General features: G+C 30.8%; 6 protein-coding genes, 2 long non-coding RNA genes and 1 pseudogene across 20 annotated transcripts; 4 read left to right on the plus strand and 5 right to left on the minus strand.

Annotated features, from left to right (window-relative positions):
* Positions 1-4,431: 4,431 nt before the first annotated feature.
* Positions 4,432-7,892, minus strand: LOC121128473 (uncharacterized). The gene is made up of 4 exons (XM_040724058.1): positions 7,739-7,892; positions 5,256-5,389; positions 5,169-5,189; positions 4,432-5,105 (listed from the first exon to the last, which is right to left on the minus strand). Exons 1-4 carry the CDS (start codon positions 7,787-7,789, stop codon positions 4,592-4,594), a joined length of 720 nt encoding a protein of 239 aa, XP_040579992.1. The 5' UTR covers positions 7,790-7,892; the 3' UTR covers positions 4,432-4,591.
* Positions 7,893-16,717: 8,825 nt separating this feature from the next.
* LOC121128671 (uncharacterized) lies at positions 16,718-18,871 on the plus strand. Its single transcript, XM_040724262.2, has 4 exons — positions 16,718-17,023; positions 17,134-17,458; positions 17,526-18,161; positions 18,218-18,871. The coding sequence occupies exons 1-4, from the start codon at positions 16,742-16,744 to the stop codon at positions 18,568-18,570; spliced, it is 1,596 nt and encodes a 531-aa protein (XP_040580196.1). The 5' UTR covers positions 16,718-16,741; the 3' UTR covers positions 18,571-18,871.
* Positions 18,872-24,658: 5,787 nt separating this feature from the next.
* LOC121128314 (uncharacterized) lies at positions 24,659-26,671 on the minus strand. 2 transcript variants are annotated; one of them, XM_040723900.2, is made up of 5 exons: positions 26,528-26,671; positions 26,341-26,468; positions 26,013-26,033; positions 25,052-25,196; positions 24,659-24,837 (listed from the first exon to the last, which is right to left on the minus strand). In XM_040723900.2, the coding sequence occupies exons 1-5, from the start codon at positions 26,597-26,599 to the stop codon at positions 24,814-24,816; spliced, it is 390 nt and encodes a 129-aa protein (XP_040579834.1). In that variant the 5' UTR covers positions 26,600-26,671; the 3' UTR covers positions 24,659-24,813. The 2 variants fall into 2 exon arrangements, with proteins under 2 accessions (XP_040579834.1, XP_040579833.1); XM_040723899.2 differs by having other exon boundaries at positions 24,900-25,196.
* A 1,700-nt stretch (positions 26,672-28,371) lies between these two features.
* LOC121127724 (tRNA (guanine(6)-N(2))-methyltransferase THUMP3) lies at positions 28,372-30,099 on the minus strand. Of its 2 annotated transcripts, XM_071892832.1 has the most exons (5): positions 29,622-30,099; positions 29,319-29,574; positions 28,877-29,247; positions 28,646-28,783; positions 28,372-28,590 (listed from the first exon to the last, which is right to left on the minus strand). In XM_071892832.1, the coding sequence occupies exons 2-5, from the start codon at positions 29,359-29,361 to the stop codon at positions 28,480-28,482; spliced, it is 663 nt and encodes a 220-aa protein (XP_071748933.1). In that variant the 5' UTR covers positions 29,362-29,574; positions 29,622-30,099; the 3' UTR covers positions 28,372-28,479. The 2 variants fall into 2 exon arrangements, with proteins under 2 accessions (XP_071748933.1, XP_071748932.1); XM_071892831.1 differs by having other exon boundaries at positions 29,319-29,760.
* Positions 30,100-30,878: 779 nt separating this feature from the next.
* On the plus strand, positions 30,879-33,465 carry LOC121128042 (UBX domain-containing protein 7). Its single transcript, XM_040723609.2, has 7 exons — positions 30,879-31,038; positions 31,181-31,480; positions 31,549-31,793; positions 32,284-32,517; positions 32,683-32,893; positions 32,972-33,111; positions 33,185-33,465. Exons 1-7 carry the CDS (start codon positions 31,002-31,004, stop codon positions 33,341-33,343), a joined length of 1,326 nt encoding a protein of 441 aa, XP_040579543.1. The 5' UTR covers positions 30,879-31,001; the 3' UTR covers positions 33,344-33,465.
* A 6,233-nt stretch (positions 33,466-39,698) lies between these two features.
* On the minus strand, positions 39,699-42,284 carry LOC139907047 (uncharacterized). The gene is made up of 2 exons (XR_011783360.1): positions 40,581-42,284; positions 39,699-40,478 (listed from the first exon to the last, which is right to left on the minus strand). It is a non-coding gene; the product is annotated as an uncharacterized lncRNA (long non-coding RNA).
* Positions 42,285-48,973: 6,689 nt separating this feature from the next.
* On the plus strand, positions 48,974-51,237 carry LOC121127754 (uncharacterized). The gene is made up of 3 exons (XR_011783116.1): positions 48,974-49,743; positions 49,903-50,153; positions 50,392-51,237. It is a non-coding gene; the product is annotated as an uncharacterized lncRNA (long non-coding RNA).
* A 30,441-nt stretch (positions 51,238-81,678) lies between these two features.
* On the plus strand, positions 81,679-233,356 carry LOC121128093 (glutamate-gated chloride channel). 11 transcript variants are annotated; one of them, XM_071892534.1, is made up of 9 exons: positions 81,679-82,043; positions 215,135-215,319; positions 221,778-221,845; positions 225,424-225,505; positions 227,667-227,693; positions 229,256-229,492; positions 231,342-231,792; positions 231,854-231,962; positions 232,023-233,356. In XM_071892534.1, exons 2-9 carry the CDS (start codon positions 215,157-215,159, stop codon positions 232,263-232,265), a joined length of 1,380 nt encoding a protein of 459 aa, XP_071748635.1. In that variant the 5' UTR covers positions 81,679-82,043; positions 215,135-215,156; the 3' UTR covers positions 232,266-233,356. The 11 variants fall into 11 exon arrangements, with proteins under 11 accessions (XP_071748635.1, XP_071748637.1, XP_071748634.1 ...); XM_071892533.1 differs by lacking the exon at positions 227,667-227,693 and adding an exon at positions 228,343-228,369 and having other exon boundaries at positions 81,700-82,043; XM_071892530.1 differs by lacking the exon at positions 227,667-227,693 and adding an exon at positions 228,343-228,369 and having other exon boundaries at positions 81,711-82,034.
* LOC121128580 (neuropathy target esterase sws-like) lies at positions 147,357-158,286 on the minus strand (annotated as a pseudogene).
* Positions 233,357-288,358: the final 55,002 nt, after the last annotated feature.

Here is a 288,358-nt window from a genome sequence, read left to right on the forward strand (position 1 = left end):
AAGCTTACATACACTTGTAAGCTAAGCAGACCAAATTACTCATTTATGACTTTTGTTATGTGATCCAAAGAATCAAAGTAAATTTAACGAAAATCATCTTATACGGGTTTAAAGTTATTTTCTTTGCTTGTGTTCTCTTTTTTTTTTTGCCCATCCAAACACTGAAAAATATTTCAAACGTTTTTCAGTTTCATTTTAAAGGTGGTCGTTTTCTAGTTGTTAACTTATAAAATGACTCGAAATTATCTCAGGATCATATTTTCCGGAGGCCCTTTCATCAAATTACATCCGTTTATGTAATTTGGTAATTTTCAAGACGCAAAACAAAGAAAAAAATTGAAGTGGTCGTTTGATTTTGGCAAACCTAAGACTCGTGCGTTCACTTTTGTATTAATTAACAGATTGGAGGAGAAAGTATAGAATCAATGGAAATATAGAATTACGAAGCGTTATTTGCGTGTGTCAACGGTGTCAAGTCACCCAGAAAGATTCAAAATAGAAGACTTGATAGCAGAAATACAGTCACTCATGTACACAACTTGGAACAATAAAAAGATAATGATGTGCAGTTTGATGAGCATGGGAACCTGGTTAAAAATATAAAGGGTGATTCAAAACGAGCGGTTTTTGAATTGTAGAAATAAAACACATAAAATATTATATTATGGTCAAAACTTTATTATGAAGCGAAAAAACAATCCTTTACAATTATTTCAAGAAAATAATCCCCTTCATATCTTGGCCGCAACTGGCCTTAAAATGGTCCATTCTATTGCACCAATTTTCGATGACGTGTTCGAGCATTGTGACCGGAATCTCACGAATAACTCGCTCAATATTTGCTTCCAATGCTCTAATCGTCGCTGGTTTATCCATATAGACTTTTGCTTTTACGTAGCCCCAAAGAATAAAATTTGGCGCGGAAAAAACGGATTTTCGTGGATACATTCAAGAGCCCATTCATTCACTGAACACACGACACAAACGAAGGTCTGGCGGCTTCAATTCTTGCACGAGCTGTATTTTGTATGCCTTTAAACCCAAATTTTTCTTCAAAATGCGCCAGGTTGTTGCATACGACAAGCCAAGTTATTGAGAGCGGTGGCGAATCGATTCTTCACGATCTTCGGCTACACTCTCGACTACGGCCGCAATATTCTCTACGCTGTGATCTGTACGTGGCCTACCAGACAACGGGACATCCCAGCAAGTTGCTTCCCCTTCAAATTTTTTGATTATTCTGCGAATTGTGGATTCTGAAGGTCGATTATGTGGACTATAAGTTGGGCGTAATTTGCAAAAAACTTCTTTCACAGAACGCTGATTTCATTGTACAATTGAACAATTTGTACACGTTGTTGTGGTGTATATCGTTCCATGAAGAATTGTAAAACAATATTGAGTAAAAATGACGTATGAATTTGACAGAACTCGCGCACACCTGTCAAAAAATCCCTACTAGAAAAAACCGCTCGTTTTGAATCACCCTTTATCAAGATGGAGAGTATAGAAAATTGTGTATTTAACTTTTTTTTTAAATAGTGATCCTATAAACATTTTTTATTAGTTGAAGTATTGTTGGATGATTTAAGTATTGCTTTTAATTTATAATGTGCATTTTGCATAAACGAATTTTATTTAAAAAAGAAAAGTATTATTTATCAAAAAATAAAATATAAACATTTTAACTTATTTTTTAAAGCCCTATCCCGTTGTCGTAAGATCTGTAAATACAGATGAGGAAAGGGGCTATATATATAACTTTAATATCATGTTTAATCTGGGTTAGATCATCCTTTGTTACATATATTACATGTTTGTTTTTTTCATTTCAAGCTTTTATAGCAAAATCTACCCGTCTGGAACAGTCCCCCCATGTATCCACTGACTCTTCAAAATATTGTAGTAGTCTAGGTTTAATAATTAAATACTATTTTTTTAAACTCATATCAAAATTGAGTACATACATTTTTTGTACGACGAAGTCAATAGGTCACTGTAAAGTATTCTAGGGAAAGATTGGACACAAGTATCATACGAGGAGTTGTCATTTTTTTCCCTCCCCAATATACATAAATTGTCAACTCTTGATTGTTTCCAATATTGTTCCTATAAAATATACAATAATCAATTCTTTCACCAAATTTAAAAATATATAGAAATATTGATTTAAAAAATTATTATCAAATAAGTAATACATGTGATAAAAATAAATAATAAGTTTCATGACTCAACATACATTTCCTTTTTATCACACAAGTTCCAGAACTTTTCCGTTTCTTATACATATATATTTTTTTAATTTGCTGCTGAATCTCGAATGTCAAGCATTTCCTTAGAGTCCTGTAACTCAGTGTAGACATGTGAAAATTAATGACCCCTTCACAAGTCTGACAGCGATCACTATATAGGTAAACTATAGTGCTCCTAATACATTTGAATAAAAGATATAAGCCAAGTGACGAAATACTCCAACAATCTAAGTATAAGTTTTCCTATGTATTAGTGACCTTTTTTTTGCCAGCTAGTGGCGTTGGTCTTCCATAAATACATATAACTCTATAACTAACTACGCAACTTCTATGAATTTACTTTTTCTATAGAATTAACAATTTTGTTTGATTCAACTTGTTGGTTATGTCCAAGCATAAAGTCCTTATAGCAATAAATAGTGCAAATACCTTAGTTCAGAGGTACATGAAACAGATGGGAATTGGGATAATTTTATAACAATATTTAAAAATGCCAAAACCTTATTTTTTGACTCAACTCCTTGGTCATAACATCCCTGCCTGAGTGATACATATTTCCGAGATTAGTAACTTCGGTGTCCCAAAAATGGCTACTGTACATGTATACAAATATCCCATTGAACTTGGTTGATTTTACACTACACCCACGATCTTGTCTTTAATGAAATCCATATAAATATAAATATATATTTAAAAAAAAGGCATGGGTATGCAGAAAATTGTACTCTTACCTAACCTCGAATACACAACCATTCAATAGTTCCGAGATGTGCAAATGGTGTACCGTGATTTTTTTCATAGAAGGTATTCAATGTAAACCGTAATTAATCAATACGCATAAATTCAGAGCCATAATTTTATATTCTACATATATTAACTTTATTTTAGACACCCTCAAAAAAAATAATAATTATACCCATATTAAAGAAAAGAAATGGTAGTATCTTTGGAAAAAATCGTTATAAATCCACCCTTTAGAGATAATAAGAAAATGAACGACAAGATAAATGCCGTTCATCCTTTATTCGTTCACAAATGAACAGAAAGCGTTAATGGCGTTCATTTTTCCCGTTTAATCTACAAGTTGTTGTTTTTTTTCTATGTATTTCTATCTCTATAGTAAAGCCATATAATTATTCTGAGTAAATCAAATGACTTGATAATAGATGTCTCAGTCATCCAATAATATATTGTTATTTAGATCAACTCTATCAAATAATTAATAATAGGTTGGGGAGAAAAGTAATTTTGTATTATTTCAATTTTTTATAATAAATGTTAAAATCTTCCAATTTAAGCCAAGTATGCCCCCTTCTCTTCGATAACTTGTTGCCAATAAGAATCCAATTTCATAATACCCTTTTCGTCGTAGAAGCCCTAGTCTCTATTGGCAAAAGAGTCGGACAACCAATTTTCACAGGCCTTGATTGAACACAAATTTTTATACCCCCATGTGCGTTGACCATAGACAGAAACAGGTGGTAGTCACTTGTTACCAGATCTGGACTGTAGGGTGTATGTATAAGAACTTCCCATCCGAGCTTCTGGGGCTTCATCAAAGTGTGCAGCCACGTGTTTCCTTGATGATGTCTTGTTGTCTCCTATTCACCAATGCTGACGGCTTCTATTCGATTGCTACCTTCAAACGGTCGAGTTGTTCGTAGTAGAGGACGGAATTGAGCAGGGGGGGAAATATATCGAATCACTCTTGTACAACACAAACCAAAAAAGTGTCTGCCCGTATACACCGAAAACTTTCTTGATCGTTTGAACGCATTTTTCTCTTTAAGGTAGTAAAAATGTAAAATATAGGGAATTTATTCCTTAGAGACCTCCATACTCGACACACAATAATTCACGAGTGAACTGGCCAAGCGCAATACTGTATGAAAAGTGTTTTTAGTATACACTCACACCTTTACAACACATTACTGTATGATCCGATGTGACCAATAATGAACAAGATACATGTATGTACTAAGTTAAAAAAGGAGGGAAATACGAAATTACTTTTTCCCCCAACCTATTAGAAACATTTATTCTAAATGGAAGATCATGTGTACTTGTAGCTCGTAGGGATTTTCTATTGAATTTTAAAACTTTTATTGTAGGCTATTCACACTCTGTTTATTGGATGGCTAAAATATAAAAGGATTTTGATAATAATGACAATCACAACTGCAAGTTTTATCGATTTATTTCATTGATCCAGGACATACTATGAGATCTACATCATATTATTAATATTCTTCTAAAGAATCAACTCCTCATACTGGTGGTCCTATTGCAAAAAGTAGATACTAATTTGTATATTAGACTCTTGCATATATCTTTAAATATTATTTGGATCCACAATATTTTGACAAAACTTGAAGGAAATTCTCAAATTCCGGAAGGTAATGCATAAGTGTGCCAGTTTCAAAAGATAATACCTCATTAATAAAATCCATCAACTTTGATAAATCCTTGTATTTGTATTTATCTTGTTTCTTTGTCTCTGAACCACTAGACTCAAAACCTCCAAACAGTGGAACAGAATCTCCCGAATAAAATATTTTCTCCAATTTTTGTAAGGTATTTTTTTTCTTAAAATTAACCTTAATGGGACTTGGGGTTGAGTATGGTTCCAATTCTCTGCTAGGTATTCCATCAGTTTCATAAAATTTCTTTGAAATTTTTTTTAAAAAATCATTTAGTTTGAATCCGGAATTTTTGGACTCTTCTTCATGCTCTTGGTTTTCGTCAGATGTTTGAGGATTCTCCGACTCTTTTTCCTTGGATTTTTCTTCAAATTCCTTACATTTTTGTGAGCAAAAGTTTTTACACATATCAATAGGACATTTGTTGCAATTTCTATACAGAAAGAGACTCTGGTATTGAGATTGCTTTCATTTTTCAAAATCTTTTAATACTCACGGACAAATCATCCCCAAAAGTCTTGAATGTAAAAAAAAACAAAAAACTTTATTATAGGATTAGAACTCTAAATTTGGATTCACCTACTTCTGTTTGACACTTGCAGTGTTAGTCTTTTGATACTCTTTAATTTTTCCAACTACATATTGCTCAAAAAGCTTACTTGGATTAAGGGAGTCAAATTGGTCAAATATTCCATTTCCTTGGACATTCCAAATTCCCTGCATAATATAAAATACATTAAATGATTGAATATATTATCAATATATACCGAGTGTTCCATTAATATCTGAACTTGTTGAATTATAAACTTCAACAAAATATAATTTATTAATTAGCAATAGAATTTAGAATAAATTAAAACTATAAATTGATGTGTGTCTCTGCTCTTTTAATCATCAATGTAGCCGCCCTTAGCGACAATGATGGCTTCCAGGCTGTTGAGGATGTCCCCTGTCATAGCGTAACAGTGCCGGCTGCCAATGGATTTGAGGGTCTTGTTGTTTGGTTGACGGACACTGCATACCTTCTTCTTGACATGCGCCCCAAAGGTGTAGTTGTAGGGGCTGGCACCAGGGCTGTAGGGAGGCCAAAAGTGTCAAAAGAGGACAAAAGACTCATGATGTTAAAGCAATTCAAAAGAGTCTTGCAAGGGAGGAAATGGGTTTCTTTCATTTAATTTCTGATGGGGATTTGAAGACAAAATATTTCATTTGTTATTCTTAAAGTAAAAACATAGAATTTTTATTTTTGATAAGAAATTCTCTTAAATTTACATCACTTTATACAAATTTTGTGAATCAAATGATTACTCATCCTTGTTTGATGAGGTGTTATATAAAATAATAGCTACAATATTATAATTTGGTATAAACGCCTCAGTACAGAACTGCCTTTTTTATCCACTCTCAACCTCGACTGTCAAACGGGAAAGAAAAAATTGGAAAGAAACATATTGTAGCTAACCTTTGGTATATTTCTTGTTATAAGCTGTTAATGATCATTTAGGATATAGCTATTAATTATTTTGTACAGAGTGCGAATGGAAAATTCTCCAATACATATGTAATTTTTTTTTAACATTGTTTTGATCTGATCAAAATCGGACAAAAAAGGAGTAAACAGGACTCAAAAAGGATCTCGATGTGGATGTTGATCCAAAAAGAATTTCAGACATTATCGGCGTGACCGTGAGGACAGTTTGGAACATCAAGGTGGCCAAGGAGAATGGGAAAGGAGTCAAAATGAAGGCAAGAAATGGAATAAATGGTCTGAAGCGAGATGAAACATTTCTTAAGTTCATGAAGGCCAAGATCAAGGAAGATTTAGCACCATCAATGTGCCGCTTGATTGACGAGTTTAACGTTAACAAAATCACCATCAGGAGAGCAGTTGATGATCTTGACGTTAAAAGTTTTGTCAGGAATCCAAGACATCTCCTCAACGACAGGATGAAGGCCTTAAGGATTGAGAGATGCCAACAAGTCTGTAATTACTTGAAGAGTCATCAGTCGACTGAGAATATATTCTCTGTCAAAAATGATGGGAAGAAAATGGATCCCTTCTTCTTCAAGCTCAATGAGAAAATCGGGGCTGATGCCTACTATAATGTCCTGAGGTAGAAAATCTTTCCCTGGCTGAAGGCGGATTATCCTGAAAACAACTATATGTGGATCCAAGACGTTGCCCCGAGCCATAAGCACTTGAAGACACAGAACTTCTGCAAGGAGTACTTTGCTGACTTCTGGGACAAGACCTTCCGGCCCTCTTCAAGTCCTGATCTCAATTCAGTGTCTGATAGAGCAAAGTTGGAAGACATCAACCAGAGGAATGCAGGAGCTCAAGGGGATAATTAAGAAGCAATGTGCCAGCATATCCACTGATAATATTGTGTCAACCTGCACCAAGTTCCAACCTCGTGTGGATGCTGTGATAGAGGCCGGAGGTGGACATATAGAATAATTTTTGCAAGATTGATTACAAAAAAAAATATCATTTTTAATCTTACTTTTCTAATAAAAAGTTATTGAGGTTTGGTTTTGCTTCTTGATCGCGGAAAATTTCTCAGTCGCAGTCTGAGTCTATAGTCTAATCAATAACTGAGTATGAAATGACACGAATTCTAAACGAAGGCCCTTGATTGATAAAAATTTATATACAATTCCAAATCCTACGTAATACATTTTTTAAGCTAATAATACTCAGCTCCTTTAAATCATAGAAAAGTATGAAATCTAATGAAAACAGTAGATATTAAACGTTAAACATAAGAATAAATACTTAACAAGGTATTATCAAGATATATACAGAATTGGTTATATTCTGATTTATTATCTAAGGAATGTATTTGCTATAAAATGTAGACTCAAGGGAAAAATAAGCATTTTTTTATAAATATCGTAGTATATAATATCCCGTTTCTCTATTAAAGGTTCAAGAAACATAATTGTTTTTCTGTTTTTTTAAATGCTGGGTCTTCAATATAAATTTGCATGCCCTTCCCAAAATATTATACTCCCCTACGCCTACATTAATATATGTACAATATATACTTAAACCAATTTATCTACCTTATATTGAATGAAAAAAATAACGACGAATAGGATGATTCTTGGAATCATTCCTGAGTGATGTTGAAGCACTATCTCTTCCTTCTAAATCCAGTGATGTATAAAGAATTGAAATCAAAAACAAGAGAATTTAGTACTAACTATGTTTTGTTGTTTTAAAGATGTTATCAGAGTATTGAATTACATAATATTTTGCATACATATGTATATGTATCTACAATTTATATACTTAATAGGTAAGTATTTGCTTACTCATTTATCGCAAAAGGTATTTCTAAAATAATGCATCATTCTGAGAGTTTGAAATCAAATACTCTGTACAATTCCATTTACAAAGGAAACAGAAAAAATCTATCGCAACACAAAGGAATCGAGAAAGTTATGTATCTAACTTGCTTCTCATTTATGTGTAATAAACATATATTTTGTAACTTTCTTACTAAATACAAGACATTTAAAGAAAAAAACTTTTTTCTTATAGTGATTAAGAGATCATTAAGAGCTGGGTAGTTTTTACTTTGTTTACTTCTCTGCCTCTCTTTGTCACAAAAAGTTAGGGAATAGTTTAAAAATGAAATACTTTAATCATTGTTAGCTTTAACTTTACTCATGGGATACACTAACAAGGGATAGAACAGCAAAATAAACATATACTTTTGTTGTCTTACTACACTATGCTATGCGAACTAAATAAATCATAGATTATTTTTCGAAATTTTGTACATTTTGAAAACTTTTCGAGAAAGGACATCAATAATGAATTGTAACAAATATAGATGATTAAAAAAAACTTGGGAAAAAAAATGATAGGAAAGGTTTCATAAAATAATATTAGACATATCTTTAATATGCTAAAGGATATATACAATGCAGCATTCAATTTTGATATTATTTTTTATATGTAGTGCAATCTTTCTTACCAAAGTTTTTTCACTCATTGCCTTTTTTCTGTAACTAAGTATTTTATGAATAAATGGAGCACTTTCCAAGCAATGAGGCTAGCTTTATTATGAAACTATTACCAAATGTGCATTGCAAGTCTTCCACCTCCATTTGCTGAGTAGAGGCAGTATCAAATAAAGATTAATTACTTTCAGAATTTATAATTGATTTTCGGAGGATATTGTTTTGCCAAAATGTCTTCATATTAATTGCTTGCAAATAAAGCTGCTATAAATAACATGTATAATGTCCAGAGAGTCAACCGACCTCAATTACATATTTTAAGGGATTTAGTATTGGAAGTTTATTGATATTTGAAAGGTAAATTTAATTGGCCCTAACTTAATGACATCATGGGAGCTCATGTTAGTGTTTATTCTTCTTTGTGTTTTCCTGGATGGCTGTTTTTACATATTTTGACAATAAAAAGTATGACATCCTCAAAAAAGTTCAGTTCTTAAGTTTAGGAAACGTAAATGAAACAGTCCCTTAAAAAATATACAACATACACATTTATAATAAATTCAATGAGATAAGCATTTATGAAGGGAATCTTATTAATTGAGAAGTGAAAATACGCACATTTTTAATCGTGTGAGGGTTCAATTCTACATGTACAAGTTGTAATTTTCAATTTGCTTGAACAATTGTATCCTCCTTTGAGTTTAAAAATACGCGCCTTTTAACTTTTCTATTTATGAGCTCTAACTATAAATGTGAAATTGCGCGCATGTTCACTTCCCTACTTATGAGTTATGACTACTATAGTATAACCCACAGAATCTTTGAGTAAAAAATTATATCTCAAAGTGTAATGGCCTCTTACTGCTGACATATATAATCTTTCTTGAAAGTTTTACCAAAAGTGCCATATTACTTTTGGGGTAATCCTGTTCCAATCAGAGTCAAGTAGTATTTAGCACTGTTCCTTTATGATTAATGTGCTGTTTGGTACTAATTGTGTTTTTATGTATATAATATATATGTATGTACTATTGAAGGAGGATGATTTATTGATGTTTGATTGAGGACCTTACATTAGGGTGACTGATAAATCGCCAACTTTTTACATTAAGTCCAGGCGTCTGGAAAATTATTTATAAATTCAAGAAATGTCAAGCGTTTTTTGGGAAAAAATAAATATGGACTGACAATAAAAATAAAATTTAAACTATAAAAAAAACAAAAAAAAAAAAATTATTAAAAGAAAGATCAAAAATATATTTTCCAAAAACAAAGCAATATTTATTAAAATGTTATTTTTGAATATAATACTCTAGAATCGACAATTTATTAGGAAAGGATGGGTAAAATATAGAGAAAAAAGACAGTTTTAAGAATAGAAAAGGAAAAAAGGTTCTATTCTTTTTTTTTTTTTTTTTTTTTTTTTTTGGTGTTGTAATTTTTAAAATACATCATAAAATAATATTATACATGTTTAAATATATTTTTACAATATTTTCCCTACATAATGTTTTTTTAAATCTTGAAGGTTCTCCTCTTTATAGTAGTAATATATTTTCTCCTTCTTAAATCATATAAAAGGCAGCTGATGTTAACAAAAATTTTAATTCAGTAACATAATCAATCTCACTCTTTCATTCTTCTCATTTTTTACCAAATAATCATCCCGGTTTCATATATATAAGTTATATGTTGAGTTGATTTTTTCCTAAGGAAAATAAAGTGTTAGGTAAAGGCGGGAGCAAGACATATGATATTATTGAATTAAGAGCCTTGTTACTATCAGCTGCCTATTTTATGAAATTGGGAAGTATATTTTAAATAGTTTTTAAAAAATGTCATTCAATAAAATTTGCACACAATTTATGAAAAAAAGTCTTTATCTTATCTTTATAAAAATATATTTAAATATTAATTTCTAAAAAAAAACGTTATTCGATTAAATATGCATACCATTTATTTTAAAAAAGTTTGCTTGAGAAGAAAAGGTAATTTTATAAATAAATGAAAAAAATAAAATAATTTATTCATAAAAAGAAAAGGACCTTGCTCACACCAAACCCGTCCCTGGTATAGAAAGTCTCGTAATGAGATATTAGGCATGCACTATTATAATTTAACAATAACGTTTGTCCATTATAGTAATTTATATTTGTTATGTTATTTTATATATAAATGTTAAATATAAATGAAAAAAATTAGTTCAAATAACATGTACGAGGGTTGTTAGGGGACTTTGTATTTTTTAGGAAAAAATATTAATATATTCATCAATATTTATGTTGTTTCCTTCAAAGTAATCCCACTCAGATAAAATACACTTGTGCCACTCTTTTTTCCTATCCTTAAATCACTTCTCATGAGCACTTTTCGGTATAGCCTTGAGCTCTTCCAGATATGTAGTCTTTATCTCCTCAATCATTGCACATTGCCTTAAACCACTTTGCCTGAAGGATATTTCGCCTCAATATATAAAAAAATGAGGTTTATACGTCGTCATTGTTTATTTTTTGTTATAATTGATATTCTCTTTGAACTTTTTTATCAAAATATGTAATGTTTGTTTCTTTAAAAAACATTAAGAGGTTGTTTTCTGTAGGAATACTATCAAAATCTCACTATTTATTGAGTTTGAACCAGAAACAAAACATGTAATATTATTAATATAATAAGAAAAATGGACAAACTGACGACAACTGTTTGAATGGAAGAATTGCTAGTCTCAGCTCTGTTATTATTTATCATTAGAAATTATGGAGTATTCATATTGGGAAAAAAGAACTTGTGGAAAGACAACATACCTAATATGTGGCAAGATTAGGGATTTCCACTTTGTTACGACCCAGAATGTGTCAGGAGAAGAAGCGGTTGGCTGTGGTGAGGCAAACCACTGAAAGGATTCAGAGAAGCACTCAAAGGTTGGGTCATAGAAGAACATGAGGAAATGAGAAACGTAAGCGAAGACAGCTCTAATGCTCAGTACAGTTGGAACAATTTAAAATCCAAATAGAAATATGAAAACGATAGTCTTCATCTCTTCATAAACTTTATTACTTATCCAAAGAAAACAAAACAGTCTGCATTACGTAGGCACTTATGGGACACTAGTGTCTTGAAGCTGTATACTTAGGAATTGGAATTCATACCTCCAATGGATCTCAAGCCAAATTATGAGAACCATTACAAGTGTCTTATAGGCTGCTTCAATGAATTTTAAGTGTTTTTTTTTCTATTATGATACAATGACATTTGAATATCAATATCAATAATTGTGTTTACTAATATTATTCACAGAATATGAATATAACTATTCTACATAATTATTGAATCCAATTTAGAATAATAATCCAGCTATAACTTCATTAATTTGTAAGACTAATATTAACGTAAATTCCTTTGTCAGTGTTTAATTTCGTCAATTAACTAATTTATTGAATACATTGAGAATGACTACAGAAACGCCTCAAAAAATGTATTCCTCACAGTATGTAATTATCCAACTTCTTATAATTGCAGTACACGTGGTTGGAGCTTAACTAACTTAAGCATTAATTATGGTTCCTATTTTTAAAAAGTATTAGAGGAGGATCTAAACTTCAGGATGACTCCAATTATATATATAGAATTAAGAATAAGTATAAACAGACAACTTATTGGAAATGTGAACTCCACCAATGTAAGGCCCATGTTCACACAGTAATGGAAGAAGGAAATATTATAATTTCAAAGAAATTAAGCGATCATTGTCATCCTTCTCAACTATTCAAACCACAGGTGGTTGAAACAATGTCAAACTTGAAGGCTCGTTCAACTACCTCATTGCTTTCATCTCATCTCACGCCCAACAAATTCGAGGAAAAATTATGGGACGAGCCAACCGATATGTCAATATCCTCAGCAACTTCTATCATAGTGTTTTGACGGTTTTCAAAAAAAAAAAAATCTTCACTGCTTCAACGTTTTTTTATCTGTTGTTGACGTGTTTGGGCGTCCAGAGCGAGGCTCTTCATTGTCATCCTCCCGCCAATCTTGGAAGAGCTTTTACCCCATGCAAACATATTTTTTTTTTTAACTCAGAACAGTTTTACAGAATGGCATTGTCTACATTTTCAGTATTTTGGAGCACTTAATTTAATTTTTTACCAAAAAATTGATGCAAATTCTTTGATCCATGCTATTAAATAGCAAAAAATTGGCAAACACGCAAAATACTTAGAACCCGTTATACCTCTCACAAACAAACCAAATATATTATATAGCTGAAACATTAAATATATGTTTGTGGAGACTGTACTAACATAAACAAAAACGAGCATACCAAATTTGCCTAGCCTGCAAAAATTTGGAACAAACCTCGTATATATACAAATTACGAATATTGAAATATTTCACTACATATAAAAAAAACAAAAAAAAAAAAAACACTTGTTGGAAAAAATTACAACACACAAAATTCTTTTTTGCCCATTTTTTAAAAATCACTCCACTTCCTCAATTCAAGCGAATACAAAACAAAAACAGTTGGACTGAAGGAGATGACTGTACTTTTCATGAACTCTATCGATTAATGAATTATATTTTTATACCATTTTACTTGTATCCTTTAAGAAGATAGGAAAATCAAAACTTCTCTAATTTTATATTTTATTCAACTGCATCTGTTTTATAACAAATGTTTGTTTGTTTTATTAAATTGATTATTTTTAGTTTTGTACCTAATTTTAAATAATGTTTATCATTTAAAATAGTTTTAGACTGGGTTGATCTTATCTTGTGGTAAACATTTTATTTTTTTTATTTTTCAAGAGTAAAAATTTAAACAAGAGGTTTAATGAGAACATTTATTTACAAAAATCATCTGGGCACAAGTTCTATTCGATATGTGAGCCTGCTCTTTCATAATTGCTTCAAAAAAAGGCACAGACCTTATATATGTAGTCAGACTCGAGCTTGGGTCACTCCTTCTTGATAAAAAAGCCTTTAGAGGCTGGACACTCCCGTCAGGAGTTGCACACACTCTCTTCTACAAAAGTGCCAAGTCCGGAAAGTTGTATCTAGGGAAAGCCTTGGTCTTAGCAGTGTGATTACAAGGAGCTCCGTCTTGAACGAAAACAAAGTTGTTTTTGAACTTTTATTTGGTCCAAGATTGCACTTTCTTATCTTTATTTACATTGAGACACTCCTTCCTCTCTTCCTTTTTCTGAAGACATTATCTGGATGTTCGGTTGTGATGTAAGAGCTGTTCTGCTTATTCACAGTGACATCAACAGTGAAAAAATCTCATCAGAAAAGAGGAAAACTTTGCCAAATTTTTGTTGGCCTTGAAAAAATTAATAATTTTTTTGCTCTTTCCAATTGTCTCAGCTTGTTCTGTTCAAAGATAAGATGTCTTATTGTCCTCCTCCGTGATTTTGACGCAATGACATTCAGGATTGAAAATAATATAATGTGTAGCACTAGATAAGATCAACCCAGTAAAGTTAATTTTTTTTGTACTATATAGTCAGATGGTTATACTTGTATTTATTTAATAAATAGATAAACTGAGATCATATATTATTAAGTATTGTTTGCATAAATAGCATATCAATCAATTATTTGTTGGGTTATATATTGTACGTATGTACAATATTGTAAGTATATAATCTACTTCCTTACATTGATTTTTTTTTTCTTCTTCTTTTTTTTTTAGTAGCTGTTAGAATGAAAAAACAATGTTACTGCCTTTTTTTACCGTGTGTCAAATTACATACATATATATATATATGATTCTACTTCTTGGCTTCAATAAAATGATTATTAATTTTTCCTTATTTTTTTGTTACTACATAGTTGTACGTAGAACTACTCGTAGTCCTACCTTTTAGTGATGCATGGGTTAATTTTTGGAGTCCACAGGTTCTACATCTTTTGAATTCCCTATTTTGGTCTGCAACATTTTATTTAATTTGACAAAAACATAATATTTAATTATTCCTTGCTCTACATAATAATAGAAAACAAATTACCTCTATTTATTTTATTAATATTAAAAGGCTTATTTACATGAATGCTCATAAACCTTTCAATTCATAATTAAATTACCTTTTCAATCCTTTTTTTTTATTGTGTGTGTGACGTAACATTTTTATATAGAATCCTATATGTACCAATTTATAGTGGAGTCCACCACCCTCAAAACCTTACCTTGATCTACAATTAATTAGTTTCCTTAAAAAAAGGTCATTTAACTATATCTATGTCTGCAAAAATATTTGCAGATTCAGTTTGTGGCATAGAAGCCATTTTCTTCCTTCCTCGCCCCTTCTGATTTGCAAGGGTTTGTTCATACTTCCTTTTCTGACTCCAATTCTCAATGGTCCTGAGAGGAGTCTGTAACCTTTGAGCAACTTCTCTCTGACTTGATCCCCCTGTACCATGCAAACAGCCACGGCCCTTCTCTGCAAAGAGTGCCCATTTCGGATATTGAATTTCAACTAACATCCTGTGGTATTTTCTGATCCCTTTTATAGTGATGTATGATGCAATCATCGAAAATTATTGCATCTGAAAAATTCAATATTGTCTAATGGTTGTGTCAGAGACAAATTTAATTTTATTCCGACCAAAAATATATTTTTTTATTACTATAAAACGGATATTTCTAATACAACCACCTATTTTTGGACATACTGTACATATATAAAAAAACATTTTTTTTTATATTTATGTAAATAATTAATTTTTAACTCCCTATTTTGAGCCAACAAGGGTTTGATTAGATCCTGTTCTTGATAGATTATCTAGGAATTATTTTAATTTATCTTTTAGTAAAAGTGTGTTTTGGGGGTCACTCAAAATATATTTCCGTATATTCTATTGAAAAGCAAAGTGAAATTAATTAAGAAATATACATAAAAAAATGTGAGCATTTTTTGTACTAATAAAAATGAAAGATCGTCATAGGAATTCTTCATTATCATGAATTCCTATGAATATAATAACCCCCCCCCCAAAAAAAAAGGGGGAGTTGACTTTATGCGAATTTGTGCATTATCTTTCTTCTATGAAAAGTATTTTATGAAGTACAAAATTGATAGCTGAGAGAATGTCGACCAAAAGCGTAGTTTTATTCTATCTGGATAGGACTGAATATAGTTAATATCAAGGCCGGAGCAATGATTTTTCTTTGGGGTGTTGTTGATTTTTTTTTTTTTTTTCGGCTCTAATATGAAATTGCTTATTTCATATAAAAATAAAAAGTGTTTATTATATATGTGAATGATATTTTTTTTAGAAAATAATATTTCAAAATGACTTTTTCCTATTCAAATAACTTTTTTTAGGATCAATGTTATTATTCCTTCAAGACATTACATATAAAAATTTTCGACTGACTCCGCCTCCCCATGGCACCAGTCATGGGTACTGCAGTAAACAATAAATGACATGAACGAAAATATACTTTCATAACTCTTCTTATTGATTTTTTGTTTGTTTTTGAAAGATTTTGTCTTGTTTCGCTTTACCCATTATACAATAAGTACTAAATATGGCTACATGTATGTAAAGAGTTTTATTCAGTAGATTATTGCCTATTTCTTTTATTCAAAGGAAAAGTTTCATAATTTAAGTTGACACACTTTGACAGAATATGTAAACAATTATGTGTCACAATGCTTTTAAATGCATAATTTTTTAAAAGGCTTTCAAACTTTCATTTTGTTGGTTTTAATATATGTATATTTAAAAAATATACTCATACAGTTTGTTTTAACAAATTAAAGAGTGATTAAAGAGTTTATTTATAATTAATTCATTAAAAGCTAAATGATTTATATACTTGTATAGTTAGAGAATTTGTAAGAAGAAAGAATAAATTAAAATATTCTTTTGAGATTTTTTCAATAATTATGAAATGTAAATGAAATTCATATGATATGAAATTTCCTTTTTTTATCTTGATATATTTTTTCTCAAATAGAGACAAAGTGAAATAGAATCCGGGAACAAAATATTAATAAGAAATTAAGTCCCTCAATAAAAACTGGCACTAAAAACATTTTGATGGAAAATAAAGTAGATATTATGTAGTTATTTTAAAGAGTAGAGAAGGAAATGACTTTAAAGTCCATGATCTCATTTGTTGTATTCCTATTTTCGGTGACTAAAGGAGAGCCTTTTGTGATTTGTCCATACTGTGATCCAAATTTTGTGGCATTCCCCAATTTGGAGGAAGCAATGCGAGGCTATGACGTTCCAATGGGGAATCCTAATCCCCCAAGAGGAAACTCGGATCCAGGGATACGCAATCAAATTTTTGTTCCGATGGTCAAAGTCAATCCTGCAGGGCACATGAAACTTGATGATCGATTCGTTACTGCAAATACGCAAATAAAGGTAAATTGTGAAAGTCAATGCCCGAAAAATATAAATGGAGACTTTGTTGTGATATCGGATCCATGTGTAAATTGTTCTTAAACTCTTTCAATAAATTTCATATCCCACAGTGTGATGCATCCTGGACGTCTGAAGTCTTTGATAATTTTGAATCATATGTAAATGGTAAAATGAAGACTTCCACAATGGGATTTGGAATTGAAGTCCTTCCAGAATTATCAATGAATTTAATGAATGGGCTCGTCTCCAACAAATTTCCGCCACTCTTTTCACGATCCTGGTCTCAGTCCAATGATGTCGAGAAGATGAAAGACTTTTCCAAAAAGGATCGTGGCTCCATTACCGTTTCTCAAGCTACATGTATTACTCATAAAGTTGATATTGCAGATAAATCTATCAAACATTTTGTGGATCCCTTCATTGATAGTGTTAAATGTAATGATCATTAAGAGTACAAATATTCACTTACATTGTTCTTTCAAGTCATTTTGATGTATTTTAGCTCTTCATGGAGTCACTTCGAAGTCGGATAAAGTCAAAAAAGTAGAATTAAAACGGTTTATCAATGAATTTGGGACTCATTATGGAAGTACATCTGAAATGGGAACGAAGCTTCTTATCGAAAGACGGTATTCCTTGAAAGAACGTTCTCATGCTAACGAAAATGAGCTCAAGGTGTGCAATACTTTGGCAGGAGCAGAAGTTTTTGGATTTAGAGTAGAGAAAGATAAAGGGAATTGCAGCAACGATGAGTTAAAGAGCAATACACTAAATTCTAAATTTGCCGAACGAATGGTCGTTTCCACATATGGAAGCTTTATTTCTAATGACTTGATAAGTTGGAGTAAACAGGTCATCAGCTTAGTTCAAGGAAATTCCTTTAGTCCTCGAGTCATTAAACGAGAGCTTCGGTCCATTCTTCATTTGTTTGAAGATCAAAACTTTACTAATCTAACGGATAAGAATGGAAATTGCATGAATATATCTAATGTTTTAAAGTGGGTACATCCCATGATGCAGGATTATTGTGGTCTGTTTGAATTGAACTGCAATTCAACGGGGTGCGGAATCAATGACAATTGTACCGTTGAGGAATGGTGCGTTGAAGATGTCAATGACTACTACTGTGTTACGAAAAGTATAAATTTATCACACATTAGATTCATTCCTTCATCAAAACTTTACTATTTTCAGATATATCAATATCCCTGGGTGATGGATTGGGGTACATTGGAGAGGTCGGCTCTAATCTGCAACCACATGGAAAGGGAAAGGAATATTATTCAAATGGGAATATTAAATTTGACGGGCATTACATCAATGGTAAAAAACAGGGCAACGGTACTCTCTACTTTGAAAATGGAGTCATGGGTTACCAAGGCAACTTCCTCAATGGAGAAATGAATGGAATGGGGACAATGTACTATGAAAGTTCTGGAAATATCCTTTATAATGGAAAGTTTCACGATGGAAAATTTCTTCGAGGAACCATTTATAAGGGCAATGGAGAGGTTTTAACTCAGTTGAATGGTCCCACAGGGGTCTAACTATCCTTCCTTGTAGATATTTTTATTTTCGAATACTACTCAAATACGCTTTACAGTAATTATAATAATTAGAAATTCTTATTCTTAGCACTGACAACAACTTTTCAAAAATAAGGTTGGAATATTTTAAAAATATTTGTTAAAGTGAAAACAATTATTTCAAAATACATGGATCATTCTTTATCATGGCGTTCTTCATTTTTGATGGCTCAATAGATACGATCTCCATAATTATGTGTACCTGTTGAAGTTTGTCATTCAAATTAAAGAAGAAAATCATAAATATATTTATTATATTTTACTTTACAATATTGTACCATTATTTAAATATCTGTAAGAAATTCTAGTTGAATGAGTCACAGTTCTTAACCCTTCACTTACCCGACAATTTACTTCCCTTATAATACCGCTTAGGTTCATTGACGCTTCAGCATCTTTTTATGCCTTCATCGCTTAAAAGGGTTAAACATAAACTGCTTTAGGATAAAGCAGTATAACAACATAAGCTTCCATATTTAAAAAGAAGGAAAACATTGCGTACAGCTTCAGATAATAAACCCACTTCTATTATTTTTTTTTAATATAAGGTATTTTTTTATAATGCACATACAAAAATATTAGGAAGAATTGCTTTATAACGACAAATAAATAAGCATTACAGCTTAAAATTAGACTACCTAACCAAGATCTAGCAAGAATACAAGTATTGATTAACTCATTAATCAATAACAACCATAAAATAACGTAAAACTGCTCAAAAAATCCTCAACTTAAAACGTTGATCTCTTCATAAAATGTTCGTACCGTCGGACGATACTCTACAACGTCGAATAGTATCGGAGGGAATCAGAAATACGATACTGAATCACCTCAAGGGTATATACCCAGGAGTTAACATCCAAGTTTGGGATTTTGAGATAAAAAGTAGAATATCTTGCGGAGCCAGATATAATTGTTGACCTTAAATTTAACCTGCAAATATTTTCACCCTTATTTAGCTTTAATGCAATGAGAGCCTTGGCACTTAACTAAGCAAAATGCATGGCTTGACATTCGTGTGACAATTTTCTGCATGAAAGATTGAATAAAATTAACGCTTTAATTTCCTCTATGTTATAGGTAGTCATTTCTATGTTCATTGATAAGAACTCTTTAAGTATTCCCACAAAATGGCAATCAACAAAATAATACTAAATACCCTTAAAGAGCTTCCCGCAGTTCTAACAAGGACTATTAAAAAAGAGGCAATTTGTGGATATCTGGAATTGTGAAGTAAATTTATTTCTTCCACTACTCCACGCAGGGATTATCAGCCAGGTATCTGGTAGTTTTAACGTTCTTACTGAAATTTTTGCACACTTCGGATGCTTCCTCACTATATGATGGTGAACTCTTCATTTTAGATGCCAGGGGCTGGAATGTTGATGTTTTCTTACAGATCTCATTATGGGGGGAAAAACCTTTTCTTCGCTAAATACTGAGTACGAGTTTTCATGGACGTCATAGACCGTAAAATATTACCCTGCATTCCTCCAATCTCTAAACTTTTGGAATTTTCAAAATTTTTAAAAAGCTCTCTTCGATGAATTCTGCCTAATTATGTCCCCCATTGTTGTCGAATCATAGACGAGATAAGTATACCATACAATCCTTTGAACAGCAGCACATGAGGAAGAGAGTGACCTCAAGTACTCATTGGAGAAATCTGAGCTGAGCATTTACCACGGATATATGGACGATCTAGAGATTACAGATCTCCATTCGAGTCCAGGTTTAGTCGATAGGTCAATAAGAACCATGATATAAATTTTAGGGGAAACTCTAATTAAGAGTGCTAAACCTTCACTTAGATCTTTCCTCGATCTTTTGAGAAGCAGAATATAAGATTAATGGAAAATACACAGAAGCCATTTTCTTTCATCTTTGGTTGCCTTGTCAGCTAAACTAGGCACAGCTGAGGCCATATATAACACCAAGGGAATAGTGAAGGCATTATAATAATCAATCCGTTATGTGTTTTTTGTTGCCTACAGATATTGCAACTTTTGTCTCCTATTTAAATTAAACAGTGACCTGCTGTTCCGATTATTTCTTGTTTAGTTGTAAATGTATACTAATAATTAGATAAATAATTATACAACAGTTGGAGGAAATGACGTAATTGGCTAAATATCAATTAATCTTTCCGGACTGGTAAATATTTTGATCACTGATCCAGTGCTCATAGTGTTCATGTGTGTTTTCGAGAAAAGGAGAGAGGGACGGACTACAGGGTGACAGATGCATATAATTACTGATGAAAATTTTGTGTACAATGGGCATGTTAAAAAAAGAAACCTAAAATCAACATGGTAACCCTGACAATTTGAAGAATATTTTGGAGGGGAGAAATAATAATGTTATGACATTTCATTAGATCAGTTACAATCAGTTGTGACTAGGGAGGAAGGAAAAGGATGTTAACAAGGATATTTGCTAGAATAACTTCAATGTCCATCCCCAATTCTACTCTAAGTCCAACAAGGACTTACAATTATAACTCCACAACAAATCCTTAGGATTACGCTCTATCATTTATGACCACACACGACATTTTTCAGCTATTTATCACGTGGGTCCTTGTTTTGTTACTCGATTTAAAGCTTTACAGTGAGTCAAAATAATTCCAAACACTGCGTTATGCAAAATCGGAAGTGTTTTTAACCATGTTAGGCGGGGACTTCATGTATATATGGAGTAATTGGTTGGAGAAAAAGTATTTCGTATTTCTCAGAATTTTTTTTAACTAAGTATGTCTTTTTTATTATTGGTAACATCGGATCATATGATAAGGCATTTTAAATGTGTGGTGTATACCAAGATTAATAGGAATACAAGGCTGTACCATAACATTTTTCCAAATGATGTTTGACTTCTACCACGCTTTTTGATAGTGTCATCATAGAGAATAAATGTTACTATGAGTAGCTATATATCGCCATCCTCGACTGTTACTGTTAAAGTACCTCTGTTATTCTCTATGACGTCAAAACCTGTGTGTCTTGCCTAGCGGTCGCTCGGTACAATACATTAAATTGAAAATTATAGAGAGCCCGATTACATGATGGGCTAACCTTGTATTTTTATTAACCTTGGTCCTAAACGCTTTTAGGACAGTATTGAGCATGCCAGATTCAGTCGTGAATCATTGTGCGTCGAGTATGGAGATCTCAAAGGAAGAAATGCGTCATATTGCATTTTTTCTATATGAAAGGGAAAAACACGTCGAAAGCGACCAAGACAATTTGCAATGTCTATGGGGCCAATAATCTTTCAGTTCGTGTTGCACAAAAGTGGTTAGAATGATTTTGTTCTGGTGTAGTAGTGGTGCATGATGCACTGGCAGGGCTGTCGTCTAATATGTCGATAAAATGATGGAAAATATCGAGATAGACCGTCATGTTAGCAGTCGTAGCATCGCCGAGGAGCGGAACATTAATCATAAAATCGTTTAAAACCATTAGCAGAAGGCTGGATACGAAAAGAAATTCGAATAAAGCTCTCTGAGAGCTTGGATGGGAAGTTCTTACGCAACCACCCTACTATTTTACCACTTCATTTGATTTTCAACAAATTTTAATATTTAATTTTTTTCTAGTTATATTGTGTATTTAACTGAATTAAGTTAATTGATATTTAAAAAAGTCCTACCCCTTTGCATGAGATTAGATTAATAAATATTACATAGTACATACACATGTATAAGATCATAATGAAAAAAATATATGAACCTTGTAGTCAAAGAAACATGTCATAAAAACGTTTGAGTCCAAATTTACTCTAATTTTGTAATAGTATTATCCTTGTTCTAGCTTGCACCGATGAGAAAAATACCATAAACCGGGCCGATAAGCGTACGCCTCTAAAAAAAATCTACTATGAATATATTTTGTAAGATCAATTCTTTTTTTTTTTTTTTTAAATTGCTCAACCTATCATCTAAGTAAATAATAGTCTTGGGTTTCGGTCTGAAAATCCTAGAACGGTCTGAGACCGTTATATTTTTTGTTGGGCCGAATTAGTTCGCCCTAAAAAAAGCATGGTTCGATCCGGTCTCTCAGAAAAATTTGATCTAATTCGGTCTGTTTTTTTATATCCCATATTGAACTTCCACTATCAATATGGGCAATGAATATAAAAGTTTGCTATAAGACTATATTCTTAAGCACAAAGTTGATTAATTAGAGATTCTCAGACTCGGAAAGACTCCATAGGATCATTTGCTGGTGGAATAGATATTGGAGGAGTTCATGGAACAGACAGTATCTCACTATACAGGTTACATACTTATGTAATCGTCCATTTTAACGATAACATTATTGATAATTCGTTTGCTTGACGAGGTGTATGAGCCTATGGAGTTGGCAAATATTTTCTGTATTATAAATCGATTGGAATTTATAGAATATATAAATAGTATACTTAAGTTCTGTATCATGCACACTATGAATTCATCTTTGATCGAGTTTCAAACTTTGAGCTGAACAGGACATTCATTCCAGGAGTTAACTTGGAGGAAGACCCTCTCCAACATAATGTCCATCCAAGTTTCCAAGGCACATCTCATTGTCAAATTAATTCTATTGGAGGCACATGAAAATGAGATGAATATTAATATTCAATTGAGTCATTAAATGAAGAATAATCACCAATTCAGGATAAACACGCCTTTCCGGTATATCACCAAAAAACATTTTTAAAATGAACGCAGTATCTTCTCCAACTACTTATTTACTTAGATGATAGGTTGAGCGATTTACTATAATCAAAAACTAGAACAGACCTTACGAAATATGTTTATAGTAAGTATTTTTAGAGGCGTACACCCATGAACGAATCAGCCCTGTCATGGTCAAAATATAGTACATATTATACACTTTACTTATAACACTAAAAGAAAATACCACCATTTTTAAATTGTGATAATTCCATGTTTCAAAAATGGTGCTTGGCTTATATGCTGGCGAAGGAGAAATGTATATACTATTTGTAAAATACATATTCAATATGCAAAGGACCTGCAGAAATCATCCAGACATTTTTTGTTTTATTTGTGGTAAATTGACATTTTATAACCAGAAAAGACGTATTATACCTCGAAATGGAGCTTCCAGCTCTCTAATATTGTAAGTAGGAGCAATTAACCGAAAATTTTGTTATGACATATCAAGGGTTCTTTCACCAATGTTGCTTAGATCCCTCCACATTGATGATATGAACTTTTTTGAGTTATACCGCTCATGCATCCATATTTCAAAAGGATTTGACCCAAGGTCACTCGTTGCAGACCAGTAGCGAGTGAAAAATTAGTATAGACAGACATTTTAAGGAATCCTCGACGCTGATCTTCACAAAATCCAATTCTATTAACCAAAGGCAGTTTAGCTGGGATTTCGTTGCCAGGGATTCCTTCCCACACATGAACACTGATCTCAACTTCGGGATTCCACTATCAAGAGGGATTCAATTTGACACTTTTTGAGTTCGACCGCTTTATCTTTCCTCTGCTTTTCTTCGATCTTAGCTCACAAATATTATGCAATTATATTATGGACTCTTCTTATAATTAAGATCAATTAAAAAATGCATTTTAAAGTATTGTGAAAGCCTTCTCTCAATAGCAATATAGAACATTTTTGATACAAAAAAATTTTTTAACTATAGGTAAGACTTTCAGCTATCAGATGAAATATTTTTAAACTTTCTGAAATTATTTGACTTGGAGCTATTAGCCTCTGAATCAAAAGCTCTCATTTTCAGTTTTCAACGAAACTGACTCAAGTTATAAGCTTGATACAGACATTTAAAAAAAAACATTGTAAAATTTGTGATTTAATTTTTTTTTTTTTAGAAAACACATCTTTTTGATTAACCAAAACATTTCAAACATCTAATTTTACTACAAAGATTTATTTTTTCCGATAGAAATATATGTGAGTATTTTCAACCCTCCCCCCCCTGGAGTAACGTCCCTGATGTCATAGTTACTTATTCTTATTTTTATGTATGGCCAGTACCAAATAGGATTAGGGACTAATTCTTGTAAAAGATCTTCATTTCTATATATTGAAACCTATTCATACTCTTTTTATTTGATTACATTAAAGTTTAAATACGTTTGTTTTTTATATAATAAGAATAATTATTGGTTTTATCTCTTTATTGCATGGATTACAGACTTAATCATCCTCCTTTCAGCAGTCTTCATCTTCTTTCTCCCGATTGTACCTAAAAAAATAAAAATTTATGGTTATTTTCATCGTTTAATAAGTACAAGGATTTTTGACTACTTTGTATCTAAATATTCAAACAAAATGGAAATGAGGTTCTCCAATAAAGTATTTGGACTTTTTGATGTAATAATTTCCTTTGATGGAACATTTTTGCCCGAATAAAAGATACTATTTTTGTTTTTCAATAAATCCTCTCTCTTCAACTCAACTTCCTCGGATGTTTGAGGATCTTCTTCTACACTCTCATTGCTATCTTGATCTTCAGATCTGTCATTCCAACCTTGTTTATGATGTTCTTTACATTTAGAATAACAAAAACTTTTACAAATATATGTGAAGCATTCATTGCACTTTCTACGGGAAGAGATTGAAATATAAAACTACATATATTTTAGTGGATTCACGTATGTTTACCAACAACAAGACTCATGAGCATCAATAAACTTTATGATTTTTGCCTCAAAAGATTAATAATCAAAATATAAAAATGGCACGGGATGAAAATAGGTGTATGAATAAATCAATGGTATACGGGGAAAAAAATATTTTTATTTATTTCTATATTTTGAGTTCAGCTATTCCGATTATCAGGGGTGTCCGCAGGGAGTATTTGAAGAGACTGTAGTCCAGCCCCCCCCCCCCAATTAAGGATTTTTAGCTATTTACTATTTTTTTTTTTTTTTTTTGGTCAGGATGAAATTTTTTCCCACAAAATGGGGGTAAATTTTTTTAAAGGACTTATTTACTTAAAAAAAAAGACATTCCGGCAAATTATGCAGGAGAACAAAAATTAGATTTAAAAAAATGATTAGAAATGTTTTAAAAAAAATTAATTTTTCGCAAATAACTGTGCATTTTGGAATTTTTTCTTTTTTTTTGAAAAAATAAATATTTAAAATTTTACTAAAAAATTGCGGACTCTCCTGATTATTATTGTTTTTGTTCATCAAAACGTTATATTATGAATAGGAAGAGAGGTTTTTTTATACATATATAGATCAAATAGATTTTTATAATCATTTCATTGAATTTATAGGTTTTCCACAAAGTTATCAAATAGGAGAGATATATAAGAGTGACTACAATGTAACTTAATATCGACGCTTCTAAGTTTTTAATCAGCAACCATCAAGTGAATCCCTTAATAGTATTTGAAATTTAATTTCTTACGGACAAATCTGTTCAATTAGTCTGAAAATATAAATGGTTTGATATGTAAAAATGAACGCAGTTTGTAAACAATGCAGTGTTACAACAAAAAATCATTGGTGTAAAAGTAATCCACAAAAAAAAAAATTCGTAGAATGCTTTTATAAATTTCGAATATTTATTTTTTATATTATTTTTTTTTTTAATTTATAAACAATTTTTAAATGTATGTATAAATCTGAAAAAGTTAATATTTAAAAAAAAAATACTGAGTTTCATTAAAATTATATTTTAATTGTTAGCATATTACTACTGCATTAGTTACATTTCTGTCCATAGAGTTGCCTACTTTTCTTTCTTAGAATTTGTCTCCTGATATTCTTTTATTTTGCCCATTATGAATTGCTGAATGAGGCTTTCCTGTCTAAAGGATCCGTGTTGATAAAAAATGTTGCTGCCTTGGACATTCCACAGTTCCTAAATGTGAGTATAAAACATGTAATTATGTAATAATTTATTTAGTATTATGATTCTACCTTATTTAGAAGAAAAAGTATAATGGCAATAAAAATATATCTTGCAATCAATCTTGAAAGATTCTCAAGCATTTCTCTTCACTCTCTTTTTAGATAATGAATTGAATACACTAAGATGGCATTTTAAACAAATCAAATATATATTCTTTGTTTATCATTTAGACAGTGTTGAATTTCAATAATTTCTTCTTGTTACTTTTGTCAGTGCCTCTTAAACTTGTATATATTTATACATAGGGTTGGTTGTAACGTGTGCGGAACTTGGGTTAAAGATAAATGGACAGCCCCTTTTTTTCTCTCTTAAAAAAAATGAGGGGCCCTTTCTGAAAAAAATGCGGCCTTTCTTAATTATACTTAAAGAAGGACATTTTTTTAATAAATAATATATGTTTTATTACAAATTACCTTATTTATAAAGACCATGATGGCCTTTATTAATAAATTGTGTGCATATTTAATTTAGCGATGTTTTTTCCTTTAAAATGACCATAAATTTAACATTTATCCAGTGCAGAGGCCCCAATTAAGAGCAGGGACTAGGGCACGTTCCCTACTAAAATATGTCCTGTCTATACAGTACATGAATAAAAAATCAGGGCAACCAAAAAAATATGGGCACTTCTTTTTAGTAATCCAGTCGAATATCTTTCATTTATTTGCCGGGTGATCCATTGAAATCTGAACACTTCTAATTCAATAATCATTAACGAAGGTTGAGTGATTTTAATTAATTAATATTTCGATATATTAAAGCATTTAAGAAACTAGTTACAAAACAAAACAAACTTGACCTCTCTAGCTTACGTTCAAGTCGGGAATATGATCCTTGAACGTGATCGAATAATTTCCATTAGGACACTCCTTGACGTTGGACGTCTTCAAGACCACCGTCTACGGCGTCAGCAAGTCCAAAATATTGGCAAAGGAAGACGGGCTCTGTCACAAAGGCAAAACTGGACCCAGAGGAGTTAAAGAAAACAGCACAGACCAATACCCTCAAGTACATGAGTACCCATACAACAGATCTAGGGATTTCAAACAAAAAAGGTTGTAAAAAGACCCTTGTGAGGATAGAGTGACCATTTTAGACACCAACAATGAACGAAACTCATCTTCTCCACTTTTTTGACACTTGTGGCTCGCTTACAGACCTGATGCCAAACCCCTCGACCACATATTTTGGGTGCATGTCGAGAGAAAGGCCTGCAGTGGATGCCAGGCCTTCTGTCGCCGCCTGGAAGTCATTATTGCCACAAAGGGCGGCTACATTAATGTATGAGATAGTTCAAATACGGTTCCCGGACTTTATAGAGACAGTTTTATTATATTTTTTTTTATCTTTTTATATTTATAGTCCAAAAACGGACCATATTGAGACAGAAAAAATTGCTAACGAGATATAGGAAAACGGCGACCCTGCACATCAAGTCATGAGAAATTAATTTAGGGTATCTTTTCTATTCGTAGTCCACCTACCACACAAAGTATATTCCAATTCAAAGAAGGAATCTGTAAAACTTCAATCTTCGATTTGAATTGTATAATAATAATTAATATTTGAATATTTCATATTTGTATTATAATTTGATTGGTCGTCTCCATAAAGTCCGGCTACCCTCAAAGACATATCTATTTATATTATTAATTTTGTTGAAATTCTTTTGTTTATTAATAAGTTATACCTTGTTGAGATTTAAAATTGAAAGTGTTCAGATTTTAATGGACCATTCAATATATGTGTGTTCAAACATTCAGTTACACGTATTCATCTCTAATAAGAAGGAGACATCAACTTTCTGTTGAGTCATTTTCAAAATGAAATAAGAAAATAAAAAACAAACATGAATATTTAAACAAGCAAATATATTATTCGACCAAAAATAAGAGCATATTTAGTATGCAAAGTTATATAAAAAATAACAATATCACAATGGTGTGACTAAAAAAGTATATTATAATGTATTCGATGTTCGTTTAAAAAAAAATATTAAGGCAGTAAGGCCACCAATATTAGCAGATGATTGTCTTGTTAGTTTCCAATAGGGGTTAATTTTCTTCAGAGCCTAGAGAGGAAAATAGTTATAGAATAATCAATACTTGATCCAGTATTTCAGTTACCTTGAATATGGAAGTTCGATCTTGGGTTAAAAGGACCGCTCTTCCAGTAGTTGGACGCACAACCCTTGCCATTGATAGCATAACCTTAGGATAGAGCATTGCGTTATTAGTTCGAGATCCACTTCTTTTACCAAAAGGCTAATAGTATAGAATGAAAATAAATAAATTATAATATATAGTTGTACACTTTAACAAGGTATGCATATTATTAAAAAAGAATATTAAACTTACTAGGTCTGTTACAAAGACATCCACAGAGTTATCACGTAGTGGAATTTGAGTTACATCCCACTTGCAAACATCAATACCCAAATTATTTTTTTGAGCTTCTCTAGAAGCTTGTAAGTTTAAACGTGTTCTCTCAATGGCTTTCTCATGAATTTCACCACCTAAATGAAAACCTTGAGAGTATCCGAGTGCTCCTTCAAGCGGAATGGATCCTCCGCCACACATTGGATCCACAACAATATCACCGAGAGTTATTTCCGCATAACGAAGAAGCGATGAACAAATTGTAGCTCTCAAGGTCGTAGGTCCAAAATGTTCTATGTTCCTTTTGAATAAGCTTACTTTGTTTAATGAGAGTGTACAATAGACCTGTTCTGCAATATAGAAGAACATCGATTTGATACAAAAAAAAGAAAGAATGGAATTAATCGTGCCAAATGTTTACCAACGTCAATATTAACTACGACTTCTAGATCAAATCCCTTCATTTTGACATCCCAGTTGAACTTGTCATTTATAGCACCACCTACAGCTTTTGCAACATCAACAGAAGCGAAATTATGATTCTCACCGGATCTGTAGCAGGTGCATCGGAAAGAAATGTGTTCGGGAGACGAGGGGAAAACTCGTCTCCAAGCTGCTAGTCCCTTTTTCCACAAGTATTTCTCAATGCCTTCAACAAGAAACTTGATATTTTCCTCCTGAAAAAAAGAGTGATGCCCAATCTTTACCATGAGATGCTTTATACCGTAGACTGAGATTGAAATGGGATCCCGGACTCCAGAGCAATCAAGAGATATACATTGTCAACCGTTCGGAGCTCTTGAGGAAGTCGCTCCACTTGTTCCAGGGGGGAAATCAAATAGGATACGACCCTGTCTTTTCACAACAGGACCCGACAAAATATTCGAGAAACGATCCTCGATTTCCATTTTCGTGGCACCCTCAAACCCTGTCACAGAAGTGGCTTCAATCGTTACATATCCTTGGGGAACATCCTCTCGAAGACCCTGAATTTCAGAGAGAGGGAGATCCAGGGGTAATGCCATGATAAATAATACTAATTGTCAATTGGGAGTTAGTCCTTTCTAGTTGGAAGCCTTCAACTCTCAAGGACACTTAATTATTTGGTTCTAAATAATAATATAATAATATGAAATAGTAAATAGTTTTAGTTCCAATTTCCAACATGGGTTTGTTTACGTTGTAGCATTCCAGGCGCAGCTGTGGAGAAAAGTAGTGATACCATTCACTCAAGAGTTCAAAACACAAAAAAGAAGGAAAACTCAAATCCACTTGCTGGAATATATTATGATTTTTTCTGACTCAGATATGAGGTGATTAAAAAACAAATAAGATTGGCCCATTTAAATTTTTCATATGAATATAATACATTTTAAAGAAACCAGAAGTGGGCATTCCGTAAATAACTTCCGCTAAATAGTCGACTAAGAAAAAATTAGCGGATTGGTAATCTGGTGCACCCGAATATTGAAAAATTAAATTAAATTCTTTGGAAAAAAATTTTATAATATCAAATTTTTTGAAAGACAAATTCAAATGTTAAATTTTTGAAAAAAAAAATTCAAAAATACACAGCTATTCAAACAAGTAAAATTTTTTTGAATTTTTTTTCTAAAATCCTAGTTATTCTCAACAAGTTAAATACTCCCTGAAAAATGTAAAAGAGCCATTCTAATCATTACTTCTTACTTCCTTAAAGATGTACTGGTTTTCGAAGATTTGAGCCTATTCACCTTTTCTTTTAGAGAATATTTTTTATTAAATGAAGTTTTGGGATTCATCTTTATTCTTGTTACTACTATAATACTCACAAATTCTAAGTGGCATCCTGTATTTCCCGACTCAGATACTTCATGGCCCATGGGAGTCCCCTTGCAACAGCCCTGATAGTGATAAGGTCAACAGGCATTACCATTTATTTTAGGAATGTAAAATTCAATTTATCATCTGCACATGATGTATAGAACCTTATCGAACCCCTTGTATCACTAAAAGAGCAGCTGTAGTTCTTTAAATTATTAGCCAGAAATAGCTTGAATTATTGTTTTGGCCGGAGAGGGAGTGACAGTGCGTCGGTTGGAAAGTATCGGGCGCTTCGGATGTCATGAGTGATTTAGTCGCGGAATTTTGCTCCATTACAGGTAAATTCAACCGAAAGGGTTGGTTTTTGAGGTAGAGGGAGCTTCATAATCCTTTGACATCATTAAATTATTAGCTAATTATATTTCTATGTCAATATAATTATATTAATGAATAATTATTCTATTGCTATTCAACCTCTAGGAGCAGCGCCTTCCGTTGCATCCTCCTTACTCACAGTATGCAACAATTCCTTGGAAATGGCCATCAACATGCACATGGAAAATGGAGGAACAGAGAATGGAAATAATGTAGTAGGAGAAGATTCAGAGCCTCTGGATCAACCTGGCACGTCTGATCAAGTCAGAGCTCCTATTCCACAAAAAGTAGACACCCTAATTGGACCTGGCTTCGAGGGCTATGCTGTAGCCAAAGGGAATCCACATAAGGCAAGGATCCGTTCCGTCTTTGATGGATTTAGAAATTTTAGTAATGAAAGTACTGGTGAGATTTCTCTCTTTTTTAATTGCTTTCATGGGTTTAATTGACTCTTTCCTATACATTCTATCTAGATGATTCCAAATTACCTGTAAGTCGTAAGAAAAAAAGGACACTGGAAGAATTATTTAAACCTCCCCTAGACTTAACTTATAGGGGTAACTTTCAATCCGCAAGAGATCATGCTACAAACGCAAAAAAGTGGCTCCTAATTAATATTCAAGATGCGGGCGAATTTCAATGTCAATTATTAAATCGAGATGTATGGTCGAATGAGGCCGTGAGATCCATTCTTAAAGAACATTTTATATTTTGGCAGGTCTGGAATCATTTAAAGTTATATATGTAAATATGTGGAAGAACTGACCTATTTAATCTCGTAAATTCATAATTTTAATTTAAAACATAGATGGGTAAGATGCATGTTATGGCACCAACTAGTCTTAAATGATTGTCACCTGAAATGCAATGACATAATAAGTTCCTGATTTAAATTTAAGTCAAATTGGTGCAATCGGACCATAATGTTTCAAAATCTAAAATTAAAAACATGTGTAAATTGTATATTTTCAAAGCATAATCATTTAAACCTTCGTATGTCATTTAAAAGGAATTTTTAAGTTGTATGTGGCTTGTAGACTGTAGTTTTACCCCTTGCATGATTGAAATCAATAACTTGAAACACTCGCTTGCTCATAATTTTAAGTTAGATTTGGATTTACAATTGAATTATCTCGCTCTTTGATTCCTATCTTTTTAATGGCAATGTCAATAATTTTCAAAATCGATGAATATCTTGTATTTTTCAGCAATACGTTGAATGTGAAGACGCTCAAAGGTATTTAACTTTTTATCCTGTGGTTAACTATCCTTATGTATCTGTAATTGATCCACGAACTGGAGAAAAACTTGTTGAATGGAACAAATTCGATTCCACTACTTTCTGTGATTTAGTAACTGAATTCCTTTCTTTACGTTCATCTCTCGAATCTCCCAAAGACTCTGACCTTCCTCCAAACAAAAAGTTTAAGTCTGATGTCTCTGTAAGTTTAGTTGATTTTTATGAGATCTTAGTGTTGAACTGTAAGATGGGCAGAAGAGTTAACAATATTTATTGGCCTAATAATTTATCTTGAAATATATTTTGTTAACTTCATTTGTAGAAATATATATCAAATTTGTTAATATACTTTAATTTTATTAACTAGGATTTCAGTGTGGTAGATGCAACTGAAGAAGATCAGATTGCTATGGCCATAAAGGCATCTCTTGAGGCTTCAAAAGAAAAGGTAAAAAACATGGATTCTGATTCTGAGGTTGATGTTACATATGACGACGACTCCAACTCATCGTCCTTCCTTAGTTCTGTTAAAGATACTTCTTCTAAATTGAGCAAGTCTTCAATCCCATCTACGCCTAGTAATGCCTTTTTAATTCATTTTGAAGTGAAAAACCTTTTGTTGATCTATTTTAACATCATCATTTTACTATTAATAGGTGTTTCAAAAACAAATGAACCTTTACGGAAATGGGAGGAATATTTGGGTAAAAGTGATGATCCTATCTCCAGTATTATGATTAGATTCCCCGACGGAGCAAGGGAATCTAAAGATTTTCCATCAACTAGCAAATTAATTGTGAGTAATTAATATATAATCATTATCTCCCTTTTTGTATAAAAATAATTACTTTTTTACATTCTGATTCTAGGCTATCATATTATATATCGTATCAAAAGGTTTCCCTTCAGAGACCCATGAAATTGTGACAAATTTTCCTCGACGAATAATAACGGATCTTGATGATGAAAAAACTCTCAGTGAGCATGGCTTATATCCACAAGAGACCTTGTTTGTCCAAAAAAGATAGCCTATAATTCTATTTATTTAAATATTTATTTCGACCTATTTTTTTAATTCATGTAAATTTGAAAAAAAAAAAAAACAACGAATAACTAATTTCATTTTCTGAATAAATCTTCTATACATAAATATTATTTAAAACTAAATCTGTGATATATATCAATTTTGAATTGATATTGTATCAACGTGAAATCTCTATATATACAAATGTTCTCATTTGGGATGATCATAAAGATATAATGTCCATACATCAGGTTAGTATTTTTAAAATGTGGATATAGTGATAGGTAGAAATGCAATTATTCATTTACATTATATCAAGACTTCGATTATTCCGTTGTCTATCAAACATCATTTATAGAATCTTTGTGTTCGTGAGTACACTGGAAATGCTCCTTGGCAAAACAATCTTTAAATTATAAGCAACACAACTACTTGAGATCCTAATGCTGCAAGAACAATATTTATAAAGTTTGAATACTTATGCTTAGATTTAAAAAAGAAGAAGATTGTATCTTTGTATACCAATGCGGGTTCGTCTGCAAGCTGTACATAATCTACCTCTAAATCATTCAATTTATTCCAGTAAGGAAATAATAATGAACGAAAAAGAATAATAAAATGAACCCAGAAAGCTCTGTCAACAAAACTAATAATCTAATGTTGAACAAAGAAAAGTAAAATATTAGATATTTTAGTCTCTCCTTATGAACTCTTTCTATACACCTAATAAACAATTTTATGAAAACTAGGTTTCTTATTATTAATTTCACCCCTCTTAAATTTATAACTAAGTATATAGGCAAAACTACGTTACTAATAGTAATCAACAACCCCAACTTCTATTTACAACTAAATCCAAACTTCAAAATGGAAAGGAAATAACCGTGGACATCTCTAGCTATGAAATAACCCTTATTTTAATAATCTCAATAATCTCCTCATAAGTATTGAAGTGTCTAAACAGGGAACATTAAAATGAATATGGAACGATATCATTAATCTTTTGGCGTGCGTTTTTTTTTTTTTTTTTTTACTAGAGTGCAAATGGATTTATCATATTTATAAAGTAAATGCAGTAAATTGTATATTTAACAGCTCATAACTTACCCTATTTAAACTATTCAAAATTTAATTTTTTTATTAAAAACTTAACACATAATTTTAATTCAACTTAATTTTATAATGAAACAAATATAGTATGTACAATGTACAAGTGGCATTGATGAAAAAAAAGAGCTAATTCACTATTCATTCTGATTTCAGCTTTGAAAATTTTTTAGTATTAAAAGAATTTTTGCAAGGACTTTTCCTTCTTTTATTTACATGAAGATAGCTGTTTGCTTCAGACACAATCATTTTTGCATACATATTAAACATTTTTGAAGCAATTTGATTAAAAAAAGTGCTGCTGCTAAAAGATGATTATTACTGCATTAAGATTTGTCAAACCATCCTTTAGTTTGATTAGAAGAAAAAATCTTCGTGCACCTTTTAGAAAAACACTTCTTCGAGTAGCCATAGATAAAATAATATTGCGTCTTTCTTTATTTAAAAAAAATATGTTGTAACAGTTTATAGAGATGTCCTCCAAGAAGATTATATGACTGTGCTTTTTTAAACCACCTCCATGAATTTCATTAACAAAAGATATTTTCCCAATTCATCCATTGAGAAAGTAATATCTCCATTTGAAGATAACAACTTGGTGCAGCACTCCCGATGTAACATTTTTGAAATAGAATGGGTAACAGCCACATACAAAATAAATGAGCGTCTCCGGACTTTTAAGTGAATATAATTCTATTGCAGAATTGGAAGATATAAGGATGATAAATGGAAAAAAAAAAATTCACTTGTATCATTAGTATCTTTTGTATCGACTAAAATTGATTCAATTGATGATATTGAAATCAGACAGCACCATCTCCGATATTTTTGAAATTTTGAATATAGCTTAATATTGAATAAAAACTCAAAAATCTAAAATTTTAGTTTTCTTTGACCTCCATATCAGGAGTTAAAGGCTCCTAAAGTTCAAGCCTCGAGGCCAGCACCCATGTTTTTAGACAGTTACTTCTCTTGTGTTTTTAATTATATCGATCTAATTTAAAAGTGATTAAATAGATGTTTACACATTGATTATTTAATATTTTTAGCCAATAAAATGTATCTTTGACCTTGAGGTCACGAGGTCCTCAATTTCAAACATGGTTTACTTCAATTTTTCTCAAATTTTCATGAAATGACCGTCAACATTGCAATTTTAGAAGAGGCATAAAATCGACAAATAAAAATTTCTTAACATACCTATTTCAGTTTAACCAAGTATTTGGATTATTATAAGTTTTACTATAAGATTATTATAGTGTATGGTTGTCAGAAATCGTGTGGTACACTTGAACTTGTCTCAATACACACTGTTTGGGAACCACTAATCATTAGCACTTAATATTATCTTATTTGCATATGGTAATGGGAATTTTATCAATTTAATCATTGTTATTCAACGATATTTGGATATTTGGCAGAATTGCCGTTCGATCTAATCAAATCCATATGTTACCTTCTGATTCATAGACTTATCACTTATACAATTAAGACCATTGTATTTTACTAAATCTATAATAACATATAATAAAATATATAAATGAGTGTAAATTTGTCTCACCACAATTCTAAAATAATTATTTTTTCTAATATTATACCCAAGTTTTGTACATCCCATTCTTAGTATTTCGCTTATAGCTTTGACGCAAATTTGTAAGCAGCCAAAAACTTTTTTGAAATTAATTAATATATGTTGTCGGCCATTTCATGAAAATTTGAGAAAAATTGAAGTATACAATGTTTGAAATTTATATCAAATATCTCTTAAAAATAGAATAAAAATTTACTAGATGAAATTGTAAATAAATTCGTTAAATAATTCCTGTGAAAATGTAATACATATTTGCAATAGATATATCATGTATTTTATATATATAATTAAGGTCCCTAGAATGACACACTGTATGTATATTATTTTAAAGATTTATAATTGCCAAATAAAAGTAGATATATAACAAATGTTGAAAACAAAAATATGTTTATAACTTTAACGAAGAAGTCTCTAAGTACACAAAAAACTAGATTAATCATTTGGAATTAATATTTATAAACAAAGGTTTTAATCCGGTGTGGAATGGGCATCTTAAAAAAGGAAATTGAAAATCAACATGGTAACCCTATCAATTTGAAGAATGTTATGGAGGAAAGCAAGGTTAATAGAATTAAACTTGGTAGGAGAGAAAGAATAATGTTCATGACGTTTCATTAGATTAACTACAATCAGCTGTGACAAGAGAGGAAGGAAAAAAGGATATGCAACATGGACTTATAATTATTACTCCGCACCAAATTATCTGGGTTAAGTTTTACGTCTTTTATGAGCACACACGAACGTTCAAACAGGCTTTGAATATAATTGAATCTATCTAGGAAAGGATGTTCACTACTCAGGAATTAAATAATAATGACAACTGCAAAGGAAAATAAAATTTAATTAAATATAATCTACATAATAAAAAATATACCATCATACATTTATGTTAAATATACAAAATTAAACAATTGGAATCATATAACCAATAACAATAACAGAATATTGAAATAATAGATTGATCCAAATAATATTTTCTTGTTCTGACACCGGAATCCAGTTAAAGATATCATAACTTTAGGTTGCAAAACACAAGCGAGACGTGGAGTTTAATCAAAAAGACCATCACCGTTTTTTTCTAATGTGGAAGTTGCTATATACAATTGTGCACAGGATAGATATATCTCTATCGATGAGATCTAAATAATTATTAATAATAAAGTAAATGTAAAAATGATAAAATTAGACAATAAATATACTAATAAAAAAAATGTTAGAAATAAATCCATCTTAAAGATTTAGAGCATAAGCTAATTATGTAGTAATGTCCGGCGATATTACTCCTTATTAAGAGCATCAAAAAAGATATTTTCCCCGTTATTTATGCTTATATAACAACATACTATTATCATGAAGGATATACACAATTGCTAGTTATAATGCTACACCCAATGTAACTATCCCTGTTGTTGTGACCATTTAAGCAGTTGTTTTTGCCTTTTATGAGTTTTCCGAACACCATTTGTTGGAGCCTATCAACCATAGCTAAGCCTTAAGTGATAAAAAAGTAATATTTATTGACTATGTAATATTGGAAAACCTAATTATCATACCCAAGTCTTTAAGTGAAGAAACTAGTCTCAGACAAACTAGTTGCGAACCATCCAATGCTACAACTCCTGTCCGTTGTTGTAACCATTTAAGCACTTTTTTGCCATTGAATGAGTTGTGTATGATAATTCTTGATAAATTTGGTTAAAATAGAATCATATTTTAGGGTTAGATTTAAAAAAAATTGAATACTGACTGTTAGATAGTACAAAATTCAGAGTTCCATTTCGAAATTAGTAAATATTTTATACCTTTTACTGATAACTTGATCGTCATTTGGTGTGGATGACTCAAAATATTTTTATATGTATTTCTATAAATGGCATCAGTACCAAGATCCTCCATTAATTTAATGATGGTTCCTCGGGAAGGGATAGGTTTACCCGTGCATTTCTCCATAAATTTTTTGAACGTAGTTGATTAGCTATGGATAAGGGTATATTACATGTAATAAACATCTTTGTGAGATCAGAGTTAAAGTCTGACTTGATGTATTCATCATTAACTTGATTTTTTAGATGAATATCCATGCTCTTGATATGAGGATAATGAGTGGCGTGTAATTCTAGACAGGGGACTAAATGCACATTTATATCGACAAATCCGACAAGCCATCTGTTCCTCCTCCGATAAGTATTTTCTATATTCCTGGGCCTCCATTTTCATAAATCCAGACAGAAGGTGACGTCATTTTATTCAGTTCTCTATCGACAATCACCATCTAATATTATATTAATATTGAATAATAAAGGCGGGAATGATAACGTTCTTGATTGATAGAAGAAGATGTGCATTATTTAATCAATAAGGCCATAAGTATTTCTTCTCTTCTCCTCGCACGCTTTTCTATTCTTACCGAAATTCTCACCCTTACATATACTTAAAGTTAATAATCCTGTAGAGAAAAAACGCGACATATGGTATCATTGTTTAAAATACTGATGTGATTATCAGCTGCCTGCTTCATTATGATTTTTGAGGGTATACAGAAAGTATTTATTAGCAAAATGTTTAATGAAGATATACTATGTATAATTAACTTAGACGTTTTTTATCCCTTACAGTAGATTTGAAAATGTCACACTCCATAAAATTGTAATTCATTATGAACCATATTCTTAGAATAATAACTAATGAAGTGACAAAGTAGAGTATTTCGAAATATATTTGAAGTTCCAAGTTTAAAAAAGAAGGCTTATATTAAATATAATCTACATACAAAAAAATAAACCATCATACATTTATGTTAAATATACAAAATTAAACAATAAAAATCATATAACTAATAATAACCATAAATTATAAATATAGAATATTGAAATAATAGATTGATCCAAATAATATTTTCTTGTTTTGACATCGGAATCCAGTTAAATATGACATAATTTTAGGTTGCAAAACACAAACGAGACGTGGAGTTTAATCAAAAAGGTCATCGCCCTTTTTTTCTTCATGGGGAAGTTGCAATATACAATTCTGCACAGGATTGATATATTTCTACCGATGAGATCTAAATAATTATTAATAAGAAAATAAATGTCAAAATCATAAAATTAGACAATAAATATATAAATTAAAAAAATGTAAGAATTAAATCCATCGTAAAAATTTAATATAAAAGCTAATTATGTAGTAATGTCTGGCGATATTACTCCTTATTAAGGGCATAAAAATAGTTGTTGTGACCATTTAAGCAGTTGTTTTGCCTTTTATGAGTTTTCTGAATACCTTTTCAATCCGACATGGCATCTGTTTCTCATCCGGTAAGTATTTTCCAAATTCTTAGGCCTCCATTTTCAGAAATCCAGACAGAAGGCGACGTAATTTTAGGGATTTTATTCAGTTCTCTATCGACTATCAGCATCTAATAATTATATTAATATTGAATAATAAAGGCGGGAATGATAACGTTCTTGATAGAAGAAGATGTATATTATTTAATCAATGATGCCATAAGTATTTCTTCCCTTCTCTTCGCACGCTTTTGTATTCTTACCAAAATTATCAACCTTATGGAATGTTCTTTTAAAGTGTTTTTCTAAAAAATAAACAGTTTTTAAAAGTATTTTGTTAGGGAAAATCTTCAAAATAATAAAAATGAGTCTATATATTTCTAATAGAAGTGTTATTTTATTAGTTCTTTAATCAAAATAAACATTAAAAACATATAAAAAAGAAAAGGCACTATCAAAAAGTTGGTCCAAGTCTACAAGTCAGAAGATTTTGTTTGAAATTTAGCTTTTTTTCTATTAGCTTCTGAATTCTTAGCTACTATTTTTTTTTTTGTTAAAAATCGGATGTCATCATTCAGTTTAGCACTTCAATTTTTACCCATGACATTTAACAAAGCGAATGAAATTCTTTGAAGAAAAGCTGACTAGGAGTGTCCTTCCTCGCACTTTACTCCCACAACGGCAATAATGTCAGAGTTTAAACTGCCCTGCATCTTGTCAATAAATGTGGCAACAAATGAAGCTCTGGGATTTGGGCTGCCAAGTAAACTGTCTTTCTCTTCAGGAGTAGCTGTGATGTATGAGAACATGGAGTATGCATAAAGACAGGTGAGGTAGAGAAGGTCGGATGGAGTCGACAACCCCCCCTCTGCTCATTATGTTAATGAACTTTTTAACGTCTACATGCTGATTTCTTGGACTATTGAAGGTTATTGAGTCTGGAGGTATTTCTCTGATGACCATTAACTCTTGGCGTGATGTACAATTGATCTTCTTCTTCAAAGAAAGACCGATATACCCGGCAATAAAGTAGAAAGCATTACTGTCTCCCTTGGAAGCTAGTTCGTGGAGGTCATCTGGTTGCCAGTTAGTCAAAATGAGCTCAGCTTTTACAAGGTCTTCATCCAGCAGAGCTTGAATTACTGAAGTAGTCATACCTGAAAATTTAAATAAGTAAAATATTGTAATGATATTATTATATTGTAAAAATAAGTAATACCTAAATAAAGAAGCTTACTATTAACAAATATCTTATTTACCTGAGAATTTGACAAGACTCAGAATACGAATCTTTTTCTCTGCTTCCAGGATCTGTCTCACGCTGATGTAGTAGATACCTCCACTTAGTCTTGTCTGTACCTGCCGAACCTTCTTTCGATGGGATCAGACTGGAACAAACCGAGGAGTACATATGAAAAGATACTCTGCCAGATCGGCTACGGCAAGGCACGTCTGCTTTGTTGCTAGGAAGGTTTCTGCTGTGAGGCGAGGTGATTTAATCTATTGCCACTCGATGAGAGAGTCGACAAAATCTCTCAAGGAAGAGAGGCCAAGTTTGTTCTTCTCAGAGATTGGTTCCCGAAGCCCATCTCCCTTTTCGTAGTCAACTCCAGGTGTCTTGAGGCTTAGGATATTCCACATATTTCTGACAAACTCTGAAAATTCTGCTGTGTCTTTAAACACCGGTCTGTTGTCTTCTTTGGAGTAGTACTTAAGCGCTCTAATTGATGATTTGTTAAACACATCATGCTGTTGTAGTTCATTGAACTGTTGAGCCCTACGTGACGTGGTCGCACCTTGAGTTGGCTTTGATGACGCTTTAGGAGTTGAGAGGTAGTTGGGGCAGTTTGGCCATAGGGATGGTACTACATCTGGTTTCAGGTACCTCTAAAAGAAGGACACTTATAAGCATACTATCTTCCCAACATTTTTTACAAATTATCAATCGCGAAAACGGCAATCCGTACAGAACGCATCAAAAGTGAGCAGCTGTCTTACCTCTTCTTTAGGCCTTGCCAAGGCTGTGACTTCTTTTAGACTCAGAGATTAAATCAGAGTCGCTGAAATCTCTAGCAAGACTCTAAATGACGTCACAAAATGAATTTCGATCTTTCAGTCACAGTTACCTCTTTTCCACATTTTCCAAATTCACAACAAATTTAAAACTTTATTTTTCAACATGTGTTAAAGAACAAAATGGCTCCAAGTTCCAATCAAATTTCAAAAATTATTTTACTGCTAGTGATGGAGAAGGTATGCAGTACATACTCATCTTAATGTATAAGTTGTATAGTTGCTTTTCTTCTCTTCCCAATAGCAAAGGATGTGTTTGGATGTTCATGGAAAATACTTTTAAAAACCATGAAGGATAACGTAAAATATTTTTAAACCTGAAAACAATAATGAATAAATTGAATTATTATCTTTTATGTATAAATCAGAAAGGAACATTCGTACTTGATTAAATCTAACAGCAATTCTGGCAAATATTCAAATTACTATCAAGAACAATTATTAAAATGATAGAATTAACATTCCCACAAGCAAATCAGATAAGATTAAGTGCTAATGGGCAGTGGTTTCCAAGTCTTGAGGCAAGTCCAATTGTGCTGTACGATTTATGACAAACATACATTATTTGCAATAGCTTATAATAATCAATATGATTTGTTTAATTAAAAAAATTGTGTCGAGAAATGTTTATCTGTCTTTTGGTGTGCATTGGGCACGAAAAGTTTGAGAACCACTATCTTAGGGGATATGTCATTACGAGTTATCGTGCAATTGCCTCCAGTTAAGCTGAATAATTGGTTTGAGATTAAACAAAGGGGTCTCAAGTTTTTAACTAAGGGTTGCGCGAGATTTTGAGATCCTATGTCAATTTGCAACATTTAAATATTAGAAAATCGTATTTCAGTTAGGAAAATTCGTTTTACAAGAGAGAAAGATTTATCTTCTGGCGTAATTTCTAAACACGAAGGAGATAAAATGAAATCAAATCTTTGGAAACCAAATTATAATTCTCGATTGTGCTCTAAACATTTTGAAGAAATAAGGAATTCCAACCATTCCAACATTTTTTAATCATCTAAAATTTAAAGTTCCAAGGCTCACCAAAAACTCCAAGAAACCCATTTTCATTCCGGAAAACAATGAGGATGCTAAGAAAATTTAAATATTAATGAAATCACAAGCAACTTTTTTATTTCGAATTTCAGATAAAAAAAGATCCCTACAACTTCAGGATCATATATACTTTACTCCTTATTTGGAACCTCCTACTTCCGAAAATAGAGAAATAGACTTAGTGTACATGAATCTAATTTCATCAACAATAAAAGATGAAACTTCTTATAATGAAATATATATATATATTTTTGCATTAGTTACTTTATACTTAGAAAATAATAATTTTATGTATTACAGATATTTATACTGAGGTAAGACATCTAAAGGAAATAAATACCAGCATACAAATCCAACTTGGAGTCTATGAAGCACAAACCAAGGAATTTAAAAAGAAATTGAAGGAGAAAGATGTCAAAATTTGGGACGCAGAATCAAAGTTTAAGTCTTTAAAAATGCGCTTCCCTTCGGTATTTAATTCAAACCATATAAATTTTTTAAGTTGCAAGTCTTCACATTCCAAAATCCGCCTTTGGTCTAATAAAACCGTCCAGAATTCACTTCAGTTACGTTTTTGAGTATGTTGATATGTTGTCCAGTTAATCTATTGTGCCAAGAACTGTTTGGATCAATTTGCAAAAATTCAAAATTTTATTAAAATATTATGTAAATCAATTCAAAAAAATGAAAAAAATTGTAAACTCAATAACTGAAGTAGCGATTCCATTAATACATGTCGCCAAATGTCATAAATTTTTATATTTTACTGTGTCTAAGTATGTTAATATACGAATGTACATACATTTACGAATGCAAACTGCGATTATCAAAGAAAATAGAATAGCTTCTTCTACTTTTGGAAGACACAGAATGTGTTTGCTAAATTAAGTAAGTTAAATAAAATTATTATTAAAGTAATTATTCCATTTTTTCATAATAATTAAGCTACATAAAATTATTCTTTTGGTATTCATTTATTGTATTAAGTTCTTTTTGGGCCATTTGATATCTGTCACAAGGGGCGCTGAAATCTTGTGACTCTTCTTATAGGGCTCCGGTTTAAACTAGCTGCAGGAAGAAAGAAAGAGAAAAGAAGGAAACCAATAATATAATAATTTGAAATCGTATTTCAATTGTTCAATTCAAATCAAATTTCAGATCAAAACTCGGATTTTTAAATGATATCCTTTTATTATTACGAATTAGGCATATATATTAAATCAAATAGTAACACAATACAAATTTCCCTAGATGATAAATAAATATATATATTGATAATGGATCCTTTCTTCCCAATAAGTTGAACACGTTAGTAAGTTTCTGATCAAAGTAGTAACATTCAAAACAGACTTTTCTTCGAGGTGCTTTCTATCCTGTTTCTCATATTCCATTAAGATTCGGAAGATGCCAATTGATATTGGGGAATCGTTGTGGAAGGATATTTTGAGTTTTAACTATTTTATATGATGCCAATCATTTTTTCATACATTTTATAGTTAAACTGCAATTATCATCAACAATCATAAACTAAGAACTGTGGTTATTGTATCATAAAACCTTATTCCTCAGGTGTTCACAATGAATTTCCCCATGAATAAATTCAAAGTTTCATCGATTGACTTTTACGATATTTCTAATAAATTGATTTTTTTTAAAGGATTGATTTACCTGAATTTTTAAATGGTATCTTTTTATTATTACGAATTATGCATATATATTAAATCAAATTGTAATACAATACAAATTCTAAAGTAAATAAATACATATATTTCATACGTTCATGGATCCTTTCTTCCCAGTCGTGAACTCTATAGGCTTAGTAGTATCATGAAGAACAGACCTGTAGGTGCTTCTAGGAGAGGAGGGTCACGAAATTGTGGTGGAGGAAGAGGTACTAAATCAATTATATTGAGGGAATCGTTGTGGAAGGACATTTTGAGTTTTATATATTATATACGAGTGTTTTTCTACTTATAATTAAACAATTATTTAAAAAGCTGAACTAATTGTGGTTATTGTATCCATAAAATAATTCCGTGTTGGAGAATTCGCCATGAATATTTCATTTTTCATATTGAGCAATTTACTTCTAATAATAAAAAAAGGAGAAATTAATTTTAAATTTGCCAGAATTTATTATATTATACAAAGGAATCTTTATGAAACTTTTGAAATTATGCACCATAACTTTAAAATTGAAACTTATCAATCCCTTTACATATAATTAATTTCTATTAAAAATATGTTATTTTCAAATGACTAGAGGTTACAAAAACGGCATTGAAAGATTAAACGTTTTCAAATATACTTTTTTCATCAATCAATAACAGAAAATCCGATTATCGAAAAAGGGTTACCCCTTGTACATACGTTAAGATAAAAAATTAGAAACTTAAGAATATTAAATGAAAGTCAAATAATAAGCATGAATGTGGAAATAAAAACATTATATAATTTGCAAGGACTCATCCAATTGTTCCAAATTCATATATTTATTTTCAGTTTTTCTAATTCTAATTTTACTATGGAAGAATAGAATCTCAAGACCATTCTATTGTTGTATATATCCAGATACATAGCCTCTTCCATCATTAAGTATTTCAAAATTAAAGATTGTGAACCTTTTTGATTTCTGAGAAATCAATAACTCATGTTGTATGAATTTCCTGGTTATTTTCTTATAATATTAGCCATATATTTCTCATCACTACGTATTATGAACTATTTATAATGCTCTACAAAGAAGTGTCGTTTTTAATCATTTTTCACCCTAAAATAGAAAGAGAGATCAAGACCTCATCGAAACTTTTGAAGATAGTATTAATAGGGCTTCAGATTTATTATTATATTAAACTACATGACATGCTACAATATGATATTCTCAGTGAACAAACTCGATAAATTTTACTAACTTGGACAAATCCAAGAGGATGCATTACAAAGCTATTACTCAATTTATTAGAAACAGGAGATCCTATTGAGTTGAAATGTAATAAACAACATCATTTTGCTAACAATATTGCTCATGTTGGATTTAAATATTTTACATATCTAGCAAAAATCTCATAAATGAGGCACATAGGACTCAACAATTCTCAAAATCTATTTATACAGATAGCAGCCAAATATAATATATATTGCAGACAAAAGTGTCGAGAAAAAAGGGTGCATATTCATTGAGAGTCTAAGATTTACTTCTACTTTTTTCCCAAGGGATTTCTGCATTATATACATCAAGGACACTGAAGGATTCTTAACAATGAAATATTTTTCTCAGAATAAGAGACGGAAAAAAGTCGAATTTTGAAGGAACATGATTCAAGCGTTCCAACGAAGGACCTGTGGATGAGAAATGAAACTCTTTATCCATCACTGGGTAATTCATTAGGGAATTATTTCTGATTTTGGAATTCTCCAGTTCTAAATAACTATTTATATGTAATATCAGAATAGAATATGCATTGTAGACCAAAATATCTAGAAAAGAGAAGGACATTATCTTTACGAGTCTATAATTATCTTGCACTTGTTTTCCAATGACAAAGGAGAGTCAGTAGTAATAAAGAAATCAGGCGTGAGATTGATGTGTCCAGGTTATATAATTATCTGTATATCACAAAGTTCAACTTACAAATGGAATGGATATAAATAGGATTGAGATTAATGATTTCTCTGTTATATAAATCAAAAACACTGAAAGATTCGTATTAATGAAATAGTTTTCTTAGAGTAGGAGACGAAGCAGATTTAACCTTCAAGAATTTCAAATAAGGAGCTGTGGATGAAGGAACTCTCTCTCTCTCTGTTCCTAACTGTATCTTTCTGTCGTTTTATGGAACTCCTTAGTCCTTAAATGTAGAAGTATACGATGATTCCGAAGAGGATCTGGAGGAATTTATGTATAGGTACAATAATTAACAAGATCAGAAGTTACTATCACAGATCTTGACATGAAGAGGCATAATCAACAAATTTCCATTAAAGGGTACAATATCCACTGACTGAGTGAATCACTTGTTCAAGGGATCTCGCCTTAAGAGTTGAGATCCCTTGAAAAGAGTAAAAAGACGTGTGAGTATTAAGTATAGATGGATGCAGATCCATATATCCGATTGTTCTGGAGGAGAGATCCATCCAAATAACCATGAATGAAATGTCTTTCCGTGTAGATCCAACTCCTCACTTCCCTCTTTCTGCTGTAAGTCCACCTTTATATATTCTTAGGGCAAACACATTACAAGGCGAGAACGTCACTAGAACCCATAAGTTCATCTAGCATGCTAATGACGATGAGTTTGAACTAGTTGTTCTATTTAAATCTGCTGTCTCCATATAGTCCGAAACGGACTATATGGAGACAGAAAAAATATAGATATAAAACTGTCTCCATAAAGTCCGGGAACCAATAGTGTGACGAGCTACATTAGAGGCAAACTCGTCAACCGAAGACAGTGGAGAGCCACAGATACAGCATAGAAAAAGATATTCTAGCTTATTATGAGACATAACATTAACAGTCTTTTCTTGTAATCGTTTGATGTTATCTTATAAGATGCAGAAAACTGAAAAAATTTTAAAAATTTATATGAATGATCAAAATTTGAGCATTTTTTTCGCTCTTCTAAAATCACCAGCACACTCCCGCTCTTTATTCAAAACAATGAGCGTGCGCACACTCTCGCTCAAGAATTTTTAATGCTTTCTAGAGTAGTATTGTATTTGTATTTAATGACTATAAACTTTGTGTTTACCAGTTTTAGAGGCAGTTAATCAACTAAGATACCCTTAGTCAAGGAGTCCTTGTGTTAGTTGATTGATTGCTTATATATTTGTTTTCTAGATTTTATCATTAGTATAGAATAAGACATAACTTTAGATAAATGTAATATTGGAAATTCTTAAAATATTTGTTAGTTATAGATTTATTTTCCGATATGAAGAGCCAAATTCATTCTGAAAAGATATGAAATTATTTTTTAAGTAAATATATTAAAATAATGCTAAGACCTATGGGGTTATTACACTTAAAGGCTTCAATATTATTCATAGAACAAACTGATTGGAATGTCAAATATGTACAAAGATGTACACAAAATAAACTATTATTAATGTAAAAAGGAGGTACTATTTCTTCATTTTTTCCAATATATTTCATGGAATTATAACTGTATTGTTGCTTATGTAAATGCTTAAGAGTTGAGGATTGTATCACACTCATGCACTATGAGAGTTCTAAAATGGAAACTTCTTCTCCGTTGATATCATCATAGATATATAAGGTGGACATAGATCCAAGCATGATCATACATTATTATTTATATTAACTTATGAAATACTAAAAAAAGTATCTGTATCGTTATTCAATTTATTTAAAGGCTCTGAGATATTAGGACTACGGTAGAGTTTGGTGTTAATTGGTCTCAAGATATGATGATTAAAAAGTCTAAAAATATGTACTTTGATTTAGGTATAAAATATATTGAATTGAATATTTCTTACCAGTAATATATCAAAGGGATTACGATGATGATCGTTGCAAGTCATATCATATCTAATTTAAATATTTCAAGCCAAAATGTCATTAACAAACAATAATTTATGTCAAATAAAATACCTGAAGAATGAAATACTTCTTTAGGATTTTAATTTTGATTGAAATTGTTGGGACGAAATATCGATAAGGATAGATTGTTTTATAATTTGGAATCCACCTTTTGTAGTTGATACACAAGGAGCCGGGAGAAAGCCACTTGACTAAATGTATCTGTAACCGTTTTGAGAAGAGAGACTTGAGTACCAGTCCCTGAAAAATATCATCTTTATTCAATCTACTAGATTATTCCCGCTGACAATGAGTTTACTTTGAGCCTTAATGAATATTTTTTCAAGTCATCCTTTCATCACCTTGATAAAATTTTAGGTTCTTTTTGCTTTACTCAAAATGATTTGCACAAATTTTTGGTGTCTTTCTAAGTCGACCTTTTTCGATGACAGGCTCTTTCCCAAATCTTTCTCCTTGAGCAATCCTAAGGGAAATCTGGTGGTAAATCACATTATTAAGTGAATCACAAATGACTACTGCACAGAGCCAAGATTTATTGTGCGACTCCCTCACCCGTCACTATATAAATAAAGGTATAAGAAATATTAATAATTATAATTTTATCTAATTACTGTATACAATATTTATATTATATAAGTTTTTTACATCGGCTGTGACGTCACAAAATCAATATTTCTATTTAGCTTGACCAGCAGTCAGTACGGTACAACAAATCGAAAAGGATGACTAACATACCTTGTATTTCAAGTTACCTTGCTTTACCATTTTATATTTCAATTATTTCAAGTGGACCCCTCTTCTTTTTGTTGTGGCGCGATTGAGAGAAAGAAAGTGAAAGGTGTGGAGGACTACTTAGTATATGTAACACTTTATTTACATCGTCATACTACCTGGTAGTGGCTAACTTGTCAGGATATTTATAGGTAAATACAAATATAAAAGTACATACATATAAAATAGCTTAAGATAGTGAAGGAGATTGGGAGAGGGAGAATCGGACGTAGTGATAATACACACCACCACCGCCTCAATCACCAAGCCACACCAAACTGGTGGTTAAAACAATCAATATATCTAAAAAAAACATCTTAAATCTTTTAATTGAAGGACCCATAGTGATTCAGAGCACCTGCTCGTTGGGACTTGAGGAATAACGCCTCACGCCTCTGGAGTCTTCTCATCCATACAAATATGAATCCAATCCAGACCATAGTGATCCATCTCAACTCCCAAAGTAGATAATTCTCCCTGTCGGCGCAGTTGAACGAACTCTATCAATAAAAATAACACCAACGACTCCATACCAGAGAGGTCACACGTTTTTAAAGAGCATTGGATTTGATCCCCTCCTTCTCGATGCACCATCGTTCACCGGACAATCTCGATCCATCGTCCCGTCCTAGGGAGAACCCAGTGTATTATCTACGGTGTAATTTCATCCTATGAATCTAATGGATGACCATGAGCTATCAGCCCGTCCAGGAAATGACCATCCCATCCTCTTCGTCAGATGTTGTGACGTCACCTAGAGAATGAGAGGGAAAGGCGTGGAGGAGACTTAAAATGTGTTACATTTTATTTACACCATCTTCCTACCTGGTAGTGACTAACCTGTCATGATAAATATGGGTAAATACACATATACAAGTACCTACATATATAACTGCTCAAGATAGTTAAGAAGATTGAGAAACGGATGTAATGATAATCCACAATATTTTTAAAGGTTCTAGGTAATTTTCCGTAAATTTTTGCTGACGATAATTTTACCACCTACATTTTTCCCCTGATGATTTTGCCACGAGGAGATTTTACCAAATGAAATTTTTTTTACGTTTATATATTATCGGTTCAAAATGCAATGTTGTATTACGATCCCATTTATTATATAGCTAGGAAAAGAAGAATGGAGGAAAAAATATCAATATGAGTTTGAATTGTATATATTCAGTCAATACATCCTTTTTTGGGATTGCAAATATTATCCCAAAATGCAAGAGTTGCTTAAAATACCACGTGACGTTGATATAGAATTACAACTACGACAAATTTCCAGCTTTAAAAAAAAATTATGTTTTTAGAGTATAGTTATGATTCAGAGCAATATTTTGACGTGAAATAATTATATGGATGAAAATTAAAGGTAATAACAATTTATAAAAAACCCTTCCATGATTCGAAATATAAAAGATTTATTAAGTTATCTTGAAAAAAGTTCCTACAAAATGTGGCTCATCATAGAAAATCTTGAAATATTTGAAAAATAATATTTTTTATAATTGCTTTATATTCTAGCTAAAACCAATTTAGTATACATTATATTAGAGCTTATAAAAATTTAGAGTAAAAAAAAACAAAAGCAATTTTGATTGATTTTTCAGTTTAATTTTCTAATGGAATATTGAATAAATAAGCATAAGGTTAGGATCATAGACTGGCCAGCCCAAAATCCTGACCTTAACCCTATTGAAAATCTATGGACTACATTGAAAAAAGTAGTGTGGGAAAGACACCCTTTAAATTTGGATGACCTTTGGAGATTCTGTCGAGAAGAGTGGGCCAAAATCGATCCCAGTGTTTGCCGCCATTTGGTAAGGACTTATTGCAAGCGTATTCAATATTTGACATACCAGAGGTATGTCACAAAATATTAAGTTATTTTGCTCTTTGTGTATAAATACTTATGAAACACCAAAAATGATATTTTGTTAATTTACTCCAAAAAATGAATAAGTTAATAATTATTTTTTTATTTAAGAGTAGGTTTTGATTGACTAGGAATATTGTAAATGAGTTTGTAGATCCAACGTAAACAGTTAATGATGTTTTTTTGCCATTTTTGTGATTGTACGAATAGTTTTGGGTTCAACTACTTGTCATTCATTTTATTGGTCTAACCCCTTTTTTCTACAAATCAAGCAATTCCCTCAAGGGCTCCAATATTCCCTCATTTAATAGCCAATTAAAATTAGAGTATAACATACTATATATATATATATATCAATTGAGAGCCTAATGATGATGTTCAAACTTTATTACTCTCTAAAAGTCTCTTTTTTTTCCTATTTGTGTGCCTTTCTCGCTATATAAATGTTCATTTTATTATAACGTACGCCATTAACAATTACATGTGACTCTCAATTATTATTACTAGTTATATTCGAGGGAACAAATAACAGAAAAAGCCTCATTTGCTCCCATAAAATAAACTGCTGATTATTATTATATATATTTTTCTTATTGGAAACTCTACAATTTAAGGTTCAAATTCAAACGTAGTAAAAGACAGCAGAGTCATTTTGATAACAACGTTATTCTAGAGTAGTAATTCCCAATTTGAACTCCACGGAGCACAAGGGCTCGTAAGGTTAGTAAGAAATATCCTCAAAAATTTCCTAGAAATCGACTTTTCTAAAAGAAAGTCGAGGAAAAATAAAAAAATTCAAGACCTAAACGTGGATGTTGTATTAGTCCTAGGACTGGTTGTCTTATTATTCTCTCCCGCCCCACCCTTTTAAGACTTTTTTTTTATCATAAAGACCTTTTTTAATTTTCAACGTTCCTAAGGATCAATACCTTGGTCTTTCAGTAATACCGTCCTCGCTTATTTTTATTAACTCCTAGCTAGGATTGAAGAATATAAGGATCAAGAAAATGATGAATGATGGCTAGAACGTATAATAATACGTTCTAGTCACACTTCTTACTTTTAATTTCAGGTATCTTGTCTCTTTGGAATAGGTTATTATTAATTATGATGACAGTTCATCGACTCAAATGACATAGGTAGTGTTAACTATCCACGTCATAACTATTCTCAAAAATTGAAATGTTTGGAAATCAATTTCAAAAATCCAGAGCTTTTCACAAAAATTAAATTTTTCTGAGAACAAGTTTCAAAATCTACAGGCACTTACAAAAAAATAAACGATTAATCGTCTCATCACTAATTTTTACATTCACTGATAAAAAGTACGTTCTAGGGAAGCAGGAAAGTGGGGATTTCCCATGATTCTTTGATCTTATAAAATATATAATAATTTACAGTGGTTATTATATTAACAATGAAAACATGTTTTTAATTATATTCAATACTCTATAATAAGAATGAGTACTCAAGAAATTACGTTTGTTAAAGTTATCTTGAGTACATTTTACCTTTTTTTTCGTGATTGATTTGTTCAGGATAAAGTTTATTATTTAGAGTAGAATAAAAGGATTGATTAAGATGCAAAATATGTAAGAATGATGAGAGATGAAAGTCATATGTTGTAAGATTATTAACTGAATTAATCAAATTAAAAATATTTTGTTATTACATAGTAATTAATTTTATTGGATTATTATCAAAGCGATACTCACTTTAAATAGATTTTTGTTTGCTTTCCATATTCTCGTAAATATTACGAACAAAAAATATCCTAAATTAGATATACAAACTAGTCATTACATCATATTAACAAACACATAATTACTACATTATATAAGTTATAACTTTTAATCCGAAACAAGTTTAGACCTCAGTACCTTGGCAAATGAGATGTTATCTCAATACCAATACCGGACGGCCATTATTGTGTGCTTCCATACCGAATACACGTCAAAGAAGATGATTTACTATGTTGCCCAAATCAACTGTTTACAATGTTGCAATGGCTTTCAAGGAGTCTGTTGGTTTGGGAACTCCTGCAAGAAAGACTCATGATTCTAAGGGGAAACAAACGCACTCCAAACTTCCTGAAGCAAAATGGGAATGGAAATTTGGCTTCCTAGCTCTCCGAATCGGAACTCTAGGACCACTATTAGTGGAGCGTCTAGGAGAGAGTCCAATAAACTATTATTTAAAATTTAAAAGAAGATGCATTTGACTCAACCAACGCAATAAAATATCAATGTTTAGAGGATCAGTAACATTTAATCGATTTCGTCTCCATTGGAGACCTCTTCAGAAATAATAATATAACAATATTCTTTAGTTTTCAAACTTTCACAAAAAAATAAAAACATTAAAATTTATTCCTAGGAATATTTAGAATAATAAATCAATAATATATACGTGTACAATAAATTATGAATATATTATGATTAAAAACATTAAAGAATCGGCATCGGTTGACTGCTTGCAAGCTTCAATTCTCGCAATTCCAGCATCAAGGCCAAGTTAAAGACTGTGGTTGTAGATGGAAGTGGTGGGTTTGAGTGATTTATTTCACCATGGTCCCCTACGTTTAAGAGAAAAAGATTTGTGAATTGTTGAATTAATTTTGGAAAATAAATTGTAATTTACATATCATTTGAATAATTTTCTGGATTGAAATTCCTCACTCTGTATATAGAGTAATGATGTACGAATTGTTTTGATGTAATGACTTATGATCATTATGTTAAAAACATTGTGTACCTTGAAGATCCGGCAATTAATATCAATATTAGACATCCTGTATCAGCGGCGTCCGCAAAATTATATAAACGTATATATTTTAAAGAAAATAATTCTTTCAAAAAAATCATTGTCAAAAGCAAAAATTTCTTAATTTGGGGTCTAAAGCCCCTCCACCCACTCCCTTGGCCGCCCTTGGTTTTACGTCCGTGCCGGCTCTAGTAACGCAGAAAAAATACACAAGACTTTGAAATATTGTTTTTTTGGAAATATGTATTTGTGAAATTTTTTTCAACAAAATTGATTTTTTTCTGAATAGCTGTGATATTTAGAATTTTTTTTTTCGAAAAAAATAAATTTTTTCAAAATAAATTTTTCAAAATAAAAAAACATATTGAAAATGTTTTTTTATTAACCTTTATCCAAAAAATAGAATATTTATGGATAAAATTTTTGAATTTTTTTTCAAGATTTTAATTTAGGGATATTTTTTCTACAAAATTCAATTTTTTTTGATCCATTAAGGACGAAAATGATAGCATAATTAGAAAAAAACCTCTATTTACTTCCATTGTAATAATATTAAATGTTTATTTACATTATGGAAATATTATTGTATTACGATTTAATAATATATTTTAACAAATTTTCCGGTTAAGATGTATAATAAAACCATGCAATAAAGGTATAGTTTTTTGATAAGCAGTAGGGTTAAAGTCCTTTTATTTGTTGGTTCTATTTAGACATCCAATAGTTTGCTATTTCCTTCATTATCATGTACAAAGGGTTTTCATGCTCACAAAATCACTGACATAACGAGAAACACTGTATAGCTAATGTTGGATCAGTCAAAGGGATGAAGCACAGAGATTGTAATCTCACAACCTCGCTTTTGCTTTTGGGTAAACCTTCCATAGTAAAATCATTGATATTTGGCATAATTGGGAGACAAGCCAAGGAACAGAGTGAAATAAGTTGAAATAATTGGAGATTATATTCTTAAAACAAGAATAGGACTTCAATAAAATCTGAAAACTTTGAATTTTAAACTTGAATAACATAAAATTTATTAATTAATATTAAAATTTCAACAAAATTAATCATTAAGTAGCCGCCCTCAGCGGCAATGATGGCTTCCAGGTACCACCAGAAGCCTGGTACCCGCTGTAGATGTAATCATCTGTCTTAACGTCCCAGTACTGGTGACAGGGGCTTTGAGGTACTTGGTAATTAGATGACGGATACTGCGGATACTCGACATGTAACCAAAATGTTTAGTCGAGGGTGGCATTAGGGCTGTAGAAGGGCCAAAAGTGTAAAAAAGAGTTCAAAAGAACTCAAAAGACTCATTCAAAAGAGTCTTGAAACAGAAGAGATAGGTTTTTTTAATCTCTGGTGTCAACCCACCCTAACAAGCCTCTTCCACACTTTTTTGATAGCTTTCTGTACAGTCTGGTGTGAAACAACCGATATATCATGCATGGGGCCTCATCGACCATGAGTGTTTTGGCCTGAGCTGTTTTTTAACTACTCGGGGTCCAGTTTGGCCTTTTTGACACAGCCCTTCTGTCTTTCCAAGGTTTGCTGACGGCATAGATAGTGTTCCTGGAGATGCCGAACTACTTGGAGTGCACGAATGAAAATTGGTCGATCATGTTCATATGTCCTTTTCTTGATTTGTACTTAAGCTAGAGAGCTCAGGTTTAATTTGTTTTGTAGTTAATTATTTATGCTTTAACAAATGGAAATATAAATTAATTTCAATCACTTAACGTTCATTAATTATTGAATTAGTAAGTGCTGAGGTTTCAATGGACCACCCAATATAATGTAGAAAATAATTTATTAACATTATATGAACCTATAATAATTCATTCAAGAACCCCCCTTCCCCTTTCAGTCTTTTTTATCGCTATGATCTTTTTACTACTAAAGGTCTATCTATCTTTTTATTTTCTTCACTCCTAGCTAGGATTGAAGGATATAAAAACTAAGAAAATGATGAATTTGATAGCTAGAATGTACATATAACACAAACTTACACACAAACTTTTAAGTATTTTTTCTTTGTGAAGGAGGTTATGAATTATGATGAAACTTCAGCGACTCAAATGATGATGTTGGAATTGTAGTTTCCATAAAATACCGATATGGGCCGGTCCTAGGACTGCAGTCTTTTGTGTATTTTTAACCCGATCTAACACTATCTATTCCTTATTTTTAAGCATGAATCTCTATGTATTTATTTCACTATGCGTGATACTCAACTCTGAAATCTTTTACTAAAGACTTAGCTCGATTGAAAAAAGAAGAATTTCATAAAAAACTATGTAAATACTAAATACATTCTCATATATAGATATGTCTACATACATATTATTATATGTATGCAAATTGAAAGCACTTATTAGGAAATTTAATATACAAATAAAATTGTCTTTGATATTCTCACTCAAAAGTTTTACTATCATCGTTTTCTTAGGGCTTTAATCTCCTTAGAGAAGTAATCTTTTTCTATAATCTTAAAAGAGGATATATATTTATTTATAAAAAAATGAAAAAAAAGAAAAAAATGAAAGGAGATAAGTGAATCAACGCGCAATAAATATGTGTTAAGGACAAATAGTCTGAAAAACATTATTATTTTATAGATATTCATCCATCCATAGCTTGCTTATAATGCTAATAAGTGTCAATATGTCATTTTAAGGAAATTCATTTTCCATTTTGAAACCTCTCATAGATAATGTGAATAAATTGACCAATAACTATATAACCAATCACATCAATTACATTTTGTGATCTTTTTTTCATCAGCTTGACATTTTAAACGGTATTAACTAGCGTTGTATCCGTCCTTATTTAGAAACGAAAAATACAGTCCGGTCCAGTGCAGTCTTGCAAATCCGAATTAATAACTTATAAATTTCGGTCTATGGTTATGTTTCTCAACTTCATTTCTTATTTTTTCAACTAATCAATGGTGAGAATACGGATAAGGGGAAAAGAAGCAGAACCTTTGAAAATTGCAGATTTTTTTTTTTAATCATGTACAAAGAATAGATTTTCAATGGAATACTGAATTCGTGGATTAAATAAAGTTTTGAAAATTTGTCTGCATATAAATTTGACACATTTAAATGGATGTTTAACTGAAATTTCTGTCATTTCCTGAATAATTTTTCTTTTTATCTAACGTTAATTTTCAAAATATAAGAATAAATTCCAAAAAACTGTACATTTTGGACATATAGTATCGTCATATAAACAATAAAAAATGGTCAACCCGGAACAAATTCGTAACTTAACAAACTTGGTATCAAAATAAGCGCAGATTTATATAAGCTAACATATCTAAAATCCGCTTTGATCGGTTTTGGACAAAAAAATATTGTTGTTAGAGTAAAGATGGGTATTTCTGTCAAATTTTATCAAAACTCACTTTTTTCCTTGTCCTCTATCCTCCAATATCCCGGTTAAAACCTGAACCAGAAATGCTATGATCATGAAATTTTGCACACAAGTACTTTGTATTTTATAGTTTACAAAAATATCCCCCCCCCAAAAAAAAAAAAAAAATCAATTTTTTTAAAAATAGTTTTCGCTGACGTCATCAAAATTTCGAAACTGTTTGTTATTTTTGCAATATTTTGCTATTTTTTCAAATTTTGTTCCAAAGCAAATCTACAAAAAAGGTTTTCAGTTCTGTTTTCAGAATCTAAAAGATAAAACATAGGAAAGTCACTTCTTTTGTCCTAATTAATACATTGAACCAAGTTTAAAGTTTGCATCATTAGCGTTACTATTTATCAACAGTGTTGTGTCTTGACAAGATGTATTAAGACATAAACTATATATACAACAATCCAGAACGACCGAAGAGAAATAACGTAGAGGAATAAGGCAAGGATGGTATTATAAGAAATACGTATATACTATTCGTCGATACATATTATTACTACTCTGAGATATAGTCAACAATGTCAGGGTATTTATACTATAAGACACACTCAGCACTTACACATAGACAAAGGATAGATTAAATAATAATAATAACAGGAATAATAAGATGATAAGAAGATATACTTAATATATAATATTTCTTATACTGTAAAAGATTTTTAACTGATATTTACTCTAATACCATTTTAATCTAATAACGCTATAGTTGTTCAGGCGATGGAAGAGGAGAAGTGCATCATTTGTTTGATTGGATTCACCACTAGAAAACCTAAAGATTTGTGTCAGAGATAAGGGTATTCAGTCACTTCTGAATTTTTGTAAACTTTGACAAAACTAAAATTTAAAAGAGAGACTTGAAAGAGATGTCCAACAGCAACACAAATATCAGTCCATAAATCCTGTTGAAGAGATTTTACAGATAAAACAAGAACAACAGATGAAACGACTGCTAAAGATGAGCCTCAACCAAAACTGCTATGATCAGGCAGTGGGTTGTTTGATTTCAAGCAACAGTGTTTTTTATGTGGAAGAAGCCCCACAAAAGAAACAAAGAATCCAGACTGAAACACAATACATCTAGTAACCTTTTTGGATTTCCAGAGGAGTTTGCTGGAAAAGTGTAAACGGAGCTATGATACTTGGAGTGAGGAGGTGCACAATAGACTGAACAAATGTAATGATCTTGTTGCAGATGAATGCAGATACCACAAATTGTGTCTTCAAAGATTCATGAGAGACAAAAAAATCACCAGATCTAGACGGAGGAGAAAGAGGCCGCTCAAGAGACGAAGGCATGTTTTACTGGCATAAAAAAATGAGCAGCGTTGCAGATGATGAAAGTGTGTATAGTACCAAAAGACTAAAGCAGAAACTTCAGTAGAGATATGGATATAAATTGCATTTTACAGAGGTTGATGGAAAACTAAATGGTGCGTCTTTTCAGGACATGGTAGATTTCTACCTGACTGAAATATGGAATGAAGAAAGGCGGAAAAACAAAGAAAAAGATGCGGAAAGGATAGTTACAACTGCTGCTAAAGTTATCATTGCTGAAATACGAGAAATAAAATACAATACCTCAAATTATCCAAATCTATGGATATATCAGATGTACCAAATAAATGGAATCCTTGTTTTCTGAAAACATTCTTACAGGTACTGATCAAGTAAAATCTGAAGCAGAACAGTATTGGTCAAGTAGTTGTTCAAGCAGCAAAACCTAAATCTTCTTTGATGCTAATACCAAGTAGTATCCAAGATAAGTATTTGCCGTACCAATGTTTGTAGCTGCAGGAGAGATGGGCTTTGATGTGTTTCCGCTTGTGGTAATTGCAATTGAGTTGCGTGCGAGAATTGTGACCTTGAGGAAGTTTCATCAGACAAAATGACGACGAAGAAGATAGAAATATATTTGATATCTTTGATGTTTAAAATCCTTATTGATAAAAAGTTTTCAATTTTTTTGGGTTTTCTTCCGATTAGCAAAATACGTATATATAATAATGGTACTTGTGTGCAAAGTTTCATGATAATAGCATTTCTGTTTCAGATTTTAACTGGGATATTGGAGGGTGGAGAACAATTGAAAAAGTGAGTTTTTGATAAAATTTGACAGAAATACCGACCTTTACTCCAACTGTAATAATTTTTTTTTGCCCCAAACTGATCAAAGTGGATTTTGGATATGTTAATTTACATATAGTTGTGCTTGCATTTGTACCAAGTTTGTTAAGTCACGAATTTTTCAGGGTTGAACCCTAATATGACTATACTAATATACACTTAAAACTCCAACAGTATAATAAAATAGTGTTTTCAATTTTCAGAACATTTTATAACATAATTTTTATAATATTTGCAGGAATGAACCAGTTATCGAGGATTCTTTTTTCGACGACATTATTCTCCATAACTTTATTGGTATTGCACGTACGAAAAAAAACTTTGTAGTTTTTGTTTTCTTTGCAATGACAATAAATCTTATTTTCTACAATTTCTTGCAAAATTAGTGCAAAAAAGTTTTTTTGCATTTTTCATCGTAAATTTTGATTTAGGAATTTAAAAAAATAAAAGATGGACTATTCATGGAGACAAACTTTTTCATACATAGGTATATGTTGCTATGTTATTTGAAGTTAATAGCACAATTCTTTTTTTTTAAATTAATGATAATACATTTTACATAATATACAGGTGGTTTATTATAATGCTCGCCTGCAATGTGATTTCTTGCTCCCTCCTTGGCCTGAGCTACGCCGGGTAACCCTTTGCTAGTATATATATAATATGGAAATAAAAAAATATTTAATAAAAATAACATGGACGTCATAGACGTTACTAGAAATACAAGGTTAGACTATCATATGATCGGGCTTGCTAGAACTTTCAATCTGATGGATTGTACCGACTGATGGGAACCCAGGCATATTTTGACAAAACACACAACCACCCATAGTCTATGACGTAACTATTAATAGAATTTTCAATTAAATGTATAGCACCGACTGCTGGCGAAGAAAAACATATTTGGCGAAACACGTAACCACTCGTCTACTATGACGTCAATATTAAAAGTGTGATGGAAGTCGAACATCAGTCGTACACGTGTTATGGTATAACCTTGTATTTCTATTAACCTTGATGGGCGTATGTTTTTCATATAGAGGACACTATCGAAATTTTTCATAGAATGAACCATTTTTTAAACAACAAGCTATAGATTGTCATACCACCTTGTGAATAATATATATTTTATATTTTGTTCATATCCTAATAAGAATAAAGAAAAATATACTCATAAGACTAATTTCAAAATGTACCTCCTTATGTTTATTGGAAATCTAAATATAGCCACTCTATTGATAGAATGTATTTTTCATAATTATAACTAATGAAACTTTTATCATCAATATAATTCCATTAATCAATGAATATAAGAAGGGATGACCTGTTATAAATTAATTAAGACACGTAATTATGTGTATCTATGAGATAATAATATTTATCTGTAGATTTTTGAACTATTTAATAGCACAGAAGCTTATCTATTTTGACTCATAGTTCTTTTAAGTTTTGTTTTATCCAGAGCCGTTGCCACACAAAGGTGGGATGGGTTAACCCATGGACTATTTGTGTCTTTTAAGTCTTTAAAAGTCAAATAATACATAATTTCTAAAAAAAACACGTCCTTTCTAACGCAAATTTTTTTCAAAAAAATGATTTTTTTTTTCGGTCTCCTTTTTTATTGTCAAAAGACATTTCATATTACAGGCCGAAAATTTTAAAAAAGTATGCAACATCCCTTCAAAGACAAATCCTTGCGACGGCCCTGACTTTATCTCTCCTTTGCTCCATTTCCTTTTCAATGAAGTTTCTTGCTTGTGAAGGGATAAAAACACTTTCAAAAGTTTTTCTTTTCTTTCATAATTGTAAGTAATTTTTTTAAAAGTTAAAGACTTTTAAGAATTATTTTCTCTTTCAGAAAGATTATATATTTACTTTATAATTTTTTGTTGTTGCTTATTCTAATAGAATAAGTTATTGTAAAATATCCTTTCAAATTCTTTTGAAGGATATGCTTCAGACTTGAGTATACAGTGTTGACAGATGGGTTTTTTCTATTAGCTCAAAAATAAGCAAAATTGTTTTAATAGTTAATAGATTAGGATTTTAAATATTTTAAACTCCTTGATAAAACATTTTTCGAAGTTTCAGTGGTAAAATTAAGGTTGATCTGATCAAAAAAGCATTATTACCCTTAAATCTCTGTTTTGAAAGAGTAAAATCATTCGGCAGATTATTATTATTATTTTTTTTTTTTGGGGGGGGAGGGGCGAGGATAGGTTCTGAAATAACTTTTCCGACCACATTATTTATAAAAACCAAATTGATTTTTTTTTTACAAATTTTGACATTTAATTTTTTTAGACAAAACTATAGTTTTATCTGATAGGAGATCTGTTTGTGAGCAAAATCTCTCGTACTACGTAAAATTCTCAGGATCTTTAGATCCAACACAGAGTACCTTGACTAAGCCACCAACCGTATTATACTTCTATAATCTGCTCTACATAAAGTTATATTAAGGGTTAGTTTTCTAGAGATATATGATTTTCCACTTACAAGTGAAAAGCTTACTGCACAAACTTCTGGAGAAGCATTTTGTTCAAGAAAATCCAAATAAAAGAACTGCCTTCAAAAAATTAGAGCTATAAACACCAATAGAATGAATTCTTACAATATCCATCAAAATTAAAACAAAGGGATATTCAGTAAAAGTATAAATCATGTTACTAATAATCTTGGATCTTCCTATATTCCTTCCATGCATGAAAAAAAAAAAAACACAACCTGTTGAAATTTGGAATTGAGTTGTAAATTTATTCTCATCTGATACTCCACTGAGAAAACTTTCAACTCTCTTGGACCAAGAGAATAGAAGATCCTATGAGCTTCTAATTTTAAGATTAAACATTTTATAGTTAAAACATCGTATTTGATGGCTTTCTCTTCTAAGTATTCAGGATCCTCATATTCTTAAATATTTTTAATTTTGTAGTTTGATATTCGTAATTTCACAAAGAATCGAAGATTGGAGTATCTATCTAATTAATTCATTGAACTGCGGGCAAGATGGAGAAATGCACTTCAAACGGCTATTTTAAAGATTAATATCAAGCCTGAGCCATTTAATGGTAAACGACCTTGAAACACAAATCATTTATTCCTACTATTTCTGGATTTTATGAATTTCAGACATAAATATTGTTGTCTATATGATAAGTGCAAAATGTAATCCTTTTGTTCTTGCTACGAATAGAACAAGTTCATTAATATAATATATTATGACAAAAAAGAGTAAGATCAGTGCATAATATACCGTAAAAATTATTCATTAAATTTGATTAACAAAAAAAAAAAATGTAAATATTTTTTAATGATGTATCTAAAAAGACAAAAATAAACTGTCCTGTTCAGTTCCATTAATGAATCTAAAATATGGATACTAAAAATATGTGGACATATTAATGCAAAAAATATTTGCATATCTGTCGAAGTCTTTCAAAACTCGAAAAACTAATGAAAAATACCTTTTTTGGATATTGTTTAAACAATGAATCCTCAAACTTAAGAGATTTTTTTATTTCTTACCTATAAAATAAATGCTAAAAAACATCTTTTAATTAGGATCAATTCTTTAAAAAATGGCTTTTTACTTTCAATTTGTATATTTAACATCTATAAATCAAAAAAATAATTACTTTTATCAATTCAAACTTATTGAAGTTTTATTAGAGGATTTTATAAGTGAAAAAAAGGTTTGTTGGAGAAAAAGATAAACGGGATTCTTAGTACAACTCTTAGAAGTGATATCGTGATTGATTTTGTTTGAAAATTTCAAAAAATTATGCAACATTTGTTACCATATCTTCACCTAGTCAAAAGGTTTGAATTACTATATTTGAGAAACATATAAGTAGTATTGAGTTTAAATCTGTAGATATATGTAGATGGCTAAAAATTTGAAGACTGCTTCCTGGATTTTAATCCAAAAGGAGAAGTCCCTGTTTTGTTTACTATGATGAAGAAGACAATAAAACTCTGACTACAGAGAGCAAGGAGATTATGAAGTTTATTTATTTCAAATATAATTCAAAGAACAGGCTTTTTGCATATAAAGATGAAGAGAAATACCTTCAAAGTAACCTGGATTTTTTTGGGACTTATATTCACACGTGGGGTGTATTATCTCACTATAAATATCTTCAATATCTAACTCGTATTATTCGATATCCCACTGTAACTTTATTAAATATCATTCTATTGTTAAGCGATGCATGTTCATTGAGAAACCAAAATTACTTTTGAAACATTCGGAGCAAAAAGGTCCGGATCATCTATCCTCTACTTTGAGGGATAAAGCGGGTACAATATTTGAGTTAAACCCTCTCTTCCAAAATGTGTCTGAATTTGATAATGAAATCATTCTGAAGGTCGAAGGGCTGTTGGATAGGGCTGAAGCTATTATATCTAATGAGGACTGAATTGGTCCTTACCTGTTCGGACCTGTTTTGAATGGAGTTGATATTTCTCTCTCAGTACTACTATTTCGTCTTTATCAAATCGGTCTAGATGAATACTTTTGGGGGATGGAAATAGAGGGAATATGCTAATGTACTAGGGTCTTATTATAAAAAGAAGTTCGGTTTTGGAGGATACAGAAGAAGAGCAAAATTCAAGGGATTAGTATATAACAGCGTCTGATGAAGTGTATAACTGGGGCTACATTGGGTTAATCAGTTCTCTATCTCTCTCAGTGGTCTACATATATATAAAAATTAAAAAGTAATGTGTGTAAATATTATTACGGTTCATTTATTACAAAATTTGGAAAATGAATTTTAAAACATTAAAATAGTTCATAGATTTTCATTAATTACTTTCAAATCTGATACACATTGATTTTATAGTATACAAATAATTATTTGTTTTTTAATATTTATTATGATAATATAATTATACATTCTAGTAAATTGAAAAATTAAATTTTTTGGATTTTTTTTTTGTAGAATTTGGATATTTGTTGTCGTTGGCCACCTCAGCAATATTTTTTTATTTTCTAAAACTGGTATAGTTATTTTTTCATTCTGGAGGAGAGAGCATAAAAGTATTGAGTAGCTACGTGTGAGTATGTTCATGAAAAAGGGAGGGTAACAATAAAGATTTATTGGGAAATTATCTACCATATTATTTAGGTTTGTCTCTTCGTCGACGCCTAATAACTCAAAGGAATGCCAGGTAATACCGCTAGTATATTATTACTCAAACTATTTCTACATTTAAGGTTCTTGCCTTGTTCTCTACTCACAATAAATTAGAAAACGAAAATATCTTCCTTTCAGCCCCCCCCTCTCTCTCTCTCTCTCCCCAGCTACTCTTTGACTTCAAACACAAATGTTTCACGGAATATTTAACCTTTCAACTCCTATATTAACCCCTTATACTAATAGTACATTTAATAATAAGGAATTAATAATATGAGCTAATACTTGAAATTTCAGAAAAAAATTAAAGAACATAAAAAAAAATACTCTGAGGTTGTAAATTCATCAAATGAGTCTTAGTTCAAAAATAGGTGTATTCAATGTCATTTTAGGTACTTTCACCTTAAACTATTTTGACTTAGGATATTTTGCCTTAAAATATAAATAACCAATGATATAATTGCCCCCAAAAAAATCAATACATATATATTATCAAAGTTTTACTATTTAATGAGTTCAAAATAGTGAAAAAATAGTAAATAAAATTATTATATATTAACTAAAATAAAAATAAACAAACTGGACAACGATTCGAACTGAAGAAGTGTTAATCACTACTCCATTATTAATTATCATTAGTCATGATGGATTATTATTGCAAGACTCATGAATCAATTATTATTAGTACAATCATAATATGAGGAAAGAACAGAATTCTATCATTATTCCAACTTGCTTTGAAAATGAAAGCGTGTTACCTTACCCACAAGTCAACTAGCCCTTTCCCAACCTACTTGTCTCCTTATCACTTTTATCCATAATTTTGCAATCTATTAACTTTTGTGTGTTTACTATGCCGTATATGATAATTGGTAATGTGCATAAAAAACAAAAAATTCGTTTTTTTCTTAAAGGTAATTAATTATATCTATTATACAGGCGTGGGCGTCTAAAACTGAACACTCCTTAAAATTTCCTGATTTTATTGAGTTGAAACCGGCTTATACTTTGAGGCAAGGGTCTTGACTAGTTATAAACAAAACTCCAGCAAAATCTAAATAGCAACAGTAAAACAACAGCCGATGATATGGAAAGACGTCGAATCGCAATTTTGGAACTTTCCGGGCGGAGAAAAACTCGCACTAAAATTGCCAAGGTTCTGAACTGCAGCCACACCACTTTCTACAGTGTTGACGCGAAAGGGACTCCTGATGTGACCACAAGATCTATGTCAAGGCCTCGAAGTTCAGACAAAATGGTTGCTGCCGTGAAAAAGTCTGTCAAGGACAAGAGAGGCAAAGTCACCGTCAGGTGCCTCTCCAGGGAGTTCAACGTCAGAAGAAGGACCATGAACCGGCTAGTTAAGAAAGATATTGTCCTTAAGGCCTACTAGAGAACCCCTCGTCAAACCTTCAAGCCCGTAGACAAGGAAAAATGCCTAAAATTTAAAAGAGTGTTCAGTTTTAGACGCGTACACTTCTATATCTCTCAATCATTCCATCAGAAAGAAAAAAAAGGGCTTAAATTTATGAAGCAGTTTATAAATTATGTCATGATCTACTTATTTTCATTCCTACAGAGAATCATAGCACAATTGTTTCAATTCAATTTTTTCTTTTATTTCATAGCTTTTCATCTAGTAGAAAATGGCAAAGTAAAAAAGGGAAGGGGAAAAAAGACCTGGTAAGATCATCCTCAACCATCTTCTTCACCTTGTCGACAAAGTTGATGTCCCTGACCTTCATGTCAGCGCCCTCCTCCTTGGGTGCCCTCTTTATGGTGGCATCAACATCCCAGGTGTCTTCTAGCTTCTTACGGATACGCTGAACAGTCCGTAAATTCACTCCTAAGGTTGAAGCAATCGTTGAATTGGAGATTTCACCTCCATTATTAACCAATGCCATGACTACGGCGGACCTCGAAAGCTCCTCGTTCCACTTATAGCTCTTTATCTCCTCATATGATGACGGCATGATGCTAACTGAACTACGTATCGCCAGCTAACAAGAATAGCTTTCCTATTTGGTAACCGGTTTTTTATTTGATAATGTCTTCTTTAAGTTATCAAGGTTTAAAGTAGGCAACAATTTGATCCCCGCTCCCTGTATATAGGCATGGTATGAACGAATTCGCCAACAACTACAAAAATCTTGTTTATCTTAATAGATAGTTTTTTATAATTGATTATAATAACATAAAAAACTGTGATATGTTGGGAATATACCGCACTAAATGTGGAGCCACAATAATTTCATACACCTTGTTATGCAAAATCTGCAGTAAATGAAAATACGTTTTGTGGGTACCTCCTGTATATCCCATTTTGAAATGTATGTAGGTAAACTAGTTTGACGTCTCTATAACTCCCTACTAAAGTAAACGGTTCCTACATCACCATGGCTCCCATATTGTTATTATTTTTGAAGAAACGACATTTTGTGCTCTCAATTTTGTCATGACATGCAAAGCCAAAGGGAAGGAGAATTATTAAGCTCCACTGCAGCATGGGATAAGTACCTTGTTATTGTGTTTAATCTATAAAATACAACTTGTTATAGAAGCATGCAATTAAATTTTAGGTTGGTATTTTTTGCACTAAATGAAATGATGACGAAAGCCCTTAGTAAAGACAAAGAATCAACCTTGTTGTAGAAAATAATCGAATACATATATTTATGAAGGACGTTAGTATATTTAATTATTTGTAAATAACTCGAATTGACTTCTTTTGACATCAAAAAACTTTTCAATTTTTCTGGGGAAATTTTATAATAAACTTTGCATAAAGTTTTGACAATTTTTTGATAGAATTTGATATATTAATAATAAGAAAACATACGAGTCAATTTTTTCCACGCTCTCTTTCAAAATGTGTTGTTTTCTTGACTGTTTTTATTGTTGTTGAAAAGTTTCAAATAAACTCAGTCTCAATGAAATTATATTAAAGAATATTATCTTTAATTACTGTATGGATTTGATAATTGTTACGTAGTACACAATATATAAATACGATGCAACTGCTTCTTTCATATATTGGATAAGTAATTAAAAACAGATGTAATCAACCTTCAGGATAATGATTGCATTACTATAGAAAAAAGGGATACCAGATAATGATGAATATAAGTTGAAAGGAAAGGATTTTCAACATTATCTTAATGAGTGTTTGTTCGCACCAACATTGAAGGGTATTAATGAATCCTTTTGGAAAAGGGATGTGTGGCTCTAAAAGGAGATCCACAAATGGAAAGAAGAAAGTAGTAATATGAACATCGTTTTTGAATGTCAACTATCTAGAATCTTTTGATTTCTTTAATTTTCTGAACAAGATAAATTATTATTATTCACAATTTATAATGATTTTTTTTCAGTTAAAAGAAAACCATGTACACATATAATGTATCCCTACGAATCGTGAACAATTTTCCCAAGCTCAACTTTATCAAGATTCTCAAAAAGTACAAGTAGTTAGCCAATGAGACTTTATCTATTTATTTTACTTCATATAAAGAATTAAATCTCAGAGTGGCCATACTTGGCTTCCACCATGACCTCAATCCTATGCTTGAAGACATAGCAGGTCTACTTCGCGTATTCCTCCGACATGTGAGCCCACTCCTTTTTCCATGGCAGCCTTTAAAGAATCTACGTTCAGAGTGGTACAGATAGAACCCAAGAACACGTATTCAAGAGGGTTGCAGTCTTCTGAGGACGGGGGCCACATTAACCAGGGCCAGAAGTTCGTCAACTATTTTCAAGCCACTTTTGTTTTTTTGAGGGTTGTGGCTTCCAGGGTTCCTCTCAGGGCTCTTCTTGTATTTTTTCAGTTTTCTAATCTGATTAATATAATCCTTGGAACAGAGAATAATGCAGTAGATCTCGTCATAACTCATTCTTGCGTCAAGAAGTGCTGACAAAAGATTTCTTTTATCCTTCATCTCAGATGTCTTTTATCTGATAAAGACGTTTATTTACAAGTTTTTTTTTATTATTCTACTTGTTTAAATTACGTAAAAAATCCATAAATTATTTAATAAGTCAATGAAAACTTTACAAAGTTTCATTCACGATTTGATGGGACAAACAGTAAATGGGTACAATATTTAGACTTTTATAAGTTTATTTTGTGGATTAAATTTATAATTACATTCTAAAGTGAAAATTGGGGTAGAAAGGGAATTAAGTTGGCGTTGATCAACTCTGATTATGTATGTATATGAGTTTTCATCCTTATATAACATATTATATGCTTACATAGTAGGGTAAAACATGATAGTTGCATCCAGAGCTGCAGAGTCGGAGTCAGGAGCCGAAAAATTTGTACCGACTCTGGCCACAAAAATAATTATAATAAATGTAAATAAAACTTATTTATAATGTAAGGCTTACATTGAATATTCTTTAAGTTTTTTTCTAAAAGGTTATAAATTATAAGTATTATTGATTCAGTACTGTAAATTCATTAAATTTAAAACTAATATATAAGTTCATTTCTTAAATTGCATACGTTTTCTATACGTGTTCTATAGTTTTTGGAAAACCTCTCAATCTAAATTATTATGTTGCTTAGAGCGTAGGTTATAGCCATGCTAGTCAGTTACTTAGTTTTATGATGCCATCAGTGTACGTAAGTTTGCTGTGGATTTTAAGTGACTTTTACATAATCATTTTGTGAAGTGGATAACAAAAAAAAATAAAAATGATTTGTGTGGTTATTTCGTGGTTATCGGTTTAAAAAGCAAAAACAAAACATGAAATGGAAACAAAAAAAAAAATATAAACCTCAAACAAATCTCATTTTTTCCGTTTTATAACCATAATAAAAACATAAAAATCATCAGTGATTACTAATGTCGTATTGGCGTATATTAACACTTTTTGTACCTATTAGGAAATAAATTATTTGGGAGTTAAACAACTGATTATTAACTTGATATTCCCTCTTTGAATTAACTTTAGAAATCCCAATAAAAAAATAAAAAAAGTCGAAACATGGCCATTTTGGAAAAAGTTAAAAGTGTACATTGATTGACAGGCAAATTAAATTAATTATAGGTTTGAAAGAACTTTCAAAATGGCTGTACTTACAATGTTTATATTTTGGCGGATTAAGTGGTTTAAAAAACAGGTATGTTTTTTTTTCTGGGAAAAACTAATTTCGTTTTTTTATATAAGAAAAATCGTTTTACAAAAATTAAAATCCATTATAAACATAAATCAAATAAAAATTTATCTAAAAATACTTCAAATATGGCGATATATCGATTTGGTCCTATGAAGAACTTTATTGTCGATAAATGAGTTAACTACATACCTGGAACAATTCAGATCTAACAATAGAAAATCCACTCAAATTTGCACATTACACAACATACATATATATAATTGTCTTTATAGGTATGCACATTTTTAATTTTATTTTGAGGCTTTCAAATATTATATATTTTTCTTTACATGGCTCTAGAATCTATAGTTATCTACTCCTATTCCATATAGCGAGTTATATATCTCTTCCGAGCCAAGTGTTTCCATTAGGGGCTTGGCTATAGTTCAGATGTTTTTAATGACCTATCAACATAGTTTCCTTGTATATTTTAGAGATATTTTTAGAGACTGTTGTCACAGAGACATTATACTGCATAGAAATGGTCTTGTAACCTTTTCCTTGAATGTGGACATGCACCTGAGGTTGAAATACTTACTGAGCTCTTTAATCTTGACCATCATACTGAATAGAAATTGAGTATGACAAGGATACCTCACAAATTTGAATTCTTTTGAATAAATATTCTCTTGTATAAAGTTTAGAATTTTTAGAATATGCTATTTTAAATATTGATTATTTTATTTTATAATCATGAAGTTTTAAGAGCCTAGACATGAGAATAGTTACAACTTTTGGAATTATTGATCCCATTAGCCTATACCTAAACAGAAATTGCACCTTTAAGTATTTATAATAACATAAATTCTTGCTTCCTTCAATCTAAAAGCATGTTCCATGAAGGAAATTAGGGGAATTCTATAATGTGACCATAAATCATAATTTGAGTATTCAGTGAGGTGATACAATTTGACAGAATTAAGAGAAAAACTGTTATTTCATAAAAATCTTTCTAATTGTTGTGAAAAAAGTAACATTGACTAAACTTAAGAGCCAACTAGCGAGTAAGAACAATTTATAAAAATTTGAAAAGACGTCAATGGTTACATATAGTGCTGCCCGAATCATATATCAATACATACAGTATTATGGAGAAGAAAAAAAAGTATAATATACTGGGAGAACTGTATGAAATAAATGAAATCTCGGAGAAGTTTAGTTCAACTCATATTAAAAAGAAAAAGTACTTTACATAAAATTTAAAAAAATGAATGTTACTTAGACGAGGTTAGACACCAGCTCATAAAATCATACTTTTTTTTTTTCTCAATCTGTTATTAATATTTTTTTATTATTGAGTGAGTAGCTATCTATGTGTGAGTGTGCTCATGAAAAATAGAGAGTAATACCAATGATTTATTAAGTATATATATATGCATATACAAGAGAATGTGTGTGTATGTTGATGTCCTTAATGCGTTCCCACACCATTGAACCTAGGAGGCTGAAATTTGGATGGATTCCTCTTTTGAGATTTGATAGGCTAAGACGGGGGTGTCGATTTTTAGGAGGGTTGATGCTTTACACAAAATCCAAAAACCTTTTTTTTGCAGCTCTAAAAGACTAGAAAGGGGTTTGAGTTATTTATCAAATAGAGATTTGCGTTTCAAAAACAACTATACGAATAACTACGTTTTCTATATTTATTCAAAATCAAAAAAGTTATGGGCAAAAAAAAGGGAATTGGTGAAAATTGCAATTTCGATATTTTCAAATGAAAAAAAAGAGCTTCAAATGGAATATGAGATTGGTAAATAAATAAAGTTTGTAAAAATTTGTCTGGAGATTCGTTTTGTATATAAATTTGCTAAATAAAATTGATTTTTAACTGAAATATCTGTCATTTTCTTAATCTTTTTTCTTTTTTTTCCATTTTTTCATCAAATGTCAATTTGATGAAAAAAGAAATGCACGAAACGATACATTGGACATATTTAAGAACTTTATCTACTTATAATTGTATTTTCAATTTTCAGAACATTTTATTTTATAATTTTTGCAATATTTGCAAAATGAACCACTTGTCGAGTGTTAGTTTTTCGATAGCATTATTATGCATTACTTTTTTGTTTTTGAAAGTACGAAAAAAATTAATGCAAAAAATGTTTATGCAATTTTCTTGGCGAATTTCTATTTGGGAATTTTTTGAAGTAAATAAAAAATGGACTTATCATCTAAACAATTTTTTAGATACATATATTATGTTATTTGAAGTTGAAAACACATTATTTTCTCATATATTCATAATAATACGACTAAAGTTACAAGAGGCAATAATAAGAGTATTTTTTTTTTTTGAGGTGGGTTGGAGGAGAGTTGCTATGATGAGACTTTGTAGGTTACCTTACTTAACTGGATTGATATAGTGGGAATAATCCAAGAGAACTATAATTATTAGGATCCTTTTCGACAACAATGAAATATAATTATTAGTATATAGAAGTATTTGTTGAATATTTTTGACCATTTTCAATGTGATTTCGCTCTCCCTCCTTAATCCCAGCAACGCAGGTAATCCTTAGTTAGTCTTCTATATTATTAAAGAAAAATGTTCGTCAACGCGTCATAACTACTGGTAATGCCAGGTTCTACTGCAAGTAACTGATAAACGCACTTGACTAAAAGATGTTAGTTTCATCACAAAAATTAACAAGTGTATGAATAATTTTGAAGCAATTATATGTATGATATACCTGGTGTAGAACAAGTAATGAGACCTGCCTCTAAGTAGTCATTGAAATACTCAAAATACAGGATGATGTTGTACATAGAAAATTTAATTTTATAATATTTTTTTACTATATCAATGCATATTAATATGAATCTGGCCACCATCAACCTCAATGATAGCCTCCAACCACCTCTGGAACCCCTTCTACACATTGTAAACGTAGTCATTTTTTAAGGTCATCCACTGCTAGTTAGAGGAGGTCTTCAGGGTATCAATAATCAGGTGGCGGACTTTGAAGGCCTTCTTCTCAATTTACCATTAAATGGAGTAATCCAGTTGATTCAGATTTAGGTTCTGAGGGGGTCAAATGTTCTTGGACCAGAAGTTCATATTGCTACCCATTCACTCTTGTACAATTTTAATAGTATGGACCGGAGCCCCGTCCTGCTGAAATACGTAGGGGGCCTTGTTAGACTTCTTCATGGTCTTGGGGATCTATGAGATCACATTTTCCTTCAACACCATCAAGTAGTTGGCCTCGAGTAACCAGTATCCAACAGAAAACGAAATTGGAGCATTTTTTCTCCAATTGATGCCACAACATCATTAGAGAGGCCGGATATTTGGTCTTAGTGACTGTCCTGACGCTATTGTCAGCCTTCCGAAAGAATACTAACCGATTATTTTGCTTGTTGTAGATAGGATCAACGGTAAAGGTATTTTTATCAGATAAAAAAATCACCCGGTTGTTGTTAGTGCTTCAGATCATTCATGAGTAAATTAGGACCATGCCAAAAAGTTTAAAAAACCCAAATATTTAACTTATATTAATATCTACATATAAAAGTAAATCATTTCCAATACTTATCAAGTTTCATAACAATCGAAATGATATCCTTGCTTAATACTTTATAGAATAATAAAATCAATTTCAGAACTAATTAATTATTTAAAAAGACTTACATTAATTTGCATAGATTTTATATTAATTATTATGAACTATTTTTATGTAATCTTATATTAATATTTTTGATTTATATATCTAATTTGCCATTTTATTACATAATATAAGAGTGGTGAATAAAAGAATAACAATAAGTTAATATTATAGCATACATTTTTTTTTACATACATAAATGAATAATAAATATTAATTTGCAAATTGACCAATCTGTCTAAGTTTTCACAGATTAGCACTTGTATTCTTAAGTTTGAGCTTTTTATTAAGGTTATTTATTCTAATTCTTGTCCTTGTTTCGGATATGATGACTTCTTTTGGCCAGTTAAGATATAATTCAAGATGAATATACAACCATTCAAATACGTGTGCGTTTTTTCAATGGTGTCTTCATGTTTACAGTGAAAAGCATGTCTACTTCTCAAGATTTGGATGATCCTGACAATATAAGCAAAAACCTAATCTGAACAATCATTGGAAACTTGAAATGATTCTTCGGTATCTACTGTAATTACTTTCTTGGCTTCAAGAGCTTCAAGAAGTCCAGAATCTTCTAAAGTCTCCTATAATTCATTTGCATTCTCATTATACTATTTTTTTCTTCTATATTTGTTGAAAAGAAGTGATTCGTTATTGATTTCGTAACTATTATGCCATCATCCTCATCATTTAACTCCTCTTCAACAGCTGGATGTCTTAAGACAAGTTCATGATTTTTTACAATTAAAATTACTTTTTCTGAGGGCTTCAACTGGAATGGATGAGTTATGAGTTTCCTGTTATGGCACAAATCCATGAGAATATATTCTCTATACAATCTATAATTCTTCTTCCTTGGATTTTGGAGTGGCTCTTTTCTAAGGTGGTCCTAATTAAATTTCGTTTAAACTTTTTTGGGTGTAGTAACTTGTACTTGGATTTGTACGAACACAATTCCCTTTTCAACAAAGAAAGTTCTTTTTGCAATTATATAAATAATTGGGTTTTTTTCTCCTACAGACTGAGATCCAAAGACACAGGAGTATCACATTTTTTGGGACAATAGGCCATGCCATAAACGCGCTGTGAACCACAAAGATGATGCTATTTTTGCTATACAGATCAAAATGATCTGAACTGTCGTAAAAGTGACGTCACTACGTCAGCTAACGCTAACTAGACTTCCTTAGAAGATATTTTTTTCCTCACCTTTATGTATAGTCACCTTGGTTGTTACTTACAACTGCTTACCTTAACAAACAATACTCTATACCAAAGCTATACACCAAGTGGGGAAAGAAAAACCACGGGATCAATATTTGTAAAAAGTAGTGATCAAAGTGACACTTTTTTTCCAGCGATAGTGGAATTGAGTGTAGCATAAATATGACACTTTAACTAGTGTTGTATCGTACTCAAATAATTTCTTTTTTCTCTAGTCATTACATAAATAATTATTTATTTAAAATTTAGATTGTAATCCAAATTTTATGAAGGGGAAAAAAGGAAAAAAAAAATCAATCCAAAGCTGAATTTTAATGGCTTCATAGTTATAAAAAATGAGCTCAATTTAAAAATGTAGTAATATGAATATCGTTTATGAAAGTCAACTATCCAGAATCTTTTGATTTCTTTAATTTCCTGAACAAGATAAATGATTATTTTTCACAATTTGTAATTATTTTTTCAGTTAAAAGAAAACCATGTACACATATAATGTATCCCTGCGAATCGTGAACAATTTTCCCAAGCTCAACTTTATCAAAATTCTCAAAGAGTACAAGTAGTTAGCCAATGAGACTTTATCTATTTATTTTACTTCATATAAAGAATTAAATCTCAGAGTGGCCATACTTGGCTTCCCCCATGACCTCAATCCTATGCTTGAAGACATAGCAGGTCTACTTCGCGTATTCCTCCGACATGTGAGCCCACTCCTTTTTCCATGGCAGCCTTTAAGGAATCCACGTTCAAATGGGAAGTGGTACAGACCTCCTTCTCGATGGAACCCTGGATCCCATAGTCAAGAGGGTTGCAATCTTCTGAGGACAGGGGCTACATTGACCAGGGCCAGAAGTTCGTCAACTATTTTTTCAAGCCACTGTTGATTTTTTTTAATGGGAGAGTGGCTTTAAGCCTTCATTTCAAGGCTTAAATTGTCGTCGTTCAGCTTTTTAATCTTGGTAATGGGACTCTTGGAGAGCGAATAATGTGGAGGATATTGGCATAACATATTCTTGCGTCAAAAACGCAACAAAAGATTTATTTTGGTAACCATCTCAGTTGTTCTTCATCTGATGAAGAAGTTTATTTACAAGAATTGTTTGTTTTAATTGCTCTTCTGGTTGATATTACATAAAAAATAGGTTAATTATTCAGTAAGTGAATAAAACCTTTTCAAAGTTTCATTGATGATTGTCTGGGACACACAGTATAGGGGTACAATATTTTGACTTTTTTAAGTATATTTTTTGAAGTAAATTTACGGATTGGTCCAATAAAATCTGAAAACTTGGAATTTTAAGCTTCAAGATATAATATAATTAAGATATAATTTATTAGTTAACAATATAAGTTTACAAAATTAATATTATAAATAGATGTGTGTCTAAGCTCTCTTAATAATTACCGAAGATGCCCTTAGTGACAATGTTGGCTTCAAAGCAGTGGTGGAAAGCCTGACACCCACTACAGATATAGAAAAAAGTAACATTAATTAAGGTGGAAAAAGAAGAAAAAAAGTTTTTCATCCTAAACTATATTCAAATACGATAAATTGGAACTACTTTATACTTCATCCAGATCCATAATGTGGATATTTGGGGTTAAATCATACTAATATAAAAAGTTGCGTGAACAATATACTATAACTTCCACCACAATTGTTTTGACAACAAACAATAGTCATCATGGAACAAGCAAGGAGAGACGCCATCCTCGAATTGGCTCGCGCGGGACACAAGCCCTCTGATATCTACAAGCTTCATAACGACCCCAAGACCACGGATCTTCAATGCCTGGGAGGTTGAGGGGAAGGTCTGCTGCAAGGCCCACAACATGAGAAGTGACCGAATCCGCACTCCCCCCTTCCTTGAGGGCCACCGGAAGTCCACCAAGGCTTCGCCGGGGACTTCCTTGTCCAAGTTGGCCAAGAACCGTGGAGTGAGCAAGCAGCTGGTCCCCCAGGCTGTGAATGAAGACCTCGGTTACAGGTCATACAGAATGGCCAAACAACACATCCTCACGGCATTGATGAAGGCCACCAGGCTCACCAACGGTAAGCGTCTCCTCAATGACCTGAAGAGCCATGGAGGAAGAATCATCTTCTTGTCCAACGAGAAGAACTGGACTGTCGACAGAAGCTACAACGTCCAGAATGACAGGTGGCTTGCCAAGGAGTGAGAAGAGGTCCCTGCGGTGTTCACCACAAAGTTCCCGACCTCTGTGATGACCCTGGGTGTCATCTGCAGCACCGGTGAGGTGATGCCTCCTTTCTTCTCAATCCCAAGGAAAGGGTTAACGCGATAATGTACTGCAAAGTCATGGAGGAGTTCGTCATCCCCTGGATGAAGGATACGGCCGCTGGGAGGGAGTTCATATTGCAACAAGACTCAGCGCCCGCACACATCGTCATGAGGACCATTAACTTCTTCAACTCCTATGACATCCCCTTCTGGCATCGCAACACTTGTCCCTCCAACTCCCCCGACCTCAATCTGTGTGATTACTACTGGTAGGGGTAGTTGGAGAGGGAGGTGTGCAAGGTCAGCCACAAGAACATCGCAGCCCTGAAGGGCTCCATTACGAGGGAGTGGAATGCTGTCGATTCCGCGGAAGTCATCAGGGCATGCAAATCCTTTAGGGGCAGGATGGAGAAGATGGTGGCTGCTGAGGGAGGACATGTTGAATAAGTCTATTGTTTAATATCATGTCTAACTTTTTCATATAAATAAATACATTCCAAATCCCATTTTTATCAAGATAGTTCCAATTTATTGTGGACACCCTGTAGCTTTATTGTTATAAAAATGAGTTCAATTTGAAAATGGACTGTTTGGTATATACTGTTTAAATATTTAGATCAAACCCTAAAAATAGCTACTTTTATCCTTTTATAGTTCTGAACGAATATTTTGGGCCATATTAGTATTATTATTAATCATCATCATTAAATTAATTGAATGTTATGTAGCTATGTTAATTGTTACATATACTTTACTTAACCATTCATTTTAAATTTTGTCCACTTCTATACTAATTCCAACTGAAATAATAGAATAGGTAGGTTGGACTTTAGAGGTTGATTTATGTACATGTAGATTTCTGGGATGGACAGTGATACTCAAGAATTTTAGCTGTACTGGAGAGGGGTCCAAATAAATAGGGAAAATCTTTAAAGGCTTGTAACGAACGAACTGTATTTTTTTAATTATTTGAAACCTTATATTTAATGAAATTCAATTATTTATAATGAGATCCACCTTTCTTGATAACCTTGTCCACACAGCGTTGAAAGCATTGACAGGCCCATGTGACCTTGTAAAGATCAAGCTTTGTCATTGTACTCGTTCTGGTTTTGTACTTTCAATTTAAATTCTCTAGATGGATGGAGTAGCCAAAGGAAGTAGTTACACCTTACAATTGAATTTCATATAATTCACCTTTCAAATTTAAAAAAAATGTATGGTTCTACCGTATCTAGTTTGTTCACTATAAGACTTTAAAGATTTCCTCAATTTATCTGGAACACCTTGTACTATTAAGCCCCATTTGATATATCAGATTTATTTGATACTTATATTATCTTTTAATTAGAATAATCTAAGGTTTCTTTAACTTGTACCTGGAATTTTTTGCAATCTTTAATTTCAATTTGGAGTGTCTATAAAGCAATATAATATGTAGGTTATTAATAGAAATGTAATATAATTAATTAGTTGAAGTATGATGAATCAAAATGTAATCTAAACTCATTTTTTAATATAAAAATTATTCTAGCTCTCTTTTGTATAACCACATTCGTATATTATTTTGAAAATTGTGTTTTGACTAGAAAGGTGAATAATAGGATCAAAATACAAAAATGGATAAATAAAAATACATCTTTTAAATATATTGAAGGATAAAAATAATTTTTTTAAATATCAGTCAGATCTTTATTAAAACAAATGTTAAGAAAGCAATATGCCGTTGTAGCCTGTAAATAGTTATATGTTATTGTTATCAGAAAACTCTTGACTCTCAATCTAACTTTTCAATTAAATACAGAAACATTTAAAAAAGCAACAGTTTTATAATATAAATTTATAGGTTGGAATATTTAGAGTAATTGAGAAACAATACCGGAACCCTGAAGCCATTTCTTCATTTTCTTTCTCTCCCTCCCTCAAAAATGAAGCTTTTATATGTATAATGTATATGCAGTAAATAATTTATATATCATATACTACTCTTCATAATTAGTCGTGCAGAATTTAATTGGCGAATTTTTTATGGTTATTTTCCTTTCTTATTTATTTAGTTCATTCCTTTATGTTTGTTGCTGGGGCTTGAAGTATTCGTATTTATATACATAAATATATCTGCAGTTGGGCATATAAAATGTAATAGTATTTGAAATCCTGGATCGGTAAAAAACAGTTATAACTTTTATTAATTCGATACAAATTCGATCTGAATCGTTCTCATAGTAAAATTTTGATTTTTACCCGCGTCATTTTTTTTTAAGAAAAGGAAATATCAATCTGGATTGAAATTTGAAATCGAGTCTCAACGCTAGAAAATACCCTTTAAAAAATTAAGTTCCTCCAATTTCTTCTAGGAAGGATATAATCCGTAAAATGCCTTCAATGAAGAAGAGATTATTAGATAAAATGGCTTTCACATTTAAATGACTACATGATTTTCAAAGTGAGGACCAAAAGCTTACAGTAGCATGACTAAATTACGAAAATGTGATTTTTATGGAATCAAGCAATGACTACTCAAAACCATTTTGTGATATCTTTAAATACAATAATCAGCTTGATTTTTTATTCAATATGTATAGAACCTTCATAAGCAATAACAACCTTGACAAGCTGTCTACAATATTGGCTGCTTTTGAGAATGAGACCGTCTCCATAGCGTACCAGGCTGTTATGATGGCGCCTCGGAGAGATTCCAAATTTTGATAAGAGGTGCGTCACCTATTCTTCTGCAAGACACCCCAAACTGAAACTCAAGAGGGTTTGGATCAGGGTTGGAGGAGGGCTAAATGGAGGCAGGGAAAATGTAAGGGATGTTGATTTAGAAGCTTAGGTTCTTCTAGGCCATATGGCTCCTAGAGCTTCTTTAATGCATTTTTTGATGTTGTAGACTGGTGGTTCTTAACCAGTGGGGAATTCCCCACTGGTGAGGAATGGTGGAGTTGCAAGTGAGGAATGACCGATTGGATAAGAGAACCACTGTTTCAAAATTTCACCAATTTAAATTTCAACCAAATTTCAAATCACAACGATTTACAAACTGTTTTAACAACCAAAACAACCAATAAATGAAGTATTGTAAGTCAAGTGTGGGTAAAAGTGACAAAGTTTGTTGGGTTGTAAATATCAACAGCGGATCCCCGTAAACTCTGTCCTGTTGTGTCTCTCCTTGGTGCAAAAGGTGAGTAACAGAGCTCCCATTATCATGTAATTACTCATCCGTGTATATATTCTTATGGTTATATAATTTAGTGTGTTTGTATGCTGTTGTGATGATATTGTATGTTAAAGGCTAATATTTGTGAATTCTAGGGGAAAAGTGTTGCATGTTCGAGACTGGCTACAGTGCAATGGCTTTTTCAATGTTAGCACAAATCAACGACGTGCTCAAGAACGAAGCCATTATCAACCACAATAGGATGCTGGACGAGTTTGAGCCCAACCTTCCGGACTTCAAAAGTGATAACCCAATGATGAGGTGTTTACTAGGTATCTCTTCAGCTTTTTAGTTAACAATTTCCCAAAAGGAAGCAAAGTACTTCGAAGACCAGTTTCTTGACAAGGTGCATTACTCTCAAGGAATTACTGTTTTTTTAGAGAAAAGCCTGAAAGTATTCTGGAGCTACTATGCATCGTTCGTATCTTCACGTTGCTTTTGTGGCGCTCAAACTACTGATTGCCCTTCACGTACATGTGCGAGTTGGTGTTTGAGCATGGTTGATATCAAAATCAAATTGCTAAACTGTATGATAGACCTTGAATATGATTTGCACTGCGCCATTTCAAAAGTGGAACCGTACATCGAGGCACTCATCTAGGCAAAACAAATGCAAAAGTATTATGAACTGGTATGCGTCTATTCTTGCATTTTTGTATGTTTTTTATTGGCCAAATAAATTGAAAAAAAAGAAAACGAATCTTTTCATATGTATTATATTTCCATGTGATAACTGTTAGTTAAAAACATAATATATGCAAAGAAAAATTAAGGCCTGTAAAATGGCAGAAAAAAGCATAGTTTATATTCACATATTAAACCCTGCATGAGTTAAAATTGAAAATGTCAAAGACAAATGCTGTGGGAGGAAATGAAGAGTTGGCTCACAAAAAAAAGTGGAAAATTGGGGAAAAAAGGTTAAGTACTCCTATTGTAGACATTGTATGAAGATGACAACAGTGACGGTAGCCTTTTCGGCACTGACACTGGCGTAGAAGATATCACACATGTGTTCCCTTTTTTTGCTGATGATCCCAAGGTTAATAGAACTAGGAGGTTAACCCATGATGTAATCGCAGGGACATCTGCTTGGTATTAGGGATTTTTTGGAAAAAAAAATCTAATCATTAAAATGTTTTGAAAAACATTTAAGAAATTAAATTTTTTGTAAAAATTCAAAGATCCACAGCTGTTAACTAAAAATTAAATTCTTTGGAAAAAAGTTTCAAAATTTAAATTTCAAATATTAAATTTTTTGGATAACTTTTTTGTAAATTCATAGCTATTTACAGCAAATTAAATTTTTTGGAAAAAAATTTACGACTTAAATTTCTTATTTAAAATATTCTGGAAATTTTTTTCAAAAATCCTCAGTTGTTCACAAAAATTAAAATTTCTTGGGAAAAGATTGTCAATATTAAATTTTGATGTCAAATACAAAAATTCCGTAATGATTATTTTCTTTTTTGGGGATTGTCTACAGCCCATCCAGCCCACCCCTTATGGACGCCCCTGAATTGGACTAGTTAGAATTTTCAAATTGATATACTGTACCAACTGCTGGGGAATTATGTATCATGATATACTATTAGAAATTAGTAACAATATATACTCTTTTACGTCATTATTAAAAAGCGTGGTGGAAGTCAAATATCAGTCTGAAAAGTGTAATGGAATAACCTCGTAATTCTATTAAACTTGGTTCTTCTGACATTTTTAAATGGGAGGGATCGGATGAAAAATAATTTGTTTATTTTTGTTTCAGCATTCGTTTGGTAGCCTAGGGTATCTTTATAACGTCGATAGAGTCGTAATTGAATACTTCGTCTATGTTTTGGTCCCGAATATATATGTCAGATATGTATATTTCATAAATTGTACCTAGTGTATGGTGACGCTCTATATAATATCCCGAGTTATTTGTTTCATAATTATCACACCAAAGACTCATAAATTTGGTGTAACCCAATATTTTGTTATTGTTGTGTCTTATAATAACTTGAAACTTCTTTAGTTTTTAGCGCTTTCTCTCTCTTTTCCTCTTTTTCTCCTTCTTTCCCCAACATCATTTCTCTCTTAAATTTTCTTCTCTTTATTTTTGCCATACATTTTCAATTTCCCCCTTCGTCGTCTTGTTTCCTAAGCAAAACAAACCCGTAACATTTAGTTAATCGCTAGACTCTCAACGCTTCATACGTTCACACAACCATTTCTCTCTCTCTCTCTCTCGTTTATCGACATTGGTTCTAATTACTTTTTCTTTATATAACCTGATGGATAATGACTATACAAGACCATCATTTAACATAGAAGATTAGAGTGAGTTACGACTTACATATTTCTTGTGAGCTATTTTAAACCAACTCACACTTAGTGGTTATTATCCTTGTTGATTGACTAATAACATGCTACTCCGGATTTGGACTCTACTCTTTCTACTCAAACGATGCCTTTGTCAAAGGTAAGTGAGGTCTAAGACCATTTAAATGTGAATATATGTTTATTGATATCATAATATACACAAGTATAGAAAGTAACAACAAGTTGCCTTTAGGAATTTCTTAAAAAAAGAAGAAGAAAAATCTCTCCGATCATCATCCTAAAGCAATTTTACAAATTATGTATTTTATTATTTATCTTTTTTTTTGTGAAAGAGTCTTCTTTCTTCTTTTTTTATCAAGAGAAAAAACAGACGTGCTATTTTTAATCTAATTTTTTTAGTATTTTAATTAAAATACTCACAAATTAATGAATTGAACAAAAATTATAATAATGAGAATATTTGTTTCCCCCTCCCTTTTTTTTTTGTCATTCTATTCTTAATATAAGTCATTATTTCCCTTCTTTCTTTTAAAATAAAAAACAACAAAATACAAACTATTTGACACAAAATTTATTTAATTTCAAGACTATTCACGAAAAGAAAAGCGAAATTTTGTGAGTAAACAATATTTCCTTTATATTTCAGTATAGAATCTATAAATGGAAGTTACAGATAAAAAAAATTATTATAGCCCGACGTACCAAATTCCATCTGTTAATTTAAATACATTTTAAGGTAATACGAAATGTATATTGCACCCAGGAATTGTTTTTATAATACAGCTTTACCTCGCTAGCACAAAATTATAAATTTATTTTGTTGTTAGCTGTCGATGTTTCTGATTCTTTGCTTCTAATCAGTGTTTTAAGCGTTGACTGATTGAATTATAATTCACTTTTCGAGCGTGGAACAGTCTCAACAATTATTGAATAATAATTCCATTGTTGCTAATAACCAATTTATTTTGGGCCTTTTTTGATTTATTTTCGTATGAAAAGTTGTGTGATTAAATAAAAATGACGACGTGAATAGTTAGGTATATATCAATTTAGATTAAAAGCCTGTAAAATGTATATATGCTTGTGACTGTCAGAAAATTTCATTGGTTCAATTGTGCATGTTAAATTTTTTTTCAGTGACCTAGTTACTGTTTCGTCCAATGAGATAAACTTGTTTAATTTTGTTTTTAGTTATATTTATTCTTTTAACGTTCTTGGTCCTTCGAATAAATACAAATTAAAAAAAAAATCAAAATATTTCTTTATAATTAGGAAATAAAAATAAATGGACTTTTTAAAATAAAATCATGGAAAAACAGGCAATAAAGTTAATGTTCCCATTAGTGATGTCACGGCTCGAGAGTATAAATCCTTTCTAGAGCTGCTAAACTGAGGAAAGTGGATTACCCGTGAATCGTTTTAAAATACATAAAAGAACCGGTTTGTGAACCGTAAATTTTACTGACTAACCAAAGAGAATGAAACGTCATCATTCATTTAGTGTTTAGATTAATTCCTTTAGCCTTACAGGATAAACGTCAAAGTTAAGTCATAACATACTATTTATACCTTATGAATTTAATTATTGAATATATCAATTTGGTTGGTATGTTGCATTCAGCAATACGGTTTTCCAGTTAACTGGCTTGCTTTTATTTCTTCTTACTTGGCCGCGATATTATTAAGATAATTATCACTTTACAATATAGTCTGATCGAGGAATGATATCGATATCGTATATGAAACAGTTAAAAATTAGATGATGATTTGTTTAGAACCAGAAAATATCACAAGAAAAACTGCATATAATACTGAATTGCAATTAAAGGATCGTTTCATCATTAGTTCCTATCATTATCATTTTTTTTTTCATTAAGTAATAAAATAATTTAAGCAGTTAAAGGGTTAAGAGATAAAAAATATTTTCGAAATTGTGGAATATCTATTATAATTTTCATAGTGTTTTATTGATGTGCATATACATAAAACATATGTGTACATATGTTTGCTTCGGAATATGCCTAAACAGTGGAACCACGGGGAGAAGGAAGTGAAAGTAGGAGGGACGATGACTGTATGATCTCATCCTTAATATCTATTCTTTGTATACAAGCGACAATATTTAATATATATATTTTTATTAATATGAACGTAGTTGTATAAGTTTAACGATCAAATCTAAAACTTATCAACCCTCTCTGATATGAAAGGATATTAAATCTACATTTATAGAATCTCCTCCTAAAAAAAGTGTAAAAAATATATTGAAATTTATTGGCTATAAATTTCAATTGTTAAAACATGCATTGTTTGTGTCTATTTTTTACACACCTACATATTGATTGAATAGTAAAAGTAATATTCAACAAAATATCTGTATAAGAACTACGTATTCTCTTGAGGTGTTAGTTGTGGCTTAAAGTATAGAGTCTATAAAACCTTCAAAATCCTATCAATTACCAAAACAAACAATATGTTTGCTATAAAGTATCTTCCATCTCTATAAAAAACTAATTTCCGCCCCTTTCAGCTATGCTAAAAACAATATTTCAAAGGTTCTCTATATCTTGATTTACCAAATCTTCCTTTAAAAAAGAAGAAAAAGAGATAAAAAAAACAATTGTATAAGGCTAAAGAAACAACCAAAATAAAGAACTTTTGGAGACACATCTGTTACATTTCTTAAAATTATGTACCTATGGTCGTTCCAAAAAGTATTAGACAACTATAGGAATTTTAAAATATCTACCTGCATCAGAAAATCAAACTGAAATGATTTTTCTCAAAGTTAAATCTAGATTATATTTGCATTCTTCGACGAATTACCATTAATTTCTATCAACAAGTTATTCTTATTAATCCTTTGAAGGTGCTTAAATTTGAAGTGAATGGCAATAGTATCCAAAATCTCACAGTATCTATATGAACCGAACTGTTGCTCCACAGGACACCCAAGGTCATAATGGATTCTGGAAACTTGGTCTTGAAGACTTGAGGAACGACGAACTTCTCATGGTACAGCCATATATATTTTTTTCTTCTGTTGTACGTCCAATCGACAGTCCAGTTTTTCTCGTCACTGTCCTTCCTCCATTGTTCCCTGTTTCAGCTAGCTCGACAATTGTTAACCTTCTTTGCTGCTCCATCGTTACTTAGGATCAGAATCAATCAAAAGATAATAACAGAACCTCTCGAATGGTACATTAAAATTATATATATATATACTACTCTCTTTATGCATGTGGATGCAGTTAAAGTCAGCCCCAATTTATTTGTTAGACCCTGTATATATGATTTTTTTAAAATAGTTGGAAACTTGTACTTTTCTTTACTTTTTTTCAAGAGTATTTTTGAGATAACTCAACAGATATCCTTGTTTCCATCTCTTTTTCATAAAATAGAAGGAAACTTATGAGGTGCATATTAAGTTATGGGATTTCTAACTTAAAAAAATAAGTAGTATTCGTTAAGCTATTAAGAAGCACAGATATTGGAGCTAAAGCATACATTTTACCTATATTTATATATGGTTAAGATATATTGAATTTTTCAATAGCCTATAATTTCATCAACGCTCTAGATATAAAACACTTTGTTTTTAAAAATGGAATTTATGAAAAAAAAGTAATTTATCTTATGGATATTTCTACTATATATTGCTGATACTATGGGTTTTAAGCTGCTCTTCAAGAAACCATCAAACACGAAGGTATTGCAAGTGATTTTGTTTGTAATGTCATTTTTGGTATAAAACAGTTATTCCTAACTTCTTCATCATTGAAGAGCCCTGAGTAGTTTTTTTGGGGCATCTAATTTTAGCGAAATATTTGAGTCTTTTTAGCATTTTCTAATTTAACCATTTCTTTATAAATTTTTCGGGAGAATATTATTTCTTGCAATTTATCATGACTTATTTTTAGAAAATCAATTTAATGATGACCCTGATAACCTCACATAGTCCTAGACGATGTCCCATTGCCCCAGTAAAGAATCACTGGTCTGGAAAATAGTTTCGAAACTAATAGTTGATATTGATATTTGGTCTTGGTCTCGGCCTCTTAAAGTGTTGCTCTCCAATCTAGAGTAAAACTCAAGATCAAAGCTACAAGATTGAAATTTCCAGTTGCTAAAAAAATAAACAATACTATTTTTTTTATATTTAAGGTGAATTGATTACTTTCATTCTTGGTATCAGTTTGATCTTGATTCTTTAGGATCTTGTAAATAGTTTAATTTCGATAGCCCAAAGTATTGTTCTCGTGTTAGGAGGCCTTGACCCCAATACTAAATATTTTTTGTAAAATTTGTCCGACCAAGCAAAAAGTCTTGAAAGAGCAGTTTTATTTTGCAAATTGGTTATGGGGAAAAAAATCCATTAGCATTACAGAATAATGAAAATTGAACTTATATTATAATTACATTATCTCCTCTTCTAATAATTTATATTAAAAACAATATTGTTAATTAATCATGCTCCAGCGTCAAATCTTTTCATTAATTATCATTTATTAAATATTATTTAGAATTGCCAAACATTTACAAAATACTTAATCATTTATCAGTTTTTAATGGATATGAATAAGAGTTAATTAAAATTTGATTTTTGCTATGGTTAAAAATTCATAACAAACAGTTAAAAGGAGAAAGTGTTGACAAATTCAATTCCGATTGATTCTAATATGAAAAATTAGTAAATAAATCTATTGAAGTATTACACAACCTTGTTTTATTTTGTATAGTGTTGTGTTGCTACTAATATAGGGCTGAAGACTACAATCCTGTCCACCAGTTCAGTCTCGACCGACCCAATCTAGTTCAGTCCTACGTTTCAGTTCTAAAACTGATAAAGTTCGATCATTGATGAGGTAACTCAACTTTATTTCTTCTCTTTTAAATAAATTCTATTAATGCCAGTGAGAATGATCGATGGTCTTAAGGATCAGTCCCAAGTACTAATAGGATCGGCGGTCCTAAGACTGTACTGGACCAAATAAATAAGGACTAACACAGCACTAAGTATGGGTATACTTTTACCTATGTAATAATGTTTACATATTTTTGAATAATATGAGATCATAAATAAAAAACAACTATAAATGAACATTCTAAAGTATAGATAGGTTTTTATTCTACATTTTCTAAAGTAATTAATATAATTTTTCTATTACGTCAGAATTCCTGATTTTGAAAATATGGTATTTAAAAAAAACCCAAAGGCAATTCTGTATTTTAAATAATGAGTAACACATTTAAACTAAATTAAAGAAAGAAAAAATTAGCTTTAAACATACAAGCTATATTAATAAAGCAAAGTGTATTTGTAAGTACGTAAAACGGGGTCATTTTTGATCTAAGTAACAACAATGTAATCAAACCAATGAAATCTTGCAGGCATTTTGCATGTAACATTGAGCGTGCCCATCATAATAAAAAAGAAAAGTAGTTTATAATTATAGAGTCGTCTAAAAACGGTGTGTGAAAATAAATAACATCTTGCAGGTGTCAAATCCTATTTTTTATAACTATTAATCCCTGGCTCATCACTTATATTATTTTTTTTTTTCAAGTTCTTATTATTGATCTTTCATTCTTGAGGAGAGAACATTTATGTATTGTGTAACTACGTCTGAATGTGTTCATGGGAAAGAGTAAGTCATATTGACAATTTTTTTTGTGTATTTATCTTCTATATTTTAAAACCAAGGTTTGTCTGTTGGGTACCGCCTAATAACTCCGAACAATGGTGGGTACTACCGCTTGTTGTTAAATAAATCTTATATGGTTGAAAAAAAGACAAAACAACACTTGAATTTAAAAAAAAAAAAAGGTGAGGGCAAAAGAAAAACCGGTAGATCTGATAAGCAAATTAAATCACTGGGGAGTGAACATAGCAAAGAATTGAATATTTCAAGCCAGATCTGATCAAAAATCGTTTGTCAACATCATCAAAATTTTGTTTTCCAATCGATAGAGAGGGCGTTGAGGATTATAATTGCTTGATAGGCACAATCATGGAGCCACGAAGCTTGATTTTTGGGCTTCACAGAGTGTATTACACTTTATATTTCGTAGATAAGCTACTCAATTTTCTACATTTTCTTTTACTGCGAGGACGTTAAAATGATCCAAACCCAGGGACTCAGTCTTACCATTTTTTTCGGATATCTTCTTTTATCATCCTAAAGACCAATAATTTTGGGCAATTATTAGGAACAATGCAACGATTTTTCCAATTCTTCAAGCCAAAAATAACAATTTATCTCTTTACGAACAGCTCCCGAACTTGTTTTTAAAAATACAAGATGTTCCTAGTCTGTACTTAAACCATTTTTGATTGGTTTAGGAAATGATTCTTCAAAAGGACTTTTGGATCAGCATAATCCCATTTTGAAATAAATAAACTTTTGAAATACGATATGTCCACCATTTTTGTTTAATTTGCCTAAAAATAGTATTCGTCAAGAGGGAATATTTTTGTAAACACGAAAAGTTGGAGGTCACAAATCATAGCCTCCTTTTACACACTTCATCCAATTATGAAGGTGTAAAATAGTCATTTTCGGTATTATTCGATAGGAAAATATCGATATAATACTAATAAAGATTTTATTAAAGAGAACCCCGAATAACATAATAAATATGTATAAATCGATACATATTGATCCCCTGGGTATTATTGTCTAAAAATAAGTTATATTTTGTATAGCGACAAGTTTTCACTTCCATTATTATTTCCATACGTCTTAATTGTATTTTTAGGGTATATCTTGTAATTTGTTTACTAAATCCGCACTTATCACAAATGGTGTGTATGTAAAAAAAAGTGAAGTATGACGTGACTGGCATCGAACTCATGAAGGTGGAAATATGACGTCACAAATACTCAAATTAAAATGTAAAAAGATCTGATTTTGTCAGATTTTCTTAGTTTTATCATCTCATAAATACTAGCATTATGTCAGTTCTTATTAAGGACCAAGGACTTCAGTTTCGTCTGATTCCAACCACTACTCCCTCTTGTCAATTCTAAAAAAAGTTAAAATCGATTCCTCGTGACATTATTGAAATTGTTATTCATTTTTTTAATTATTCTGTTATAGCAATATAATAAATTATATACCAAAGTAAAAATATAATATGTTTGTATTTTATTGTATTACAATAAAACAGGGATGTCTTTTGCAAGATATGTACAGTGTTCTTAATTAAGGAGTTCACAGGATTATAATGATAATTATTATGAATAAAAAAATCAAAATCCAAGTTATTTTCAAAAAATTTCAAATATAAATTTTTGAAAAAAAAAATCAAAAATCTCTACCTATTCATAAAAAATTTGAAAAGATATTTTTCAAATTTTTTGCAAAAAAAAAGACTGTACTGGAGTTATTAAATCAGGACCTACACAACACTATTCGATAAATCTTGGGCATACTAAAAGAAACAATACTAATCAACTAAGGTTAATTTGTTTGATCAGCGAATGTTCTTTGTAACAAAAATGCTTACTTATCCCTATATTATTTATAGATGTCTTTTTCAAAAGAATGATGGCAAATTACACGTAATTTGAAAGTTAATTTATTTTAAGAAATGCACCATGCTTCCAAGCAATCACTCATTGGGGATAAAGTATATATGTGTATACAAAGGTAAAACTGTTGTTCCGACTTTTTTCACAAAAACATATCCATGCTAATGTACGCAAATCTACAACGTCATTCAACTATATTACTATTTACCTGGAGTACAACCCCGTTAAAATATTAGAATAGGTGACAAAACAATCAAGAGCACATTTTTGGGTTTTTGAAAATATATTTTCAATATAAGAATAATAGTTATAAAGTATTTGTATAATTTAAAACAAATAAAAACTAAAAAAAAAAAAATGAAAGAGTTTTATAAAAAATGTCACTATTTACTTAATTGGCCAAATAACCATAATGTGAGAGTTGAATTTTTGTAATGGATATGGACAGATTTAATTGAATCAAATATACTATTTAAAATTCGTCCCTTAATGTAGTGTTTTTATAAAGAAAAAAAGAATTGGCGTAGGCCTAGTATCCATAATCTGAAAGTTGATATTTGGAATGAATATAGACACTTTAATTCAAACAAATATATAATTTAAAATCCCCCAATAAAATTGTGCCTTTATTAAATAAAAAGGAATAACATATTATGTATACATTGTGTCAATGAAGTGAATATTTCTTAAACTGTTTTTTTTCTTAATTTAAAAATTATTAAGTACATTCATAAATCCAAAAATATGACTTTATTTTTTTGTTCACTTTTTCCAGAATTTCATTCAACACAAAGACGATAAAATTTTGAAAAATGTAAATTGATTTAAATATTAATATATTTCAATAAAATTGCACAAATATGTTCATTAATCCCAAGTGCAGTAGCAAAAAAGGAAGGTGAAAGTGTTATCCGTCAAAATTTGATAATTTGTTGAATAGTCTGTCTCCTTACTCTATGTAGTTTATGTATAAGTAGAGATAAGTTTATTGTAAGAGCTCGAAGAGAAGGCTGGAGCAAGAGAAATAGTATTACTGATTGTTAGTATCAGCTGCCTATTATACCATTTTTGGGGGATAAATTGAATTACTGTTATAAAGAGGAGAACCTTCTACATTTAAAATAGAACCAGAGCAGGGAAAATATTATTTATATATTTAAATTCATTTACATATATTCATTTTATTATGCATTTTTATACCAATTTACATCCAAGATTGGTGAGAATGCTTACTTTAGAGGGGAATGTTAACACCTCAACGATTTATTTAATAATGAATAAGAAAGAAGAACAAGTACACACATCAACCGATTTCCATTTTCTAATTGCTATACTTAGTTCTTTCTTTACATAACACATTGGTCAATAAGTCCCGAGCCTAGACATGGAAAACAATAAATTTTTTGCAAAAATTCATTATTATTCTTCAATATAATCTCCTTTTAAAATAGTACAATCACTCTAACGTTTCTCTAGCTTTTCGATACGACGGGTTTAGAACGATTTGTCGAGACCTTCAAAATATCCTTCAGTTTCGAAAATCACTTCCTCATCTGAGCCAAATATCTTTTCACGGAGCATATTTTTGAGTTCTGCGAAGAGCTTGTAGTCGCTGGGGGCCAGATGTAGAGAATACGGTGTGTGCGTAGCATTCCAAACCCAATTCGACCAATTTTGCAGCTATTTTTATAAACTTGTGACGCAGTGTCTTGGTGAAAGAGTACCTTTTTATTCTTCAAAAGAGGTATTTTCTGGGTAATTTCGGCCTTAAAACGATCCAACAAACCATTATAATAGTCATTGTTGATTTTTTTTTTCATGTTCTAAGTAGTCAATGAATAAAATTCCATCCTATGACACCTATTTAGTAATTCTTTTTTAGGGAAAATTTTCCTGTCTTACCTTTTTGCCTTTTTTTACGATGTTCTAAGATGATGTCATCTCAGGAGTAAATCAGACTTAAAATCTGCCTTTACTGACAAATAAAAAAGTAATTGAAAATATTATTTATTCACTTTTTAAAAAAAATTATTAATATTATATACTCACAAAATTATTCAAATTGGCTTTGTCTGCACAGTCTGAAGTCTCTTTCTTACAGAGTCACGGCTTCTTCGGGCTACTTTTCAAGGATTTTCTATCACAATACTGCAGCAACTGTAATCAGTTCACCCTTAGTGGGCATGAAGATAGAGTTGGTCACTCTCTTGACCTACCTTACGTGAAGAATTTAAGGGCTCAAATCAGGCAAGGAGGGATGACTTGTCCCCCAAGTGCTTGAAGCTTGTTTTTTTTTAACGCAAGTTCGGAACAATTTTTGCTGTATGAGTTGGAGTCCCGTCCTGCTGGAAGTAGATTGGACCCCATGGAAGTTAGTATTGATCCAAATAAAAGATATTTTGCCTCGATGAAATTTAAACAGGTTTGCTGGTTTATTTTGTGGCCAACTAGAATCCTAAAAATGACTTTCTTTTCATTAAAAGCGACGTCTCCCCAGATAATTAAGATTTGGGGTTTTGGGTTCAATATATGTATCTGACCTCTGGAAAAATACTTGAGGTTTCTTTAGACAATATCCAATCATTTTAAATGTTACACCGTTTTGAAGCTTCAAAAAGTGTTTTTTTTTTTCGAAACAAGCACGATCACTTCCGGACCATTTGCGTTCCAACTGAGTAGACACTTTGTTCAATTAAATCTTCGAGCCTGAGTTCAGTGTTGCTTTTTTGCTTGTAGAGCATAAATTGATGGTATTTTTTTATTAATACCATCATTTAGCTCCTACTCACTTGGTGCTCTTTAGCAAGCTTTTTAAGGATCTTTCATCTTTTATATGCTTGGATTGCCTGAGAAAGCTTCCTTGTCAGAGTTATATTCTTTCTTCCTTGTCCTGGACTTCTGGAGGTTCTCTCTATTCCCATGATTATTTTTTCTGAAAACAGTGGTCCTATCAGTTCTAAGAGCAGAAATGATAGCAATTTGGGTCTGTCCGTTCTTAAGAAGGTGGATAATGACTTTGCTCTCTTTCTCAATAACGTAGCAAATCTAAAATTTTTTGGACAACTAATACAATCAAAATAAACTTAATTTTTTATCTATTACATCAATCAACATCTAATTTTTCCCACAATCATTATATATTGAATCAAAGTTCCTTCCAACTAAATATATGGGCGTCTACAGGATTATATGTTTATAGATTGTCGGAGAAGGGGGCTTGGTATTTGAAATTATTTTGAAAAAAAATTCAAAATTCTATAACTACTCACAAAAAATTGTTTTTTTTTATTCAAAATTCCCAGCTGGTGAGAAATAATTAAATTGCAAATACTATATTTATTGGGAAAAAAATATAGCTATTAAAATTTTTTTTTTTTTCAAAAATCCATAGCTATTTGGAAAAAATTTTCTAAAATTGTTTAAGAAATCTAATTATTGGAAAATATTTATAAGAAAAAAATTTAAAAAATCTATAGCTATTTCCAAAAAAAAATTTTTTTTAAATTTTTTTTAATAATAATACATTTTTTCCCCAACTGCCGGAATGAACTTGTATGCAATAAAATAATTATTTATAAAAATATATGTCCTCCCTATCGTGTAAAATTTTATCATCCTGGTCCAAAATATTTATAGTAGAATGAAAAATTCCTTAATTGGGAGGGTCTACAGCCCCTCCGGCCCACATCCTTGGGATGCCCCTGAAATATGGACCACCTTATATATCTTCATAGTATTTAGCAAGCTGAAAATTTCAAATAACTTTCGGTACTTTGAAAATTGAAATAAATCAAAATGAAATTGATTTAGGGGGGAAGGGGGGAGTTGAAATAGATTGGAAGGAAAGTTCAAATGGAAGGTGGTTTGTGTATATAGACAATATAATATAGAAACATACGTTTGTATATAAACATATTGTTAGATAGTTTGGAATGAATTTGTAAAATAGGAATTCATCAATTATGTATGCATAAAACTTCCATTGTAAGAACCTAAGAATAAATACAAAAGAAATAAAAAAACGAAAGATAGAGGGAAGAAAAAATAAACATGTATTTTTGGCTGCAAAATGAATATATAAAATGGAAGGGTGAAAGGTGTTGTTAGAAGGAACGTGTGCCTCCATTCCTTTCTAGTTTTCCGTTATATCTATGTACAATATACAGGGTGAGGACTCAAAAATTAGAATCCTTTTCGAGGTCGTCTAGCCTCATTTCTAAAAGTCTGACAATTTTGTAAATGACGTCATTCAAAAGAGCTGACAAAAAACTAAAATTTTATGTTTGTTTTGTTTTTGTGCCATCAAAAATGTTTGAGCAACAAGCAAAACAGAAAAGGGTGAGGGATCTCCTCCGCGCATAAGTCGATCTCCGACAAGAAGATATTCACAGTGAACTCTGTCTGAACAGAAGAAATGGTCACTTCTTGGCTTAATCAAGAGTTCAGGTCGAGAGAATCTTCAGGATCAAGCACCCAGCTTAGGTCATGGTCCTCGGCGTCGTGGCGTCTGACGGCAGCAAGATACTTCTTTAAGACCAAAAAGAAAGTCAACACGGACGTCTACTACACGGAGGGAGAACATGATTGCCTTCCGGCCGACAGATTTCTGGACTATATTTTCACTCGATTTGAGCCCCCTGGTATTTGGCGCGTCTTGGACAGAAAGACAAACATGACTTTTCACCCGAATGTCGATGTCCTGAAGGCCGTGATTACAGATTAGCGGAACAACTTGTCTTCAGACTTCATCAAGCCTAGCTGTGCTTATGTTCGTCCCCGTATTGAATCCATCATTCAGAATAGAGGGGGGACATATTGAATGAAAAGTGTAAAAAATTGTTGAATTACCAACTTTAGCTTAAAAAGTTTGCAATAAAAATGACACAAAATAAATATATGTTGAAGTGAAAGCAGTTTTTAAAATTTTCTAATTTTATGTCCTCACCCTGTACGTGGCGTGTTCAAAAAGTAAGGGGACTTAGTATTTTTTTATTAAAAAATATTAATTTATTCATCAATATTTATATTCTCCCCTTCAAAGTAATCCCCCTCAGATACAATACACTTGTGCCAACGCATTTTCCTTTAAGTGCTTCTCATAAGCACTTTTTGGTATAACTCTGAGCTCTTCTATGCTTTCCATTGGTCTTCAGTTTTGGTAACAAGAAAAAGTCACATGGGGACAAATTAGGTGAATTTGGTGGCTGAGGCAAAATTCTGGTGTTGTTTTTGCCTAAAAAATGCAACCATTCTTTATGTGAAAATGAAGCAATTCCAGAATAAACTTCGCTAACACTCGTTTCATGCTCAAAACGTTCAAAAAAATATTACAGCAGGAGCCAACCGGTTTATCAATATCCTCAGTAACTTCTCTGATAGTGATTCGATAGCTTTCAAAAACAATTTTGCTCACTGCTTCAACGTTTTCATCTATAGTGGACGTGATTGGGCGTCTAGAGCAAGGATTTTATTGGCATCTTCATGGACATTTTGGAAAAGTTGGTACCGCTTGTAAACATTTTTTTTTCCAGAACAGTTTCAAGGGGTTTCGAGCACTTAATGTTATTTTTTACACAAAATTTGAAGCAAATTCTTTGATCCATGTTTTTCAATAGCAGAGAATCGCCAAATAAACAAAATACATGTAACCGTTATGCCTCTCACAAGCAAACTAAACATATTATATAGCTGAAACAGTATTTGTATATATATGTTCATGTATGTACTGACATAAAAAAATCAAAAAATTGAGCATACCAAATGTAACTTGCCCGAGAAATATGAACAGGCATCTTACTTTTTGAACACACATAGTTACATAGAAACTACTTCTCAATATTTGTTCATCTACCTGTTTTTTTTTTCTTCTTACAAAAGGAAAGTCCAGGAAAAACAAAAATATGATTTTGATTCCATCAGCTTGACTTTTCATCTCCTCTTAAGAACGCCTAAACTATCGCTCAACCCTCTTCTCGTTATCCCATTCTTATTTTTTGGAAATCAAATCAAGGTAATGGAACATCACACCACAGAGACTAAAACCATGTGTAATCAATGGAGTGAGGATGGAAGGAACCCCAGACTCTTGGGTCCTCCTCCATCATTCCATGATGATTGCTTCTACTAGCTGTGATACAGAATATAATAGATGGTTCATAGGACTCAACTGATTTCCTCCCTTCAAAGCACCCTGGAAGATGCGTTCCTATATACGATAACTCTTCTCGATGGGATATGATTTTAAGTGGAGATGGTTCTTGTCCGAGTAGAGAGACATGGAGTTCACCATAGACCCTGATGTACAAAATGTCCTTGCGTCGTTCCTCCTTTGACTCCTTAGTTGTATTGGAAGAATCTGGTAAATCCTTGGATATTTTATAGATTTGTTTCTACTATTGAAGATTTTTCTCTTGGCATTGAGGTTATGACTCAAAGAGGGATCGCGTGGAGAGGGAATCATGAGAAATGGTGGTGGTTTCTTTCTCTTCTCCTATACCAGAGCCATTGGAAGATGAGCCTTCCAACTACTACCACCACAACTTCAAGGTGGCATCCTTCCTGTCTAGACCAAATAAAAAGACTGATGAATAAGTAAATTAGACATTTTTTCGATTCTTTCATGCCAGGGGATTGAGGCCTTCAAATGGAGCTTGATCTGAATTTGGAGACCACAAAGCGATTTTTAGAGCATGTTCACTGAACGTTAAATACTGAATAATAGAAGGAAAGCGACACAATGTTGAAGGTATTATATAATTTAACTTATTGAATAAAATGAGCAAATTGGCTCCCTAAATTTTATTTGTAATTTCATTTAATGATATTAAAAATAAACCTTGATAATAAAGATATCAAAGTGATTTTCGCCTATTTATAAAATGAATAGATGGTAAATTTTTTTATAAAATAGCTTGATTTTTTTTTAATTAATGTTATTTTTCTTAGATTAGGGACAAGAAAAATAGAATATTCAGAGAAATATAACCAACCCATGCAAATGTAATAGTTAATCTATTGTCTACACAATTGTAATGTGAATATATAATGATCTAATTGAATATTTTCTATACATATTTAGATCATAGATATAATAACTGAGGGCTTGATTTTGGATATATGGTAAAGGTTTAACAATAAGTCCTAATTATGTTTGTCCTATTATAGTATTCAAATACACTAATGACTCACCATTTTCCTTCATAAAAAAGGAACAAGAGTATTTACTCAATTACAAGTATCTATTATAATACTCCCAACAAAAATATTATGCTTCATGTTTATCGATAAAAGAAACATGTATACGTAGGAAAAAAACAAAGTTCGTATTTCCCGCCCCCTTTTTTAACTAAGTATATCTTGGGCATTATTGATCTCATCCAATCATAATAAGACGTTATAAAAATATGAGTGTAAACTACAAAGACTTTTTGGCCTGTATTGCGCTTAGCTAGTTCAGTCGTCAATTATCGAGCGTTGAATATAGAGGTATCAAAGGAAGAAACTTGCTAAATGTTACATTTTTACACCCTAAAATGGAAAAACGTGTCGAAAGTGACCAAGAAAATTTGCTATGGATACGGGGCCGATACTGTTTTGGTTTATGTTGCACAATAGTGGTTAAGGGATTTTGCTCTGGTGTAGTGGAAGTGAATATTTCACCACGCATTACTAGGCGTTTCATCAAAAATATCATAATTGATAATATTGAAATAGACTGTCATGTTAGCAGACATAGCATCGTCTGGGAGCAGATTTTAGGTCATAACAACGTTTTGAACTATTTGCAGAAGTCTGCTTACAAAATAAACTCAAATACGAGAGGAATCGTGTGTATACTACTTATAACAATTTCTGTTCCTATTTAGTATTGGTAAAAAATGTAATATTTGAATTTTTTTTTAAAAAATTTTAAATTAGAAATAATATTTTTTAATTATTTTTTGAGAACTGTCTGGTATTTTGAAATTTTTTTCCTAAATATGTAGTTAAAATTTGACATTTTTTCCTCAAAATTTAATTTTTTTGGAACAACTAAGGATTTTGGAAATCTTTCTACAAAAAATTCAATTTTTTTTTGTGAATAGCTGTGGATTAAAAAAAAAAAAGTAAATTGTAAATTTTTTTATTTTGAAATTTTATTGGATTTATTTTTCCAAAAAAAAAATCAACAAACCAAGCCCCCCGCTTTAAATAAAATCCTGTGTGGACACCCTTCATAAAAAAAAATGCTATTTGTTAACTATTATTTAAAATATTAAAGAATTGGAATCGGTTATTTTTACTAGAATCGCATCAGAATCGGTATAGGGATTCTTTTTTAATCGTCCCATCACAGTTGATCTTTTCTCTTGATGAGTAAAATTATAAGGATGAAAGGTTTGGAAAAGGAATTGTTTATTTCCGATTTCTTTATTTTTACACATAAAAAATTCCTTTGATTTACAACCCTATCTATGACTATATTTGTATTTTTTAACAGCGTGTCAAAAACAAAGCCGATTTCTTGTACATCCAATTAATAATTCAAGTGTTCAATTCAAAACTTATGCGTAGTTAATATATAATGTAAGTAAATATAAAAAAAGTAAGTGAGGGAGTCATAAAATAATACCCTTGGGATTTGTGTCCCCATTTTCACTTATTCATTTTTTAGGCAGAATCCAGAAATGTGTTATGATTTATGAACGTATACTGTGTGTTATTTCTATTGCTAATATAATATTTATTTTATTCATAGAACTTATTTCCCTTTCAAAAAATAAAAGGAAGTATAAATTTAGTGATTATCTTCTATTCATACATAATATATATGTATGCATGTATAATACGGATGTACATATCTGGATACAAGATATAAACGGAGTTAAAGTGACAACCTATGAGGTAGATTCCCTACACCTTCAACCATAACATAATTGTGTTTTTTATGAACCAGGTGGAAATTTCTAAAAATTGAACCTTTCATATATTTCTTACTATATATAAGAATCGTTTGGAAAGTCCGTGCAAAGTCCTAGACATGACACTAATGGTGCATATCGAGGTTATGTTTTGTAATTAACATCTATTGGAAGAATACTGACCAATTTTCAGTCGGATCGTTTTATTTATTTCTGTTTGGCATTCGTTTGAATCGAGGAATCTGCCAGAAAGGTTATGGCAACTCTCTTTTGGATTTGCAAGGAATACTCCTCATTAACCATCTGGAAAAGGGTAAAACTATTATAGGTACATATTATAAATCGTTATTGGACTGTTTGAAAATCGAGCTGCAAGAAAAACGCCAACAATTGGCCCACAAAAAAGTCATTTTCCATCAAGACAATGCACAAGGTAACACCTCAGCAGTTGTGGTACCTAAATTAATTGAAATAGGGTTCCAACTCGAGATGCCCACAGCACTAGCAATCTCACTCGCTTTTATTTTTCTGTCATCCATCACCATATCATGGATTTTATTAATGATTTCTGGAGAAGTAACCGCAACAGAGCGTTCAGAACGTTAAGCGTTACTTGTGCCCATATGGCCACTCCAAAATTTTGAAACTACTTATAAACTGTTCTTATCAAAGGCGCAGAGACCTCATAATGTTTACCAAGCTTCTTTTTAGTCTCCTGAGGCGTTTTGCCTTTCATAAAGTAATGTTTAATCAACATACGAAATTATTTTTCGTCCATTTTTTGAAAATCTCTCCACTTCCTCGATTCAAACGAATGCCCCACAGAAAGAAATAGACCGATCTGAAAGTTGGTGTGTGTTCTTCCAAGAGATGCTACTAACTAAACAACACTCATATATGTTCCAAAAATAGTATTTTATACAAACTATTTCCAATACTGTCACATTTTTATCTATTTAATATAGTCCCATCGGCTGTTAATATGGCACTATTCCTTTGAGAGAAAAAGACGCGGGACTTAGGATTTGTATTCATTTCAATCTAAACATGATCAACAGCTGCCTCTATTGACTCTAGATTATATGACGTTCTCTACAAGACTTGATCTCAACATGCGGCGAGAAGGAATAACTAAGAAGCTGAGCATCTGAGTTACAGGGTGCCCACTTTGATTTATCCCAGTAATTGATATATTTAGCCAAGAATGATTAGGTGATTTTGTCCCTGTGTGCAAGAGTTCCAACCTAGTGGAAATGATATTATTGAAATAAGAGAAGCTGTTTATTTACTGCAGTGTAAGAGATTGTAAAATCTTTGTGTATGAAAACGCATAGACCTAATGGGTTTATCTGAATGATGTTCTTGAGAGGTTATCTGCATTAATAGTGGGATTTATATAATAACATTCAACTTTTTTTACTATATAAACAGTCTTTCTGACCATTCCAATTGGGTTTGAAATCTCCAATGGAGTCTGATCCGTAGGAATGAAAGTTGTTTTAGTTTTCACCAGGTGTAGTATGTAAAATATATTTGAAACAATAAATTGAGAATCAATTCAATTAAGTTGATTTCAAACAAAACAGCTTATACAATCATATTTTTATTACTTCTCTCATATAATTACCATATTGCATCTTAAAACCTTTCATCCAAAAATAAACAAACAAAAAAGAATGCCCAAAATCTGACAATAGTTTTCCAATTCATCTTGGCAAATATGAAACTCTCTTTCAATAATTGTAAGGGATTGTTCACAACGTAACAAAAACTAATCCTAATTTTTCAATCAACGTTAGGAATATTAATTATGATTAACGGAAGTATAAACATGGCAATAAAAGCATTGTAAATTTTTGTAGTGTGAGGAAACCATTCCTTCAAAAAGTGGAAAGAAATTAGACTACAATTTTGACACTTCTCCCAATTATCGTAATATTGATCAGTGTAAAAGTACTCACTATTTGAAAATATTTAATTCAAATCAACGTCTGGAAAATGTATAAAAGTAGGCAAACCAATAGCTGACAAACAATCAAATACACATAAGTTTTTCATGTTAGTGGGTTAACGCTATGCTAAGCAATTAAGTAAAAGTTCGTTTGAAGTGCACTTTCTTGAAGAAAGAGCAAAAACAATCTACATACACATATCAAAGAGATCTCTCTCCCTATGGTCTTTTTAAAAATAATTACCAGATAGGATCGTATTATTGTAGTGACCTCATTTTTCTATATTATAATAATAATAAATAATAAAAACAGAGTTCTAAATCTGCATGATTTAATACTAGAGGTTTGCTTTAAAACGTACTAATAAATAGACAAATCCACGTAATAGGAAAACATTTAATAAAATTATTTATTAAAGAACAAATAAAAATGATTTAAATGGAGGTGAAAAGATATTTATTATACAAAAGCCTATCTTATTTAAAAAAGTGTATATAAATATTAATGGCTTCTAATTATTTAATTCTTCTTGATTCAATAACTTACTAATCAAATGACGTCTTTGCAAAGCCTTGTTGATGTTCATGATAAGCTTACTCAATACACAAAAAAGATGAGAAAAAAGTTTCATTATATGATTTTTCTTCTTTTTTTTTGTATAATAAATTGCTTTAAAAAAATATTTATAGTAAGTGTCAAAAATGGCATGGTATAAGCTCATGTTATGACGGATAAAAAAACACAAAGAAAAAGTTTGTTATTTTTTAATGAAAACTTTATTTAGAGTCTATTTTTTTTACTCCTAATATGTTAACAACATGCATGAAACCACAAGGAAGTCATGAAGCATATGTACACAGTTGCATACCCCTTCTCCATAACGACATATTATGTAAAATAACAACTAGGATTCATAACCCCACAACTTTGTCTCTTCCTTGTCCCCCCTTAATGAGTGTTAATGAGTGAAAAATGATCCTATTGCCTATATATTATATCACAAACAACAACACTGTGTCATAGCATGTAATTAAATATACAAAAAAGTATGTAATTAAGCTGACTAAGAACTAATTGCAAACAAAAAATATTTATCTTTTAAAGACAAAATAAAACAAAACAATGGGTTTTCCACAAGAAATCTTGAACGTGAATTACCGGGTGGAAACTTGAAACTTACACACTTGAAAAGAAAAAAGCTTGTCATTCTTTAATTATATATTTAACAAAAATCTTTATTCATCTTTTTCTGGTACAATTGATTTATTCTATTTGTTTACCATTGGAATCACAGATGGTGACGTGCTTCTTGTAAAAAGAGTTGTAAGCATTGTGAATGAAGTTCGGATCAATTGCAGTGCATACCTTGTTGATGGAGGTCTTCATGGCTTCAAAGCTTGGATGACGAATGCTACAGGTCCTACTCTCGATGTGCAGCCAGAAAGAAAAGTCGGAGGGCAATGTTATTAGCTAGGAAAGTCTAAATTACTTTAGGCAACGTTGAAGATGGGTCATCTTTCATACTGCGAAGAGAGGCCAAATTTTTGACATTTCCGAACATGGACTTGTGATTGACGTTGAGGTTCTTGGCATGGGCACGCATAAACTTGGTTGGGTTCTTTTTGATGGGGTCTTTGAGGGCATCCACATTAATGATGGGCTTTTTTCCGGAGCCCTCCTTCTTGTCTATGGTCTCGTTGTGGTATAGTCTCATCATAAAATTGTAGATGGTCTTACAAGCCATTCCCGTCAGCCTGACCACCTCTGTTGGAGTGTAACCCGCAGGAAGATGAGTTGATGATCTAAGCATTGCATCTCACTGAAATGACTTTTCTCGTCCCATTTAAAAAAAAAAAAAAAAATCAAAGCAGCAGGTGCTTGAGATACATGGCTACCTATTATAGGCAATTCTAATTTCCTCACACAGAACCTCTCAAATCGATATGATATCAGTGTGTGTAAATTTCAAGTTTCTCCCCGTTAATTAATTGTTAAATCTCCATTATTTTTTGAGATTCAATAAGCCCTAATTTCCAGCAATTAAGTTATGGATATACAAAAACGTGCATAAATTTTTCCTCCCGATGAACATTTTTTCCCTCTGAGGACGCTCTGATATGATGATGTCACTGGCCGATAATTAAGATTACGTCATTAAGCAATATGAATATCTATAGGTTGGCTTCTGGGGTTGATTCAGGCACACTTTAAGGTTGAAGGTGGTACATCAACATTTTGTGACCGATACATCCATGGTTTTTGTATATTTGAATTAACATTAATTCAAATAGGTCAATTTCCTTAAATTTGAACTTTTACTTAAAGGAGGACCATTCCTCATGATTTTTAAACAGAGGTAAATAAAATATGAAATTTGAAGATTTTTGCAATTGCTATTTTTATTTGCAAAAAGCTTGCATAATTATTCTTTTATTCTTGAAGATAGAATAATAAGTATAAAATAATCACTCGTAAGACGGAGAGTAACCCTGAGAATTTTTGTGGATTTATGAGATTAAGTCCTTGTTGGACTCAGAGTAGAATTAAAAATCGATATCGGAGTAAGCTCTTGGTTGATACAGAGTAGGATTTGTGTTTATTTCCTTCATCTTCTAGCATCTAATTTAATTCAACGTCATGACAGCTAAGCTGCTCTCCTTCAAAACGTTCTTCAAATTACTATGTGGATTTTCAGTTTCTTATTTTTAGCTTACCTTTTTTTGCCTACCTACGTCCTGATTTGTTTTCCTTTCACCATCCTCCCTTATCACTTATGCTTGTAGTTGATTTAATGAAACGTCATCAAAGCTAAGCTTTTTTCCCCCAAACATTTTTCAAATTGTTAGGGTGACAACGTTCACCTCTGATTTTTTTTTCAAACATACCCGTGTTTCATATTATTTAATCTCTGGTTATAAGGAACATCAATGCCAAAATAGGAGTTCACTTCTAGTAAAGATTTAGAGGAATTGAGCATAACTCTTCCGATGATTTTTCTTTCATAATTTATTATACTAAATTATACTTTTTTCTTGGAGAATATGCAATGTTAGGATTTTATTCGGTTATTTGATTATATATCTCTTTGACTCAATCATTCCTTAAAGATTAATTCCCATATTGTCAATTATATGTATGTATGCTGTTATAAAAAGACTGACTTAGGTTGAACAATAATTGAATAAAGTATTATCAGAGACAATAAAAAAGACCCTTTGAAGCAGATAAATTTAATTTTCCCATAAAATAAATACAAAAGCGTAGTTTAGTAATGTTTGTACATAAATAATTTAAAGCAACATACATAATATGTTCAAAAGTATAAATATACGGAAATTTATACCTACTTTCGCAATCAAGGATAAAATAGATTCAAATGTGGAATTGTATCAAAAGTAGTGATGTGGTTATTTATCAGAATCGAAGAATCAGGTCTATTTTCTGGAATCAGCATAGGGAAATAATGTTTTATTTTTGCAATTCCAATTCTTATTTATTAAGGGGTATTCAACCATTCATTACTTTTCTAAATTCTTAAAAAAATAGCCCCCCCCACACACAAATCAGGGAATTTTTGCTTTTTACTAGAAAGTTTAATATAATTTTTTTTTTAAAAATTTCATTATCAAATTTTTGATAAAAAGTTTCATTTTTTGTAAATAATAATGTATTTCTGAAATTTGTTTCGAAAAAATTATGTTTTTTGTTAGAAGCTGTGGATTTTGGAAATTTTCCTCAAAAAAATTAATTTTTTGAGAATAACCATGGGTTTTTGAAATTGTTTTCCAAAAAATGTAATCTTGTGTGAATAATTGTGGGTTTTTGGAATTTTTTTATCAAATTGTATGACTGAAATTTTTTTTTTTTTTTAAATAATATTTGAAATTCACCCCCCCCCCCTCAAAAAAAAAATATATACATTTATAATCATGTAATCAATTGTAAATTGGTATTTATTTTTTATTTTTTTATTACTTAAAATATTAAAAAATCGGAAACAGGAATTGTACTTGAATTACATCGGAATGGGCATCGAGATTTTTTTAAATCGCCCTATCACTAATCCAAGTACGTTCGAAAATAACTAATTTTCATGTTTTATGGATTTTTATTAATTTTGTATCCCCTAGAACAGTTATCTATTCAATAAAAATAATGAGTCGATTTTCAAATACGAAAAAATCTGAGTAGCCTTTACTTTAATCACTAAGCCTCAACAAATTCTTTGAGATTCTTAATGCTGTTCCTAAGTGATTTTCTAATAAATCACTATTCATAATAAGATTTTTCTCATTTTGAGGGAAGAGATCAGACAAACTGAGTGGTCCATTAAAGTCTGAACATAAAGTTCATTAATTAACAATAGAATTTCAATAAAGTTAATGCTATCAATAGATATGTGCTTGAGCTACCTTAATAATTAATTTAGCCGCCTTTAGTGGCAATAATGGCTTCCAGGAGGCGGCAAAAGGCATGACACCTGCCGCAGATGTAGTCTTCTGTCATGGCGCCTGTGATAGCTGACTGTAGCTTTGAGGGCCTCGGTGTTTGGATGACAGATACTGCAGGCCTTTGGATGCATATAGCATCAGGGTTGTATGGGGCAAAAGTGTAAAAATAAATCTCAAGCGTCATGTAACGGAAGAGATGGGATTTTTCATTGTTGCTCTCAAAAGTAGCCTCTCCACCCTCCCAAAACTATTTCCACCCACTTTTTTGATAGTTATCTAGACAGTCTGGTGTGAAAGCCAGAAATACCTTGCATAGACTATCGTGGACTTGATGGGATTTGCCTTGATTGTTTTTTAACTCCTCTTGGTCCAGTTTGGGCTTTTTGACAGAGCCCTTCCTCCTTAATAACGTTTCGGACTTGCTGAAGGCTTAGACAGTGGTCCTAGAGACGCCACACTAATTGAAGCGCACGAATGGAAATTCGTCCATCACATTCAATTGCCATTTTTTCTACTTGTACGTAGCCTAGAGGGTGCAGGTTTATTTTGTTTTGTAAATAATAGTTTATGCATGAATATATAGGAATTGATTAATTTCAACCATCCAACATTAATTAATTATTGAATTAATAAGTGTTTAGATTTCAATAGACTATCCGGTACACCAATTTTTTGTAACAAGATACAGAGTTTTTATTTAATTTTCCAAAGCTGTTATTATTATTCTTTTGTTCTCGAAGAGACAACATTTCAGTTTAAAGGTATCACGTGAAAGACAAAGAGTTACACAGAGAGTTTGTAGTATAGTTATAAGGAGTGATGGAAATTGGTTTTAGTTTTTAGCTCACCCGTTTTTTTATAGTTGGAAACTGTAAGAATAATTTTCTTATCCTAAGCTGCTGTCATTATTAGTTCATTTCTGAGGAGTAAACTTCCTTTTATATTAAATATAAGCTATCATTGATGTATACGAAACCGAGTTGAATATTTGAGACTGCTCATAAAAGACCCTGAGAATTTGTTGTGGAGTTATAATTGTAAGTCCTTGTTGGACTGAGAGTAGAATTTAGGATCGACATCCTAGTAGTTATTACCCATGTCATTGTTTATTTCCTTATTTCTGCTGGTAGCTGATCTAATGAAACGCCATGACAGATAAGCTGCTCTCCTCCAAAACATTCTTGAAATTTTCAGGGTTATCATGTTGATTTTTTCCCTACATACCCGAAAAAGGTACCAGTATGCATCACTGGTTATAAGTCCTTGTTGGAATCAGAGTGCAATTAAAAATTGGCATCAGAGTAAGTTCAGCCTATGTCGTTGCAATATACTGAGCGGTATTTGTGTTTATTTACTTAATCTTCTAGCTGTTTGCAGCTAATCTAATGAAACATCATCAAAGCTAAGCTGCCTCTCCAGAAACATCATTCAAATTGTGAGGATTACAATGTTGATTTTTGTTTATTTTTGTTAGCATATTTCTATAACTCCTGGGATGAATATTGTTTTATCGTTTTTTTTACCGACTCAAGTCAATCCATAAGGACACAAGCCGACACGAAGCTATCTTTTACATATTGAGAAGGATGAATGTATGGACTGCAACTAAGTATTATTAATAACATTTAAAATGACACAAGGAGTAATGTAACTATGAATAATGATACTGATAAAATCCAGGACTCTAAAACTATATAATATGTATGTATTATTGTACATAATCCCCTTCCAAGGATAACATATAACTAAAAACCGATGAAAAACCAAAATTTATATATATATGATATCAATAATAGTAAAAGGACAATCCCTAGTTTGTTTTTTCAGGTTCGCTGAACATTGAACAAATATCCATTAAATACATTTGTCAAGAAGAAAGATAAAAGTTATGTGTGTATGTAGATAAATATTAAATCTACAAAAAAAAATCAATATTGTTTTCCGAAAGATTTATACTTGCTATCTATGGAAAAATAAAATGCTCAATTGACTGTGTTGAACATTGATTCTATGTCAATACGTATTTGTAATCACAAGTTTTTTCTAACTATACTGAATAAAAAAAGGCCAAAAGGATGTTTAAGAGGTCAATAAAGGGGTCATAAAAGATTTCTAAACTCCAGGTTAAAGTTATAAAAAGGTCTTAAAAGGATAAACAGAAATGTAGCATTAAATCTATGCATACCTTATTTTTGTCACTCAACTGTAACGTGTGGGCTGTTGTCCTGCAAAAACAATTTTGAATAACCGTGTTATTCGTACAACATGGAACACGGTTCAAAATGAGGCTGCAGAGTCGGTTCATAAATTGCCTGACTCCAGCACACCATTTTTTTAATAGTCTATATAAGTACTATTGAGTCTAGAAACTATAAACATAGATGTAATTTATAGCTATAGGTAGTTATTAGTTATTTGTATAAATAATTGTGCCACGTATAAAGAAAATATTTGGAAAATAATATACTTAACAAGATGAACAACAAATGAAATGGATGACATTCACTATTCACAAGGCCAAGACATGAACTAGCATGGCTAGTTGCTATGCTCTACGTAATATAATAATTCAAACTTTAGGGATATTCGGGAATTGTGATTGTATAGACTATAGAGCACGTTTGAAATTTGTAAAGTAAACTAAATATTGAGTTAACTTTCAAGTTTTATAAATGAATAGTACTTAATACCTATAATCTATAATCATTTAGAAAAAACTGTACAGACATTCAATGTAAGCCTTAGATTATAAATTAGTTTATTTACTTAAATTATAATAATTTTTGTAGCCGGAGTAAGTACAAAATTTTCCAACTCGATCAAAAAAGGGAATGAATCCAACTTCGACTCCACAGCCCTGATTTAAAATAAAGGACACTTGTCTGAATTAACCAGAAGCTTTTTTCAACCGGATATCGCTTATTTTATTTCATCATTTGAGAATACAGTTTGACCACCCTTATATGCATGGGTTATCAAATTGTTTTGTGCTGTGGGAGGTATGTGTCAAATCCCTTTTCCCTATTATGGTAAAGCGACTCAAGAGAATGGGCAATACTAAAATGATTAAACACATATAATTCAAAAGATATGGTTTACATATTTTCTTTCCAAAAACACACCTAACAATACATAAAAAACAAACATATCAGGTAAAGTTTCCTTCAAGTCTCTATGAAGTCAATCACAAACATACCACCTCCTCAAAATAAAAACTCAAGTACTTTCATTCTTGCCGTACTTGACAAAAGTTTAATTTTGACATTCCTATCAAAAGAAGTTACTCGAATACATAATGTAAGGGCCCAACCAAACCTTCTCAGACACATAAAAAAACCCACGAGGATCAATTGAATGGGAATCATCACACTCTAATTGTAAGACATAACTAGGCGTATAAATTTATTTTGAAAGATGAATAACTTTATTCCATTCTTTTCTACGTTCCTAAAACATTTCGATAGTAGACGATTTGTTTCGATATTTTAATTTCATGAATTTTGAATAATCAATTTTATTAAAAAAAAGTACACTGGGATTAGAATAGCTTTGTAGATTCAGACAACAATATCATTTCTTATAATTTCCCGTCTTCCTCAATGATATTGACATCTAAAGATATAATATATTCTTTAGGGTTCAAAGTATTGTTTAATGTCTTTGTAGGATTAATGCCAAAGTGTTCCAAGTACTTTTTTCACTCCCACTTATGAAAACCATTCATTATACTAATGGATTTAATAAAAAGGGAGCAGTAAATAAGTCATCGGTGTACATTTTTACAGTTTCGGGAAGGCATCAATTTGAGGCTTAGCTGAACGAAGGAAATATAGGAGAGAATCAACTCTTTTATCATGCACAAAGAATGGAAGCAAATGTCATTGATGAATAGGAACAGATATATGACTATACTAGTGGCGCTGGCGCTACTATACAAAATGTTGTTTAGGTCAATTTATATACACTTTTAGGAGTGGTCCTGAAGAAATTTCGGGGTGAAGGGGGATAGCACATAAATTTGATAGCTCAATATTTTTATTCCCAAATGGTGATGTGCGTGCTGGCTTCAATACAAATTGAGTATAGTACTGTTTTAAATGTATCAGTACCCAAGTTTGACTATAGTTCCGGTATACTAAACACCACTAGATCATACAGAGTGGGGACTCCAAACTTGTAGCAGTATGACTAAATCATGAAAAACGTTATTTTCATATAATTAAGAATCGACCAAACAAAAACAATATATGATATGTTTAAATAGTATATTTAGCTATATTTTTCATTCATTTTGTCCCCCTTCACAAACAATAATAGCCTCAACACCTCGACAACTTTGACGATGAAGGTCGTGCCCATGGCTGGTGTTGTGTTGGTCCTTATCTAGAACCGAGGACCAGTGCCCGTTCAATCCTTAAAGAAGGTAAAATCGATTCTTTGTGACGTAATTGAAGATTTCTAACTTTTTTTAAAAATTATTCTGTTAAATAATAGAATACACTATATAACTTAGTAGCAATATGATAAATTTGTAGTTTTTGCAAAATTCGTGCAATAATCTTAATACTATCTCCTATATCTTATTTGGTTTAATAAACCATCGACATTTTTATGAAAGTTCAAAGGACAGACAATGAATTAACGGTCTCACGAAGCGACAGCTCTAAGCATCAATGATCAACAGTCTTAAGGACCAATAGGACAAGTCGTAGGATCAAAATCCAAATTCAAATGAGAGGTGCGGCAGACATTTTTCTCCAAGACGCCTAAAATACTTACATAGTTGAGGGAATTAAGGTCAGGGCCTGAAAGAAGGTCACATGGAGGCAGGGCAGAAGTCAATCATATTGGTAAGGAAATAAATGTAAGATTTAGAATGCAAATTTCAACACCATTCCCATCCTTTATGGACTTCTTGGTGTTGAAGGCCAATGGTATCTTCAGCCCTCTTGGCACTTGCACAGATGAGATTGCACACGCGTTACCTTTTTTGTTATTACTGCGACAATTTTGTAAGCTTCGTGAAAATTAGTTTGAGTTTGAAATCAGTGTTTTACTCGATTTTCAGACAAACCCCGTAGTTTTAACATGTAAATATGTTTTATCTCTCTGTGGAAATTAATACAACTAAATGAAAAATTATACATATAAAAGTACTTTTTTTAAGTATAATGATCCTCTCAGGATTCAATTTTCATAATATATTTTAGAAACAGTCTAATAATGTCTTTCTACAAATTTATGTAAATGAATGTTACATCATCATAATATTAAAAATATTATCTAATTTAAGAAAAAAAAGAAAATTATAATTTACTTTCCCAAGGAATTATTTTTATTTATATTTGTAGTTACATACTTAATTTATCAGCCACTCATTCCGTTATATAAGCATAATATAACTTATACTATAAGTAGATTCTTACCATAGATCCATAACATACCTATCCTTTATACACATTATATATACAAATCAATTATCTTAAGTGAGTAGAAGAAAGGCACACATTTAGAGATTATCAAATGGTAATACTTAGTTTAGATGATTTAAAGAGTTTGAGTTTGGAGCCTGTTGAAAGAAACATATCATCCTTTTATGGTAAAAATTCTATATGTATCTATATATGAAAGAAAAATTCTCATGACTAAATATCGATAATGGATACATACTTCTCGTAAATGATGTACTTTTTCATACTTATACTTGTAGTAGCATTCATTATCTGGCTCTCTAAATTACCAGGTATCATGTTTAGAGAGAAAATATAGAATATGAAGTATGTATCGTGAATCATCTCTAAATTTAATAGATATATTTTGCTGGGGAACAAGAAATTTCGTATTTCGCTCCTTTTTTTTTTTTTTTTTTAAATTAAGTATATCTTGTTCATTAATGATCATATCGGAGAAAAAAACAGTGTAAAGGTGTGAGTGTATACTACAAACACTTTTTTTGAAAGTATTGTGCTTAGACAGTTCAGTTGTGAAGTATCGTGTGACGAGAATAAAGGTCTCAAAGGAAGAAATTCGCCATATTTTACATTTTTATTACCTCAAACGGAAAAGCGTATCATTTTAGAAGTGGATTGTGGCTTGGAAAGTAAAATGGATCATGTACGTCAATGGCAAGGTACAGAGACTGTACTCGAAAGCCAATAAAGCAGCCCAGATTGTGGCAAATCCAGAATTGACTACCAGGAAGGAATTGCTGTGTGTTTGGTGTTATATATAGGGAATAATCTACTATGAACTACTCCACTGTAGCCAAACACTCATTTCTGCCCTCCAATGTGAACAAATCGACCGTTTTAAGCTGTTGATTGAAAGAAAGTGGGCAGCATTGGTAAATAAGAGATGAATCGTGTTTAATCAAGACAACACAAGGCCGCGCACATCTATCATGATGCACCAGGCATATCAAAATTGGTTGTCTGAGTTTTTGCCAATAGGGGCAAGGGCTTCCATGAGAAAGGCATTTTGAGGTTGGATTCTCGTTGGCAACACGTCATTGAAAAGGGAACAGGTCATATTTGGTTTAAATCAGATGATTGTAACACTTCTTATAAATACTTCGTAAATTTAGCGAAAACTACAAAATTACTTTAAACCCAACTTTTTATGAAATATATATATTTATACTTAAGGAAAAAATAAGCTCATTTTGGAAATAATTGAACCATATCTATAGATTGCTATTTTTTTATTTTATTGGCTCTTCAAAGAGGAGTTTATTTTAATACAGTAGGAATATGACACACCAAAGTAATTTGAATACTAAATCTTCAAAAAACACAACAAAGGTTAAATCTACTAAAGTAATATATTGATAAAATAAAACTCATATTTAATATATAAATTTTAAATTTAAATTTTTGGGTATTTAAAATGGCGTACTCAAATTTGATAAAATTTCGTAACATGGCAATTGGATTCTTATGGAGGGAAATAATTATTTTTACCGTTTTACACCATTGCTGTGTATTTCAGGATCAGAGAATTTTAGACCCTGGAATTTGTTGTCCAGTCAGCAAGGTGCCGACCTCAAACCTCTGTTGTGTTCTTTCTTGCCTTTTCCGAGTAAATACGCTTTTGAAAAAGATGAATAGGATCTTACTTCTCTCTCTGCCTTACACAGTCAGCAACGGTTCAATCCTTTATTTCTAATGCAACTATTTGTTGGTAGAGAGTGATTTATCAAACGATAGTTAACCCAGCACGCAATACATTGAATATCTTAAGGACGCCATTTTTTATTAGTCCCAAGCCCGATAAGGTGGACTCATGAATTATATTTAATTTTTTTAAGGATTTTATTTAATAACATTTTTTTTTCGAGTTTCCTTAATATTCTTAAACTTTATTTTATTTAAACACAGGTACAGGTTGTAGAAAAGCCATTGGTTGACTTCTGTTGTTGCAGGCCAGATTGAAATAGATATGTCAATTTACATGTACCTTCATACTAAAGGCGAAATATAAAAACTCGTAAATCCGACTGGTAATTAATTTGTGGTCCTATAGATGAAATAAATTCGAAGCCTTGGGCTGTGTAATTACTTTATCTAGATAATAAGTTATTTTGGAAGATGAAATACAAAAAAATAAGCAATAGCAATATCCAGTAATGATTTATTCATATAGATCAATGATTTTTTTTCTTTGTAAGATATAACTTATTTTACATATGAAGACCACGTAACAAGTTTAAAGTTAATAAATCGATGTCTAATCTACTGCATTTTAAAATTTAAATTCGAAAATTTTATTTCATGAGAAAAAAACAATATATTACTCAACAATCATGAAATTTAATGATATTCAATATGAAACCTTTAAATCTGATGAAAAAAGAGCATGTGCCAATTTTTTCTCCCCCAAAAAGCAGTTGCTAATGAGGATTTTATTTTAGTTATACTTTTTATTCAATCATAATAGGTAATAAAAAGTCAACACATAATTATGAAAGAATATGAAATTTGCCACAAAATTTTGTTATAATCAAACAAATAATACCAAAAAGTGTAGCTTGCTCCTCGGTGTATTAGTACCTTTTTGAATACATCATTTCGATTTAGCACTATGGAATTCAATAATGGTTAGATATTGCCTTAGCTTAAAACAGGTAAGGTTCAAAAATGTGTTTATGTAAGTGACTGTCATCCCATAGATAAAGAAATAATTTATAAAAATAAATCAGTAATTTATGCTCTAAAATTTTGTAGAAAACTCAGTTTCTATTAGTTTAATCCTGATTAAAGGATTCAATTCACAAATAAAGAGGTGACATAAACTTAAAAGAATAAAATTTAATAGTTATCATTGAAATTTTGGATTTTTATACGAGTTCAATAAAGCATTCTTTAAGCTAATTTGCATATCAGCAAAAATATGTCTCAAAATAAATATTAAACCGTTGGTATTGATATTGAAATAATAAAGATAAAAAGGCATAAACTACCATAAATAGAAAGTTGATAAATGTGGTATTATTGGCATTATTTGTTTTTTTATATTTAAAAATGTCGAACCCTAAATATTAGATCTTGTTTCAGAAAAAAAAAATCCCAATCATAACAGTAAAATAACTTCAGTTATTTTACAATTTTTAAACAGTTGAAGGACTGTACAAAGGTCTGATCCCTTAGAATCCATATGAACTAAGTACGTTTAGCGTCATGAATAAAATCAAGATATATAAATTTCTTGTTAAATCGTTCCCCATAATAATACTTTCACTAATCATTTTGACCAGGTTATGTGAGATCTACTCATAAGACTTTCTTAAAAAACCTTATGATCAGTAGTCGCACTCGCTACATTGCATAACGTGGAGATACTCCTCTGGTTGTTTAAGAATTTGAACCTAACCTCGAACGTTCCTGAGAGTAAGGGAACCACTTTACATGATGTGCTTAAAATTTATTCTCATCATTTTGATGCTGTTAAATACTTCTCTATTGATGTTTTTCCTTCTCAAATAATCATTAAAAGGAACTATATTTGATCTTTCAAAACACTTGCTGATTTCCGACGTAAGTACAAATTGTTGAGGCTTTTATCCTGAACGGTGCCAAGGAACATTCAACACCCTTAAAATGACATAATTATGATTTACAAGATTGTTCAGCCATTTTAATAATTAGTAAGGTTGAACATCTTTGGGAATATCGTTGGAGAGGGTTCTGTTACATCTATAATTTAACTTTGGTGACTCTGATCTACACTCCGAGTCAGGGTCTACATGATCGGTGGTTTATACCCCTTAACTTGTAGTACATTATCATTTATTTATTTACATAACTGTAACATCGCAAAATGCCTTTAAAATACACTTTTAAGGATATTATTTCTTAAATCTATTTTTTAACGCTATAGCAGGATGTTGCTTTTAAGCAACAAAAATAAAGCTATTGTATTTTTACAAAAACAACAGCAACATTAAAGCTACTTCGTATAAAATCACTTATTTAAATCTTAACTAATCCATAACACAGGTCAACAAACAAAAATATTTATTACTTAATACTATATGCCCTGATGACTAATCTGTAGTAAGTTATTTTTGTAAGTTTACTTGGAGCATAAATAATTAGGGTTTCATTCACACAAGGAGTATTTTGTTCTAGATGGTGTAGTTCATCTGGAAAATTGATTTGAATTTAATTTATTTAGGAAAGAACATTTATGTATAAAAGCTCCATTATTTTCTTAATTATGATTGAATATATTTGTTATACAATATAATTCATTTCAACGAACTTTTAATACTGTAATACTTAATCACAATAATTTATGCTTAAAAAAAAAAAAATATTACTGCTGAATTAAATAAGCATAGTATTTTTCAAATTTTATGAGAATTATTAATATTTTCCAAATTCAAAATTTGAGTGAAGCTTTTAAAAAAGAATGAAAAAATACTCAAAAACCAGATTTGATACAATCAGATCAGATTTGATCAGATGGAGTAAATGCAATACTACATATAATGTTTGCTTATGCTTAAACCATGCAACTCAATCTGACCAATTGAAGGAACATTTAAATTAAAATGAAAAATGAGGCATTATATGCAATATAGTAAATCTTCGTTCATTGCGCATTAGCCATAAATCCCTTTTCAAACATTATAGTTGAAATAAAGCAATACTCATAACTACAAGTGCAATATCATATCAGATGAAAAAAGATGAATAAGGGCATCCCTACAAGAGATTTTTATCGAAAAATGAATATTCCAATACTGGTCTTTCTAAATAATTATCCGATTCAAAAGAATTTTTTATTTCGAATAAAAAAATATAATTTGAAATAAATATATATATATATTTATTTTTCTAAAAATAGCAATTAAAATTATTAAATATTTCTTTTAAAAGAAAGGACATTAGAAAAAATAAAAAGAGGCAGCTTTTATTTGAAATTATTCAATTATTGTTCGAAAAAACCTGGAATTTTTTCCTTTTTTCCGTATAATTTAACACTTTTTTTCTCTACCTAAAATATATATATAAAAAAGGGAAATAAAGCAGCATTCATCATCTATTATGAAAATTTGGAAGAGTCTGACCGTAGGTAAGAGTAATAGCGTCAGGACCATAGGGCTAAGGGTCCATTGGCCTCCCAATTATGTGGGATTTTTATAGTTCTCACAATAATTAAAAATGTATCTTGTATAAAAAAAATTTGAATGTCATAATTTTCAAGAATAAATTAATCAATTTCCCTTTTTTTTAATTGTAAGATGTTTAAATGTAGTCTCATTTACAAAATTGTAACTTTAAAATTTAATGAAATTTTTTTTTCCCTCTCCTAAAAAAAAAAATTCCCAAATTTGTCATTCAAAAAACAAAAACGGCCTTGATAACGTAACCATTATATAATTTGCCCCTTCAATTGAAATTACATTATGTAGGCGGTTGCTAGTACGGTCAATCGACTGGAGCTTTCTGTACATATACCGGGACATTTGTTATTATTTACCCATTTTAACAGAAAAAGTATTGAAGTCCGAGGCAGGATCCTGGGGGAATTAGGAAACAAGTTTATTAACTATTCATTGAAATCCAAAGAATATGTTTTAGTTAATGAATTGGCCCTCAGAATTGATGGTGAGCTCTAAGTGGTGACGGAGGCTGATGCAGACACTCTGGATGTACTCAGCTCTCATGGAAGCCCATACCTTGTTGATAGAGGTATTTAGGGTGCAGATGCTGTTGTGGCGTCTCCTACAGGCCTTGGACTCCACGTGCACCTAGTATCATAACTGAAAATAGGCGTTTGGTGGTGAAGGCATATCGGTGCTCATCTGCTATATGCCCAAATGTAACTACTAGATTATTCTGCATGATCATCAGAAAAGATCACAGTGAGTCCACAGGCTCCCTTGAGGGGGTTTATATCTTTTTTTGCATGTTCCGAACAGAATTTTCTCTGCTGTTCTGTCAACCGAAGTCGCAGAATACGCCTTAGAAACTTTCACACTCCCTTTTTTAGAACCTTGGTCACCGCAGATGAGGACCTGTTCATTTTCCTGGCCATATCAGCAATTAAGGAGTTCGGCCTTTTCTTAATGTCCGACTTTAGGTGGTTGACAGACACGAAGGGTTTACTGCCTGCTTCTGGACAGTGTTTGAGATTCTTCCCGAGTGTCAGTCGTATGTAAATCGTCTTCCTTCAGGCTCCAGTCTCTTCCTTGATGGCCTTTCAGCACAATACGGAAAAGAGGAGTGCTGCAATCTTAACCCTCTTCCCATACTGTGTGCTGATGGTGGCGACTAGGACAATGTTTTTCTTAGCAATCGACAGCTAATTATGTCTTTTACAAAATTGTTCATCGCAAAAAAATGACTTTTAACCTCCCATGATTTGCATAATAAATATGAGTAAATAATAACGCTTGGCACAGTAATGTATGACGGTATGTTAAATATTAAAGTCCTACTATATGAGTGAGAAATCACTCTATCATTAAAAACTTTGCTAAAAACACATAATTATGTATCGAGAAAAAGTAGGGAGTGAAGTAAAAAGCAAACTTTTAATCTTTCTTTATTTCTCTTTCTTCATTTTTCTTCTTAATCTTCTTTTTTCCAAAGAAATATATTTATGTAGGTACCAAAGTAAAAGCAGATACGTCTTTTTTTTAAAAGAAAAATGAAACAGGAAAAAAACAAAAACTTTTTGACAAATGATTGAATAAATGATTTTGTATTTGTCTTCACTCCTTTTCTTTGGCTTGATGTTATTGAATACAACAGAAAAAACAATTTATAAAATGTTTATTTCTTTGAAAAGCTGTCAATTTTATTAAATAAATAAAAAGATAAAACAGCCTGGAAACGTAATCCCATCTCCATTTGACAACAGAAAATAAATGCCAATTTATATATGTATATGTGCATTAACTAAAGCCTCCTTAAAACTAATGATCAGCTTTAATGATTTGACTTCTTTCTACTATTTATTATGTATTTAAAAAAATAATTAGCGTTGAGATTAAATGTAATTTATATACCAATTAAAACATTAAGAATCATCAACGGATGAAATAGCTTGAACATTATCGTGAATATTTTTAAACTTTTCATGAAATTTATTTGCAAAACATATCAAAATCAGTTTCAGAATATATTTAATAATATTTTTTATTTTTTTCTCTATTTCAGGTATGATAGGCAAGTGAATCATTTTATTTTTTATCCCTTCCGATTTTTATTATAATATGTAAATTAATAATGATACCTAACAGGGTATAATACTATTAATGCCACATACATAAGTATACTATGTCTAGATTCTTAAATAAATTCATTCATATTAAATACAAATGCTTCTATAGTATGTCTGTAAAGAATACTCTATTCACTAGTCGTCCGCAGGATTATATTTAGAAGGGGAATTTGCGGAATATTTTTGAATTTTTTTCTAAAATCTATAACTATTCCCAAGGAATTACATTTTTAGGACATTTTCTGAAAATTTCACGGTGTTCACGAAAAATTAAATTTTAAACATTACATTTCTTGGTTAAAAATTTCAAAAATCCCCATCTATTCACAAAAAATTATTATTTTCTTTTTTAATTTTAAATAGTATATTTTTTGGATAAAAATTTAAAAAATCCACAGCTATTAACAAAAAATTAATTAAAAGAAAAGAATTCAAATATTTAATTTTTTTCGAAAAAAAAATTCCAAATATCAAAATTTTTCGAAAAAAATATTCAAAAGTCCATAGGTATTTTTAACAAACTAAATTTTTGTATAAAAAATTCAAATATTAAATTTTCTTGTAATAAGCAAAAATTCCTGATTTTTTTTTTTGTTTAGGGGGTAATTCAATTTTAATTTTTATCTATTAACTGTTGTACTTAATAGAAAAAATAATAGTTTTTAGTAAAGGAAGGTAAAAATAGTGTTTGTTCCATGGACCAATATTTCTTTATGTATGTTGTAAAACTCTTTTTATTATTGATATATATAAATTTTAATATTGCAATTCGATCCAAACGATTAAATGTCAAAATATATATATATGCACCATGTCAATGTCTGTTGCAATAGAAAAAAAAATGGAAAAAAGAAACCGATGCAGATATTTTGCCTTTGATCATCACTCTATACCATTGTACGCATATTTAGGTATGATCATGTATAGTTTGAAAAGTTTCGGACCCCCCAACATCACACTAAATTAAAATGCTTCAACCTACCACAACATGATTCCTTCTTTGAAAGATACTTCATTTCAGTAGAGTTGAATTGGTCCCAGAACTGAGTTCATTGTTGTTTATGGGCACTATTTCTGTGTGTGGAAAAGACAAAATCTACTTAAGCTACTTTTCCGTCATAGTTTTTTTATTAATCTAGGCAGGCAAGTGCGCACTAGGGATTATAATGAATAAAATCTCGACTTGGCATTACTATTTTTTTTTAAGTTTGGAAATATTTTTTCAAAAATGCAATGAAATTTAAAATTGGGACCCCCCAAAAAAAAAAAAAAAAAAAACATGAAGACACTAAATCTTCTCTATAGGTGTACCATTTTGGTAGTCAAAAGCTTTTTATGTGGTCCTTTCTCCTTAAATAAATAAACTACATCACTCCTTGCACCCGATAAAAAGGAGAAAAATACTGTTGCAAAATTAAATTCTACGACCAATCCAACCATAAATTTGCATTATTTTAAAAGTGTATTTTTCTGGTTTCACATTCGTTTTGAAAAGTTAATTGACGTCTTTTTTATGAAAATGGAGCCAATAAGGATTAGAGCAGATCCTTCTTTCCATTAATTTAGCACAATTTTTGTTTCAAGGATTTAAGGATACATTACGATTATATCAATACCAGGTTTTATCAAACAGTAAATTGAAAAAAAAAAAAAAAAGTTTGAAAATAACTGATCCATATGAAATGAACTAAGATAAATAAATACAAGGGTGGGCTGGAAGGGCTATAGCTCCAACAAAATTAATCTATTTATTCGTCATTCGGGAAAATTATGCATCAGAGCAAAAAATTTAATATTTGAAATTTTCTTTCTTAAAAATTTAATTTTTTGTCAATAGCTGTAGATTTTTGAAATTTATCTCCAAAAAATTTAGTTTTTTGCAAATAGTTGGACATTTTTTTTTTCTTCAAAAAAAATTTCCTATTTCAAATTTTGTTTCCTGAAATATTTTTTGTGAGTAACTATGGATTTTTGAGTTTCGGTTCCTACAAAATTATTATTTTAAATATTTTTCCAAAATAATACTAAACTCCAAGTTCTCCCTAAAATATACACCTGCGGACGCCCTTGAATTATGTTCTATTTACATAGACTGCCTCAAACGATTGCCAAATCAGCAAAAACACATTGGTTAAAATTTAACAATTCTGAGACTTTCTTAATAAATCTTCATTTAGTTGTCGGATATTTTTTTCATAAAGCTTTTAATATCTAGAATGTTCATATATATCTTTGCTTTTCATTCTTTTTATTCCTTACTCAATCTATGTATTATATAGAGAAGTACACTAACACAGGGATTCTCAACCTTTTTTTATTGATATAATTTATTTATTTTTAGAAAAATTGAAATATTTTTCTAAAATTAATTTTTTGGGAAAAAAATTTTAAAAATTAATTTATAGGTAAATTTTTTGGAAAATCCATAGCTATTCTCGAGAATCTAAATTAAATATAAAAATTTCGAAAATCCACAACTTTTCCTAAAAAATTAATTTTTTATGAAAAAAATTACCTTTTTGGAAAAAAAGTTCAGAAATCCATATCTAGTCTCAAAAAATTAATTTTTGGTGAAAAACTTAAAAATCCATATCCAAATAAATATTAAATTTTCTAATAAAAAGCAAAAATTCCTTAATTTGGGGCTACAGACTTCTCAGCAGGCCCACTGTGGAAGCGCCTGGGTCATGTGCCACTATTAAAATATTCTTGCAAAATTTCAAGTACCCCTGGAGTACCTCCATGTACCCTAAGAGGTACACGAAGCCACATTTGAGAACCACTGTACTAAGATATAAAAATGAGAGAAACAATCATCAATCATGTTTATTGTTTACATTATATAATATTATGATAGGTATATAAAACATTTTTAAAATGTAGCCAACAGATAATACAGAAGAGCTCTTCTTACTATGTAATCCATTGATGAAGAATTTATCTCTCTTCACCAATAACAAGAATGTGAAAATGCATGGACCACTAATAAACAGAGCAACAAAAATCAATATGCAATAAACAGGGGTGTCCACAGGGTGTAGGCTGGAGGGGCTGTAGCCCCCCCCCCTGTAAATTAAAGCATTTTGGTTTTCCAAAAAAAATAATATTTAAAATTTTTCAATTTTTGTGAGCAGCTGTAGATTTTTAAAAAAATATTTTTTTGTGAAGAGCTACGAATTTTCATTTTTTTTTTTTGCAAAAAAATAATTTTTTGTGAAGAGCTATGGATTTTTCAAATTGTTTTAAAATCAATCCCGTCTCCTTTTTTCCTTGGTATTGGTCCTCGAAAAGGTAAAATACAAGGCACAATTTTACCTTGTGCAGGGAGGGAAGCAAATTATTTCCTGTTTATTTGGTAAAGTAATGAAATTTCTGAGCTAGTACTCTCTCAAAACGAAAATCCTGTATACTCTTTTGTCTTTCTATGTAATACTTATTTATTCAACCAAATGTAAGGGCATAGCTTACATTCATTCTCAAGGCTCAATTAAAGGATTTTTCTCGAAGATTGTAGCTATATATTATTCTTATGAAGGTTAAAGATAAAAGCTTTTGTATCCGATTGCAATCTCTAAATTTATTCTTTATCTCTCAAATTTTTTGATGTTATATCATAAAAACATCAAAAGTAATACAAACTTATATTAATGTGCTAACATTCGAGCCACTTCATCACTCTTCTAAAATGATAAGCTCACTCTCGCTATTCATTTAAAATAATGAGCCCGGTCTCGCTCAATAATTTTGAGCGGCGCTAACTAATGCTAGCGTTTTAGTGTTATGTTTTGATTCAATAAAGTAACGGGAATAGTTAATTTAAATTGCACACACGGAAGGGATTTAAAAACTATCTTTCCTTATGATACCAAATTGGAGAGCGATCTGTATACCAGTTTACTTGAAACAGCTGGATAAGTCAGTCTACCTCACTAGTGCTCCACGATTTTGACAATGAACGAAATTATTCAACAAGTAGTTTGCCTTAAATTTTGTGTTGTGAACAAAATTTCATGTGTTGACGCGTTGTAAATGTTAGAAAAAACCAGCGGATATGAGTGGTACAAAGGGTTCAAGAAGGGCCGTGACATTGTTGAAGACATGTCAAGGTGATACTCATTGTTTTTTTAATATTTGTGGTCTGGTGTATCATGAATTTGTTCCAAAGGGAAAAACAGTCGATACCGAGTACTATTAGGGCGTACTAAGGGATTTGCATGAGAAGATCCGTCAAAAACGGCCAGATTTATGGAAGAAGAAATAATGGATTTTCACAACGATAAAGCACCATCACACAGAGCCATGATTGAGAGTAAATTCAAACCCAAACATGCAATAAATACCATCGATCGACCCCCATATTCACCTGATTTAGCTCTTTGTGACATTTTTTTGTTCCCCAAGCTTAAAATGCCCTCCGTGGACTCCGTTTTGAGTCTATTGAATCCATAAAACAAAATTCGTAGAAGGAGCTAAAGGTCATCCCAAAAAGTACATATAATAAATGTTTGGAGGACCGGAAAAAGCGTTGCATCCAATGGAGATTATTTTGAAAGCGAAAAAATTAATTTTAATAATTAAAAGTGAAATTTGTGTTTTATTTGACAATTCCCGGTACTTTTTATACAAAATGTATGTTGGTAAGGGGGCTACACTTTTTACTACTAATTAGTATTTCGTTTCTCTTAGTACTATTCAGGATTTGATGATCCTAGAAACGAATAAATGAATGAAGAGAGATGTTTATGATCTATTTATCAATTATTTGTAAAATAGTTACATAATTACTCCAATGTTTCTCATACCTTTGATACTATTATGAGCCCTCATTAAGAAAAATAACTATCCATGTAAATGCAAGTACTTTCTAAATACTTATACAATATTGATAGAAACTTAAAAAAGAATCAACCCCAATTACATGGGTCCTTCAAAGTCTTCATAATTCTATTTTATGGCTCATTTAACCCCATTTATTATATATGCCAAACTCCGGATTTTTTCATTACTGTAATTACTATCATTTATCATGGAACGGAAGGCATTTGAAAGAGAAGAGAATCCTACTAACAATAGATTGTATGTATATGAGTAAATTATAATTGAATTCAAGAGAGTTGCAAATATTATATTTTTTTCTCTTATTCATCACATTACTTGTATGGTCTTTAATTTTTACACATGCCCCTTGCTTTACGAGTCAAAATGCCCCACTTTTAAATATTTAATATAAAATAAAGTATTTATTTTGAGTTCACGATGAATTAAACATATAATAACTAATAAAATGTTACTTATATTTTTTAAATTTATTTATAAACAACATGAAAAACTAAAACCTTTACGGATATATAACAAAGCTATAAAGTGCTTAAACATGTTGGACATTATATATCAGCAATTGTTTTGGCTTTACAGCTGCATCTTTTTACATTTTGAAGAACTTATTTTATAGTCTTTTTTGGAGATACAGAAATTGATATTTTTGAGTATGTCTGGATGTCTTTCCGTAGCACTATTACCCAAAAAATTACTCGACTTCTCTCTGTGTCACAAAAACTAAGAGTAGTTTTACCACAACATCGATAGACACCTGCTTATGTCAATAATCCAATGTAAACTTGAAGGTCAGTCAGTTCTTCAATTCTTGCATATCTTGTAAAATCTTCCTAATTAGTTATTTTCAATATGATTCTTTCAATATTAGGAGAGATAAATAGGCAAAATGTTGAAAGGATATAAATCGAACCGGCTATGGCAAATATTTTGGGCCCAGAGGTAATTATTATGAGTATAATTAATACCCTCGTTTTTGCCAATAAGGACAATTTAATCTTTTCATTTTTTGAGAAGAAAATATCCCATTCAAGAAAAAAAAAGTATTTTTCATATGAGAATGAGTCAAGTATTCATTTAAATTATCTTTATCAGACAAATTGTTTTCAAACTTCGGATCTTGCAATTATTCCTCATCAAGGATCTTTTTATAAGTTACTTTTGTGTTATGTTCATGTAAATCCATATTGCATTTCAAATAAGAGTTATCATACTCTCAGTCCAAAATGATCAATTTGGTCTCTAGAAAAATATACATTAATATTCTTTTGGTCTTTCCTATGTATATGATTTTCTAAAATTATTGCAAATATAAAATGTCATTTATATACTGGGTTCAAATGACAAATAAGACAATATTTTTACAAAAGTCATTTTCAGCAAAAATAAAATGATAAAAATATTTTTTTTTACTTTTTCTAATGTTGAGGTTTATTAGGGAAATTCAAGAAATTTAAAGTCTAAAAAATGTCAATAATAGGTATTTTTTATATGTACAATTTGATAATGGACCATTTTGACCAATAAGAGGAAACAAGGATTAACTGATTACAATATTAGATCATTTTAACGTGGACATTTGTTTGTATGTAGACTGGAAGGTTTTTATGAATGTGTTTATGTATGTATATTAAATAAATATGCTTTTCTCTATTGTCAAGAAATAACCTTTTTACAACAAAGATTTTATGTACCTATCTATGTACGTACAACAACACATAAAATGTGTGTTTAGAATGTAAAACAAACATATAAATTTGTACTTTTTTGTGACATTTTTATTATGAAGGTCTTATTTATATGTATGTAATATTCTTTAAGGACTCCTTTGTTTTTGTTTTTTAAATTGAAACCCTTGGCCAGCAATGTAAAAAAAATAATCAATTCATTTTATATCTATTTATGTATCTATAATGAATTTACCTGGTTGTTATTCCATTATTTCTTACCATTAAGGTCTTTTAAAGGAATACAAAATTAGAAATGTATAAAGGTAAAGAAGTATTTATACAAAACTTAAAACTCTTTAATTTTCTTCTCTTCATAACTGAGTAATGTTTTTTTAATAATGATAATTTAAAAGGACCACTTCTGAACACGTTTTACTCGATATGACCGCAATTAGCTTTAATCAAGGAGTCCAAGCAACGACAAAAGGCAGAAAGTGGGCGAATTACCTTCTTTGGGTTGCACTTTTTGACCTAGTAGAGATCGTACTGAGCATGATTGATGTACTTGCCACATCACACCCATTTCAAAACGTTGAACACCGTATTTCTGTTGTACTTTGTGAATTGGATGATATCTTTCATAGCGTTTCCGGGAGAGAAAAAAATGGAGAATCACTTTGCATTACTGTTCTTGAACCCTCATTTGGAAGACTAAGAGTACAATTCTTCTAAGCTTATAAGAAAATACACCAGTCATATAAAAAAGTCATTTGTAAAGAATTTCCTTGTCTAAATACTTCTGTTCACCTCAGCATGTAGTCGGAATCGATGGGAGGGGAATACATCCTTCGAACACCCTAAGCCAATGGGGAAAAGGAGGGCATATTTATTAAGGACTTAGATAAGTGTACAGAGTTTTTTACTACCCCTTTTAAAAAAAAATTGAATCCATTTTTTTAAAGACAACATTTCTAATTGATTTTAAAGGACTTTTTTTATGTCATTCTATTTATAATTGTATTTTAAATGAACTTTTTCCAAAAAATAAATTCCAAATCTTATTCCATAGTAAACTATAATGAACATTTCAAAGGAGTGGGGGTATCGATTTATTGCCTAAAACTGGCTCTTGCCAAAAGGGGCACAGACCATTGGATTATTGTTGGTTCAAATAAACTTTGCTAGCAAATGTCAATTTTTGTTTTACTGAAGTAATGTCATGCTCCAGGTTTAAAAACCTGAATGTATTGAGGTTTCAAGTAGGAATGATTCCATTCTGAGTTCCTTTTCTCTCTCGCATACTCTGTCCTCCTCTTCTCACACATTAATTCAATTAAAATATCAACCCCCAAATGTATTTTTATATTGTGTGTTGATAAATGTGTAGATTGGGAGATTTTTAAACTATATGTATTATCCATACGTATGTATGTAAAGACATTTTAATTGTCTCTTGTCAAAAAAAAACGACAACAATAACAACAAACAATGGGAAGCTGACAGCAATTGCTTTATAAATATCTCAGGAGTGACAATTAAATTCAATTGTGCGTCATGGGTTCTTATTATATTTATATTTATGTAGAAAGGAAGAAAGCTGCACTTGAGCTTTGCTTATATAATACTCCATATGTTCTCATAAATCAATTTCCCCCTCTTTCTATAATTAACATGGGATTCGTACTTTACATATAAATGCACACTATGAATATAACTATGTATGTACAGGGGTTATCTTATATAACCGTACACATTTTATTATTTTCAATCCGCTGTGACATTGGTCCAAAATTACGGAGGAGGACAACAGGACATCTTCTCTCTGAACAGAGGAAGCTGAGACGGTTGGAAAGAGCGAAGAAGTTTCTAAATATTCAAAAGGCCAAGAAAAATTTGGGCAAAGTTTTGCTCTTTTCTGATGAAAATTGTTTCACCGTTGATACCACTGTGAATAAGCAGAACAGCCAAACATCCAGAAAATGTATCAGCTTCAGTGAGTCATGTCTTTATAACGCCAGCACAGGCGAAGTCTGCCCTCCCCTTTTTGTGGAGAGAAAGGAGTGGCTAAATTTAGATGCTTATATCTAACTTCTTCATAATAAAGTGCTACCTTGAGTCAGACAAAAGTTCAGGAACAACTTTGTTTTCACTCAAGATGGAGCTCTGTGTTATAACACCGCAAAGTGCCAGACCTACTTAGGGACTACTAACGCAAACCCCTTGGACTACTTTATCTAGGTGCGTCTGGAGGAGAGGGTGCGTGCTACTTCTCACAGGCAGTCCAGTCTCTAGAGGCTTCCATCAAGAAGGATTGGACCAATCTTGAGTCTAACTTCATAGTCAAGGTCTGCAAGGGATTTAGGTCTCGTAGTGAGGTAATTATTAGAACTGAGGGCTCATATATTGAATACAAGTTGTGGCAAGTACTAATTTTTGATGATTTTACTAAAAAAATCTCCTCACAAAAAATTGAAAATAATAAAATGTGTACCACTAAAGAAGATCAACCCTGTATATTCTATAGTTGTTTTTATATGTATTCAAGTAAATTCAATAGATAATACTTAGATGCTCTTCTTTTTCTCATCTATGTATTTTCTTTTTATATTTGTATCAAAAATAGTCACATAAATCATCCTCGAGAGAGCCGAGGAAGGGGGGGGGGAGGGATTCGAAATATTATATAAAAATATATATATAATGTGCTGCTGTTCATGTCTGAAATTGATGTAATATATTTGATGTCATGTTCCATGATGATTCATAGAGTGCTTAAATTTATCATGGCCATCAGAGTTCATTATTCTTTTTTTTAATAGTAGTTCCATTAACAGTATTAGGATCCATATAATCAAACTCCAGCCCTATTTAAATCATTTGGAATATCCTGTCTAATCTATGGAGAGATACTCAACTTCATTCAGAGTGTCTTTTAAAACCCATGTGATATTTATATTGATCCATGATATTTTGGTAACCACTTTGTAGATCTCAATATTTTGTAAATTTATTTTAATAAATTGTATTGTTTTTTTCGGAACAATTTTTTTTTAGTATTTATACCAAGGTGATTTTCCTTTCTCGTAAAAGTTGAACAACTTTTTCTCTGACCTACCCTAAAGTTATACGACATAATACATTAATAATACAATTGAAGTAGTCCCGTATGCACGTATTTTATTTAGGTGCGACTATGGGGTATTCGGCTTTAATAGAAAGATAAATAATAATTCTTAAAAAATTATTGAACCTCCCTGAGATTACAGACTGTAAGATAAAGTGGAGCCTTTAGCATATGTATTAATAATACAAACCCAGGCAGGGCCGTTCGAAAGATCATATACTTTTTTATTTGGGAGGAGGGGGTTTAATATGGAAAAAAGTTCAAAAATTTACAGCTGTTCACAATTTTTGTCAAAAATCTTGCACTTTTAAAAAAAATGAAAAAAATTTCAAAAATCCATAGCTATTCTCGCAAAATTAAATTTTTTGGAAAAAAATTCAAAATCTACAACTGTTTACAAAAATTGAATTTTCAGAAAAACGAAATTCAAAAATTAAATTTCTGATACTAAATTTTTCGTAAAAAACTTTTAAAAATTCATAGCTATTCATAGAAAATTTAATTTAAAAAAAAAAAAAAAAAAAAAAATTCTAGGAGAAAGTAAACATTTATTTATTGGGGGGTTACAACCCCTACAACCCACCGTGCGAACGCCCCTGCCAGGGTGTGTTTGTACTGTGTATATATTTAATTTATTTTCTATATAACATATATGAAATAAATTAGTCCCACTCTGACTATTCACTCACTAACAAGTAAACTTTCTTTTACCTTATTATCGTAGAAGAACTGGGATGAGTACTCAACGTCTCCAAAGATGCACAATAGTTGAAGAAGAATAAAGTAATAGGAGAGGATTACTGATGTTTCTGAAACCTTTATCTGAGCTAATGTTCAATTGTTTCCATTTTTTGAATACCTAGAGATGTTCAAAGCTCTGTTTTCAGTTCAATTTATTAATGAGAAAAATTCTTCTTTGTCAATATATAATGGCACATATTATGATACTCATCTTCGTGTTCTTTTATGATTTAAAATCTTTTCACGAATGAACATCAATTTAGTTTTCGAACAGCGATTATTAACTCTTATAATTTACAAATGATTACTCTCAAAATGAATAATTAATTATTTCAAATACCATCAATAATAAATTAAGAATTTTTGTGGTAGATAAACAACACATTGACAGAAATAAAATATAGTAATCTACTTTTTAAGTCCAACGACAATGCTCATATAATTAGGCATCTATTTATTCAAGTGTGATATTCCCTAAGGAATAAAGACATATTCCATATTTGATGAATGCGGTACCTATGTATATAAAAATACACTTTGGTACATATTCTATGCTTACAATAAACCTAAAGATGTCCTAAGTATATAGTGACGGCGTGTTCTCATTAAAGACAGAGATAACATATATGATTTGTATGAGAGTTATAAGTGTAAATCCTTATTGGAATCGAAGTAGAATTGAAGTTTGATATGGGAGTCATTCATACATATGGCCTTGCTAGGTATCGAAAGGGTTTTTGTTTATCTTCTTCCTCTCATAGCTGTTAATAGCTAATCTAATAAAATAGGGTATCGTATTTTAGATTTGCAAAAAATAACACTTTGCTTAGAAAGTTAATATCTTAAAATTTATAAACACAAAAGAATAAATAACTCTTCCTCGTGATTTTTTAGAAAATATATTTTGGATCTTGCTTTTTTTACAAATAATATATTTATTGTATTTCTTTAGTTTAATTTATATTTTTCGATTAAATTAGATTTTAACATGAAGTATATTATGTCTCTCAAAAAGAGTTCAAAAAACTCATCAAAAAAGTCTTGCAACGAAATAGATGGGTTTATTGAATTGCTGGTGTCAAAAGTGGCCTCTACACCCTCACAAGGCTCTTTCCACCCACTTTTTAGGTAGCTCTCTGGACAGTCTGGTGTGAACCCCCAAGATCTCTTGCATGGGCCCGCATGGACTTGGGGAGATTGACCTGGGCTACTTTCTTGAACTCCTCCAGATCCAGTTTGATCTTTTTGACGGAGCTCTTCTTTCCTCTCCAAGGTTTCGTACATGCTTACGGCGTAGACAGTTGCCCTGGAGACACTTAACTGCTTGGAGTGCGTGTATTGAAAATTGACGATCACGTTCAAGTGTCATTTTCTCGACTTGTCCCTAAACTGGAGAGCTCAAGTTTATTTTGTTTATTAATCAATTGCCCATTTTTTAATATATCAAAATATGAATTAATTTCAATCACTCAATCTTCTTTAATTATTGAATTAGTAAGAGTTCAGATTTCAAAGGCCCACTCGGTATAATGACAAGTACTTTGGAAAATGACAATTCATATGTAGATTACGCACTAGAAAAAGCATTCTAGGACATGTTTTATAAACCTCCAGCAGAGCTGTTTTTCTTCAAAACAGATTTCAAATGTTTCTGCTTTTTTTATTAACATACGCAGAGGGCATAATATTCTTTTACATTGTAGACTGTTGAGTCATAATGTATTGCACTTATATATATTTATATATGTACAGATCCCATTTGAAGGAAGCAACAATTTTATAGTACAACTACTTCCGTTAGCATCATCGTCGCAATATGAATTTTATGATGCCCTACATAATAATATTATTTAAAATGGGATTAAACATTCTTTTTAAAAGCACCGATTAAAAAGAAAGGGATTTATGTATTTTTGAAATATTAGTTTTTAGATTCCTTATTCAAAAAGAACGTATAAAGACATATTTGCTTATAGATACTTATATTATAACTTTTCTTTCTTATCCATTTAGAAATGTGTATTTCCTTTATTTTTTTAATTTTTTTTGTTACTACTTTTCTTTAACATAAATTTATGTCATATATTTATTTAAAAATATGTGAAAAGTTTTAAGACAACTTTAATAATGTTTTATTCAAAATAAAACTCTATGTAAAGTTTTTATTTTTGTATTTTACATTTTTTTATAACATTATTATTATTACTAATATGACTTTTATAATAATTATACATATTAGTAATAGGGGAAAGGATATAAAGAGAGTTTATACTAAATATTTCCATTTACCGCTGTCGTAATATGTAATTACATTTGAACTAGTTATGGTACGATTCCTAAAAAAATTCCAATGCCGATTCCGGTACGTTTTTTATTAAAAGTTCCCAAAAAAAAAAAAAAAAAAAATTCAAACATGATATATTTTTTGGATAAAAATTACAAAAATACTTATTTATTCCAAAAAAACTATTTTTTCTGGAATAACATTTGAAAAATTAAATAAAATGTCAGATATAAATTTTTTGTAAAAAAAAATCAAATATTCAATTTTATTTTAAAAAGCATAAATATCTTTATTTACTTTTTAAGAGGGGGGCGGTATTTTTTTCATAACTTAGAAAAGTAATAAATAAGAACAGAAATCTCAAATTAAACATTATTTTATCGATGCCGATTTCGATTCCAGAAAAAATAACCGATTCCGATTAATCTTTGCATCACTAATTTTTATATTCAGTAGGCCTAAACTTTCATACGTTGTTATGAAAGTTGTTAAGATGGTGTAGGATGAATTTTGAGAACTGAACTTTATGGGGTTTTTAGTTATAGATAACTAGTCTGATTATTATTATTATTTTATTTTTTTGAGAAATTAACAACTATCCTATTTATGGCAATGCATTTATTCAATTTTGAATGTCATTAATCATTGATGAATATATTTGCTCTTTCCTCTTTAAGACCCTCGGAATAAGTAGGGGATTTACTTATGACTAAAATTTTTGGGAATTATAATTAGGTGTAAATTTTTGAAAATTATTAACAATTATTCTTATTGACTCAAACCTTTCACTATATTTTAAAATTAAATTATTGGTTAACAAATAGTAAATATGTCAATGGTTCAAAAACACTTTAATGTCGTCTTCATATCTCGCAATACCCAAATATTAAATCCTAATGTGTCAGTATCAACATCTCCGACGTTTTATTTATCTACACTATCTTAGGTGGACCTGAATACGGAAAAGATGCTATCTTGTATTTATAGTTACGATGTGACTGCGTTTTCAAACACTTTTGGAGAGGTTAATATTTTACAGAGTTAATATTAGTTATTTGTATATGATTTATGCTAAGTTTACGTCCTAGTCACAGGTTCCACTGTCTATTAGTATCTAGAGTAAGGTAGAATTGAAGTTGTGCGATATTCTCAAGTTGGTTTCGCAGTGGGCTTGAGGAAGAAGGGATCACTTTTCTTCCATCAGAGGCTACGACTCCTAAGCAATTTGTTTAGGCCAGATATTTTGCTCTGAAGGTGTCTTGGACTTCCTCAGGGATGCTCTATAAATCTGTCATTTCTGTGCTACAAAACTTTGTTGACTGTGAAGATCTTGTTGTCGGAGAATATCTTAAAAGTAGACAGATAACTACTTAAGTAATTAAGGACTTTATAGCATCTTTCAAGCCGTAAGGCCTTCATACTGTTGGTGAAGATATGTCTTGTAGCCCTGACAAAGCTGTTAAGGCCAAAGTCATCATTAACTGCCCTCCTGATGGTGATTTTGCCCTCGATAAACTCGTCAGCCAATCGGCACATTGATGCTGTTTGACCTTTCTTGATCTTGGTGTCTAGGGACTTGTCTCAAACCATTTCTTCCACTTCTTGCCTTACTTTTGACTCATTTTCCGTTCTCCTTGGCCACCCTGATATTCTGGACTATTCTCACAGCCATGCCGACAATATCTGAAATTCTGTTTGGATCAACATCTGTGTCGAGAAGATCCAAACCCCTTTCCCTTTTGTATTCCTGCTTACTAATTTTTCGTCAGATTTTGATCGAATCAAAACAATGGCCAAGAAAAACAACAAATGTATCTCAACATTGCTTGAGATGTCATCTGAAATCTTAATTAGCGCAAAAAAAAAAAAAAAATGCCGCGGAAAATTTTGCTATCGCACTCTGTATAATATATATTTTCTTAGGAGGGGGGGGGGCAGGGGGATACTGACAAGATTTTGAGTTTGCTCCACATGAAAGAACACGTTGTTGTAAAAGTGGATTTCAGCACTCAAAATATAGTTTGAGGATTTTTCTAGGATGAAATCCATGATTCTGTTCAAGTATGAATAATCCATCATGTCTAGTGATAATTACTAACATAAAAGTGATTGGGAGTTATACTATTGGAATCGTTACCGTGCTTATTAATTTTTGTTTTTCGTATTATAATAATTCTATTACATAGTGGGATTTTGTTGGTGTGTTCATTGAATATTTTGCGGCATGATTCCATCATTTTTTTTACCGGAAAACAATTATTTAATAAGTTTTATAGTAGTACACTTTTCAAAATTTGTATAAATGTTTCCAAAAGAATATCAATTTTCTCCAAAAATAGTAAAAATGGTCTATAAATCTCATTTATATATATATACGTATATTAAGGCGAAATTTTCTTGAAGCAAAATGGCGTTAAGGCAAAATGTCCTGAGACAAAATAGTTGAATGCAAAATTACCTAGTGCCATTTTTTATCAATTCTTATTGGCAAACAGTTAAGGAAATTTCAATTTATTTGCAGTTACAAAGTTTAATCAAACTGTGTTGATATAGTGTTTTACGCCTTTATTTTTTCAATAAAAAAACTTTACGCTGGTTAGGGGGTGATTGATTGATAAAGTATTTCATTAGTGGAGCATCACTGACAAAAGGTAGATAATCCCTACTCTAGTTTATAATCCACCATTTTGTTTGTAGGGGTCAATGGGCCAGTCCTACGTAGGATGTTTTGCGCCTCAGAGGTTTATCCTAAAACCACTTATCACACTGTGCTCTTGAAATGATCAATGCTTCTTCATATATACAACGTAGATTTCTACAAAAATTATCTTTTCCCCAGGGAAAATCCCTCACATAAGTCAAAAGCTCAAGCGTTTGCATCTATTTCTCAACCTGAATGAATAAATGAATCATAGCCAATCTATAAACAGATCGTTCCCACGTACATCCTTAAAAATACGTATGAAACATGCCTCTATATACTCTAGTTTATAGCCCCCCTCATGGAATTTGGTTTCGAGGAGGGAGTTGTCCTACAAAGGATTTTTTCAACCTAGGGGTTTATCCTAGAACCACTTAATACACTTTTCTCTTACAAGTACTAAATGCAACTAAATATACATTGTACACTTAAACAGAAAAAATTTCTCCAACATAATGATATATCTTTTAATTATGCAAATACGCGTACAAACATTTGGATATAAGTATATACACACCCATTAAACAGGAACAGGAATAAACAGAATTACGTACCTCCTACAATCGAGTAAGATTAATGGGAGAGGAAAACCAAAAAACATAACACACATAAAGCGCAAAATAAGAAGTCAAATATAAATACATACATATAAGTCTAGAGGTTCGGGCTTAAATTTTGGACTGTCCTGGGCTGGACTACAGTCTTCAGTTCTAAAGAAGGACAGACAGAACTCTATATACAGCTCTTATGTTCATTTGTAAATTAACTTAAGAAAGAAAAAAAAAAGGGGAAGGACTTTATCCCTTATCCTTAAAAACATTGTTTTCCTTCTACATAATCAAGGAATTGACCGGAAAGATTATGGCAACTGTCTTTTGGATTGTCAAGGAATACTCCTCATTAACCATCTGGAAAAGGGTAAAACTATTACAGGTACATATTATAAATCGTTATTGGACTGTTTGAAAACCAAGCTGCAAGAAAAACGCCAACAATTGGCCCACAAAAAAGTCATTTTCCATCAAGACAATGCACAAGGTAACACCTCAGCAGTTGTGGTCACTAAATTAATTGAAATAGGGTTCCAACTCGAGATGCCCACAGCACTAGCAATCTCACTCGCTTTTATTTTTCTGTCATCCATCACCATATCATGGATTTTATTAATGATTTCTGGAGAAGTAACCGCAACAGAGCGTTCAGAACGTTAAGCGTTACTTGTGCCCATATGGCCACTCCAAAAATTTTGAAACTACTTATAAACTGTTCTTATCAAAGGCGCAGAGTCCTCATAATGTTTACCAAGCTTCTTTTTAGTCTTCTGATGCGTTTTGCCTTTCATAAAGTAATTATTTTTCATCCATTTCGTCACAAAAGAATTCACAAAATTCTTTTTTAGTTCTCTCCACTTCCTCGATTCAAACGGATGCCAAATAGAAAGAAATAGACCTATCTGAAAGTTGGTATGTGCTCTTTCAAGAGATGCTACTAACTAAACATAACTTGGATAAGCACTAGTGTCATCTCTCAGACTTTGGATGGACTTTTCAAACGACCCTCGCATATTTTCTTTTGTACATCGTATCTAAACTGTTTTTGTGACTCTTTTAATGATAAATTATAATTCATATAAATAAGTCTATTCACGAACACAAAAATATTCAACAGTTCGTTTAATTTTAGTTATTTTTATTCAATAATATAATGTCAAACAGAAAGCATATATTTTGTAATTTTGTTTGACTAATTATCTATGAATATTAACTATTAGAAGCATGTTTTTACATACGGAATTATTATAATAATAATTATATAGGAATTTTTTGCTCAATGCACATCACATAATTTATTATATTATCCCCCCTCGCGTCCCTCCTTTCTCATTAATTCAAATGAATGAAAATAATGCAACAGGGCACTACTTCGATTCATTTATTATCAAAATTATTATTTATTATGTAAGTACATAATATATTTTACCTAACTAATTCTTAATATTATTGAGAGGGGGGTGAATAACAATAACAGCAGACGAGAAAGTAAAAAATAAGTGTGTGTGTGTGTATATAAATAAATATTTAGTACACAATATTGAAAAGAAAGTTCCAAAAGGAAACTAACTTCATCTATGTAATACAGAAAAAAAGATGTGAAAGAGAGAAATCTAAAAAAAAAGAAAGAGAGAAAATAATATATATAGAAAGAAAGGAATAAACTTTTTGAAAGCCTTTCTTTTGAAATTTCATTATTAATTTGAATATATTATATGTACGTTCTGCCTTGGAAATAAAACTGAATATTTATTAATTTTATGGGAGATGTTGGAGAAAATAGATCTTCTTTGTCTGTCATTCAATTTTCTTTATTCCTTCTTTAAATATGTAGTAATTAAACATTCCAAAAGCATACTGACATCGTTAGAGAACATTCATGATAGTGTATGTACATAGTCGTAGGCGAATAATAAGTAAAAATAATCGTTAAAAAAAATAAGAAAAGAAAATGACATTTAAAATAATTTAAATAAAAGTGCAAATATGTATATGAGCAAGTGACACGTAATTAACTTTAATTAGGTACATGAGGATTATATAGATATATTTATATATGATAAATGAAATACTTCTATGTTATTTATGCAATGTGATTGACCCATAAATTTAAAAAAAATAGGAAGCATTCTCCTCTCGGTTCTACCTGAACCCCTGTGAGGGTTGAATTGGCGTTGGAGCTTTTTTAAAAAGGGCACATTTTGTATTTCATAAAAACAAGGTTATTAACTCCTTCTGTAGTTGTGGTCAAGAGGGCTGATCAGTGAATTTTTATTCAAATTCATATCAAATATGTGCCTCAAGGAGAAGATTTAGTTAGTTAAAATGCTGTTTGCCATAGATATACATGTAAGATAAAGAACACGACTACACTTGTGAGTATAATTGCTACTACAACATATCCTAATTATACATAGAAATTGTCATCAACTATTCTCTTCATTTTCGAACATTTCATAAATTTTAGAATAAAAACTTTTTCATTTTCTTATTACATTATTTTATATTTTTCATACAAGAGTGTAGGACATATGTTTATAAGATGCTCTCTACTCTATGATTCTTTCGTACAGACATTGGATGTTGAATTCATATTTTTCTATTTACTCAGGATGGCGAGAATGGGTCCGTGACCTGTGTATGCTTGTACTAGAAGTTTTATTTTCTGACATCCAAATTTGACCATTTTTGGCATTGGTTTTTTCAGCATGATGTGTGTATGTTTTATACTTTGTATTGCTTACACCAGACTTTGTATAAGAAACTACGTATTACCCGCTTAATGAAGCTTTTAGTCACTCCAACCAACTTTTGGTTTTGATTCTTAGTTCCTATTTTTGCTAGGTTATCTGCAAATTCATTTCCTGTCATATCATTATGACCTTTGTACCATTCGAAATATAAATTTTTCTTACTTTTGTCTCTGTTCAATATTTGTTTTCACTATTTGACTTCATCACTTGTAGAACGGGGATTGAGAATAGCCGCAATTTCTTATTGAGAATCTGATTGAATTATAAATTTTCTTTATGGTTTCTCTTGCTTGAAAAGAGCTTCAACTTATTGTGCGATGGTGAATACTTCTGCTTGAGGGTTCGTTGTTCATCAAGACTGATAATTGGTGAATGGACATATCACCTGAAGGGATAGTCTATCCAGCTCATGTATTTCCTTGTTCATCTTTGGATCCGTCCAATAAGAAAATATCTCTTGTTATAATATACTATTTAATATCTCTTTTATAAGTTAATAAGAAAAGAAATTTGAAGTGTTATCTCAGTCTGTATCCAGAAGATAAAGTACATGGAAAAAACCTTTACTGAAATATAAATATATGAATTCTTTAATTTTTTTTTATTTTTAGTGATCTGTATAGAGTATAAAATTATGAACGTGTATATTATGGACAATATATAAACCTTTCAATGTTTAATACTGTTATTTTGATATCATAAAGTACCAGTGGTCAACAATGCTAACCACTACCAAGAAAGAATCTAATCCTAACAAAATAGAGTGTCAAACTCTCACTAACATTGATATATATACCTATACAAGTAATATGTAAAATTAAAAAAAAAAAAAAAAAAATTCATTTTTTTAGTCAAGGTTACTTAAAGGGTTAAACCATCATTTGATCCAACATATACACTTTAGTTAAAGGTCCTTTGAAGAACAGAGAGACTATAATAATCATATAATTTTAAGGGGCATTCGCAGGATTATATTTTTTTTTGAGGGGGGCGGGATTGGATTTTTTTTCTCCAACCAACTTCCAAAAATCTTTAGATATTCATACTAAATTTCAAAAATTAAATTTTTTTGAAAAAAATTTTTAAAGAATAAATTTCAAATATTAAAATTTCAAGACTCCATAGCTATAAAAAAAATTGAATTTTTTGGAAAAAGATTTCAAAAATCCATAAGAAAACATATATAATAAAAATTTCAAATATCCACAACTATTTACAAAAATTTTAAATATTAAATTATTTGGAAAAAAAAACTTCAAAAATCATACCTATTCACAAAAAATGCATTTAAAAAAAAAACTGCAAAAATCCAAAGTTACAAAAAAAAAAATTAAATATTTAGTGAAAAATTTCAAATATTCATTTTCCTGAATCTTTTTTCGATAAATCTATACCTATTGACAAGAAGTGAAATTTTCTGGAAAAAAATTTAAAATAATATTTTTTTTTTTAAATTCTGACCAAAATATTATTGTAAAAAGGAAAAAAAATTGTGGACGCATCTCATTTTAGTAACTAATCAAACGACCTTTACTATTTACTTGAGCCACTGATCCAGACTCCTGGGGGAGCATCGACATACTTTCATGTTCCGAAGACATGTTCAAAGTATTCACGGAAGTTTATGACATTATTGCCCCCCCCCTTTTCTCCTCCCCCATGTTCCCATTTGGTGAACATAATGTACGTACTCTATTATAGCTTTTGTTTGCAATTTCAAAACCCCTCCCACCTACGTATGTGCTTGATTGAGTGTTATTATTAGAGTTATTTATGTCGAGACCTTAAACTTGCGTTTTCTTTATTATTATGTTATTGATCTGTGATATTCAATTGAGTCAGTATTCATTGAGAACTATTTGAGTATAGTTCTTATTTTTTATATCCAATTTATATTGATATGCATCAGTCGAGATAGCAACGACTCCAAGATTCATGTTTACAAGGTTCCTATAATACTATCTACACTTAATTTGAAGTAGTTATATATATACGGTATCATATATGTATGTGTGTACATTAAATTTATTATCTCTTCTAAGATTTATAACCTAAATTTGCAATTTATTTGTGTTTCATTTCACTTTTTTGTTGTTGTTGTTATTAGATTAATAGTCTACAATGACGTCAGGAAAGAAAGGAGAAAGGGACAAGAAGGTAGCTGTAGGTACTACATTTATAGGCATCCTCCTTTAAAATCCAACAAGATACACACGTAATGAAAAAATACAAACCATAACACAATGATATCCCTAAAACATCGAAAAGTTAATTCATGTAAGCATTTTTTTGTCAGGTATTTTTTCTTTTACATATGTTTCCTTTTTTAACACGGCGTCACCCCACATATATAAAAATGCATTTCGCTGTCAATGTGTCTACTTCTTTATTCTTTATCAGTATCCTAAGCCCGGATTGGTTGAATTCGAATTAGTTCTTATTAATTTGTGAACAGTGTTGCGGAATAATTGGCTAACAAAGCCCTTAGGGGCATATACTAATTAATACTTTTGTTAGTTTTTAACTTAGTGCTGCAAAACTTGCGGCAAAATAATGCAACTCCCTGAGTGATAATATTATTTAATGTAGAATATAGATGTATATTACTCACATAGAGGGCGCTATGAACATTATTCTGAGCATGCACCATTTTTATTAACAAATATTTGAAACAGGCCAACAAACTACCCCCGGCCTTTAACCCCCGGCCAACTCCTCCTGGACCCTTTACTCAGCCCCCATAACATTATTATGGAGAAGTACAGTTACTAAATCATAGAGGGCCAAAGTAATATATTAATGTTATAGTTTTTTGGAGCGGTTGTGGAGCAATGAAACTTTCAAGTTCGATTTGGAAAGTAATTATGAGTTCTATGAATCATCAAATTTTAATACTAAAATAAGAACATTTTCCTATTAAAATAGATACTTAGCCTGATTGTTTTGCCATATGCATGAGATATAAGATACAATAAATATTTCTAATAATACCTAGTCTAATTTCCTTAATCCAATGACAAAAATTGCAAAAACATTGAATTTCAGTAGGTCGTTTATACAATGAATTTAGGGCTTGATTATATTGAACTAGTTAGTACATGATGTTATAATAAATATCCAAGGAGGGAATTTCGGATAACTCCTTAAATACGGTGAAATAGTGTCATCCTTATACAAAATAAGTAGATTAATTATATCTGATTTTTAATATATGTATTTCAATATTACAAAAGTCAAATAGAATTAATCACGGCAAGTCTTCTCAAGTAGTAGTCATGGAAAGTTTCAACATATTGACTTACATGCATATCATTTTCTGATAACTTATACTTGGTAAATGAACGGTGTATTGTAAGATTACAATATTTGGCGTAGTCAAAATTTTGTCTCAACGTCACATGGTATTTTTAAGCAGGTATTCCATTTTTTTACATCTAAATTCCCCTGAATTATTAATTAGGGCTCATAAGTCGGAGTCGGGTTAGAACACAGAAAATATGAATATTTATCATTGATTTAGAGTTGCTAATTTTAAAATACCTGCAGATTTAGAGCCGGGATCTCTAAACATGATAAATCCAACCTCGAAAAAATCATTGGAATTATACTCTAGAAATTAAACTTAACTTTTCAGTCCCTCAAATAATAAATCAATTCAAACAAGTTTATTAAAAATACACACATCAATACACATCATTATTCTTAATTTATAGTGTGTTATAATATTTTGTAATCTTGGTTTTGAATCTCTAAATTTCAATTATATGAATCTAAATCGATTTCACTAATTGTTCAAATATACTCACTTTATGAATTTATCACATTAGTATGGAAAGATCAATGGAAGAATAATATATCATATTAATTAGTTATATGGGGAAACTTAGTACGTAATGATCTTGTACAAACATAAACTGAAGTTGATATTTAATTTTTGAAGGACAAATTTATCAGTTTAAATAATTAATTTTATCATTTAATTCAGTAAAAATATTATTTCACCCTGAATACAGAAAATGAAATGTACATTTACTTGCTATCATATTATAGATACAATTATAATATTAAATATATTAATTTTTGGATGTAAAGACATACAATGAATGCAAGATAGATATGACTCTTCTATTTGCTCCGAAATCACTATGACTCTTGCGTTTTCTATTTTCTAGCACATTAACAGTGGGACTTTTTAACTATGAAATTAGACGTTTTCTATGCTATTGATTCAATCAATTTAAAAATCATTGCATAATTTTACTACGAACATAGCACTTAAAAACATGGTCCATCCTATATATTAGTCTTCCTCCACCCTTATTGATGGTGAAGAGCAAAATTCACAAAATTTAAGTTATTGGTATACAAGACAATAGAAGAAATCAATTTTTCAATTTTCGTAATCATCTTTTTTGGTTCCACATAATAGTCTTTCTACCTTTTAAATAAGCTATGACACTATGAATTCCATCAACTTGATTTAATCTACACAATCATTGAAACTGGAACCTTCTTATGATTTAGATGAGGATAAAAAGTCTTGCTCTAAAAACAATCTTAATTGGATATCTGACAAATTATTGAGTTGTTTGAATGTGTGAAACGCGTCTATTTGTTCATTTAATAATTCCAATGATATCCTGTGTCTTGCTTCTGAAGATACCCAGTTCGTATTTCACCTTTAGCAAGATTAAGTTGTGTGTTTTGGGTAAAAATTTTGATGGAACTACTTTGATCTTTTTTTATTTCCTTCTTTTTATTTTTCATGACATGTAAAATGATATGAGTTGTTTTTCAATAGGTTCTTCTTCAAAGTCCTTGTTCAAAAATGTTATGAGCCCACACTTGAATTCCAGTTGGTGTATTATTATAATAACAATTAATCAATCATAAATAAATGTATAGTTAGTTGAAAACTCTTCTTTTTTCAAGAAATGACAGGTGATCAGGTCAGGAGAAGTACAAAACATCGCAATTACTTACGTCATGAAGTCAAATCAATGAATTATATTCATAATTACGTTTTATATGGTTGTTAAAAGATTAAATGTTTGGTCGTATGGTTGTTTTTTATTGTATAGCCTGTAAAATGCTGAGGGGTAGATGGTTCGGGGGTGAATAGTGTTGTGTCTTGACAAAGGTGAGGAGACACAAACTATTTAAACCAAGGAATCCAGGATGACCGAGAGAAATTGGGAGAGGAAAGACGTGGAGGAATAAAACAAAGGTTGTCTAATAGAAACAATTATATTCTTATTAATACAAAAACCTACTCTGATACATACATAAAATACATGACTATTTTTACTTAAAACGAGGTAAAAGACTGTACTTTACACATATATATAGATACAAGAAAATAAGAGATGTAAGAGAACAAGTGGGAAGGAAACACGAATACATTACAAATTGATAGAGGGTACAAGGAGGTAACTGGTGGGGGGTATAGGATGGGGTAGTTGGACGGGGGGGCGTAAGAGACATACAATCGGATGTAATGTCTTTTTCTTGCAAGGTTGCAAGATACAATGAATGTGATCAATGTTCTAACTTTGATAAGTTGAACACAAAGAGTTACATGTTCAGTTGTTAGTAGTTTCCAATAGTTACTCCAATGTCGGACAGAAAAATTGGCTAAATACTGACTGATTTTAGGGTTTTTTGCTGTTTCACACTTGTTTCGTCTTACGGGGCAATATGATCCGTTTTCAACTTTTAACGTACGAAAATACCTTTAGGTTAAATTTTTCAGTCTTTAAATACATTGAATTTTCCTGAACAGACCTTAACATTAGAAAAGTAAAAAAACAATGTTTATCATTTCATTTTTGCTGAAAATGACTTGTGTACATAGATTATCTTACACGTAATTTTGAAGCAATTATTATAAATTATAGGTCGATTTTTGGTGGAGCAAATTAGAACTATGCTTCATTGCCCTATGAGCCATCTCTATTGTCTGTATCGTTTTTTTTTTGTGTAGTATGATTTCATAGTTATAGGTATTTGACCCGATGACTGAACGACAAATGATGATGGCAATTTGGAAGATTTCATAGGGCAATGAGGTATAGTTCTTCTTTCCCAAATACTCCACCAAAAATCGACCTATTATTTATATACTATTAAATATATTTTTATTATGACTAAAAATATAAAATAAATAGAGTATTTTTAGTGTAAGTATTTAAGAGAGAATATTTTTGACCCGTAAAGATAGCGGCATAGGGTTTTTTAATGTTGACTGCTATAGTTCCAATGAGTAGAAATGTTAAGTTGAAAACGATTACACAATCAACACTGAAGGAGATACTATTTTTCATTTTCTTTTTAGAGGAAGAAAGGTAGAAAGATCCTTTGAAGATGTATATATCCATACTTTCTGTACATAATCCTTCGTTATAAATCATACAACATTTTGTATTAATAAAAATCCGTCACCGTTGACAACTCCTAAACAATGTTTGATCAATAGTGCATCAAACAATCATCTAATAATAGTATAATTACGCATATATTATGTACAAATACAAACATATGTATATATATCCATATATAACAACCATAAAAATAGGGGAGATAATGATTGCTTCCCTTGCCAAACACATACATAGAAATTCATGAAGATTACAAGCCTTCCCCAAGTCATCTCTCCTTTTGTTGCCTAACAGAAACAGAGTTGATTGAATCAACAACAACGTATGATTTAAACGTCAATGTTTCCTTCTAAATGTATGAATGATACTAATGCATATTAGTGTTTCTCTCTTGGAATCCCAGGATTCTGTTTTTCTGGGATCTTACACCTGTGGGCCATCATATGTAAATATTTATTTCCCCGGAAAATCTGGCATTTAACTATTTCAAAATATAAGCTTGATTTAGTTACAAATAATCACTAAAGTTCATCCCTTACTATTTTTTACGGGTCGGATCGGGTTATAAAATTCAAAAAAGCTGGAATTTTATGTCTCTAAAAAAACAATCCACGCACCCCTAGTGATAATGATAAAAATGAAGAACGTGATAATTGAGAATATATGGGTAGAACCAAGGTTAATAGAAATACAAGGTTAGACCATCATGTAATCGGGTTTGCTAGAATTTTCAATCTGATGTATTGCACCGACTGCTGGGCAAGACAGGCAGATTTTGAGAAAACACGCATTCACTCATAGTCTATGACGTCACTATTGGTAGAATTTTCAATTCAATGAGTCTTACCGACTACTAGGGAGGAACCACAGATTTTGAGAAAACACACAACCACTTATCTACTATGACGTCAATATTAAAAACGTGGTGGAAGTCAAAAATCAGTCATACCCGTGTTATGGTATAACCTTGTATTTCTATTAACCTTGGGTAGAACCAGAGGTTAAGAAAATATAAATTTGAAGAAGTCACTCTTTTTGCAATCTCTACCTGAACGTATTTTTTTATTTACTAAAGCTGTGACCATTATTCCTTTATTCTTGAAGAGAGAACAATAAGTATAAAGTAATCACTAGAGCGGGAAAGACAAAGAGTAACTCTGAGGGTTTCTTGTGAATTTATATGAAAGTCCTTGTGGGACTTGGAGTAGAATTAAGGATCGATATAGGAGTAATTCCTGTCTATATCATTTCTTGATACAGAGTAGGCTGTGTGTTTATTTCATTCTTCTAATAGCTAATTGTACTTGCCCTAATGAATACGTCATGACAGTTAAGCTGCTCTGCTCCCAAACATTCTTCAAATTTTCTAGGTGAACACTTTATTTTTCGGTTTCTTTTGCTGGGCAAGACAGGCAGGTTTTGGCAAAACACGCAACCAATCATAGTTTATGACGTCACAATTGCTTGAATTATCAATTTTATGTATTGTACCGACTGCTGGGTAAAAACACTCAACAGCTGTGACGTCAATATTAAAAAGCGTAGTGAAAATAAAATAACAGTCGTACATCCATTGCACCTTGTATTTCTATAAGCCTAGGGTAGGACGTAAGCATTAGAATAAATCTTCTTAAAATACTTTAATTTTAAAGTATTTATTAATAACTGACCTATAATTTCCAAGATCCTAATAATTCAAAATGTGGTTGTCGGGATCCTGCTCAAAGAGAATTTCCGGGGAATGGAAAAATCTTACTTTATATATGTATATGTTTAACATTGATGATATCATTAAACAAAAGGCTGAGTGATTCTCCTCCCCTGATGCAGAAATTTTCCTCCTTTTCTACATAAATATATATTTATATATAAACAAAAAACATCTTATACCTCGGTATATACATTTATTGGAGCTCAGTTTATATTGTATCTTCATTCAAAAATTGATGACATTACTTCTTTCTCTCCGGAAAAATACAAAAAAACAAAAGCAAGAATTAAACAACCATCATAATAATATGGTTGACAACCAATGTAAAGATCTTACATACTAGTAGTAATCCAATTTACTAACATTGGTAATAACATTGGCATATTATAATAATATGTTCTACATACGAGTATATCTCGTCATAGGTTGATTTGATTGAGATTTGGTCCTCTGAAGTATGAAGTTCTCTCTAACAGGATAAGTACAAAAGTAATTCAATCATGAAGCATAAATAACATCTATACAATAGAATACATAAAAATGATATTCGTGTGATTGGAGGCGAAAGGAAAGATAAATTGTCTTTCATAGGATCAAGTAATTATTGATGCATGTCCATTGTCCATAGATTTATATACAAGTGATACATGAATCGTTACAGGGGCGTCCACACAGGGTGGGCTAGAGGTACTGTATCCCCTCAGGATTTACTTTTTTTTAATAAAAAATTTAATATTTGAAATTTAATTAAATTTTTCAATTTTTTTTCCAAAAACTTAATTTTTTGTGAAAAGCTGTGGATTTAAATATATATACTCTTTTAAATTAAATTTTTGAGAATAGTTTTTTGCAAAAAAAATTAATTTTGGATTTTTTTCAAAAGAATTCCAAAAACCAAGCCCCCTCCTCCACCAAAAAATATACATATTTATATCTAATCCTGCAGACGCCCTTGCGTTACTTGTCATAATTTTCTGTCTCGTCATAAGTATATCAAAGTAACAACCTGATACTCTTTCTTTAGTTTAATATCCTTCGGTTATAAACATTAAAATAGGATAGAGGTATTTTCGTAGATTAAAGTTGAACACGGATCATATTGACCCGTAAGACGAAACAAGTTTACCACGCAACCTAAAAGAAATAGGAAAAAATGTTTAAATCTGGTAGTATTTGGTTAATTCCCCTAAATATGGTATTATTATTCAATAATTGTGCACAGCTTAGCAAGAGCGTATTTAAATTCTACCAATCATTATTCAGAACACTAATTAGGAGAAAAGTTGCAGAAACATCGACAGCTTATAACAAAGACAGTGTACATTTTTGTCTTGGTTAAGTTACACCGTGATAGATATCATACGAATATGATTTGAAATCATTTTCACTACCAATCATAGCGTAACAACCATATTTTAATTCCTCTTTTTCAATTACTTTACCTTACAGCAATGTCGACTACAGCTAGAATCAAACACTTATAGATAGTTCCTTTTTTTTTTTTAAATACTCTTGAGTAGATGTCAATACATGTATGTACATAAAAAGGAGATTTTACATCCCATGACATCTTAATTAATGAACATACAAGGCACTTTAATTATATTTCAATTATTATTATTAATAATATAAGTTATCCGGTCATTTTGATCTATTAAAATGACTTATTCATTATATATCTACACGTTATTTAATGGTGAGCAATTGAGTTGTATATTGTATCACATAATACATATCAATGACTCAGTAATTTTAATCAGAAAAAGTATAAAATTATCTCCATAACTTATATATCAACTGTTTAAGATGTTGCCAAAGCTTTCAAGGAGTCTGATGGGTCAGGAACACCTACAAGGAGGAATTATGATTGTTTCGAGAGTAAAAAAACTCAGTCCAGTGTTCCTGAAGCAAATGGGCTATGAAAATGTCACATTCCAGCTACCACGACCTGATCCCTGCTTGACTCCTTGCAGGTTTCTATTCTCGAGGCAGTGGTCAACATGTTCAGGTTCAGGGCCAGTTTGGAGCCTGTAGTTGAAGATAGAGGTGCTTGGCTTGAATGATGGACTTCACTATGACCCTTACATGTAATAGCAAAAATTTTGTGAATTGCTGAACTAATTTCGGGAAATAAATTGGAATATATGTTATCCTTAAATTTTCCGGATTTCAAATACTGTTGTTTTTTATATTGGAATTTTTGCAATCTGCTTTTGTATTTTGAATAGCATCCCAACCTGCACACTAAAGGGTATGCATTTCGAAGTAATATATATACATATAATATGAAAATAAATGGACAAATATATATTATGCATACTAGAAATATATTGAATATATGTGCATATTCCTGGAGGTGTTTGTACATACAAGTTGTACACGGTGTATGAGATATACCACACATACATACATACAAATAGAATTAAAATCCTACATGTTTTTCTATATATTTAAATTTTTAAAATCAGTATTGGTACTTTTATCATATTTTATATCTCATAAATAATGGGTAAAATAACCAAAAAAAAAAAACCTAAATAAATAAGGAATTTGTATCATTCCTTCTCTTCTGTAATATAATTCGTTTTTCAAAAGTTATTGATTTATACAATATACTCGTGATTATTAAACATTGAAGAATAGGCTGGAGCTTAAAGTGCTTGCTTGTACTAGCTCCAGCCTATTCTTCAATTTCAAGATAAAAATCCACATTGTACATGAAAAATCTGTTGTTATATCTAGTTTTTATTTTAGTAGATATAATATGCATATTGTTCATACATAATGTAAATCCCATTAAATCATATTCTATTGGGTTTCCAATTACAAATATACACATGGTCTGTACACAGGTCATACAATCATTCAGAGTTCCTAGAAACATTTATAAAAAAATATTTTAGTAACATCCGGTAACTCAAGTTCCATGCCATATACAATAATAAAAATTCATATAAGTACCTTATATCTTTATTAATAAACATAAATCCCTTGGATGCGAGTAATATGGAATTATGATGTAGAAAACTTTTGTACTAAAAAGTTTTCAATATAAAACAAGATTAGGTAGACGAAAAGTAATATAAAAGAGTTTTAGGATTTGGAGAAACAAATATTGATGTCTTAAAAAAATCACACATATCCCCGTAGAAAGAAATTATTTTTATTGTTCAAAACATAACGACTGGATTTACTACATTTACCAAGCTTACATAACATTAAGCATACAATTATTTGCTCAAAAGACTCATTCTTTATTATTTATCATTGATAGGGTAAGAAGAGTCGTCTTCTTTCTCTTGTGTTTCATTTGAAGTCTCGTGTTCACTTGCATTCTTAGAGATAAATTCTTCAAAAGATTCCAATTGACTCACTGAAGAGCTATGGCTCAAGATACTATTTCTATGGTGAGGTAGATTACATCTTCCAGACAAAAGATTACAGTCTTCATCCTGTGAATTACCTAATGGAAATATGTGCATCCTTCCAGACTTTTTAAGTCCCAGAAAATACGTTTTTCCATGTTTATATCCGACATCTTTTATTTTTTCAAAAGCACCAAACTGCATTGTTTTAAACTCATCAATTGGTGGTCTGATATAATCACAGTACTCAGATTTACGTACACATTCCAGTTGTTTAACACAAGAGACATATGCCAAGCGTGACTGAATATCAGTATGATCTGGAACTTTGAGAGCAGTTAAAAGGGGGTTCCATTTCCGCCAAAGAACTTGCCAACCAGAAAGATAATCGCCATAGTTTGTCATATTTTTTTCATCTTGAGTGCCTACATCAATCGCTATGATGTGTTGAGCACCTTTACTCCTCATAATATCAGCAGGAAGATTGTTAGTATATCCTCCATCCAAGAGAAGATGTCCATCGTGAGGATCACATAGTGGGGGTAAATAGCCTGCAAGGGACATTGAACTCCTTACGTAGCGCCACAAACTACCATAATCATGCACTCTCATCGCACTTGTAGAAATATCTGTTGTAATGGTAAAAAAAAGGAAGCCAGAGGTCCTCAATGTCCCTATCATTAAAAGAATCCTGAACCATAGCATTAAATGCCCTGCCACTAAAAATAGCAGTAAATGGATAAGTTAGGTCGAGTGCTTGTTTCCAACGGCAATTAATTTTTTCAGCAAAACTACGAGCTTTGACAGTGAACTTGGCTAATTCTTTTTCCTGGCAATATAGTGCACCAATCAAAGCCCCTATACTAACTCCAGCAACACGGTCAATTGGAATTCCAGATTCCAGAATAGCCTTTATCATACCAACGTGGGAACAACCTCGAGCACCACCTCCACCAAGAACTAACCCAACTGAGGTACCCGTTAACATCCGAGCTAATCTTGAAAAGTCAGAAAAAAATATCTACTTGGGCCTTTGGAAGAACAACTTTGTTGTAGTATTCATCAACACGGAATTCTTTCTTTTTAAAATATAGTCGAGGAGGACAACGAATGTGCATATGTGAATTGATCCAAGCTCTTTTATTCAACCACTGACTTGTTTTCTCCGGATAATCAACAGTTTCAGGATAAATAAATATCAATTCTTTTCTAGTTCTTTTAGACAAACGATCAATCCTTTCTTCAAATTTGGAGACTCCACTACTCAAAGCATTTACAGGATTTACTATGAGTAATACCACATCAGCATGGCGCAAGCATAGCTGTGACCAGGAAGTAATGTCTTTGTCACACTGAAAGATCACAAGATTGTACTGATCCTCCTTTTGAGCTAACCAATTTGTTAATCTAAAATCTCGTATTCTATCCAAAGCAAAAACACCCAACTCGCTCTTAACTATATTTGCTGTAAGTCTAAGGGTTGGACCAATAAAATTGGCAGAATGAGTTAGTTCATATGCAAATGCAGATAAAGGTACTCCATTAGTTATTGCTATTAATGCTACAGTAGAAAATGATGATACTTCGTCATCAAAGGAGAGTTCATTTTGGCATCTAGTCCCTGTTTCCCATGACCTTAACAATTTCTTACCAAGGAGGTTGATCAGTCTTAACAAAACAATAGGATACTTGAGTTTAATTGAATTAATAAGTCCAGATGGTAGTTTTGCCACTTCGGTATCCCTAATTGCTATAACTGTCGAGCTCCTTCGAGTATTGGTAAGGGTTTCAACAATTCCAGTAAGCTCTCCACGTCCAAATTCTGCAACAAACTCTTTTTGAAACGTTCTTGAAATGATTGACCGAAGTCTTCCTGAAAGAACGACATAAATGCAGTCAGCAATATCGTGCTGTTTATAGAGAGCCTTTCCCGATTCTACAAGAATCCATTCCAAAGCAAAATCAATAGACCTGACGAATGGCGATAAATATCTAATAATTGAAAGTGCTAAGGATATTGAGGCTCGAGGATGTTTATCCATGATCTTATTGACAATTGAGACATGTACAAATGCTGCTTTACTTTCCATTAGAGCTTCTATTGAAAAAATACTGGGCTCCCCAGTCACTACCTGTAATTGGTTCAGAAAACTTCCAGGATAGGCCTTTTGGAGTTCCTTTGATATATTATCTATTTTCTGAGATATCTTAAAGCATCCCTTCATAACTAAGGCCAAATATGCATCTTGAGCAGTATTTTCATCCACTAAAGACGCGCCTTCATGAAATTCTACAATAAGAATGGATTCGGGATATAACAAATCACATTGATCGTCAATTTCAAAGAAATTACAGAATTTTTCTCGTGCAAACACTTGCTCTTTTCGCAGATTATCACTATTCGCCTCAAAAAAATCAGTCCCTGTCATCTCTCTTCCTCTATTCAGCTTATTCATAAATTCAGTGCCAAGGCCCAAGTATTGATTGATTGCAATCAGAGTTACTCTTTGAAGTCGAAGCATTATTATTTGAACAACGCGGAATAAGTGGTCTTGGTGTTTATCAAATGCTCTTTTGAATGTTTCAAAAGGTATTTTAATAACTTGAGACTCCTCCGTTGCTATAGCAGATATATATCCATAACAACCATTCCCTGTTCTTCTGGGATTCATATATTCTAACAGACTCAAAAATGAAACAATAGGCTCCCCTTGTTTTACTTTTTTCAATACCAGAGGCTGATCACTCTCTGTATCTTTTAAATCTACATTAAGCACATCAATACTTCCAGACTGCACTATATAAACGTAGTTATCAGAATCCTCAGGACGAAAAAGAAATTCATTCTTTTGAATTCTTATTGTTTCAATGTCTATGCATTAAACATTTAGTTTATGATGTGAAAAAAATAAACATTTTACAGGATAAATATAACTTTAATTTGAAAATTAAGGTAGGTTGCAGGTTTTTTTGTTTTTTTGTTTTTTTTTCAATAAATATTATTAATAGTCAGTGTAGAGTTATACGTACATAATATGTAGAATGTATATACATAAATTTACACGGCATAAACTAAATAAAACCTTTGAGTAGCTCAGGTAGTATGATTTGACTAAAATTGCCAAGAACCCTCATATTTTTAATGACATAGATAAGCTCCGAGGGTAAATTTTGTTCTTCATGAACGTCCTCCTCCTCTTTTAAAAAGGCTTCGGGTAGTTCGGGCCTTACACTTCTAGAACCTTGAGGATCATTTTCTAAAAGTACTATTCTGCGTGCTATTGTAGCAAGAGTTCGTCGCTTTTCTCCTGGTCCTCCTCTTACATATGTGACCACTCCTCGTGCATTTCTCATTACCTTTATTCAAATAGAAATATTGACTACCAATATATACATAAAACTACATTTATCAGCAAAATTATATTGACAAAGATTTATGAGGTAAAAATGATTTTCCTTAAAATAAATAATTTGAGTATTTCTACTTCGATAGATTAAATCTAATAAACCTGTACCAGAATAACCGTCAAAAAGTTAAATAAAAATAATTATCGTAGTCAAGATTTCCTTATTTGAAACAAAAGCCAACTTGTCCCTCTTTCTAAACCGAGGGACGTTAGGACATCCAATGATCTTCTTGACAGCAGAGGAGCCTATCCTTCTTCCAATTGTTGGAAAAACCATCCCAACGAGAAACATACACGAAAAACCGAGTAATACATAGGGGTAGGAATATATACAGTCCGATTCTCCATCAATCATATTTAAAGTATGTTCAGGCATTGGAATTATTAGTGGTCGTTTTTTCACCTTCAAGCGAATTCTATTATTTAAAATAAATTTCTGATTAAAAATTGCCTATTTTTAATTAATTTAAATATGAAATAAATTTATAATCTCTGAAGGTATAAATACATATGTAACTAAATATATATATATGTAGATTATTTATGTGGATTATACATTAAAATACTTGACTGACAACAAGAAAGATAAAGTAAAGGTCTGGAAAATTGACATTTTCAGTTGTTATTTGTAATTTAAAATGTTAAAACGATCAAATCCCAACATTTTTTTATCAAGGCGAAATTAATTCATAAAAATAACTTGGCAATAGCTCTAAAATTATTGCGAAAATAATTGATGAAACATAGTTAATATTTCTTAAGGTACAAATTCAATTAAATTATGACCTGTAGATGAAAAATTTGACACTGAATGTCTCATTTGATCCTTTGCATTTACAAATTTATATAACTAGGTATATATAAAATTATTGATCAAGACCTATACTACATTCAAATTATTTATGGATAATTTGAACTTGTATTTGAAATACATGTGCACTCTAGATAATCATAATTTTATACACCCATACGTAAATCATAATTCATAGCTCATAGTTTATAACTTATACTCTACAATAATTGGCAGTATTATGAGGGTACTGATGGAGCAATGAAGGTATTATACTGAGTTCGGAGGTAAAAGGAAGGAGGGGAATAATCTGAGAGCTTATTTTAGTTTTAGAACTAAACCATCACTGATCTTTTATTAAGTTTTTGGCATCATACTTTTCTTTAAACACAATGAACAATAAAGTATAGAACATTTTCACGTGACGTCACAATTTTGATATTTTCCATTTTGGGTCCCTAAACAACCAAGTTTCATGGCAATGAAACCCCTTTTTCCTTGATATTAAATAAACTAACCAACAAATAAAAGGACTTAAGCCTGTCTATTCAAATTGTATCCTTAAATTGTCTTGTTTTATTATTTATGAAACTAAAATGTATTAAAATTATGTTATTAAATCCTTATATTATCAAATTTTCATATTGTAGATTTATATTAGGAACTACAATAGAAAGAATAAGATATTTTTCTCTAATTTTCCTACTCATCTCGTACCTAATTGATCCAAAAAACAATAATAATTATATAATTCTAGCAATTTTTGGTGATTTCCAGTACATATTACTTTGATTCAATTCAAGTATAAGTGTTTATCATTGGCATCGTGTAAGCCTTTTTTTATTCATAAATCCATTTGATTAAGTTTTTATTCAGATTTACTGCAAATTCTTCTATTTTAAGTAGTACAAATATCAACTTAGAGACCCGAAGATGGCGTCTCCTTCAATTATTATGCAATTTAATACAAAAGTGAAATTGCTCAATAGGTTCATATGAATTATTAGTTACTCATGAGCTATTAATGGAATATTCGTTTGTTTATTCTATATGTCTAATTTCATCGAATTCGTATTATTGATCTAAATATCTGTCTATACAGCAACGCTTTTATAAAAATGCTGGATTAATTTTATGTGGATTTTTAAAGTTTACAAGCTCACACAAGGAAGAAAATAATATCTGCTAAATCAGATGTTGTAATTTCAGATATAGTATACGAGGTTTTGTGATACTTTTATTGGTGATTGCGATAAACCAGCATAATAATATAATAATTATCCATGATAATGAATATTATAAAGTTGTCTACATATATAAAAATTGATGGTAGATTTTTTTAGTATCTAGGTCAATATGGTTTTAAAAAATCCCTCATTATACATTCATCATTATATTAGACAATAAAACCTTTAACCATTGTATTAACGTAAGCCCTTTCGTCATTAATTACATTTATGCAAAAATGATTATAAAAAAATAAGATTTTTCGATCAAATTTACTAGATCAATACATCACTACTTTTTTACTGATCCAATAAATGCAAGGCTATTGCACTGTTTGATGATTTATGTATCAAATCCTCCTTATTGGTATACATTATACATATTTAGAGCTCTTTCCTCAAGATGAAATTCATAAGGGAAAAATATCTTCGATTCATTCAATATTTTTAGCTTATTAATCTCGATAAATGAGGCATCGAAGAATTCATGTATAATTATAATTTTTTGATAGCGAAGAAAAAAAAATTTGCAATAAATCTGTTGTGTCTTGACGAGGGAGAGACACAAACTTATTTATAGGTGGAGAGATCCAGGATGACCGAGAGACAAATGAAAAGAAGAAATGGCGTGGAGGAATAAGACTACACTTATTATGCGATCATGTGTATTATTTATAATACAAAACCATACTCTAATTTATTTACAAAATACACGACTATTTATACTATGTAAAATGCAGTACTTTAATACAAAAAATTGAATACAAGAAGATAAGAACAAGGGGGAAGGAAATATGAAATACATTACAAAATCATTTCAGATTTGTTAATATACCAAAATGAGTGGACTTTCAATAAATAAATATGAGAAAAAACAATTATTTTTACCTCCATAAGGAAAAAATAAATATAAAAACGACCTCGTAGAATATTAATTAGTTTTGTATTATTTTAACAAAATCGTGAAGCCTAGCTTTTAATTACAAACTAAGGTTATGACGGTCATTAATATGGGCACAAAAAAGAAAAAAAAAACTTCCTACATACTCTCTTAAGACACTTTCTACTGTCTTCGCCAATTGTAGATTAGAGTAAAGTATTTTAATTAAAAAAATTAGCAAAACTGTAAGGATCTTTCATTGTGATATTAATAGCCCTAACGTGCAGATGAAATACTTTACCGTTATTTCAAGAATATGTTTAATTAGATAATTTTTATATCTATTTAAAATGCTAGATGTTTATACCTCCAAGATAGTGGACACGTCGTTATCTTCATTGTTTATTGTAACCTTTTATCTAAAAATAAGTTCCAAAATTAGTCGGTAATTATTCCATTCTTCTTAGCAATTCATATTTAATTTGAAATTGTTCACAGCTTAACAAAATCATTCCAATTCAATCAATCGAAATTAGGATAAATAAACAAAAAAACTAATAGCTGAACACAAAATAATGGGTAAATTGGTATATTAGTGAAGTAAAGCTGTGATGACAGATAGATCTTAATTGTATCTCGCAATATTTCTTCCAAAAGAAAGAAGCAATGGCCCAAAATTAGTTAGTAACTCATTTATTCTTCATTCAATTGTAAATAATGATTCACAGCTTAACAAAAGTTTATTTGAGTTCAACCATTCAACGTTCCAAACACGAAAAATGAACAAAGTGAGTAGTCAAAAAATCGACAACAGACAAAAAAAAAAACCATTTTAGTGTGGTAACGTCGTAGATAGCTTAGCTTGTGGATATTTACAGCTTTTGTATTGGATTCGAAGGAGTCATTAAAACGGATGTCCAAACTTTGAAAGTGTTATATATCTCTAAATTAATCATTTGATCAAAGTAACTCAGTCCACCTTGAAAAAGCTTTCTCAAAGAAGGACTGTAACTGTACATAATATTTAGTTTCATGGAGATCAAATTAATTAAAGTTATGCAAAATAAATCAAAAAATACCTATCTAAGTTGTACATACATAATTTTGAATGCAATAAGAGTTATGTTGCATGATTAGAACACGATTTTCAAGTATATTTAATCGTTCATATAATAAGTGCATTCTATAGAGCTAGGCAATTCCATTTCAAAAATGCATCTCCGTATTGGTACTGAGCCAACAAATGACACGGACATTCCGTACGAACTTCATCCAAATCTAATATATATAGCGTAATTACTTAGATTAGAAACTTTTTAGCTAAGTTATTTCATGTTGATAAATATATTTCTCTGTATTCATTTATGGCTGGAGCTCGGGGGATGCGGGGGGAATACATCTCAAGATTTTTATTTTTCTTTCGTTGTGTTCAGACGTGTGTAACTCCCTCTTATAAATATTTAATTCTTATTTGGTGTTTATCACTCCAATACAGATTGGATCTTCTCATCTTATATACTGTCAAGACTCACTCTTTTACGTAAGCATTTTAATATTCTGGAGTGTGTCATCTTTGACCAGAAATTATTGGAAATCCTCCTCTGAATCTAATTGTCAGGCTTCTCTCCCTCTTTCTCTCTTCCCTTTACCCTGACTTCGAAGGTAAATCCTGTTTATCCCTCTTCACTGAAATCAATACTCTGCTCGTTGTCTTTTTCTTTGTATTATCTTATCCTCGTTCGTCATGGGCAAGCGCGGGAGGAAAAGTAGTGGAATCTTTATGATGATCTGTCTTCTCTATCTCCCAATAAACGTGATTCCTATATGTATCACATAAAACATATAATATCGGATGCTATCATGGAGAGCACTTCTCTAGTTATCAAGGATATCTCTCAACTACTGACTAAAATTGAAAAACTCACTGACAAATTTTCTGCGTTAGAATCGTCTATCTCATCTTTAACTGAGAGACAAAATAAAATAGAAAATCAAATGATTAAATACTCTGCTGATCTCAAGATTTGGTCCATGGAAGAAATGAACGAGAGGGAGAATAATAGACAAAAAGTCATCATATATGGTCATTTCTAAGGCATTAGATGGTCACTTACGACAACATCAAGCGAAAACATATTTGGTCCAATCACCGTGAGCCGGTGCAAACGGTGGCCAATCCAGGATTACCGGCCAGAATGATTTTGCTGTATGCTTAGTAGGATTGGCAGGGAATTATCTAATATGTGTGACTTCCCTATGACCAAACTCTTAATTGGAGTTGTACTGTCAACAATTGGACCGTCTGAAGGAAGCCATCACCCAAAGCGGCATTCTCTTGCCAATAGGAGAGGAATTGTATTCCATCAGGACAACGTCAGTGCGCCCACACCAACATTGACTCACTGGAAGCTCCAGTAGCTTGATTGGGAAGCTCTTATGCATCCACCTTATACATCAGACCTGGCACCAAGTGGTTACCACCTCTTACTCTCCATGGCTCTCTACTCTTACTCTCTAAAAGAAGCTTGTGAAAATCGACTCTCCTATTTTTTTGTCAATAGGGATGAGGGTTAATATGAAAGAGGAATTATAAAATTACCTTCAAAATGGCAATATTTTACCTAAATCAGATAATTCTGACTATGCTAAAGAAAACATTGAAATTAAAGTAAAAATAATGGATTTCTTTTTACTACATTATTTTTGCTTTATTTTAACAGTAAAATTAACATAGTTAGGATTATCCAATTTAAATGGTTCCAGGACAATGGAATAAGGGTTCACATGCCTGTCCAGCTCGACTTTTCAAATATTGTATCAACATTTTCAACATATATATTACCAGAAAGGAATCATTGGAACCACCTCTTTGCTGCTGCTTTTGATACTATTTTTTTTTTTTTTTTTGCCCACTTTTTCACCTTGGTCCTAGTGATAATGAAGAATCTATCGAATTTTCTCTTTTTTTACTTACATTTTGGAACGCTGTAACAAACAACTGGCTTCACTAAACTGTAAAAAACCTTTTTTTAGGTGTACACTTATCCTCCTTTAAGCATACTTAAAGATTTTTTTTTAATGTATTAATCGTGAGCTAAAGGCATGTTACTTGTTACTTTATCTAATATTTTATTCTCGCGTGAAAAATGGATAAATGAGATAGTAATATACTCGTATGAAGAAATATGATGAGAAAATGTGGATTGAAGCCTAATGACTACAGATAAATGTATATTATTATACTTATAAGATATCAACAACTGGATATATTTAATAATATTAGGGAAGCTATCTTCTAATATGATAAGGGATAAGGATATAATGAAATATATAATTTTGCAAAATAAGATGGATTTCCATAGTTTCTCTTCTCTTTAAACATACAATATCATCAATAAAATGAAATACATATGATATATTATATCTAGATAAGTATTTATATTGATGGAGAAGAAGAGGAGTGAGGAAAGTGAAAGTAATCCTTCGATTATTTTTAGATTGATAGATGACGTATTAAGTAGGAATCTTCAAAAGAGGGATCCTCAACTTATGAAATGCTTCGGATTCGAGCTAAAACACAACTCAATCTTCTCTTTTATTTATCAACCATTTCCTCCGAAAAGAAGAAGGAAGAAAATCCGTTCATTGTATGGGTAAGAAAAGAAAAAATCCACAGCTGATAACGAAAATACATAAGTATTATTGATATAAAAAGTAGTTGGTATACCATAGTGAAAACAATCATAAAGGAATACATTTTATAACTATAAATACACATACCAAGTCCCAGAAGTGGGAAAAAGTGTTTTCGACTGCAAGCCAAAAAAAAATTGAATTTAATGTGGGACAATTTTCCTTTGGGAATTAGGTTCTAAGGATGTACCATTCTAATATATAAGGTGCTAGGAAGAATATTTTCTATACATCTTCTTCTTTGTTAAATGGGGAAATTTGTAAAAAAATGGTACTAAGTCCAATAAAATGGCAGAAAAAGAACTAACTTTCTTGACTCTAAACTAGAGATAAGAAAGTTAGTATGTTTTCTAGTATTTTATTTGATATCTTTGATAGTGAGATCAAATCGAGTCACAAATCTCGGGTCCAAGTCCTCTACTCTAATAACTACATACTCTACTTATCTAAGTGGACAAAAAATAAAAATAAGAAGCTTATATATGGATAATGGAGTTTTGTTTAAAAATAGATAGATGGTCTCAGATACTCAAACAAATCATATTTATTAGTTAAGCGAAGTGCGTCTGAATGATTGTATATTTGTTCTCTATAATGTTATAAAACGTATATAATTGTGTATACAATAAGTTGTAATTATAAAATACGGGACATCGACAAGTTTGATTATAACTCCTAATATCATTATCGAAATAAAAGGAGTTATACAGAAATTGAGAAAATTTATGTCGGATTATTATTTTGAAACTTTATATTTTACCAATATTATTAACAAAATACTGTGACGCGAATAAAATATCACGGAGGAAAACAAGACTAAACTAATCAATATTTAATAGACTATAATGTGGTTAAATTAAAGAAAAAATCTATTCATGTCATACTGAAAAACTCTATTATTGTTTAATTCCATGATTCCAATGTATGTATTTATATAAATGGGATAGTTTAACAGTTGACCACTAGGAGGGCAAAATGTAATTATGTAATAAAGTGAAATGGCGATTGTATATGTCTATATTGGAGGGTTGCCTGAAAAGTTCCCCACCTGAATGTAAAAACGGCACCACTCGTAAATAAATGCTATTCACATTTATCTAGTATCTGTTTTAGCCATTTTGGACAGGCAGTTATTATGTAGCAGTCGTTTGAGTGAGTTGATGTGAATGTTATTGTGAAAATGGACAAAATTGAGAATCGAGATGTCATTCAATATATTTTTTTTTTGAAAGTGTGACCTTTAAATAGTAGATATATAAAGGACGCTTGTGTTAAAAATTTGACACGTCTAAGTCAATCCAACTCGGATTAAAGAGCCAAAAAACAAAAAATGTATCTTGAACGGTTATTTTTTTTTTGCAGAGAAACACGCAGAGTACTATTTGAACGGTTTACAGAGATATGGGAGAATCGCTGTCATAAGTTTGTAGAAGAATAAAAAAATAACACCAGAAAAAATGTCTTTTAACTTTGTTTTGTGAGATTTTTTTCAGACCACTCTCATATATATATATATCGCAAACTCCTTAATGGACTTGCTTGACTTATTAACAACTATCCTACTTGGTATTAAAATAACTTATTTGTTTGTGACGTATGTCCCCACTTACAAAAACAATGATAAACCCGTATTGTTTTCAAAAACAGAGACAGATACAGACTTTAAATTTAAACTAAAAGTTGTTCAGAATTTTGAGGGCCGTACCAAAGACTATTTTTTTTTTCATTCTGGTCAGACCAGATTCTTGGGCTCTGAAGGCAAGTTTTTTTATCTCGAACATCCTGATTTTTTTCACAAAACAAGATTGATTTCCCCTTTCCTACTTTTTTTAGAGGTATGGGTTGTAGATTCGAAAATGCACAAAAAAAAAAACAAAAAAAAACGAACTATTCTAATAACATAAAAAGGGAGAAATTATATTGAATACAAATTAAAAAAAGGACAAAAACCAGACAGTCAAATAAAAAAAAAGATTCTATTCTCCAACTCTTTCTTGCTTCTATCATTTCTTTTTGTGACGTTTACAAAAAATGTTTCTCCGTTTCATATAATTTATATACAGTACATATATGAATATTTGGAAGAATATGTGCATTACACAATAAGTATAACAATAACTGTAAACAGTACGATACATTCTAAAGGAACATGCAAATACAATATTATGTGTAAATATTAGTGTTGGATTCGAGCTAAAAAAAAAGTTCAGCTGAACTAAAGCCTAAATTCTCTGAAAAATACTTGACATTATTGGAAATATTATTTTGAAAGTTTGACTTTACTTGAACTCAAATAATCGAAACATTCGAGTCGAAATGAGTGAAATTTCACAATAGTTTCACCTAAAAGGATCGTATAAAACTACATTGAGTGGATCCTCTCTTATTAAAGAAGACTTTATAAAAAGAGTTGTATTAAAGAATGATGATGTAACATGAGCAAAGCTCATAAATTTGTACTCGAGTTTTATGAAGTAAACAAAAAGAGACGGCAAAAACATGGGTCGTGTACATAAAAGGGGAGTGATTATTCGTAACTCGTTAAAAACTGGTAACTTTTCCAATTATGGAATCCCCCTTTTTATGTTTCGAGCACATAAAGATGAAATGAAAATTCTTAAAACCTCGAACTCGACATAACTCGAAAAGTTGGTATATTGTCCTAACTCGGAAATTTTGATTGGAATTCAATACTGATAAATATGTATATTATACGCTCATGGATGTTTATGAAAGGAAAACAAATCCTTGAGAAATTCATTACTTATTCAACCTCAACATATGATCTTCAACATTTCAATAAAAAAATTGCGTATAAAAAATCCTCTTAAGAACTTTATCTGAAGAATATTTTTACACATAAATAATTTGGTAAAGATAGATAAAGGCAAAAAATAAGATGTGGTAAAAGAAAAAAAGTTCAATATAAGTTTGGAGTGCCCTTTAAAAAAGCGTTTCTCAACTTTAAATTTATTTTTTCCCCCTTTTTATACAATATATACATTGTCATGGAATTTTACAAATTTCTGCTTCAAAAATATTAAAATCAAACCAGTGTTGTTGCTGAACTAGACAACTAAGAAGCAAATACTCTCTTGTACCAGGTGATCCATTCAAATCCAAACATATACTAATTCAATAATTAATTAATTTTAAGTGATTAAAAATTAATTCATATTCCGATCTATTAAAGTAAAAACAATAAGTTACAAAACAAACTATACTTGACCTCTCTAGCTTACTTCAATATTTCTTTTAAATCAGTCTTTTGAGGTCTTTTAGACTTTTTTTCTCACTTTTGGCCAACCCACAGTCCTGATGCCAACCCCATCGACTCTATCTTTTGGGTGCATGTCGAGGGTAAGGCCGTGTCCGGCATCCAAACACCGAGCCCCTCAAAGCCAGTGTAAGCTAGCACTGGGATGTCATGACAGGGGACTACATCCCCAGCCCGTGCTATTCCTTCCACCACCGCCTTGAAGCCATAATCGCCGTATAGAGCAGCTACATTAATAATTAAGAGAGCTTAGATACACATTCATTTATAGTATTATTTTTTTGAAATTCTATTTTTATTTCATTGATTATATCTGTTTGCAGTTTAAAATTAAAATTGCTTAGATTTGAATAGACTACTCCGTAAATAAGATACTAATCATTATACCTTTTACTTAAAAACAAAGGATAATTAGACGCGTTATTTTATTTCAAACAAAATCCTTAAAAGATGATTTTTTTACATTTAAACTGCATCTGAAATAAATAAACAATTTTTCAGAGAAAATTTTTATTTTTGTACAGATTACTCATTTTTTTATTGTATTCTAAAATGGTCTCAAACGGGTAAAATTCAAATAAAAAACTCTTGGAAATCAGACACGGAAACAGATTTTTGATATTACTATAATTGTGCATGACCTTTGTTTATACAAATTAGTGTGTAAACAAAGCAACAGAGAGTGGCACCATTCTGTGACACAATAATACAACCCCCTGAATTTACATATAATTTAATATCATGTATATATATTATTCATATAGCTCTAAAAATTATTTTCAGCATGCGCCATTTTTTTAACAAGTAATTTAAACAATAAGTTACAGATTATAACACCACCTTGCGGATAGTATTTTTTTTTTTAGTTTGTTCAAGCCCTATTAGAAATTGAATTGAATTTTATTTGGAAACTTAATTTTAATCCTTTGTACAATAATAAAATACTATCTCATCTCTCATTATAGAGAATAAATTAAAAAAAAGAAAAATTATAGACAATTACTATTTACACTAAACTGAATACAAGATATAAAACATCGATAGATAGATGTCTATAAGACTTTCCTCAAAAAGGGGGAGTGGCTTTTTCTAGTTAGTAATCTGGTTAGATATTTTTATTCAGACGATGGACGAAGAGTAACTTTAAAGATTTGTTGTGAAGTTATAAGTGTAAGACCTTGATGGATTTGGAGGGAATTGAGATCAACATCATTTTAATTCGTTCTTAAATCATTTCTAGACACAGAATGGTACTTGTGTTTATTTCCTTCATCTTACAACTACTTGCAGTTGATCTAATAAAACACCATAACAGCCAATCTGTTCTCCTTCCAAGCATTACTACAACTGATAAAAAAATCTCATGACCAACGCACTCGGGAAAAGTTATTCTCTTGAATTTGATATGAGTAGGTTCACGCCCAGGTGATTTCTAGATAAATAAATATACTTTATATATGGATTTCACTAAAAAGTTTTTAGGTTACATGGAATAAATGCAATACTACATATAAACTTTGCTGAATCAGTGCAACTCCATGTAACTAATTAATGGAGCATTAAGAAAGAAAAAGTAATAAAGTTGAGTGACGTCATCAAGAATTGAATTTTATAAGTTTTTAGGACTGAACTGGATGGGACTGCAGTCATTAGTCCTAAACAAGGACTGGCACAACACTAACTATGGCTTAATGTGGTTCATATTACAAGACTAGTATAGAGCCACAGTGTAGTAGACTATCATTCCATATTGGGATCTGAAGCGTGTCTGGATAGATCCATGTTTTAGATACATTAGTTAGAACGGAAAGTTGAGCAACAAGGTCGTATATTATATATGTATGTATTGCATATGGATTGTATGGATGGTAAAATATTTTCAAAATATGTTTTAACTTTAATAGAATCAAAAATAACAACAATGGACAACTTCTTTTCGATATAACTTACAAAATCCTGAAGTCAATAAATTTTTGTTGTATAAAAAATTAAATAAATTCTTTATAAATAAGCTTATTATAGTAATAATATAATAATAGCAATCTTATTTATTTCACAGTCCTTTTTAAATGAAAGAAGTATGTTTTTTTGGATAAGAGCCAAATATATACTATTAAGAAACGGATTTATATTAATGATAATAGGACTCTTCACCTGAAAGAGGAACATTTCTTTTTATAGGGACAGTTCTTTTATTATAACTTATAAGACATCAACTTGGTCAAAATGAAGAGGGATTATTAGTTCAGGGAGAGGTTTCGTGAATTTGCATACATATGGAGAGGCTGTGTGACATCTTCATACATTCATAATAATTTGTTTTGGACACTGCGTGGTTGTTTTCAATTCAGGAAACAAGTAAGACCTCCTCATAGAGAAGTGATGGGCTATTTGAAGGAGTTTGTAACTTCACTTTTGGTTTAAAATGTTTTTGTTCATATCAAAGCTTTTGCAAACGAAGAGTTAGAAGAAAATAAAAAAGAAATGGTTAGAAAAAAGAAACAAACTATCGTATTTTTAGGAGTTTAGTTGACAGTTTGCATAGTCCAAAATTATAAATTGGTAGAATAGGGTGTTTTATTTCGTATAAATAAACAACAAAAGTATATTTGATAATAATATATTAGACAATTGGTATAAAAACGAAATTTGAGTAGTAAAAATGAAGATATATGTCTAAATAAATGCACGTTATACGAGGTACCAAAGGAGAAGATTTATTAAAATATTGTTGCAAAATATATGGTTCATATATAATACTGAATAAAATAAAAATCCTGCAATAGGATTCAAATAGATTAAAGAAACAACATCCAAATTTTATTTTTTTCAACATTTTACATATTTTCAAATGTTAACAGGTCCATGAAGAGCCATTTTTGAATTTAAATAATAGTTCTAATAATAATATAATAAAAATAAAAATATCCGGCGTTACCAAATTCCCTAATTTTGTCACTACGGTACACCCTAAAATAAAAATTTTAAATGCAATTTTACAGTATTTTCCCTGTACTTACAAATTGCCTATTATGGGTAGGAGGTACTAAATACAAGAGGGAAATGCAAATATAGGTAGAGAGATGCTCGAACAATTATCTTAGAATCCATTTGCTGAATTCTCAATAAATATACAATATATTATATACATAAATATTATAAGTTGCTTTTATAGGAAGAATTTAAATTTTAATGTTGTTCGAATTCGAAGTGGTTTATTGAATTTAAAAAAAAATATTTTTTCATATAAAAGTTATATTTGAATGAATTTGTTTTTATCCGGCGTAGGCTCTATATACTAAAGAAAATATATGAATAAGTTTGTATACCTATAAATGTAGATATAAACAGATATTGAGTATTGATTATGACTCATATTATAGGTGAAGGAAAAAGTAACTTTTTATTTTTCGCTTTTTTTCAATGCTTTATAAGAAGTTTTAAAATCATCCAACTTCGTAATACCCTTCTCGTAGAAGCCTTTGTCCCTATTCGTAACTCGGACAACCAATTTTTACTAACCTCTATTGAGGTCAACTTTGTACCTAGAAGCGCATTGAAAATAGTCGGAACAGGTAGTAGTCACTTGGCGCAATGTCCGAACTGTGGGGTGGATACATAAGGACTTCCTATCTGAGGTTCCGGAGCTTCTTGTGCATCATCAAGGATCTGTGCATTCTGGTGTTGTCTTGTTGAAACACGATTCCTCTCCTATTCACCAATGCTGACCGCTTCTGAATATCAGCCCCTTATATATCGCTAATTTTATTCGTCACTATCGACCCGTTACTCCCTTTCCGGTTGTAAAAATGTAAAATACGGTAAATTTATTCCTTTGATACCTCCAAACTGGACGCAGAATAATTCACGACTGAACCTGCTAAAAAGGGTTTGGAGTATATACTCACATCTTTATAACACTTTATTGTATGATCCGATGTGACCAATAATAAACAAGATATACTTAGTTAAAAAAATGGAGGGAAATACGAAATTGCTTTTTTCCCAAACCAATTATTATGTAGTGGGATATATTTAAGTATATCCTTAATTGTTTATTTGTTAGTTTTTTATTTGAGAGATGAGGATTATATAGTGACTAACCTAGGGTATTTTTATACTATTATTATTGTATTGTCTAACGTTCATATAATATGTTGAATACCTTACTCTACTTTCCTATTGAATTCCTTGTGTGTCCTTCTACAAAACAAAAGTAAGGTACGTATTAAAATAATTTAAACTTTAAAGTATATGAATGACTGCATTATATTAATCAAGGAAGGAAATAAACATGTTTGATATATATAATGTAGTTTTTTGTTTGTTTTGTGAAGTAAAAGGGTGCACTTATAAGCATGGAGCTAAAATATCTACTGTGTAAACCACTCTACATACACTTAGCTATACCTAGGTACATAATATGAGAAAATTCTCTTTTTTTTATGCCTTGACATAGTCGAGTGATTACGGTATTAAAAAAAGGAATAATAATACTTACAATTGCTCTTGTTGTTAAAACTTTCTTTATATTTTGATAAAGAAATTATATAAAATAATACCAAAAAAAAGTTCTTGGTAATTAATATTTTTCTTTTTATCCCTGTAAAAAACTAATTAAATACTTTGTACGTGTGTATATTTTAATATTTAGGCACAGATAATAGGGAGTATTAATAAATGAATGTCATTACTAAAAAAAAGTAAAATGTATAATCATATTTTCACAAATTAAATATAATAATTATTTCTAATTTGATCTCTTTTTATTTGTAAAAGTTTTCCTAAAAAAAATTCTCCTTAAACCTGGGATGTGTATTTAACAAAACGAATATTTGTTCATTAGAACAGCATTTCTCAAAGTGGGTGCCATGGTATACAGGGGTGGGCTCTGACCATGTTAGGACTGTCGCTAAAAAATTAGTATTTTGACATCTAATTTAAAAAAAAAAATCAATAAAAAACAATTCTGACATACCTACTATAAATACAGGGTTGATCTTATCTAATGATAATTTTTCAGAGTAAAACTTAAACAAAAGATTTTGTGAGAACAATTATTTATTAGAATCATCTAAAAATAGTTATCGGCACAACTGTTATTCCATTCTGTGAGCCCTTAGCTCTAATAATTACCACAATACGAGGCCTAAATCCCATGCATACCTTGATTATGTAGAGGAGCAGCACACACTCTCTTCCCCAGACGTGTAGCGATAAAGTAGTTCAAAGGGCTCACGTCTGAAGAGGAGGGCGGCTACATGTTGAGGTCCCAAAAGTCTGGAAAGTTGTATCTCAGCAAGGTCTGTGTCTTAGGGGCGCGATAACACGAGGCTCCGTCTTGAGTGCAAACAAAGTTGTCCTCGAACTTTTCTCTGCCTCAATGTAGCACTTTCTTATTCAAAAGTTCTATGTAAGGATCCGTATTTAGCCATTCCTTCCTCTCCACAAAAATGGGAGGGCAGACTTCGCCTGTGCTGGGTACTTGATTTTTTGTACTGAAGACATGTTTCACTGAAGCAGATACATTGTTTTGCTTATTCAGAGTAGCATCAACTGGATTTTTTTTTCATCAGAAAAAAAACAAAATTTTGGCGGAATTTTTGTCGGCCTTGAGATAATTTAGAATCTTTTGTGCCCTTACAAACCGTCTCAGCTTGCTCAGTTCAGAGATAATAGGTATTTTTTTCCCTTCTGTGATTTTGCACCAATGTTATTCCGGATTAAAAATAATCAAATGTCTACCAATAAATAAGATCAACCCTGTATATTGGCATAAATAAATACAAATCTAAAATTAAGTGGAGAAATCTGTCTCAAGAACATATTGTCCATCGAGTGTCTAAACAATCACCTACCAAGGTCAGCTTGATTGCAGTGCACAAAAAGTAATTTTATCATTTGCCGGGAAAATGCATTTGATTTCAGACTTTTACAAAAACCAATTTTATATCAAATATTATATATTATTCCAAATAAAAAGCCCAGAGAGGCCTGAAAATTTATATAACTAAAATTTTTGATAGGCCACAGCAGATTTTAGAAACAAAATATGAACCCGAAAACGGGGCAGTTTATTACATATTTTCCATAGCTCTACTTAGAACTCACTTTGTTCAAAAATGCAAACCCACAAAAATAAATGACAATGAGTAATGAACATAATATTTTACGAATCATTTGATCTTTCTTATGAATAATATTACTTATTTTAATCCAACCCACAAGAAACTATCTAATTAATGCTGCTTTCAGAATAATAAATCTTGTGCCTTTTTTTTTAATTTTTTTGTTTTACTTAATGATGCACACAAAGTGTCAGTCGTAGTAAAGTTTTTATTTTTGTATTTATTAATAATTCTTTATCTTTAAGAGTTATTAATAAAATTTGATTTTATTAATCTACTATTGTATCTAAGGAAATATATTTGAATGGGTACTAAAATATCATGGAGATAAAAAAAAATGATGTGGAAGAAGAGAATTGAATTAGGATTTTACTTTGTTCTACGATCATTAGTTTGTTAAATATTTGAGGATTTATAAAAAAAAAACACCTTTAATTTGTTATTGACTTTTGTTATGAGTATGTTCCGAAGGATAAATCGAGTAGCCGAGTATATTGCCCAATTTTAGGCAGTTTTAGATTAATCTATAATTGGGCGGCAATGTTGTCAATCATTTCCAATATTTTATATACCTATAAACAAGATTCATTTATCAAAACATTACCATTGCCCGGAGTAATTAGGAATAAGCGAATTTTTTGTTTTTGCTTTAATAATATAAAAGAAGACTCACTTAAGTAATCCTCAGTGGTATTTTCCGTTTTTCATGTGCACAATCACGTGTAACTACTCAATACTTAAATCAATTCATATGTGTTCTGTCCTCAAAAATAATAATAAAAAATATGTTTGGATGTGACCAAAAAAAATAATTAAGTAAGGATTGCTCTATGTCAGCCTGACGAAAGCATAAAGGTATATAATTCCAAAGTCTAGCCGATTTATAATGAAAAATAAACTTAAAAATATCTATATTTGGATTTTGGTAGGTAAATGTTATTGTGATAAGGGAGTCTCGTTTTAGGGAAGTGGTAGCTTTTGTTAAGTATCCAGGTTGAAAAATTATGTGGAGTGTAATAGTATCTTTAATGGCACGTCTATGAAACAGAGTGATGAGGTCAATACTTTTTTTTTTACATGGATAGTTGACGTTATCTCCCAATGAAGGGAAAATGTACACAACCTAATTTGTTTCTTTTTCAGTAACTTAATTAAATAGTTTCTGCAAGGATTCCAGATCTCAGATCCTTAAATTAAGATTGTGTGTACATAAAGTTTGTAAAGTTGACAAAACATCTTTTTCTTGCAAAAAAAAAAGAAAATAAACAAATAGATATAAAATATAGAAACCTTCATACTTAAATGTGTACTTATATTTATCAACACCTGTTTTATTGCTTTTAGGTATATTCCTTTCTTTCTTTGTAAGGAGATAAACAAAACAAAATGAAAGATAAGTGAAAACAAAAATGAATCAATTGTTCTTCAATCTAACTTACAAATGTTGATAGCAAGGGCTCTCAATTTGCGTAAAATTAGGGGTTTCGGGAGGAAAAGGGTGAAACGTATGCCCTTATCTCCCAAATAACTTTTATCAGCCAGAGGACGCCAATTACAAGAGTTAAACATAACACAGATATTACAAATACAATGATTTTTTACTCATATGAATACGACATTGTAATAATCGACGGACTCTATAGAGCAGTGGTTCTTAACCTGTGGGGAATAACTGGTCAGACAGAAGAACCACTGTGACAAAATTTCACAAATGTCGATCTCAACCAATTTTTTCAAAGTTTTAACCAAATTTAAAATCACAACCATTAATAATAAAAACAACATAAATATAAAGTATTGTATAACATGTTTGGATAAAAGTGACAACATTGTTGGGTTATAAATGCGATTCCTCGCAAACTCACTGCTGCCGTGTCTCTCCTTGGTGTGACATGTGGGTAACATAACTCCCATTATTAAGTAAATACTAATACGTGTATATATTCCTATGGTTATCTTATTTCGTGTGTGTATGTTGTGATGATATTGTATGGAAAGGATTAAGATTTACGAAAAAGCGATGCAAGTTCAAGACTGGCCACACTGCAACGGATTTTCAAACGTTGGTGCGAATCAGTGAGACTGCTGTTGGCGTCAGTGATGTTCTCAAGAACGAGCAATCATCAATTTCAACAGACTGCTGGGAGAGTTTCAGCAGTATTTCCGACCTAATGACGGAGTTCACGAGGGATCCCTTCAGCTTTCTAGTTGAAACCCTCCTGAAGGAAGCAAAGGACCAGTTTCTTGACGTGCAAAGGCTGTTTTCGAGGAGAAAATTCCCAAGGCATTTTGGGCCCCTACTCTAGAGCATTGGTTCTTAACCATTGCACCTCAATTACTCAATTCCTGTATCTCAATAGAGCAATTCATTCCCTCTCCTTAACAAGTATTTATAATTGTTGAATGGGATAGTTAGATATATTTTGTGTGTGACTTGTTTTCTTCTTCTAATGCTTTCTCTCCATTTAAAAACTATTTAATAAATGTTTTTAAATTGAAAATAATTCAGAATTACCCCCTTCCCCCCTACCTCCGGTTAAGAACCACTGTTTTAGACGTTCAACCTTCTGTTCGAGACCCATGATCTAATCAATTTCCCATGTGTGAACAAGAAATAGAGCAAGAAGCGTAGAAAGAATAACCTAAGTTATGGATCTACAATAGGGGACATGGAACTACAGTGCATAATATCAATGAATCCATCCTGCCGACAATAAGTACATGAGTTTTTTTGTTAAAACATGAAACTGAATCTTATCACAATACCTAATTAAATATAATTTATACATAAAATTTTCACAATATGATATTAAAGAAAAATATATGGATGTATTGAGATCCAATACCTATAATTGTGGATCTTGTTTTTTTATATATAAAAGTTTGATTTTATATTCTTTTGATCATGAAAAAAAAATATTTTGTAGAACTTCATATTTTTGTAACAAATACAACTTTTCCATTTTTCAATGATAACTTCAGGCATAATAATTAGTTATATACAAACCCACAATATCCTTCCATTTAGACCTACCAATATGCATTATATATTTGGAACAGAATGAATAAAAAGTTTTTATACATCATTTTCAGGATTCAATTAAGGACAAGATATTAACGGTTGATGCTAGAGTGTCAATGATGTCCCCCGACAGAAAATAATGACAAACAAAGCACCTATAACCAATGAGTATAGGAAATAGGAAACGGGAATTAATTTGATATCTTTGACGAAAGTATAATTTCAAATCATTCTTTGAATATAAAAGAAATCACATAAATTTCACAGTATTTATAATTTAGTATATTATTCCGGAATTCAAAAGGACTCCTACCATTAAAAAGTTGGTCTCTATCGAAAGGATAATTTCTTGGGATTTGAGAAACTATATTAATTGAATTCATTTAGTAATAAATATCCCTCTTCTTTCAATCATTTATCCTCATCTTGTGCAAAAATTTCATGACCTCTTGACAAAGTGTATTCCTGCTGAATACGTAACTGTGTTTAAGAGCAATATCAAATAATAAAGTTCGGGATCCTTTCCTTAGAATGTTGCATAATGTAAGGTGTTAATAGCTCTAAATAGAACTATGGAAATTATGAAGACAACTTCTTTGTACAAAACGAGAACAAAGGATTTTTGACTCCTGAAGATTATAATAAATAGATAAATGTGATAAAATTATAAAAGTCCTTATAAGAGCAGAAATAAATATTTGATATCAATGTAGCTTTAGGATCTGTTAAATGTACAGTGTACATAGATAGAGAAATATTATCCCCATTTAGAGATGAACAAAATGGAAATATTTAATACATTGCTTTTTGAAAATACATAGAAATATTCCAATGGGATATTACATATGTAAATACCAAAATGTGTTTTAACTTACGTCTTCAATTTACATTTTTGTTATACAATTTACATATAGTGAAAATATACGATTAAAAAAACATGTGCATGATGATGAAATTTGAAGAGCAGTGTATCTATTTTTCTGATGACGTCATGGGAAATCTTTGTTTGGGTAATTCATAAAAAGTAAAAAATGTGATAATTTAAATATGTTTTTTCCATTGATTATTTATTGATTAGCGCAATATTTAGATTTTTCAATTATACTCTATAGTTTTATTTTTTGTGTTTGGAGTTAAAATGACGTCCTCCTTTATGCTTGGGGGGGACACGTTAATTTTTGATCTTTTTGTTTTTTTAAACATATTGGCACATCATAGTATTTTCAGCTATGTTCCTCATCTTCTGACAATTTCGCTATTTCCTTGTGCCATAGTCTCCTTTTCTCTGCTCACAGTTTTGCCTGTTTTATATGCTATATGCCTTGTGTCCTTTGTGCTCAACTCCCGAAAATGATTTGCTGTCTCTAGATAAAATAGTGTGCTGCGCACTTAACGCACAGAAGGACGGTTCCATTTTCTCTCATTCTCAGCAACTCAAGATATGGGGTATGTTTTTAAGTTGACGGTTATGTAGGGAACATAAAATTTTATTAGGCCGAGTGAAAAAGTAAAAAGGCCCTGGACGTTTGAGCTAGTGATTTTACGATTCCTGAAGTGAGAGAAATACTCTTTTTTAGTTATATGTATCAATATACAGTGATGCACTCGATACGTCCTACCGATATACAAAAATTAAAAAAACAGAAAATGAATAAGGAGAACTATTTAGTTGCTATGACGTTTTATCAAATCAGCTGCAAGTACCCGTATGAACCAGGAATGAAGTAAACTTGGTATATAGAAAAGAAATACAAGGGTCGTTTGAAAAGTGCGTGTAAAATCCGAGAGATGGCATTACTGGTGCGTATCGAGTTTATGTTTAGTTAGTAGCATCTCTTGGAAGAACATACACCAACTTTCAGCCAGATCCGTCTATTTATTTCTGTTTGGCAATCGTTTGAATCGATGAATTGCCCGGAAAGATTATGGCGACTCTGTTTTGGATTCTCAAGGGATAATCCTAATCGACTATCTGGAAAAGGGTAAGACTATTTGAAGTGCATATTATTGATCGTTATTGAATCATTTGAAGACCGACCTGCAAGAAATGAGCCACAAAAAAGTCCTTTTTCATCACGAAAGTGGACCTCATCAAATTTGGTCACAAAATTAATGGAAATCGGATTCGAACACGAGATGCCCACAGCACTAGCAATCTCACGCACCTTCATTCTTCTGTCATCCATCGCCATATCATGGATTTTATCAATGATTTCTGGAGTAGTAACTTCAACAGGGGTATCCAGAACATTCAGCGTCACTTGTGCACCTATGGCCACTCCAAAATTTATGAAACCACTCATAAACTGTTTTAATCGAAGATGCAGAGTCTCGAATATGTTTATTAAGTTTCTTTTTAGTCTCCTGAGGCATTTTTCCTATCATAAAGTAATATTAAATCTACAAACGAAATTCTTTTTCGTCCATTTTTTAAAATCACTCCACTTCCTTGATTCAAACGACTGCTAAACAAAAAGAAATAGACCAATCTGCTTGAAAGTTGCTGTATGTTCTTTCAAGAGATGCGACTAACCAAAAATAACCTCAATACCCCCCCAGTAGTACCATTTCTCGGACTTTTCAAACGAACCCCATATATTCTGGAATTACTCCTACGTCAGTCCTCAATTCTACTTTGAGTCCAACAATGTCTTAGTTATAACTCATGTGTAAACCCTCGTATTTCATAAGCACACAAACGAGTTATTACTTATCACTTCGATGTTTCGTCTTCAAAATTTAAATAATATTCACACCAGCTTTGAAAAATAAAAAAATATGTTCATTTAACAACTAGTAACAGCTGCTCCCACTTTCTAGGACATGTTTTATACACTTCTAAGAATATAGTAAAATAATTACATTTTCTTGCTTTATGTTGAGAGTCCCTTCTACAACAAAATCCCTTTTTATCTTTGATTGAAAGAATCTTAATTAATTAGGATCCATTGTTTCTTATTTTACTAATTTTTTTTTTTTTTTTTTTTTGAGAAAAATAAAGGCTTTATCTTTTTTCTACTAGTTTTTATTTTACTAATTAGATCCTAGAGGACCTGATGGTAAAAACATATGTCATATTAAATTTCATCATTCCTATGGACAAAAAGAACTAATAAATAACATATAAAGAATAAAGTAGTTTCATTTTATATGCATTTATTTGTGTGGATGGGTTCATTGTTTAAAAAGAATAAGGAGGGATCATCATATTGTTGAAATTAGTTTCTTACACTTATATTATAAATTTTTTCTTATGTTCGTCATTAGCTGAACGTTTGTAGATCATGCATAGCCTCCCAATGTGTGGCTATCATTTCTTTGCTAAAAGTTTTGCTCTTTCATACAGGGTGTGACAAGAAAAACTTTTTTGTCATTTAACAAGAAAGTTAAGCAAGTTTTATTTATTAAAAAAGTTTTAATTCTTATTTCATAATGATAGTACATATCAAAGGCTTTGTTTTACATAGCTTTAAAAATCTTATTGGATAGGTGACGTCTCCCATTTTTAATGTTATATTTTAATATTTTTTGTATTTTAATACTCAAGTTTTTTTATGTTTTTATTTTCCTTTTTAATAAACTTTCATACAGAAGATTTAAAGAACTGTTATTATCTAACAAAAACATGCAAAATCAAATTGGAAAAATATATTATTTTATAACTGTGGATGATTAGACCAATATTTTATTGGTGGGTCTGCTCAAGTCTTAAAATTATTGGTTTTTTCGGAATAAATCCAGTTTCCATTAGCTAATTTAAAAAAAAAAAACCTCTTCTAATTTAAATTTATGCATGGTACCGTATTTTATGGCACTAATTTTGGCTCTTAAGAACCATTATTAGCTCTGTTTATAAGTCTTTCTCCATAATTAAAAGTGGTAAAATATACACTTTCTCTTTCATCACAACATTGTTGGTAATTCCATACTCATTACATCCTTTGAACTTTTTTTTATTTTATTTGTGAGGCGTTCTGTTTAATTTATTTTTATATTTACTCATAAAGTTTTTGTGACAATGTATATATGTAAGCCCTTAGGGGACACAGTATGTACACTTGTACACCACTCCATATTAAGTGCATACAGAGAATAATGTCTCAAAATCATATTCACTTACTTAAAAACGTATTTCAATTACTTTAATATGGTTTTAATGGACTGCCTCACTTAACAACGGAGTTTGTTGGATAAACACATACACTCAATGTTTGTATTGTATATATGTTTTAAAAAAAATAATATTTTTATAATCATTTCGGCTATTGTAGTTGTGTTAAGAACCAATAATACTATTATATATATATATAGATATAGATAAATGCATATTTATAGATTTGTATAAAATATGAAATAAAAGGCGGGTGACATTTTTCAATTAAGTGTTTTCTTCTAGTTTTTTTTTTTTCTTAAGCTTGGAATATTTATTTTAATTTTTGAAGAACCAATATCTAAGTATGAAGTATTTACTAGTTCTTTCACTCATGAATGACAAAGAAGTGACACGGAGGATTTGATGGGGAGTTAAAAGCGATGTCTCTGTTGGACACATAGTTGAATTGAGGATCACCATCGGAGCCTATGTCTTTACTAGATATATCATGGCATTTGTGTTTATTTCCAATAATTGCCTGAAGACGAAGTCTAAATCCCTTGTAGACCTTAACTTTGTAGACAAACTCCACCTCTAATGGGATTAAAGTATTCTTTATAAAAAGTATTTGAATTGCTTTCAAAATATGACTATGTAGGACAGAATTAAAGGCGTTCCTGAAGTCCACAGCTATTATTGCCCCAAAAGTTTCCTTCTTATGTAAAATTTCTACAGCAGACTCTACATGTATTGTTATGTCTTAAATATTCCTGCCCTTTAGGAAGCCTTTATTTTCTTTGCCAGTTTGGAGTTCAAAATCGGTTCTATTTTACTGGCAAGAACACCCGAAAGAATGCAATCGCTCTCATTGAGCACCTTCATTGGTCTCCAATGGTTAATATCGGTAGCCCTCTCCTTTTTAGGGATCAGAACTATCCGGCCTCTTGTTATGGATTGCCAAAGTTAAATTAAATTTTATCTTCAGTTCTTTGATAAAAATTTTTATCCATAACCTTGGGCTTTAAAACGTTTCTTTGAATGATATAATTGAATATCAATTTCAATCATTTTATGATCTGATCCAGGATGACGGCGATAGAATGCATTGGTTGTATTTGACCGGATAGAAGAAGAAGCAAGCACTAAACCGATCCGTGAGGAATTCTTCCCACTTCTCCAAGAAAACCTATCCTTTGGGTTAAAAATTATAATCATATCACATAAGTCAAGCTCCAAGATAAGTTTGGTCAATATTTGAAAATTAAGGTAACGAAAATTTGATTTACATATATCAACATTAAGATCACCAATAAACAAGGGAGGATAAAAATTGTTTTTGCAGACGTCGTTAATGATTGCCCGAAAGAAGCAAAGCATTTAATATTCGTTCCATATGCATTGACTAAATAGAAACTGTTAAAATAAGTATCAAATGACAGCCCCCCCAATAGATAATTTATTTACACACTTGGGGTTATAGATAGTCATTTAGAAAACGTAAAGTATTCCCCGATGTGTCCCATCTCCTATGAAAAAGTGATGATAGCTTTTTGGAAATAGAGGAATTCACATCTTGGACGCAGATAATATCCGTTTTTCCATAGAGTAGGGTTTTCATAAGAAAATGTCGAGAAATTTGACTCTTCCACCACTCGTATTCAATCATAGTATTTTACCGATTCGCATATTAATATTTTGATCCCTAAAAATAGGCGGCTTGAAGAAATCCTCGATTTTGGTCTACTTCTTCAAATACATTATTAGTTTACTTGAAAATAAGGTAAAACTAATTCTTTGGAAGCTTATTTGGAGTTTGTTCTTCCTGTGGGGAGACACCAGAATTTGAAGAAGATCTGTTTGAAACCTGACCAGACTTCGTCTTAAATAGTAAAATGAGATCGGGATTTTGTTGTCGTTGATGAGTCTTTTTTATTTTCCTTTGAGTTTTTTCTTCTGTCTTCCTTTTGACTTCACGAAGTTGCTATAATTTCTTCAATTGTATTCGCTGAGGAGGAGTCAATGTTATATTGGCTTAATAAGTTATTTACAAATTTTATACATGCTCACTTGGTGGAATTATTTCCATCTGTAGCAGCAGTACATAGGATTATTTGGAAAGGAACGCCCTCATTTTCTTCCACTCCCACCATTGATGTGGTGCGACAGAACTGTAAAAAGAAGTCTTGATTTAAAAACCTCGTGGAACCGAAACAATTAGAATGGTTAGCCTTATCAATGGGTATTATCTCCTTTCACGATTTGAGAAACGACTCTATGCTCAACTGTGGGAATTTTTTTATCCACTAAAGAGAGCCCCAGAAAATCACATGATGACTATTCCATGGTATTTGAGAATGTCTTTTACATTAAATTATAAGGGGAAGCTGACAAAATCTGCGACGAGTTCTCACAAATATTGTACCTGCCCATATTATGGAAGAAGAGAATCATGGGTTCAATTTCTTAAGTAAAAGATGGAAAGCGATTTACTTTGCAATTTCAAACACCTTCAGGATGTATATTCTTCAATACTCCTTGTAAAGACTGTGGAAAATTGTTTAACATAGTTATTCATACTTTTGAGGACTGTCCTTCACTACATATACTGAAGAAATTTATATTGTATAACATAATAGGAATATGTAATAAATTAGTGACTGCTATTCTTTTATTCGGACTCACTTCAAATATTTCAAGTGCTCCTACAAAAACTCGCGTAATGAAGTTAGCTCCCTCGAGCTGTAGAAGTAGGATAGGAGAGAAGTTGATAGAAAGCGACCCCTTCTCAAATGAATAATTTGGATTCTTATTTTAATAGCTGCGAGATACTCTATTTTCGACATAAAAAATTCTGTATTATTTTAATCTACCGTAGAAATAAACTGAGGAATTAATACGCTATTACCCATATGATTCGACTGATAATATGATGTTTCTTCGCAGTCTAATACGCATCCACAGACAGTTTAAAAATTTTTATACCTCCAATCCTTAAATGTCGTTCTTTTTGTCTCCATCCTACTTTTTTTAGTCGTATAATTTTGATAATTTTTATTCATTTGTTTTCTGTCAGATCATTTTATTAATTTGATTGAGGATTTTTATGAAATGTGATAAACTACTACAGAGTATCTTTATTATCTTTTGACTCACCGAGCTAATTAATTGCAGTATGGACTTTTATTGAAGGATTTAATTATAAACTCAAATGTTTATATATGTAACTTCTCCCAACGAATAAAGTATTTATGTGAAGATACGCCAACAAAATGGATTGATATGATTGAAATATTATAATCAAGAAAATGGATGTAGGTATCTAAACGGTAAGAAATGAAGACACTAGATAAGTTTTGCATGTCTGCAGAATGGTTGACTTATTCTTAATTACAAAAATCCCACCATTAACTAAAAAAGAAACGTTAATAAATTGGGGGAAAGAGATGGAAAAAAGAAAAGAAAAATCTACCTGGGGATCTGTTGAGATTAAGAATTTAATCATCCCAATATATTATTATGATAGATTCAAAAATACTCAATATATTGAACGTGCGTGCTATCTTTCCCCCTTATTTGTTTTTAAGGCTTTATTTTCTATCTTACTATTTCTACCAGAGTTATGATATGAGACCATGTATGAGTATTTATTCAAGTTTTTGGTATTTTTGCCACATTCTCCCATGTTTACACTTGGTATACACAATGTCCAGAGTCCATTTAGCTTGTGTTGCAGTTTTGAAACTGCAACACAAGCTATAATGCGTTCATACGTTGTACATATCCAACATAAAAATGGAGTTTAGTTAAAAAAAAAGTCTAGATAGAATCACCGTAGCTCATGGACAACGCGCTCGGGAGAAATTATTCTCTTGAACTCAATGTCTGTAGGTTTGCGCCCAGGTAATTTCTAGAGAAAGAAATATACTGTATGTATATGGACTTCACACACACAAGATTCCTAGGTTAGTTGGAGTCATTGTATTGCTATAATATTGACTTATACTTAATCAGTACAACTCCATCTAACCAATTAGAGGAACATAAAAAAAACAGTCTTGTGAAGGAATTAAAAGAGTAGTTTGCATTATTTTATTCATTATCATAATGATAATGAATAAAATAAATACATTTAATATTTAAGTCATTCCTTAGAAGATTTTTTTTATTCAATTCTCTCTTTCATTTCAAACTTATTATAGTAATAGACAAAATAACCTTAAGAAAAAAAAAAAAAGGGAAGAAATACGCGTTTCATGTTAGGAGTATTCCTTGGATAAATGCACTATTTCTCTTATGGAGCCCCTTGATTCCACTCTCATTCTTTTTGCCATAATATCATTAATTAGACTATTATAAATAAATATAGTTAAGTATACTTTTGTGCAAAAAAAACAAAAAACAATAGTATTTTGCGTAAATCCTTTAAAGCTTAGCAATTCAATTATAGATATTTGTTTGAACTAAAGCGCAAAATAACAAAAACACAAAAAAAAAAAATGTATACGAAATAATAATGTCAATGCAAAAAGGAAAATAAAGGCTTTACCTGGAGGCATTTAATTAAAAAAATAATTAAAATAATAATTCATTTTACCGAAAAATAATATTTGATTTTCTCAATATATTATAACTACACATATGTAACCGCTTCAGTTTCTTCCTATTTTTAATGTTCTCTCTAACAAGGAATGGTCATATAAAACAATGTTACTTCTCTTAAATGGTCCATACTCTACTTTGCCAAGTTTTATTCGACTTTTTTTAATTCGTTATAGTAGTACATTAGATAATTGAATCATTTTCCTCTCCATCATTTTAGGAGAGTAAGGATTCTCTCAAACTTATGATTAGGAGATATTTGGTAGGTTTTTTATTGTTGACTTTATTTAATCTCCACTAAAACAATGATGGATGACATATTCTTTGAATCTCAATTTACTCATTAAAGCAAAGAATCAGGCAATAGAAATAGTAGAAAACTAATGCAGATTGATGACTGATCAAGAGTTCATTTGCCATAAGAAAATAACATATATATAAAAATATTTTACTTGTGCCAAATCATTTGTACGTTTAAATATAAACCATTTACGGAATATATACGTATAATAATTCTCTTGAAGGCCTGCCCTCCTTTTCAATTAAGTGATGCATTTGATCTTTCGTTCAAGTGTGATAATGTTCTGTAAATAACAAGGCAATGCTTGCTAGTTCTTCAATTACTCATTTATGAGAGGGAACATATAATTACCAACATCCATGGAAGTATTTTTCAAATGAATTACAAAAAACAACAGAAAAGTATCTTTTCATTTCCATATTAAATTATAGTAGTACTTGAATAACTGATCAATAATTTTTAGCATAAAACATAAATATTTTTTTTTTTGTATCAATTCTGCTTTTTGATAAATTTTGATTAAAAAACTTTTGCGCTAACAAACATTTTTTATAAGTTTAAGCTAACTTTCGAATATGAAAAAATGCAACTATCCAAAAATGATTACTTATTTTTTGTGATAAAATTAATTTAGATTGCTCATATTTAATCCTGAAAAAATGCAGTTTGAATCTTTAAAATCCACCATATTTTAAGAGTGTTATTTGAAGCAGAATAAGATCTCATTTTTTTTAAATATTTTTGCTACCAAAGGAACTTATTTGAAGGGTGAATAATTAAGATTTTATTTACAAAAGAGTATTTGATTATAAAATGCTAAGTTCAGTCGCAATATCGATTTGAATTATATTTTAATGACGAAAAAATTAATAACATATTGATAAAATTGTACAAGTTAGAAACAAAAAAATGAGAAGAAGCGTTTAAGCGAGTTAATAATTTACCAGATTTTTGTTAAATTCATAAACTACTATACTTTCTAATTTAAAGAGAGATACTATAACAGCAATTAGACAAACTTAAAATTTGAATAAGTAAATAATAAATTGCTTGAAGCTTGAATAGTCCTTAGAAAGAAAGACCCATTTTTCTTGGATAATTTCCCATTGGATCGTACAGTCTCTCCTTCTGATATAATTTTTGTTCCAGGTATTTCTCCTCAAAAAAATAATTATTATTTTTTTGTGGAAAACCATAGGTACTTTTTACAGTTATCAGTTTTGCTTCGAAGTGAGTAACTCAAATAGTAATCATAAAAAAAATAATTTAAAAAAAAACTTTATTTACAGTCTATTATATTATTTGAAATAATTTAATTGAGTAATTTGATAACAATGGCATAACAGCAAGGATTTACGAGTTCTTTGTAATCTCAAATAAAAAATCCCTTTCAAAAAAATTGAATATCTCAAATGGAAATGAGAGTACAGATATACATTAACAATTAGTTGGTATTAATTTATATGGCTGGTTTGGTAATTATTTCTATAACGTTATTAAATGTACAAATTGGATATTGTACAATCAACTATTAATATAAGTTCCAACTGATACAAATCCGAGTTGGTACACAACATATAACAATAAAATTGTTTTTGTGCTGAAAATTGAATATATTATTAATTTCTAGAATTCATATAAAACTTTAAATATCTTGTTAATTAATTTAGCAAATTTTTTCTCCAGAATAAATATAATAAAATGAATTATTGATTCCTTCAATCTAGAAGGATATTCTATTTCATTATGTGACTATTAGATAAAATTTAGGTATTCAGCGAGTTGATACAATTTTACTAAATTGAGTAATCTTTCTATTCTTTTACAAAATATAACTTTGTAACATTGATTCACCTTGAGATCCATTTAGCGAGTAAAAAATCCTGTATGGATGTTTGAAATATAGATATTTATATACCGATTTTTGATGTTATAAATAACAATGGAGTCATATTAATGAAATCCATGAGACGTTTTGCATGTAACATCGAGTGTGTGTAGCCCTGCCTCAGCCAAGTAGTGCCATAGAGACTAAAATACTCAATGGCTCATCAGACATAACGTCACATTATTATTTTTTTCTCCTACCATGATTAGTATTATTTCATTCTATGAGAGAACATCTGTCATCTTTGTATTGAGTAAGAATGAGGATTTCTTCTAAATTTTTATATAAAGTTTATCTGTTCAATGACGTCTAATAATTCTAGGCAATTCCAAGTACTACTACCACAAGTAATTAAGCTTTACTCAACAAAAAAATTACTTAATAATATACGATATATTAACTTAATATAAATATTAAGCGTAGACACATGGACCTACTGCATTTTCTTGAGCCCTAGATTATACAAACTTGTTTATTACAACTTCAAAGTTTTGACACATTTCAAATTATATTTATACTTAATTTTCATGCTTGCCAAAGTCACGATAACTATTCAGAAAATAAGGTTTCCTTCATTTAAAAAAAAAAAATTACCATATATATTTCCCCTGTGATATAAGGAAAATGAGTTAGACACAGGCTCAATTTTGAAGGAAAAAAAGAAAGATTTCTTATGATGATATGTATGCCTCAACCACATTTATTTTTTAGCTATATATTTGTAGGATATGTACACTCTAAAGTACATATAATATGTACAATATACTATGATGATGGAAAGAACCCTTTTGGATATGTAAAAAAAAAAAAAAATCTTACATACATTAAAATTATTTTTGTCTCTTCAAATTTGAAAAAAATATTAATGTATATTTATAGTTAGTCAAATTTAAAAAGGTTTGTTGTATGCATACATCCATTCATATTGCAATACTCAGTGGGTATAATATTAACCATCCGTCAGGGAAATTCATCTCTACAACTCGGTCAGTGAGCTAGATAGAAAGAACTCCCCCCCCCCAAAAAAAAAAACCGTATTTAATTGCTTGATAAACACAGCTGATCGATTTTAATAATTACGCCATTTAAATTTTCTATCATTTTTTTAACCATTCCATTCGTAAATATTTATTAAAAGGATAAGAACACTTGAATTAACATAAGATATTGAGAAAAAATAAATCCTAGAAATCAAAAAGGAAAAAAACAATAGCTACGACTTTTAAGCCAAACAGTTAATTCATTTCGCTTAACCTCGATATTAACTGAATAATTCTGTAAATAACCCTAAATAAGGCATTATCAAGATAAATGAGTGTTGACCAGGTTTAATGTTTCAAGAGTAAACTGAACAATATTGTATTTTAAACGTAGATTAAAAGGAATATAAACATTTTGATCAATCTTGGGGTATGTAAAATCCTAGGTTACTATTGTAAGGCTAAAAATCTCTTCAAAAATAGGGGAACCTACTATGGTCAACTAAAAACTAATTAAAATAAATAAAAACTAAGTATTAAAACCAAGAAACTATTTGTAGATAAAACAAACATATATATATATATATATGTACTACTTTATGTATTTGTTTTAAAAGAGTCTGTAAGATGAGAACCTTTTCTTACAAGGCCACACGAGATAAAAAAAAAAAAAAAAAGGGAGGGGGAGGAAGAGAGAGAGATAAATTGTAAGAAGTTTGTAAGTGGATACCACTTGATATTTTATAAATGTAGATAAAACTTTGAATCTTAAATTTATTCGACAAATAATTGAAATGAGGAAATAAATATGTAAAACGACTTTCTATCGAAGAGGAGTGAAGTATGAAGTTCTAGAATAGTACATACATTCTAAAAACAACATCAAAAAAGTGGTTAGAGACTCTTAAAGAATAAAAATATATAAAAGCTTTAAGAACCGCTAAGAAAAGGCATTATTTTTCAACACGTAGAATAACACAGAAATACACATTTTTATATCTTTTAAAGCATGCCTTATATCAAAAATAATAGGCTGCTTTCTCGTGATGAGGTTTCTTCTTCATGTGTGGAGACCAACAGATGTCAAGAGTTCCATCTTAACACTTCTTTCTTTACTTTTTTTTCCCACTGTGTTGAATATCAATGATGTCTTAAATAAATATAATTAAATAAAATAAAATAAACTTTCCGGATAGTTCAAGGCACAAACTATGTATTGTGTATACTCCAAAAAAAATGATAATCAGTGAAACCTCTGATTACGTGAAGCTTCATAGTGCATAGAACATTGAACCTCTTTGGATAATGGCAAGACATGATTAGACACTCTTACGAAATGAGCATTTCATTGATTCATTCATCTGATATGTTTTCTATTTCTTGTGACTTGATAATGTCTGAGGGTATAGGTCAATTGAGTTTGTACAAATACTGAGTCTATATTGATCGGTTTTTAATGTAGAGTAATTATCTGACGTAAATGTTGTATGTCAGATAAAAAATGAGCTGAAATGTCACAGGCTTCACCCATATTTGATGCTTTTTTTTTTTTTTAATTCAACCTTCCAAAGACAGCTGTCAGAATTTTAGGACGATCTGTTCTTTAGTTTCTGAGTTATTGCGCTATGTGTGACACTACTTTTGTTATTTACAGAAAAAGGAAAAAATGTTGTGTTTTAATTTCAAACTGCCTATTGATGGGAAAAATTACTGTTCAAGCTAAGCAATGGCTTGAAAAATGTTATGGTGACTCCGTTTCATATAGAGAATAAAAAAAATATCAACGATAATTTAAAAAAAAACAAAAACATTTTTGAACAAAAGAAAACGTGTTTTCTTTATTAAGCCTGCTAAATTTCAGCCCCTAAGTTAAGTAATGCTCCCGGGTCATAAATAGGATTTTTGAGCCGAATGGAAAAATTTAACAAATATATAAGTATAATGTATATAGTTTCATAAATGTTGTAAATATAGGGAGACGAACAGGGGAGGGGGAAGAAAATCCCCCAACCGCTTTCTTCAAATTTTGCCCATGCCCTAGCTACATAAGAGTATTGCAAAACATTTTTTTTTGTTGTTTTTTTTTGGTGGGGGAGGGGGAATAGGGATTACAGACTTTCATTTTGTTAAGAAAATAGTTTGGTGCCCCAGAAAATGTGCAGTGGCTCGTCCCTGCTACACCGACACCTTAAAAAGATATGAGAACAAGTAGTGAAATACTTGGAAAAAATACCTAAGGCAAACAACGCAATGCCCCAAATGCATCAAAGTTCAAAAAATTTAAATGGGAACAAAAAATAAAAAGTTTTAGGATGGAGAAATTTTGTATACAATATTTTCTCAAATAAATAAATATTTGTCGAAACATATATTTCATGGACATAATCTATAATACATCTTTTTTTTGTGTACAAAAAAACACACACAACAGTCAAGTATCCCCAACGAACATTTCTCAATTTGCATTTACATGTTTTATAAAGTAGATTTTTCACATTAATTTTTTCATATATTTACATAATAATATTTTGTTTATATATATGTCAAAATCACAACTTGTCAATCCCTTCAGCAACTACTTTACATACAAAATAACGGAATAAGGACTGACAGGTTATTATAAACATTTCTGGTGTATTTTTTTATTTTTTTTTTGAGAAGACGAGTATTTTTAATCATTTTTTTGTAATTAGATAATAATTAATATTCTATAAATCTGACCTAAAATGAGTGTGAGATTTTTTTGTAGTCGCAAGTCTTTTTTTTTCTTTTCTTTTTTCAACTCCATTATCATTTTTCTTTAATTCTTTTGGAATATAAAGTAATGACTAGTGCGTGTGCTCAAGAAATACAGGTAGTAACAATCATGATTTCTTGGGGAGTTGTAAGAGTACACTTTGCGAAAATAAATCCTGCCTTTTTTTACCATAAAATTAAAATCAACTTCATTAACAACAACATGTAGCTAGTATAAGGAGTATTTTTTTACTTTAATCATACATTATAATGTCAACAATTATATCTCAAAATGTACTCCTTCTGAGGCCACCAGTCGAGACCTAAAGGTCTTTCACACCTTAATAAGGTAGTCATTGGACATGTCAGCCAACTCCCTCTCAACAAAGATATTGAGGGAGTCTGATCTTTCTCTATACAAAGCCCCATATTCTACAGTCTAGTGGCGACCAGTCCAGTGATGAGGAAGCCACAATTTCAGTGGCCAGAAATCAACTCAGAAGTTGGTGCATTCTACAGAGATAAGAATAGGTCCACACCTCCTTAACTGCATTGCTGATAGTCCCTTCACTGACGTTGAAGTCTTTGTCAACGCCTTCTTGTTAATTATGGGTAAGGTTTCAATTTCAAAGACCACACCGCTCAAAAATTATTCAATGACAATCTTCAGCTGCTTTTCGTCTGATCTAATAAAACGTCATGACAGCTAAGCTGCTGTCCTCCCAAAACATTCTTCAAATTGTCAGGATTACCATATCAGTTTTCAATTATTTTTTTTAGCTTAGTCTTAGGTGATATTTACTACAACTCTAAATGTAGTTTTAATGAAGTGGTATTAATGATTTGACTTGAAGCTTCAATTTGATCCTTAATAAATCTGTTACTCTATAATTACGCTATAGAATTAACATTTTTCTTTGTGTCAAAAATAAAAGTACTCATTAAAATAATGTATTTAGAAAGGTTAAATATTAATTTAATTTAATTATTGTGCATGTCTGTTTTTAATAAATAATAATAATTATAACAATTGACGAAAATAAAGCGAGTAATTTAATGTCTGACTGATTTTTATTTTAAGATGTTTTGATGAAGATGAAGAGAGGGAGAGAGGATCTAATAATATCCTAGGGAACGACTAAATATAGCACACATAGTACATAATATAAACATCTAATGAAAGAATAAGAGGGAAAACTAATTAGAACAGAGAAAAAGGATGGAGTCTGAGGGGGGACAAGATCTATAAATTGTGAAAGCAACAGAATGTGGAAGATGAGTCTTCTTTAAGAGTGAGTGAGTTATTTGGTACTGATTAAGGAGGAATTGGTTTTTGGCTCTTATGACGAAGGAGATATGGCTGGAAATTTTAAAACGTCAGTCATGGGTGGTTTTTCAAGGAATGGAATCTGCACAACCAATTTCCATAAAGGAAATTAGCCCTAAAGAAGGATATATTCTAGAAAAATGAAACATCATTTTTTATACGCAGGATAGAATACTTTGCCTCAGAGTCCAATCAACAAGAAGTGATGAGGTATATATCCTTGATCCTCTCAACAGATGCGGAGTACGCAGATTCGTTCTAGATGTCATAGGAGACTATAGGTCTTTCCTTTCCCCCGTCCTCCGGTTTTAAAGATGGGCCTTTCAAACTTTGTCCAACAAACTCTACCTGTTATTTTAGTGAGCCTCTAATTAGTTATTCATGGGCTAAAAGGCGTCATGACTTTTTTCAAAAACAATTCATAAATAAATTTGACAGTCAATTTGTTGATGTTTTATCAATTTTATATACATATTATGAACAGTTTATTACTAGGCTTGTAAAAAATATGATCCGACCGTATATGTATATAAGAAATCGAGAATTATTTATAGTAATCCTGACGATATGAAGAATGTTTTGAAGAACAGCAGCTGAATTCCCATGACGTTTCATTAGATAAGCTGGAAATAGCTATGAGAGGAAAATAATGAAAACAAATACTACTCTGTATCCAACAAGGACATAGGCAGGAATGACACCGATGTCCATCTTCAATTCTACTCCTTGTCCAATAAACACTTCTAATCATTTCCGTTACTTTTCGTCTTTAAAGAAGGCACGTACTTGGAATTAATTAATACTTAGATGTTATCTTTTCAAAAATTAAAAAGCAATGACGGGAGCTTAGAAAATTTATAAAAACAATGCACGGATTGCAAACCACAAAAAATATTACACGAGTTTTATGTCATATTTTCTGCAAAGGGTTGGTGATTTTAAAAGAAAAAAAATTACACACTTTTTTTGATATGCTTGTTTATTTATGAAAGTAAGCACTCAAAGAAAGTTCCTTATTGTTTTTTTTTCTTCTATTGATGTATGTACAAATATCAAGATTATATATTGCCTACAGCAGGTTCTTTTACGTATACACAATATATACTTACTCAACATGCTTCGAAAAAGAGATAAAAAGGAAGAGATGTACTCCCGAACTTCTTCTCCATCCACTTAAAACTCTTTTGGAAATGCCTCAAACGTATATCAAATATGTTATCCCTCCTATTCTTAAGCAATTTGATTAAAGTAACTTTTTATTTATATTTACCATACATTGGTAAAAAAGTAAAATAGGTATTATATAATGAAAGTTATGAAAAGGATCCCTAAAAAGTAAAAGAAAGAATGTAGTATACACTATTATCAGAATTTGTGATGAGTTAACTCAAGAGCAGTCTCAAACAAAAAGAAAGAAAGGTAGAAATACCCAATTTATTGTTTAACATCAATGTATGTCCATATAGGGTCGTTCAAGTACATCCGAACCATCTTTAACTACATCCGGAACAATAAGAAAAACATTAAACTCAGCTATCTTAACTTTAAAGTGAGAGGTTGAACGCCTTCATTATCAAGTACTTGTACAAAGTCTCCCCCGCAGACATGGGGAAATCCTTCAAATCCTTTTGGTTCCTTTATTGATCAATCAGGATACAGTTAAAGTTAGTCAGGATTTACATGAACGACCTTGTACATTTTCATGATCATAATTCTCTCAATTTTAGGCTTTGTTATTCAAATTTATTGAATAAGCTGAGATATGCAAATATATTAACTAAAGTTTAGAGCCTTCATATGATTTATGAGACATAATTTAACTCCGACATTGCCCTATTCAAATAAAATCTTTCTATTTATAATTATTTCATTGTAACGAAGTTTTTTTTTACTACTTTAAGTCCAATTTGCAGCTCCTCTAAATGATTAAAACAAAATAATTTGGGATAAAATGAATAATTCTTCAAAAATACAAATGTAACCTAGACTATATTTTGAGAAAATTAATCATTTCGTGCTTTTGTGTAAAATTACTTTATTGCAAAAAATATTTTTGATTTCCCTTTCCAACAACTAAATACATTAGTATTACATATTATTAATTAAAAGGGATAAGAAAGTAATTTTACGAAATGGAAAAAGAGAAGAGGTGATGATGACATATCTTGATTGTTTCCTCTAAAAAATATATTTAATAATAAAAAGATTCGTTAGTATTCCTATAATTGCAAAAGTAAACAACTAAAACTAATATATAATAATGACAAGTCCATATTATTTCGTATTATGTGTAAATGTAGATTTTTAAAGACCTTTCATTCTCCTATACTCTTCATTAAAAATATACAATGATTGTATTACCAAATAGACCTTTCTTGTAAGCAGTATTTGTTAATAAATCAATCCAAACATACTTTTGCTTGTTATCTCATTAAATGTAATATATATGTTTTAAGTTCAAAAATTAATTATTTAACATATGTATTTATACATTTTTTAAAGTAATTTTTTTAAACCAATCTCCCCTTTAGATCATCTTTGAGTAACAACAATAATATTTCTACATAGGCCCATTTGTATTCAATGACCCAAATTATTGTATGTTTATGGGTACAGATCGCCCAAAACATTACGTTTCGAGGTAAATTTCATTCATATTCAATAATGCAGAATATTCATAAATATTCGCGTAGTTTAAAAAAAAAAGGTTAAACCGAAAAAATGTTTCAACAAAATACTAGCCTCACATTTGTTAGCCGTCTAAAAATTTATCCTCTTCTACGCGTTTGATTACAATAATTTTATTTAACAACTAAAGAACATTTCAACATTTTTTTGCATTTTGATTGGGATTTTGTGTTCCTGATTGTTTTTACCCACAATAAAGATTAAAATGATATTTATAACTCAAACTTTCTGGTTTTTGTGGCCAATTGAGTTGTTTTTATTTTGGACTATATGGGGCATATTTATGTTTCTTGAGGTAAAAACAATCAAGAAGACACAATTTCTATCCAAGGGTAAACACTTCTCGAGTAGGGTAATCATTACTTACTTGACTACAGTCTATTAAACTTACATTTTACCAATTTATGTTGCAAAATGAATCATTTTGGTGGCAAATTTTTGGTCCAAATAGACATTCCTATATTAAAAATAGTTTATAAATGTTTAAAAGTAATCAATTGATTGATTTTTTTTTTTAAATTTAGGTCAAATTGATAAAGAAAATATTATTTTCACCGAGCATGCATTAAAGTAGATAATGTTGGACTTCATCAGACTTTGCCAGACAAATGAGCTTCTGTATAATTTTATAAAAAAAACTTTAAGTGATAATTTGTTCAATATTTTATATAAAACAAATCCTGTTTGTTCAACTTATATAGTTGTATGTACATATGTAATAAATGAAAAAGAGGAAAAGATGATGTAATATCATCATAAATTAGATTAAGAAGCTTGGGGGTTTTGTAAATTATTCATTCATGATTAATAGGTGTTGACAAAGATACCATATGATGATAATTACATCAAAGCAAAATATATTTTTTTCATTATTCTTAATCAAACTCACTTTATTTTTTGCGTGTTCTTTTTTAATTTATTCATATAATTATCTTATTTAACCAGGTAAGTCCTTTTTTATAACTTTATAGTAATTTGTTTAATTTTTTTAAATTCAAATTATGTTACTAGATTTATCAGCATTATTGCACTAATATGGAAGTATTTTAATAATATTTTTTGCCAGCTAAGAAACTCTCTTAGTTCTTATTAGTGTGCTGATCTCCTATACTATGAATACACTTTATCTCCAGATAATCAACAATTGAAGGAAATAAGGTAATGGCTGATTGCCAGCAGTTTTTGTATACCATGATATTTTCAAATAAAAGGTAGAGTGATACAATAAATATCTCGTTCTGTACACCACAAAGAGTATAATTTTACTCAACACGAATTTAGAGGAAAGACATTTCAATATGAGCTGAAAATTTCAGAAAAGTTATCAGTGAAATACCCAAAATCTTTTTATGTAAAGCAGTATTTCTCAACTGATAGTTCACGACCCAAAAGGGGACATCTTGTACATGGGTATCGGAGGGATGTTACAAAATGTCAATAAACCAATCTTTACAAAATATTTTTTTGTCACACTTAAAAATATCAAGTACATATTTTCTACAACGCCATCAAGAAATTTTATCCACCGGTGAATTTGCCGTGTACCTTTTTGCCTATGGTAATTTCTCCTTTAGGAAAATTTGCTGCTTGACTTATTTGGCGATTTTTTATATTATCGGTTCGAATTTTACTATCTTTCTTTCCATTTAGTTTTTTTTTTTCGTTTCTTCATGGATCAACTAAGATCATGACTTTTTTCGTGAAGGGATCGATGACGAAGGGGTCTTCCTTTTCCATCTACGATCTCCCTCTCCTAGCAAAGGCTTATCCTCCAAGGGCTCTTCAATCGCCGAGGGAGCCGAAGGTGTCCTTGCATGAGCGTTTTCACCAGACTTTCTTAAGCGACTAAACACATGAATGGCAAACTCATCAACCCAAGACAAAAATGAGTTGCAAATGCAGCACGGGAAATAGGAAGCCAATTTGTCTTGGGCTCCAACTTCACACGATTTCTCAATCACTTTATATTTTTAATAATTAATTTGATTATATTATGTTATCACTTCAAGGGTAGAGGTAGAAACAGAAAGAGTTCGGGATCTCAAGTCACTAGTCAATGAGTCCTTTTGAAATAAAATAATGATCCTGGATCTGTGACTACTTACTTTTGTCGTTATAAACATTATTTCTTCAATCACTTGCTTCTTTTTCTTCTTCTGATCTATTACTGAGATTCAAGAGTAAAGACCAATAATAATAATATCAAAACATAAAAAGGCTGGAAACATATCATCCGGCAAAATTTCCATGAGACAAATTATCATTGGGAATTACCCATGGAATAGTAGACAACTCAATTAAGAAAAGTTATTCTTTAGAAGTCCTTTAGTATTCGTGAGTTTGAATTCCTTTCCCTCCTAGAGAAGAAAATATACATTTCAAATGTATAGGGCCCTCAAGATATTTCCTAGATTCCTAGATTGGTATATCTATATGTACAACTAAATGTTTTATAATACCAACGCGATATAACTCCTTCAACCCAATAATTGAAGGAGGGGAGGGGGAATAATCCCAACGGAAAGTTATAGAACAAATGAATTGCAACTTACTGACCATGATGAAAAATGGGTAAGCCAGTTGGTGGCCCAGGTTGTAAATAATTCTACTAAATATTTGATAGTTAATACAATAGTGGTTGTAAACCTGTTTTTTAGTTTTATTATTTTGTAAACAAAGTGGTGCCATCTGACCAATTCCTGAAGAATATTGTTATTCTTTATAAAACATATCTATATGTTACTCACATAGAGGGCGCTTTGAAAATTATCCTCAGGATGCGATATTTTTCTTAAACAACAATAATATTTTGTTTTTATTTCCTCTATCCCTAATATTGTACTATTACATCACTTATTTATCCGTTGCCTTTATCATCAAATAACAATCTTCTCTACAAATAATTTTCTAACCTGTAATAAAAGAAGGGGGAAACAAAAGAATCTAAAGGAAAGGGAAAATAAATGTGAGGTTTTTTGTGGTTTAGTTCCTCATTTTTGTTATTATTAACTTGAAGGACTCCTTTACACATAAATAAAAGTGGACTTCTTGTCTAAGAAATCGCTTTTTTCCCTCGCAAGAAGTACCTTTTTATGATGCCACAGATGACGTCACTTTATCATTCTCGGTCATTTTCTCTCATGACGTAACCAACTTTTAATTTCCTTGGTGGAATAGTTAATATTCTTGTGTTATTAACCTCATTATTTCAGTTAAAAGAGTGAATTTATAGGTTATCATAGTGAATTATAGAGTAATATTAAGTATAATCAACGCCCCTAGAGGAGAAAAAGTTTTTGTATAGCTCACTTTACTTATTCAAATATGTGTCACGTGCATGTTTTCCCCACTTGGATAATATATTTGCATATCATAAAGTTAAGCAACCACCTTTTAACATAACCTCACTTTTATAATCTATTAGGTAGTGTCAACCACTCAAAGTATTCGGTATAAAAAGTGCTCAAAAATAATAATAACTAAAAGGAGAAATAAAATGGTTCAAAAAAACAACAACTGCGCCGTAGTGTATAAATCCACTTTTCGTTAAAAGACTATATTCCATGTTAAAATTATGATTGTTATATACGAGCAATATATAAAATAAAGACAAACTCCGTCTTATCATATGGACTTGCACATTTACCTGAAACATGCTATCAACGTACATTTCTTAATTTATTTAATTATCAATTCTCTGAGCTATTAATTTTCAGTCAATATACCTGGTCAGGAAGCACAACTTGGAATCTCAAGCCAAGGAACTCTGCCAGAAAGTGTGTGGGATCCTTGTTTATGAGGAAAATCCCAAGTCGCCCTACACAGCCCTCCAGCAGCCACGGAGAAGAACTTGGTGAGGTGATTCATCAATTAGGTGTGATCTTCCTTGATCTTCTTCTCAGATCTCCGGGTCCCTCTTTAAATTGTTCCCTCCACTTCCTGCATTCATAGAGAGGTCTTCTCCACCTTTATTAATTTTGGCCAACTTGAAAACCGGCCTCATAGAGCACTTCACAATTTTAATAATCTTCGCCACCTTAACTTTAGCATCTGCCTTTTGGTTTTTTCCTCATTCTCGATGAGAGGATGAAGAAATGTATATTATAGTTTGTTTATGCAAAAAGAATGGCAAAACAGAATGTCAAAAAAAAAAAAAATCCCTAAACCTTACTATATCATTGATTAAATAAAAACTTATTAACAATCTACGTTTTTCTGCCTAACCTTGTCGTTTTGAAGCCTGAAGGAAGAGTTTGACCTTAAAGTAGCATCTAAATAGTTCAGTTTTACAACCACTTATCCATAACATTTTTAATTTATAAAATATTCATAAATGGTAAATGGATATAGTTCGCATCTTCTCCAAATACTTTATATTATAATTACTTTGAAAATCAGTCGAATGAAACTTTTATCCCGAAGGTTTTTTTTTATTCAGCTTATTTTTTTCCTTTTTTTGTTTGCTCCCATGCGTCCAAGGAAGTTTAAGTAAATTATGTTTTCATTTCCACGCTGGTATTATCTATGTACATACACATGTAAAACTTTTTTTCAGTTAACTAAGGAATATTTTAGTAGTCAGGATTTAGGTACAAGTTCTCCCCCCTCCCTCCTACATGCTTTCTAATTTTTATGCTCACCATTAAATATAAACACATAAACTTTTTATTAGAGAATTTATTTAATAGTAGTTGTTTTATTAAAAATAAATGTTAAATTTTATTTTGTCAATAGATAAAATCACGGAAATATAAAATAACATTTATACATAGTATTTTAGGCTACAAGTCCTTGTTTTCAATTTATAAAGTTAGTTTTGTCTTGGATTTGGTACAAGTTTTATCCTAATAAACTATACTATTTCACATACAAATATGCGATTTGATTTAAGTTTTTTTGATAAATATTATGACTAATAATGAAAGTTTTAAAAATTAAGCTTAAAATCAGAGTGGAATTTAAAACATTTGCAAACACTGAAACAATTATATCAGGAGGGCTATAAAGCACTTTTGGGATTAATTTCTTTCAAACAGACCCTATGACACATTCTGACAGAGGGCATGAAAGCCAGGAGGCTCGTGCAAGAAAATCTTCACATAGATCAAGACAAATGGGTCAATTGTGAAATTTTTCTCGGACAAAAAGATTTTCACAGTTGATCAACCCCATAACCACCGGAAGGACCTCTGGCTTGCAGAAACAAGAGAAGAGGTCAGAGGCGTTTGACTCACCAAATGTCTGGCCCAAACACTAATACTCGGCGTTGTAGCCTCTGATGGAAAGAATATACCTCCGATCTTTTTCCAGGCTGAACAGAAAATCGGCTAGGGGGCCAAACATAAGATACTGAGGTACACAATCTTAACATGGCTGAAGACCAACTAACCAGAGGGTAACTACGTGTTGACTCTGGACGGCACCCCCTCTTACACGTCCGCCAAGTGCCAAAAGTTATATGTAGATAACATGGCTCGATTCTGGTTCAAAGATATATGGCCCCCTTCCTCACCAGATTTGAACCCACTGGACTTTTTTATATGGGGGACATTTGAGAGGGAAAACAACATGACCTCACACCAAAATACAGACATACTGAACCCTTCTATAGTAGCTACATAGGACAACATGTCAGAGGAGTATGTCACCAACTCCTGCATGGCATTCAGGCAACGTGTAAAGGCTGTGATTGATAATGAAGGAGGCCATATTGAGTGTAAAATGTTTTGCAAAAACATTGTCTACATGTTTTGTTGGCATAATTATTTTTCATATTATTATTAAAAAATAAAAATTATTGATGTATTTCTAAATCCATCTCTCAAGTCCATGTTTTGCTACCCTCCCCTGTATATATTTATGGAACTGGAAATATTGGTATATATATTTTCTAAAGATGAATATTGCCCTAATGAAAATTGACTGAGACAGAATAATGTTACCAAAAACCCTAATTTTTATTTCGCTTTAAGCATACGAAGTAACTTATAACTGAACCAAGGAAGCTCTCAAAATTGCCTAAAAGCAAAGAAGTTTTGTCTTTAGGAAAATTTTGCTTCTTGAAAATGTATTAATGTCTTAATTTATTTTTATCTTTAAAAGACTTAATTTACAATATTAAGCTTCCATACGCATTATTTTTGTGCCCTTTTGAAATGTGTTAGAGTGAAAATGAAGGAAGATGGTTAAAGAAGCTATTATCAAAACAAACAAAACGTTCAACTATGAACATGAATCTGCAGGAGGCGATTTGTGGAGCTATGGGTTGTGGATTTCGCGCACAAAGGACCAGCAAGGAGATTGCCCAATTCAACAACTTGACTTACAACACTGTGAAGAACTTCAGGCGCATTTATGATCAATATTGTGAGAAGAGAGGGGGCACTAAAGAATTTTTAATTAAAAAGAAAGACTGACGGGTGTCGGTCTGATACTCATGAGGTTGATATTGTGAATTCGACACAGAACCTCATCAAGGAGGACCCTGGCAGATACATCAATGTGATGATAAACGTTGTGAAGCCCTCGATGGATGAGTTGGCTGATGGGGAACTGTACATCTTCCAACAGGATGGGGGACCGGCCCACAATGTAAAAAGGACTTAGGAATGGTGAAGGCAGAACTTCCCTCATTTCTGGGAGAAGGAGATCTGGCCCCCAAGCAGCCCGACCTCAACCCCTTCGATTTTTCATCTGTGGGACGTGGGTGAAAGGGATACCAATTGTCACCCTCACAACACTAAGGCCTCGCTCATCACCTCTATCATGGAGGCATTCAGCCACATCTCCAGGAAGGACATCATTCAGGCCTACTTCTGTGTGCAGCCTCGCCTGGAGGAGGTCATTGCAGCTGGTGGTGATTTTATACGTAAATATTTTTTTATATACATTAATAAAAGATTAATCATACCAAGTTTCAAGTTTCTATCTTTATTTTGAAGAGAGTTTAATAGAGATCTTAGTAAAAGTTTAAAAACAGGCGTCAATAGATTTTTCACACTATATATCTTTAACCTTTGACAAAAACAAAATCATTTATATTTTTATTCTCAAATTCATAAACGAGACAAGTTTCACGATTATATTTTGGGTTTTTCAAAAAATGCGTAGAATGAAAAAAACAAATGGTCCATTTAAATCTGAAAGCTTTGAATTTCAAACTTGAACAATATATAACTTATTAATGAACAATATAATTTCAACAAAGCTATTACTATTCCAGGCGGTGTCGGAATCCCCGGCTCCTTCTTTGGATGTATTCCTCTGTCATGGCGTTCCAGTACTAGCTGACTTTGGCTTTGAGGGCCTCGCTGTTTGGATGAAGGACAATAAAAGCTTTTCCTCGACATGCACCCTAAAGGTGTTGTCAAGGGGATTGGCGTAATTGCTGTAAGGGGGCCAAAAGTGTCAAAAAAGAGTTCAAAAGAACTCAAAAGTCTTATTTAAAGCTAATTCAAAAGAGTTTTGCAACGAAAAAAATGGGTTTATTGCATTGTTGGTGCCAAAAGTGGCCTCTTCACCCTCGCAAATATCTTTCTGCTCACTTTTTTGATAGCTGTCTAGGCAGTCCTGTATGAAATCCCGAGATATCTTGCAAGGGCCTCATGGACTTACAGAGATTAGCTTGGGCTGTTTTCTTTAACTCTTCTGGGTCCAATTTGGTCTTATTTAGGGAGCCCTTCTTCCTCTCCAACGTTTCAGACTTGCTGAAGGCGTAGACAGACACCCAACAGCTTGGAATGCACGTATGGAAATTCGTAGATCACGTTAAAGTGTAATTTTCTCGACTTGTACGTAACCTAAAGCTCAAGTTCATTTGTTTTGTAACTAGTTTTTTATGCTTAAATATATATAATTAATTTCAATCACTCAATCTTTATAAATTATTAAATTAATAATTGTTCAGATTTCAATAGATTCCCGCGGTATAACTATTGAGATAAATTGTTATTTGGTTCCATAGCCCTCTTTGGAAAAAATTTTATATGTTCCGCCTCGGGAAATATTTGTATTCCTGTTCATAATGCTGGATTTTGATTCCCACTCTATCTTTTGAGTTTTGTATCCCAACTCCTCCCCCTTCCCCCCACCCTTTGCAAAAAGAAAATGAGAAAATCCCAACTAACTTTTACAAATAAATCTCTCTCTCCATCACACAAAAATAAATATATCAAACCATTATGATCTAAAACCTAAATAAAATATTTTGCACTTATTATGATTATTACGATTGTAATAATTTTAGTCATAAATTTCTCTCTAGAAAATTGGCAGGGAGGAGTTCTTTTTTTTTGCAAAAGTATTTTCCTATTTTTTGCAACATCAAATGTTAATGGTTGCAGAGATGATTGTTTTGTTTTTAGGAGTGAAATAAAGAGTTCGTGCACTTCTTCTCTTTTAGGATTGACTTCATGTAATATCTGATCAGAACGGCCTTAACTATTGTGGAGCCTATACAAAATAGGTTGTTTGGTGCATAAATCCCAATCTGAGAAGGGATCAGGAAAATAACTGAGCCTAGGGCAAATATAATTATGTGGTCTCCTTTATTTTTTTTCCTTTTTTATATTGATTTTTTTAGAACTAAAAAAATGTAATACCATTTAGAATTTTGTTTTCAAAAAAATGTCTCATTTCTCAATTTTTGTCATATGATATTTTTAGAGAGAAAATTGCATTTTTTTTTCTTTTCCCGGCCAGTGCAGGCTTTAATTGAAATACGAAGTCTATTTCAGCCATATATGTAGTACTTTAAGCCTTTTGTATTTTTTAGTTCACCCATTTTTTTAATTTTTTTTTCTGACATGGTAGACTGAAGAATGAATTTCTCAGCTTTTGTAATTAATATTTAACTCCTGAGTTGCGAACTTCCATTCCTACTACATTATATTCAAAACCTGAGGGAACATTCATATGTGCACATAAAAGAGGGGAAGTAAACTTGAGGGATTTATTGCAGAGGTATAATTCTAAGTCCTAGTTGGACTCAGAGTAGAATGAAGGCTCGACATCGGAGTAATGCCAATGTCCTTGTTTATTTCCTTTTCTCACTCTACCTTTTCACAGCTGATTTTAGTTGATCTGCTCCAAAACATTCTTCAAATTGTTGAGTTGCCATGTTTATTTTCAGTTTCATTTTTTTAACATGCCGTTCTTGTATTTGATATACCATAATATAAATAAATATAATTTGGTTAGAAAAAAGAAATTTTAACAAATTTATATTCATAAATAGTAATTACATTTTATGTTATATATACATTACATACATTTAGGGAGAAAAATAGAACATGAGGAGTATTAATAGGCACATTCGATACTTGCTTTATATATATTATACCCTATTTTTATGGTTATGGTTTTATGAGTGTCGGGGGTGGGGGGGGGGAGAGGTATCATAATAATAAGAATATAATGTAAACATTAAATAAATTGATTCATAACATTCCAATAAATAATTAATTATTTGAGCAAAAATATTATATAACATGAAGCATGAAAGGAAACAGTGAGAGAAAGAAACACTAATTCGGTTCTTCGACGCAGGCATTTATTTACATATCTACAGAGCGGGGACCCAAAATTTGTAGTAGCATAAAATAAACTTGATAAAACGTTATTTATATTGAATCAATCTAGAAAGGACATCTCAAAGCTAATTTGTGATATGTTTAAATACTATATTTAGATACAATAAGTACTCCATTTGTCCTCCTTCACAAACAAAAACAGCCTTGACACGTCGACAATCAGATTGGCAGCTATTAACGATGTAGATCGTATCCATGATGGCATAAAGGAGAAAAATCAAATTTGGAGAGAGGTGCAGCATATTTTCTTCTACAAGTTGCCTCATACTGCAAAGTCCAAGGTGTTGAAGTAGAGGTAGGCCAAAAGTCCGTATATTGTTGCTTACAGAATATAAGTTTTTTAACAGTATTTCTATCCTTAATGAACTTCTTGATGTTGTAGACTGACTGGATAGAAATAGTGTTCTCAGCACTGATACAGGCGCGGAGGAGATCGCCTTTTTTGTTATTACTCCAAGATTTTGCTTGTTTTTTGTTTTGTTTTGTTTTAACTGTCGTTTGGTTGAGTAATGAAACCTCGAAATTAAAAATAACAGGATAAAATAGCAAATAAATGCTACAACAAGTTTTGTGCCCCCCCCCTCCCTCTCTAAAGGGTTGTGGCCTTTAACCTTCACATAACTGAACCACTAATACATGCATACTTTCCCAAAAAAGCATGGTAGAATAATAAATATATGACATCATAAACTGATATTGATTAACTTAGTTTGCAATTTACCATCATAGGGTCAACATATGAGAAAGTAGGAGGGTTTGATGGCAGCTAGGAAGGATCAGAAGTGCAGCAATAAGAATTTGTAAAAATCATAATTCTGTTTCAAAATTAGAAAAAAACCGGAAGAATAAAAGATGGGTTGCCTAGTGGCCACAACATGTCCCGAAGTTCATGGAGAGTAAATTTCCCGCAGAAAGAGAGTATTTCATGTTTTCACACATCTTTGAGACGGGGCTCAGTGCTATCTGAGTGTTACAGTACTATTGTCCTGCATGAAAGAGATCGGTAGCTACCGTGCCGGAATTTTTATATTTCTAAAGTATATTTGGAATGGTTGGAAGAGCATTGTCACAATTTCATATCAAAAACACATGCCCAACATGTCCTTTCTCATCAAAGATGATCCCATCAAGGACAATATGAAGGTCGCCGGCAACTGCTTCAGAAACCACATGTTAAGGGTGGTTGAGGCTGGTATAACAACAACGAAATAAAATCGTTTCAGTATGGTATAAACTTGTCGCCCGTTTTAAACAATGCTTGTTTTTCCCTCATTTTCATTGTTAGACGAAAGTTGGAAGTTCCAACCTTGTTTTTACCAAGCCCTAAATCTGCCATGTTGATTAGAGAGAGAGAGAGAGCGAGAAAATCGATATGTTATGTATGTATATAAAACGATTGCACATACTCAAATGATGTTATAAATTGTTGAATAAAAAAATATCTTATTCTAACTTGGCAAGAGACCTTTAGGAAGTAAATACATAAACAAACTATTTCAAAAAAGAGAATCTGCAAATAAATAAAATATACACAATATTTACATATTTTAAATATCAAAAGATACAAATAGACTCAATAAAATAAAAACAAATATGTATATTGATTTTCTGTTACAAGCAAGAGGCCGCAGAATTCATTATTTGCGTCTATTAGCATTAGTAGTATTAGTGGGTAATTGGTGCAATCTCCTTTTTAATTAACAATTTTTATATTTATTTTAGACCTCTGCATTTATATGTGTTCTTTTTATTTCTGTTATATTTTCGTTGTATGTATATATGGATATCATAACCATAACAGTTTCATTTCATTACGTCGTTTTCTTTCTCTTTTTATAGATATGTATACATAATATATATTTGTATTTATAAATCTTTGGTAATAGTTGTATCTGCCTTAACCAATAAAGAAATGGAATATGGTTTATTTATTCATTTAATATCCCTTCTAGCTTTTTCTCTCTCTCCACACACATATGCGCATGAAGTAGCTAAGTAAATATGTTTTTGGGCTGGGGCAGATAGTGGTGAAGAGGAAATTAGGTTAGCAATAAAAACGAACAAACTACTACTCTGCATACATATGTCTATGATGAAAAACCCTTCAATCAAACTCTAGTTATCTAAAGAGAGGAAGAGAAACGATGAGATGAGAAAAGACAAGGATTCTTCTTTGCTTTCCCTCCTTACAAAAATTTATTACATATGTTCACATCAACTTTAACAATCCTTTTGGCAAGATGTCAAAAATAAGGAGGAGGAGAAGAGATGAAGAATACAAAAAAAATACTAAATAGAACGAAAAGGAACACTTGGATGATGGTGTCATGGTAGGATCATCAAATGTGACAAACTTCTGTCTTTAATTATGTCTCATTTCTTGGATCAAGGGCTTATTTGAACGCGTTAAAAAAGTTGTTTCCCTAAATATAACCTTGCTTTTTATAGTCATATAATAAGCTTCTTTTTTTTTTTTTTTGCTCACATATTTAGTTGAGAGTTGTTCTTCTTATTTAGAAGTAATAAAACCCCGTATAAATTCCCTGTTTATGTTTATAAAATCTAATAACTGTAATTTAATTATGATACACTTTAGATAAATGAAACATTTTTATACTATTCTTTTAAAAATGGTACTAGAAATAACAAAATTCATAATTTATTCAATATAAAGCCTTTTGGTCCTTATAAGAACCTTTGATTGGCCATGAACTAAGGAACATGCATATACCCAATTTCAAGTTTTATATATTTCGTTCGGTTATTTGTTCCGTAAGGACGCTCAAATTAGGTTTACGTTTAGAGCTTGAACTGGTCTCAATATACAGAAATATATTGTAATCAAGGTGGTTGAGGTCAAAATAGGGTTGAAGCTAAAAGTGCCTTTGCTAAGAAGAAATATTTTGATCTGGATTATTTTAGCAGTATGTGGAGGGACAGGATTTTGTCCCGGCACAAAACGTCGTTATAGTCGATGTACAATTAAACAGGATACGTTTCATTCCTTACAAATCTTCCACGTTTTGGCATTGCCGTATATCATGTCTGTGAATTTCGTTTCGGCATCTCAAAAATGTATAGAGATATATAAATACTTTATAAAGACGCAGAATATAAACAGTTGAATAATTATTATATACCAAAACTTTTGGATTGTGAAAATCATAATTAAATTCACATCCGGTGAATACTTACGATAGAAAAACAAAAATTTATTTGAGAGGCCCTTCTTACAGTGAGTATATGTCTTATATGTGAGTATTCTAATGCCTTCCACTTTCTCTCCAAATTTATGATTGCGACAGATATTTTTCCCCCAATAAATTATATTTATTTTGCAATTTTTATTGCAATAGTTTAATATATGCAAAATATTTATTTTGCTTTTTGACAACTTTTTTGCGGATTTCATTTATTTATGAATAAAGCAACAGTTTCTCTTTTTTTTTCTTTATAAAAAAATGTAAATGACCTCATTTCCTAATCCATCATTTTTTCTTAAATTGTCTTTGTTTTTCTGATTATTTACTTAGACATGCATATAACTGCTTGGTATTTGAATACATTAATTACATACACATGGTTTCAGTTACCTTAAATATATTTCCCACCTACGTCGCCTCCCCCCTACCTCCCCTCATCTGCTATGGATCTCCTCCACGATAAGCAGTAACAAAAAGGAAAAGACAAACGATTAAGAAAACAAATATTTGTGGTTGGGATAATAAATTTTCAACGTACAATTTATTACTTTCCATAATCTTAAAATTAAGAGAGGATTATTTGCTATTTATTTGTGTGTAGTTATATCTTTATGGCTTTACTTTGATAAACATACCATTTATATGTCACGATTTATCTTTCCTACAAAAAAAAAAAGCTACAAAATCAGTTCGTGGTAGCTAATTCTTCTTCCAAACTGTGGGGATTTTCTTTAATAATAGTGGGGAATTATTATAAACAGCTTAACATGCGCTAATTTCAAGTCAACCAACAAACTTTCAAAGCACTATTAAAGAATACAAACAAATTGTCTGCTGAAGGCAATAAAAACTGCCTTGGGCAAAGTTGGGTCCATTCAAAGCAATTTTGGTGTTGTTCACATCATTTAAATTTTTATAATAATATAATTTTTGGGTCAAGTGGGCATTTTTAGACCTCTTATAGCGTCTGAAATATCGCCATATGAGTCAAAAATTGTACTTTCTATGATTTTTGGTTTATCAGCTTAAAATATTGTGCACCTTGATTTGCTCTAAGGGTCCAAAGGTTTGCGGTTTGCATTATTTTATATAAGGCAACATGCCTCCTTCTTGTTCGAAAACTATAACTTCGACTAGGGTTAAGTTTTGCTATATGTATGTTAAGTTTAATGCAATAAGGAAATTACAAATTTTTATCGAAGTGGCTTACCTTATTGCCAATTGGTAATTTTAATATTATTTACAGCTTTATTAATTATTAACGGAATAGAAAGTTAAAAATACTTTCATTTATCTATAATGTATTGGTTTTTTATTTGCACAAACTGAATTTCCATATTTAAGGTTGTTAGTGGGATAATGCCGGAATTTATTTTCATAAACTCAATTCAAAAATATGTCCATATCTTATATATCAAGAAAACAGTTCAAAGAGGAGTATATAGATGGAAAATGAGCAAAAAAAATAAAAATAATTAAACATACATATATAATTTTAAAAAACAAGATCCTTGCTAATTTCATTCTAACACAAACACATGTATGAACAAAAAAAAAACTCCAAACATGTAAATTAAAATGTTGGAAAATTAAAATCAGATTAAAGGAAAATAAATCTATTAAGAAATCGTTAGGAAAGTAAAAGCTCTTTTAAGCTTGGTATTTATTTTTTTTTAAAATACATCAACTATTCAAGTTACTTATTACTTTTTACCATTCTCCCCCCTCCTTTTCCCTTCTCTTCTCTCTATATTCATGTGTTGCAAATTGATTTGTTATTAAATGATTTATGACTTTTCATTCTTATTAAAAACATTCTGCAAATATGTGAATAAGCTTATGTAGATTTAAGATGGATTTTGCCCAATTATCTTCCTTCGATGATGTAAATACAGGTTTGGAACTTTTGATTTCCAGGGCAGTACCACGACCTCCATAACACACAGATAGCTGGCCCTACACACCGTCTCCTACATGTGTGGAGACATGGGATCCTCACAATTACCGAAAACTTACTCTCCATGACCTTTGGGACAAGTTGAATCCTTGTGAAAATCCATCTGTTGTTCTCTTCATTAATTTACTATTCTTAGGATAGGATTCTGATTTTAAAACCTCTGTCTTCAGCGATGTCAACAACTCTTGAATTATGTGAAGGGTAACAGCAACCGTGTGATTTTTTTCTCTGACGAAAAGACCTTTCCCATTGACCCCGTCTACTACAAGCAAATGATTGGTTGGTATGCTTCACCAAGGCTGACCACAGCATCAGGACAGTTACCAAGACCAAACATCCGGCCTCTGTGATGATGTTGAGGGTTGTGGCATCAACCAGAGAAAAAAATCATCCATTTTGGTTCCCTGTTGGATACCAGTTACCTGCAGCCGACTAATTGATGGTGTTGAAGGAAAATGTGGTTCCATAGATTACCAATACCGCGAAGAAGTCCAACAAGGTCAATTAGTATTTCAGTAGGACAGGGCTACGACCCATACTGCTAACATTGTACAAAAGTGGATAAGTTGCAGCATGAACTTCTGGCACAAGAACCTCAGACCCCACAGCCACAAAGATAAATTGTCGGATATGACAAATATTGGATTTTTTTTTTTCATAGAGGTGGCGATGAAAACAATGAGAAAGCCTCACATTTAAACTCTTCCTATTTTTCATACTAATTCTATTTCCTTCCGATTTACATGTACGTATTCAGTGTACACACCTATTTATAACTAATTATTACGTCTATTAGTAATTCAATAGATATACTTGATATTATTATTTGCAAGGTATATCTGTTATTTTCATCAGGGATGAAACGTTGTACATGCATTGGATTTTCAAGACTAATAACCAATACTTAAAACCAGTCTTCACCTCTAGCAAAGGCGAAAATATTGACATTAAAACTTTAAACCATAGATACAAAGGCAGATAATATGGTATGATAAAACTAAAACAAAAATATTTTACTCACAAGGGGGATGACAGTCTGTAGCTTGGGTACCCAAACTAAATTAATTAAACGGAATTCCTTCTGAATTAAATTAATTTTGACAGCGCTCTCTATGTGAGTAACATACATATATTACATACTATTATCATTAGGAAGGTGTATTATTTTGCTGCAATACGGCATCCATCTCTGTTTTACATACTAATTATAAGTGGAGAAACTGTGCTCCATTAAACACGTTTGACTTCACATGGAAACCACTAAAACTTCAAAGGAACGGGTCGGATGAGGGCCTGGGAAAATTCAAATCCTCATTGAATGCTTAATAAATTCATTATATCTCGTTTAAAGGTTCATCTGATGTCTTGATTTGCAACTTGCTGCACATGAGAGAGTCCTTTGACCCTTCAACAATAGAATTTTCTTTATTATGTCATCCTTTGTCAATTCTTCATATTTCATTAAACCTTCAAAATTAAAGATTTTTTATTGTTGAAAAAGCAGGATATTTGTGTTATATTTAATATCCTCACTCACTGTGAGACACAACATAGATAATTTGAAAAGTTGCCGACTCTATTTGAACTAATGCAGATCTATCTAAATATAGGTATATGTAACTAGGTATGAGAAAACTATTGTATTTCTGCGAGTGTGAAAAGACCTAAAAAGTTTTGAAATATCAAATAGATCATTTTATTTGTGAAGATACATATGTTTATTCATGGGCATATGAATTTCTGAAATATACAATGTATCCAGGCATCTATGTATGCAATATTATGTACAAATAAATATTATGAAAAAGTAGATTATAATAGTTTTCATACAATTTTTTTAATAAAAAATTACATTTCATAATATTAACACATTAGAAAATGTAAAATATTTCAATAATAATACTTAGTGCCTCCTGTTTCTTTTCATGAATAGGGCAATTCAAATTTAAATGCATATATCACCATTTTATGCATAGATGTAGATTGTGCGATATGTAGGCTCATCGTTATTTATGACTTAATAATATTAATTTAGAGTTTTAGTGAATTCAATTTAGCATTAGGAAGAAACTATCAATCCCTGAACTTAGTATTCTACTGTATAGGACAGGTTTTAGCGTGAGTTGAGCATAAGGTAAAGATAAATGGGTAGGATCCTTTATTTCTTTCGATTTAAAAAAAAAAATAACTTTTGAACTTAATTTTACAAAATAAAATTTAAATTAAATATTTTGTAAAATTACCCTTATTTTTAAGAACAAAAATATTATCAAGCGACCTTTATTGTGAAATTTTTAATAAGTGAATGAGGTTCTTTCTAAAAAAAAATCTCTTCTTTGTGTATAAGTATAATATTTTAATTTTACAAAATTTAAAAAAATAATAGTATAAGGGTTAATTATCCTAAATTAATAAATTATTTTAACAATTTGTTATATGACATAAAAGTTATGTCCTTTTTGAAAGAATTAAATCAATAATTGTGTTCTTTGTGTAAAATCATATTTGGTAAACTCCCTTTCCTAAACATTTAAAGTAAGGATGGATATTTTACAAAGCCATTTGAGTTTAAGAATAAATATTCATATAATGTTGAACTAAATGGCAACCCTCAAGGTATTACAAAGGTAGATCATTTATCAAATATTACTAAAATTTTGTGTTTTCCTGGTTTATTTCATCATTGTGCTTTAATCAATGTGTTGTGTACGAGTCTGTAATTAATTCACAATGGCCACGAGGCTGACCCGACAGAAGGTCCTTCTGAAATTTATCAATTCTTGTACGCACGTTTCAACCACTTATACTAACGAGAAGATCTTCCCCTTAGAGCTGGCTTACAACAGCCACAACAACCGAGTGCTGGGTCAGAGTATCAAGGAAATTTCCTTGAACGAGAGCAGCTTGTTGAGAAACAAAAAAAAAAAGGCTTCGTTAATGGCCTTTGCAGTTTTACCTCGTGCTGGATGAAGACGCCCTTGATCTTCATTCCTAAGGGTATGAAGATCAATCAACAGGTCTATCTAGACATGTTATTGTCCCAAGTACTCCCCTTGATCAAGAAACAGAACTGGGAATGGTTTTATTGCTTCCGGCAGAACGGGGAACTTTCAAATACTGTAAAGTCTGTCCAAGAGTGGTGCGAATCCAGTTTGGAGCCCTTTTGGAGCAAGAATTTGTGTTCTTCTTCTTCCCTAGAATTCAACGTAATGTACTTCTCCATATAGTCCATCCTGGAGAGGAAGGTTAGTGTGACTTCCTACCGCAGTGTCGACGACTTTAAAACCGTCATGGTGTCTGCATAGGATAACATATCGAAGAAGACTATCCTTACAGCTTTTAAAGTAGCTACGAATTGTCTGTAAGCTGTAGTTGCCACAAATAGTGGCGTCCCTCTGGAATAAACTGACATTAATTTTATAGGAAGTTAATTGAAACAGTGTAGATGGATGTTGAGATATAAATATTCGTGTACTTTCTTGGCTGTTGAGTTGCCCTGTCACCCTGTATATGCTTGAGGAAGAAAACAATTAGATTGTCTTCATGAAAATAGGATAATACAATTTATTACACAATTTTAATTTTATATATTTATGTAAAATCATCCAGAAAAACAAACGTTGTTTTTTTAAAGTCCTTTTTTAGAAAGGGTTCTTTTTGGATCATCAGAACAACTCGGTTTTTATTTGCTTGAATAAAATGGTAAAATAATTATTCATTTTTGGAAATATTTCATTATCAACAATGTATTTGCTTATAAAGAGACATAGACATATGTAGTTCAATGCTGATTTGATTTCAATTATAATTGGGGTACAAATCACTCGTGTTTCAGTGTGGATTTTTTTTATAAAATATACATTCAACCAAATAGATTTTCTGTAAATTATACTCTAATTAAATTTAAGAAACATTTTGGTGTGCTTCATGTATTTTGTAGGCAATAGATAGGGTTTTTTTTCTTTTTTTATAGTACGACTATATTTCAATTTATTTTTATATCATTAATCACATATTATGTGAATATAAACTCAAACCCAAAACAGAACAAACACACACACACAAAAGGAAATAAGACTCATATAAAAATATCTTTATACATCTATCAATAATTTGGACATAATTATCAGGTAATGGTGTTCTAGTGGATCTGAATTTGCATAAAATGATTTGAACTTGTATGTTTATTAAATAAATCTATTTTCGATTATATATAATATTTTAAAATTAAAAAAAAACAAAAACACACACACTATAAAAAAAATACCAGACCTTTGTTATTTCTTCACATTCAAATAAAAAATGTCTAGCCATTTCCCTTGACACTTTAATAAAGAAGCAATTTGTTATTGGTTAGTCTTCCCATACACACTACCCAGAGACAAAATATTGTTAAATAGTTGTGTTCTTGATAAGGTGTTTGTATAATAGATGACATGAGTAACAACCTACGTCATGCTTAGGAACATAAATATTTTAAGTCATACCCATTATGCACTTGGAGATTTTTAGATATTTCAAAACTGTTTCCTTTTGTGTTGAGCCTTATATTCATTTTGGAAATAGAACGCATAACTGCATAATTTTGTGTTCTAATTCTTAAGCCCTCTCTAAAATATCCCCCTTTCCCTCTCAAACAACACGTTACACAACTTATACTAATTAAAATAAAATAATATGGTTATATTTTGAGGAGTAGAAAAGAAGGGTATGCAGAGTGGTAGGATTTAAAATATAATACTTGAAGAAAAAACACACACAAAAAAGTTGATAACAAAAATGCACTCAACAAAATTCAACTTTGTTGTCCCTTTCTGTTTTTGTTTTCGCTATTATTGTTTTAGAAAATGAATGCAGAAAATACTTCTATAGGTATGCATGCATATATAAAATTAAATTAATTGAATATTTTATATTAACGACATGCCTACGAAAGCCATGTGTTTTTAACGATTCCTTTTCACAGCAATCTTTTTAATTCTAAGCATGTTCTCGCGTACTAGATTTTTGGTAGTTGGTAATATGAACAGTTTTTTTTTTCATTCCAAAGCTCCTTTCATTATTCTTTAATGACTAAGATAATAACATGCACACAGATATTAATACTGAGGATTGGTTCGGGAGTTATAATTGGAAGTTTTTGTTAGACTCAGCGTAGAGCTGAAAATCTTCAAATTATCTGGGTTATCAAGTTGATTTTTAGGATTTTGAATATTGAAAGTTTAAAGAGTTTAGAACCCTTAATTATGTATATACATATCTTATATGTAAGAAGATTGTAGGCAGAGGGATTTTATACAAGTACTCGACTAATATGGATGGTTTGGAATCAATACTTATGTCATTATTTAGAAGTAAACAAGTAGGCAACCGATTCATTGGTGGACTTTTTTTTCAACTAACTTGTTCTAGAAAATACTGAAATAAAATAACACAAAAGTTTAAGACTGGCAATTTTGGTCGTTCTATAATTTATCATTATGTAAATATTCATTAAGAAAGAGATGAAAGAATATTCCAACACAACGTCATGGTATTCCTTTGTGCACTACTGAAATATCAAATATTTGTATTATTCGCAAATTATCTGCATTTTAAAAATATCTATAACTCAAAATTTTCGAAATTTTGATGCTACCATTTTTGGATATTTTATGCTGTGGTGGAAATTATCTATTCTAAAAAAATAAAAAACAGAACGAGGAACTTTAATTTTGTGAATTAACTTAATTCAAGAAGTATTTAGTAGTTATATCTCATCCGAAAATTACAAATTTTAAATTAGAGTGGAATCTGCAAATGCATATTTATAAAGGAAGGTTTAAGCAATAGAAACTGCAAATGAATTTCTACGTCGAGCTTATTCTTATAAAATTGGTAAAAGAGGGCTCGATGTTGAAGTTTGCTCAAACATTTTTTTGAAAAGCGTTTCTCAAATTAAAAGAATATATATTTCTCAATTTTTTAAATGTATATTTAGTTTGATAGATGTTAATGCTAATTCTTGTCATAATAGCAGTAGCACATATTATAGTCGTTTATCCCATGACGAAATCAAAAGTATTAGCTATTTTTCTTTGAAAAATCTTGTTTAAAAAAAGTGGACGCTATACCTGGTACAATATTACATTATTTATCATTTTAGGGGAACACTATTAATAAGCTTTTGGTAGATTTTTTACTCATCCAAAGTAGTTATTTTTTATAAAATCCTTCATTTTGATTTGTATGTATTTTTTCTTAACATTATCAAATTAACAATTTCAAGAACCCTCTTCAATCTCAAAACATTGATCAATATGGCGTGATATTTTTTCATTTTTTATCAAAATAAACTTATTTGGACTCTTTCAAAATTAACTTTTCAAAACAAATAATATAATAAAGAAGATGATAAAATACAGAAAGCAAAATATGAATTTTTCAAACATAAAAATTCAATACTACGTTTGTTAAAATATCTGATATCATTCAATGCAATAAGAATATCATAATGGATTATGTTAAGGGTGGATACGAGAGGGGGAAGGCTGCTATTACCCGTTCATTCATCAACAATTCATCATCCCCTTAAAAACAATAATGATCGAACTACTAATTAAATAGTTTGTATATTTAAACATTTTTGTTGCAAAAAAATACATATGAAAATCTTTGCAATGGAGGAATGAGTAATGTATCTTCATTTATCTTGATGATAAATAAAAATAGTATCATCAATGATAGATATTGATGTGCGTGTATTTGAAAATATTTATACTCTATTCAACTGTTTTAAAATAAATTCTGAGGAGAGCTCGAGCATTCAAATGCTAGAACTATTAATTTTTTATCAATTGGGGTCAAGCACAAAAATATCAAAAAAATTGTCAACTTTTTTTAAACGTTATTTTAAAACTGTTTTTGAGCGATAAAAATAGTTGTTTAAAAGAGCATTTAATTTTCGTAATAATACAGTCAGTTTTTTTAATGGTTTTCCTTTAACTGATATTATTTGTAATATTTATTATTTTGCCATCAGTTTCTGTAGTATCCAAATTCAAAACTTGCTCAGGGAGGAAGCATTTGAAAAGTTTAAAGCTCATACAAAGGGGATAGTGGTGACAAGTGCTGCAATTTTCCTCCAATGGCATACTTTTTTAAATTTATCCTTGACATTATGCATGTTTTTTAAGCAGAAAAAGCACTTTAATAGTTTTGTTAGAGTGAATTTCTGCAATTTATAATATTAATATTGTTAGATCATAACCTCCTATAATACATCAAAATTTACAAATAAACGTGATTTTTATGGAAGCAAGAAAAGATAACTCAAAACCAATTTGTGAAATGTTTAAACAATATATTGAGCTATATTTCTTAACTAATGTTCCTCATTCACGAGCAATAAAAGTATCGACACGCTGGCAGATTAGCAGCTCTTGATGATGAAGGGCGTGTTCGTTGTGTACCACGCTGTCATGACTGCAACTTGGAGCAATTCCAAATTTGGAGGAAGGATGCAGCAGACGTTATTCTCCGAGACTGCAAAAGTTATGTCTGGAGGAGGGCCACATGGAGGCAGGCCAGAAGTCAGCCATATTTTTGCTGCAGAAGTTTTAGGCCTTCTTGTCTGTAAACATCTTTCAACACCATACCCATACTAAATGGTCTTTCTCAAGTTGTAGACAGTCTGGATGGAGATGGAAGCGTCTCTCTTTACTTCTCAGTACTGAAACAGGCGTGAAGGAGATCAAACAGTCGTTGCCTTTTTAGTTTTTTTCTCCAACATTTTTAAATTTAAATGCATGAGATAAAAACAAAACTTATTTATTTTTGTTTCAGCTGTCGTTTGTTTAGGTAATGAAGTCTCGTACAAAAAAAGAATGATTATAAAACCTTTATTAAATGCTATAGCATGTTTTGGGTCCCCACTTTGTACTTATAAATACGCAGATTCAAACAATGAAAATGCTCTGCTATGCATATGCCATTTGTGTGTTTTGCCATATAAAATAACTAATTCCATGGTTTTTATCATCCGGCCTTTCATTTCAAAATATATTTATCCTGTAATGTTGTAAATTATACAAAATTGTCTATTATTTGTGTACTTCACATGTAATAAATAATAAATTGGATGTCAAATATTTCATAATCCTTTCAAAAATGATTAAATTTCAATTCCCATAAAACTTTTGTTTTATGGGAATTCAGACATACTTATATTATAAATATAAACTGTTCAATGAGATTTACTGTGAAATATTGAAAAACAAATTAAATTTTCCATACCCTATTTTTTTTTTTTTTTTGTGACCTGCGTAAATTTTATCCTCCCCTCTTTGGGATGACACAAAAGGGGGACGCTGAATGATATATGTTTTTTTCCTAATATGATTATTATTTCTCACTCCCTTTTCTCCCAAACTCTGTGACAACTTTTTCTTTCTTTAACACCACTTTTTAGTAGAATCCATTTTGCCTAATAAAAAACAATCAATACTCAAATCAGGGGTATCTAACGTGTTCAACTCGAGTACAAATCAACTATATCTACACTGACGAATATAAAATAAATGTTCATATAAAAGTGATTATTTATCAACAAATGTTTTTGCAAAAGCCTTGCTTTCATTCAACAGTCTGCCTTTCTTTCTTTTTAACCAATTTCTCTAACTCTTTCTCCCTGTTTCTGCTAATAAAAATATTTTAATTAAATTCCGTATTTTAAATTGGTAACAGCTAAAATAATAATAATGAAATATTTATGCATAGCCTGTGAGAGAGAAAAGAAAATGGACGTTGTTTTAAAGGATTAAGGGGAGAAAAAGAGAAATATGGCATCGATACAAAGATAAGTCACTATTTAAGAAAAAGGACATTTCTCATAAATCTTTTACAATTTTCACATGATAAAGGAATAATGCTATTATAAAAATAGATAAAACTGAACAACGTACCTATTGAAAACCCCCATCATAAATCTTCTAAAGGTCATTAACTACTTAAATCTATGACAAAGAACTCCCGAAGAACTCTTGAACTAATTCATTCTTTGCTCATAATCAGCTAGTTTTCCTATTACTGAATATCTTTGTAATGCCTACCAGAAAATATGTATTGATTCCCAACTAGGCCCAAAAGAAATTCCATGTTTCTACATCAAATAGGTTGAAAAATTCTCTAGATTACACCATAGTGTTTCAATTTACCCACTATAAGAATATCTTCTTATTTTACCTATTGAAATAGACCAAATAGTTGAAGAATCGTTTGCCAATTTGTTTAATTAACACCATTTATATCTCTGTGAAATATTGAATGTTTGCACTTCCAAGATAAATTTACAAATACGTCATTTGCAAATATCTAGTGGCGAGGATTTTATTAAGCAAAATGTGTTCTATGGGACGATTTTTGTGTTAGGTTTGGACACGGTTTTATGACTTACATAGAACGGAACTGGAAAGGATATCAAAATTGTGGGAATTATTTTTTTAAGGAAGACTGCACAACAAATGTTTGGAAAACATTTGTAACAGTTTACAAAATTGAATTTGAGCTATAAATTAAGAAAATTAGATGCTATAATATTGTTTGAAGGATAAATAACTAGTTTTTAGTCTTACTCCTACAGAGTCTTTTTTATCCAATATCCGAAAGAAAAGTTGACTGATTTAATTATTTCTATTAAATTTTGTAGCTATAGTTAATATGATTTTTAGGAAAAGGATCCTGTTGTCACCGTCCATTTTGCAACTGTCTTATACCTCCCCTACATATAAGAACAAAACCAGAGGTCTACTTATTAATTGAAAAATAAGGCAGGCAAATAAAAGTAATGGAAAGCCGAGGGAAAGAGATGCAGATAATATAAACTTAAAACAGGGACAACATTTATCAAAAAAAAAAAAATAGATGGAAAAAGAAAGTAGCCATTTATCATGACAACTCAGGTTTATTTATTATTTTTCACAACATACGATATTACCTTGGAATCTGAAGTATGTATGTTTTTATGATTTATAAAGCCTCTTTTCCTGCACTAAACAAGTAACCAGGGATGATAATTGAAGCAGGGGACACATTAATGTGCGTATACGAGACCTTTTTTCTTCAAAAGTTGGATAAAAGACTATTTGAGACTTATTAAGAGAAGAAGAAAATCGCATAGAGGCTCTTTTATTCCAGAGAAAGAGTCTTTGAATAGGGAATTGAAACCTAAAGGAGTAGAAAAAGAAGATGAATAAAATAAGATTATGTGCCAAGAAGTTTATTGAATAGGAAGTCTAATGGCCTTTTTTTTTAATAGATACATTAAATCTATGTGTAGATTGGGTAAAGAGAGGTTCTGTGATTTTTCATCAAACTATTTCTTCCTTTCTCCTTCCTCTCAAGAAAATAATATAATATATATGTGCACTGCATATATAAGAAAATATAGATATAAATATGGAGATCGATTTATCAAAGCAATATATAACATAAATACAACGACTTGATGAGAATATATGTATGAATGTACAAAATATTTTATAATAAAAATTCATGCTGTAAGCATATATATACTACTTATGATTACATGAGTATACATAATACATACATACTTATTTCCAAATAAATTGTCTTTGATGTGTATCAGTAGTATACATATGTGCTCGTAAATGCACAAATGAGTCATATATAGGTAATGTTATTTGCAGTAGGATTTTGTTTCCACGAAGATTGGAAGATTGGATTTGCCATTGGATTGAAAACAACAACTATGGTCCATTCCATCCTTTTCTAAGTTAATCAATCGCTCCTGTCCTGGAAGTGTAATAATTAACGGAGAAATAATATTCTCATCAATATATAGTACAGTGTTAGCTCACTTAAACAAAAATGTACTCTATATGTAAGCTTCCCATGGTTTCTATTATTAATTGCTACTGATTGGTTGGACTCTAAAAAGCTGTTTTAAGACTGTGAACAACTCCCATCAATTATTCTTTAGGTAGAATTGATTTTGGCCTTTTTAACTTGGACAATGAAGTGTGGACGGAGGTTATTTTTTTGTTGGTCTCTTCGTCGCCAGGACTACAGCAAAATAAACGGATCAATTTTGAACGACGATTATATATAATCACAGTAAATTTTGAGGGGTCAAGGTTCAATGTTAGGGTTGCACAAAACGTTAGAAATACATAATCGACAGTAGCTTTGGAACATACTGAGGTACCGAGCTCTTATAAGTTTCATTATGTAGCCTTAATAAATTTACTTCATATAGGAAAAAAATCCAAGATTAAGATTACAATTCAAAGTCACAAAAAAGGTCGAAAATACGTAATTTTGAACAAATTGATATCATAGATATTCGTACTTTAATAATTTAAACATGTCAAAATTGCACAAAAATGTGCAATTTTTGACATCAACATAGAGAAAAAATTATATATGATTTGAGCTCTATCAAGTGTCCCTTCTAGTTTTAATAGATTTCTATATTTATTCTAATTTTTTTCTACATTTAACAAAAAGACAGACATATATATTTTTATTGAAATACATAAATTGAAGCTATATTTTACATATTATACATAATGTATCTTGTATTCAAGTCTGGATAGAAATAGATTGAATTTCCTTTCGTCCAAATCTCATCTGTTAAGTACTGGATATCCTTCCAACATTTGAATATGGCCAGGACATAAGAAACAGCGAAAGGCACTTCCATTTATTTCAAAATAGACTCACTCTTAAAATTTGTACATAACATAGATTAATATAAATTTTTATTTTCTCTTTCAGTGGGCTCAATTCTCTTTACAATATGGGCCAAGGTGCCATGCGCCCCTTAGATGGCTTTACACACTCTCGATTCCTCCCTGGAAAAGAAGTCAATTATAGACAAGAAGAAAAGAAAATATTGGACTCTGTTCTAGGACCTGATGTATATGATAAGAGGATACGCCCCAGTGGTTTAAATAGTACAGGTAAGAATCGTCTAAAAATAAAAGTTGAAGTATAAAAGGACTATTCAAGATAGTCCAATATTTCAATTTTATGTTTCTCCATCCATTATTTGTATAATCCTATGTAAATATCATAGAGTTGAATGAGGTTTAAAGGATATATATTGGACGGAAAGGGATTTTTGTAGAAAAGAAATACAGTTTTATGATAATAAAAGCAAAATTTTGGCACTTTTTTGAAACTATTATCCTTCTTTGTTGGATCATCAAAGTGGGCACAACTCCTTGAATAGAATAAATAAAACATTATCTCACACCTATGCCATTATAATAGAAACATATTTAACCTTCCTGCCCTATATACTTATACTTATATATAAACTTTTTTTTTGTAGAAGGTCTTCCTATATAAAAGTACGTTTTTTCCGAAAAAAAAATTATAAAAAAGACGTATAATCTTTCTCAAACGTCTTAAAATCAATAGTACAGTACTGCGGTCCATTAAAATTTGAATGCTTATTAATTCAATAAATAATACAGGTTGAGTGATTGAAATTAATATATCCTTAGATATATTAAAGCATAAGCAATTAGTTACATAAAAAAAAACTTGAGCTCGTGCCACCTGGAAGCCATAATTGCCGCTAAGGAGGCTACATTAGTACTCAAGCATCATCTATTTATAGTATTAATTTTGTTGATGTTCTATAGTTAATTATTAAATTAATAATGATAACAGCATTTGAAAGAACAAAAAATATTGAGCTTATGAACTTATGAGTAACAACAAAACTGGCATGTTAAAAGAATACATAGGATTTGCGATCCTAACCATAAGTACAGCCTCTGTCTTTTTTCTTTCACTTTATGTGAAAATGTATTTATGAATTGGTAAGACTTCTAGAGTATTGGAGGTGTTTTTGTTTCTTTTATTTGTATGTAAAGAGTGGTGCATACAAATTTGAACACTTTGAATTTTAAATTCCAACAATATATAATTTATTAATTAACAGTATAATTTCAACAAAATCAATACTATGTGTGTCTGAGCTCACTTAATCATGAATGTAACTAATGTAATTAATGTAATAATGATACTTCCAGGCGGCGACAGAAGGCCTAGCACCCACTGCAAATGTAGTCCTATGTCATTGCGTCCCAATCTAGGCTGACAGTGGCTTTGAGTACCTCAGTGTTTGGATAACCGACACTGCAGGCTTTCTCCTCGACATGCGCTTAAAAGATTTAGTCAAGGAGGTTTGCATCAGGACTGTAGTGGGGCTACAAGTGTCAAAAAAGGGTTCAAAAGAACTCAAAAGACTAATTCAAAATATTCCTGTAACAGAAGAGATGGGTTTCTTTCATTGCTGTTCTCAAAAGTTGCCTATCCACCCTCACAATGCTATTTCCACCCCCTTTTTTATAGGTCTCTGTACAGTCTTGTGGGAAACTCCGAGATCTCTTTCATGAGTCCTCATGAACGTAAGGAGATTGGTCTGGGCTTTTTTAGTTAACTCCTCCGGGTCCAGTTTGAACTTTTTTGAAGGAGCCCTTCTTCCTCTCCAACGTTTTGGACTTGCTGATGGTGACGCCGAACTGCTTGGAGTGTGCGAATGTAAATTTGTCAATCACGTTCAAGGATTCTCGTTCTCGACTTGTACGTAAGCTAGAGAGCGCATGTGTGTTTGTTTTATATCTAATTGTTTATGCATTAATATATCGAAAAATGAATTAATTTCAATCACTCAACCTTCATTGGTTATTGAATTAGTGTTTCAGATTTCTATGAAACATCCGGTCAATATTTACGCTCAAGAAAGCAATATATATCTATTATGGTCGACTGAAGATAGGAAGTTCTCTTTAAAAGGGTAATACAAATATGAATAAAAAATGTTCATATATGAACAGACAATAATCAATCATTCAAATAATATCATTTGTATCCTTTATTTTTGTTTAAGGTAAAGTCGATTCTATAAAAAAATTAGCCCCATGTTTTTGGGAAACTAGGAAACATGGGGGTGTTTATACAAAAGTAAATGAATCTATTAAGTTGTATTATGACGAATTTCCCCAAGGACAACCATTTCCATCGAGAAAAACATATGATTAAGTTAATAAGTCAAAATTATTTAATCAAAACTCCCCAATTCAGTTATAATTCATATAAAACAGTTAGTTGGGAAGTAAATTCATTATTGAGGACAATTATAAAATCCCACGATTAAATATCAATATACTGTTTAATAAGTTTTTTTTTTTTTAAAGTGCAGTATTTTACTTTTTAAATTCAGCCATATAACAAGGATTTGAGGCATGGTTTGATTTTTATTGAACCATTTTTCAGCAAACCATTCAAAAACAGAACTAATGGCGACAAAATTTAAAACTGGAATTTTTTGTTTTGTTTTTGTCCATCGGTATTTTTATAAGGATTTTTCCCATAGGGTTGTTGAGTTGGAGGGGAGGGGGGTGATTTTCCTTTCTTAGATCTCATCTCTATTAAGAAGTCAATGAGAAAAAAAGTTGGTATGAACTTTGTTCTTGCGTTACGAGCAATTATTTGTTGGGGCTTTGATGCTTGTTGGATTTATCCGTATATACGTCATAGTTAGAGTTTTAAAATATATGACCTGGATGTTTAAAAAAAAAAAAAAAGAGATTGGTAACCTTGACAATTTGAAAAATATTTGAAAGGTGAGAAGCTTACTTATGATAAAATTGGCTGTGAGCAGCATATATAAGACAGGAATTACACTGATGTGTTCAACAAGGACTTATAATTATAACTTCTCAGCAAAAAATCAGTGTTACTCTTTGTCATTCCTGAGCACACGCGCACTATAAACTTAAATGTTCCCTCCTGCAAAATTAAAGTATAGTTATCATAATGCAACTATAAAAAATATCATCGATCTCGTCTATGCCATACTTTAAACAATTTTTGTCATATAGACAATAAGAGAGGTTCATTCAACTTATTTCACACTCATTTATTCTATTAACGGAGAAGAAAATGAGGGGGAGGGGGGACTTTGTTCCATCTCTAATAAACTTTATGAGTATATTAGAAATAATATATATTATTATTATTGAAATAACTTCCATTTCCTCTTTCTTTCTCTTCCTTCCTCCCTTTTCATAAAAAGCCACAATTAGCATTTGCGGTTCCTTCCTTTTCAATGAAAAATATATAAACGCACAGGATGCGACAACTTAACTTCCTTTTTTATAACGGGTATCAATCAGGCTATAAATTTAGTAGCGGGAAATTCGTGGTTTCATTCTAGAGATGAGGTTCTAAAGTTTTATTACAAGTACAGTTAGGTACTATCATGCGTTGGAGTATTGAGGAACGTGTTTTTGTCGTCGAAAATAAATATTGCCAAAAATTGGGTTAACTGGATATCTTAGCAAATTATACTACTGGGAATTTAGCTCTCGAGGTTTATTCTTAATTGCTTCAATTCTTAATTATCACGAAACGCTTTTTTCAATTCATTTCCATTTTGAAATTCTTTGAACATATGTATATAATTCCATAAAACTGGTTTAATTAAATTTGGATCTATGCAAAAATTCTAAAATATTTATTGCGTTTTCTTCAAATCAGGTAATTAAAACCTTATTTTGTACGAACAATCCAACATTTTAAAGATTTTTTTAAATCGCCCAAAACTAATTATGTAATCGACTCCACAGCTACAAAGTCAGATTTTTGTTAATTTAATGTTGCATCTTTTTTTATGAAGTAAGAATCCCTCTACAATCTCTCAGTGAGAAGTCATTGAAAAAGAGACATCGTATTCCAATATATTCCAAATTATGAAACAAAATTTAAAAAATATGATTAATAAAATTTGTTTTATTATCTTTTGGAAAAAGGCAGATATGTTACCGCACCATGTATATTATTAAAAAATACTCAAATCAGACATATAAGAACCAACATTGGACATAACTATGTTTGATAATCTATATACATAAAGATTCTCTAGCTTCAGATTAATATTTCACTCTTCTATGATCAAAAACTGGTTCTCCTGGGAAATATCAAAAAACTTACTTAGGAAAAGTTTGAGACTTCTCAATGCGTTTTTGTCAAGTTACAGGGGATTTTAAAACGTAAAATGTGTTCAGTTTTCTACAGGTTTGGGGAGCTAAACGTATACTTGAGAGGTTGTTTTACAAATACTTCAATATTTTTTCATTTTCAAAATTTACAAAAAATAATCATTTTAAAAAAATTTCTAAGGATTGCCTTTGCAGACTTTTTCATTCAATATGACCACCTTTAGCATCAATCAAAGCCTTCGCACGTCAACGCAGGAGTTAATGACAAATTTTGTCCCAGGCTGCCAATATGGCAGCTTTCAACGTGTCTAGCTTTGGGTGTGGAGTTTCGTTGGTTTTCTTCTTCAAAGTGCCCTACACAGCAGAGTCCAGTGAGTTCAAATCTGGGGAATATCTTTACCTATTTACCTCTTGAGCATACTGTCCTTCATGACCTCTTTTCGAAGGTGATGTGGGGTTTTGTGCATGGGTAAAATGCCAAGTCGCCCTTCACGGACCTCTTGATGGTTCTAGCAGGCACAGAGAAGTCGTTTGGGAGGTGATTCATCGATTTAGTGGGGTCCTCCTTGATATTCTTCGTCTAGCTGGAAATGAACTCTGGATTCTTCATTAAAATGTGCTCTCCGCTTCCTCAAGAGGGTTTCTCATCATTCTTCATCCTAGTCACCTTAAAAACTAGGATCCTGGAGCACTTCATAATGTCCATCATCCTCACTATCACAACGTCAGCAACTAAGAGATCTGAGAGGCGCTGCCTTTTGGTTTCTTTTTCTTGCTCGTCATAACGAGATGATGAAATGTTTTTTTTTAATATTTTATTCATGCACAATGCATGACTGAACCCGAATGTCAAAAATAATCACTAAGCCCTACTATATTATTGAGAAACATTGTTTTAGTATTATTTTTGAAGAAGTCTCCTATGGAGACGAAATCGATGAAATGATAATGATTCTCTATACCTCTATGTTTTATTGTGTTGCTTGAGCCAAGTCTGTCTTCTTTAAAATTAATGAAAAAATCAAAATTAATTTACAGTACACGTTTTGCTGCCCATGCCTGTATATTTTTTTTTAGTATTTGGCATATCAGGAAAAAATATTGCACTGAAAAATTTAGAATTTCCTTGTTATATTAAACGTAACATATCAAAATTTAACAATAGTTAAAGTGATGGCTGTTAAACAAAAAGAAGGACCATTATCCTTGAGAAAATAGGAAAATCCTAAAAACAAGGTGTAAAATATTTTTACTATGAAATCAAACACTAATTAACATGAAAGGTAGAATTTTGGACTCATAACACCCTATTTAGAAGCCAAAAAAAATTTAGCCGCCTAAAAATGTACAATTTTGAGAGGAAAGTAAGATTTTTTTCAACTATAATTAAGGTATCAAACTTTGTCAAGTACAACTTTTGAATGTTCCAAGCAGAAAAGGGGGGGAGAAGGGATGTATATTAATCTGTAAATGAGACATTTTAATGATATATATATATATAGCACACCTTAAAAAATAATTGGTTTATTTTAGACAAATTTTGATCTCTACTATTCATTATTCTTTATTTCATATTGATATAAAGAAAAAAGCCATTATTTACCTATACTTAATGCACCAATTTTGACTTAGAGGAGAGAAGAGTGTGAATGAGGAGGAAAGTAGCTAGAAAAGTTAATTGAGCGGGAATTAAGAAGGCTAAAGAAATTATATTTCAAGAAAAAATCCCTCATATTGGTAATCTTATGATGATGTTCATGTTACAAATGAATCCGCAATTTCATGGACGGATTATTTCTACTCCTTTTGAAGATATGGGAGGGATTGGGAGAGGGGGGAGAAGGTTTGAAAGCTTTGCTTTTACAAATATATATAAGAAAGTAATAATAAGAAAAAGATACATTTCCACAAGAGATAAATAAAGAATTTTAATTATTTTTTGTGAGTCTTTTTAGAATGGAAGAAGAGAGAAATATATAAAGGGATTTAGTGACTATCTTTTTTTTCCAACTGATTAAAAAAAAAATTCCAAGAAAAAATATATTTCTTTTGTCTTTAGCTTCATGTCAATTAGGATATAATGACTTATGTATACACAACTTATGTTTTTATTGATGACGTTGATTTTGTTAGTCTAACAGATCCTTTATAACTTTATACAACTTTCCTTATCTATGTTAGGAATGATTTTAAGGGGGCATTAAGGGCACTTGATCTTGGTTCTTGTACTTGAACGTAAAAAAATAAGAGCCTCACGTATTAATAATTCGAAATTTTATTTCTAAAAAATATCAAAAATAAAATTCAAACTTAAAAAATGAAAAGGCCGCGTTGATTATATTTGACCTCTACCCGACCTTGTATGTTGTCCCATTTATTCATTCGTACTATATTTTTTTTAGATTCGGCATCGCTTGTGACAGTCAATATATTCGTTCGAAGTTTCTCAAATATCGACGACGTCAAAATGGTAAGATGAAATTACATAAAGAACAAATTAAAGGGTCTCAAATCTACTTTCTTAACCTCTAATTATGAAGTTTATTCATGTAATAAAAAAATGTTAAATGTATATTAAGGATGTCTCTAGTAAAAGAAGTGATGTAGCATATTTGTAAGATTTCTACAAATAGGTTTTATCGAAATTCTATAATTTTCTTCTTCTTTTTCTATTAAGTTCTCATATGTAGTAATAATTTTTATTATTATATTATAATATCTGCTTTTATAACAATTTATTATATAAACAATTGTTCATATAGTATGGACAATAGGGTGTTCTGTTTTTGAGGTCACCCTGATGCATATTGATGAAGAAATGATATTTGAAAAGTTTCAGTCTTATTATCATATCATTTAAAAGATGAAAAAGGAAGTTTTATGTTCATAGTTAGCTGATACCAATGGACTTGCAACGTCTAAATTTTGAAAATATGAGACCCTATTTTTTTATATTTTCTTTATTAGGGTATCAAATGTTTTATAGAAAAAGTTTGGTCCAATCTACTGACTAACAAGATTTTTTAATTTTATTATTTTAATGAAGTGCCAATATAAAAAGTTTGTTTGAAGAAACATTCTAATGAATCCTATTTCCATTTATTTGCTGATAAATAATAGCAATTCAAAATGTGGTAAAAGCTAGCATTTAAACTACATAATTGTTACAAAATGAATTAGGAAAAGAATTGTACACCTAAAGTATTTTATCAAATTCAGTTGTTAGTATAGAGGCTACAACAATTTCCTACACTTTTTTGAAGAATAGTGCAATAGTTGGAAGGAATTGACCCTTTTTCTTTCTATTTTTGGGGAAAACAAAATTAAGATATACCATTTGAAATATGTTAACAAGTATAGAACTCAACTTTTTTTACTCCTTTTCTCCAGCAACCCACAAATTTGAATTAAAGAAAAAGAATGCCTTTCACTGATTGGGCTCTATTGGTTGGTTGCATGACCATATTTCCCTCATTTATTTGTTTGAATAAATTCAAAGAGATATTATTTATGAGTATACGAGACCTTTAAATGCATATGTTTAGAAAAAGTTCCTTCTTCGTTCGTTCCCCTCAGTGACTCTCCAAGCCGAACAAATACATTATTTTTTTTTTAAATAAAATAAATGATATTTTAAGCCTTTTGAATAGCAAAAAGGAGAAAAATAGAGTTGAAAGGAAACGAGGTAAGAAATGATCCAAGATTCAAAACTCATTTAATGTAACATTAAACCATTTATATACGTATGTATGATAGGGAGTTTCCCCTCTCTTCCTTTTTTTTCTTCATCTTTTTCTTAATCCCTGATATGAAATGAGCTGTACCTAAAATATAATAAACCTCAAAAGATTAATCTTCAACCTTTTTCGATCCTTCTTTCCAAATATTTATGAAGTGATATTTTTTGATAGATAAATAAATAATTTTAAATCAAATATTGTTTGGGTAATGTTATATAATTTTTTTAAATCAGTTCCCTTATTAAGTAGAAAACAATTAAACAGATATTTTTATTGCATGATTCAATGTATTAAAAATTTTAACTAGACATATGATGTCCATAATTCATTAGCGCACTTAAATTCAGTTATTTTTCTTTAATTTATTGAATCTTACAATAAAAATATATATGGATATCATTTAATTAGTCACTCCGTGTGTGTAGGTTCGATACTCGATCGTTCCAAGAGAAGAAAATATATTAAATGTACATGGGTTCCTTGTATTACTAGAATGTTTGCTTATACTTCATCAGAGCAAGTCTATCCAACCAATTGAAGGGGCATAAATAAAAATATTACTCAGTAATATCAATCTATTGGGCCCTTCATGTCATACATTTATAACTTAAAATTATATATGAAAGCACAGTTTCTAAAGCATGTGGAAGAAAAATTCAAATATGAGGAGTAATTATTTAAACTGATAAGGTACAGCAGTATACAAAACAATTTGGGTATTTTTTTCCTACAGATTACAGATTGTTTGATTCCAAAATGTTAGAGACATCAAGTGCTACTTGCTAAAATTTTATTATTGTGCAATATATATGGCAGATTATCTTTCTATAAAAAACAGTTCGTAACAGGGCATTGCTCCGTATTCAAATTGAAATAACTAAACGTACTACATTTTTGTCAGATAAAGCTTAGTATTCCGCAAACCTTTTATCCTTTAAGTTTCACTTTTTTTATTATAGTATACAAATTTACACTATTATAGTGCAATGAATTATCTTGGAATAAAGTCTTGCATCTGAAAATTTGACCGGCATATTTACTTCTATTCAAAATCCTATTTTTCCATATTATAATTTACAAGCTATGTAGATAAATTGATTTTAATCATGTCTGTTTATTTCGGAGAGTCTCATTTCAGTGACTTTTAAATATGATATAAAAGTCAACCTTCCCTTTAGATATCACCAAATATTTCATCAAGATTATGTGAAAATTGAAGTTCAAACTCTCTTATCTTTAGAAACCACTCCAAATCTATCAATAAAAGATTGTTAATTACTCAACAACACACGACTTTACCTCATTTACAAAAAACTACACTCTGTATTTTGTTGTCAACTGTAATTTTTTCTGATTCTTTCCCCTGTTTTACTGTTTAGAACATTGATTGGATGAAATAAGAATAAAATCTTGGTAAGCTGGGAAAAATATCAACAGTAATTACATAATAATTCCATAGTTATACAGAATTGTCCGGTTACTAACAACTGATTTCGGGCCTTATTTCTGTTTCTTTTTAGAGGAAAGGTTATGAGATATATAAAAATAACGACGTGAATAACAAAGAATTTGTACATCCATAGATAAGAAAAAGTAGTTGATAGGAGGTATGATTACATCTAATAACAAAGTCATTATTGTACTTATCTGTCCATCTTATTAAAGAAAAAGTCACTTAAATGAGTTTTGTTGGGAGGGGGGGGGGGTATCAAAAGGAAAGTAATAAAATATTTGCATCATGGCTGGGCATTTATTTGGTCAAAAAACAACAATATATCATGATTTATGTGCGTATAATCTAACTACGTATTCCCTACCAACACATGTATCAATATAAAATCCCCAATTAAGGTTTCTCCTCCCCTCTCTACCATACACATATTTCAATCCTTATCAGCAATCGATAGACTTTAATATCCTTTTAATGTCAGTTACAGGTGTTACATTTATTTTTCATAACTACAACTATTATAACTATTATTAATCTTGAAGGAATAAAGAAAGAGAATGGTGCCTTTGTTATATATTAATATTGGTACCATTTGCCAATAAAATATTAATATTTTTCTTATATTTTTTCCCCGTCGCTTTTCACTCGAAACTGACACATTATTTTTAACGAAGGGCTTTCTTGTGTCTCTGCAAAGAGTGTTGAAAAAGAAAAAGAAACATTACCTATAAGCCAGTATGTAGGGGAGTCCATGTCAAAGAGGTCTCATAGTGAGGGATTTTAGACATCAATTTATATATGTGTTTAGACTTACTATTCCCTCGTTCACTTTTGAATTCACTGTTATTTCATTTATAGGAATATAGTTTTCAAATTACTCTCAGACAGCAATGGAACGATGGAAGACTTCGCTTCAAGGACAAACTTCTCTCCATGGAAGGTATAGTCATTGACTTTGATTTCAATATGTATTTGTGTCTCTTGTTACAAAAGAAAACAACCAAATTTAATATATTATTGTTATGATAAAAATGTTTTTGTTAATTAACGAAAATGACTCATTTTTAATAAGCTTTTTATTGCAATTAACTCTCACAGATGATAGGATAATGAATGAGCCACGCACTAAAGGAATGAGTCAAAATATAAACAAACCAGCTGCTTCATAACTATACAAAAATTAAAATATATATATATATCAGGACAAGAACATTAAAAATTCACATAACACCACAATGTCTTATAAAAGTATACAAGGCACATTTAGATTCTTGTAATCAATAGAGGTTATATCCCTCACAATTGCTATAATCATTATAAATGCATTTCCACCTCAATCTATGAAGTCGGGCAAGCAATTCATTTTCTCTTCATTTTATGCAGAGTTTTTTATTTTTTATTCGAGTCCATATTTTGAAGACTTTATGTTTCTGTCTTCAAAATTAAATCCCGTTGAGTCCCGTATTTTAAAGATTTGAAATTTGACTTGAGTTAAAATCAAAGACTCCAGACTTAATTTGGCCCCAAAAATTAAGTATCGAGACCATTTTTAACTAATTATATCACAGTTCTTTTAAACTTTATCTCTTGAAAAAGAAATATTACTTGATTGCATTTTTATGGGGAAAAAACTTCATTTGAGTCAAAATAAGTAGCAAAATATTAACAATGAGTAATATGCTACTTAATTGTTGAGATTTGGGTTGGTCTTGGCCATTACTTTTAATTTATTACAACTAATTTATAGAGAACATAAAAAAGAACTTAAAAAAACCTGAAGACTCGGATCAACAGAAAAAGGATAGAAATGAACTTGAAAGAAATCTGAGGGATAGGATACACATATTAAAGAACTTGTACTACTTGTCAGCGAATACTTGAGACTCGATATCAACCACTAATATGACACAGGGTTGATCTTATCTAGGGGTACACATTTTATTATTTTCAATCCGGAGTTACATTGGTGCAAAATTACGGAGGAGGACAACAGGACATTCATTCTCTGAACAGAGGAAGCCGAGACGGTTGGAAAGAGCAAAGAAGATTCTAAGTTCTCTAAAGGCCAACAAAATTTGGTATAATATGCTATTTTCTGATATTAAAAAAAAACCCCTGCTATGTCACAACATAACGTACAGACAACAATGTATCAGCTTCAGAGCAAAAAATCCAGTAGCCAGCACAGGTAAAGTCTGCCCTCCCATTTTTGTGGAGAGGAAGGAGCGGCTCAATGCAGGTGCTTATATCAAACTTCTGGATAATAAAGTGTCAGAGAAAAGTTCGGGGACAACTTTGTTTGCACTTAAGACGGAGCACCGTTAAGACCCAGGCCTTCATGAGAGAGAAAAACTCTATGTACTTTTGGGACCTCAACATGTGGTCATCCTCCTTTCTAGACGTGAACCCCTTGGACTACTGTATCTAGGCGTGTCTGGAGGAGATGGTATGTGATACTCCTCACAGGAGTGGTGAGTCACTAGAGGCTTCCGTCAAGAAGGAGTGGACCAAGCTGAAGTCTGTCTGACTACATAGTCAAGCCCTGCAAGGGATTTAGGCCTCTTATTGAGATATTGTTATTGTGCAGGCTCACATAAAGAATAAAAATTGTGGGGAGACCTATTTTCAAATGATTTCCTTAAATAAATGTTATGACAAAACCTTTCGTTTAAATTTTACTCCTGAAAAATTGAAAAAATAAAATGTTTACCACTAGATGAGAGCAACCCTGTATTTGGATTTGCAATATATAGGTATACATAGGAAGGTTCTCCCATCTCTGTTTTTAAGTACAGTTTATACCCTGGGTTAAATTTTTTGAGAATGGCTTGGGCAGTGTTGTGTGAATCCTTATTTAGGATTGAAGACTGAGTCCAATTCACTCACAGTTCCGTATATCCACCCTAAAACTGATAAAGTAAATTCTATGAGTACATCACTCAGCTTCATTTATTTAATCAGTTCATGTTCTCATGGGTCCTAATACTGGACTCTACCGAATAAATTAGGGCTGACATAACCTTAGATGTTTGTTTTTTTATTTTTTCTTTATTCAAGAATCAAAGCATTTACATTAAAATGAACTTTATTTCCTTTCGCAGCTCGAATAGGAGATAAATTTGACAAAGGTTGGCCTGTTCCAAAAAATCACTGTCATATGTACACTCAATGTTGAGAATGAATTTTACTTTATTTATTTATTTTTTCTATGTGTCTAATTAGAAATGCATTATTATATTTTCTTAACTACTGCAACCTTAGTGCTCAATGTTACTTGTTATATACATAATACATATATTACTCTTTTTTTTCATCCAATCTTCAAAAAAAGTTAATCAAATTGATTTCTGTATGTTTGGCTCAATGTATGTTTATTTTATGTGTTTTGAAAGCGCACGCTGGATTGATTAACATAACAGTCATTTACCTATATATATATATTTAATAACTAACATTATTATATTATATTTTTGTGTTACTGTTTCCCAAAAAAGATACTCTTTTGTTTCATTACACACCCTGGCAAGCTACAGCTTATTCGTACAGGCACATATTCAGATCCTTTCCTGTTTTGATATGCATATGTGTCTCTTACCCATTGATTGATTCACACATACATAAATAAAAGGTCGTCCATCAAGGTCACACACTATGTTTCATTATAGTCAAATAATCATATCTAACCATAAAATGTTGAATCGTTTCGTGACTTTTTTGATAATTTCATTGTTTGGGTGAAATTTGGTTTTATCAGAATTCCTTTTTATCCTGATGCAGCCTCATCTGGAGGCCTCTTTCAAAAAGGTTGGTTCCTATGGATTTTTAATGACTTTTTTTTTTCTTCGTTTCTTTTTTTCTTCATTATTTTCTTTTGTTTTAGAACCTATAATCATTTTTTAGGTCAAATAATTTTTTTTTGAAAAAACTATTATACAAATCATTATTTAGAACTTCATATATTACGTCATCAAATTGGGTGATTTTCTCTCTCTATACTTTCCCCTTCATTATTCTTCATCTACATATTACTTATTTATAAATAATAATTTCAAACATAATGAAACAGTTATACTATAGGACATAGATGGCTTGCGATTTTGGACGCTTTTTGCATGTTTTTACTACCTACCTTTACTACATTATTATTATTATTTGTATATGTTGTGACTTTTTGTGTTAAATAGAGTAAAGTATAATGAATGATCTGTCATTTTCTCTCGTTGTAATGTGCCCACATAATTTTCATATGAGATTTTACTTTGAAATTCTTATAAAAAATAAATGGAATTAAAATTCACGCAAATGATGTACAAACTATTTAAACTAGTTATTTAAGAATTTTAAAAAATAGCGAAGAGAGAACGTTAATTAAATTCAAGTTATTTTTTAAAAAATAGCGAAGAGAGAACGTTAATTAAATTCAAATTATTTAAAAAAAAAATAAGAAATAGGCTTAAGGTAAGTGGAGAAAGAAAATAATAATGGGTACTTTATTTTGCACGATTTTTAAAAGAGCCATTAACTGCATGATTTAATGGCCTTTCTGATTTGGTTTTTATACTCTAAATAATTATCAAAATAAAGTATTTTTTTATAATACAAAAATTGTCAATACACGTGTATATTATAATAATTATTCATCAATTTTTTTTTTTTTTTTCCTTTTTTCTCTTTTGCACCTTCCTCACAGACAAAATCCGCTATTTGACCATGACTGACTCAAGCAAGGTATGGATGCCGGACACATTCTTTCGGAATGAAAAAATTGGTCGTTTTCACAACATCCTCCAGGATAATCTCTATGTACGGGTATTTCCAAATGGAGATGTGCTCTACTCCATTCGAGTCTCGTTGACTTGCGCCTGTTCCATGCATTTGGCTCTTTTTCCTCTGGACAAACAAACGTGTAATTTGGATGTGGCGAGCTGTAAGTACAACATTTCCTATCTTTATATATATATTATTTTTAGATACAACTTATATTAATATCAATCTTGACCATGGTTTTATTTCTTAATAATATAGCAAAAGGATCCGATTTAAACATCTAAACCTTTAGGGATTATCAGCTTTAAATCCAATAATACAACTTTGTTCTTTGGCTTTTTAAAATAATGTTAGTCTCCAAAGATCTGTAGGCATATTTGGAAGACACTGAGATTTCAATATAAGGGATTCTATTATTAGAATTAATGTATATGACTTGAAATTGAAGTGATCATTCTATATTTTGATTATATAGCTACATACGTTCATAGAATTGACAAGATCATTTTACAATATTAGAAATCAAACATTAACTAAAATTAAGTTTAGATTTTCAATTTAATAGCTTAGAAAAAGGTTATTTCAAGAGCAAAAATGTTTATTTTTAAATGTTCAGAAGGTTAAATTAACTTTATTTTATCCAAAAAAATAATTTGAGCAAAAAAGTATTAAGGATTACGTATTCACAAAAGTTATTTTTGTTTTTCTATTGATTTGAAAATCTATGAATATGAAATAATTTTATAGGTTTGAATTGATTTTATGATTTTGAGTATTGTACTTTTCATTTGTAGCAAGTACAATGGAATTATGTAGAAAAATCACACTATACCTTTATCAAAAATGTAAATAATATAATATAAAAAAAACCTTATAGACACACTATCCAATTTTTATTTCAAAATAACTTAATTCGGGGAGTGCTACAGCCCTTCCAGCCCACGCCCTACAATTTGAAAAAACTGATTAAAATTCAGTCTTAGAAAAAGGTGGATACTCCAAATTTTGATGGTTCTTTTCAAAGTAGTAAATATCATAATTATTTGATGATATTATTAAAAATGTTAAATTAATAAATATATAAATTTTTAATCTCGCCAGTTATATGTATATGTTTTATATTTGATAATAAAAACAAATGACATTGAGTGCCTCTTTAAAGATAGAATGATTGTGCAAATTTGATTATTTTGATTACTTTTTCCATTCTCTCTCTCTTTGTTTCTTTCTTTTTCTCTCTTTTTTCTTTGATTTGTTGCTTTCTAAAAAATAAAAAGATGTTATTTTTTTCCAAGGCTTTCCCCTACATACATTTCTTCTTCAATTGGGGAGTTTGTAGTGTGTACCTTCATTACATCAATTATCCTTCAATTGACATACTTTTTTGGTTGCCTTTCTATACATATATCTATACTGTTTTTAGCTTTAATGAAAGTAAAATTCCTTCGAATTAAATATTTAATATCCTTCAATAATATTAATATCTGATTTTATCAGGTTAACATATAAAATAATTGAGTTTTTTTCTTTATGGTTCTCAGATACAGCATAATTAGCTCATTAATTCTGAATAACTCTCTTTTTCCTTTTTATCAATTCTTATAAAATATGATGTAAGCAGTATGTATATAAGGTTTCCTCTCTTTAAAAAAGTCAATGCCTTCATTTAAAGGTGTATTCTCTGTCAAAAGGGGTTGACTAACTCCGAGGCACCTGTTGTACTAAGTATCTACCACGTTTGGAAATCATAAATGTGGACATCACATTACATTAATAGAGCCTTTTCTACATATTTTTTGGGAAGGGGGGAATAAATAAAATTCAACTCGGAATTTCATATCTTATTAGTATATTTACAAAGGTTTACTAAGAGATTTTAATAAATTGTTTTTCTTAAAAATTGGATAAAATAAAAACACACATATGTATGTTTGTAGAATTATAATTGAATTCTACATAGGGGTGTTATTTTTTATTTTCATTAAGTAAATATTCGTTCCCCTTTCTAGATGGTTGGACTATGAACGACCTCATTTACCAATGGAAGGAAACAAATCCCGTTCAAATGGTAGCGAATCTCTCACTGCCTGGAGGATTCAAGCTTGATGGATTCACAAATCATAACTGCGACGTCAAAACGGCCACTGGTTCTTACTCCTGTCTTCGAGTGGAAATCACTTTTGCTCGACAACTCTCCTTCTACGTCCTCACGATCTACATCCCCTGTTTTATGATTGTACTTGTCTCGTGGATGAGCTTTTGGATTGATCACAAAGCCGTACCAGCACGTGTCTCACTTGGAATCACAACTCTTCTGGCCATGAGTACAACTCAGGCCTCCATCAACTCCTCCCTCCCTCCAGTTGCGTATACAAAGGCCATTGATGTTTGGTGCGGGGTCTGTGTTACTTTTGTTTTCAGTGCACTTCTAGAGTACGCCCTCGTGAATTACGCCTCTCGGTAAGTACAGCACAATGACGATTCATGATATAAATCAGTCACGTTTTACTTCTTTATTTAGGTCGGATGCTCAGAGGGCTGCCAAACAAAAAGAGGCCAAAGAAAGGGAGTTGGAACAGTGCGCTTTCAGTACTGAACGGATTGAAGATGGCGGATTTCCCCTCTCCATGGTAAATCGATTGCCTTATGATAGGACAGAAAACATGTCTCATTCGCATTTTCTCTTTAAGGATCCTCTAATGAGACGCATTGAGGGAGCTCCTATGATACCTCCCGGAGGACTTCTCCAGAATGAGATTCCTCTTCAAGTTCGTCGAAATCCCATTTCCGATTGGTGCCAAAGATTTCAATTTCGAGCGAAGAAAATTGATGTCATTTCCCGCTTCCTCTTTCCCAGTACTTTTGCTTTCTTCAACATTCTATACTGGTCCTACTATCTCACTCAAGAGCAACAGACCAGTAAGAAGAAATAAACAAAAAAACAACCTAATCACTTGTCAATTAAAGAAGAAGGAAAGGGTGTCAAAGATTGCCAAAAAACATTTGGAATTAAAGTTGGAAAGGATTCTGGGAAATTAATGTAGACTTAGAGAAGAAAGTTTTGTAATTAGATTTGGATCGACGTTTTAGCAAAAAATAAATATATTATTATTTCCTATTGAGGAAAGGGATTTACGTTATTATTAAACATATATGTATGTTGTTGTTGTTGTTTTTTTTGTATTTTTTATCATTTCTCTTTTTTTTCTTTCCTTCCCACTTGGACGTCTAAAAATTAGAATTGTGACAAGATGTCCACTCGTCTAAGCATCTTCCCTCTCCCTTTCTCTCTCTCTCGCACACATTCACTTAATTAATTAATAATTATTAATGTTTATAGTCAGCTTTGATTTTATAATTTTTAACTTATTAGTTTTTCCTGATTTTTTTATTTTAAAATCAGTGAAACAAAGGTGCTGTCACTGCTCTAAAAAATATATTTGGCATATTAATGCCCCTGCTGCTCGTCTACGCGCTGTAAAAGAAAAATTGTACATAAGTAAATTCAATTTTTTTCCTTTCCTTTTTAAGAGTTTCTTAACCGTTGTTTTATGCGTTTTTGTCATTCATTATTCATTATTATTTTTTGTCTATTCGTATTGGTCATGTGTGTATTGAATTCATTCTGTAACTTTGAAGAAAAACAAACGTTCAACCATTATATATTAATTATAATGGGTTCATAGTTAGTTTTATATACACATAACATACCTATATTAAATAATATAAATTGTATACAGTTTCTGATATTCTCAATAGTAAATGTTAATGCTATAAAAATCTTATTTAATTATGTCTTTAGTGTATGTTTCTAGAAGGAAGGAAAGATTATCGCTGTTTTTGAAAAAGTATTAATTTTTAGTATTGTGGTCATACATTTATTACTATAAGTACTACAACATAGTATGCTGTTAATTAATTAATTATTACACGTTTTTGATAATAATATGATGATTCATTATTTAATTGGGAAATCTTTTGTCTTTGTTTTTTTTTAAATAAATTATGTCATTTTAGAGAAAAATCTGGAGTATCAACTAACTACTTATTTCATCCAAATCGTAGGGAATCATTAAAAACCTTGTCTTTAAAATTCGTTTGTTCACAGTAAGCCCCATTTAAGGTGTAAGCTCTAAAGGCGTATATTCTCCAGTAATGACATTTATAAACAAAGTTGTAAATTCTAACAAAGTCGGTATGAAAAAAACCAACCGAAAGTTGGATGGTTAACCCTGACCAGGGACGGTTCTAGGTGGCACAGAGAATATTTGATCCGATATCCTGCGCTCCTTGCTCGATAATTTATAAAAAGAGCACCAAAATGTATCAGGATAGACTTTTCATAAATTTAAGCAAGGTAATTCAAAACTCTATTATTATTATTTTTAATTTAAAAAAAAGAAAGAGCCTTAAATTTAAAATCAAGTGAAATTATTATCGTTTTCATCCAATTTTTTAAAAAAGGTCTCTCACAGCTTAGTCAAAATCAAAACAGATACATTTTTGGGTGAAGTGCATGTTAGCTTTCCTAACGTTTTATTTGATTAGCTGCAACCACCAATTAGAAGGGGTTATAAACACAAATCCCACTTAGTATCTAGAAATTTCATAGGTAGGAATTATTCATATGTCAAATCTCAATTCTACTCTAATTCCAACAAGGATTTACATTTAAAACTACCTAACCGAGTTACTCTTAGTTTCTCATGAGCATTCCCACTCGTGGTATCTATGTATATATTTAGATATTCTGTTCTCAAGAGTTAAAGAATAATGAGAAAACTTTTGAAAAATAAAAACTAGCGATGGAACGATTCTAAAAAGAATGTCAATACCGATTCCGATATAATTCTAGTAAAATTTACCGTTGTTGATTCCAATGCGATAATTAAAAAACAATTTTTCAATCAGGTGCTTCCACATGATTATATATATTTTTTTAGGGGAGGGGGCTAAGTTTTTGGATTTTTTTTGAAAACAAATCCAAAAATAAATTAAAAAAAAAATTTCAAATATACAATTATATACTTAAATTTTTTGAAAATTCCGCAATTATTCAGAAAAAAATTAACTTTTTGGAGAAAAATTTACAAAATCTAATGATGTTCACAAAAAAAAAAAAAATTCTGAAAAATTTCAAAAATCCCCAGCTTTCAAAATTTTTAATGTTAAAAAAAAAATTAAATTAAATTTCAAATATTAAAATAGTTTTTCATATCTAAGAAAAGTAATAAATGGTTAAGTACCATTAATAAATAAGAATCGCCATCCCTAATTAAATATTATTATCCCGATACGGATTTCAGAATAAACACCTGAATTCTCAATTCCATCACTAATAAAAATACTATTCAGATTGCCAATTGCAAAGAATTTTATGGGCGTGTGCGTCACCGGTAATTTCATTCCAAGTATATTCATTCTCTGTATTTTCATTCCTAGTAACTTTATTCCCACTAAATTCATTCCCTGTAAAATTCATTCCCACTCTGAATGCTTAGTCCGTCATACGGTTAAGGTTTCTACACTAGTTAGTAGTTTTTTTGTAGGGCTGTAGGGGGAGGGCTCAACAGTGGGCAGTCGGCAAGTATTTAGACATATTTAATATTATATATCATATTCAAAAATGCATGCAGACTTTTATGTACGATCCCCATCTTGATCTAGGCTATAACTCTAATACAATCCTCGTCATGGCCTTTTGATGAAGTTAAGGACTATATATGAATGTCAATTATTCTTCACAATGGACCGTAGCAATAGTATTCCCAGATGCCTTCCAAATGCTTTGAAAACTACGTATTAGATTTTGAACATTTGTGATTGGATGAGAAGGGGATGAAAGATATATTCTAAAGATCTTTTACGAGTCCAGCATGATCCTATGCCGAATAACAATGATTATTGTAGGATTCAACTCAGAGCTGAACTTGAAGCAGGGGAGAGTAAGTGATCCTGGAGAAGAAAGTGAGGGGCCCGATCAAACTTGTTTATGGTTTCCATAGATTTGAATTATGAAAAAAGGAAGGAAAGATTATGACATTGATGATAGTCAATGGATGAGCAGGAGCGAGTATTGATAGACAATGAACAAGAAGAAGAGAAATGACGGGATTTACTTCTATTTCCCAAGTTATAAATAATATCCACGGATCGGGATTCCATTCTGATCATTATTAAAGATTTATCATGACGTCATTTATAGTCTATAACGACCATAACTCATTCATATCCATCACTAGTCATCACTCCTCTCCAATGCTGACTGCCCACTGTCGAGCCCTTCCTCTACAGCTCTACACAAAAACTACCAACTACTATAGAAATATTTACTTAGTATGATGTACTAAGAATGCCTCTTCAATGTGTGAATGAAATGTCCGGGAATGAATTTTACAGGAAATGAACTTAGTGGGAATGAAATTACCTTGCACTGGGCGTGTGACAGTATATTTTTTTACAACCTGAAAGTTCCGAATTAGTTATCCAATATAACGTATAATGTTTGTCTTGGTTTAAGGCATTTACAAAAGATTTTTGCCATAGTCATCGTTTATAGCAGATTCAACAAAGGTTCAAAATTAAAAGTATTATTTTTCTTTATAAAGCAATAGCACATAAATTTGTTATCTTAATACATACCGACTTAATCCCGTATGGGCAACTTTTAGTTACTTCAAACAGTAGCATATTCATTTTCTATGTAAAAAAAAGTAAGTTTAAATTCCACTGGTAAGAAAAAGATTAGAAAAAAATACCTTTTTTGTCATTTTCACCAAAAATTATATGAAAAAAATAGATCCATAAAATATTTTTTTAATTATTTGTCTGTAAAAGTTTGTGGGGTTACAAAAAAGTTTAGGGGTTTTTTTTATACATTAATTAATATAAACCAAAGATATTGGATAATTCTTCTTTTAACACGACTTTTTTTTTTTTGGGGGCTATAGGATTCTAATTATATGTTTCTACCTTAAATATATATAGGTAATCATTATGAATGATTTTTTTTTTTTCATTATTAATCCTATATATACTATATAATTTTATAACTTGTATTACAGGTAAACGTCTTTCGTGAAGGATGTGATTTCTTTCCTTTCCTTCCGCCATCTTTTCTTCCCTCCAAAATGTTATATACTATGACGTAGTATCAACTCTCTAATGACGTCATGAAACGGGAATTCTTCTTCTCGTTTATTTAATTACGTAACAAGGAAGAGCCTTTTTGAATATTTTTGGACTAGAAAATTCCCTGTTAGTCCGTATGCTCCATCCAATCTCGGTGAGAGCTGTCCTCCTTAAAAGCGTTTATAATCAAGATTGACTTTCTTATGAGTTTATCCAGAGGCATGGCTTTGTTGAAATTGGAAGAACTGACCGCGTAAAGGACTAATATAACTTTAATTCAATGTATTAGTAAGCGCTGCTCCAAATTCTTGAGCAGGAGCACATCCATTGTTTTGAATAACGAGCGAGAGCGGGAGCGCGCTAGCCAATTTGGAAGAGCGAAAAAATTGCTCGAATTTTCACTCATCTCTATAAATTTGTATTACTTTTTGAGTTTTCTGCATCTTATGAGATAACATCGAAAAATTTGCGAGTTAAAGAATAATTTTAAAGATCATAAAAAAGGACAGTTAAAGTTATGTTTCAAGAAAAGCTAAATTATTTTATAGAGTACTGTATTCTGTAATTCTATAAAATTTCATTCAATTCTCATGATGTTCAAGAAAGTTGTCTTGTTTTATTGAAATATCATATTTTATTATATCACAGATTTTGGTGTAGGTTATAATATTAACAAATTTAACACTACGAAAAATGGCGTGAATTTCGGATGATAAATTGGTTATAACTTCCTTAATATTAAAGCTAGAGACATGATTTTGGTATCAAAATGTCTTTTTTACCATTATCTATTTGATGAAAACAGGTTTAAAAGGGGAAAAATTGAAATGGGTTTTTTTGCAACATACATACATAAAGAGTTTCAAGTTCAAATACGAGCAAAAAAATGAATGGGACCGCGCTCATTGGTGTACAAAACAAGTATGAGTGCGCTCACAAAATTAGTAACTGGGTGGGAGCGCCCTCAGGATTTCTTGACCGGACTAACGCTCTTTTATTATAACAGCTTCTCGTTTAAAGTGGTTTTTTATTATTGGTAGAGGACATTACTGGCCACTCATTGAAGGAGATTTGAGTCCAATATGCATTAAACATGCAATTAAATTGTGTATACTTTTTTAAACTATTCCATTTTTTTTGCACACGTAAATTTTAATAAAAATGTTGAAAATACTTATATGAATATACGACATTGACAAAAAAAAAAAATCCTTATTTTCAAATAACCTTAACAACATGAGTTTGGGCCTCGGGGTTTCAACAAAATTATAGTTTATTATTCTTTTAATAAAAAAGTTAAAATTTTATTTTTTTATTTTGTTGTCATTCATTTTTTTTTCTTTATTCGCTTTGAACTTCATTTTATTTTATATTTATTTTTATATATGTATCTACTTATCAATAGTTAAGGGTCTTTCATTTCATCTACCAAAGATAATTTGATTACAAAGGATTAAGCCTCATAATTTTATAATTGATCACATCCATAAAATACGACTCCCCATTTACATAAGTTTCAACTCAATAATTGAGAGTGTTTAGGTAAAAGTATAATTTGTATGTGATGGATTGATAAAAGTTCACTAAATTGATCATAAAATATATTCAAGATAGCAAAATGATCCACGTCGTTCATCAATCCGGTTATACGTTTTTGAAGCTTTTCGCCCGAGTTATTTGAAATGTTTTTCATCCTTAATTTAATTTGTATGGATAAAAAAAGATGTATTATTACGAAAATATAATTTCAAAGTTGAAGTTTAAATTATTTACTTGTAAATATATATATACAAAGAAAACTTTTTAAACATTTAATATATGTTCAAGAGCAGTGGGTCTGTATTCTCAGGAAGATAACTGATAATAGAACACTGTTGGAATTGGAAAGAAAATATAAAGATGAAAAGATAAAATCATAATTTCATCCGTCAACTGTTTTTCAATACATTCGAACAAGTGAGTTTGCCTCCCTTAATATCGACTCACAATGGATCATCAAGCTTATATTTGTTAATGGTACCCCTTCTTCCGTAATATTATGGAAAATAGTGAACTACTAAATGAACGGATAACTATTTCAATGTCAAAATAGGACGTACAAATGGACTTTACAGTACTTACAAATTTATATCTCTAACGCCTAACCATGTTTACATATGAATAAGTCTCTAGTATGTTCTTATTTCGTTATTTGTTCTCACTCAAATAATTAATTTAATAGATTAACGTTTAAATTTGCAAGGATAAGATATTTTCTTATAATTACCTAACTTTTCTTTTTTTCTTCTAACGAATTGGTGCAAAACAAAATAACATCATTGAGATTCTACATGTTAATTTGATATAATTCAAACATCACAATTTTTCTATGGAATCAAATATTATTCAATACTACTGTTAAGTCTATTTTGAAGGATCATTGAGGAAGTGTTATATAAATTTCTTCAAAAATTGTCATTTTTATAGAGTAAATATGAGCGGCATCTTTAATTATGATATAAAACTCTCTATATGAAAGGTTCATATTTTTCCTTTTTCAGGCAGGTCTTTATAATTTGAGTTGTATCTTAATATAATATATTTTGGTAAAAAGTTTTGTACAATGGAAAGAGATTTGTTCCTCCTCAACATTGGAATAGTTTTATATATTTATAAACAGATGCTAAATTTCAAAACAAAGTTAAATTGGAAGAGAATATTAAAAAAATACAGAAGATTTATGCTTTCATAATGACTGTTTTGATAGAGAAGAGGGGCTTAATATGATACGATGTATTTATTTATATTGTTTCAACATATGACTATGGCTGTCAATAGATAACTACATATATAAAAGGCTTCCCATTCAAAAAATTTCAGTTTATAAATATATAGGCCTAGGGATGGAATAAATGTAGAGAGTGTCTTTAATGGATCGTCGTGGTGTTGACATCTCTTTCTGAAAATAGGATTTACTTTACTCCTACTTCTGGTTTATATATCTATTAAAACCAATATGTATCTACGGACTTCAATATTAATAAAATATTTTCAGCGTTCTTATGATGTTTTAAATGTAGGGGGTTCTCCTGTACCGGTCTGTGCAAAAGAATGGAGACTCCTTGAGGACAAATAATAAAACATTTTTTGCTACATAATAATTTAAATAATATTACATATTTTTGGTGCCAGTTTTGGGGATTTACCTTTTTTATGTTCAAGCAAAAGAACCTCTTGCAACAGACTCAGGTCGTTTTTACCTATTTCTAACTCATTACCTCCACCAACGAAAATGAATGAAAATTAATCGGAGCTGATATGACTTCGGCACGCCAAAATTTACTACAAGATGCCTACATATGTTTCCTATTGTTCCATACCTTTAAAGGTTGTATGAGTTATTCGACATTAAAAAAATTATACTATATGAAAATTACACAAAACGCGAAGTAGTTGGAACTAGGAGGGGGATATTTTGCATGGATGCTTCTTTTGAACTTGGTTAAGTTAAAACGGGTTGCTGATTTTCGGATGGGAGGGGAGGGGCTTAATTCTATACCCAAAGTCAAAAAGTGTTTTTTTGGAGCTCAAGCAGACTACATAAGGAGTGTGTAATAAATCAAAAAGTGACTGGTGTCTCAAAACCCAACTATAAGGATAACCATGTTTTCTAAATTAATTCAAAATAAAAAAAGTTATGGGAAAAATGAGAAATTGATGATTTTTTTTTTCATGTGCAAAAAAATGTATTTCCAATGGAATAATGGATTTGTGAATAAAGAAATTTGTCTAGAAATTCTTTTGCATTTAAATTTGACACATAAAAATTGATGTTTAACTGAAATTTGTTTGAGTGCCCTACTAATGTTTCTCTTTTTTTCATAAAACGTCGATTTTCAATTTTTAAGAAAAAATCCCACAAAACAACCCATTTTTACAAAAAAAATTAGACTTTTGCATACAAATTAGTATGAATATATAAAATAACTAGAAATAAAATATATAATACGATTACGTTCTAGTCTACTATAATATTACATGATGGTCGTATCTATGTCGTCTGATAAAAACGTATAGGTTATTTATTCAAAAACAGAGAGAAATACATACTTGAGTTATAAAATAAAAGTTGTTCAAAATTCTCAGTTACGTATCTAAGCCCATGTTTCTTTCTGAACAGACCAGATTCATGGTTTCTGGAGCGCAAGATTTTTTTTTTTTATAGTTAATACTTTGATTTATTTCATAAAACAACATTGATTCCCCTTGGCTCAATTTTTTTTTAAGATATGGACTGTCGATTCGAAAATGCACCAAAAAAGTTCAAAAAACGAAATATTGTTGCAACAGAAAAAGGAAGAACTCATTTTGTAAATGAATTAAAAAAGGGAATTAGGAAGAGGAATGGCGAGTTAGTCTTAGTACTGTATATCTTCATTATGGTTGAAAGAGGAGCATATTTATAATTATTATGTTGTCTTTTGACAAGTTTAACTAAATTCTGGAGTTATTTTAGCATTGATAAAATAATTCGATATAAAATATATAATACAGTACGGTACGTTCTAGGTACATATGTTACAATAGATCATTGGATAGCTTTTACGTTATACAATCAAACACTTGATTTTTTTTTTTAATATTTCATTATTAAAAACAAATATATTTGATCTTGGAAGATATTTTTTGACATTATCTATCTCAAACATCGTTTCCTCTGATTTTTGTAAAACTTTTTTCAGAACAAAATAAAATCAATATCTCACTTCAGAAAAAGTTAAAGTAGTTCGTTGATGGAGTTGGGAGATATGATAAGTTGAATTAGTTCGATAAATAGGATAATAAAATTTTACAATTAATGGCTTTTAGAGATATACTGCCTTTAAAATTAAGCAAATCTATGATTTCAAACCAATTCACGTCTAATATTAATTCCAATCAGTGGTTATGATTCGTATTTATTTCTAACTTAAAAGTCTTAATCGATAGATATTGTTTCTTTGAGTATGAATGTGGAATATGTTCATTAAGTTCCCATAGAATAAAATTAATTTAAGAAAATGAATAACCACAATTTTGTTTCTATTGGATCTTAGCCACACAAGTATGAATAAAGTATGTAGAAAAATTGTAGTCTTACATTTATTCTATCTGACTTATGAATCTTTGTTGAAGTCCACATTCATAATATAGGGTTCTAGTACAATGTCCATTTTCCCGAAGGACTATTTGGAACAGTTGGGCAAAAAATGTTATTAAATTTATTCACATATACGATTGTATATTTTAGTTTTATTTACGATGATAAATAGGTAATAAAGGGTTTTCAATAGGGACGCTCACATTTTACGTTGATAGGTTTCGAAAAGGAAGTCATATTTGTTTCTTTGACAGCTGTGCTTAAAAATAATTGTAGTTTCATCATGGAGCAGTACACACTCGTGCAACACTTGGAAAATTATTAAAATTTATTACAAAAGTCTTTGATCCAAATTTTAAGAGCGTTAACGCCAACTTATGGTCAACGTAATCGACCTGCAAAATAAACAATTCAACGTTTGGTGAAAAAATTTGAGTCCACATACACGCTACATAATGTTCCTGTGCCAGTGAGACAAAGAAATGCACGAAGTATAAAAAATATAAGTGCATCAATTCAAGATGACCCAAATTTGTCTCTTACGCGCCGTTCTTAATCGTTGGGCATCTATGTGACATCGTTGTAGCAAATTTTGCGAAAAGATCTTGGCCTACACCCGTATAAGATCAAGTTGACACAAGAACTGAAGCCGCTTGACCACTTCAAACGTCGGGAATTCGTAAAATGGGCTGAAGGAAAATTCGAAAATGATCCTGAAAAAAAAATCGCCACCCTATGCATATTTTGTAAGAAAATTACAATCGCCTGAATTACTCAGTATTTTTCCCATGCATGTATGCAGGGCCCAACTTTTCTGTGGAAGGAAAAAATTATGCAAGTGCATAATAAAAACCACATTTTATTTCTTCTGGGGCAACTAGGGACTTACAAATGGAATACTTCCTGTTTTTTTAAAGTCTATAAAATCAAAGTGTAAAATGAAATAAATATGGGCAATACCATGGCAAAATTGTCATGAGTAACTTGATATTTTATAAAAAGTGTTTTTTAATACATTCTTGTTGAATCAGAGAAAAATTATTTCCTGAGAATGGATCATTCTAATTACACAGGTCAACATAGAATTTTCATCAGAAATAATTTTGGCTCTATTTACAACATTTTTAAAGCTAAATTCAAATCTTTTTTATATTTTCTTCTACCATGTACAGTTTTTAATTGCGATTTTATAATTTTGCTTATTTAATTGTGGTAAATTAATAATTTTGATAAAGTCTCATTATATAATTTTGAATAAAAAACTAGATCTTCGAGTCTCAAAATTTGTATCCATATATTTCTGTTATTCCTCTAAAATATAATATAATATAAAATATATTGTCCTTTTGCATAATGATTATAAAATGGTATTCCTTTCCATTGCTCATTCTGTCCATTTAAAAGAGAAAATATGAAACACCTTCTCAAAGCAATTAAATATGACAGTAATTAATGGAATATTTTTGTAAAAAGTTATAGAAGTGATTATGGGTGTGCAATCAGGATTAACAAAAAAAATTGTTTCCTATGCCTGTGTAAATTCTTGATACTATGGAGCATTACACCAGAAGTGACTGACATCTTAAGTTTGCATTAAAGGGCTCAAGGGAAAGAGCGGACGCTCAGGGCAAGGAGGGTAGGTTTTGCTCATTCTTGATTCTGATTGGTTTAAAAAATTGTAGCTGATATATGATCCTCGTGTTACTAGAGTAAACGAATAACATATAAATCCAAATATTATCAATCATGATTAATTGTAATATTATTTGTATCACGATGGTTATGTGGAGTGTTGTAAATTGCAAAAATCGGTCAGGTAGCGATAAAATATCTATAGGTTTCTCTTCTGTGAGAATGTTTAGTTTCCCTAAGGAGAAAACGAGGATGAATTTGTGGATGCATGCTGTAAAACAATAATCTAGAGACATGGCTAACTCTCCCACTATTGAAGACCAAGTAGGCACTCTTTCTTCGAATCCTACTTTAAACTTTTTCTTATTTTTAAAATAATAAAATTCAAGTATTTTGTTGTATTTAAAGATATCCGAAAAATAGAACATGCAAGTAAAATCCTAATTAACCTTTTTGAACAATAAAGCGTCAGTGTAAATATTCCCAATTGCCAGAATGTAAAAATAAACATAATATGTAAATTTAAACAAGTTCGCTTGAAAATATATTTAAAACTTTCAAGAAAAACACTAAATGAAGATATAAAAAATGGAAGTTCACGAGGTTTGTAGGTCTACGCATAAAACTGTTTTATATGTGCAATTTATAAATATATAGTTATGATTAAGTATTTCATTTTTGAAAATTGAATTGAATAAATTGATAAATCTTCATAACTTTGTTTTCCTAAACTTATTTCTTTCGATAACTAGCATGATATTCTACTTAAATGTTGATACACCAAATGAACGTAAATAGAAAAAGAGGAACATAATGTATCCTCTATTTTTAAAGTGTTTGTTTATCTTTCAATGACCGCTCTTTCCTTTGAGTCATTTAGTTTGCATATCTCCCAAGGAAAAGCAGTGATCAGTCTTTCCCTTTAGGGGATCTCCAAAAAATATTTATACCATCTCTCCACATTAAACTTGGTTCAACGAAGAATTTTGTAAAAGACATAGGTAAATTCAATTCTGAAAAATTCCAATACCCTTCGAGAAAAATTTCGAAGGTTAGTGCAGCAAAGTTGAAGGAGGGAATTATGTTGGACAACAAATAAGGGAGGTTATGAATGATACTGAATCTCAAAAACTTTTATATTCACTGGAATGGAAGGCTTTAAAATACATATGTGAAAATATCCTTGGAAAAAACAAGTCGCCTGCCAAGAATGCTTGATGCTTACTAAAAACCTGAGTGCCAAATGTCGTTGAAAATGCAATTCCTACGTTCCCCCTAAAATTTATTCCCCGAAAACATTTGTGCAGTGAGTGATGAACAAGGAGAGCGATTTCGCAGATATATTTGCACAATGGAGAAATACTACCAAGAATTCATATCCAAATCTCAAAAAATTGAACCACCCGAAAATTCAAACCTCTCGTTTTCGAGCACTCTACGTGCTAAAAATATCAAATTTGAAATCAGCGCAAAAAAATGGGTACACAAATGCTATAAAATGTTTGATGAGAAAAAAAGAGTTAATTTTGTTACCTGTGTTATTATTTTTATTGCATTATTTAACCCATGCAAAATTGGTTGAGATAATTTTAGTATCTTGAATTATAGGTAAGTTACATTATTAATTAAGAGTTATAACTTAAAAATATGTGGCGTATGACCTCCCTCCCTTAAAAATTATCATGGCAGAAACTTGAAGTGATACCTAAAGCATCAAACGTGAATTTTAAAAAACCTAATTTTCTGTGTAATAACTTAGTTCCATCTATTCATATATATTCATACAATATATAGGTACATATTCATACTTAAGGGAGTTATATCTATTGATTAAGGCAACTTGTTTGATGTTTTCCTGAAGGAACTTCCTTAAAACTTTTAGAAATTCATTGTAGGAAAAAAGTAAATATATGTATTCTTTTTTTTTTTTTTTCATAAATATGAAAGGAGAGCTAAAAAAATAGCTATGGAAATAGGGATTAATGTTGTCAAAGCCTCTCACGTGGACGGAGATGTATTCATCAATCTCAAGTCACTGAAGAGTAACATCAATCTTTATAAGTAAAAATTTTCTTTTAGGATGATTTAGGGCCATCTTTTTTTTTTACATTTATCATTTCTTGTTATCAACACTTCTCACATAGATATACATCAATTTCTTTAATATAACTGATTGATGTCATTTTTATATTCAAAGAAGAAATGTCTTTATGGGATTAAGTAAGTATGTATTTAGATCCATAGGTCGGAATGTGTAGTCGTTTAATGAAATATCTCATTCCTGTACATATAGCATAGAACATGTATACAGGGTGCACTGTATACTATATATATATACATTTGCATGTAGGTACCATAGAAGGAATTATTGGGGCTGTTTTCCTAGAGTATTTCTCCTGTAATTACATTATTTAAAAGATTTAAAGAAAATTGGCAATCGATCAATAAAACGAAGTATGAATACAGAATTGCGAATAAAGAAGTGGCTAGGCTTGTTGAATACATACGACAAGGAACCATTAACTTTGCTGACTAACATCTCGAAAATAAATTTCCCCCGTACGATAATAGGAAATACTTACAGCTAGTTATAATATTTCTTGGAGCTGCTCTTAAGATAAGAAGTACATTTAAAATATCTGGTGCAATGCGCCATCCCCCTTAACCATCAAAAGTCTTACATTGTCTTGAAATCAGGATGAAATTTAAATTGACTCCCAGAAAAAACAAAAGTTTCGAGATATATGTGTTATTAAGGTTAGAATTTATATAAATATTTGGATCAATGCATCTAAGGTCTCATATGCTCCTTAAAATGACCTTAGTTTAATTAGATAATTAATAAATAAAAAATTCAACAATTAATAGTCTAATTTGTAAATTGACATTATGGAGACTTTCCAAACATTTATGGTACTTGTACAACTCTCATTTTTTGACTGTCGAGTAAGTTCGTCATTCAAAAGGGAGATGCTGTGTTCTTTAAATGTAAGTAATAGAGAGCAACAATATTTCTATCAAAAATATTTATATAAGAGTTTAGAAGACTTTGTGCCAGGTAAGACAATAAATTTCATGAAAAACATGGAGCTTCTTTATGGATTTTTAGAAGTTGATCCTGCATCATGGAATGGTCAGAACAATTTCATGTAGGCATAAGTAATTTGCGTCTTTTTTTGTTACTCTAAATAAAAAAACGTGGGCACAGATTTTTATAGATATCAATAGTCTTTCATTTAGCTACCTCTAAATAATCATTGAAATTGTTCAAACTTTGTCAAAAGGAACAATACATTTGTACCCTCATTTTTTTTTTTTTTTTACTTTTTCACAAAAAGTGATTTTATTGGCACCCTAAAGTATATCCAAAGCAAAGTTTTTGTTTGTTTTTGTTATTGGCCTCATGTATATCATCATTCATGTTCGTATTGTTATTTCTTCTTAAAAAAATAAAAAGAAATGCTTACATCTAACAGTTTTTCTTATTTACTAACGGAATCCTGATATTTCCAAAAATCCCTTTCTAGGACCATTTTTCTGGGAAATGAGAAACCTTAGTAGTTTGTTGTATGGTGTAATTGTAACTTACTATAATTTAATACGAGAAGGTACATAGGAAGATACTACATAAATGAAGGTTTTTGTAAAAGCGGTGGAATTGTTCCGGGCAGATACTATAAAAAAAACTAGATCTTCCTAAGTGTCTTAGAAGCCAAAAAAGTGTCACCTGAAAGTGACAAACAAATTTTGGTTCGTGCACTTTTGGATCCAAACCAACTACTTGGACATGAAAGTGGTGTTCCAGCAGGATGGTGCACCTGCACACACGTCCATAAAGGGCAAAAATGGTTGAAGGACAACTTGCCTTTCTGGCCAAAGAAAAAAAAACCTACTCACCAGATACTAATTCATTGGACTTCACTTTTTGGGTGCATGTTGAGTACAAGGCCTGCACCGTCCGTCATCCAAATATCAACAACGTCAAAGACACCGTCAACCACCACTGGGAAACCATGTATGAACACAACATTTGCATGGGGTGCAAGGCTTATCGTAGCCGACTGGAAGCCATCATTGCTGCTAAATCGATGATTAGGGTATCCAAAACATCATATTAATAAATTTTATTTTATCGACACACTCTATTACAACTGGTTGCTGAAATACATCTTGATAAAGTTCTTGATTGAAAGTGTAAAGATTTTTTCGCTGCATCCCGTACAGTTGTTATAAACAAGTAAATATGCTAACACACCCCTCAAGATATATTAATAACATTTTTGGCCCATCTGAGCAAATGGAAAAATACTAATTTAATGTGCAATATTTGCATAGAAAAACCACAAAGCGCAGACCACCTTATTATCAGATGCCCATCGCTCTTTTAGTATTCTTAAATTGATTAAATGTACAAAAATGAAACAAATTATTTATAATAACTGAAAAATGAAGTAGGACTCAAGATCAAATTCTGCTGAAGTAGCACATATACATACCCCTTTGTGTTGTCGTGTTCGTTGCTGTATTTATGTTTAGTTTTGTAATGGTTACAGTTCTGTACCATTTTATAATGTATACATGTACTACGGTAAACAACAATAAATTCTTCAACTAACTAAGCAAGGTTTGGGGAAGTTGATTAATTTCTTCACTTTTTAGTTGCTTTGTATATTTCTCTTTTTTTTAATTTAAGGAATACGCATTGCTACAAATGTAATATCACCTGCTATCCCATATATCACAGCTAATGAATACATTTTTAGTATTAAAAGTGTGTTACAAGTAATGGATATTTCATAAAAGTTTTTATCGTAAATGAAATTATAATATCTCCTCTATATTAGTCACAAATTATATCTTGTCAATGCTTAAATCTAATGTTGTAAGGATTATTCATCAGTGTAATTTTGAGTCTATGTCAAATGTGTACTAAGAAATAAAATTCCCTTAATATTTAGGGAAACATTGAATCCAAGACCATTAAGTCCGTCAAAAATAAAAGAATGTTCAACAACGGAGGGTTATACTGAACGAATACATTTTTATCCTTCTTTTATTATTCGGTTTCTTCATATTAATATATATATAAACAAAAAAGATAATATAAATAAAATAGTAATTAAGTCCAGGGCAATTACGTACAGATACATAAAAAACATTTTACTTGAAATTTAGTGACCCGGAGTTGAACCATATCTACTATAAATATACATGCAGAACAAATTTACTAAACCAACTAAAATATCCAAATTATGTGCAATACATAACATTCAAACGATAAAATATGATACTAAGACAAGCTTTTCCTAAAATTATTGATGATTCCGTTAAAAACTATTTCTTTGATGGATCCCATGGATGGGATAAACTTGATTACTTCTGATGCTGTCGACCATACATAGTACATATATCCGTTTGACCTTAAAATTAGGCATTGCCATTTTCAAATGCCAAGGGCATGGCATAATATAGAGACCCGAAGTCATCTCAAAAGAGGAAACTTGAATCTTCCGTCATTGAATAGATCTGAGGAGTGAATATCGTGTCTAGCTAAAATGCCGTTGCTAATAGCATGTTCTTCCAAAATAGATGGATCCTTTAATTTTTCTGAAGAATAACTTCTTACTTGTTTTTGGCTACAGCCTTGATCATCATCATATGGAATTCAACTATGCATTTGTTTGTTAATACGTCTTTCATCTTGGATTTCAATATTTGCTTATGATAGATGGTCAATATATTAACTATTAGAGTAATTTTGAACATTATGATAAAAAATTACCTAGATACTTTATATTCTGTGGGGCTTTATAAACTTCAAACCCCTAAAGCTATGTCAATAGTACTTTAACTACCGTGTATTCTGGTACAACTTAAAATTATATAGGAAGCAATAATAACAAACTAACTGCGATATAGCAATAAAACAATTATAAATAAAATAAAATAGGAAAAACACTATCCATTATGTAATACATAAAAACTTAATAGAGTAGATGGATATTTAATAAATATATAATTAAAATTGATCAAAATAAAAGGGTAGTATCAATTAAGTATAGTTGGTAATAAAAAAGAATGATGTTCAAATATGATATAACGTTATGAGACGTACAAGTTGTACAACGAGTACCAAGGCCGTTCGCAGGATTATATATAGATGTTTGGTTGTTTTTTTTTTTTTTTTTTTTGGGGGAGGGCTTGTTTTTTTGGAAATAAATATTAAAAGAAAAAAGAAAAAAATGGGTACCCTGTACAAGTTTGCCCGCACGTCATCCTTTCTCTTTCTATCTACAAATTGGAGACAGCAACAGTGGCATCTTCTAAGTTCAATTATCCCAACCTCTCAATAAATAATATATACCTTCGATACGTTAAGTGTAGGGACGCGCAAAGTGAAGCAAAGAATATAGGTATTGACAGAGGACAAGGTCTTAGACTTTTTCAAGTTATTCGATTAATTAACACTTTGAAGGTTCAGGAAAGTAGATGGAAGGTCTGATTGTGTAGAAAGGAATACTTAAATAAAGAAAACAAATATTCCAAAATAAATCAAAAATATATATATAAACATTTCAAAAATGATATATCTTTGAGACACTTCCTCCACATATACTCGTTGAGATATGTCCAAAAAAACATTCTAGAGGTATTATACCTGGGAAAATAATGAAAACTATAGAGCAGCATGGGAGTTTGTTAAGTCAGTAAAAGTGACACATGATGTTGCTGAAAGAGGCGTAAACTCATGAGTGACTTTGCAACTAGGATTACCACCGACCAAGAGCAGGAAAAACTATTTACTGCAAGTTGTGGAATACCACAAAAGTAAATATATATGTATCAAGAAATCTAATTTAAACCATTAAGAATATTTCTAGTATGTTGTATTGTTTTTAGTATGTTGTTATGTTATAAGATAATAATAACTCAGGAGAATACCTGAAAAAGACAGGGGGGAAAATATAAAAAACAAGCATTTTTTAATATCTGGCGTAAAATTTACTCATGGGCACAAATAAAAGGTTAATAACATAATTATACAAATTGAAGCACAGTTTATTGGCTTTGATTTGATACCCATATCAATTATATAGGATAAGCCATTGCGAAGCTATAGTAAAAAAAATACAAAAAAGTCACGGTTGTTTTTGCCTTTTTTTTAGAGACACCGACAATAAATTTTCAAGACACATGCAGCAGGCATAGCCGCACTCCAAAATCTAAATGACTGGTATATTTAGTTTCTATAGATCTAGGAGAACGGAAAAAGCTCAAATATTAAAAGGTTTGAAAAAAAAATTAAAATTTGAGCAGGTCTAATTTACACCTATTAAATGATAGAGGGCTGAAGTTATTTCTGAATGTTATGGTTGTTAAGAGCGGTTGTTGGACAATGCTACTTTTGAGTTCGAATAAAAATGTAAGTAAGGGACGTTAAATAGGAAATATTGTCAGCCAGTATTATTTATAGGCAAAAATTATTCATAAATACAGGGTGAAAACTTGAAGTTTACACACTCAAATGATTCAAAATTCTGGGGAATTTAAGTGACTGACTTCAAAAGTTTCGAATATAATTGTTTCTATGAAATATCAGCTAATAAAGATATGCATTTTTTTCATTTCTTTTTTTTTAAATGCCATCATAGTACTAAACAAGTACTAAAGTCACAACATTAAATCGTGCGGGTCACACTCCAACATAAATTTCAAGATTTTTTGGAGTCTCCAGTAAGATCTTCTATAACGTGAAAATGATGTTGGAATGTGATGAGAACTTTGAAAGAAGAGTCTGGTAAAATACGTATGATTAAGGAAATCATCCTCAAACCCACATTTAGGGAAACCCAACAAAGTCAATGCAAAATCATAGTCCACACTGCAGTTATTAGATAAGTTGCAAAACTTCGTGATAAGTCCTTGGTAATGTTGGAGTGACCTATCCTTACAAACAGCATGGAACAAACACATCTACAACGTTGAAAATGACTTTTATATTACCTTAAATCTGTGCCAATTGAAAGAGTGATCATCTTATAAATGAAAAAAAACCAGTTAATGTAGATCAGTTTATAACTGTCATGCAGACCGCTTTATTAGTTTTGGGGAGATAAATAATGCTGAGAGAGGCTTCACCACAACCAAGAAAGCCTGTATCACCCATGGGTTTGGGGCATCAAATGGGATTGTAGTACTCTAATAGCTACAATTAAGTCCTTCAAGACAAATTGCTTCCTTGGGTGGCAAAACATTTTTCTGTAGGATCGAGTTCCTGGACACACAACCAAATTTACCTAATCATTCTTGACCAAAAAAATCCAATTCTGGGAGAAAACAAAGAAGCCCCCCCCCCGATGCGAACCCCTTTGACTTTCTATTCTGCCCACATTTTGAAATGAAGGCATGTAAGAAACGACTTGGAAGTGTGGTGGTAATTAAGGCAGTTGGATATAAATAAGACCTGGATTAGAATAAATATAGACTACATACGCTAGTTTTACATTGCTTTCCGAAATAGGGTAGCTTCCATAGTCACAGATGATAGTAGAAGAATTTAATAAATATATACCAGACATCCATTGGAATAATTTTTTATTATTATTATTTTTCGTTATCATATGATAATTGATATATTAAAAAAATTGAGTATATTAATAAATATATAAGCATTTCAAAAATGATATATCCTTGAGACACTTTTACACTTTTTTTTTTTCTTTTCTCGTAGGTCTTCTCCTTCAAAAGCTCCATTACATCCATGGGAGTGACCTTCAAAACCAAGGACTCTCTTACACATTGACTATTGACTATGACTATGGTTTTGTTTATAATAAATATTTTTAATAGTCGTTGATAGTCATTGAAAATTGTTAGAAGTGTATCCTACTATTTCTATTTTGTCTCATTCTACTATACAATTACTAAAGACTCGATTCCCTACCATCTTTTGTCTAATGGCGCGAGAATTCAATAAAAAAAAATTTTTTTTTAATCTTATGCCGTGTTCATCGAATACTATCATGATTTTTATTTTTGTGTTCATTCAGCCCCTGATTTTTTATAACGTGAAATGTTATTACACTAAATCAACTGACAAATGGACCCCAGCCACATAGCTCAGTCCTTGAGCATTACAATCCCAATTTGCATCATCAGAAATTTCAAATGATTTTGATACCTTACATTCTTTTATAAGTTAAAAATCATTTGAAATTTCCTATGAATCAATCTGTGTGTTCTGCTCATCGATATATTCATTGATGGACTCTGGTGTTGCCGGAACACCTTTAAATATTTTGGCAATAAAAAAAGAATTATTTTCTTTTTCTTCTTCCATTTTTACTAAAGGATCTTGTACATAGAGCTGAGCATTTTCCCAAACAAGAAACTTTTGATCCTAGATTTAACTTCGATTGGTCCTGGATGGAAATAATCACAAGATATATCCCAAATTCAGACAAATAGTTAAGCCTTCATTATTGGTTACTATTAGTTTCAAAAATTAAGTTATAGTTATTCCCTAAAAAAATAATTAATTAAATAGAAAAAAATTGAATAACTTAAAAAAATCTTTTACCTTCAGTATGTATGTACGTTAAAGTAAATTCTTCTTAAATTACCAACTAAATAAATTATCTACACAATTTTGATTTAATATGGCAGTCAAAATATAATTTCGAAAATGACCATTTCCGAATAAGTAGGAATAGTATTTTTGGCTTTTAAAGATTTGATTGACATTAGTATGCACTTTTGCCGAGGAAGATAACTCTTTAAGTATCAATCACCCGACTTATTTATAATTTTCATAGAATTAATAAGAAATTGAATTTTGTCTAACATGAATAATTTTCTTTTTATCAAATCTTCTACACGAATTTAAAATATCGAAACAAGAATCAAATGCAAGAATTAATTTTTCTTTAGGTTTGCGTCTTCTTGATCAATTTTGCTTAATGTAAAAGATATGGCTTTAACAGTTGTTCTTGACAGTAATTGAGCTACATATGAAACGCACTATCTACCATTTTCCTTGTAATGTAAATGAATATCCCAGAGTTTATGAGCTATTTTAAGCTCACAACTATTTTGAATACGAAATTTTTGAAAATCAAATTTCTTAAGCTTAGTTGAACGTGTGCTATCTCTTGAAATTGTAACAAATCCTTTATTTATCAAATTGTGAGAGTAATAAATGAATATGAATTCAATAAATGACATGAATCTTTTATATACAAAATAAACTTTTGAATCTTCGTCCCCCTGCTGCTATGCCGTTTTTTCAAGTAGTGACATTTTTTGTTCTACACTCTACTTTTAAAAATTAGAAGGGAAGGGTAGATTGCATTAACCAGTTGATTCATCTTGGATTGCTACAAATCTTATGAAACTTATTATATATTACGTAGAATACTAATGATTTAGAGTTAAATTAAATTTATTTGATGGTGATAAATACTTCCATTTGTACATAGAACCATCAGAAAAGATATAGTTGGTGCATGTATTAAGAAATCTTCACTTTGTTCTAAGTTTGTGACGCGGCAAGTTAGGAGAAGGTTAGTTTAGTGATATTGGATTGAACAGGGTCTAATTTACATAACATTAGGTAACAAAGATTTTTACCATATAATAAATTATAATAAAACAAACTTATTATTGAAATTTTTTTTAAAAGAAACATCAACAAAAAAATTTTAAAAAAATTATTATAAATTTGGTTAGCAACATACTGAGGGGAGTGTTACGTAGTAATCTGTTGATTGTTTACTGTAACTGTCTATTTGATTTACATAACTTTAGAAATTTGTATCTTGATATTGTCACATTTAAAGTGGATCACGCGTCAGTTCAAATTTGTTCGGTCAATGCAGGTGTAACTGTGGGAGTATTGCCGTACACGATACCAGTTCAGAAATAATTTTGACGGATTTAAAACTTTTTTTTATCAAAACCAGGAGGCACCCATGCAAAATTATTAACTTGGGTTCTGTTTATTTTTTGGATTTTATTAATAAATATATTTGGGTTTTTTAATTAATTATTGTTATAGAAAAAATTAGGTACTTTTACAATCGATTTAAATAGACAAACATAAATTATAAATAACATTATTTATTTGAATTTTTAAATTATTTGACAGACAAAAACATGGATTATACACCACTAGCATTTTGTGTCCAAATAAAACTTCCCCTCCCCCATGTGTCCGTGGAACGGGCAGGCTCATAATAGCTAGGAAATACATAAACATTGCATGAGGGATCCTATGGATTTACAAACGAGTCGCTTTTATCATTTAATGACAGTTGAGATATCAGAGATACATTTCCCATGTCCATCGTGATTACCCGAATTCTAAACCAATACTGCTCTATTTCATTTATAATGTAAAAAAATAACTACCTTGTCATGGTCTTATCAAGATAACAGAAGATTGGCTGCTTCAGGTGACAGACTAAACAGCACATAATTACCATATGCAATTTCTTGCAAGGACCAACTATGTGATGTTTCTTTAAATCAATTTCATATCTTTTTTTGATATTCATCTCATCAAAGGCTAAGTTTGCTAATTTTCATCGTGTTCAGAAATAAAAAGCATTTCTTTCAAAGCTATAATGCTGTCATGTTGAAATCCAAACAAGCAGTCAAACTGTTGAAGCCAGTTCTCTTGATTTTGTTGGTGTGGAGGAGCTAGAAACTTATTTTTGCTCAGATATTCAAAAGTTTTGAAGCTCATGCATCTTAAAACAAGACCAGATATAATTTCCTCCCTTATAAAAACACTATCGCACTTGGTAATCTTATCTGATAATAAACTTTCTTTCATTTATGGGCCAAGCTTTTTACAAATTATCATGAGGTACTATTTTCTTATATATATATATATTGATTCAGGTGGTATAATGTTACTCTGGATGCTGGCATCATTAAGGCATACTTCTTTTGAATTATCCAAGACAGACACTTGATTCAAATGTTAAGACTCCGATATCTCATTTGACTTAATGATAGAATCCATATGTGCCAGATGATAGTATCATTGTAAATGACAGTTTGGAATAGAATTATGTTGTGAAAAAGTTTTAGTTGGAGTTCCTAAAAGTTTCTTTTGAAACACAAAGGATCAAAATGATAAGCACAAATTCTAGTTTTATTTTTTATGACTTTCTCTATTTACAGAAGTTACATACAAAAAAATGAACATTTTAGTTTAATATTAATTCCCTAAACCAATGTCTAACATCTTGAAAAATTGCTAAATATCATGTTAGTTATCATCCATTTTCAACAAAGAGTTCCTTCTATAATATTCAAAAATATATAAATAGACAAAACCAAGCAACAAAATAGTTACATAATATTAAAATAAAAGGACAAAATAATAATTATTCTGTCGATCCAGTATAGTTTTTAAATTTCTTATAATTCTGCAAGAATTATAAGTTTTTATCTGACAATGAGTTGTACTAGTGTAATATGTCCTCAGTATAGTTCCATGAAGACTGATGTACCATTGGAATCCTAACAGGGAAGACAGAATATCGGGCCGCGGCTGCGATCAGAATAGCTCTGATTTCTTCGACTCTGATAGGGTCCACTACTGCCAACTTCTCTGCAATCATGATTTTACAGCTTGATAACGTTATAATTTTTTTTGTGATTCCAGCATTGTTCAGTGAGATAAAATCTATCAAAATCTGGAGTGCCGGCCAACTTGCAAACGTATGCATAACTGTGTTGAACATTTTAGCACATGGAGTATTAAAAAATAGACAACTAGATGATATTTGAAGTTGGGCAGTAAATCGCTTTCTATCACTGATTTTAGATATAAAACTCGTGATCCATTTCTCCCAGGTTTTTAGGTAAGTTCAAACGTTTTAAGTATCTATCACAGATTTTATCCACCTTTTCTTCAGAGTTGGATGCATAATGTCTATAGTGAAAGAGGATAAAAAGACTGTTTCCCCTTTCCAAATGATCCTCTGGACATCTCACCAAGAATGAAAGAATTCATCTATTTTGTTATGAATAAAATCAATTCCTAGTATTAACCAATTGTAGGTAAGGGGAGATAGATGCACCCCACTCAGACTCCGAGTTTCTTGAAAGGTCAATTATAATCTTTGGATAAATTTTCTGAATAATTATATAGAGCAAAGACTCCTAAATGACTTTTGGGTATTTTTATGGAATATATGTAGCTTGGGTGAGAAATTTTAGTGAGCCAGGAATTTTCTTCTTCAATGATATTTTTGGCTACCCATATGAATAGGCGTAGCCTTATAAAGAGTTCGAGTAACAATTTGGTAATTATGGAGGTCAATTTTTTTTTTTTTTTTTTTTTTTTTTTTTTTTTTTTGAGATTAAATTTTTTCAATTTGTTAATTGAAGAATTTATTTTAAAAAAATAAAATAGATCACCAGTTTGCATAGGAGGCTCCTTTACTTTCCCACTTAATTCCTAAAATATTGACACTCTCTATGATAGAGTAATCAGTCATACTATATCCTTCAAAGGGATCCCATTACCCAGGTAAAGAATAACTGTCTTCTTATTGATAATCTTCAAACCAGACGTATTTTGATATTTCTTGAAGTACTTCATTAAAACTTAAATCCTCCTTTTTAAATGGTTTTCAAACTTTGTCTCCAATATCAAAGTGATATCGTCAGCATACATATCAATAATAGTTTTTCACGTTCCAAAATCCACTCAAAAAATCTCAAACTTCTTTCTTATGGTATCCCCAAGATCTTCGATCGCTGCAGCTAAAAGTAGTAGACCTGAAAGGCAACCCTGGCAACAACTTTTCTTTATAACTATTGGATCATTTTCCAAATCACCTAATGCAATAGGCGACGTACCATTGAATAGAAGAGCTCTAATTGGGTTGAATAATCTTCTCGGAATGAGTTTACTTATTGCTCTCAAAATATGTCCATGTAAAATGGTATCAAAGGCCTTGCAGAAGTCAATTGCAATTATTGCACCAAAGCTCTCCTAATTTTGTATACTCTCAATTCCAGTTCGAATATTTCTTGACATGTCGGAAATCATCCTCCCCAGGAATCCTTTTTGTCCAGACCAAGTTTATAATTTAAAACTGGCTCCATTTTGGCTGCAAGAATACCAGATAGGATTAAATAGCTTTCAGTAAGAGCAGAATTGGTCTCCAATTATTGACATCCGTAGGTGAAATTTTTTTTCAGAATCAAGGCTATCCTGCCCTTCGTCAACGACTTTAGAAGATGCTCATATATTTCCATGCACTTCCCTATGTCAACCAGATAAGGATCAACACCATCGAGTGAAAATTTTACTATTAACACCATCAGGCCCAGAAGCTTTCCCATCTTCAAAGTTATTTTTGATAAAATAAGCTATAACTTATTTAGCAAAAATCGAGTGCTTACCTAATTTTGGGAGAGGAGAATTAGCTCTCTCGCCACCAACAGTCTTTTGGAAGTGCAACTGAAAAAGATTCAATATCTGCCGAGAGTCTGTAATAATATTGCCTTCATTAATAATTTTCTTCATAACAGATGTAGAAGAAAGTTGTTGAAGAAGAAGTTTTTTTTAATGTTTTACTGGCGTAATTTTCAGTATCGATTATTGCTTTAAATTCCAATGCAGCAATTTCTGAGAATCCAAATAAGCTTATAATATCTGAAGTAATAGTACGTACAAATAAGGAACCCTTTCCCAGCAAACAACATTTCTCTCTTTCTTTCTTTACCAGCAAACTCTAAGGTAGTAGATTTAAACAGAAACATGAAATGAAACAGAGGATGAGAAAGTTTTTAAAAAAATTAAATTGATTAATAAAACGTGCTTGAAGTGTGTATAAGAAAATTTTGACTTCCAATACCCATTTGGGGGACTGAAAGCGTCTTTTAGGTCTATAAAATTGGAAAATAATTTCAATAAGCTTATGATCTGAATCAGAAAACGAGGGCAATAAAAAGCGTTTTTAGTTTTGGATAGGATAGATGAAGAGGCGAGAGCCAGATCGATTCGGGAAGTCTTCTGACTAATTCTCCAGGACACAATGTCTTCTGGGCTCAAAATTCTAATTTTATCATTCAAACTCAGTTCTTCTATGAGTTTAGATAAAGTTTTTGATGTATTATATAAATTATGGCTTCGTCAGTATTAAATTCAGTTTTTTGACAAGGCAAAATTCAAGCTTTCCTTCTTGCAAGGTCTTTCAGAAATTGGTGGTATGAAACCCCTTTTGAGTTTTTACAAATCGCCACTAAACAATACTCTTTTAGTTTAAGTTAGCTAATTAAATCAACATATCAAAAATCAAAAATCAAATATACTATAACATATTATTTATTAACATGTGTTACACATATGGCTTAATAATTTATAAAATTTAAAAACTAATTTTTTGTATTATATTCCGTAAAATATTGCTTTAAAAATATATTAAAATCCACTTCTATGATAATTATAACTTCTAAACTAAGTTTTTACTTTTAAATTTATGTAGTATTAATAATTCCAATAAGTTCCAATGACGTCCCCAGAAATAGAAAAAGAGATATTTACTTAATAAATCAACTGTGCTTGTCCAGCTATTTTCTTGTTGCCTAACCTTGTTTTATTAACATTGCCCTATACCCCTACAAATTTAAATAAAAGCTTGTCACAGAAATAGAAGAGTCCACTATTCTCAATCCTTAGGCTCCATGTTAATTTCCATAAGAAATATCTACACCTCCAATTCAGGTTATCCTTTCTATGTTTGAAGAGATGGAAGGAAAGTCAATGTGTGGGATAGAAGCGAGAGAAAGAGGGGATTTACTTTAGTGTCTAGCTCCTTTTGAGATACTTGAAAGCTATGGAACTTTTATATATTAACAAATATTACATTTAAATAGTAAAATAAACTACTACAGGATGAACGATCGGATTTTGTTGGAACATCAGGTTATAAATATACAGACCGACCCGACTACGGCTAAATCATGTATCACTAACTCTTACATATGTATTTTCAATATCCTTTCTTTTTATTACCTTCTTTATAAATTTAATTTGTCAAAACCAATCATTTCTTTTAATAGATTCGAATCCTTAACAATGCCCATTTCTTCTTCTCAATAAGAAAGGAGAATAAGGAAGAGAAAAGTGGAAGTTTATATTTATTTTTGATGAAATCGAAGCTAGGATGAGATGAAACTTCTTTCCTTAATTTTTATTTGATTGTATTTATGTGAAAGCAATTACACGAGTCGTTGTATGTGGGGAGAGAGATGAAGTAGGGTTATAATCCAATTTAGAAGTAAATAATAATTTTGTAATAATGATAATAATAAAAAAAAATGATGAAAAGAAATTGCAATCAAAAGTCAAATCAACGTTTGTTAAACTCTCTCTTGACTTTTTATTTATTTTTATTATAGTCTATATCTATATATGTCTAGATAAAGAAATCAGCTCCCTATTATTTTTTTAACAGACATTTTCTTTAAAAAAAATACTTCAATAATCTAAAATACTAGTATATAAAATAGAGTTTGTACGTTTGAGTGTGTACATACTTTAGTGGTCCCCACAACGTTGAACCTAGAGGCAAAAATGTTACATGGGTGCCTCTTCTGAACATGGTCAGGATAAATCGGGGGTGTCTATACTCAAAACATATAAACTGTTTTTTGGAGCTAAAGGAGACTAGAAGAGGGGTTGATTTATAAAAGTACCATGAAGGAGGGTTCAAAACAAGGTCACCAATTGGTACTTGCTCAAGTAATTTTACAGAAGTACGTATTGAACAAACAAGGTTTATAAGATTATAAAAACAGTTAGTGAACTATTTTCTTGGTATTAGAAGGGTTCCTTGGATGTATGTGACACTTTTTTTTGGAGGTGGTTTTTAAGAATCCAGGGTACCCGAGGGTTTGGAACTACTTTTTGGTATTAGAGGGGTTTCTTGGATGTATATGATACATTGACAGTGGTTTTTAGCAATACCATACTACTCTGGATAGTTTTTTTTTTTTTGAGGGAATAGATTCAACAGTTTCAAAAAATGACAACAAAATCGACTCGTAGGCCATGAAAGCTATAATGAAGATATCAGTCAAAATTTTACAGGAACATAGTTTAAATAATATTCCATTATCTAATTTGCACCAACTTGACTTAAATTCAGCGAATTCATAACGCCCTAATTTAATTTTAAGTCAAGTTGATGCAACTGTACCTAAATGTGCGGACATATGATCACCTTTTTCCATAGGTGTTTTTTAATATATTAGAAAAGCATCGTTCGACTCCACTCAGATGTTCGTAGTAATTAAGAGTTTGAATAGAGTTGAAGCTAGTAGAGAGGGAAGTAAGTAACAAATTAATTACTTTTTAACCCGAAAGATATGCTATGAAGCAACGTCACATCATTGGATAACGTACTTCAGTCAGAAAAATAAGGTGAGAAGAACGTCTATTGGAAATCCTTTTATATAGACACATATGTATCTGAGGAAGAATGAAAAAATGGTCTTAAGTGAGAAAAATGTCATTCAATTTATTAGATAACAAGAAAAGAAATGAGGCAAGGGAAAATGGATCAATTGATATTCTGAAATTTGGTAAGTGAGATATAAAGGTTAAGAACTGCTTCCCCACCAAGAAATCTGATATTACACTACAAAAGGCCCAGATGCACCAACTGTAATTAAATTTATATCAGCTAAAATAAAGTGAAGACTTAAACGGTGCTCCGTTTAAGTCAAGTTGATGCTTACCACAAATATTGTAGTAGCATCTGATCATTTTTTTTTAAATTAAAATTAAAGCAACTATCAATGTGCTGGGAAATGTATTATTTTTCGGGCATGCAATATTTTGATAACTAGGACAGGTCTAGTAGTTCAACCCCAAAGATAATATATTTAAACTATATATGAGGGGACAACAAAGAAAAATTGAGACAGTACGTGTAGAGGTTAGTATTCCGACTAAGGTTCAAGAGTCTCAGAGAAATTGGGATTTTAAATACATGTATTAAAATCAAATTTTCAAAAGAAATTAAAAATTACATACATTATTGGCTTATCCAAGAGATCCAAGAGAGAGACAGAAAGAGGGGTGGGAAAAGAAACAAACAAGAACTATGTTCATTTGCATTGCTTTCAAAAATCTTTATTATTGTGAGCCACATTTTTAATGTCACGTTTCCTGTTGTGTTAAAGGCAGAATGATTTATAGCCATTACAAATATTTTTGTCATCCATTATTTTCCTTCCTTGAATAATAATTTGAACATATTTTATATGCATATGTCCCGTATTCAGAGGGTTTCTTTAAAATCCTATTGGCAAAGTTTGAAGCCGGTTTGACACTTAAAAAATAGGATTTCCTTTCCAAATTCTACATATTTAGACGACTTGTACTCACTCCAAAATAAAACTTATCGTTCAAATATCAATGGACCCTAGTTGACTATAACAATATTCATCCCTCTTAAAAATAGGATAGAGAGACGTTACAAAATCAATTATTCAATAGCGTAAAAATCACGCCTAACATGACGTCATTAAAAAGATGGTCCCTCGATTCATCATGTCTACTGATATGCTTCTAAATATTAAATACTGAAGTGAATGAAGAAAAGACTGTTATTTTCTACTTTACTTATCCCCAAACAGATTGTTTTTATTCTAGTTGACCTCACAAGAACAAAGACAGGATTCATTTTTCAAAAAGGCCTTTATAATGTGTTCATAATTTACCGTTTCATTATGATATTATTTAAAATTATGTTAATATAATCATAGTAAAAAGAAATCCATTATTTTTAATGGATTTCTTTATTTTTTTTCTCCATTAATGTTTGTCTCCTTGACAATCAAAACAGTGCTTACACGACGGTCGGAATGACGTATAAGGTATATACGAATAATTCAAAATCCGCTAGTCTACGAAGTTGATAATATCTTGGCAACCCCTAGGTATGCCAATGCAAGGAGTATTTGAGAAATAGAATAGCGAATATACAAACTCCGGTGTATATTTTTTTTTTTAAAAAGAGGGATAACGAACAGTTTAGTAATTTACTAAAGATAAACTAGTTAAACCTATCATTTTTGATAACATGCTATTATATTAAAACAGTTTTAAGAGCTAATATTGGCTGGTTGAATTCGAATTCTTCTTTGATCTTCTAATATGGGTGTATCTCCCAATTTTGCAATACACCATTGATAATTATGATAACCATGCACCTTACGACTCAATCAATCAAACATCATAGCAACCAAAAACAGAAATAGAGAATAGTGTACTTTAGGGATGAGTTCGTAGAAATGAAAAGAAAAAGGAAAAACTGCTCTGTCCTCATTTTAGATGTTCTTGACCAATGAGAGAAATGCATTGGTATCATTACGACATATGTTTCCTAGAATTGAAGAAAGATGTATAGAATGAACAACTGAGGGGCATGTTTGTGTCGGATATTAATTTTAAGAAAAAAAAAAACATCTATCTCATTACGAGGAAACTTAAAGTTTAGATGTAGATAGAGGTGTTCAATATAATTACTCTATAAAATCATTCGATAAAATAAGGATCATAGTAAATCAGACCACTATGGAGATTAAATTTCTCATTATCTGCTGAATTCATTGATATATGTATATTTGATAAAAGAATATACAGTGATTTTTTAATATCTGTCACTTATGAATAATTAATAATTCTGTGATTGCAACATGTAATCTGGTAAGAACAGTGTTTTGAGATTATATAATATGCATGTAAATACTATTTACTTATTAATTAATTTGTTTATATGTATACCACATTTATATATATTCATAGGTAATACATATTTATGTATTTAGAGATAGTCAAGTTATGATAAATGTAACCATACTTGATCAATTTTAGTTTATTTCTTACGACAACAATAAGCAAATGCAAGGTTAATAAGATCTTGAAATATAATATTGGTGGGTCTCTGGATTACTTACCCGAGCTTATATGGTGGAAAGAGGGAAATAGGCAGAAAAATTTGTGTAAGCTTTTCGCGCTTAAAGAAACTCTAAGGAAATGAGTGACAAACGTATCTTGTAAAAAATCAATCACTTTAAACTCGAATATGTTTTTTTCATCTTTTGACTATTGACATTGCTAGAAAGAAGATTACTTTAACGCCTTTGTCTCGTTTTTCCTTCTCAGAACAAATTTTGGGTACATTCAAAGACCCATAACATTTTTTTAAATGTATATATATCAAGGTTAATAGAAATACAAGGTTATCCAATAACGCTTGTACAACTGTTGTTTGACTTTCATCACACTTTTAATATTGTCGTCATAGTAGATTACAGGTAGCGTTTTTTGTCAAAATCTGGGTATAAATATTATACCCTGAAAATTCAATCTTACTTGGGCAAGCTAAAGAGCTATGTGGAATGTACGTACATAATTAAGAGAAGGGGATTAGTGTATAACTTTTTCGTGACTTTTTTGTAAATTTTTTTTGGGACGTTTTTTATAAAGGATAAATTGATTTTTTTTTGTTTTTATTTATTGATATAATTATCAAAATTCCACATAAATGGAGGATTAATAGCACCTATGGTTACGGCGTCACTAAGTTCTAATATTTAAAAAAAAAACAGTAACCTGTCAAAGACGTAACCCTCAAATTTCTTAGCTAGTTCTCCCCCCCCACTCCACCACCAAAATTGTACACGATGTTGTTCCTTTTCCTTGCTACTGCAATTTGTTCTTACACATTCATTGTAAGCTCATCATCTTATAATTACCGAAAGTATATGTGTAATGAAAAAACTAAGTTTAGCGATTAAAAAAGGAAAAACTGTTGTTGCGTGTGCTCTTTCTTATTTTTGTTCATTATTCAATAGGTGGAAGTGGCCTTCACTTCTCCCTCTGAAGTATGCATTTTTGTCTATATTTGATGTAAATTGATTTTAAAATAGATAGTAAAAAAAAATTATGATTTTTTTAAATTCACCGTTCTTTAATATTTTAATACAAGAAATCGAAGCTAATGCATATATACAGATACATGAATAAATATTATATTCTAAATTTTCAGCTTTAGAATGAACTTACGTCAAAGTTTCGAACTTACTTTCAGATTATACGTTATAAAACGCTTTAAAATGCTGACCATTTGGCATTCCATAAACGCATAGACTGTTGAAATGAAGATTTTTCCAGCCTTTACACGGTCTTGTGAATCTGAGACAATCTGTCGAGATCTGGAGTAGACTGTTAACTTCCTTCCGTCATTGATTTTTGCTAAGGACCCAACAATCATTATTTCCAATTTTGAGGGCGATTAAGTATTTTTTGCATATCCTATCAACTTCGTAACTGTTGTAGGGCCTATAAATTTTCAGATGGCACGGCTTTGACAACTTATGCTCTTTCATAGGTCTTCATAGAGGGTATCTGAATCTACCATCTAGAAAAGGTAATGGTTGTTCAAAATCGTCTAAGGTAATAACAAATTTCCAAATGTATATAAGATATACCACTTCCAGGATATTCAAAGTTTGGGGAGCAGGCAAAGAATCCTTTGGAATTGCATTCCAGTTTATGAGAGCGGCACCAAGATTAATTGATTTAAAAAAAATCTTGGGAAAATTTTTTCTTCCGAAATCGACCAAACCCAAAAGATTTTAAGATGGTATGTCTTTAAAATCTTTTGGGTTTAAAAAAAATCAATAGATCTCACTATGAGTATTATATGAAGAATTTATCAGGGAATTTGTTGAGTTCAATGCAGTGAAGATAAGTTTAATTTATATGGCTCACCTTTTACCTGTGATATTGAAACAAGAAATGAAGAATTGCAGGTAGAATTGATTGGTTTACATACTGATGACTCCTTAAAGAAAATGGGCTGAAAGTAAATCACTGATTGAATTTCATGCATATCTTACTCATACAAGCTTTAAAACCTCATGAATTTAGCAAGAAAAATGATATCAACTTATATTTTTATATATTTACCTAAAAATGAATTACCCAATAAAAATTGGTAATCCATCGTTTTTATACGATCTAGATTATTTATTGAAGGAGCTGAGTATCTTGAACCTGATTTCTTTAAAGTTTAGAGCTCTACTGTGTAGTAAACTATATATAGCTATGTAACATAGCGTGATAAACGGAATGACAATTGAGGGGAAATAAACCTATCGATCCAGACAAAAACAGAAATCTGTTTTGGATTCTTTGCTCAAAGATAAATTCCATTCTTGGCTTCAATTATTGGTAGAAATTTTTACCCTATAATTGTTCCCTTGTATTCTCAGCACAAAACAATAATTTTACTAATTCTTCTAAAATTAATTCACCAAGTTATTATAATGAAACTAGTTTTTATTTGAACAAGTCCATTTTTTTACAAAGTATATTTTCTTTTAAAAAATAAATATGGACATATTTCTCTGATACTGCATGGAAAAGTATATCTGAATCCCATCTCTTCATAAATTAATTTTTAAGGGGGGTATTTCGGTGGTATAACGCTTCTAAGGCTCTTTTAAATCCGTTCCTGGGTTAACTATGGCATATGTACAGAATCCAAGGTAAAATTGGTTTCCTACTTGAGCAAAATATCCTTTTTCGTGTTACATAAGTATTAATGCCCAAAGAGTAAAATGACTTAATACTTTGTTACATGGCCTCTGGCTTTCTTCAAATATTGAATATACTTAGAATAAGTCCTTACCAAATTGAGGCAAACACTGGGTTCGATTTTGGCCCACTCTTCTTGATAAAAGGTCATTGAGATTTGTTGGATGTCTTTGCGACACTGTTTTTTTCTATGTAGTCAATAGATTATCAATAGGGTCAAGGTCAGTATTTTGGAATGGTCAGTCAATGGCCCTAACCTTATTTCTATTGATCCATTCTTGAACTTTTTTGGATGTATGCTTCGGGGCATTGTTTTGCATGAGCCACCAATGTCTCCCAAGCTTTAGCATTCTCGCTGAGTGATGCAAATGCATTTCAAGAATCTCGACGTAGTCTTCCTTTTTTTATAGTGCCATCAATTTTGTGAAGTTTTTCAGCTCAATTGGCAGCCAAATACGGCCAAATCATGAAGATTCTATCACTGTGTTTCACTGATGGAATCATGTTACAGATTGGACTTCTTACCATGTATAGGAAGATTCTTAACATGACCAGTTCTTTTGAATTTGGCGATGATGCATTGGACAGAGGATTTAGGGATGGAAAACTTGATGGAAATGTCTTTCTAGCTGTCACCTTGATTATGGCAATTTATTATAAGCTTTCAGATGTCCTCACTGTACTCCTTGGTCTTAGTCTTGGTCATGTTGAGGATTGAATAAGACTGAAGCAAGTAATTGACTCATCACACTTATATACCTCAGAAGATAGTTCAAGGAAATTTTTGATCTTTCAAGCACTGTATAGAAGTCTTTTAATCTTTCCAGACTTCACCATGATAAAAAAAACCAGAAAATGTGTTTGATATTTTACCTTTTCGGAAGTGTATGAATACTTTTGAAACAAGCAAAAGTTGTTTTCGAGGCATATAAAATATTTTAAATATGAATTGGATATTTTTAGTCAATAGTAATTATTATCAAAAATATAATTAAAAACAATTGTTAAAGATTTCCGATATAGATATAGCAAATATAGAAAGGGTACGAATACTTTTGGGTTCAACTGTATGTGTGATCGATACATCACAACATACTATCATGGTGAAACTTAAGTAAATTACCCTTGCATAATTATTTCACTCTCTTCATAAAATATATTTAGGCAATTTTTATAATACAGCCCTTTTTTATAGTCATTTCATGAAGTTCCCAAAAATTTTAGTGCTTTTCTGAAATGTCTAAGGGATGTCTACGGAAATGACTAATATTTTCTGGGATTTCATGAAATGCCTTCACAGTTTGACTGTAAATATACATATAAATATGTTAAATATGACACCTATCCCATTCGAAATATTTTCAGAAAACTGAAAAAAAAAACTTCATTGTTGATTGAAGTTGAATCATCTGTATGATAACGATTAAAATAAATTCAATGCACATTTATTTACCCTGAATATATTTACATATTTTTATCTTGAAAGTTAATAGGTTTATTTGTAGTGAACTCTGTATTTATTCTGACAAATAAAGGAACGTTTCATCTTAAAATAAAAGTTGAGCGTAATTTATTTATTATTACACAATATTAAAACATACAAACACAAAAATTGATGAAGTTTTAGTTACATATCTCCAAATAATTTTATAATTTAGGATGAGGGGAATAAAATTTTACCATATCATTGTTAAGTTCTATCCCAAGAGAATTATTTCCCTCTAATTTTTTTAAATAATGCAGGACATTGTTTTCAATTCTTCTGTGTTAATTTAAAACGCTCCTTGGTATCCAAAATTTATCTGAGTAAAGTCTTGCTCCTCCAACTTCAGGAAAATACATATCCGCACAATCCAGATTGAAAAATTCCTTGAACTATTCCTCATAATACTCCCAACAACATTTCCCTTAGTTAGTTCTTCTATTTTACTTCTATTGCTTCCAGTATATAAGCTTTAAGGATAAGTTATTAAAACAAGCCCTATTTTCTCAAAGTAATATTGTAAACACAATGAAGGACATAAACAGAATTTTGTGTTTCTAAAAAAATCCTTTGTTTTACTCCTCAGATCTTCCAAATAAGCTACATACGCAATATTTGTTTTATGTACATAGATCGAACGACAACTTTATGAGGTAGTTTAGAGATGTACAAGATAAACTCTTCAATCTCTTTATCAGTAGTAATACGAGTCGGAAATGTCCTTTTAATAAATAAAGCTATTTCCATCGGAATATTCTTTACAAACTATCCTGAAAGCAAAATGTGTGAATTACATGTAGACAATGAAAAAAACCAAAATAATCAATACAATATTAGGCAAAACTTGACTACATGAAAGCTGTTTTAGTTCATATTGCTTATGTAGTTCAAAAAATAAATAGTCATGCATGGACAGTTTGCCCCAAAAAATAGATGTATTTGATTATCATTCTTTTCATGTTACTCTAATTTTAAAATATCAAATGTTTAATTATTATTTTCTGCACATTGAAATCTTCTGGTATTTATTGAAGTATAATTGATTCATTTCATTGTCATCAGTCGGATCGAACATAGAATACTTATTAGAACCCTTGTAACAAAAGAAATGATAATTGACAACCTAAAAAATAATAAAATTAGAAAGATAAAAATGTGTAAAGAAGAGATTAAGTCAATCAATCAATGATGAATCATTTATTCAATGGGAATGAATAAACCGTTTGGATCGAACGTGTTGGTGTTCTTATATACTTTGTCAAGTCTTAATCCAAATTTCTGAAACTGTTTTTTCCTACGGCCTCAATCTCGCAGTGTTCTCTCACTGTAAAATCTCGGCAAAAAGCAATACGAAAAATATTGTGTCATCAATTAATTAACGCTCAGAAGTAATATTTTGGATTCGTTGCAAATAATTCAACTTCATATATTTAAAAATTGGATTAACATCGACGAGAAAGCAATTACTCTGGAACTTTCGTTGTGGGTATAACCACTCATTAGTGTTGAATTACATAGCTCTTAAGATATTTTTATTCTATGATACAGATAAGGAAGTATCTTAATTGATTTTGATATTAGTTTTAGTCACTTTTACTTTAGACTAATTTGAGTTTATATTTGAAGGACGAACTTTAAGGTTACTACATGTTAAATCGTCTGAAAGAAGACAAAATATAACTCAAATATTTAAATTACTTCTCTACTGGGATAATGTGTATGCTGTATGATTCAATGTTGTATTAAAAAGTACATACTACAAATAAGATAAATTTTATCCATTCAGATATATTCGTAATGTATTATTTGTTAGAAATGAATTTTTCTCCAGATGAAAAGACCAAGGATTTTTTTTTTTTAAAGAATTGTTTTTAATTTATTTTCGAAAAAGGAATTTATTCATCTTAAAGAAGAGGGAAAGAAAGAAAAGTAAAAAAATATTCTGATGAGGGCGTTAAATCGAAAGAAGATATGAAATTTATTTTTTCAAATTTATCAAATACATTTTTGTTAAACTGTATTGTTATGGCTAGTGTTGTGTCGGTCCTCATTTATTTGGTCCAATCCATTCTTGGGACCGGTCCTTAACAGTCAGTCCTTGGAATTTTTTAATAAAAGTATCGATAGTTTATTAAGCCAAATAAGATTTATGAAATATATATATTAAGATTATTGAACATATCTTGCAAAAATATAATTTTTTCATTAAATTATGTACAATATCCCATAACTAAGTTATATATTTTATTCTATTATGTAACGGAATAATTAAAAAAGGAGAAACACCCTCATTGACGTCACGTCACCTTATTTAAGGACTGACAAGTGAGATTGGACTAGATGGGACCGGAATGGACTGGACCACGGTTCCCCGTCCTAGATAAGTACCGATACAACACTAGTTATGGTGCTAAAATATGATATGGGCTCCTTTCTGAAAATTGTGTCACTTTGTCACTCATCTATATCGAAGCTATAAACCAAGTGACGAAATGAAGACCACGTGATAAATATTTGTTAAACCTAGTTGCTTACACAACACTTTTTTTGCCGGCTAGATGCATTGAAGTACCATAAATATAAACCTATGACTAAAAAGGCAACTTCCTTGAATTCATAGTTGGAATTAATCAAATTAATAGAGGTGAGTTCTGAGAAATGGAAAAAAGTGCATACGTTAGGAGGGAAAAGGATAAAATAACGTCATCTTTGACGATTTATAACTAAGTATGGTTGACCTTTACCTTCAATATCCCAAACACAATGAATAAATAAAAATATAATAAGAATTTTAGAAATTCAAGATTCATTAATATCTAACATTGTACAGTACTGTATACTGTACAGATTATATACTTAAGAAAATCATTTATTTATTTAAATGAAAAGACTTTTCAAACAGATGCATAAAACCTATCATAAAACAATTATTTTTTTTTATACCTTAACGTTAAATGAGCAGAACTAAAATGCCTTTTTCATCTCTATGATAACTATGAATTCGGGGTATAAAAGCTCTCTAGAGACGTATAAGAACACTTTACTTGGTGAAATAGGCAGTAAGTACTTTTCTCAAATGGAAACGGAGAAAATATAATTTATATATCTGCATTTCAATATTCACGAATTTTTTTAAGTATGCATTACCAATAAATTTACTTCTTTAGAGAAAGTTAGAGAAAAAACTTAAAATTAAAATTAAATCATAATAAAATAGAAGCCATTATCGAGTATTATGGTTTTATGTCTAAATAAATGGCACATTATCTTCAAAAATGATAAATGGCATAACGAGGTATAATTGCACAAATAAAATAAATTTAAAATAATTAATTTTATCATTCTTAAAGTCATTAAGGACTCTAAATATATTAATTAGGAGCATGAGCCATTGCTAATAGAGCTATAAATGAGAAAAAGAACAACAAATACATAGCTATAATTAAATATAAGTAGAACCAGATGTTTTTCTCAGATACTCGCCGCAGTAACTGGCATGGTACAACGAACTGACAAACTTTGCCTTAAAAAATGTAGAAGATAACTACTCAAGAAAGCCTCAATGTTACTAACCATTTTTCATTGACTCACTCACACGTAGTTACTCAATACGCAGATGAAAGATGTCAATAAGCTCTACTAATATTTGAAGTGGACCCAGGCTCAATCACTGAAACTCATGTAGGGGCAAGTGTATTATTTACATGCTCTTAGCAGGGCACAGTGCTTCATGATGTTTGAAAAATTCCAAAGTGGTGAATTTGACGTGAGAAATGAAGAAAAGAAAGAAAGCAATACTGTGTGTGCTCTGGGACCAGTGTGTTGTCATATGGTGTGACCTTCTACAACACAATTTTCCTTGATGGCAATACAACACCGCATCGCTCTATAGCCACCTGCCAACCAGTTGAATTTTATAAATGGGAACCTCTTGCTCATGCAGCTTACTCACCAGCAATTCATTGCAGACAGAATGTATTTTTTTGCACTAAGATGTAGCCTGTGTACTAGTTTCACATTCGCGCATCTTGCTGACCGAATTGAATGTAATGCAATAAGCTTAGTTCTTAAATTATTATTTTGCTATTTTCTTCTAATATACTTATAACTTTTTTATAGAATAACCATTGAAATGTTTCCATAGAAAATTAAATTTACAAAGTATATCCTCGAAAGTATTTTTTGTTAGGATATCATTTTGTTAAGCAATTTTTAGATTAAAAACTATTTTTGGAACACTTAATAAAATATTTTTAGATTATAGTTTGTGTAATAATACTTCATAAATAATTTTAGATATTAAATCATTGGCAAAATATAGTTGCGCCATTAAAAAATCATCAATTCCTGACATAAGTATGCAATAAATAATTGCAGTGTTATCATTTAGTGTGGTATATGTACTTTTGAATTATCAAGTACTCAAAAAATATACAAAATACAATCATGTGTACATTTGATAATTCAAAATAAATTTTTTTAAATACTTGTAATGATGAATAACTATGAATTAGCCCTTCAAAGATATATATATAGTTATGTAATTAGTGAATAAAACAAAATTAATTAATAATAGTTTTTATTATAAAATATTACAATTAGATCTGTTTAATGTAAATGTATGTATACGAAGTAAGTAAATACAACAAATTTAATTAATAATAGCTGGTGAAGAAATGAAAATAGGACATACACAATACTGTCTACTATAATATCAATATCGTTAATCAATTGATCATCATTCTATCATCCCTAGGACACTCTCTCTATTTTTTAATTCTTTATTAAATATTTTCGATATAAATATTGTACTTCTTTGGCCAAAAAGATTATTCCTAACTTTAACGAATAAAATGTATATTTGAACTTTTTTTTATATATATTTTTGTTATTGACTTGTAAAAATAATACTGAAAGTAATATCTGTAGCAATCTCAGGTTGAAACACTTAGTCTATGGAAAAAAAAATAATCAAAAACTTTTTTATTTCAGTACCAAAACCTTATCCTTGTGGAAGCTATATTAATTGTAGCACGCGACTTCACATAGATTCTCTGATGATCAAGAAATAAAAAGAGAGTAATAATATACAAAGTCAATAAGGTTTTGGCATTTATTTTTAACAAAAAAAAAAAAAAATCCCCCTAAATGAGGTTAGTTGATTGAGCCTTTCTTGGTTCACTCCAGATATTAGTATAACTCATTCTAGATGTTATCTCCTCAAGAATGAAAGAATAATAATAATAATAGTGTAATAAGAAGGAATATATGACGTTATGACTGATGAGCCAAGGAGTACTCTAGTTTCTATTGTGGAACCCGGCTGAGCTGTGTATACAGGCACTCGATGTTACCTGCAAAACGTCTGGGAGATCATATTAATATGACTATATTATTATTTCTTAAATAAAAATTATCTATATGATATTCAATATACATCAGGGACCACTATATTTAGTGCACACTGTATAGACGCTCGATACTACAGGCAAAACTCCTGCGAGATCCCATTAATATGTTTACATTGTCATTTCTTAAACCAAATATTTTTATACAAACATCCATACATTATATTTACTTGCTAGGTGGCTCTTAAGTTGAATTAATAAAGACTTTTTCACGACAATTAACTAATTCATTGATGTCTAAAAGTGTAGTAGACAAACCATTTTTAGCATATTAATAATAAGAATTTTATATTTTGCCTAACTTCATCACTTACATAGTGGCACATCGGCATCATCTCTTTTAATATATGACAGACAATAAGAGATCGGTTTTTTTTTTAACATTGCATTATCTTAGCAATGATGAAGCCAAGGCTGTGATGTTTTTATTAACTTTATAAACCATTAGTCATAGAGGTTGCCCCGGTTAATTCCCTTGCCCGTGGACTTGTAAAAGGTGTACCCAGCAGGTAATTATTCGTAAGTGGTTAAGGCTTAAAAAAAGTATTTGGATCTATATTTATTGGCAAGTACCTGTTTTTACGCCTGTATTCATCATGTATCTCTCACTAATAGCGAGTAATTTCTTGAATTTCCCTTTTTTATGGATGATGAGGAGCAAACAAAAAAGTTCATGGTTTTTTTTTTGTTTGTTTTTTTGTGACGACAGAAGAAAATATCATTAGCTCGTAAGGTCTATCGAAAGCCAAGGCAAAATAAGTTAGGTGTTTGCAAGAATTTCAATTTATGCTCAGGGTATCATAGCAAAATTATCAGTTTACGAAAATAAAGTTAGTGAGGCTCACTCTAAATTAAATAAATGCAAAAGATCTTTTAGAATCTCAAGGCTACTTAAAGTATTTTGAGTTAGAACATTCAATTCTAATTCTTCAAACAGTGTTTTTGAAGTTAATCCATACAAGTAAAAGTATGACTAATGAGACTCGAGATTTTACTTCAGAGTAGAGTACAAACACGTGAATAGAGCTTGAACCTTTACAAGTATACGATGTTCTTATACAATTCAAAAACTAGAGTCCGAAGATTTTATTCTACAAATTTAATGTATAAATTATCGATGGAGCCAGAATATCTCGGATAACTTTCTGTCTTCGTCTAGTCTGAGAAATCTCGAATTGTTATTAGGTATGGGCGACATTGATCGTATTAATCCTTGCTTAAATGAGTTGATTCAGTATTAATTAAAAGTCAAAAGTATTTAATTTGAGAGTTGACTCCAATAAATGTATTTAATTGAGGGAGAAAAAATTTGCTTCATTTTTTAACTCAGCAAAATTACATTCTGGAGGATCAATTGGGAATTTGTTTTGTGGTGCGACTACAAGACAAAAAAAGGCTATTTGAGGTGATGTCTCCAGACATTTTTGAATATGGAAGAGAAATACTTCCATGCTATATTGATTGATATTGTAGATCGTCTTCGGTGATCCAGTTTCACCAAGCCCTGAACGCAAAAATGTGCCTTCAGAGGTCACATGATGATATTTGGAATTCCAAACCGTTTGCAAACCGATGGAGGACCTCTATACAAATCAGCCAAATTCAGAAGTTATGTCATTATTTACATATGAAATATTTAGTTCATACTATCCCCAAAGCAACATGCATACTAAATAGTGAAGGGAATAAAAGACCTTTTAAAAACGCTGGAGGAATGAAAATTTCAACATCGACAAACTTAATTCGGGAACACTCAAAGGGACAAATGAGGTGGTTAGTCGCCTGCTAAATGGCTATTTCAAAGAACACTCCAAAAAACTCATTCCTGCATATGATTCTAAATATAAAATAATATCTGAATTACAAATCAAGATCAAGGAGAGAAAGAGAAAGCCGATTGAAGCAAATGACAAATGCTTAAAGTTAGACAACGTGTTGGAATTCAAAATCTTATAAAGTTAGAATAGGATTCTACCGGTATATCGATTCTATCCGTCAAAATCATATAACAAATGTTGTCAAAGGTGAAATCGGACAAAAGTATTTGGGAAACTGAAAATCACTCCAACCTACTACTAATCAAATCTGAATGGGAATTGTAATAAGTTTAATATTTGTAAAGAGATTGATTCTTCACTAAATTTATTAAGTCGCTTCGTATACACATTTTATAAAAAAACCATTATATGTTCCCAAAGGTACATTTAGTTTCAATTATATTAATCAAATTTTCACATCCTTTCATCTATTGATAACTCAGTGAGTACCTAAAACAAAATATAATCAAAAATCTATCAAACATTCATTAATAGGCCCTTTTCTTGTCTGAACAATTAGATTTTTTAGAAAGTCATCGTAGTCACCCCTAACTATTTTTATTTTAAGCTACTGAAATGCCATCAAAGTATGCCAAAATTTAAGTATGTTGCATACCAAGACATCATATAAAGAAAAATAATTATTTGGTTTTAATTATACCTATCAAAGTTAAAGCAAATATTCATATTCTGTCAAAATTAACTAGTCCTCTAAGAGGAACAAAGTAATAAGATATATTGATGAATTGAAGGAGAATTAAGTTCAACTAAGACATCTTTATTGTAGTTCAAATGATTTAATTGATAACAATAAATAAAGAAAAAGAAACATTGAATTGCCTAAACATAGATTACATTTTGCTTATATTATTATTAATATACAAATAAAAAATACTAAAATTTTCAAATAAAACAACAGTATTCAAACAAAATTCATCTTGTGTTTTAAGAGTTTTTTGATAACATTTCTTTTTTTTTAATATAACATATCAGTTGAGGATAAATATGTTAAGTAACCGATTTACTTTAATGTATTTAAAAGGTATTATGGCAATATAATTATGTTTGGAACATGGTACTTCTATGAAAATCTAATTACTATGATGTGACTAAGTCAAACAACTTTTTGCAGAAATAACATTTTTTATTAGAAAAAGGGCAGTTTAGCTTTCAACTGATATAATTAATATTTATGAATTAAATCTCTTAAAAAATTATCTCAACTCAATACCCTACTTAATTTATTTATGCAGCGCCTCAAAAATACATAATGTCACACAACCTTGCGAATATATATGTTTTTTTTTAATTAGCTCATGCTCCATTGGTAATTGAGTAAACTTGTTAGATTTTTTCATTACAAGCATGGGTTCATTAGTGACTGACTCTCTGCAATGATTTCCATTTTATGTACAATACATCATATACTATTATCGATTATGAGACAAAGATGTATGAATCAAATATCAAGGGACAAACAGAATCATTAGAGCATTGTATGGAATCATAATCAGTAATAAACACTGATATTTTTATTTATAAATCTATGTTTGTATGTACGATGTGCATCGTACATATAAGACGTGTCAACACAAAACCAAACTTTAATCATATTTCTCAAAATTGTGTGTGGATTACATTTGTATTCTTTGACGAATTATCGTCAATTTTTATCAACAAGCTAATCTTAAAATGAGAAATTGACAGTTTTTTCTTGAAAGGTTATATTGGGGCTCATAATATATGTTTATTTAATCAAATAATGGTTTTAAACTATAGCCAAAAGTATTAGGTATCTAAACAGTATGTACAAACATATGAAGTAAAATAATAAGTTGGGATTGTCTACTTTTGTTCAGGATTTGTTTATTTTACGCAGTACATACCGGGTTGTCCATTGAAATCTGAACACTTACTAATTCAATCATTAATAAAAGTTGAGTGATTGAAATTAATTCATATTTCGATATATTAAATCATAAACAATTCGTAACAGCAAAAACATGAGCTCTCTAGCTGACGTACAAGTCGAGAAAAGGACACTTGAACGTGATCGACGAATTTTCATTCGTCCACTCTAAGTAAACGGGTGTCTGCAGACCACTGTCTTCGCCGTTAGCAAGTGTGAAACGGAAAGGTCAAACTGGACACGGAGGAGTTAAAGAAAACAGCCCAGGCCAATCTCCTTAAGTCCATAAGGGTCCATGTAAAAGATCTCGTGGTTTCACATCAAACTGTCTAGAGAGCTATCAAAAAAGGGGGTGGAAAGAGCCTTGTGAGTGTGGTGAGGCCACTTTTGACACCAGCAATGAAAGAAACAAATCTCCTCCGTTACAAGACTCTTTTGAATTTGTCTTTGAAACTTTTTTTTGACGCTTTTGCCACTGCGCTCCATGATAGAGTACAACATCCACAGGGGGTGCCAGGCCTTGCATCGGGAAGCCACCATTGTCGCTAAGAGTGGTTACATTAACGATTAAGAGAGCTCAGATACATATTTATTTGTATTATTAATCTTGTTGAAATTCTATTGTTAATTCATAAATTATATTTTGTTAAAGTTTAAAATTCAAAATGTTCAAATTTTAATGGACCACTCTGTAAAATAATAAGTTGGGATTCTCTCATTTTGTTCAGGATAATTTTATGTTTTTCGCAGTACATACATATGTGATTCACAATTTATTTGTATGTAAATTGATATAGAAGAACTTAACGATTTCTTTGGTTTTTATAGGGAAAGCGATATTCATAAACCAACATATTTCACATGCATAAACTATCTCAAATTATAGATTATGTTCATTTTTAAGTAATTATAAGTAGAAAGTGTACAACACAGATCACAGAATTGTAAAAATATTTTAAAAAGACTGTCGTATACTTTTTTCCCCCATTCCCTTTCAAGCAGACATTTGATTAATGAATATTAAACACTCAAAAGGATTTCTTTCAGGTTTTATACCTCTTTTGTAAATAAAAAAGCTATAGATTTCTCCTTTCATATACCTTTTTCCTCTTTCCTTTTGGGACAAAGTGCCTCTTCTAGGTTTTTTATACCCATTATTCTCTCACTCAATCTCAAAAAGTTAATTCCTTTCTTTGTGAAAGAAAAGGATTCTTTGTTTGAAATTATATATATATATAATTTACGAAGAAACGATAAAATTATTTTTATATTTTATAAATATTAAATTGATTTCCTATTATAAATGGATGAGTTTATTCATATTGAACATATACATAACACATATTAATTTGCATTTAAGCAACAAAATATGATATGACTGATAGAGAGTAGTTATTAATATCTCGTTAATATTTAGTTGACAAGATGGTTTATCCTTCTGTTTTTCTTTGTTGGTATCCTTTTTTTTTTTTTTTTTTTTTTTTGCAGAAAATTTCATAATATACATATGCACATCATTATATATATATATATTTTAAGACATCCATTTGCAAAACTATGCATGTATATTTACAATAAAAAACTAGCTCAAAAAGAAAAATCTTAAGGAAGATAATTAATCATGACATTATTCAGACGGTTTGTTATTCTTTTGTGTGAATGGATTCCTTGCATACGGACTTGATGCAATGTAATAAGAAGATTATCAACGAGACCTTATGTAATTAGAATACACACAAATATGAAATGAAGAGGCAAATAAAATAGGGATAAAGGATTCAGTATCAAACTCTTTTATAATGGTATTTATTTACTGGGTTGGAAAGATACCTATACACTTAAATGGAGTTAAAAACTCTTATGAAAATTAGGACTCAAATATTAATCCAAAATAACTGAGAGCAGAGGTTTGGACTCGCTTGAAGCTCCCGAGAATGTTGAAAAACTGGAGTGCTTTGATAGAAAGAAATGTAATTCAAGTAATGAAGGATCTGTAATTAATATCGAAGGTAATTAATGTTTTACCACTAGAGTGTTTTGCAACATTTCTCAGGTAAAATAATTTATTTATATAGCTATAATTTTTTTTTCCGAAAAATCAATCTATTTTAAAAATAAATATTGTCCTTTATTTTATACATGCAAAAATGATTGCATGCTCAAAGTCATCTGAGAAACTCACGTTACTCGCATACCTTTAATGGCGTCATGATGTATGCTTATTTTTGATGTACAGAGTGTTTCAATAATAGATGCACCTAGTTTTGACAATTATTATTATCTGCATTTATTCAATTGAACAAAGACATGAGTTCAGCTGTTTGTTGATTGATTTACCGCATAAATTTTTCCATGTAATTCTGGTCTCCTCATAATTTTTTTTTGGAATTTTGTATTGGAGGCCATTTTGAAATGGGTTTAAATTCCTTCCGTTAGAAAGTTGACTATAATTATTCTAGCCATATACAAATATCTAAAGAATTATTTGTATAGAAAAAGATGTCCCAACTCATTCCAACTCCTTCTAACAATACTTTAGATACTAGTATACAGATAGAGAAAAATTAGACTACATGGTCTAAAAGAAATATTTTCCTCAATGATGTTCACTCATTCACACATTCTTGATCAAAAAAGACTAGGAATGACACTTTTGTAGAGCCCAAGGAAAATTTAACTGTAATGCTTTCCACAGAAATCCCATCACTAACAATGAGACTTAGAGTCTCTTTAATAGTCTTTAATCTCTTTAGCACATATATTTGATGGAATTTCTAAAATTTCAACTCATAACTACTTGACAAAAATCCATCAAATCTATTTTGGTCATATATATTGGTCAAATTGGGATTGATTAGAAAATCACTAAGGAACAGAGGTAGGAAACTCAAAACATTTGGTAACGCTTCGTAATACCATTCATACTACTAAATACAAATAGGATGTCGGCTCAGATTAAAGTCAGTTAAAGTAGTGTTTTGTCTAATCGACTCAACACTATGTTTAATATATTTTTTAAACTTTAATCTTGTTTTTTAGGGGTTAAAATATAAACTGATTAATACTAGGTAGGCGCCTATAAAATGAGACTTTCTGATATTGGTCCCTAAATGTCACCAGTTAGACATTATAAATCGGTCCAAAAATCTAAATGTTTATTTCGACATGTGTCAACAAAATTTAATTTATTGTTTGTATAGTTTCAACAACGCACTTTTTTCGCTCGTAAAAATGTCTAATTTTCTGTCTACAAACAATGATGTGCGGACATGATTGATTTTCTGTTAACGATAAAACTGTTAATGGTAATCGCTACAACAATATTTGGTCGATTTGAACCCGGCTATATGTCAAAAACGCCCAAAATATGAAGCCAGGCAACACAAGGTAAATTTCCTTGATGACAACGCACCACGGTATCACTCTATAGCCGCCCGTCAGCTTGTTGAATCGTACAACTGGGAACCTCTTGCTCAGGTGGCTGACTTCCCAGACCTGGCTCCTTCTGATTATCACTTGTTTGCATCTATGGACCACGCACTCAATGATATTTCCTTCGATTCTCACGCTGACGCCAAAAAATGGATTGATGGCTGGTTTGCAGCCAAAGACGAACAATTTTTTTATAAAGGCATCCACAAATTGCCTGAAAGATGGGGAAAATGTGTGGCTAGCGAAGGCGCATACTTTGAAAATTAAGTTTGTAAACATTTTTTCACAATAAATGTCATTTCATAGGCGCATACCAGGTAAAGGATTATGTATAATTGTTTAAAATCGGCTATTATCGGCTCACGAATACACAAAGAAATAATAGGGGTAACTGGGATAATATGAAACGCATTTTCAAATTATTCTATATTTTTTAAACTATAGATTGATCACAGTAGATGTACTTCCATGTTGAGAATTTAAAACTCTTAGCACTTATCTCTAACACACCAAATATTTAAAGTTAATACCTTTTTTTTGAAAACCTACGATTGACCCATATTGCCCCATGCTCAGATTAATGTAGGCCACCAAACAAAGTTGAATTGTTTGCTAGGCTTTCTAAAGGCTATACTTCCTACTGTGCAAAGTTTTGACAAATCCATGCCAAAATTCAAAGTTTTCCCAGCCATGGATGCACCTCCTACAAATTGAGAATTGGGATGCCTCATGACAGTATCTGAAACATTCACAAAGTCATGACCAATATTACTCCAATTAGTATGTCTCATATTAGATCACTGAGCCTATACATACACTGGCAAGGAAAAGTTTGAAGAAAAAAAATCGTCCTATTCATCAAAGTTTATAACTTTATTAATATTTTTTAATTTAACCCGATGAAAATAATTATGAAAAAAATAGATCCATAGAATATTTTCAATTATTTGTCAGTAAAAAACTGGCTGTTTTGGCCAGGCTTAATGTTGTATGTAATGTTTCTCTCTGAGAATTATGAGAGATTGATAGTTAATTCCTTTAGAATTGTTATCATTCTATCCTGAAGACGCAAGCCATTCCTTCTGGACAAAGATTAATTGGAAGGAAGTTTATTTTTAAACAAGACAACGACACAAAACATACATCCAAGCTCTGCAAAAACTTCTTGGAAAATAAAGAAGCCTCTCACATCTTATCTTGTATGCAATGACAGCTCAATCTCCTGATTTGAACCCAATAGAGATATTGTGAGAACACCTAGACAGAAAAGTTCGGGAAAAGTACCCTACATGTAAGTGGAATATTTGATAGAATGTTTGGAATGATATCAGACCTCCCTACCTTAAAAAACTAAGAGACGAATGTCAAAAGTCTGTGAAGCAGTTATGGCAGCAAATGTATGATTTTTTGATGAAACTAAAATTTAATCAAAATACTTTAATTTTTTAGAAATAAATATTTATACCCATATTGAACCATCATTTTTCTTCATTTTAATAGCCGAATTACTGTGCTACCTCATGACAAAGTACATACTTAGAAAAATCCCATTTTTTTCCAAACTTTTTCATGACACTGTATATTTTATTATGTTACTAAAAATTACATTCTCATAGAAACTAATGCTTATTAACGCATAATTTTCCAAAAAAAAAATTATGCGTTTACTAGTTTATCTTTGTTTGCACAACAAATTTAATCACTAATAAAGAGGAAATTTAAAAATATATATGAAAAAAAAAGGTAAGAATGATAAATACATAAACTGCTACCTGATGCCTGAAACATAAAGACGCAAAAAATTCAGTGAAATACACAAGAAAAGTGCAAGAAAAACTGATTATATAGTAAAAGCGCATAGAACCTCGCAACAGGTTAAATAATAACGCTAAATCATATAAACTTTGAAGAAAAATATTTTTCAAAATGTTTAACTTATTTGAATATTTCTTGGTGTAAAAGCAATCAGAAAACTCACTCTCAATATAAGGAATAGAAATCTTTTTAACAAGTGTAACCTTTAAAATTTCTTTTGACACACATTCCTGGGGAAAATGTCCCAAATCTCCCTTGAGATTGTGCATCTTAATCCAGAATCCAGTATTTAAGACTCAATTCAATTTTGCGCAGGTATGGAAGCACTGAATACAACCTTTCTTCATAAGGGTTTCACAATTAGCTTGAATGCAATATGCCTGAATGAGAATATCATTTAATATCACATGTCAAAACAAAGTAACTACAGTGGATGAATAGTAACGTGAGTGTATCATAGTACCCAGGGGACCAAACTACTCCAGTTATCCCTATTTCTCATTGAAGAAGGAGAGAGTCGTGGATGCATGCGTCATGAAAAATTTGAATAATATAATATACATGTCATTCGTGAATGAATGCAAAATGTGTGCAATATATATGTTTTTATTAAAGTATAACTTCTTTTCAACTCTCGAATTTAATAAGTGCACTCACTATCTAAATGAAGAAAAAAAGAGATATACTCTAGGGATGAGCCTTGGGAAATTCAAAGTCTAATATTTAATAACGATAATAATAAGAATTGTAAAGTTTTGCACAAATAGTTAAAAGGAAAAGTAATTTATATACACAGGTAAAGGTCCTGAAAAATGGATTCTAGGATAATTGGCAGAAGGACATTTTGCCACAGAACAATGTGGCACATTTGACTAAAAATCATGTTTAATATATTGATATACATATATGATTGTATATTTTAATTCAATTTAAAATAATAGTATGATAAATAGATAAATAGATATGCAGCAAATGCTATACATGTCAATGCATAGGTGTTTCTTCTTTTTTATTATTTTGTTGAAATATCTGTGAATTCTGTTCCTTTTAATGAAAAAGTTGGTAAAGTTTTATAACAACTGAACAATGTTTGAAAGTAGCTCAACGCCCTCAAAGTTTTGAAAATTGTTAATTTTTTCAAAAAAAGTGACTTCTTTCTCGATTATCCTGAAAACAGTATAGGACATGGTTTTTTGGTTGTTGTTTTTTTTGGTTTTTTTCTATAACTTTAAAAGCATCAATTATTTCATCAGATTTCTTATACTCATAGTGACTGTCCCATAATTTTGGATCGACTTTTAAAAGTTCTTCTGTGAGTTTCAACATCTGAATGATATTGTTTGTAGCAAAATCTTCTAATATTTTTATAAATAAATTTTTTCTTTGAAGTTTGGTATTGTTTTTTCTTATTTTTCATTTAAAATAATATTTTCTTTTTGGATGCCAAACTGTCTCGACTATCAAATAGAATCAAACCAACAAGTTCCTCATATTAAACTAGAAATGCTTAAAGAGTTTGTAAGATCCCTTTTTTAAAATGGGACTGTTGATTTCGGAATAATTATGTAGTTGTTTCAGCACAAACCAAATAATAAAATAGACGATCTGAGGCTGTAGGTGCAAAGATTTACGCTTTCAAATATATTTGCCCGATAAAGGTACAAATATCCTCTTTCCTGTTTGGAAGTTAACTTAAACTACTACTTTCATAACCAAATTTTTAAACTAGGCAATATTTTAGACAGCCAACAACGAGCGTGATTTATTAGAAAGGGTAATATGAATTTAATTCCATGGTTTTTTTGTACTATTCATTATTATTCAGAGTTCCAAAAATCCTGATTATAAATATCTTGGAAGAATCCGTTGAAGGGTTTCGTTGAAAAAGTTGATAATATTTTGTCGTTTCTCAACAGTGGGGCAAGTTATTTCACACTTTATAATTTGAGGCTCATATTAGTGTCGTTTCCCACATTTTATGAAATATTTTAATGTGTAGAACTCATACTGACTTCTACTCAAAATCTTGATATTTCTTTGATAGTTATATTTGATAATTCCTGAAAACTCTTTTTAATTCAAAATGATGATACAGTAAAAATCACTAGGCTATTTGTGATGAAAGCAATTTATTCTGAATCAATTTGGTAACAAATATGCAATTAATATACATATTGCTTACATTGAAATCGTGTTTATTTTTACATAGTGTCTGTCTTTCATAAACAATGATCCTGCTTACCTTTTCCTTTATTATAAATATTCCAGTAATATCTCTCCTTTCTATCTTAGATCTAATTAACATGCGTGCTAATTAACTTTTAAGGAAACTACAAAGCAATTTTTGTTAATAAATATTCTTTTTAACTATTATAATTAATAATTCTAGTACAAGGCTAGTTCTATATCGAATAGATTTAAATTGTAAATATAGGTACTCAAGATGAGCAATGATGCTTCATAGAGGTAAATTTAAAATTTGCTACACCTGTAAAGGACCAATAAATGGGACTGATTTTAATCCAAAATTAAAGACTGAACCCAACCAAAACAAATATTCTTGTTTCGCAGAGGGAAAATGCAAAAACATTGCACACAACACGTCATAAATGAAGTAGTTTGTTCTTCAAATATTTTGCATTGAAATTCAAATTGTATTTTTTTTTCTCCAAACAACATTGATATTTCGTAGAGTAAATTAAGTCATCTTGAAAATATTATGAAACAAAAAATCTGTGTCGTGAACTGTTTTCACACTAATTAAGAAATAAATTTCTTTTTTTTTTTTGGAAAAATTTGTAATGTTCAAAACTTCGAGGGTGTTGAGCTACCTCTAAACACTGTTCAATTTTCCTCAAACTTTGCCAGTTGTATTTTTTTTATCAAAAAGAACAGATTTTGAACTAGCAACCCGGCATTTCAACAAAATAAAAAACACCCTAATGTCATTTAGGTAAATTAATTAGGGTTATTTTATAGAAAAATATTTTTTTTAAATTATATTGATAAATGATTATTATATAAACACAAGACAATAGTTATGTGGTTTGAATCTTTACCGTTCTATTACACAATTTTTTCTTTCAAAATTGGTTTTATTCATCAATATATTCTTCATCAAGGTCAACAAATTACACAGTTTGATTAATAATCTCTGCATTAGAGTGAAATTTATTAGCACCAATCATTTTTTTTAGGTCTGTGAACAGCCAGTAGTCGCTGGGAACCAAATTTGGAGATTAAGGTCGATGTGAAAGTATTCGAAAATCAATTCATGTAGTTTTGCCATTTTTTTATTGATTTGGGAGAGATTGCGCTATCCCAATGAAACAGCATTTTATCTGTTCAAATGAAGCCGTTTTCCCGTGATTTCGTCATTTAATCGCTCAACTAACGCTATATAATATTAACTGTTGAGCGTATTTCCCTTCTTAAGGTAGTCTAGGAATATTATGCCATGTGCATACCAAAACAGAGATACCATTAGCTTTCCATCTGACTGTTCCACTTTCGGGGGGGCTTGGGACGAGGTTCACCTGTTTTTGCATGTTTCATATGTTTTTTTGTTGTTACCGCCTCATTTCGACGTTCACAGCGTTTTTCATTATTTTTGTCTCTACATCTCGTTTGAAGTCAGCAAACCAAGGTTTAATTGTTGTTTCTGATGAAGAAGAGTGCAATAACACAGTTGAAGGCATTGTTTTTGGGTTGAATAGTGAACTATTTATCCTTATTTTGAAAATTTAAGCATATAAGCGAGCAAGGAACACTATAGTTTTAATAGTGATCTCTAGGGATGTGAATTTTGTTTAAATCCTCGTAAGTGGAGTTCAAAAGGGAAAGTATATGTATATAACAATGATGGACGACATATTTGTTTCTATATAAACAATAGCACTCCTTTATTTTTGACTCTCAAGCGAAATTTGACATTTTTTTACATCCCTAAACATCATGATAATCTGAACCTCAGTTAAGATTAAATTAATTTAAAGAAAGAGGTTTTCCTGTGCTCCAATTGCTTGATTATCTTTTGGAAAGCCCCACAAGAGTGGAGGAAGTAGAAATGAAAGGGGATATCTTAATTGAAAGCAAATATTGTCATCCTTTTATTCCAATCTATTTTTGTGATGCGTCGATTGTTAACACAAAAACAACCTTAAATATGAATTCTAATTAACCCATTTCTTACTTTATATCCTAATTTTTGGTGATTATTTGACATATCCAGGAGTTAAAGCTGTAGTCTAGACATCCGATTGAGGTCCCAATGTCCACTTAAGGCTCCAGTCAAGTTAAAATAACTTCTAATTAGATCCATCCTTGGTCTAAAGCTTCTATTTGAAATATGAGACTTTGTTTATGACTTTTGAAATAGAATCGATCATGTTCTTTTTCTATTGCTCATCGGGAATTTTTAGAAATTTAATTGCAATTATAATTTATAAAACTATTTCATTAATAGAAGTATAACATAATAATCTATATTAAGAGCACAAAGTAGGTAATATGTTGGCCCCATGGAGGGTCCCTTCAAATTATTCTTATAGACTTTGTATTTTTAAGATTTTGTATTCATTAAAATTTGGAATTTAATTAGATTGAAGCCGTCTACTTCAATATTGAACAGTATCGAGCTTAATTAATCACTACATGTTCCAACACTCCTCTATGTATGTACATTAGTTATGTATCGAGTATTTAAAAATGAGGGATGACGGATGTAAAAATGATACATTTGATATTTTCTCAAAATTTAGTTTCCAGAAGCTTTTTAATTGTCTCTTTAAAAAAGGCAAGTTCAGATTTTTGGACATTCTTATCTAAATTTAAAATATAAATATGTTAGTACTACGTGGGTTTATATCGAAGGATCCCGTTATCCTCGGATTTCTTTGGGTTATACACCTACGAGAAATTCCTGGTAAATCCTGCATTTAAAACTTTTTTAATGTATGCTTCATTTAATAAGGCGTGAGGAAGGTAAAATATCTATATTATTTACAAGTGTGATAACCTGTAGCATGTTAGTTAAACTAGTTGCTAAAAAAATGGCACATACTGATAAAATTTTCTTGGCTCCCTCAATGTGAGCAACCTATATTCTACATATATTAAATAATATTATCATTCGGAGAGTTGTATTATTCTGCCGCAAGGCGGTGTCACTCTCAATTGCTTCGTTTACAAACTAATGTGAGAAACAAATCTCATGATCTATTATATATCATTCCAATTTATCTTGTTCATTCCATACTAAATATTTAAGTAAAAAAACAACCAGTGCGCTATTAGTGATGAAAATTGTGTGTATTATAAGTATGTAGAAAAAAGAAACTGACAATCAACATGGTAACTCTGACAATTTGAGTAATATTTTAGAGGAGATCCGCTACAATCAGCTGCAACGAGGGAGGAGGGGGAAAAGTAAATAAACAACAATATTTGTAAGAACTACTCCAATATCGATCCTCAATTCTACTCTGAGTCCAACAAGGACTACAATTATTATATCCTCAACAAATCCGGAGGGTTACACCTCCGTCTTTTATGAGCACACACAAATGATCAATCATGTTTTGAATATAATTTAATCCATTGAGAAAAGGATGTTCACTACTCAGGAATGAAATAATAAATGTGAAGCCCTAGTTGGTAACATTTTACACTACATATACGTTTGTCTCAAAAAATATTTATATAATATGAGAAGTTTTATTTGAATTTTCTCTTTTGCTTTTTCAAGTCAATTATACTTTATGAAAATATTTCTTTGTCTTTTTTTTTAATCATTATTATTGCAAAATATTTAGTAATTTAAAAGTTTTTTTGCTTTTTTTTTCTTCAAATATTGAGTTAGAACTACTTATATTTACATAAGTATATAGAATATATACATATATATAAATGCATCCATATTTCTATGAATAGTAAATACATAAATTAGAAAAACCAAAAGTAATGTGTATTGAAATTATTATCAATTCCTATCTTAAAAGTTACCATCTCCTATTTATTTATATTCCTCCTTACAGCGGAAAAAACATATATTTGAAATACTTATTGGTCATATCAAAGGAATTTTAAGTCCTTCAATTCATACCTCCTATAAAGAAAATAGTAAAACCAAGACCACGTGGTCAAAATATAGTTAACTACGTGACAACTTTTTGTCCGCTAGGATCGCCGAGTATACTTGAATATTACACTATAGCTATCTATGCAACATTTCCTTTGAACTAGGCAAATTATGCGATAGGCAGAATAGTTTAGATACGTTCAGGGTTGGTGTTAGCGTGAGCGGCCCTGGAGCTCATACTCACTTATTAGAAAAGATAAATCATTTTTTAAGCATTTTTTTTTTAAATTAACTTAATTTCATTCATTGACGTTTTTAGGAAAATATTTTTTTTGTTAAACTTTCATTAAATATCGTTGTTATAAATGGTAAAATGTAACATTTTCTTTTCTCTTTAAATATGACGTAATGAGCTTAAGCTACACCCACATGTTTCTACATTGTTATTTTTCAGATGACACAGTTCTAAGATATTATGCAAGCACTCAAAATGAGTTATTTACAGACAAATAAACAAATTTCGCTTCATTAATATAGATGGATCCAACTTTTAAGCATT

The sequence above is a fragment of the Lepeophtheirus salmonis genome, chromosome 13 (assembly GCF_016086655.4).
Source record: "Lepeophtheirus salmonis chromosome 13, UVic_Lsal_1.4, whole genome shotgun sequence".
NCBI lineage: Eukaryota > Metazoa > Arthropoda > Copepoda > Siphonostomatoida > Caligidae > Lepeophtheirus > Lepeophtheirus salmonis.

What these genes read in the sequence shown, in the direction of transcription:
- LOC121128093 (XM_040723660.2), top strand. Translation starts at nt 200,468, where the DNA reads ATGAAGAATACAAAAAAAATACTAAATAGAACGAAAAGGAACACTTGG. An exon ending in AGGAGATAAATTTGACAAAG is followed by an intron (nt 227,694 to 229,255) that starts GTTGGCCTGTTC and finishes CCTTCCTCACAG; the next exon opens with ACAAAATCCGCTATTTGACC. An exon ending in CTCGTGAATTACGCCTCTCG is followed by an intron (nt 231,793 to 231,853) that starts GTAAGTACAGCA and finishes TTCTTTATTTAG; the next exon opens with GTCGGATGCTCAGAGGGCTG.
- LOC121128671 (XM_040724262.2), top strand. Translation starts at nt 16,742, where the DNA reads ATGACTTTAAAGTCCATGATCTCATTTGTTGTATTCCTATTTTCGGTG. An exon ending in CTGCAAATACGCAAATAAAG is followed by an intron (nt 17,024 to 17,133) that starts GTAAATTGTGAA and finishes CATATCCCACAG; the next exon opens with TGTGATGCATCCTGGACGTC. An exon ending in CTACTACTGTGTTACGAAAA is followed by an intron (nt 18,162 to 18,217) that starts GTATAAATTTAT and finishes TACTATTTTCAG; the next exon opens with ATATATCAATATCCCTGGGT.
- LOC121127724 (XM_071892831.1), bottom strand. Translation starts at nt 29,607, where the DNA reads ATGGTAAAGATTGGGCATCACTCTTTTTTTCAGGAGGAAAATATCAAG. An exon ending in CGTAGTTAATATTGACGTTG is followed by an intron (nt 29,248 to 29,318) that starts GTAAACATTTGG and finishes TCTATATTGCAG; the next exon opens with AACAGGTCTATTGTACACTC. An exon ending in ATCGAACTTCCATATTCAAG is followed by an intron (nt 28,591 to 28,645) that starts GTAACTGAAATA and finishes TTTCCTCTCTAG; the next exon opens with GCTCTGAAGAAAATTAACCC.
- LOC121128042 (XM_040723609.2), top strand. Translation starts at nt 31,002, where the DNA reads ATGAGTGATTTAGTCGCGGAATTTTGCTCCATTACAG. An exon ending in TTCAATCCCATCTACGCCTA is followed by an intron (nt 32,894 to 32,971) that starts GTAATGCCTTTT and finishes TACTATTAATAG; the next exon opens with GTGTTTCAAAAACAAATGAA. An exon ending in CATCAACTAGCAAATTAATT is followed by an intron (nt 33,112 to 33,184) that starts GTGAGTAATTAA and finishes TTCTGATTCTAG; the next exon opens with GCTATCATATTATATATCGT.
- LOC121128314 (XM_040723899.2), bottom strand. Translation starts at nt 26,599, where the DNA reads ATGCTTGAGAATCTTTCAAGATTGATTGCAAGATATATTTTTATTGCC. An exon ending in ACAAATTCTAAGAAAGAAAA is followed by an intron (nt 26,034 to 26,340) that starts GTAGGCAACTCT and finishes TTATATTTTCAG; the next exon opens with ACTAATTGAACAGATTTGTC. An exon ending in CTAATTGAACAGATTTGTCC is followed by an intron (nt 25,197 to 26,012) that starts GTAAGAAATTAA and finishes CTCTTCCCGTAG; the next exon opens with AAAGTGCAATGAATGCTTCA.
- LOC121128473 (XM_040724058.1), bottom strand. Translation starts at nt 7,789, where the DNA reads ATGATTCCAAGAATCATCCTATTCGTCGTTATTTTTTTCATTCAATAT. An exon ending in ACTGCAAGTGTCAAACAGAA is followed by an intron (nt 5,190 to 5,255) that starts GTAGGTGAATCC and finishes TTTACATTCAAG; the next exon opens with ACTTTTGGGGATGATTTGTC. An exon ending in CTTTTGGGGATGATTTGTCC is followed by an intron (nt 5,106 to 5,168) that starts GTGAGTATTAAA and finishes CTTTCTGTATAG; the next exon opens with AAATTGCAACAAATGTCCTA.